This window comes from Thalassophryne amazonica, chromosome 10 (genome assembly GCF_902500255.1).
Source record: "Thalassophryne amazonica chromosome 10, fThaAma1.1, whole genome shotgun sequence".
NCBI lineage: Eukaryota > Metazoa > Chordata > Actinopteri > Batrachoidiformes > Batrachoididae > Thalassophryne > Thalassophryne amazonica.
This window is the reverse complement of record NC_047112.1, coordinates 1,191,859-1,480,216: the sequence shown is the minus strand read 5'-3', so window position 1 is coordinate 1,480,216 and position 288,358 is coordinate 1,191,859. Positions and strand designations below refer to the sequence as shown.

Sequence of the window (288,358 nt, the reverse complement as noted above, 5' to 3'; positions counted from 1 at the left end):
ACAAAATAAAACAAACAACCGTGACCGGAGCGACTGTAGCGCCACATCAACAAAATAAAACAAACAACCGTGACCAGAGCGACTGTAGCGCCACATCAACAAAATAAAACAAACAACCGTGACCAGAGCGACTGTAGCGCCACATCAACAAAATAAAACAATCAACTGTGACCAGAGCGACTGTAGCACCACATCAACAAAATAAAAAAAAACAATCAACCGTGACCAGAGCGACTGTAGCACCACATCAACAAAATAAAACAATCAACCATGACCAGAGCGACTGTAACGGCACATCAACAAAATAAAACAAACAACCGTGACCAGAGCAACTGTAGCACCACATCAACAAAATAAAACAAAACAATCAACTGTGAACAGAGCGACTGTAGCACCACATCAACAAAATAAAACAAAACAATCAACTGTGAACAGAGCGACTGTAACGGCACATCAACAAAATAAAACAAACAACCGTGACCAGAGCGACTGTAACGCCACATCAACAAAATAAAACAATCAACTGTGACGGCACATCAACAAAATAAAACAAACAACCGTGACCAGACCGACTGTAGCGCCACATCAACAAAATAAAACAAACAACCGTGACCAGAGCGACTGTAGCGCCACATCAACAAAATAAAACAAACAACCGTGACCAGAGCGACTGTAGCGCCACATCAACAAAATAAAAAAAAAAAAATCAACTGTGACCAGAGCGACTGTAGCACCACATCAACAAAATAAAACAATCAACCGTGACCAGAGCGACTGTAACGGCACATCAACAAAATAAAACAAAACAACTGTGAACAGAGCGACTGTAGCACCACATCAACAAAATAAAACAAAACAATCAACTGTGAACAGAGCGACTGTAGCACCACATCAACAAAATAAAACAAATCAACTGTGAACAGAGCTACTGTAGCACCACATCAACAAAACAAGGAAATAAACAGAGGGAATGCAGCGATGATGCAATTCAGTTGTTGAGATGGTGTCAATGTGGAGTGAAGCCTCCTATCAACAGACTGAACCACTGAGGTCCATAAACCCAATATTTAAAGATCTTAACATATTTAGTTATTTAGAGCTGTGCATTTCTTCAAAAACAAACTTACCATTTTCACTTTTAGTTTTGGGATGAGGTCCACTGAAAGCCAGGAACTTGCCCGGAACAATCCAGTTCAGGTCTCCATTTTCCACTCTCTGAAAATAATCCATACCAGTTTGATTTCCCAAACAAACAAATTCACATCTGTCAGTCAATTCTGCAGAGATAAAGTTACAGAAATATTCTGTCATTTCATGCATTAAAGGTCCAATTTAAATGTCAGTATCAGCTGACTTGTGTTGTCATTGTGGTTGTCTCTGGGTGGTGAGGCAGATGGTCTGTTGGTCGATTCCCAGATGGGGTGGTGCCTTGTGTAAACTACAACTCCATGTGTGTGTAAACACACACGCGCACACACACAGATATTCCATACATAGATAAAATCTTTCAAACTCAATTATATCCACCTGCACATTTCGTTATCTAACCACACACGAGTTCAGTCAGTCAGAATGTTGACTTCATTTACATATGAATGGGTTTTGATTTTTGTGTTTATTTCAGTCTTCACTCAGTGTTGGGTGAAACATGTTACTGTCACATGAACAGCAGCCTGAGAACTGGATTGGCTAACCGGCCACTTTGTTTACACTCACAATGATGCTCGCACACAGGAGAACTTTGGTGGTATACTGTGCTTCCAGAAAGTATTCACAGCACTTCACTTTTTCCATATTTTGTTATGTTACAGCCTTATTCCAGAATGGAGCAAATTCATTTTTCCTTCAAAATTCTGCTCACAACACCCCATAATGACTACATGAAAAAAGTTTTTTTTTTTTGTTTTTTTTTTGCAATTTCATGGACAAAAAAAAACAAAACACATGCCCATAAGTATTCAACTGGGCTCTGGCTGGGTCACTCAAGGACATTCACAGAGTTGTCCTGAAGACACTCCTTTGATATCTTGGCTGTGTGTTTAGGGTCACTGTCATGCTGAAAGATGAACCGTCGCCCCAGTCTGAGGTCCAGAGTGCTCTGGAACAGGTTTTCATCCAGGATGTCTCTGTACATTGCTGCATTCATCTTTCCCTCAATCCTGACTAGTCTCTCAGTTCCTGCTGCTGAAAAACATCCCCACAGCATGATGGTGCCACCACCATGCTTCACTGTAGGGATGGTGCCTGGTTTCCTCCAAAAATGACGCCAAAGAGTTCAATCTTTGTCTCATCAGATCAGAGAATTTTGTTTCTCCTGGTCTGAGAATCCTTCAGGTACCTTTTGTCAAACTCCAGGTGGGCTGCCATGTGTCTTTTACTAAGGAGTGGCTTCCGTCTGGCCACTCTACCATGCAGGCCTGATTGGTGGATTGCTGCAGAGATGGTTGTCCTTCTGGAAGGTTCTCCTCTTTCCACAGAGGAATGCTGGAGCTCTGATAGAGTGACCATCAGGTTCTTGGTCACCTCCCTGAATAATAAGGTCCTTCTCCCCTGATCTGCTCAGTTTAGACGGGTGGCCAGCTCCAGGAAGAGTCCTGGTGGATCTGAACTTCTAAACGGGTGTGCAGACATGTAAGCATGAACAAAGCTAAGTAGTGAAACTGTGTAAAACGCTCTGCTGAATTTAACAGTGGTTAAAAAGCAACCAACAAGCAAATAGGCACATCTCTTAAATGTTGTAAACGAGCAAACATGGAGAGAGTTAATTAGAAAGAGAGAAAGACACACAGACAGACAGAGACACAGAGACAGAAACAGAGAAAGAGAGAGAGAGAGAGAGAGAAAGAAAAGAAGAGAGTAAAGAAGTAAAGTAATGGATTACATTTCTTAAGGGTCGTGAGTAATGACCCCAAAACTGTCAGCGGGTTGTCGGCTGACACCAAGATGGCCGTCTCTTTAAACGGTATGGAAGACTCCGGTGAGCGAGTTTGGCTGTAATTAAGAGACAACGCCTCACTGTGGTTAAGAGCAGAAAAACACCTCAAATAAAATGAGGCTTCCTGAGTAAAAAGTTTCATCTCCACAAGTCCAGTTCCCAATTAGGAACCATCTCAAGAAGATTTATGGTACCAGCTGTAGAATCTACTTTACAAATCATCAAGTTTTTGACTAAACAGACTTTACATCACTGAAGTCCACGTACGGGACGGCCACTTTAAAGCAGATTTCTATCCACAGTATATGTAGAAAGTGACAACATCCAACCTGTGTGTCCGTGCTGCCGTCTTCACCTGCCGTCTGATCCAGATTGGTTGCTACACTAATGAAAGTTCAGGGTCTGAACACTGCAGCTCTAGAGCTCTGACACAGAGTCAAGGCGGGAGAGTGGATATGGATTTATACTATTCATATTTTTAAGTTTGCAGGTTGTAAATGACACAAAGCGTGTTGTCTGGCGAGGGTTAGCCAAACAAACCATAAAAAACAAAAGCAAAAACATGTGGACACACACACACACACAAAACAAAGCCCAAACTGAAGGTGAGCTGTAGAAGTCACGTCCAGAAACAGTGAGACAGACTGCAGTGTGGAATAAAAGGTTTCAACCAAGAGACTGAGCAGCAGCTGAAACGATGTCGTTTAAATATTTCTGTGTAGGCTCTCACCAGGTGGTTTCCATAGTAGAGAAGCTTGAATCTTCGACTGGACTGGGTTGCTTGACGTGAGGACGTTTCGCTTCAAATCGCAGAAGCGTCCTCAGCTAAAAGTCTTGCTTCTTGTCGTTTAAATACACAAACACTCAACACACGAGGAGGTGATGTTCTAGTGGTTAAGCGTTGGGCTTCAGACCAGGTAGTAGCTGGTAGTGAGACCTGTTCGCTTTCTTCATCTCCATGAAGAACTTGGGAAGCTACTAATCGCCAGAACTATGGGAGGAATGGAACCGGAGCAACTGGTTATTGGGGCAATGGGTCGTTTTTGCTTATATTACAACCCCTGGCAAAAATGATGGAATCACCGGCCTCGGAGGATGTTCATTCAGTTGTTTAATTTTGTAGAAAAAAAAGCAGATCACAGACATGACACAAAACTAAAGTCATTTCAAATGGCAACTTTCTGGCTTTAAGAAACACTATAAGAAATCAGGAAAAAAATTGTGGCAGTCAGTAACAGTTACTTTTTTAGACCAAGCAGAGGAAAAAAATATGGAATCACTCAATTCTGAGGAATAAATTATGGAATCATGAAAACAAAAGAACGCTCCAACACATCACTAGTATTTTGTTGCACCACCTCTGGCTTTTCTAACAGCTTGCAGTCTCTGAGGCATGGACTTAATGAGTGACAAACAGTACTCTTCATCAATCTGGCTCCAACTTTCTCTGATTGCTGTTGCCAGATCAGCTTTGCAGGTTGGAGCCTTGTCATGGACCATTTTCTTCAACTTCCACCAAAGATTTTCAATTGGATTAAGATCCGGACTATTGCAGGCCATGACATTGACCCTATGTGTCTTTTTGCAAGGAATGTTTTCACAGTTTTTGCTCTATGGCAAGATGCATTATCATCTTGAAAAATGATTTCATCATCCCCAAACATCCTTTCAATTGATGGGATAAGAAAAGTGTCCAAAATATCAACATAAACTTGTGCATTTATTGATGATGTAATGACAGCCATTTCCCAGTGCCTTTACCTGACATGCAGCCCCATATCATCAATGACTGTGGAAATGTACATGTTCTCTTCAGGCAGTCATCTTTATAAATCTCATTGGAACGGCACCAAACAAAAGTTCCAGCATCATCACCTTGCCCAATGCAGATTCGAGATTCATCACTGAATATGACTTTCATCCAGTCATCCACAGTCCACGATTGCTTTTCCTTAGCCCATTGTAACCTTGTGTTTTTCTGTTTAGGTGTTAATGATGGCTTTCGTTTAGCTTTTCTGTATGTAAATCCCATTTCCTTTAGGCGGTTTCTTACAGTTCGGTCACAGACGTGACTCCAGTTTCCTCCCATTCATTCCTCATTTGTTTTGTTGTGCATTTTCGATTTTTGAGACATATTGCTTTAAGTTTTCTGTCTTGACGCTTTGATGTCTTCCTTGGTCTACCAGTATGTTTGCCTTTAACAACCTTCCCATGTTGTTTGTATTTGGTCCAGAGTTTAGACACAGCTGACTGTGAACAACCAACATCTTTTGCAACACTGCATGATGATTTACCCTCTTTTAAAAGTTTGATAATCCTCTCCTTTGTTTCAATTGACATCTCTCGTGTTGGAGCCATGATTCATGTCAGTCCACTTGGTGCAACAGCTCTCCAAGGTGTGATCACTCCTTTTTAGATGCAGACTAATGAGTAGATCTGATTTGATGCAAGTGTTAGTTTTGGGGATGAAAATTTACAGGGTGATTCCATAATTTATTCCTCAGATTGAGTGAGTCCATATTTTTTTCCCTCTGTTTGGTCTAAAAAAGTAACCGTTACTGACTGCCACAATTTTTTTTCTTGATTTCTTATAGTGTTTCTTAAAGCCAGAAAGTTGTCATTTGAAATGACTTTAATTTTGTGTCATGTCTGTGATCTGCTTTTTTTCTACAAAATTAAATAACTGAATGAACATCCTCCGAGGCCGGTGATTCCATCATTTTTGCCAGGGGTTGTACACCCAAAACAAGTATTGATGAGATGATCCGGCCTCACCATAAAAATAATCAAGTTATTTAGCCACTACGTACAGCCATAGGTTGGCATTAGAAGCCCTAAACTCTTGACAGAACAGGGACAGAATGGCAGAACGTACCTGGCAGAACAGAGTTGACATAACAGAATGGCTTACAGATGGCAGCACCAGTGTACAACATGAACCTGACTTCCGACTTTGTATGATCACATTTTATTACATTATCCTGAGATTGGTTATTGATTAGCTTGTGAGGCAGGGGGCATAGTAAGGTGCTGTTCTGGCAATCATTCCATCAGTTGTACAACCCCAATTCCAGTGAAGTTGGGATGTTGTGTGAAATGTAAATAAAAACAGAATACAATGATTTGCAAATCCTCTTCAGCCTATATCCAATTGAATACACCACAAAGACAAGATATTTAATGTTCAAACTGATAAACTTTGTTTTTGTGCAAATATTTGCTCATTTTGAAATAGATGCCTGCAACATGTTCAAAAAAGTTGGGACGGGGCAACAAAAGACTGGGAAAGTTGATGAATGCTCAAAAAACACCTGTTTGGAACATTCCACAGGTGAACAGGTTAATTTGAAACAAGTGAGTGTCATGATTGGGTATAAAAGGAGCATCACCAAAAGGCTCAGTCGTTCACAAGCAAAGATGGGGTGAGGATCACCACTTTGTGAACAACTGCATGAAAAAATAGTCCAACAGTTTAAGAACAATGTTTCTCAACGTTCAATTGCAAGGAATTTAGGGATTCCATCATCTACAGTCCATAATATAATCAGAAGATTCAGACAATCTGGAGAACTTTCAACACGTAAGCAACATGGCCAAAAACCAACATTGAATGCCTGTGACCTTCGATCCCTCAGGCGGCACTACATTAAAAACCGACATCATTGTGTAAAGGATCTTACCGTGTGGGCTCAGGAACACTTCCGAAAACCATAGTCAGTTAACACAGTTCGCTACATCTACAAGCGCAAGTTAAAACTCTACCATGCAAAGTGAAAGCCAAACATCAACAACATTCAGAAACGCTGCTGCCTTCTCTGGGCCCGAGCTCATTTGAAATGGACAGACACAAAGTGGAAAAGTGTGCTGTGGTCTGATGAGTCCACATTTCAAATTGTTTTTGGAAATCATGGACATCGTGTCCTCTGGACAAAAGAGGAAAAAGACCATCCAGACTGCTACCAGCGCAAAGTTCAAAAGCCAGCATCTGTGATGGTATGGGGGTGTGTTAGTGCCCATGGCATGGACAACTTACACATCTGTGATGGCACCATCAATGCTGAAAGGTACATCCAGGTTTTGGAGCAACACATGCTGCCATCCAAGCAATGTCTTTTTCAGGGACGTCCCTGATTATTTCAGCAAGAAAATGCCAAGACACATTCTGCACGTGTTACAACAACGTGGCTTTGTAGTAAAAGAGTGCGGGTACTAGACTGGCCTGCCTGCAGTCCAGACCTGTCGCCCAGTGAAAATGTGTGGCGCATTATGAAGCGCAAAATATGACAACGGAGACCCCGGACTGTTGAACAACTAAAGTCATACATCAAGCAAGAATGGGAAAGAATTCTACCTACAAAGCTTCAACAATTAGTGTCCTCAGTTCCCAAACGCTTATTGAGTGTTGTTAGAAGGTAAGGTGATGTAACACAGTGGGAAACATACCACTGTCCCAGCTTTTTTGAAACATGTTGCAGCCATCCATTTCAAAATGAGCAAATATTTGCACAAAAACAATAAAGTTTATCAGTTTGAACATTAAATATCTTGTCTCTGTGGTGTATTCAATTGAATATAGGTTGAAGAGGATTTGAAAATCATTGTATTATGTTTTTATTTACATTTACACAACATCCCAACTTCATTACAACTGGGGTTGTATTATCATTCTGGTTCTACCAACTGTTCCGATTCTGCTGATTAATGCCCGCTAAAAACGTGCTAACAGATGGTCCGGTCGTTAGCTGGTAAACTTTCAATCTGTGTGTGTGTTTCCGATGCTGTTTAGACATTTATGGTGTATGTTTATGCCCGACATGGTTTTTCTAATTGTGTTTTTAGCTTCCTGGTTTGTAACAAATCTGATACGTGATCCAAACCAATTGTCATGGTAACGGTCTGATATGGGAATATATCAGACTGGAAATCAGCCAGAGTGTGCGTAGTGGTGTAGCCATATAATAAACTTGTCTCAGGCAGAGAAAAAGAAAACAGAATAAGTCAGCCAGAAAAATTACACTTAAGGTAAAATTCGTCAGCATTAAGCAACAAGAAAGCAGAAGAAATACTAAACTGATCGCCGGCCACTAGCCCTAAGCTTCACTGAAAGACCCAGACTTTAGATAAAGTTGAGGCCATGGCACGCTCTGTTTACTAATAAAATTTTATTGACGCAGGGAGATCATTCCACAGAACAGGGGCATGATAAGAGAAAGCTCTGTGACTTGCAGACTTCTTATTCACCTTAGGGACACAAAGTAGCCCTGCACCCTGAGAACACAAAACCCGGGCTGGTACATAAGGTTTAATTAGGTCAGCTAGGTAGGGAGGTGCCAGTCCGCAAATAATTTTATAGGCTACTAGCAGAACCTTAAAATCTGATCTCACTGGCACAGGAAGCCAGTGAAGAGACACCAAAATGGGTGTAATGTGGTCAAATGTTCTGCTTCGTGTCAAGAGTCTGGCAGCAGCATTTTGAACCAACTGGAGAGCCCTAATGCTGGACTGTGGTAAACCAGAAAATACAACACTGTAGTAGTCCAATCTAGAAGAGATAAACACATGGATCAGCGTCTCAGCATCAGCCATAGACAGGATGGGACGAATCTTCACTATATTTCACAGATGGAAGAAAGCAGTCCTCATAATATCTCTAATGTGGAGGTCAAAGGACAATGTAGGATCAAAAACTACTCCAAGGTTCCTCACTTTGTCAGTCTGATGTAAGACACATAAGCCTCAGCTAAGCGTTACCTAGTCAAATTGATGCCGATGTCTCATTGGACCAAGAACCATCATTTCAGTCTTATCAGAGTTTAAAAGTAGGAAGTTGCTAGACATCCAACTTCTCACTGATGCAAAGGCAATCTTCTAAGGATTTTATGTGGATGAGACAGAGGTGAGACGAAGTTACTGTCAAGTCATTCTCAAGTCATGAGTTATACTGATCGCCAATTGTGTGCAAGCTGACTTGAGACTTGACTTGGGACTTGCTGATTCATGACTTGAAAGTGACTTGGTCCCACCTCTGGGATGAGATTACCAGCAGTTATTGTGATGTACAGTGGGGAAAATAAGTATTTGATCCCCTGTCAGTTTTGCAGGTTTTCCCACCTGGAAAGAATGTAGAGGTCTGTAATTTTTATCGTAGGTTCACTTCAACTGTGAGAGATAATTTAAAATAATTAATTTACATTTTATTGCATGAAATAAGTATTTGATCCCCTAGAAAAACAGAGCTTAATAACTGGTACAGAAACATTTGTCTGCCATTACAGAGGTCAGATGTTTCCTGTAGTTCCTGACCAAGTTTGCACACACTGCAGCAGGGATTTTGGTCCACTCCTCCATACAGAGCTTCTCTAGATCTTTCAGGTTTGCAGTTTCAGCTCCCTCCAAAGATTTTCTATTGAGTTCAGGTCTGGAGACTGGCCAGGCCACTCCATGACCTTGAAATGCTTCTTATGGAGCCCCTCCTTAGTTGCCCTGGCTGTGTGTTTGGGGTCATTGTGATGTTGGAAGACCCAGCCATGACCCATCTTCAATGCTCTTACTGAGGGAAGGAGGTTGTTTGCCAAAATCTCGCAATACATGACCCCATCCATCCTCCCTTCAATACAGTGCAGTCGTCCTGTCCCCTTTGCAGAAAAGCAAATCAAATCAAATCAATTTTATTTATATAGCGCCAAATCACAACAAACAGTTGCCCCAAGGCGCTTTATATTGTAAGGCAAAAGCCATACAATAATTACAGAAAAACCCCAACGGTCAAAACTACCCCCTGTGAGCAAGCACTTGGCGACAGTGGGAAGGAAAAACTCCCTTTTAACAGGAAGAAACCTCCAGCAGAACCAGGCTCAGGGAGGGGCAGTCTTCTGCTGGGACTGGTTGGGGCTGAGGGGAGAGAACCAGGAAAAAGACATGCAGTGGAGGGGAGCAGAGATCAATCACTAATGATTAAATGCAGAGTGGTGCATACAGAGCAAAAAGAGAAAGAAACACTCAGTGCATCATGGGAACCCCCCAGCAGTCTAAGTCTATAGCAGCATAACTAAGGGATGGTTCAGGGTCACCTGATCCAGCCCTAACTATAAGCTTTAGCAAAAAGGAAAGTTTTAAGTCTAATCTTAAAAGTAGAGAGGGTGTCTGTCTCCTTAATCCGAATTGGGAGCTGGTTCAAAGAGCACCCCCAGAGTATGATGTTTCCACCCCCATGCTTCACGGTTGGGATGGTTTTCTTGGGGTTGTTCTCGTCCTCTAAACATGGTAAGTGGAGTTGATTCCAAAAAGTTTGATTTTGGTCTCATCTGACCACATGACCCTCTCCCATGTCTCCTCTGGATCATCCAGATGGTCACTGGTGAACTTCAAACGGGCCTGGACATGTGCTGGCTTGAGCAGGGGGACCTTGCTGCCCTGCAGGATTTTAAACCATGACAGCATCATGTGTTACTAATGTAATCTTTGTGACTGTGGTCCCAGCTCTCCTCAGGTCATTGACCAGGTCCTCCTGTGTAGTTCTGAGCTTTCTCAGAATCATCCTTACCCCACAAAGTGAGATCTTGCATGGAATCCCAGACCGAGGGAGATTGACAGTCATCTTGTGTTTCTTCCACTTTCTAATAAATAATCATAACAGTTGTTGTCTTCTACCAAGCTGCTTGCCTGTTGTCCTGTAGTCCATCCCAGCCTTGTGCAGGTCTACAGTTTTGTCCCTGGTGTCCCTAGACAGCTCTTTGGTCTTGGCTATGATGGACAGGTTGGACTGTGATTAATTGAGTGTGTGAACAGGTGTCTTTTATACAGGTAACAAGTTCAAACAGGTGCAATTAATACAGGTAAAGAGTGCAGAATAAGAGGACTTCTTAAAGAAAAATTAACAGGTCTGTGAGAGACAGAATTCTTGCTGGTTGGTAGGGGGTCAAATACTTATTTCATGCAATAAAATGCAAATTAATTATTTAAAAATCATACAATGTGATTTTCTGGATTTTTTTTTTAGATTCTGTCTCTCACAGTTGAAGTGTACCTACGATAAAAATTACAGACCTCTCCATTCTTTGTAGGTGGGAAAACCTGCAAAACTGACAGGGGATCAAATATGTATTTTCCCCACTGTACAACTGAGTATCATCAGCATAGAAGTGAAAGGTAATTCCAAAACGCCACTATATGTGCCCACGGGGTGCTATATAAAGGGAGAAAAGCTGGGGGCCTAGGACAGAGCCCTGTGGAACCCCAAATTTCATGTCACTAAGGTTAGAGGTAGTGTTATTGTACAAAACACAGTGAGAACGACTGGTCAAGTATGACGTCAGCCATGCAAGGGCACTCCCAGTAATCCCAAAATGATTTTCCAGCCTATCAAGTAGAATATGATGATCCACGGTATCAAACGCAGCACTGAGATCTAACAGCACCAGACCCATAGTGGTGTCCCAATCCATTACAAGCAGAAGATCATTCACCACTTTAGTGAGAGCCGTCTCTGTGGAATGATATTTTCTAAAAGCAGACTGCAGTGGCTCAAAGCGATTATCCTCAGTAAGATAGTCTACGAGCTGCCGTGACACCACTTTTTTCAGAATTTTAGAGCAAAATGAGAGATTTGATATCGGCCGATAGGTTTTCAATACACTAGGGTCAAGATTAGGTTTCTTAAGTAATGGTTTAATCACTGCAGATTTGAAACTAAATTAGGAACAGATCTAGATGTTAAAGAAAGATTAATAATTTCCAGCACAGTCGGCCCAAGAGTGGGCCACAGGTCCTTAAACAGTTTTGTTGGTATAGGATCAAATAAACAGGTTGTGCTTTTTGTTGATGTTACGAGTTTCATCAGCATGCCTAGTGAGATACTATCAAATTCTGTAAATCTAGGTAATACCTCAGTAGTGGCACCCACCTCAATAGCAGGGTGTAGTGGCTGGGTTAAGGCATTCTGGGATATGTTTAACCTAATGTCTTCTATTTTCTTCTCAAAGTAATACAGGAAATCTTGTGCTGTAAAAGGAGAGCGAACTACAGGTGGTTGTCCATGAGTAAGAGTTGCCACTGTGTCGAACAAGAACTTTGAGTTATGCTTGTTTTTGTTGATCAAATCAGAGTAATAGGTCCACTTTGTAGCCAGTAATACATGCTTATAGTCTAAGATAGCATCACGCCACGCAAGGTGGAATACTTCTAATTCTGAACTACGTCATTTCCGTTCTAGACCTCTGGCCTTATGCTTGAGGTCACGCAGATAATCATTGAACCAAGGTGACTGTGTTTGGGGTGTGTGGTTTTAATAAAGGTGGTGCAATCATGTCTAGTGTAGTTTTGAGCACTGAGTTTAAACTGTCCACAAGACATTCTAACTGACTGGGCATTTCCAATCGTGAAGCTAAGATATCAGGCAGTCTAGCTCAAGTTCAGTCATAGTTGAGGAGTTGATGTGTTGTTGTGATAAATAAGGTTGCTGTTCCACTAAACAAGGCAGCGAAACTGTAAACTTAATAAGTGAGTGATCAGAGACCACTGATGCAAGAGGCATGATGTCAATATTTGTGACAGCGATACCACATGCGAGAACCAATCCAGGGTATTTCCACTAATGTGAGTCAAACCCTGAATGCATTGCTGGAATTGTAATACATCCAGAATGTCCATAAATGATTTGCAGAGGGGATCAGAAGGCTTATTTATATGAATGTTGAAGTCAACAACAATCAGAATGTTATCTGCACTAGTCAACAAGATAGAGGTGAACGTACCAAATTCATCTAAGAATTCAGAGTATGGGCCAGGGGGCCTTTATACAGTGACAAAGTAATACGGTTGATTTTTGTTCTTGTAACCTTGACTGTATGTAGTATTGTGGGCAGAGTGGAGAATCAGATGCTCAAACAAATTATATTTATGACCCCCAACAGCTAGCAAATTAAAACCTAGATTTATAAATAAGAGCAACACCCCACTTTGCTTTGTATCACGAGGGACGTGACTAAATGTGTACGTCAGTGGGCAGGCCTCACTCAAGGGGAGGACAGCAGTAGGTTCAAGCCAGGTTTCACATAAACCAATCATATGTAAGTGGTGAGCCATAATTCAATTGTGAATCAACAGTGGTTTTGAGGACAGTGACCTTATGTTAATTAGACCCAGACTAAGGACCTCAGTGGAGTTGACAATTTGACTGTTGGGATACGGAGGTGGTTCAAGAGAAGTATATAAAAAATGCCTAACATTAGGTTTGGGTTTAAGAAATTCCACACTGCTTGTCATTAGCAGACACAAAATACTTGACATTGCAGGATCAATTTTAACATTGTCCGATGTAGTAATGGGTATTAAGTTTGCAAAGCATATCCCTCTATGCTTTCTATAGATATGTCTGAGGAAACAGGCCACAGTGTCAACTGGACAAATTTCCCCCCCGCCACATAAACTGCACTATCACCACAGTGGATTTTCTGCATCAATTTCCCCGCTAAGCTAATGGAGTCCACATAGGGGCTGAAACGATTAGTCGAGTAACTCAATAATTCAATTACAAAAAATGTTTGAGGCAAATTCTGTGCCTCAAAGCTTCGTTTAACATTGCTGTACATATGCCAGCCCTGTGGGTGGCGCTGTAATGTCCCCAGAAAAACAAACAGAAGAAGACTACAGCAAGCGCTAATCAAATTAGCACAAAAGCTACAGCTTTCCAACACGACAAACAGAGTGAAATAAAGCCTTTTAGGAAAAGGACGGTCCACGCTGATCATCTGAAATACCTTACTGTGCATTTAAAGCAAAGCAGTGTGTTTATTTTTTAAAAACAACACAGTTTCGTTCGCTGACCGCTCTACGCGCGGTGGCCAGCTGCTGCCTCTCTCTGCCCGTGTGAGCGGCTCAGCACTACCCTCACACAGCTCCGTCCCGGCCACAGACAGACAGTCTCTGGAAGAAGTCCACTCTTTCTTCTGTGTTTTGCTTAGACTCGCAATGAGTGTTTCGCTTTTTAATTTTCGCTTTTTGGGCAACAAACACAACGCTACACAAACACAGTAACTCAAATAAATAATAATAATAATAAAAAAACAGTGACTGCGAGGCTGCATGCGAGACCTCCAGCTGAAAATGAAATGCATTGGCTGAATCCCAGAGAGAGTGTTAAAAAGAAATTCATGCTGGTCACCCAGTCCACCACCTTAATGAATGAATAAATAAATAAATAATGGTTAAATTTACAAGGTGGGAAAACAAAAAGCCACAACCATCCCCATTTCAGCAAAATGTTAAGACTTTGGCCCGACTTTGGCTGAGCTCCTGACACCAGGAAAGATCCAAAACTTGATGTGAAAAATAACAAAGATGTGAAAAAATAATAATTACCGAGGAACACAGAAAGGGATACACTAAATCTGACAATCTCCATGATGACGCAGTGACACTGTGCCATTACTTAGGGAGAGCCCTGGACTGTTAATGTTTTAAAACGCAAAAGTACTTTTTATCCGATTACTCGATTAATCGCCAGAATAATCGATTACTAAGATAATCGATAGCCGCAGCTCTAGTCCACACCCACATTTGTCGTAAGCCTTGCAGGGTCTCCGTGAGCTGCTGTAAAGTCCTAATGTTACCCTCCCTGTAGAGCTTTATGTTTGCAGACAAGATGGAGGTGCCTTCCCCAGTACGATAAAGGCCGTCCAGCATCAGCAAGCCACGGCAGCCGCAAAAACGAAGGCCGCTTATCAATTAAACTAAAGCCTTGCCATCTACAAAACTGCAACAGCCACCTATTTAACAATGTCAGTCTGCTAAACGCCTCATCATTACCCCGGGAAGGGAGGGGACCAGAGACTATTATTAACTAATGAACTAATGTATCCAGTCCATAACTCAAAATGTCCCTCACACGTAACAAAAAGCAGTGGTTAATAGTTTTCAAATCTCATAAAATTTCACCCAATTTATTTTTACCCTTAAAGGAACCAAAAAAAAAAAAATGAAAAAACACCTTGAAAAAGTTGAAGCTTGTTTTTTGGGACCACCCTAATGCACATAAGTTTCACACCAGTACGCATTTAAACTGTCAACGAGGAGCAGAACTATCAGAACTGTAAGTAACCACAAGCTGTAAATAAGCTTTAGTGTCACTGTTGTGGAACAGTCATTGGGATTTCAAATGTTCATGTTCAGATCCGTTCAGATTTTACCTCATAGTGTTCATATTCATCCACGTCAAATGTCTCAAAGTCAAAGAATCCATGCTGCAGAGCCTGAAACAGAGTGTTAAGGAAAAGGTCACTGCTGCATTAAACATTAAATCTGGACTTTTCAAGGACAACATCAGAACCCCCCAGCGTTCAGATCGCTTGATGATCCCAACAACAGCGTGGTAAAGAGGTGTCATGTTATGCTCCTGGGCCTTCCTCCCAGATATCACACACTTCCTTCATACATGCCAGATGGAACCTATCCTGCGGGCTATGTTCTCGATGTGAAGTGCGCGCTGCATGCTTGGCACCACTCTCCATGGAAGACATTGGGGATTATTTTATTGCTTTTATGGGCAGGAGGGCTTTTGCTGCTTAGGTGCTGCCCTGACCTACCGGAAAATTGGCAAGACGGCTGCTACCATAACCACAACCCCACACTTGTCCGTCATGATTAATGAGGTGGGCAAGGCGGTACAATCTCAGATTGCGTTAACTCTTGAACTTAAACGCAAATTGGAAATCATCTCAGAGCAAATGTCTGCCTTGCAAAGGAACTGATGGTGGAGACCAGTGAATATTCACAATTGGATCTGGACAGTTGAAGAGAGGGCGTATTGGAACTCTGTGCTTCTCTGCTTAACCAAAACATGGCAGCCTTATCAGCTACCGAAGGTTAAAATGCCCCGTTTGTTTTCCTCCAGAAAGATTTCAATGGCCTTGGTGAAGCATCTGGCTCCTTTTCATTTGCCCTCCCCTACAGTCTGCGGTCGTCAAGGCCACTCCAGACTCTATGCAGACACGGACAGAGACTGATATGAACTCATCTGCACACATGACGCACGTACCCTCCCTACCCCCCACCCCTACCCCCTCCCTTGTGTTTCTGACCCCCCCACCCCAACCCCACCCCCACCCCACCCCCTGCTCTGTCACTTCCCCTCCGAGATCGACTGAGTGATGGAGATGCTGCTGCAGCCCCAACTCACTCATTGCCTCAATTCAGATGACGTACTATTCAAACATAAGCGTACATAAACAAATCAAATGTATATGTGCAGTTGTTTTAATTCTGATGTGTGCCATTATTACGTTCAACTACGAATAATTGTGGATTAATTGCTGTATTTTTGTTTGAGGTAATTGGGTGGTGAAGATGAATTGCCCTTTAGGGATCAATGAAGTTGTTTGAATCTTGAATCAGACCACAGCCTGAAGGACTCACAGGGCATGGTGGTCTAGGGTTTGAGGGGCTGGGCTTCCTTGCCCACAGTATTTCATTCCATAGTCAACACAAGGTCCAGGGTACAAAGCGTGCTTACTCACAAACCCTGTGTACGGCCATCTCCACGCTAATGTTCAGATTGCATCAAAAGTGAAATGATTGTGGAAATGTGTTGCGTCACGCACAAATCCTGGCTGGCGTACGCACGTTTCTACAGTTATTGTTCCTCTGCCGAAATGTAGAGATGATGCTGGGAACCATTAATAGTGTGAAAACATGAAGCCATCAGAGTGATGTGCACATCAGAGACGCACTGATGAACAATTAACACACCCACGTGTTTGTAGTTATTTGGATGGCGCCATACCATACGCACAGTGATGCGTAAAATGGCACCACTTGCAAATGGTGCAATCTGACGTGAATGTGTATTCAGGGAACACAAGGATTTACTTCCAAATGAAGATAATTGGCTCATAAACCAATTTTGATTACTAAGGCTGCTGTTACTGGAGCTGCGCAGAACTGTGGCCGACCCAGAGCGCAACACGGCGAGGGGCCAGGGGCTGTCTGTGCCCAGACAGAGGCATTCCAGTGTGAGCTGGCCGATCGGTCAGGAGTGTGCCAGTCAACTCTGAGCTGAGCCACCAGTCAGTGTGGAACACAATCATCCGAATGTCATCAGGTACATCGCATTCCAACATTAAAGTGCATTTCAGAGCCACAGCCAGTTTCCTGAATGTAATCGGAGCTACTGACTGCACACATTTTACTATAAAGGCACCGTCACATGATGCATTTGTTTTTGTTCATAGGAAACAATTTCATTCCATCAATGTTCAAATCGTGTGTAGTGCAAATGCACATCAGGATGCAGGATGCAAGGTGTGCAGTGTGTGTATGTGTGTGTGTGTGTGTGGGGGGGGGGAGATGTTAAATAATTGGTTAAATAATTGATCTGTGTAATTGTTCCTAACGAAAACCAGAGCGCAGACACATTTAGTCATGTGCACATTCAAATATGTTTTTTTTTTTTTAATTATTATTAAAATGTTTTCTTTTTCTTCATGGTGGAACGAGAGATGAGCTTAACGAGCCCCCGACTGTGTTCAGTATTTGTCAGTGAGAATGTGTGTCCATTGTTAATGTCACACACTGTCAGCCGCCGTGCACCTAATATAATCTTTACTTCAGTGTGTGTGTGCAGCTCAGTTCAGCATCTACACACACAAACGTATTTATTAATTTCTGTTTACATGAGAGAGAGCTGAACGGTGATCAAACCACAGCTTTCGTTGTTTCTGCACGTTGTCTCTGAAAGTTTTAATTTTTACACACAACAACACAGACGATGGTGGGCGTCAAACACAACACTCCACACTTATGGTGCTGTCAACGCGACACAACCAGATTATTTGAATACATTTGCAGATTCAGAAGGAGGTGTGGCCAGGGAGGAGTTTGGTGCATGTGCACGTGTGCTAAATTCCATGTTCACTGGGCTGTACAAACTGAACGTGCGTGGATTCATGTCTACGTACACTTTCATACATCTGAATATATTTGTGCTTACGCCTGACGCAGGGCTTTGAAGTCCGCCACGTCTTTGTACACAAGGCCTCTGGGGTGGAGGCTCTCAGAATCCAGCACGTGGATGATATTCCTCCTACTTTTCTGTCCCTGTAGAAATCTCTGTGGTTGGAAAAGGTGTTTTTCTTGGCATGTTTCAGTGTTTTTGTATGTCAACTGCTCAATTTATGGAAAAATGAAACGGCAGCAAATCAGTGCTGCAAACTGTCTATGTAACTTTTACTATAGTGATATATACAGAGTTGCAGCTCTGCCTCCACAATAACCCCGCCCTGCCTATCCTAAACAGTGTGAGATCTTACAGAATTGTCACTGAACTGATGACTGGTTGATCAGCTCACCTTTCCAATTCCCTGCAGACAGTCCAGCACGGTGAGGCTGTAGGTGCAACTCCCAAAAGAGGCGTCCCTGCAGAGACAGACAGAGCTGAAAACTCAATGATGAGTCACAGAAACATACAGACCTTCATGCATCTATAGACACACAAAAAAAATGTCCATTTAGTGTTTTAGCACATGAACCACATGTAGTTCTAATCCCACCATAAAGATTGTGGGATTCGAAAAACACAGATGGAAGACTGAGACAGAGTCAGAGAGGTGATCTGGAAATGGTCTGGACGTGAAGACAGAAGGGACACGGACTACACAGGGAGAAGGATGCTGAGGATGACGGTGGTAGTAGATTGTGATTTAATGCAGTATTAGCATCTGTGGCTATTTCAGGAAAAAAGCCTGTCAAGGCAAAGAAAAGATGAGAGCAAAGAATAAATTACGAGATTAAAAAATAAAAACGCTAAATAAGAAGCAGCAGCTTAATTGTCATTGTACAAGAAATACAACAAAATTCCATTTGGCAGCGTCTTTTTTGCAGCTACAATGTCACAGCATAGAGAAAATAATAATTTAATAAAGGTAGACATAAGTAATAAGTGTTCGAATTTGTATAATATAATATATATCTATAGATATATATTATATTTCTCATGATCCAGCCCTTTAGGGCCAGTTTGTTATAGTTCTGGACCCTTTTCTGTTTCCATGCATCCTGAGCCTTCCTGTGTTTACTCATGTCTCGTTATGGTCATGCTTCAATTATGATTGGTTTTTGTTTCATTTATTCTCTGTATCTTTTTCTTTTGCCACATACAGTAGTGTTCAGAATATAAGTAGTGCTATGTGACTAAAAAGATTAATCCAGGTTTTGAGTATACGAGGGCTGTCAATAAAGTAACGGTCCTTTTTATTTTTTTCAAAAACTATATGGATTTCATTCATATGTTTTTACGTCAGACATGCTTGAACCCTCGTGCGCATGCGTGAGTTTTTCCACGCCTGTCGGTGACGTCATTCGCCTGTGAGCACTCCTTGTGGGAGGAGTCGTCCAGCCCCTCGTCGGAATTCCTTTGTCTGAGAAGTTGCTGAGAGACTGGCGCTTTGTTTGATCAAAATTTTTTCTAAACCTGTGAGACACATCGAAGTGGACACTTTTCGAAAAATTAAGCTGGTTTTCAGTGAAAATTTTAACGGCTGATGAGAGATTTTGAGGTGATACTGTCGCTTTAAGGACTTTTCACGGTGCGAGACGTCGCGCAACGCTCTCAGGCGGCGTCATCAGCCTGTTCAAGCTGAAAACCTCCACATTTCAGGCTCTATTGATCCAGGACGTCGTGAGAGAACAGAGAAGTTTCAGAAGAAGTCGGTTTCAGCATTTTATCCGGATATTCCACTGTTAAAGGAGATTTTTTTAATGAAAGACGTGCGGACGGATCCGCGCGTCGGGACACAGCCGACGCGGTGCGGCGGCACAGGAAAAACACCTCCGTCTTGATAACCATTTGTAAAATCCGGGCGGCTTTTGATGGCTTTCAGTGGAGTGAGTATATGAGAAATTGCTTAACAGGCAGGACATGTTCCAACTTGTCCTTAAGGCTTTCAACAGAGGTGTTTTTCCTGTGGCGGAGCGTCCCTCTGCAAAAGGGAATATATATTAAAAAAATCTCCTTTAACAGTGGAATATCCGGATAAAATGCTGAAACCGACTTCTTCTGAAACTTCTCTGTTCTCTCACGACGTCCTGGATCAATAGAGCCTGAAATGTGGAGGTTTTCAGCTTGAACAGGCTGATGACGGCGCCTGAGAGCGCTGCGCGACGTCTCGCACCGTGAAAAGTCCTTAAAGCGACAGAATCACCTCAAAATCTCTCATCAGCCGTTAAAATTTTCACTGAAAACCAGCTTAATTTTTCTAACCGTGTCCACTTCGATGTGTCTCACAGGTTTAGAAAAAATTTTGATCAAACAACGCGCCAGTCTCTCAGCAACTTCTCAGACAAAGGAATTCCGACGAGGGGCTGGACAACTCCTCCCACAAGGAGTGCTCACAGGCGAATGACGTCACCGACAGGCGTGGAAAAACTCACGCATGCGCACGAGGGTTCAAGCATGTCTGACATAAAAACATATGAATGAAATCCATATAGTTTTTGAAAAAAATAAAAAGGACCGTTACTTTATTGACAGCCCACGTATTTCTTATTGTTACATGGGAAAAGGTACCAGTAGATTCAGTAGATTCTCACAAATCCAACAAGACCAAGCATTCATGATATGCACACTCTTAAGGCTATGAAACTGGGCTATTAGTAAAAAAAAAAAAGTAGAAAAGGGGGTGTTCACAATAATAGCAGCATCTGCTGTTGACGCTACAAACTCAAAACTATTATGTTCAAACTGCTTTTTTATCAATCCTGTGAATCACTAAACTAGTATTTAGTTGTATAACCACAGTTTTTCATGATTTCTTCACATCTGCGAGGCATTAATTTTGTTGGTTTGGAACCAAGATTTTGCTGGTTTATTAGTGTGCTTGGGGTCATTGTCTTGTTGAAACACCCATTTCAAGGGCATGTCCTCTTCAGCATAAGGCAACATGACCTCTTCAAGTATTCTGACATATCCAAACTGATCCATGATACCTGGTATGCGATATATAGGCCCAACACCATAGTAGGAGAAACATGCCCATATCATGATGCTTGCACCACCACGCATGACCATCACCATGGGGAGGTGATGGTCTAGTGGTTAAGGTGTTGGGCTTGAGACCAGAAGATCCTGGGTTCAAATCCCCACCTGACTGGAAAATCACTAAGGGCAAGGTCTTTAATCCCCTATTGCTCAAGGTGTGTAGTGAGCGCCCTTGATTGGCAGCACCTTGACATCGGGGGGCGTTGGTGAATGTGAAGGCATAATTGTAAACGCGCTTTGAGCATCTGATGCAGATGGCAAAAGCGCTATATAAATCGCAGTCCCTTTACCATGCTTCACTGTCTTCACTGGAACTGTGGGCTTGAATTCAGAGTTTGGGGGTCGTCTTTCACAAACTGTCTGCGGACCCTTGGACCCAAAAAAAGACAATTTTACTCTCATCAGTCCACAAATATTCCTCCATTTCTCTTTATAGGCCAGTTGATGTGTTCTTTGGCAAATTGTAACCTCTTCTGCACTCTTTTATTAACAGAGGGACTTTGTGGGGGATTCTTGTAATAAATTAGCTTCACACAGGCGTCTTCCAACTGTCAGATAGACAGATTACATAGATTAGATAGATAGATAAATACTTTATTGATCCCAAGGGAAATTGTGCATTGTCCGTGCTCCAAGGATAGATAGAATTAAAAGATACAATAAAATGGAAGGAACAAAGCCCACCACAAAAATAAATAAATAATAACTAAAAACTAGTCGCTAAAGCACATTCTCCCTCCTGCTCCTCCCAGCAGAGGCCTCGTTAAACAGCCTGATTGCACGCGGCACAAATGAGTTCCTCAGTCTCTCTGTAGAACATCTCAATGAGAGAAATCTCGAGCTTACTGAGCTTCTCTGGATGGAGAAGACAGAGTTCAGAGGGTGACTCTCATTAGACAGGATGGCATGGGTCTTTGTGAGTGTTCTCTGCTCCACCACTGTCTTCCACAGAGTCCAAGCCCAGACCCACTACAGAACTGGCCCTCTTAATGAGCCGGTTCAGTCGATGAATGTCCTTCTTAAAAGCACTGCCCCCCCCAACACACTGCAGCATAAAAAGAACACTGGACACAATAGCCACATAAAACAGGTGCACTAACTTAGGGCAGGACTCTGAACGAGGCCAGCCTTCTGAGGAAAATACATTCTGCTCTGGCCCTTCTTATAAACAGCATCCATGTTGGCTGCCCAGCTCAGCTTATTGTCCAGATGTAGTCCCAGGTACTTATACATGGAGACCACCTCCACCTCCACTCCACCGATGTTAATGGGCTGCAGAGATGGTGGCGCCCGGCAAAAGTCCAACACCATCTCCTTTGTTTTAGTGTTGTTCAGCTGGAGCTTATTCAGCCGGCACCACTGCACAAAGTCCTTCACCAGGCCTCTGTACTCCCTCTCGTCCCCCTCCCGAATACATGCCACAATTGCAGTGTCATCTGAGAACTTCTGCATGTGACATGTATTGGAGTTGTAACGAAAGTCCGTGGTGTAAAGGGTGAAGAGGAGAGGAGAGAGCACTGTGCCCTGAGGTGCTCCAGTACTGCAAGTCAGAGTTGAAGACCTGCAGTCCCCCACCTGGACAAACTGTGGCCTATAGGTAAGGTAGTCTGAGATCCAGCTCACTAAATGAGGGTCCACAGCCATGATGTTGAGTTTATCCTGGAGAAGGCTGGGGTAGATGGTATTAAAAGCACTGGAGAAGTAAAAAAATAGCATTCTCACAGTGCATCCCCCCCCATCCAGGTACTTAAGAGCACGGTGTAGGAGATAGAGGACCGCATCCTCAACACCCACCCTCTCCCGGTAGGCAAGAGGATTCCTCACTGCCTGCACCTGGGGCTGCATGAACTGCAGAACCAGTCACTCCAATGTTTTCATCACGTGTGATGTGAGAGCGACTGGCCTGTAGTCACTGAGCTCCCGAGGGCGACTGATCTTGGGAACTGGCACAATACAGGATGTTTTCCATAGTAAGGGAACCTTCTCCAGCCGCATACTCAGGTTGAAGACCCGTTGCAGCGGTTCTCCCAGCTCCACAGCACAGGCCTTCAAGAGCCTCGGACAAACCAAGTCAGGTCCCGCAGCCTTCCTAGGGTGGAGACGTCACAGTGCTGTAGTCACCTGGTTTGTGGTAATGGAGGGGTGAGTTGAGGTGGGGACTAGTGAGGGAAAGAGGCACATAGGGGAGAGGCAGGACAGGGGTGGTCTGGGGAGCTGACAGTAGACTGTGGGGGGTTGGTCGGGGGTGAGCTGAACCGATTAAAAAAGGTGTTCTGCTCCTCAGCTCTCTGGATGCCCATGCAACCAAGATTGCCCTTACTGCCACAGCCAGTGATGGTTTTCATTCCTCTCCAGACCTCCCACGTTTTTATTAGATAGCGTCCTCTCCAGCTTTTTACCGTACTCCTCTTTAGCCTGCTTTAAACAAAGTTTGAGCTTGTAGATAAACAGCCTATAATTTTTTGCACCTGCGTATAAGTTTTCCCCTCTCCAATCAACTTTTTAATCAAACTACGCTGTTCTTCTGAACAATGTCTTGAACGTCCCATTTTCCTCAGGCTTTCAAAGAGAAAAGCATGTTCAACAGGTGCTGGCTTCATCCTTAAATAGGGACACCTGATTCACACCTGTTTGTTCCACAAAACTGACGAACTCACTGACTGAATGCCACACTACTATTATTGTGAACACCCCCTTTTCTACTTTTTTTTACTAATAGCCCAATTTCATAGCCTTAAGAGTGTGCATATCATGAATGCTTGGTCTTGTTGGATTTGTGAGAATCTACTGAATCTACTGGTACCTTGTTTCCCATGTAACAATAAGAAATATACTCAAAACCTGGATTAATCTTTTTAGTCACATAGCACTACTATTATTCTGAACACTACTGTATTTAGTTTTGCTTTATCGTTTAGCTTTCACTCTTGACCCCTTAAGTTCCTTTAGTCTTAGTTTAGTTCTGTTTATCACACTTACTGTATTGGCTTTAGTCACAGGTTTTGTTATTTATCTATAACATTTTCTGTTTATCAATTGTTTTCTCTACTGTATTTTACTATTATATACTATTCTGTAGTCACCAGTTGTGGTTATTCTGTTTGATTTTGTTTTTTTTGTTACTTTTCATACTTTTGCCATTGTTCACTTCCGTTCTAGTTTTGTCCAGCCGGTTTGTGTTATTGATCTTTAGTTCATCACTTGCTTATTTTGCTCATCTCATTTGTGATTTCACTTATGCTATAATGTCGGGTTTTGTTTTCAGTTCTCATGTAGTCTTTTGTTTATACTTTATTATACTTTGGTCCACTTTTAGTTCTCATGTTCATGCTCTGTCCTGGTCCAGTTCATACTTGCGTTGGATTCTGTCTTCGGGTTTTGAATCACATGTTCTCACTCCCCATAACTGCACCTGCTGTTGTCTCTTTGTCTCTCACTTTGTTTCAGTCTGCTCTGTGTTTTCAGCCACTTCCGCTCTTGCACCTGCTCACGTGTCTTTCGTCACACATCGTAAAGTGTAAGCACGCAGTCTGGGCGGGGCCCCATGTGCACCAATCAGCAGCCTCATCAATAATTAGGAACTTAGTAGTTTGGTTACTGAGACCATCTGCTCTCATCAGCTGAACAATCACCAACATCTGAACCAGGATCAGCTGCCCCTCAGCACAGCGCCACAGCTGGGAGTACTGCAGTAATACACAGTAATACTGCAGTCCTGAGCAGACTGACCTGAAAGGCAGATAGGAGGCATTGGAACCAGAGATCAGCGCTCTGTAGGCTTCTTCTGGAGTTTTCTTCAGGTAGATCACCTGAGGGGGGAAACAAACCAGTTAGGCTAATTGCATGTATTAGAGACGAGTCACCCGGCGCTGATCAGCTTACTCTCGGTATCCACGGTGGTCAGCAGGCTACCAGGTCTGCTTCCGCTGGACACAATCAACTTTTCCTTCTGCTTCACTGGCACCATGAAATATTCAGCAGCCAACAGACTGAGTTCTGTGCGTATGCCCACGGGCCGGATCGCCAGTACCGGATCAGGTCTACGTGTTCCAGAGTCGGAGCCACGTCTGCACTCTGAACCAGGACTAAATGCCGCTTAACCAGACAACACAGACACCACGTGTCACCAACATTTTGAAGAGAGCATCACGCTCAGCGAAGACTGGAACCAAGAACCTGCAGATGGTGGGTTCTGTTCCACACATTCAGACTGACCTCAGGTCCACCATTTAAACTACACATGAGGATTATTAGAGCCAGTCAGGGAGGACGTCATGAGGTCAAAGGTCAGAGGTGTTTGGTGATGCTGATGTCTTTGAAAGAATTTTATTTATTCGGCACATAGATGAACAACAATAAAGACAAGAACAAAACACACAAAAAGAACAACGGTCCAGAGAACCCGTGTGGCCGAAAGGGTGAAGGCAGAAGCAAAGCTCTTTACAGGAGAGTGAAGGTCCAGGTCTTCAGGGTCCTGGTGCTTCCCGTCTTCCTGTCTGGTTGTCAGACTCGGACTCTAAGCAGTGACCTGAAGAGAGGACTGGATGTCTTTGGTCCCAGGTCTCTGTGGACAATCTTTGTTGGAATGACTTTGTGTCCAATGAACAGTTACTTCATGAGACTCAGATGAGGAGGATCAGTGATGCTGTGAGGGAACATCAGACACCACACTGAGTCCATGTGGGGAGCTTCTCTGAACGTGATCCAGGAAGATGGGACAGTTGTCTTCCTGGGAGGCTGTTAGCGGTGTAAGGGATGCAGCCTCACGTGCTCAGATGGGAGAGAGACAGAGCCATGTTACGTCTCAAATACATCATCAGTTTTATGCTAATAAACCAAATCATCCGATCTTTCACGTGTGAAAACAGACACACATCTGTCCGACATTCTGTCCACCTGACCTGAGGGTCATCTGGTCGACACAGACAGACACAATGTACCCAACAGGAGCGCTGCATGAAGCATTTACAGACTCACAGCGTAGCTGCCAATCAGCACAGCGGCATTTGACCTCTTCCTCTGGTCGAAGCTGGTGTAGTGAATGATCCTCTTCTGGGTCAAAGCGAAGGACTGCAGACAAAAACAAGAAGAAAACAAAAGTCACATGACTGTGTTACATGTCCTGAACACGTTTTGACATTAGCTCAGGTCAGCTCGGTCTGGGGGCAGGTGCTGTGGGCGTGTCCCTGATCTTCATCCATCCTGACCACAGAGATGTTCCTCAGTGTCAGTGACCCTCCTCAGGTGGGTTTCGGACACAGTCTCCATTACAGCCTGTCAAGAATACAGTCATTGATGTTTTGGCAAAAGAAGACGGTTTTGTGATGGTTGCAAAAGCCCTGTGGCACAACATGGTGGCAGGGGACGTATGTGGCACGAATTTATAAGACTGTGTTCCTCCTCTCAGAAACTCACATGACTGTGGCACACACGTCATGAAACAGTTTTTTCCTCACACATTACCGCAACTGTCACCAACACATGAACCTCTGTGGCTAAAAACAGTTGCTGCACTTTAGAGTCGCAGGAATCAGGGTCACCTTTTCTGCTCATGAAAGAACTGTCCAGTACGACTCACTTTCACCAACAGGACGAGCTGTCGTTAGCCTCAGACGCCGACAATATGTGCTAAAGTTAGCCTCGCATGCCTACAGGATGAGTTAACATTAGCCTCACATGCTAAGAGGATGAACTAACACCGAGACTGCATCTGCTGTAGACTATTTAGCAAGAGTTGATCACCAGTGTCCTCAGGTGAGGACTGGACGTCTTTGGTACCAGGTCTCTGTGAAGGATCTTTGGGTCCTGCTGGAGCAACTTTGTGTTCAATGAATGGTTACTTAGTGAGACCAAGATGAGAAGGATGACTGACACTGTGAGGGAACATCAGACACCACATTTAGTCCATGTGGGGAGTTTCTCTGGACATGATCCAGGACACAGGTGTCTCAGTTTTGAGGATCCCAGAGACTGGAGAAGGTTAAAGACACGCCCACGTTTCACCTGGGTGCAGCAGGTAAGATGGTTCTTTGGTGAGGTGTCCAGCAGTATGAATCCTTTCCATGAGGACTGGGTGTAAATTTTAAGCCCAAGTGTGGATTTGGATAACAGAACATGTCCTGACCAGGTCCAAAAAGCTAAAAACAAGATCTGAGGGTTTTGAGAGTGAACCAGTTTGACACATCATGTCCTTGTTTAAGTCAGATTTTTTTTATTCACAGCTGGAACACAACATCAGGTTGTAGGTTTGTGTTCCATGGTCATAAATCTGAACAGCTCCACTTGAATGGCAACATGCAACACGTGTGACGGCGTCCATTAACATTCCAGCCTGCAGACCAGCTCAGCAGGTTGGACCAGCAGGTCTCTCTGTCCTACACAGCCACTGAGTCAATCTCTAGTACACGTTAGCATTTTCTGGAATGCGGAGCTTCCCCCCCCCCCCCCCCCGCCCCCCAAACAAAACATTTCTGTCAAAGTCCAAAGCATAAAAACTTTATATAATCACTGACACTGAAAGGAGGTCATATGATCAAATGCACGTTTTTTCCTTCAGTTCTTCCTTGGATTACACCCAAACTGGTGGAGCACGGGCCACGGGGAACCTTCCTCAACTGAGGTGCAGATTCAGATAAACGAGGAAGTCTTGACATTAAAGATCACCACTGGACTTTGATGTTGACTGCTGTAATCCTGTAAATACATCAAAAGTCAACCTTCAGGATCACAAATTTAGGAATCAAATGTCATCAATAAGGTCAGGATCAGAGGCCCAGTGACGTGAGTGTCCCTTGGAGGGGGGGAAAAAAAAAACCCTGATTTTTGGCGTCACGGCGTCAGGGTTGCAGCACCCAGGATGGGGTCTGGGGGACGTCCCCCAGGAAACCTTTGAAATACTACATGCGATCAATAAACTAAATGAGAGCTCTTTGTCAGTCCCATTTTCTTGCTCATTTTAGTCATAAAAAGCAGATTTCCTCATATTGTCAAGATGACAGAACTGTAACACACAGAGTGGATTAGAACACGGTGTTACTAATATTTAATAAAAGCACAGATTCCCGTTGGACTCTTACTGTTCTCTCTCTACAGCTGACTTCAGAAAGTTGTGCTTTTAGCACAAATAATTTTAAATAAACTTTAATTCAAGTAAAAGCTGCACCTCCTCTTCGTTAAGTCACCAATATAACCTTTAGTTCTCAGAACACTGATTTGGGTTTAAATCAGATTCTTATTCACTTCTGTAAGTGTTTTTTCCATCCAGTGCCGACATCAGCGTTTCTGGGAAACTCACAACTTCAGTGTCGCACAAAACGACACGCAAATATTTTTTACATCAATGTCTGTCTTTTGGAGTGTGTTAAATATTGATCACATTTTAATTCACATGAATATTTCACATCCATGTAACAGAAGAAACCATAAAATGCAGATTTAGCAGGTTAACACGTTTCCATGGAGACAGTTTGAAGTCAATTCATCCCAAAGACAGAGTTTGATTTGTGTGAAGTAACTCGAATAACATCAACTGACAACGACTTCCTTCAAAAACACGACATAATAAGATCAAAGACTTACTGGGAGTGTTAACTTTTATGTCTAAATGATGCTATAAAAATGTTGGGTCGCTGTGTGGACAAGCGGCGGCTCGTTACATTTATCAGGACGTGAAAATCTGAGACATAATGTCCACTGTGATGTCTCAGAGACATTTCCAATCAATTTTACAGATACGAACATCATTAAATCAGACGTGTGCCAGGAAAACTAAATTAACAAAATGGTCGCAGTAGAAGTAAAAACACAGATTTCTAGGAATTCCTGCAAAACTCCCATCATTGGAGGTCAGTGAGCAGGATCAAAGGTCACCATTCAAAAATCAAAGGTCAGTGAGCAGATCAAAAGGTTAACATTTAGGATCAAAGGTGAGTGAGCATGATCAAAGGTCTGTGACCAGGATCAAAAGGTGAGCATTTAGGGTCAAAGTACAGTGATCAGGATCATAGGTCAGTGATCTGGGTCAAAGCAACCATTGGAGATTCCATGATTATCTATCTGTAGCTGTACGATGCTTCAAATACCAATAATCAGCATCTGATGGAAAAGCACTAGATGGGTTTTGGAGTGGGTACTATGGGGCCTGGGCAGAGGCATTCACTCAAATCAATGTCCTACTAGTGATAAAAAAAAGACCCTGGACTATATTCCAACACTACAGTGAGTATCTGCAGTGCTTCTTGACAGTTTATGTTGGTTTTGGTTGATTGGGGTGCTCTGTGGGACGTCCTCAATACTCACAGGATTCCCAGTGACACCTATCTTGTGTTTTTAGTCTGTCCTACTATGTGTGGACTACAGTCTCAGGCAAACCTTCGACCTGGGATTACAAAGTAGACAGAGTTGAATGAGTTGCTGGACATCATACCCAGTGTCCACAGAGGTACTCTGACTGCTACGCAGAGACGAGGCAGGGATGAGCAGAGTCTCAGACGTCTTCCCAATGAATTCTGGCATTCCTCAGGGGTGTAGTCTGGCTCCCAAGGGCTGGGTGTTGGATTGGGTCTTTGAGTCCAGCGGCTTCAGTCCCTGTGCTGGTAAGGAAGGCTTTACTGACCTTGGTTTGGTAGATGGTGTGACCTTGGTGGACTCGGTGGACACACTGACTGCAGCATTTCAAAAGATGAGAAATGAATCAGTGTCTGGGTTTGTGACTGTCAGCAGACATTCATCCCCACATGCAGAGCAGGGATGGAAGTCCAACACCATCACCTGTGGGTCCGGCCTGTGGTTCTCTTCACATGAAGATGATGTCTGGCAGTCTCTTTGATGTGTCTGTCTGTGGGTTACCCACAAGACGCTCAAGTGTACTGAGACTTCAGGGACCCTCTGCATGTGCTGCTGTCAGGAGTCTGCTACCATGACGACGTCAGCCAAATCGACACATGGAGATGCAGAGGGCGGTCGGAGGACCCGGTCCTTTAGACATGCAGTCATCACCTTAGGTCACTGGTTAGAGTCCAAGTTGCACAACCAGACAGTAAGCACCAGGACCCTAAAGACCTGGATGTTTGTTCTCCTTCAGTGAACGTCCAACATGTTCACCACACAGAGACACTTCTGACGGACAAGTCCAGGAAGTCAGTGAAAGCCCGGATCTTAGTCTGGATCCAGGACCATCACAAACCCAGACAGTGACTCCTCACTCAGCTTCTCCTCAATCAGGTTTTCTGATTCAACAAAGATCACAGCATCATCATCTGTGAGTTCAATGTCACCAAGCCTTTCCTCGCCAACAACAGCACCCAAGTCACTGATTTCCACAACCCAAACCACCGTCCAGTCCAACACCCAGTCAGGCAGCCAGGCTTCCGTCAGTCTGCCCCCCTGGGCAGCTGTGGCCTCACAAGTAGTTCACCACCACCACCACCACCACCACCACCACCACCGTGTGAATGTGCAAGTGAATGAATAATAATGTAACTTGTAAGCACACTGATAATAATGCGCTTTGTAAATCCAAGTCATTATTATTATTATCATCATTATTATTTATTTGACCAAAAACCAACACAGGCTACATAGAAGCACTGCTGCCAAACACTAACAACATCCACAAGGATATGAAACATTTTCCAATTAACTGAATACTGCTAAAATTCAGCACACTGAAAAAATCCATTTTAATCTGGAATAAATATTGCTACATTATGGAAAAAGAGGCATTAGGAGATCCAAGTTTTGATTTAAAATGTGTAAAATGGGAATGTTTTGTGAGTCCAATAAACTTCACACGGTCATGAGTTTCCTTCTCATGTTTTCATGTTTCTGGAAAACTTTAATAATAAGATAAAAATGACTGACTTTCTTTAAATGAACATGATGTTGAGTATTTAAACACTCTGGTTTTCTGTTTTTGTTTGACGTGCTGTTGCCTGGCAGCATTTTGTGAGGCCGGATGCTGCTGATGTCATCACAGCATTCTGGACGTTCCTGCTGGGGGCGTGTCAGCAGAAACTCACCTTGAGCTTCTTGTTGAGTTTGCAGCAGTATCGGTAGAGCATGGCCAAGTTCAGCGGCCCAAAATCTGCATAGAAACTGAAACAGGCACAGAACATCAGCGTCAACGATGACATAACAGCCGGCCGCGGCATCTCAAAAATGATCAAACATCAGGTTTGATAAACTGATGACATAATTTCTGAGCCCATTTTCTCTGTTTGTCTTTGTCTCATTGAGGACTGATCCGGGCCTCAGGCTCTGAGCCATCAACATGCTAAGCTAGGACTGCGCCTGCTGACAGCTAGCACAGCTACGAGTCAGATTAATTAACTACGTTTAAAAGTATCCAAGATGGTCGTCAGTGTCAGGTTTGACCTCGCCTAGACATACAAGAAATAACTCAGACAGAGAGTTGAGATGTCTTTAGTGAGCTTTGCAAAGGAGAGAAACAGCAGAGGCTGACAGCTTCGTGCAGTTTCTCTAACTGTGTCATCCTGGCGAGGCCCTTTTATTGTGTAAAGAAAACAAAAGATAAGAGTGGCTACAAGAGTCCATGGTTGCAACATGTGCTATTAGTCATGTGCAGGTACATTTGCAAAGGTACAGAGTGAGCGATTTTGTTGAAGCTTGCTAAAAAACTATAAACAGACTGCAGCTGTGAATATCTGACAGAAACAGTTTGCAGATTTTAAGATACAGAAAGAACAATTTAAAATGAGCAGACGTAATAGATGATAATAAATGATAAACATGTTTTTACAGTATAATTTATCTAACAGTCAGTACAGCGGATAAGTTATTACAACGAACTAACGTAACCACCGCTGGTGACCTGAGGGAAAGATGAATGCAGCGTGAGGTCAGCAGTGTGAACACACCTTTCGTAGACAAACTCGTCATCGGTGCAGAAGTAGTGAGTGTTTGCCGTACTTTTGGGTTTGCTGCGTAATGTGGCAAAGTACAGACGCTCTGCAAGAGAGACAGAGAATGTTAATCAAATTGTAACTAAAGATCAGTTTCACACTGCACTGAAGCTGAACTCAGACCAGGGCAGTTATGTATTGTGACCATCTGGTGGCGCTAATAATCAACTCCACCATGGATGCTCTCTTCAATTTCAGCTCGACTCAGGCTCTCACGGATTCAGAACTGTTTGAGGAGTGGGTCTGGCAAACTACTGGCTGAACCTCTAAAAATGATTTTTAAGGAGAAGCTGTTCCAGAGGAACCTCAGGGATCACCTGCCCTCAAATGATCATCTTCATTATAATTATTATAATAATTGATCAACGTATTGATTTATTCTGCCTAACAGAAACCTGGTTACAGCAGGATGAATATGTTAGTTTAAATGAGTCAACACCCCCGAGTCACACTAACTGTCAGAATGCTCGTAGCACGGGCCGTGGCAGAGGATTAGCAGCAATCTTCCATTCCAGCTTATTAATTAATCAAAAACCTAGACTGAGCTTTAATTCATTTGAAAGCTTGTCTCTTAGTCTTGTCCATCCAAATTGGAAGTCCCAAAAACCAGTTTTATTTGTTATTATCTATCATCCACCTGGTCGTTACTGTGAGTTTCTCTGTGAATTTTCAGACCTTTTGTCTGACTTAGTGCTTAGCTCAGATAAGATAATTATAGTGGGCGATTTTAATATCCACACAGATGCTGAGAATGACAGCCTCAACACTGCATTTAATCTATTATTAGACTCTATCGGCTTTGCTCAAAAAGTAAATGAGTCCACCCACCACTTTAATCATATCTTAGATCTTGTTCTGACTTATGGTATGGAAATAGAAGACTTAACAGTATTCCCTGAAAACTCCCTTCTGTCTGATCATTTTTTAATAACATTTACATTTACCCTGATGGACTACCCTGCAGTGGGGAATAAGTTTCATTACACTAGAAGTCTTTCAGAAAGCGCTGTAACTAGGTTTAAGGATATGATTCCTTCGTTATGTTCTCTAATGTCATATACCAACACAGAGCAGAGTAGCTACCTAAATTCTGTAAGGGAGTTAGAGTATCTCGTCAATAGTTTTACATCCTCTTTGAAGACAACTTTGGATGCTGTAGCTCCTCTGAAAAAGAGAGCTTTAAATCAGAAGTGTCTGACTCCGTGGTATAACTCACAAACTCGTAGCTTAAAGCAGATAACCCGTAAGTTGGAGAGGAAATGGCGTCTCACTAATTTAGAAGATCTTCACTTAGCCTGGAAAAAGAGTTTGTTGCTCTATAAAAAAAGCCCTCCGTAAAGCTAGGACATCTTTCTACTCATCACTAATTGAAGAAAATAAGAATAACCTCAGGTTTCTTTTCAGCACTGTAGCCAGGCTGACAAAGAGTCAGAGCTCTATTGAGCTGAGTATTCCATTAACTTTAACTAGTAATGACTTCATGACTTTCTTTGCTAACAAAATTTTGACTATTAGAGAAAAAATTACTCATAACCATCCCAAAGATGTATCGTTATCTTTGGCTGCTTTCAGTGATGCCGGTATTTGGTTAGACTCTTTCTCTCCGGTTGTTCTGTCTGAGTTATTTTCATTGGTTGCTTCGTCCAAACCATCGGCATGTTTATTGGACCCCATTCCTGCCAGGCTGCTCAAGGAAGTCCTACCATTATTTAATGCTTCAATCTTAATATGATCAATCTATCTTTGTTAGTTGGTTATGTACCACAGGCCTTTAAGGTGTCAGTAATTAAACCATTACTTAAAAAGCCATCACTTGACCCAGCTATCTTAGCTAATTATAGGCCAATTTCCAACCTTCCTTTTCTCTCAAAGATTCTTGAGAGGGTAGTTGTAAAACAGCTAACTGATCACCTGCAGAGGAATGGTCTATTTGAAGAGTTTCAGTCAGGTTTAGAATTCATCATAGTACAGAAACAGCATTAGTGAAGGTTACAAATGATCTTCTTATGGCTTCGGACAGTGGACTTATCTCTGTGCTTGTTCTGTTGGACCTCAGTGCTGCTTTTGATACTGTTGACCATAAAATTTTATTACAGAGATTAGAGCATGTCATAGGTATTAAAGGCACTGCGCTGCGGTGGTTTGAATCATATTTGTCTAATAGATTACAGTTTGTTCATGTAAATGGGGAATCTTCTTCACAGACTAAAGTTAATTATGGAGTTCCACAAGGTTCTGTGCTAGGACCAATTTTATTCACTTTATACATGCTTCCCTTAGGCAGTATTATTAGACGGTATTGCTTAAATTTTCATTGTTACGCAGATGATACCCAGCTTTATCTATCCATGAAGCCAGAGGATACACACCAATTAGCTAAACTGCAGGATTGTCTTACAGACATAAAGACATGGATGACCTCTAATTTCCTGCTTTTAAACTCAGATAAAACTGAAGTTATTGTACTTGGCCCCACAAATCTTAGAAGCATGGTGTCTAACCAGATCGTTACTCTGGATGGCATTTCCCTGATCTCTAGTAATACTGTGAGAAATCTTGGAGTCATTTTTGATCAGGATATGTCATTCAAAGCGCATATTAAACAAATATGTAGGACTGCCTTTTTGCATTTACGCAATATCTCTAAAATCAGAAAGGTCTTGTCTCAGAGTGATGCTGAAAAACTAATTCATGCATTTATTTCCTCTAGGCTGGACTATTGTAATTCATTATTATCAGGTTGTCCTAAAAGTTCCCTAAAAAAACCTTCAGTTGGTTCAGAATGCTGCAGCTAGAGTACTGACGGGGACTAGCAGGAGAGAGCATATCTCACCCGTGTTGGCCTCTCTTCATTGGCTTCCTGTTAATTCTAGAATAGAATTTAAAATTCTTCTTCTTACTTATAAGGTTTTGAATAATCAGGTCCCATCTTATCTTAGGGACCTCATGGTACCATATTACCCCATTAGAGCGCTTCGCTCTCAGACTGCGGGCTTACTTGTAGTTCCTAGGGTTTGTAAGAGTAGAATGGGAGGCAGAGCCTTCAGCTTTCTGGCTCCTCTCCTGTGGAACCAGCTCCCAATTCAGATCAGGGAGACAGATACCCTCTCTACTTTTAAGATTAGGCTTAAAACTTTCCTTTTCGCTAAGGCTTATAGTTAGGGCTGGATCGGGTGACCCTGGACCATCCCTTGGTTATGCTGCTTTAGACGTAGATTGTGGGGGGGTTCCCATGATGCACTGTTTCTTTCTCTTTTTGCTCTGTATGCATCACTCTGCATTTAATCATTAGTGATCGATCTCTGCCCCCCTTCACGGCATGTCTTTTTCCTGGTTTTTTCCCTCAGCCCCAACCAGTCTCAGCAGAAGACTGCCCCTCCCTGAGCCTGGTTCTGCTGGAGGTTTCTTCCTGTTAAAAGGGAGTTTTTCCTTCCCACTGTTGCCAAGTGCTTGCTCATAGGGGGTCGTTTTGACCGTTGGGGTTTTTCATAATTATTGTATGGCCTTGCCTTACAATATGGAGCGCCTTGGGGCAACTGTTTGTTGTGATTTGGCGCTATATAAGAAAAAAGTTGATTGATTGATTGATGAATTCTAAAACCTGACTGAAACTCTTCAAATAGACCATTCCTCTGCAGATGATCAGTTAGCTGTTTTACAACTACCCTTTCAAGAATTTCTGAGAGAAAAGGAAGGTTGGAGATTGGCCTATAATTAGCTAAGATAGCTGGGTCAAGTGATGGCTTTTTAAGTAATGGTTTAATTACTGCCACCTTAAAAGCCTGTGGTACATAGCCAACTAACAAAGATAGATTGATCATATTTAAGATTGAAGCATTAAATAATGGTAGGGCTTCCTTGAGCAGCCTGGTAGGAATGGGGTCTAATAAACATGTTGATGGTTTGGATGAAGTAACTAATGAAAATAACAGAAAAGACAGAACAATCGGAGAGAAAGAGTCTAACCAAATACCGGCATCACTGAAAGCAGCCAAAGATAACGATACGTCTTTGGGATGGTTATGAGTAATTTTTTCTCTAATAGTTAAAATTTTGTTAGCAAAGAAAGTCATGAAGTCATTACTAGTTAAAGTTAATGGAATACTCAGCTCAATAGAGCTCTGACTCTTTGTCAGCCTGGCTACAGTGCTGAAAAGAAACCTGGGGTTGTTCTTATTTTCTTCAATTAGTGATGAGTAGAAAGATGTCCTAGCTTTACGGAGGGCTTTTTTATAGAGCAACAGACTCTTTTTCCAGGCTAAGTGAAGATCTTCTAAATTAGTGAGACACCATTTCCTCTCCAACTTACGGGTTATCTGCTTTAAGCTACGAGTTTGTGAGTTATACCACGGAGTCAGACACTTCTGATTTAAAGCTCTCTTTTTCAGAGGAGCTACAGCATCCAAGTTGTCTTCAATGAGGATGTAAAACTATTGACGAGATACTCTATCTCCCTTACAGAGTTTAGGTAGCTACTCTGCACTGTGTTGGTATATGGCATTAGAGAACATAAAGAAGGAATCATATCCTTAAACCTAGTTACAGCGCTTTCTGAAAGACTTCTAGTGTAATGAAACTTATTCCCCACTGCTGGGTAGTCCATCAGAGTAAATGTAAATGTTATTAAGAAATGATCAGACAGAAGGGAGTTTTCAGGGAATACTGTTAAGTCTTCTATTTCCATACCATAAGTCAGAACAAGATCTAAGATATGATTAAAGTGGTGGGTGGACTCATTTACTTTTTGAGCAAAGCCAATAGAGTCTAATAATAGATTAAATGCAGTGTTGAGGCTGTCATTCTCAGCATCTGTGTGGATGTTAAAATCGCCCACTATAATTATCTTATCTGAGCTAAGCACTAAGTCAGACAAAAGGTCTGAAAATTCACAGAGAAACTCACAGTAACGACCAGGTGGACGATAGATAATAACAAATAAAACTGGTTTTTGGGACTTCCAATTTGGATGGACAAGACTAAGAGACAAGCTTTCAAATGAATTAAAGCTCTGTCTGGGTTTTGGATTAATTAATAAGCTGGAATGGAAGATTGCTGCTAATCCGCCCCGGCCCGTGCTACGAGCATTCTGACAGTTAGTGTGACTCGGGGGTGTTGACTCATTTAAACTAACATATTCATCCTGCTGTAACCAGGTTTCTGTTAGGCAGAATAAATCAATATGTTGATCAATTATTATATCATTTACCAACAGGGACTTAGAAGAGAGAGACCTAATGTTTAATAGACCACATTTAACTGTTTGTCTGTGGTGCAGTTGAAGGTGCTATATTATTTTTTCTTTTTGAATTTTTATGCTTAAATAGATTTTTGCTGGTTATTGGTAGTCTGGGAGCAGGCACCGTCTCTACAGGGATGGGGTAATGAGGGGATGGCAGGGGGAGAGAAGCTGCAGAGAGGTGTGTAAGACTACAACTCTGCTTCCTGGTCCCAACCCTGGATAGTCACGGTTTGGAGGATTTAAGAAAATTGGCCAGATTTCTAGAAATGAGAGCTGCTCCATCCAAAGTGGGATGGATGCCGTCTCTCCTAACAAGACCAGGTTTTCCCCAGAAGCTTTGCCAATTATCTATGAAGCCCACCTCATTTTTTGGACACCACTCAGACAGCCAGCAATTCAAGGAGAACATGCGGCTAAACATGTCACTCCCGGTCCGATTGGGGAGGGGCCCAGAGAAAACTACAGAGTCCGACATTGTTTTTGCAAAGTTACACACCGATTTAATGTTAATTTTAGTGACCTCCGATTGGCGTAACCGGGTGTCATTACTGCCGACGTGAATTACAATCTTACCAAATTTACGCTTAGCCTTAGCCAGCAGTTTCAAATTTCCTTCAATGTCGCCTGCTCTGGCCCCCGGAAGACAATTGACTATGGTTGCTGGTGTCGCTAACTTCACATTTCTCAAAACAGAGTCGCCAATAACCAGAGTTTGATCCTCGGCGGGTGTGTCGTCGAGTGGGGAAAAACGGTTAGAGATGTGAACGGGTTGGCGGTGTACACGGGGCTTCTGTTTAGGGCTACGCTTCCTCCTCACAGTCACCCAGTCGGCCTGCTTTCCCGGCTGCTCGGGATCTGCCAGGGGGTAACTAACGGCAGCTAAGCTACCTTGGTCCGCACCGACTACAGGGGCCTGGCTAGCTGTAGAATTTTCCACGGTGCGGAGCCGAGTCTCCAATTCGCCCAGCCTGGCCTCCAAAGCTACGAATAAGCTACACTTATTACAAGTACCATTACTGCTAAAGGAGGCCGAGGAATAACTAAACATTTCACACCCAGAGCAGAAAAGTGCGGGAGAGACAGGAGAAGCCGCCATGCTAAATCGGCTAAGAGCTAGTAGCTACGCTAAGCTAGCGGATTCCTAAAAACACGCAAAGTGAATAATGTGTAAATAATTTAGAGGTGATTCAGCAGAAGGAGTGCTTTAGTTAAGGCACGTAAAGATTACACTGGGAAACAAATCGTAATCTAGATAACTAGATTACTAGCCATCCGTTTAGAAATGAAATGGTCGTTTCTGCCGTGATCGCCATTGTGGGCCATCCTTAAAGCTGTAGTAACACTCCTTAATCTCTGTGAAGCCCAAAAAATTTTCACCAAAAGCCAAATGAATTTTCCGAATGGTTTCCAGCTGCCTGTCTCTAACAGTTTCTCATTCTGCCTGTCTCTAAAACTTCTGATGGAACAAAGCCCAAATCATTCCGCCATTTCCCTGACAATAAAAATCTGACGAGGGGGGTGGACCAGTACTCACTCAAAGCATGCCCACAGGCGAACGACGCAACCGACAGGCATGAAAAAACTCACGCATGTGCACGAAGGTTTAAGCTTGGCTGACGTAAAAACATATGAATCAAATCCATATATTTTTTTGCATAAAATAAAAAAGTCTGTTACTTTTCTAACAGACCTCATATGACGTTAACACTGACATGGCAGGGAGGGAGAATAGATTAAGACTGTTATTGTAGACTATTGCTTATGGAATGTTTGTTGCATCAATGCCAAACCAGTTCACAGTTATAGCCAGTGTGAGATATTGGAGGGTGAAGGGAGTTGAGAAGTGCAGTGTTCATTTCGGAGTCTGATGGCCTGGGGGTAGAGGCTGTTTGCCATCCTGCTGGTCCTGGCGGGAAGTGACCTGTACCTCTAGCCAGAGGGCAGCAGGTGGAACAGGTTGTGTGCTGGGTGAAAGCGGTCTCTGATATTATGAGTCCGGCAGAGGCAGTGGGAGATGTACACAGTGGAGATTGCTGGGAGGTCTGAGCCAATGATTTTTCCTGCTGTCTTCACCACCCTCTGGATCACCTGCTTCTCTGCCTAAAATCATTAATAAATAAAAACAATATCGGCCCTATGAATGATCCCTGAGGGACTCCATTGGTAACCTGCATCCAAGTGGACCTAACTCTGTTCATACAGACCCGCTGCCCTCTGTCACTTAGAAAATCTTCTATCCAACTGCTGACTACCCCCCCCCCCAATACCATACTTCCATAATTTATATATCAGTCTGGCACAGAATCAAATGCTTCGTCATACAGCTTTGTCCATTCTTCTAAAGTAACAAGCAAATTTGTGAGGCAAAATCTGCCCTTTTGAAAACCAGGTTGTTCATTTGAAAGTGCTTTTTCCAAGAGAAATCACAAGTTTGTCCCTAACCTTCGAGGTCTGTAATAATACTGCAGTACATTCTGACACACACACACACAGCTAGTTAATCCAGGGTTACTTGAGTGCCCTCCATTAGACCAAAACCCACAATTGTCATTTTTGAGTAGCTTCAAGATTGTTGTTTTTTCCATTGTTCATCTTTATGCTTATTCTTAGTGCATCTACTTTCTTTCAGTATAGCTCTGTCACTTTTGTTCCCTTGCTTATAATTTATTTATTGACTAATTTGTTTATGCCACACTACTTTTGGGTGGATAGGTGGGGTACCTTATTACTATAACTACACTTTGCTGTCATTATTATGCTTTGCTGGGGTGGGGGTTCTTTCTTTCCTTCTCTTTTTTTGTGGGGGAGAAAATTGTCTTTGCATAACTAAACTTTACCGTCTGTATTACTGCAGATATTTTTTCTTTTAAAAAAAAACCTTTGAAAGAAAGAAAATTCCAGCGAGCGGCACTGGCACGCCACAAGGACACGAGCAGTCCAAAGTTACAATGTTCATACTTCTGGGGGGAATATGATTTCAGATGGTATATTTCACCACACATATAAAATGTCATTCACAGACTTTAAAAACTGTTTTCTACATGCCATAAAATGTCTCACTGGAGGTCACACACAGTTTCGGGAAATGAAAACAATATTCCACATTCAACATAAAAAAAATGTGTAGGAGCTGGTTCAAGTCATTTCCTTCATATGGCTGTTAAAAAACGGCAAAATGGCATTTTACGTACACACACACACACACACACACACACACACACACACACACACACACACACACACACACACACACACACACACACACCACTCCTGATAGTGGAAACCTTAAATTTTGCACCTTTTCTATTCAGAACTAGAGCACATTAATTTAAGCCTTGATACGCCTTTCCACTGGGTATTTAATATATTTTAAAGTTACTTTTTAAAAACCCTTTCATATATTTTAACATTGATTTTTACCTTTAATAAGCTCGGCGGCTCCCACAAGCTCCGCCTCTTCCGCCACCCTGATCAGGGCAGACAGGACGGATGACGTCATTTGCAAACTTTTCCGAAGCTAACTCTGTTAGCCTTTAGCTGCTCGTTAGCGTCCAGGCGAACACAGTGTTTCAAAGTTAACAATACGTTAATTCATCCGTCTTCAGCGACATTTTTGCTCACAGCCGTCATCCTTAACGCCGCCTCAGCGTCTTATTTGTAACATTTTCCCCTCCATGTAAACTTACAGAGCTGCACACGAGCAGGTTTAAAGTTCAGCGGCTCGAGCGATCTGAGAAAAAAAAAAAAACAAAAAAAAAAAACAGAGACCGATCCCTCCATAGCAGTCCGACACGCCCCGCAGTAACCGCAACCAATCAGCAAACAGAACACACAGTGATGCTTTCAAAGCCGCTCTGAAATCTCATCTTCAGGTTCAGGCGCGTTTTTTGGAGAAGAAAGAGAGAAAAACAAAAAACCTCCTAAAAAAGAAAGAGAGAAAACAAAAAAAACTCCTAAAACTGTACTTAAGTACGGATTTTAGGGATTTACCCGATTTTAGCTACAGGTCAGTGTAACATTACAGTCAAAGAATTCTTGTCAAATGTCCATGATTGATTGATTGAGTCTATTCAGTAAAATAATGTACAACGTACATACGTATGTAATGGCACATTAAAATACAGGGATAACACAAGAAAGTGAAAAACACTTGTCATCCGGTAAATCTTCCATTTTAGAACATTTTGGATTTAGGCAGTTTGGTGCACCTGAGCCAATTCTTCATATAATGTGGCTCCAGTGTAAAACTTGTGACAAATCAACAGGCAGGTCCACCTCAGATCTGCCTGGTGATTTGTTGTTTGAGCAGGACCCAAAGATCCTCCGCAGAGACCAGGGACCAAAGACATCCAGTCCTCATCTCAGGTCACTGGTTAGAGTCCAAATCTGACAACCAAACAGTAAGACAGGAAGCACCAGGACCCTCAACACTTGGACCTTCATTCTCCTGCAATGACATCAGCATCATACACCTTTGACCTCTTGACCCCATAAGAGCTTCCCAGAGAAATGAACGTCCCTCCTGAGATCAGTGCACGTCTCAATGACTTCAGCACTTTCACCACACGCACTTCCAAGTTTGCCGACTGTCACGTCGGCTGCGCTCTGTGTTTGCACGCTGCCTCGCCTTCACACAGCTCTCTGGTCTTCTTGTCCTGTTTAACAAATGCAGTCTTCAGTGAAACCTGAGACTAAAGCCAAGAGTCCACACAGAGAGTCGTTTCATGCTTCATCACACACCTGGCTCACAGCACCTGTCACTTCCAATATTTTCGCTCTTCTCTGTATTTACATACAATCAAACAAAAGAAGATTTTCTAAATTACCATCTCAAATGTTCTCATCTTGAAGGCAAACACCTTGCGGCAGAAACTAATGAAACACTGTCACAGTCCTTTTGGATGGGACTCTGGTCCTCTGCATCTGATAGAACCACAACTACAAATTCATCAGGTGGTTCCTTTCAGTCCTCCTGTCGATTCTGGAGCATTTGAGTCTGCTGACAGACGTCCTGAACTCAACAATGAAGATGCACAGAGGTCTTACCTGCAATCAGTGAGATCCACACACAGTTTGCTGCAGGTTCTGATCGCGACCCAGGTCCCAGCCCCAGAGCAGCATTTTGAAGGACCCGGGGCTCATCCTGGTGCATCCTCCAGGCCCCTGTGTCTGACATCTTGCAGGGCAGCGAGCAGTGTGCCGGCAGACTCTGAGGCGAGCGGCGCTGCGGGGGGTCTCAGGTGACCCGGCTCAGGTTTCTTCTTCCACTGGGGACTCAGGTGTGAGTTTACAGCCGTCTCAGATTTCACACTTCCTGTTGTCCCTCGTGCAGACTGAACGCAGTCACCTGCTCAGGTGTGTTCACGTCAACACAACACCACGCTGATGTCATGGAAACAAGACTGAGAACACCACCTGGAGAAAGTCTCAGAGAGAGACGGACCTCTGACCTCAATACCAACGTCCAATCACAGGAGCTCACAGGTGACAGACGAGGATGACTGAGACCCAGAGGTCAGATCAGGTCAGACTCCTTTATCGGCTCATTTTTGTGTTGGTCTGTAAAAACAAAAGCCTGGAAAGTTAAAAACACTGAGTGCAACATTTGAAGCAAGAACTAAATGACAATAAAAGGTTATTGTTTAAAATCTCCGTGATGAGAATGTGCATCAGGGTTCTGGTTTGAGACCAAAGCGTTTCTCAGGCGCGTCTGTGATCATTTTTATGGTGTCTCCTCTCTCTTACCAAACCACAAGTCCAAGGACACGTTCCATGGTGCCATGGCAGACGCTTCACCTTCTTCAGCCAGCAGCGGTGCAGACGCATTCTTCCTGGAGGTCATGACATCAGTCACGCGAACCCTCCAGGAACAGACCTGAAGGTACCAAATCCAGGGGACTTGATCCTGTTCTGATGAAGAGTTCCAGAAAACACTGTGAAGCAATTTCTGATTGTGTCTGCAACGAGACTTTGCGTCAAATGACCAGTGACTGAGGGAGACGAGGATCAAAGACATCATCAGCGCTGACATCCTGGTTAGGATCCGGCACGCCAGTGACCCGTGGTGACCCGTGATGAACACAGGTTACAGGGCCTCTCACATTTCACAAAATTGACATTTACTTTCTACTGAAACCCAAACATTATAATGTCACTTCATTTTAGAAACATCTTATAGAACATATTCATCTTTGGGGGGGGGGGGGGTCCATCATGAATATTTATTTTCCTTTTAACGCCATCTGTAGGTGGGTGCACGTCTGCATGAGCTTTTGAAAAGACAGGAAGTTACCTTTAACTGCAGGTGACATGCTTGTAGTGGCTCCTGCTGCCTTGTGTTTGTGACTCCTCCCACTCACTCCCCTCAGGATGTGAACTCATGACCCCCATCATGGGAGGGGCTCTTTAACCAGAAGGCTAGAACCCGGGCTCTGTCTCTGACCTTGGGAACACAGTATTTTTTGTCTGTCGGGGGAGTGAGGCCAGATGACTGCCAGATGCACAGCGCCTCCTGCTGGCCTCCATCACACGTGTACACGCTGATGTCCGTCAGATGTCTGTAAATCATTTCAGAGGTGTCATCAGGTTACAAAAGGGGGGGAGAACAAGATGGCGGAGTGAGCAGTGGGGAAAATTGCAGGTCTGACAGAAAAGTTGATTGAAACGCCCAGAACACTAGATTCTGAAAAGACGGCTACTCCTGGTGAGACTTTAAGAGAAGTTGGAACATATAACCCATCAATTTTTGGTGAAACTTGAAAGTGAAACGTGAAAAAACTTAATACGGAAAAATGGCTAACTCAAAGCTAGCGGTTAGCATCCCCGACCACGATTACGACCTAGTGGCTCTGCAAGAAGCATGTGGAGAGGAGGGTTTAGAAGAGATGGAGTTAGCGGCAACAGAAGACAAGAATGCCCACACTCCATTACAAAGCCCCAATCCCAAGAAACAGAAAAAAAGAAGAGATGAAGAAAGTGAGATGGGCATCTTCAGCATCCTCGAGGCTATCAAAGATCTATCAAAATGGACGGATGACAGATGGGATATGCTCCAAAATAAGTTTGAGACTATTGAACTGCGCATACAAACCAATGAAAAAGCTACCAAAGAGAACAAAGAGGATGTGGAACAAATAAACGCACGGGTACAACTGCTGAGAAAAGAAAATAGAGATTTGAGGGTGAAGTGCCTGGAGAGCGCCCGGTACTGGAGGCGCTGGGATCTTAGACTTACGGGGCTGCCAGAGAAGGAAAACGAAAATACACGAGAAATCGTGATAGGCATCCTCACACGTGTGATTCCGTGTGTCCGTGGACAAACTACGGGAAACAGTAGATACCGTGCACCGATTGGGACGGAAGAATGATGCAGCCACAAACAAACCACCACGTGCGATCATCATCCAGTTCAGCACGAGGATGACGAGGGATGAGATCTAGAGAAGAACAAAGGAGGCTAGAGTACGCAAAGAAATGAACATCAGATTCAAGGAGGACTTTTCAAGAGAGGATCAAGAGGCGAGGGCAAAGCTGCGGCCAGCAGTGGAGGAGGCACGACACCGCGGAAAAAGAGCCTTCTTAAAGGACGGGTATGCTGTTATTGATGGGAAAAGAGTTGAGCCATGAAAACTGGTTAAATATGAGTTAGTTATTGTTTTTATCACTTTAATGGTACTCAGGGTTAGACAATACCAAGGTTACGTTCCATTTTCTAATAAAAAATGAAAACTAAAGGGTTGCTGTCTTTAAAAAAAAAAAAGTTCTAGGACAAAATGCTCATTCCTGCTTATCTTATTATCCTTTATTCCTTTAGTGCATTCAAGGTATATAAAAAGTTAAGCTTGTTATGTCTGTTCATTTGAGTTCATTAAATGTTCGAGGTATTAAAAATATTGTTAAACGCAAGGCCATATTTTTATTTTGTAAGGAGATTAAAGCCAATATTATATTGCTACAAGAAACGCATTCTAGCAAAGATGATGAAAAATTTTGGAAGCAACAGTGGGGAGACATTGTCTTATATGCACATGGTTCCTCTCACTCTGCAGGAGTGATGATTTTATTTTACAAGTTTACTGGGTCGATAATTAAGTACAAGAGAGATGAAGATGGACACTGGTTAATGGTGGTGCTTGAGGTATTTGACACAAGGTTTGTTTTAATTAATATCTACAGTTATAACAACAAGTCCACGAACAATAATATGATTTTGAAATTGACTGAATTACTGAATGTATGGAGAATTACTTATGGTACAGACAGTGTAATAACAGGGGGTGACTTTAACATAGCTCCTCCCTCCTGGCTTGATAGGAAACCTCCAAGGGGAGCACAACCAAACTATAGTGGCATTATATCTTCCTTTTGTTATTTAATTTGGTTGACTATTGGAGAATGTCAAACCCTGATACAGAACGTTATACGTGGATTAGCCCAGCTGACCCAAACGTATGCTCAAGACTTGATTATTGGCTTGTGTCTCAGACTCTCACTGATTACGTTACAAAATGTGATATCCAAATATCACTACTCACTGACCACCGTGCTATTAGGCTATCACTGAAAGCAATGCCCCGAAGTCAGATGGCTAATAATATTTGGAAATTCAATAATTCACCATTGCTGAATGAAATATTTTGCTGTCAGGTGAGAACTACTCTAATTGAAATATAGGCAAACTGGATATGTCAGAATTAAGCAAATGGGAATGGTTTAAATATCAGGTAAAACAGCTAGCTATTGAAACAGGAAAAAAATTGCAAAGGCAAGACAATTTAGGCAAAAAGATTTAGTTGCAAAAATAAATCTACTCTGTCAAAAAACCAAATTTAAATGAGGAAGACAAGGAGCATTTACATTCTTTTCAAAATCAAATGGATGAAATTTATCTAGAAAAGGCAAAGGGAGCTTTTGTAAGATCCAAAGCCAAATGGATTGAACAAGGGGAGAAAAATACAACATACTTCTACAGTCTTGAAAAAAGAAGGCAGTCAAGGAAAACAGTAACAAAATTAAGCAAAAATGGGGAAATCATTCAGGATCCAATTCAAATAAAAGAACAAATAAGGGAATTCTATGGTGAGCTCTACAAGGAAAAATTTCAAAAGGAGAAATGCGATGCCTTCATGAGCATGATAAGGAACAATATTACTAAAGTATCAGATGAAGACAAGCTATCTTTAGAAGAAGATCTAACAATAACAGAACTTGAAAGGGCTCTAAAACAAATGAAAACCGGGAATTCACCGGGGCATAGACGGGCTTACCATGGAGTTCTGTTCTTATTTTTGGCAGGATTTAAAAACTCTCCTTTGCAATGATTACAAACTTTTGGCCCTATTATATGCAAATAGAATCAACTGTTGTGTGTTGGGGGGTGTGGCTGGATGTTTTGGTGTTCTTTTCTTTTCTTTGCTCTTCAGGTGGCATGGAAACTGATTTGTCTGTGGAGAAGGTGCTGGCTGAAGAGTCCTTCACCCTCATCAACATCATGTGTAGCACCTGTGACTGGTGCTCACATGCAACCTTAAAGACTTTCAGCTGAAGCAGATAATTGGATGGCGTTCTGCATTTAAGTCATGTGTGATTCAAGCAGAACTGCCGGGAACTCGACCTTGTGATGTTCGTTTGTGAGACGCTGAGGACCGCGCCTGGGTTTGACACATCGAGCCTGTGAAGCAAGGAAGGGTGAGGACACATGCTGTCAGCACACATCAAAGGTGATTAAGTGTTTGACTAATTGTTGATAGTAACTTGGTGTTTTGTTACACAGTATACTTGAATTGTGATGAGAATTGTGCAGCTTGCTTCTCACTGCTGTGGCGTGCAGGATAAGTGATCCTCCACCTGTTGTGAGAAGCTGCTCATTTGCATAAAGATAAAAAGTACAGACCTGAATGTGTTGCTGATAGCGTGTGTCTTTTGAAAGATATTAGTTGTAACTGCTGACTTACCTCACCTCTTCTTTGCTTCACAGAGAGTCAGTTTGTCGTGTCCACCTGGGGGGTGTTTGTCTGGTGGTAGTGGGTCCAGGAACGCCGGGCTTCTATCCTTTTGGGCGCTTAAGAGCGTGCCAACAGTCACTCCACCAGAAGGACGTTGTTTCAGTTTTGTACACATTATTATGCACAGGTGAAAAATAAATTGTTTCTGTTGTTGGAACCGCTTTCTGGTTATTTTAGCGCTGGGTTCTGTCTGACGCAGGTTCGCTCCTCAATCCGCGTCGACACATAACATCAACAATATTATGCATAAACTGATAGATGAATTTCAGTCGGCCTTTATCAAAGGAAGGCACCTACATAACAATGTTCAACTAATATTGGACCTTTTAGATTACCACGCTGCTACAGACTCAGAAAATTTAATATTATTCATAGATTTTTTTTTTTTTTAAGGCATTTAACTCAGTCAGGCACAATTTTCTTATGGAATCCCTAAAAGTTTTTGGTTTTGAAGAAAGGTTTTGTAAAATAATTCATCTTTTTTATAAGAAAATATATAGCTATGTTAGGGTGGTTCAAAAAAATAAAAGTTGGAAATTCATTACTCTAACCCCTTCATTTTATGATGCTTTGGGAAAAAAGAAAGCCTGTCAAAATTTTTTGTCATACATTAATATTTAGAGGTAGCACATCATAGCTGAAGGCTGTAAATATATCAGTTATCGCTGCCCGAGTGACCATGCAATAGGTTATCCATTATCCAGTATCTAATCACATCACTTATAAAGAGGACAGATGTTAACCACCTGAGTGTAACTAAAGTATAATTTTATATTCAATTTAAAACTATAAATAGGTTTAAATATTCCTCACAAACAACATACTTTCTTCTTCTTCTTCGTCTTTCGGCTGTTCCCGTTAGGGGTCGCCACAGCAGATCAATCGTTTCCATCTCACCGTGTCCTCTGTATCTTCCTCTGTCTCACCAACCACCTGCATGTCCTCTCTCAGCACATCCATAAACCTCCTCTTTGGTCTCCCTCTTCTCCTCCTGCCTGGTGGCTCCATCCTCAGCATCCTTCTCCCTATATACCCTGGGTCCCTCCTCTGCACATGTCCAAACCATCTCAATCTCGCCTCCATGACTTTGTCTCCAAACCGTCCCACCTGAGCTGTCCCTCTGATATGTTCATTCCTAATCTTGTCCATTCTTGTCACTCCCAAAGAGAATCTCAACATCTTCAGCTCTGCCACCTCCAGCTCTGCCTCCTGTCTTTTTGTTAGTGCCACCGTCTCTAAGCCGTCCAACATAGCTGGTCTCACTACTGTCTTGTAATCTTTCTCCTTCACTCTTGCTGATATTCTTCGGTCACAAATCACTCCTGCCACCTTTCTCCACCCAATCCACCCTGCCTGCACTCTCTTCTTCACCTCTCTACCACACTCTCCATTACTTTGAACAGTTGACCCCAAATATTTAAACTCATCTACTTTCACCACTTCTACTCCTTGTAACTGCACTATTCCACTGGGCTCCCTCTCATTCACACACATGTACTCAGTCTTGCTTCTACTGACTTTCATTCCCCTTCTCTCCAAGCATATCTCCACTTCTCCAGACTAGACTCAACTAGCTCTCTACTCTCACTACAGATCACAATGTCATCTGCAAACATCATAGTCCATGGGGACTCCTGTCTGATCTCATCCGTTAACCTGTCCATCACCACTGCAAACAAGAAAGGACTCTGAGCTGATCCTTGGTGTAATCCCACCTCCGCCTTGAATGAGTCTGTCATTCCGACTGCGCATCTCACCGTTGTCACACTATTCTTGTACATGTCCTGCACTACCCTAACATACTTCTCTGCCACTCCAGACTTCCTCATACAATGCCACAACTCTTCTCTTGGCACCCTATCATAAGCTTTTTCTAAGTCCACAAACACACAATGTAACTCTTTCTGTCCTTCTCTGTACTTTTCCAACAGTATTCTCAGAGCAAACATTGCATCTGTAGTGCTCTTTCTCAGCATGAAACCATATTGCTGCTCACAGATCTTCACCTGTTTTCTAAGCCTAGCTTCTACTACTCTTTCCCATAACTTCATGCTGTGGCTGATCAGCTTTATGCCTCTGTAGTTACTGCAGCTCTGCACATCACCCTTGTTCTTGAAAATAGGAATCAGCACACTTAATCTGGTTAGAAACTCTACTGCCATCTCTCCTAGACATTTCCATGCCTCCATTGGAATGTCATCTGGACCAACTGCCTTTCCACTCTTCATCCTCTTCATAGCAGCCCTCACTTCTTCCTTACTAATCTCTTGTACTTCCTGATTTACTCTCACCACATCATCCAGCCTTTTCTCTCGCTCATTTTCTTTATTCATCAGCTCTTCAAAATATTCCCTCCACCTTCTCAGCACACACTCCTCACTTGTCAGCACATTACCATGTGCATCTTTTACCACCCTAACCTGCTGCACATCCTTTCCAGCTCTGTCCCTTTGTCTGGCCAATCGGTACAAGTCTTTTTCTCCTTCCTTACTATTCAACTTCTTGTACAGCTCGCAATATGCCTTTTCCTTTGCTTTTGCCACTTCTCTTCTCGCCCTACGCCGCATCTCCTTGTACTCCTGTCTACTTTCTTCATCTCTCTGACTATCCCAAAACTTTTTCGCCAACCTCTTCTCCTTATGCTTTCCTGGACCTCTTCATTCCACCACCAAGTCTCCTTGTCTTCCTTCCACTGTCCAGATGTCATACCCAGTACTGTCCTAGCTGTCTCCCTCACCACATCTGCAGTACTTTTCCAGTTGTCCAAAATTGCTTCCCCTCCAACTAGTGCTTCTCTCACCTGCTCGCTAAAATTTCACACAACAGTCTTCCTCCTTCAGCTTCCACCATCTGATCCTTTGTTGAGCTCTCACTCTCTTCTTCTTCTTTACCTCTAAAGTCATCCTACAAACAACCATCCTATGCTGTCTAGTGACACTCTCTCTGCTACCACCTTAGTCTGTGATTCTTTAGCTTGCATCTCCTATAAGAATGTAGTCCACCTGTGTGCACCTTCCTGCACTCTTATATGTTACCCTGTGCTCCTCCCTTTTCTTAAAGTAGGTATTCACCACAGCCATTTCCATCCTTTTTGCAAAATCAACTACCATCTGTCCTTCCCCATTCCTATCCTTGATACATATCTACCCATTACTTCCTCATCACCTCTGTTCCCTTCACCAACATGCCCATTGAAGTCTGCTCCTATCACCACTCTTTCATGCTTGGGCACACTCTCCACCACCTCATCTAACACACTCCAGAAATCTTCTTTTCTCCTTCATCTCACATCCTACCTGTGGGGCATATGCACTGATGATATTCATCATCACCCCTCAATTTCCAACTTCACACTCATACACCCTGTCAGACACTCGCTTAACCTCCAACACACTTTTAACATACTCTTCCTTTAAAATGACCCCAACACCATTTCTCTTCCTGTCCTCACCATGGTACAACAACTTGTACCCACCGCCGATGCTCCTGCTCTTACTTCCCTTCCACTTGGTCTCTTGCACCACACAATATGTCTACCTTTCTCCTCTCATCATATCAGCCAGCTCCTCTCCCTTACCAGTCATACTATCAACATTCAAAGTCCCCACTCTCATTTCCACCCTTCTAGTTTTCTTCTTCTCCCGCTGTTCATGGCAACGTTTTCCTCCTCTTCTTCGTCGTCGTCTTCGCCCAGCAGTAGCCCAATTTCCACCGGCACCCTGTTGGGCAATAGCACCGGTGGCGGACGTTGTTAACCCGGGCCGCGACCGATCCGGTATGGGAATTCAATTCTGATTCTGCATTGTTGGGTTGGCTTGTTTTACGCCAGATGCCCTTCCTGACGCAACCCTCCTCATTTATCCGGGCTTGGGACCGGCACTCAGAATGTACTGGCTGCACAAAATGTTATTTTAGGCTACAAACTGAAAATCTTGCTTCAATTCACAGCTTCTTTTCTTTCAGATCTTTGGTGATGGTGAATCTAACATGAGATAAATGTAAAAAGAGACACTTGCTGACTAAACATGCTTAACCATTAACTGGAAACGTCAGTAAAACACGTCAGCTACTAGAAGTAGAACATTTGTATACCTTATTGGTTCCACCGACTGTGACATAAAGGGAAACAAACTGCCCTCAAATGGGCAAATACTCAAGGTATTTATCTTCAGTCACACTGATTTGAAGAAAACTGTCCATGATGCTGCTGTGACCTCTATAGACATGGCAATTCCTTTCTGGGAGAGAGCTAGAATCCCACTGAGGGCAAAGCAGCATCTGATCACCAAGTTAGAAAAGTTGTTCGGAAAATGAAAAACATGGAAGAAGACCAAAAATCGCAATACAGACAAGTAGAAGAAAGATGAAACAGTGTTTTGTGAATGCCGTCACCATAATGAACTCAAAAAAGTGACCACTCCACAAATTAAACCTGAACTGCTTTACTTCTGTTTTATTTGATTTTATTAGATCTTACTGTACATTTTATTTATCTTACTAGGTCTTATTCTATTTCTTCTTTTACTTCCATGTATTTTATGTATCTTATTTTTGTTTTATTCGTGTGTTTGTATGAATGTTTTATGACTGGTTTTTTTTGTCTTTTTTGTGCTGGTGAGCCAAAGACAATTTTCTACATTGGTGGACAATAAAGAATTATTCTATTCTATTCTATTCTATTGGATGACTTGTTTGACATGGCACATCAGGATGTCCTAACAATGATAAAGATTGAAGACTACAAATACATTGTGAAAGCATTTCACTAGATAGTCTCAGTCCATTTACCATGTTTTAGGTGTTCAGTATAATCAAGTCATTATCATGGTAAAGGATATTCTCTTATGTTACACGCTGTATCAGTGGTTCTTGTGCTGATCATACATTTATTTTGAATATCAAGTACTGCAAGGCATAAAGAATATTATTGTTTTGAGCTAGATCAAAATATTTGTGGAAATATATAAAGCATAGACTTATTTAAATTTATCAATAATGAAACAGTATTTGATCAATTATATGAAAAATTACAATGTTTGATTGTTAACAAAATCTTCATGACCCAGTATGTAGGTATTGTAGGAGCATGATACATGTACGAGAAGAACTGCATCTCACAATTCATATTTTAGTGTTTACTATTTTTATGGGATATGAAAAGAATTGATTTTCCAATGTATTGCCATAATCTGTCCTGACATATCAATATTAAACTGACAGAAATAAATGTGGAAATATTTGTTTAATTTCCATACTATATATGACAAGTTATTGCAAGCAAATCTTTAAGGGCTGTGTGCGACCAGTAAATATTTATTAGATTTTTATGAAATTGTACATGATGTGTTTTATGTTAGGTACAACAACATGTAGAGGGTGAGACTTGAAGTTTTTTGAAAAAAAATTTTTTTGACCATTTTTATGGACCACCCTAAGCTATGCTGCATAAGATCCTGGCATCACCCAAGAATTGATGTATCTTGTGGTTATAAGACACGGTTGTCCAATTTCACCACAATTATTCATTCTATGCACACAACTAATGGCTGGTCTTATATTTGAGCGCCTTGGGGCAACTGTTTGTTGTGATTTGGCGCTATACAAGAAAAAGTTGATTGATTGATTGATTGATAGTGAATAACCAAGAGTTAGAGGGTATTAGAGTATTTGACAAAGAATTCAAAATAAGTCAATTTGCTGATGATATGGTTGTTTTTTTAAAGGACAAGTCATCTCTTAAAAAAAACCCTGAACGTTGTATCAAATTTCTCTCAGGCATCAGGCCTTTCTCTTAATCTCAAAAAAATGCGAACTACTGCCACTTTACAACTGCACTGACAGAGACTTAGAGTCTATTCCTGTGATGACTGAAATCAAATATCTGGGCATAAATGTTACTAGAGAGATAAAACAAGAGAATCGAGAAATATTAAGGAAAAAATTGAAGAAATCACTAAAAGCTTAAATCACTGGCTAACCAGGGATCTGACTATATTAGGCAGAAATGTATTATCAAAATCTGAAGGCATCTCAAAACTAGCGTATACAAGCTACTCATTATATATAACCCCACAAAACATTAAAAAAACAAACTCAATAATATATCAATTCATTTGGCATAATAAAACCCATTACATCAAAAAATCTCAATTAGTTAAGAATTACAGTAAAGGAGGTTTAAAAACAATAGGCTTTGAATCCATGATTGGGGTTTTCAGAGTGAACTGGATAAAAGCCTTTTAAACAAACCAGATTCTATATGGTTTCACAATCCTCAAAAAAGATCTTTGATCAAGTAGGAGGTCTGGAATTTCTTTAAAATGTGATTTTGAAATATCTAAGCTGCCTGTAAAGTTATCTGAATATCATAAACAAGTTCTGCACTTTTGGAAGATGGTATTTACACATAATTTCACGCCACATGGCTCCACCTTGTGGAACAATAGAGTAATTACGTCTAACAAGAAAAACATTATTCAGAAATGGTATGAAAAAAAAAATATTTGTCACAGATATTTTAGATATAGATGGTCACTTCTTAGTTTAATCAGAGTTTGAGTCAAAATTTAATATTAAAAAGTTCTAATAGGGAATTTAACAGAGTTTGTAAAGCTATTCCTATTGCTTTATTAAACATGATTCAAAATTATTTAAATTATCATAAAGAACAAACACTGTTACCAAAGATACAACTGAATAATATTTCCCTTAAAGATAAAGATATGAATAATAAAATGATTAATCAAATATTTGAATGTAAACTATTTCACGATTTGGATAGAAGTACAAGAATTTACAATAGAGAGAAAATTACAAACAACTATATGAACTTTTGAAATGGCCAATACCTCCTAAATTAAAGAAATGCTGTTGAAAATTTTGCATGGTTACTACCCAGTTACAAATGTATTGAAAAAAGGTTTGGGTTCGAGGTGGAGCCGTGTGGCTTTTGCTCTCAAGTGGAGGAAATAATTGAACATCTGTTTTTCTCCTGTTCTGAAACAAAATCCTTTGGGAATGACGTTAAAAGGTGGATGCAAATCGAATAGACAAAATACCGCAACTAAATTTGGAACAAATTCTTTATGGTATAGACAAAATGCCAAAAGAGATAACGAGACTCTGTAACATTGTTATAATTATGGGTAAATATCACATACATAAAAGTAAATGGCAATGTAGAAAACCATCCCTTCTGCTGTTTAAAACTGAAATACAGTCATATTTTGCTTCCTTGTCACTTTTAAAAGACTCAAGTAAAGACTCACAAATGCTTTGTGAAAATGTCTCCACATATTTGTTTTGAATGTTAATTATTACAAATATGCAATGAATGTAAATGGATTATGTGAAAAAAAAATGCCTTGTAAATACTGTCCTATGTATTTTTTTAACTTTTGTTTCTACCTTTTATTTGTATGTTACTGAACATTGTTGTGAAATGTTCAAATGCGCTTATCTCCCAACGAGTTTTGTACACTATATTGTTAAAAAAAAAATAAAAATCAGATTACAAAAAACGGTGTTTTTTGTTGTTGTTTGTTTGTTTTAGAAGTGTTTATTTATTGCTACTTTTACATGATGTCTGAGAAACATGTTCGCTTAAAACAGCAACGCTGGCAGTTTTGGAGCATTTATTAGTTATTTATTTCCCGCCATGTTGGATTAGCAAGAGCAGCCAGTGATGTCACTGTTGCCTCTCCTCCTCTGATTGGCTGTGTGATCTGTGACATCACTGTCGACTTTACACGTTGTTTAAGGTCGTCTGTGCTTTTGAAATTTTATCCTTTGGAGAAAATATTTATTAATTTTTTCAAGACAATGAGAATTTTGCTTGGGTTGGTGATGTCATATTATATGGTGAGGTCATATTATGAATCACTTATTTAATGGCTAATAAATAAAATTATAATGGTGCCAAAGAAAACTGTTTTTATGTCTTAAATCTTGAAAAGCTTGGCTGTATACTTTTAAGAGCCCAGGCGGTGTGAGGCAGAGGACACACCCACTATTTCCATGGTTACTTTGAGAAGTTGGGGACATGACAAATCAAAAAAAATCGGTCACGTGACTCATGGTGCCATCTTGGTTCCAAATACTGTTCGCTGTTAATCTGTCTGCATGTAAATCCACTATTTAAGTGACTTCATCATCAAAGCTTTGAGAGGTAAATTTATTGTTCAGTCCATGTCCAGTAAAACTCACCTAAACCGTCATCGTATAAACCAGATATTCACAGTCACCAGACAAAAAAGTCCAAAGTTTTTGTATTGTTTTCCATGTAACAAACACCATATATAATGGATTTTTCGCGCTCAGTGTATTTCCATTAAAACCCCGAGCGGTCTGGACATGCACAGTAACAGAGGTACAAATTAAAGTTCAGCTCGGACACTCTCTGAAAATTTGATAGCTTAACTATTTTTATATTTATTCTGATAGCACCTGGATGTGTTGCTGTATGTGGTTAAATGATTTTAAAAAATGTTGAAAACGTTAAAGGTTCATTCAGTAGTTCAGCGCAGTTGGAACCAAAATGGCTCCATGTTCTGATTTGATGCCACTCTCTCTACTCAAGGCACTCTAGTTGGCATGAACCAGGTGTCCACCTGAGTGGTTGTCATCCAGAACAGGCTGAAATGAAAAGTTGATCAAACCTATTGCTATAATGATCTATGTACAACAATAAGTGAGGTAATATGTTTTAATCTTAATTTACATTATGTTATAATACCGATAATAAATAAAGACAACGTTTACATAGAAAATAAATCAAGTGCCTCTTCTGACCTCCGACTTTTCACAGATGCATTTCGGGAAGAGTAGTACTTCAAGACACAGTTGAGCTCGCCGCCTCTACAGCGAAGGACTACACGTCCCAGAATGCCGTGCGCCTTTTCTTCCTTCCTGCAGTCTCAGTCCTGCCGTGAAAAAGAAGATGAGAAGCGGCGGCAGCCCGCCGATATCGAACCTGAACCGGGAGCGGAGGCCGAGCGCCGCGGCTCTTCCTCGGCCTTGAAGCGGTCACTAACCCCGCTGGAGCAGGAACGGACCAAACCGAACCGCCGTCACCTCCGGTACCAATGTCCGGCTAAGCGTCCGCAGAACCGAACTCTAAACCAGATCCGATCCACTCCGTGATCCGCTCCAGGTGAGAGGCCGGTCCCGGTCCCGGTCCCCAGGATCCGGCTCCAACGGGGTTTGGTTCAGCTGTGTCGATCTGGATTTGGATCCGGATCTGTTCCTTTGATCATGTACTTCTGGTTTAGTCTCCTGATCCAGATCTGTGTCTGCATGTGGATCACGGTGCTGATCTGGATTAAAGTCATGTTCTGGGTGGGTTTGAGGTCCACTGATGCATTGTGGGGTTTTTAATTAAAGTGGATGTAGTGGATCAGCGGTTAGCACTGCTGAGGGTTCCGGGTTCAGTTCCCGCCTGGTTTTTCCAGTGTGGAGTTCACCTGGGTTCTGTCCAGGTGTTCTGGCTCTGCACATTCCCACAGACACACGGGTTCCGTGTGGGTGTGTGTGTCCTGCTAGCCCCACCTCTCACCCCTATGACCTGGGATAGGCTCCGCCCACATGACTGGCGTGATGATTTAATGACATCATGTTTGTCATTAACATGGATCCAGATCAGGGTTAGTCCCAAATCCACAGAACATTCTGAGGTCAGGTTTGGGGTCTGAACCCCCCAGAAGCTACCACACTAAAGGTTTTTGGATCCATTTGAAAACCAACAAAGGAGATATGACATTCCTGCACACAGACCTGATGGTCACTCCAGGACCCGAGTCCAGACCCAAACCCTAAAATCGAGACCACAACTAAACTCACCATGCAAACAGAGCTTCTGACCTTTGACATCATGACTCCATAAGCTCTGTCCAGGCGTCTCTGAATCTCAGAGACCGAGCACCCGAGGACATGAATGTCTCTACAAGGTCAACGCATCTGATGGAGGAGTCCAGGACGTCACTGAGACACACTGATAATAAGAATCAATTATTATGATTAGGGCCGCACCTAACAATTGTTATTGATTGATTCATCCGTCAATTATTTCTTTGATTAATCTATTATTAATTCATGTAACCATAGATTTACCCAAACTGAAATTTCTAAACTTGTAATTTAGATTTAAATATTCAACCGTCTTCACTATGAAACAAAAATATGAAGGTTTGCTTGTACATTCTGTTGACTTTCTCCCTTTGTCCACTTGGGGTCACCACAGCTGATCCGACATGGAGCTGTGTGTTGATTTGGCACAAATTTGTACCCCATGCCTTTCATGACGCATCTCGTGCACGCGCACACGCACACACACACACACACACACACACACACACCAGGAGAGGGAGACAGAGTGCACTCTTCCAGTACCGGATGCCAGAGAGCAGTGATACTCCGGTGTTTAATCATTTAGTCCGAGAACTGTTTAGGTTCCGGTTTCACTAGTCGTTTTTATGTCATGGTCCATCTGTACCAAAAGGGTGTAAGCGTTCTGAAATAGACTCTTCTCACACTTTTAGGAAGAATTTCATCAAATGTTGCACTAGTCCTTGTTTTACGTTGGTCATACGCTTGTTAATATGTGGTTGGACTTGAGCCCATTTCAGCAGAGTTCCAGCCCTCAATGATCAAATCTCATCCTTCTGTTGAGTAACAGCGCATGCTACAGTTTGCACGTGTATTACAGACTTCCTGTCTGTTGTTTAACTTGCTTTTTTGGGGGGGGGGTGCGACATACATTCTAGAAAATACAGCAATTCAAAACTCGCAGATTGACGATGACCCAACTCATAACGGGTCATTAGCCTGTGATATTTTGATGTGAAAAAAGCAGAATGCTCTGCAACATTAGTTATCTGATGTTCCATAAAGGTTAAAGATTAAAAACAGCAGCAGTGAAGTACTGACAACCTGGGGACCAAATCAAGAGTCTCTGGTCAGGAATAATAGGACTGTGATCAACACAAACCAAGAGGTTTCCATCCTCCACTGGTCACATGATGAGGCTGAGGATGCTTGCCTCTACTGGTGTTTGGCTCTCACTGCGGTATTGGATCACTTCCTGTTCCGGAGCACAGCGGTGTTTTTCTGTATCTGTTAGCTGTTTAATCTGCGTAGTTAGATTGATCTAGTTAACTAGATAACGATTTGTTTCCCAGTGTAATCTTTACGTGCCTTAACTAAAGCACTCCCTCTGCTGAATCACCTCTAAATTATTTACACATTATTCACTTTGTGTGTTTTTAGGAATCCGCTAGCTTAGCGCAGCTACTAGCTCTTAGCCGGTTTAGCATGGCGGCTTCTCCTGTCTCTCCCGTACTTTTCTGCTCTGGGTGTGAAATGTTTAGTTATTCCTCGGCCTCCTTTAGCAGTAATGGTACTTGTAATAAGTGTAGCTTATTCATAGCTTTGGAGGCCAGGCTGTGCGAATTGGAGACTCGGCTCTGCACCGTGGAAAATTCTACAGCTAGCCAGGCCCCTGTAGTCGGTAGCTTAGCCGCCGTTAGTTTCCCTCTGACAGATCCCGAGCAGCCGGGAAAGCAGGCCGACTGGGTGACTGTGAGGAGGAAGCGTAGCCCTAAACAGAAGCCCCATGTACACCGCCAACCCGTTCACATTTCTAACCGTTTTTCCCCACTCTGCGACACACCCGCCGAGGATCAAACTCTGGTTATTGGCGACTCTGTTTTGAGAAATGTGAAGTTAGCGACACCCGCAACCATAGTCAATTGTCTTCCGGGGGCCAGAGCAGGCGACATTGAAGGAAATTTGAAACTGCTGGCTAAGGCTAAGCGTAAATTTGGTAAGATTGTAATTCACGTCGGCAGTAATGACACCCGGTTACGCCAATCGGAGGTCACTAAAATTAACATTGAATCGGTGTGTAACTTTGCAAAAACAATGTCGGACTCTGTAGTTTTCTCTGGGCCCCTCCCCAATTGGACCGGGAGTGACATGTTTAGCCGCATGTTCTCCTTGAATTGCTGGCTGTCTGAGTGGTGTCCAAAAAATGAAGTGGGCTTCATAGATAATTGGCAAAGCTTCTGGGGAAAACCTGGTCTTGTTAGGAGAGACGGCATCCATCCCACTTTGGATGGAGCAGCTCTCATTTCTAGAAATCTGGCCAATTTTCTTAAATCCTCCAAACCGTGACTATCCAGGGTTGGGACCAGGAAGCAGAGTTGTAGTCTTACACACCTCTCTGCAGCTTCTCTCCCCCTGCCATCCCCTCATTACCCCATCCCCGTAGAGACGGTGCCTGCTCCCAGACCACCAATAACCAGCAAAAATCTATTTAAGCATAAAAATTCAAAAAGAAAAAATAATATAGCACCTTCAACTGCACCACAGACTAAAACAGTTAAATGTGGTCTATTAAACATTAGGTCTCTCTCTTCTAAGTCCCTGTTAGTAAATGATATAATAATTGATCAACATATTGATTTATTCTGCCTTACAGAAACCTGGTTACAGCAGGATGAATATGTTAGTTTAAATGAGTCAACATCCCCGAGTCACACTAACTGTCAGAATGCTCGTAGCACGGGCCGAGGAGGAGGATTAGCAGCAATCTTCCATTCCAGCTTATTAATTAATCAAAAACCCAGACAGAGCTTTAATTCATTTGAAAGCTTGACTCTTAGTCTTGTCCATCCAAATTGGAAGTCCCAAAAACCAGTTTTATTTGTTGTTATCTATCGTCCTCCTGGTCGTTACTGTGAGTTTCTCTGTGAATTTTCAGACCTTTTGTCTGACTTAGTGCTTAGCTCAGATAAGATAATTATAGTGGGTGATTTTAACATCCACACAGATGCTGAGAATTACAGCCTCAACACTGCATTTAATCTATTATTAGACTCTATTGGCTTTGCTCAAAATGTAAATGAGTCCACCCACCACTTTAATCATATCTTAGATCTTGTTCTGACTTATGGTATGGAAATTGAAGACTTAACAGTATTCCCTGAAAACTCCCTTCTGTCTGATCATTTCTTAATAACATTTACATTTACTCTGATGGACTACCCAGCAGTGGGGAATAAGTTTCATTACACTAGAAGTCTTTCAGAAAGCGCTGTAACTAGGTTTAAGGATATGATTCCTTTATGTTCTCTAATGCCATATACCAACACAGTGCAGAGTAGCTACCTAAACTCTGTGAGATAGAGTATCTCGTCAATAGTTTTACATCCTCATTGAAGACAACTTTGGATGCTGTAGCTCCTCTGAAAAAGAGAGCTTTAAATCAGAAGTGCCTGACTCCGTGGTATAACTCACAAACTCGCAGCTTAAAGCAGATAACCCGTAAGTTGGAGAGGAAATGGCGTCTCACTAATTTAGAAGATCTTCACTTAGCCTGGAAAAAGAGTCTGTTGCTCTATAAAAAAAAAGCCCTCTGTAAAGCTAGGACATCTTACTACTCATCACTAATTGAAGAAAATAAGAACAACCCCAGGTTTCTTTTCAGCACTGTAGCCAGGCTGACAGAGTCAGAGCTCTATTGAGCCGAGTATTCCTTTAGCTTTAACTAGTAATGACTTCATGACTTTCTTTGCTAATAAAATTTTAACTATTAGAGAAAAAATTACTCATAACCATCCCAAAGACGTATCGTTATCTTTGTCTGCTTTCAGTGATGCCGGTATTTGGTTAGACTCTTTCTCTCAGATTGTTCTGTCTGAGTTATTTTCATTAGTTACTTCATCCAAACCATCAACATGTCTATTAGACCCCATTCCTACCAGGCTGCTCAAGGAAGCCCTACCATTATTTAATGCTTCAATCTTAAATATGATCAATCTATCTTTATTAGTTGGCTATGTACCACAGGCTTTTAAGGTGGCAGTAATTAAACCATTACTTAAAAAGCCATCACTTGACCCAGCTATCTTAGCTAATTATAGGCCAATCTCCAACCTTCCTTTTCTCTCAGAAATTCTTGAAAGGGTAGTTGTAAAACAGCTAACTGATCATCTGCAGAGGAATGGTCTATTTGAAGAGTTTCAGTCAGGTTTAGAATTCATCATAGTACAGAAACAGCATTAGTGAAGGTTACAAATGATCTTCTTATGGCCTCAGACAGTGGACTCATCTCTGTGCTTGTTCTGTTAGACCTCAGTGCTGCTTTTGATACTGTTGACCATAAAATTTTATTACAGAGATTAGAGCATGCCATAGGTATTAAAGGCACTGCGCTGCGGTGGTTTGAATCATATTTATCTAATAGATTACAATTTGTTCATGTAAATGGGGAATCTTCTTCACAGACTAAGGTTAATTATGGAGTTCCACAAGGTTCTGTGCTAGGACCAATTTTATTCACTTTATACATGCTTCCCTTAGGCAGTATTATTAGACGGCATTGCTTAAATTTTCATTGTTACACAGATGATACCCAGCTTTATCTATCCATGAAGCCAGAGGACACACACCAATTAGCTAAACTGTAGGATTGTCTTACAGACATAAAGACATGGATGACCTCTAATTCCTGCTTTTAAACTCAGATAAAACTGAAGTTATTGTACTTGGCCCCACAAATCTTAGAAGCATGGTGTCTAACCAGATCGTTACTCTGGATGGCATTACCCTGACCTCTAGTAATACTGTGAGAAATCTTGGAGTCATTTTTGATCAGGATATGTCATTCAAAGCGCATATTAAACAAATATGTAGGACTGCTTTTTTGCATTTACGCAATATCTCTAAAATTAGAAAGGTCTGGTCTCAGAGTGATGCTGAAAAACTAATTCATGCATTTATTTCCTCTAGGCTGGACTATTGTAATTCATTATTATCAGGTTGTCCTAAAAGTTCCCTAAAAAGCCTTCAGTTAATTCAAAATGCTGCAGCTAGAGTACTGACAGGGACTAGAAGGAGAGAGCATATCTCACCCATATTGCCTCTCTTCATTGGCTTCCTGTTAATTCTAGAATATAATTTAAAATTCTTCTTCTTACTATAAGGTTTGAATAATCAGGTCCCATCTTATCTTATGGACCTCATAGTACCATATCACCCCAATAGAGCGCTTCGCTCTCAGACTGCAGGCTTACTTGTAGTTCCTAGGGTTTGTAAGAGTAGAATGGGGAGGCAGAGCCTTCAGCTTTCAGGCTCCTCTCCTGTGGAACCAGCTCCCAATTCAGATCAGGGAGACAGACACCCTCTCTACTTTTAAGATTAGGCTTTAAAACTTTCCTTTTTGCTAAAGCTATAGTTAGGGCTGGATCAGGTGACCCTGAACCATCCCTTAGTTATGCTGCTATAGGACTTAGACTGCTGGGGGGTTCCATGATGCGCTGTTTCTTTCTCTTTTGCTCTGTATGCACCACTCTGCATTTAATCATTAGTGATCGATCTCTGCTCCCCTCCACAGCATGTCTTTTTCCTGGTTCTCTCCCTCAGCCCCAACCAGTCCTAGCAGAAGACTGCCCCTCCCTGAGCGTGGTTCTGCTGGAGGTTTCTTCCTGTTAAAAGGGAGTTTTTCCTTCCCACTGTCGCCAAGTGCTTGCTCACAGGGGGTCGTTTTGACCGTTGAGGTTTTTCTGTAATTATTGTATGGCTTTTGACTTACAATATAAAGCGCCTTGGGGCAACTGTTTGTTGTGATTTGGCGCTATATAAATAAAATTGATTTGATTTGATCCAAGTCCTCATTTCCCGGCAGTATCACAGGCCTGGCAGCCCACCAGGCCTGTGATACTGGCGGGCAAACAATAATTTATCCTCAATTTAAAGATAACAGTCCACACGAGTAGCAAGTACTGGCCCTAATCTGGTTCTGATCTGGTCCTGTTGTAGGGTTCCAGAAGAATGGAGCGCTCCGGCAGCATCCAGCTGGACATCCCAGACTTCAGTAACTCAGTTCTGTCACACCTGAACCAGCTGAGAGTTCAAGGCCGTCTGTGCGACATCGTGGTTAACGTGCAGGGGCAGAGCTTCCGGGCCCACAAGGTCGTACTCGCTGCTAGCTCTCCATACTTCCGAGACCACATGTCTCTGAGCCAAATGAGCACTGTGTCACTGACGGTGATTCGAAACCCGTCGGTGTTTGAGCAGCTGCTGTCCTTCTGCTACACGGGGCGGCTGTGCCTACAGCTCGCCGACATCATAAGCTACCTGACAGCTGCCAGCTTCTTGCAGATGCAGCATATCATTGACCGCTGCACCCAGATCCTGGAAGGGATCCACTTGAAGATCAGCTTGGCTGATCTGGATGAGGTGTCCAGGGATGAAGAGGCTGTCCGAGGGTCCAGGAGCGATGGCGGCAGGAACCTGGAGGCTGTGGTGCGAGGAGGTGGCCATCATGGCAGCATGCGGCTCATCGGCCCGCGGGGAGGGTCGGAGGTTTGTGAAGTGATCAGCCCTGTGGAGGAACCACTCAGCCCTCCACCCACCGTGGAGAACAGCGGGCTGGAGGGGCCAGGGACTGTTGTGGGCAGAGCGGGAAAAGAACCCATCCTTCGCATCAACAGGGCCGGCCAGTGGTACGTGGAGACTAGCAGTGAGCCGGACCACACTGGCAGCGCCGAGGAGGGAGGCAGCATGGATGGAATGAGGATCAAGACAGAGAGGATGGAGGAGTGGATTGGAAGTGGGGATCACCAGGAGGGCGGCGCAGTGGAGGAGGTGGGCACTGTGATGATTGACACATCAGGACGCAGCACACTGGTTCCAGGGCCGGCGGGAGCACTGGGTACGAGGAGCGTGCAGCCGTCCAGCAGCTTCAGTGAGTCAGACAGGTGAGTCACAGGAACAACAACGTTGCATCCCGACTGAACCGCAGTGGTCTGATACCGCTTTGTGATTCACAGGTTCAGTCCCACCGGCAGTGTGGTCGTTCTGACAGAACGTCAGAGGGCGAAAAGCGAGTCGCCGAGCAGGGCTGACGAACTCCGGCAGCCGAGCTCCCAGGTACCTCATCCGCCATCCAGACTAGATGCTGGTTTCTAGTCCAAAGTCATGTGAAGTCTCAGTGACAGGATGATCTCTGGATGATAGTTTGTAGTTCGAAGGTTCAGCTGTCTGAAAACCTTTGGTTAATAAATGTGAACTTGCTTGTTTGGTTCACCTGTTACATAGCAGTTAACTCTTATTCATGAGATGTTTCTCACCGGCAGGGGGAGGAGCATACTGCCTTTGATATGGGCGGCTACGAGGACTACCTGAGAGAGCAGGTTGGAGACCGCTGGTTCCGCTACAACCCGCGACTAACCTGCATCTACTGCTGCAAGTCCTTCAACCAGAAAGGCAGCCTGGACCGCCACATGCGCCTCCACATGGGCATCACGCCGTTCGTCTGCCGCATCTGTGGGAAGAAGTACACTCGCAAAGACCAGCTGGAATACCACATCCGCAAGCACACCGGCAACAAGCCCTTCCACTGTCACGTTTGTGGCAAAAGCTTCCCCTTCCAGGCCATCCTCAACCAGCACTTCCGTAAGAACCACCCAGGCTGCGCTCCACAGGAGGCTCACAGCGCCTCCCCAGAGACCACCACCGCCTCCGTGACGTCCAGGGGAGGGCCGAGTGATGAGGCCTCCCCCAGCCAAGAGGAGTCAGAGGGCGGCAGTGGCATCGGTGGAGGCCAGTTTGGTGAGGGTCCTCAGACCTCTGTGTCCACAACTGGACCGGACTAACCCGGCGGGGAGGGCATGGTTCTGATCCTGTTGCTCCTGGTGCCATCAGGTGATACTCAGCTCAGTACAGCAGGGAGGACACTCTACACCCAGGGGGTTTTGTTTTTGTTTTGCTTTAAACCGCATCTACCTTCACAAAGCTATATGAAGAAACGCCACACACTCCGACAACCTCACACCGCCACGCCGCGGTTACCATTACAGGTTCACACTGCAGTCTGCCAAACGCACCGTTAAACCCTTCGATTTGCCTTGAGACAATCTGAGACTCCCGCGTAACTAGAATCGGTTTGATGTTCGAGTTCAGCCGCAGTGTGACCAGAGTCTCCGCTTCGCCTCATGTCACCGAAATGTTTCTACCATTTCCCCTCGAAAAATCGCCATTCCCTTTGCTCCCTTAATCAGCTTTATTTTGAGTTTTTGCCAGTTTCTTCACCAAAATCTGTCAAACTAATCAAATTGTTTTGGCTGCTTGAGTCCTGTGGTGGATTTCTAGAGGTGGCGGTCCAAACACTTTTGGACTGAGTCTGGGACTCATTTAGAGTTTTTCAGCTCTGATCTAACCTTTGACCTCACAGAACACTCACTGTAACTTTAACCTCATGAGCAGAGGTCAACGTGGGGTCACAGTGGACAAACTGACCGCATCAGAACATAAACCTGCACAACATAAATTATTCATTTTGGGACCTTTTTCACATTGATCAGGTGACTCAGCTGTTGATTTAAAAAAAAAAAAAAAAAAAATCAGCTTCCTGTTTGACAGGAAGACATCGGTTCTCTGTGCCGATGGTTTTTAAATGTTCGCACCTTTGAAGGTTCTGCTGCTGGTCTGCCTGCCTCCAGCTCAAACCAGCAGCAGGAACACAGAACTGTCCTCAGGTGTCTGGTTGACGGGAGGCGGAGCCTCGTCAGCTGCCTCTTCATCCAGTTGGTTCAATTCAGTTTATTTATATCACAACAAATTAAACTTGTGCTCCAACTGACCCAGAGATACTTAAACTTCAGAACTGAGCCAGAAGATTGGATTTAGGCTCCTGTCCTCCCGTCTGGTCAACTCTGGATAACAACAGAAGGAATGAGGTCACAGATCCCAGCAACGGACACAAGGTTCCTCTGTCGGGTATCTGGGCTTGGACCCCCGGACAGGATACGGGCTGTTTACAGTCAGGGTACATTAGTGGATTTTAAAGATAATGTTTGGTTTAATGACGAGGTAGAAATGACCAACAAAGTGTACTTTGCTGTACATGGATAACTACTGCTGGTCAATCAACAGCAACGGTCATTTGTTTACCAGCAGAACTCAGATTTGTACCAAAATATCTGGGTCATTTCCATGATGTCTAATTTTGATGGGCTGCCAAAACTATTATTTAGTTAGTAGGTAACCACTAAATGGACTCATTTCCCCGTCAAAGTGTCAAAACTGCCAGGATCACTGCCCAGCGGGGAAACGACCTGAAAATAACACATCTGTCAAAACTGTCCTTTCCAGAAATGCTTGTAGTCCATCACTACGTGAGAATGCAGTAACAACAGCAGTTGTACACTCTGAGTACGTACTTACCATCAACTGTTCGTAGTAGATACTATGGGTAGTTTGCACTAATCTTCGACTGTATAATTTACACAGCAATTAAACTGGTCATCAAAAAAAAAAATATATATTCGTGCATGGACTTTGAGAAGTGATTTTGGGTCATTTTGGGCTGCTGAACCTGAATCTGAGCTCGATCATGTCACGTTTTATTGCAGTCTGCATGTTCTGGATTGATGGATGACACAAAAGTTGCTCATTCACTCACGAGTTTGACGCCACTAATCGCACAAAAGCAGAGTTTTAAAACCAAGTTCATGAAATGTGAACAAAGAGCCGTAATATCACTTATGGAGCTGAAGAGGTGAGAGAGACGGCAGCTTTTACTTCAATGATATGAGAAATATGTTTTCAGATCGCAAAACTGTGATGTGATTGGAAAAAAAATAAATTCAGATTCAGCCCCACGTGACCCAAAATCAGTTAAGAACTCCATGCAAGAAAAAGTATGATCTTAGTAAAAAAAAAAAAAAAAATCCTCCCCAGAAAGTACAGCAGGAGATGATGGTGATGGTCTAGTGGTTAAGCGTTGGGCTTGAGACCAGAGGATCCTTGGTTCAAATCCCATCCTGACCAGAAAATCACCAAGGGGCCTTGGGCAAGGTCCTTAATCCCTAGTTGCTCCCAGTGTGTAGTGAGCGCCTTGTATGGCAGCAGCCTGACATCAGGGGTGAATGTGAGGCATTATTGTAAAGTGGTTTCAGCGTCTGATGCAGATGGAAAAGCGCGATATAAATGCAGTCCATTTACAGCAGATCATATCTGTGAGTTCATATATGCAAACATCTGCCAGCTCTGAAACTTTGGGCGTTTAAGTTCCCAGTCGGTGATTCGATGTGGATGAATAACTTGAGCAAATGTACCACTTTGACTTTTTGGTGCCAGTGACTCATGAACCCTGACTGTCAAACAGCCCATAAGAAGCCTGACCATCCTGGAGAGACTCTGAATAGAGCCGCTGCTGAAGTGGTTTGGACACTTATTGAGGATGCTGCCTGGTGGTCTCTCTAAGGAGGTCTTCCAGAGTTACAGAGGACAGGGAAGTATAGGATGAGCTGCCACCTGGATAAGTGGCAGAAAATGAATGAATGCTTTCCGTCTCAACTGCAGACTCAAGTTTCTGGTTAACCTTTAAAATCTCTCCCAGCGTGTCAGAGATTAACGACAGGCCCGGTTCTCGGGTCTGAGCGCAGACCTCGGGTCACACTGTCGGACCTCATATGTAAATAGTTGAGCGCGTTTGTGAGTTTTGACTCAGCAGACGAGAAAACCGCCTCAGATAAGCTACACAGCCCAGTTACCTCTCATCACAACGCAATACCGCTGACACACAGCAGCGCCAGAGGGCGCTCTGACACACTCACAGAGCACCCCGCTACTCCTCAGCTATTTTCTTTTGTATTTGAGCACGTGTTTTTCTTTATTGGACAGTTTTTGCTCTGACAATTTGTGTAACTGAAGGACACTTAACTTCCTGTTGGAGGACAAGTTTGCATTCATGAAATACTGTCACCGCTAATGATGTTAATAATGCCTCAGCTCTGCTGCACGCAACCAGGCAAAACGTTGCCAGATTAGAGACTGAACGTGAATATGCTAACGTTAGCTTAGTGTCCTAGTTTCATTGTGCCGTTGCCAATGCTATCAAGCTAAAGTCAAAGCTTGCCGTCAACATGTTCGTGTTGACTTTAGCTTGATAGCTAATGCTAACACATTAGCACTACAGCTACGTTACATTTTGTACGTGCCGATGAATAATGTTTTTTAATGGCTGCAGTCATGCAGTAGACATGACGCATTATTAGCAACAGACATGCTACCGTGGCGATATGTGGAGCCACACCCTCTCTAGCCACATGGATGTAGTTGCCAGGCAACAGCTGGACAGCAACCACCACCTCCACAGAGGTCAGAGTTCATCTGCTGAGAGCAGGAAGCAGGTTGGATTTCCCGGCATCCAAAGGAGAGAAGGCGTGGCCACGCCAACCCTCCAAAAGGCCAAAACGGCTTCAGCCGTGAACATGAAACGGTTTTCTAGAACAGGTTTTTCTACAGAGCTGTGAATCTTTCTCAGTGAGAGTCAAAACATTTTTATGCAACTAAACAGGAAGAATCAGGTAAACACATGAAATGCATCCACACCTTCAAAATAAAAGACAGCTGGGCAGCACAAGAAAAAAACACTTTCAGATTCAAAGTCCAAACCAGTTCAAATGATGTTTAAAAAAATACACACACACACACACATATATATATATATATAGTAACATTTTTAAATATTTTTGGCACATTATTGTCAGATTTTATTCAACAGTACTGCTTGTTTTCCCTCCTAATATAAAAATTTTAACTTTTTATGTCAAAAATCGTTTATAATCAACATTCACACTGATGAAAAATGTGTCGACTCACTTTTTTTTGTAAAAACCAGTTCAGAAGCAGAAAACAGATTGATTAAAAAGCAGAACGTCAACTGGAAAATGTAACAATCTGGAAGTCAATCACTTTAATCAATTATCAAAGCTGATCAATGACTTAAGTTCCAGTGAATTGTGAGTGATCATTTAATTGGACTGAAACCATGGCAACAGAAAATACTTCTGGCGAACTGTCCACATTCAGCGTTTGTTTTTTTGGGGACGGGACTTAATAAATGATTGACATGTTGCCCAGCAACAACAAATACACGATCACAACATCCAGAAACTCGAACAAACTGAACTGACGATCAATCAATCAATCAATTTTTTTATATAGCGCCAAATCACAACAAACAGTTGCCCCAAGGCGCTTTATATTGTAAGGCAAGGCCATACAATAATTATGTAAAACCCCAACGGTCAAAACGACCCCCTGTGAGCAAGCACTTGGCTACAGTGGGAAGGAAAAACTCCCTTTTAACAGGAAGAAACCTCCAGCAGAACCAGGCTCAGGGAGGGGCAGTCTTCTGCTGGGACTGGTTGGGGCTGAGGGAGAGAACCAGGAAAAAGACATGCTGTGGAGGGGAGCAGAGATCGATCACTAATGATTAAATGCAGAGTGGTGCATACAGAGCAAAAGAGAAAGAAACAGTGCATCATGGGAACCCCCCAGCAGTCTACGTCTATAGCAGCATAACTAAGGGATGGTTCAGGGTCACCTGATCCAGCCCTAACTATAAGCTTTAGCAAAAAGGAAAGTTTTAAGCCTAATCTTAAAAGTAGAGAGGGTGTCTGTCTCCCTGATCTGAATTGGGAGCTGGTTCCACAGGAGAGGAGCCTGAAAGCTGAAGGCTCTGCCTCCCATTCTACTCTTACAAACCCTAGGAACTACAAGTAAGCCTGCAGTCTGAGAGCGAAGCGCTCTATTGGGGTGATATGGTACTACGAGGTCCCTAAGATAAGATGGGACCTGATTATTCAAAACCTTATAAGTAAGAAGAAGAATTTTAAATTCTATTCTAGAATTAACAGGAAGCCAATGAAGAGAGGCCAATATGGGTGAGATATGCTCTCTCCTTCTAGTCCCTGTCAGTACTCTAGCTGCAGCATTTTGAATTAACTGAAGGCTTTTTAGGGAACTTTTAGGACAACCTGATAATAATGAATTACAATAGTCCAGCCTAGAGGAAATAAATGCATGAATTAGTTTTTCAGCATCACTCTGAGACAAGACCTTTCTGATTTAGAGATATTGCGTAAATGCAAAAAAGCAGTCCTACATATTTGTTTAATATGCGCTTTGAATGACATATCCTGATCAAAAATGACTCCAAGATTTCTCACAGTATTACTAGAGGTCAGGGTAATGCCATCCAGAGTAAGGATCTGGTTAGACACCATGCTTCTAAGATTTGTGGGACCAAGTACAATAACTTCAGTTTTATCTGAGTTTAAAAGCAGGAAATTAGAGGTCATCCATGTCTTTATGTCTGTAAGACAATCCTGCAGTTTAGCTAATTGGTGTGTGTCCTCTGGCTTCATGGATAGATAAAGCTGGGTATCATCTGCGTAACAATGAAAATTTAAGCAATACCGTCTAATAATACTGCCTAAGGGATGCATGTATAAAGTGAATAAAATTGGTCCTAGCACAGAACCTTGTGGAACTCCATAATTAACTTTAGTCTGTGAAGAAGATTCCCCATTTACATGAACAAATTGTAATCTATTAGACAAATATGATTCAAACCACCGCAGCGCAGTGCCTTTAATACCTATGGCATGCTCTAATCTCTGTAATAAAATTTTATGGTCAACAGTATCAAAAGCAGCACTGAGGTCTAACAGAACAAGCACAGAGATGAGTCCACTGTCCGAGGCCATAAGAAGATCATTTGTAACCTTCACTAATGCTGTTTCTGTACTATGATGAATTCTAAAACCTGACTGAAACTCTTCAAATAGACCATTCCTCTGCAGATGATCAGTTAGCTGTTTTACAACTACCCTTTCAAGAATTTTTGAGAGAAAAGGAAGGTTGGAGATTGGCCTATAATTAGCTAAGATAGCTGGGTCAAGTGATGGCTTTTTAAGTAATGGTTTAATTACTGCCACCTTAAAAGCCTGTGGTACATAACCAACTAACAAAGATAGATTGATCATATTTAAGATCGAAGCATTAAATAATGGTAGGGCTTCCTTGAGCAGCCTGGTAGGAATTTAGTCTAATAAACATGTTGATGGTTTGGATGAAGTAACTAATGAAAATAACTCAGACAGAACAATCGGAGAGAAAGAGTCTAACCAAATACCGGCATCACTGAAAGCAGCCAAAGATAACGATACGTCTTTGGGATGGTTATGAGTAATTTTTTCTCTAATAGTTAAAATTTTGTTAGCAAAGAAAGTCATGAAGTCATTACTAGTTAAAGTTAATGGAATACTCAGCTCAATAGAGCTCTGACTCTTTGTCAGCCTGGCTACAGTGCTGAAAAGAAACCTGGGGTTGTTCTTATTTTCTTCAATTAGTGATGAGTAGAAAGATGTCCTAGCTTTACGGAGGGCTTTTTTATAGAGCAACACACTCTTTTTCCAGGCTAAGTGAAGATCTTCTAAATTAGTGAGACGCCATTTCCTCTCCAACTTACGGGTTATCTGCTTTAAGCTACGAGTTTGTGAGTTATACCACGGAGTCAGGCACTTCTGATTTAAAGCTCTCTTTTTTAGAGGAGCTACAGCATCCAAAGTTGTCTTCAATGAGGATGTAAAACTATTGACGAGATACTCTATCTCACTTACAGAGTTTAGGTAGCTACTCTGCACTGTGTTGGTATATGGCATTAGAGAACATAAAGAAGGAATCATATCCTTAAACCTAGTTACAGCGCTTTCTGAAAGACTTCTAGTGTAATGAAACTTATTTCCCACTGCTGGGTAGTCCATCAGAGTAAATGTAAATGTTATTAAGAAATGATCAGACAGAAGGGAGTTTTCAGGGAATACTGTTAAGTCTTCTATTTCCATACCATAAGTCAGAACAAGATCTAAGATATGATTAAAGTGGTGGGTGGACTCATTTACTTTTTGAGCAAAGCCAATAGAGTCTAATAATAGATTAAATGCAGTGTTGAGGCTGTCATTCTCAGCATCTGTGTGGATGTTAAAATCGCCCACTATAATTATCTTATCTGAGCTAAGCACTAAGTCAGACAAAAGGTCTGAAAATTCACAGAGAAACTCACAGTAACGACCAGGTGGACGATAGATAATAACAAATAAAACTGGTTTTTGGGACTTCCAATTTGGATGGACAAGACTAAGAGTCAAGCTTTCAAATGAATTAAAGCTCTGTCTGGGTTTTTGATTAATTAATAAGCTGGAATGGAAGATTGCTGCTAATCCTCCGCCCCGGTCCGTGCTACGAGCATTCTGACAGTTAGTGTGACTCGGGGGTGTTGACTCATTTAAACTAACATATTCATCCTGCTGTAACCAGGTTTCTGTTAGGCAGAATAAATCAATATGTTGATCAATTATTATATCATTTACCAACAGGGACTTAGAAGAGAGAGACCTAATGTTTAATAGACCACATTTAACTGTTTTAGTCTGTGGTGCAGTTGAAGGTGCTATATTATTTTTTCTTTTTGAATTTTTATGCTTAAATAGATTTTTGCTGGTTATTGGTGGTCTGGGAGCAGGCACCGTCTCTACGGGGATGGGGTAATGAGGGGATGGCAGGGGAGAGAAGCTGCAGAGAGGTGTATAAGACTACAACTCTGCTTCCTGGTCCCAACCCTGGATAGTCACGGTTTGGAGGATTTAAGAAAATTGGCCAGATTTCTAGAAATGAGAGCTGCTCCATCCAAAGTGGGATGGATGCCGTCTCTCCTAACAAGACCAGGTTTTCCCCAGAAGCTTTGCCAATTATCTATGAAGCCCACCTCATTTTTGGACACCACTCAGACAGCCAGCAATTCAAGGAGAACATGCGGCTAAACATGTCACTCCCGGTCTGATTGGGGAGGGGCCCAGAGAAAACTACAGAGTCCGACATTGTTTTTGCAAAGTTACACACCGATTTAATGTTAATTTTAGTGACCTCCGATTGGCGTAACCGGTGTCATTACTGCCGACGTGAATTACAATCTTACCAAATTTACGCTTAGCCTTAGCCAGCAGTTTCAAATTTCCTTCAATGTCGCCTGCTCTGGCCCCCGGAAGACAATTGACTATGGTTGCTGGTGTCGCTAACTTCACATTTCGCAAAACAGAGTCGCCAATAACCAGAGTTTGATCCTCGGCGGGTGTGTCGTTGAGTGGGGAAAAACGGTTAGAGATGTGAACGGGTTGGCGGTGTACACGGGGCTTCTGTTTAGGGCTACGCTTCCTCCTCACAGTCACCCAGTCAGCCTGCTTTCCCGGCTGCTCGGGATCTGCCAGGGGGTAACTAACGGCGGCTAAGCTACCTTGGTCCGCACCGACTACAGGGGCCTGGCTAGCTGTAGAATTTTCCACAGTGCGGAGCCGAGTCTCCAATTCGCCCAGCCTGGCCTCCAAAGCTACGAATAAGCTACACTTATTACAAGTACCGTTACTGCTAAAGGAGGCTGAGGAATAACTAAACATTTCACACCCAGAGCAGAAAAGTGCGGGAGAGACAGGAGAAGCCGCCATGCTAAATCGGCTAAGAGCTAGTAGCTACGCTAAGCTAGTGGATTCCTAAAAACACGCAAAGTGAATAATGTGTAAATAATTTAGAGGTGATTCAGCAGAAGGAGTGCTTTAGTTAAGGCACGTAAAGATTACACTGGGAAACAAATCGTAATCTAGATAACTAGATCAATCTAACTGCGCAGATTAAACAGCTAACAGATACAGAAAAACACCGCTGTGCTCCGGAACAGGAAGTGATACAATACCGCAGTGAGAGCCAACCACCAGTAGAGGCGGTCAATTAAGAAAACTCACTCAGCGTTTATGATGGAATATCTGTGGCAGGATGAAGGTCCAAGTCTTCAGGTCCTGGTGCTTCCTGAGACTTGGACTCTAACCAGCGTCCTAAGGTGAGGACTGGATGTCTTTGGTCCCAGGTCTCTGTGGAGAATCATTGGGTCCCGCTGGATCGACTTTGTTTCCAGTGAAGGGTTACTTAGTGAGACTCAGATGAGGAGGATCACTAACAGGGTGAGGATGACCGTTGTCGGGTTCTAACCCGGCACAGGCACCAGTCTGACACCTGTGTGATTGTTGCTGTCCACCTGATCCAGTCCTGATCGAGTCTTTGATTTGCAGGAGTCGACCCATAAAAACAGACCTTCTCTCTTAATCTACCAGTATCCAGGAGTGATGAAACCCCGGAACCAGAATCCAGCAGCTCCTAGTGCCAGACTTTTCGTAAAGTCAAGGAGGGTCCAGGAGTTTTGAACATGGTTACCAGATCCACGAAGACCGATGTAGTCCTCAGACCCTGTCTGCGGTCACAGCGAGCTGACCTGAGACCAGAGAAGTGGTCATCAGTCAGAGCGAAGCTGAGAGTAAAAAAAGTCTCACTAACAACCAGACAACCCGGCCAAGGTTCGAGTCAGCCTCATAGTACTCTCACTGACTGCAACAAACATCAGACGCCACCAGAAAGAACTGCCACACCCTTCGTATGCCAACCAATGGGGTGACCAGACCAAAAGTAGGCGTACCCAGCCCCAGAGGCTGCAGACCTCAGAGTATGTGGTCTTCTAAAGTCCCTGGACAGCCGTGGAAGACGTCATCCTTTGAAGAACTTACGATTTTCAAGGGTCCAGCCTCAGGCTTGGACCTGGGTTTTGCTGGTGCAGTAGATGATTTCAGGGGAGGTGATGGTCTAGTGGTTAAGGCTCGAGACCAGAAGATCCTCGGCTCAGATCCCAGCCTGACTGGTAAATCACTAAGGGCACTTGGGCAAGGTCCTTAATCATCTAGTTGCTCCCAGTGTGTAGTGAGCGTCTTGTATGGCAGCACCCTGACATCAGGGTGAATGTGAGGCATCATTGTAAATGATGCAGATGGAAAAGCGCGATATAAATGCAGTCCATTTATGATCCCTCAGCCACCAAACGCTGAGCCTTCAGTGTCCGTGTTCTCTTCTGCTGGCTGGAGGACCAGGTCTTGTCCCAGGTACGACTAAAAGTCAAAAGTAGGTTTTGGTCAGTTCAGTGTGTTTGGGTTTTAATCTGATCTTCAAACTGTGAAACATCATCATCCTCAGTTCTTCATCACACCCGTGAAACAGTCCAGACTTTCACAGGTGAAGCGGTCTAACGTGTCATCAGATATCGGTGCACTCCAGAACTCTTCTTAACGTGTTCTTAATGATTCTTTTATGTGAAGATCTTTTCTGTTGCATGTTGATTTTAACATTGGTGGATGACGACGGGGCGAGGCCAAAGGTCAACATTAACCTTTTGAAAAATGTGGGGGAAATAAAGTTTTGACATGACCACTAGATCACTCAAAGAAAATAAAGCACTTTAAGTGTCTGCGTCTTCACTCTATGATGTCACTCAAAGGGAACCGACCTAAGCACCGCCTCTGCATCTCACTGCTCCAATCAGCTGCAGCAAACATCAAAAAACACTCAAATTTCAGCAAGGTTCACTGTTTCCATGCCAACGCTCACATTAACACAAGCGTTTGCATGTCGTCATAAAGGGCTCATCACAGGAATTAACGACTCAAAGCAGTTTATTAGTAAAACATCACTGTTTGTGACACTTTATATCGCAGTAGTTCAGGTTTTATATATGAACCCGGATTACTGGACACTTTTATTTTAGCATAAATGATCAAGACATAGTGCAGACAAAAAAAAAACTAAAACCAGTGTAGCTTTATTTTTGGATTTTGTCCACTTAGTGGGAGGACCAGTTCATTTTAGTTTTGAATCAGGACACAAAGGACGGCAGCCGAGACGCAAAAAGGACGGAAGCCGAGACGCAAAGGTAAGTGTTTAGGATCCCATCATTCTGTGTTCTTAGGTTTCCTTTAGTCTATAGTGATCAGGATCTGGTGGACAAAGACACAATTTCACACAGGGATTATCTGTGACTATGGATTAAGGATTAGGATTTTGTCTGACTTTCTCTCGTTCCTTATTTCCTGTTTAAATAAAAGGGATGAAAAACAGCCATAAAAAAATTGAACCCAGCATTCTAATCTAGGATCAACAACCCAGGGTGGGTGGGACTTAAGATGAGGCGGGTCAGAGCGTTTAGATAGGATGGCCTCTTGTTTTTATTGGTTGCAGGGATTGACCACGCGGCCCATGAAGAGCAGTGTGTTGATGGTGGACTCTCTGACGAGGAGCAGGAACGGCCGGTCTGCCTTGAAAACCCGCTGCACAAAGCTGAAAGAGCGTCCTGTCACCATCACCACAGTTGTGGCGCCCGCCTCACTGCCCTCCTCATTCACCTGCAAACCAGGAAGAGTTTATGGTCTGAGTTCTGTCCAACAGTGCAAGTCTGGACCACAAATCCACATGTTCTCTAAGCAAAACAGTCTCAGTGTCAAGTGTTCTGTCCACCAGGGGGCACTGCTTCAACAGTGATTATTAAAACAAAAACAATACTGGGTAAATGGTAAATGGACTGCATTTATATAGCGCTTTTCCATCTGCATCAGATGCTCAAAGTGCTTTACAATTATGCCTCACATTCACCCCGATGTTAGGGTGCTGCCATACAAGGTGCTCACTACACACCGGGAGCAACAGGAGATTAAAGGCCTTGCCCAAGGGGCATTAGTGATTTTCCAGTCAGGTGGGGACTTGAACCCATGATCTTCTGGACTCAAGCCCAACACCTTAACCACTAGACCATCACCTCCCCTAGGCTTGACTTTCCTCCGGGAAAAAGACTAAACTGAGAGTAACAATGGAATTTATACCCCATCCAGGAGGATCCACATGTTCTGCTCAGCAGCTGATCACAACAAACATGAAAACATGGCTGCTGGTCGGTGACCTTTGACACTACTAACCCAAACACAAACTAGTCATGTGGAAGTCAGAGGTCAGACTCAGACTCACAGAGTCAACGAGTCCTCACTTAACCAATACAATAAAATCACTGAGCAACTGACCTCCAGGAAGGCTTTATGGAAGACCTCCGATATGTAGAGAGCGTCGCCACCGTCCTCCAGCATCCCTGAAAAACACAAGACCATGTGACATCACTGACCATGTCCGCGCCCACCAGAAACCACCCCTGACCCCCCGTCACTGCCGTGGCATCACCTACCTTGGGTGGCGAAATACACAATCACTCACTCGGGGGGTTAAGTAGTGTCCTTAGGACTGCACAGTTCACTCAGCAGGTTCCATTTTAGTAGAGGTGGGCGATACCAGGACTTTTGGTATTGATCCAATACCAAGTAAATACAGGCCCAGTATCGCTGATATCGATACCGATACTGATACGTTTCATATTTAAGCTTCATAGATCCAAAGGATCCAAAAGACCGAGGACAGAATTTCACCAAACATTGTACGTGACAACAAAATACTTTATTATCACAACATTTTTGTTTAAAAAAAAAAAATCACTCAACACAACTTAAAACAAAATCTCCCGAGGTAGAGGGCTGACAAACCACAATACAAGGGTGCGCTGCTCCGTGCTGTGTGACACAGCGCAGCGCTGCTCTTACAGAGAGTAGACTCTGATGAATCTGTGTGCACAGCAGGCAGTGCGTGTGAGACAGAAAAAAATCTTGAGTATCGATCTTTTTACACGAGGATCGTTCAATATCAATACCAGCATCGGTATCGATATTATTGATATTAGGATCGATCCGCCCACCTCTACATTTTAGTGTTGTTTTGATGTTGAGGAATAGCCAAAAATGAGATGGCGCCATGTCAGGAGAGCAGGGAGACGAACGGTTCATCCAAGAGAGGCTGAACAGAATGGACGAGTGTGTCGTCGTGACAGAGCTGCCGGTTCTTCACCACCCACACAGCCGGTTATTTGTGGCACACTGTTATGAAGGTGATGTATGATGTCCCGAGTCTTTATTAATATTTTGGCCGTGTGGTGCGTACTCACGATGCCCCCCCCCCCTCGCCTGTCTGTGAGCCCGCTGTTCAGCGGTCGTGTTTTCTTTGGCCTCAGTAATCTTGGACGTTTCCATTGCAATGACTGAGATTTGGTTTCTGGGTCATTCCCATAAACCCGCGTTTCATCACTAGTGATGACGGTGTTCAGGAAGTGGGCATCGCAGTCTCTGCATTCCAGCATGTCCTCTGAGACACAGTTCCTTCTGCTCCGTCTTCAGCAGCTTCGCTCCACATCAACAGAACGTTTGTCTTGTGGATGATCTTCAGTTGTATCGCTCTTTTATTTACGTTTTGTTCATGGTTTTGTTGCCAAAACCCTGCTGAATCTTGTGAATGGTTTCCTCTTTGGTACCAAGCTTTTGCCAAAATTTGGTGCAGTAGCTTTGCTTAAGTCGTCCCGTCGTGTTATAGCAGATGAAAATCCGGCTTCTGCTCGGGACACGTGTCCAGTTGCCTCGCGACTGACATGCTCTGCAGACAGAAAAAATTCACACGTGCAAGAAGGTTCCGGACACCTGTTAACCGCACAACTACTCACAGACTTCATAAGGTTGGATACCAGAGGTGACGGTCAAGTCATGAATCTGCAAGTCTCAAGTCAGCTTGCAAACAGTTGGTGGTCATTATGACTTGAGGGTGACTTGCTGGTGACTTCGTCCCACCTCTGTTGGATACTGTTTGGTGGCGCGGTGAATTAGTGGTCAGCACTGATGCCTCACAGCAAGAAGGTCGTGGGATCGATTCCCGTCCTTTCTGTGTGGAGTTTGCATGTTCTCCCCGTGTCCTCCAGTTTCCTCCCACAGTCAAAAACCTGTTTATTTAGGGTCTGCTCCTTTCTCTGCCCCTGAGCAAGGCAGTGTCTCTACATCTGGAGTTGGTCTCCGGGCACAGGACTGTGGCTGCACACTGCCCATAGTGGTTGCATTGTGTCTAACTTGAATCATATTTATGTAATAGATTACAGTTTGTTCTTGTAAATGGGGAATCTTCTTCACAGACTAAGGTTAATTATGGAGTTCCACAAGGTTCTGTGCTAGGACCAATTTTATTCACTTTATACATGTTTCTCTTAGGCAGTATTATTAGATGGCATTGCTTAATTTTCATTGTTACGCAGATGATACCCAGCTTTATCTATCCATGAAGCCAGAGGACACACACCAATTAGCTAAACTGCAGGATTGTCTTACAGACATAAAGACATGGATGACCTCTAATTTTGTGCTTTTAAACTCAGATAAAACTGAAGTTATTGTACTTGGCCCCACAAATCTTAGAAACATGGTATCTAACCAGATCCTTACTCTGGATGGCATTACCCTGACCTCTAGTAATACTGTGAGAAATCTTGGAGTCATTTTTGATCAGGATATGTCATTCAAAGCGCATATTAAACAAATATGTAGGACTGCTTTTTTGCATTTACGCAATATCTCTAAAATTAGAAAGGTCTTGTCTCAGAGTGATGCTGAAAAACTAATTCATGCATTTATTTCCTCTAGGCTGGACTATTGTAATTCATTATTATCAGGTTGTCCTAAAAGTTCCCTAAAAAGCCTTCAGTTGGTTCAGAATGCTGCAGCTAGAGTACTAACAGGGGGCTAGAAGGAGAGAGCATATCTCACCCATATTGGCCTCTCTTCATTGGCTTCCTGTTAATTCTAGAATAGAATTTAAAATTCTTCTTCTTACTTATAAGGTTTTGAATAATCAGGTCCCATCTTATCTTAGGGACCTCATAGTACCATATCACCCCAATAGAGCGCTTCGCTCTCAGACTGCAGGCTTACTTGTAGTTCCTAGGGTTTGTAAGAGTAGAATGGGAGGCAGAGCCTTCAGCTTTCAGGCTCCTCTCCTGTGGAACCAGCTCCCAATTCAGGGAGACAGACACCCTCTCTACTTTTAAGATTAGGCTTAAAACTTTCCTTTTTGCTAAAGTTTATAGTTAGGGCTGGATCAGGTGACCCTGAACCATCCCTTAGTTATGCTGCTATAGACGTAGACTGCTGGGGGGTTCCCATGATGCACTGTTTCTTTCTCTTTTTGCTCTGTATGCACCACTCTGCATTTAATCATTAGTGATCGATCTCTGCTCCCCTCCACAGCATGTCTTTTTCCTGGTTCTCTCCCTCAGCCCCAACCAGTCCCAGCAGAAGACTGCCCCTCCCTAAGCCTGGTTCTGCTGGAGGTTTCTTCCTGTTAAAAGGGAGTTTTTCCTTCCCACTGTAGCCAAGTGCTTGCTCACAGGGGGTCGTTTTGACCGTTGGGGTTTTTCTGTAATTATTGTATGGCCTTGCCTTACAATATAAAGCGCCTTGGGGCAACTGTTTGTTGTGATTTGGTGCTATATAAATAAAATTGATTTGATTTAACTGTAACTAGGATGGTTAAATGCAGAGGACACATTTTGTTGTACAACAAAAAATAAAGGCTATAATATTATTATTATTATTATTATTATATTAGTAGTCATTGTATAATTCGAACCCAGAGCAGCTCTGGATGGTTGGGGGGTGGCAACACACGGAAACCCGACTCTTTGCTCGCTGTTTTTGGTACTGGCCTCCGTGGTTCTGTGGACTGTCAGTTGCTGTTCTTCTGTCAGGACCGACAGGTTTAGTCCAACTCAAACTTACTTTTTCAAATAGGAGAAATCTGACCGTTAATCTGAGAGAGATAATGACAGGTAGCCCCGCCCCTCACCTGGCAGACTGGCCTTGTGTGAGTCAAACAGGTCAGTCAGTCCCATGGTCTGAAGCGTCTCCTTCAGACTGATGCTGTCCTCCATCTGAAACCGAGGCATGTAGACAGACACCGTCACTGTCGTCATCATGTCCAACCAGCCGGTCAGCTTCTCGAGGTCCAGACTGTCCTCCACCTGGAGGAGGACCACAGACAGACTGATGTCAGGAACTAACAACCTGGAGTCAAGCTTTGAAGACAATCACAGCAACAACACATTTTTATGCAGCTGTTTGATCTGATCTCCTGGATTACTGAGCCGCTGCAGGTCTGGACCAGGTGAGTCTGACCACTGACTGGCTGTGGAACACTTAATACTACAGAGCTGGATTTTATACATCCGGATGGACCTTAAAGGTCAACAGCACAGTGGAATAGTGGTTAGCACTGTTGTCTCACAACAAGAAGGTCATTGGTTTGATTCCCACCTGTGGCCTCCCCGTGTTGGTGAGGGCTTCCTCCCACATTTAAAGACATGCAGGTTATGGGAATTGGAAACTTTATAATTGTCCAGGTCTTCCATGTAAAAGAGGCCTCAATCTCAATGGGACTAACCTGGTCAAATAAAAAAAAAACAGCACTGAGACAACAGTCCCATGATGCTTTGTGTTTTTCCCTGATGATATCTCACAGCCCCTAAAGAACAGGTTTGTTGTTGACCACAAGTTTGCCGACCTTCTTATTTAGCTGAACAAGAATTCCAGATGCCTAAACTAACCTTCAGGAAGTGTCTGATCTTCACCTGGATGACTGAGAACCTACACAAAGCTTTGTCTGACCTTGACCTCACAGACAATGCCGTGAGCTTTGTGGAATCAGTGGATACTGATTGCAGCAGTTGAGAAGCTGAGTCTCTGGGTTTGTGACGGTCCTGGATCCAGACTTTCCAGGACTTCCTGGACTTGTCCATTAGATGTGTGTCTGTATGTGGTGGAGGTCTTGAAGTCATAGAGACGTTCACTGATCTCAGCAGGGATGTTCATGTCTCTACGTCCTCGGCCTTTGAGATCCAGAGACGCCTGGAAAGAGCTAATGGAGTCGTGGAGGTCAGAGGTGTTTGGTGATGCTAACTGCAGGAGAATGAAGGTCCAAGTCTTCAGGGTCCTGCTGCTTCCTGTCTTCCTGTCTGGTTGTCAGACTCGGACTCTAACCAGTGACCTGAGGTGAGGACTGGATGTCTTTGGTCCCAGGTCTCTGTGGAGGATCTTTGGGTTCTGTTGGAATGACTTTGTGCCCAATGAACGGTTACTTAGTGAGACTGAGATGAGGAGGATCAGTGACACTGTGAGGGAATATCAGAGACCACAATTAGTCCATGTGGAGAGTTTCTCTGGATGTGATCCAGGACACAGGTGTCTCAGTGATGAGGACCACAGAGACTAAAGGAGGACATGCCCACATTTCACTAGGTTACAGAAGGTAGATCATTACTTTGGAGAAGTGGGAATGGAGTAGTTGCCCACCTGGGTGGTTGCTATCCAGAATGAGAGTGGTCCCACAGTGTGGTGGATCTGACCTGACATGTAACATTCTTTTGGACTTGTTGACCTGTGTGAGTTGTTTGGGTGTGGCACTCACCTGTGTGAGCGTGGTGCTCGTGTCCGGCAGGATGAATACCATGGTGATGTCATCTCCTCTGTACGGCATCTCCAGAACCTGGACGTGGTCTTCAGGAAAGTGTCGGTATCGGAAGCTTGTCTCCTGGTACATCATGTAGACCGTGCAGGTCCGTTTCTCACTGACATGGAAGTTGGACTGAAACACGTTGTCCTTATCAAACATCTTCTTCCACTGACCCTGAAACACAAACAATGCACGTTTAGCACGCTACATGCTAACTAACCAAGCTAGGTGTTTTGTTTTTTTTTGTCAAGAGTCACTCCTGTTCAGAAAAAAATGCCTCCAGAAGAGGAATAATAAAATATAAGACAATGCTAAAATACCCTGAGCCGTAAGAGCATCATCTTCTTTATAATTTGCAGTTATTTAATTGGTATCACAGAACAAAATATTATATATAAATGTAAAATTATACATTTCTTGTTATTTACATTAATTATCAAGATCCTAATGTCTTACTTAAAATTTGTACATGTTCAATAAAGCCCCTCTATCAGTCAGTCATAAACAATGTTTACATTTATTCTGGGTTTTCATGTATCCCATAATCCCTTGTGTGCCAGAGAGTCGCTGCAGTCACACAACATAGAGAATCCACTTGATGATAATTGTAAATGAATATTATACTACAAAAATTTAATTTTTTATGCTTTTCGTCATGTTAATAAGAGACTGCTGCATGATACCCTGAAAACTTGCTAAAACAATTATAACAAATAATCCGTGTCTGTTACATTTAATCTGCGTGGAATTTAATAAAAGCAAACTGAATTTCAGACATCTTATATATATTAGTCTGGAACAAAGAGGACAAACAGTGTTGTAAAGAACAATAAGACGTTAAAGAGCAAACTTCACTTTCCCCCAGAACGACATGATCAGGAAGCGATTGTAGCTCACAGCAGCTCCAAAATAACAGAGAGACAGACTGTGATTCTCACGTTTACATAAAACAAACACAATAACAACATCTATAAACCCAGAGAATATATTCACCAGAGTTTTAGGCACAATATAAAATAGTTTTATGTTGCGATGTTAATGGTGCTGTTTGTGTGCAGCGGTTAAAGTGCAGCGTGATCAGAGCGTCTCAATGCAGTTCTCAATGTTACTGAGATCTCACAGCGCGGCGACCTCTCTGAGGTTTTGCGGGATTTGAAACCTGAAAAGCCTCAATGAGCTTTTAGTTAGCGGAAATTAGCATGCACGCTGATGTCTGTGAAATGTTTTGTAAATCACCTCAGAGCTGTTATTAGGTTCCAAAAACAGTGTTTTCAGTTTTAGAAGTGTTAATTTCTCGCTAGCTTTTACAGAATATTTGAGAAACATATATAAAGACATAAATGAAGCATTTTTAGAGACGTCACAGTGCTGCTCTACTCTGATTGGCTCTTACCTCCGCCACTCAAAAACGCAACCGATTGAAACAGAATGTGACTTTTTAACCTCTTAAAATACGTCCAGGTTAGCAGTCTTTGAACTTGTCCCTGTCAGTTTGAAGACTCTGGCAGTAGCAGCTCTTACGCCGAGCACAGACAGACAGATGGACAGGTGGACAAAGAGACAGGTGGACGGATGGACTGACAGACAGACGGATGGATGACAGACCAACGGACAGATGGACTGACAGACAGACTGACAGATGACAGACAGGTGGACAGAGAGACAGGTGGATGACCATCGGGTAAAAACCAGATACAAGATGTTTGTTCTCTTATCAGCTCTTTAATTGGGGATTTTTCTGCAATGTTTTATTTTTAGGGCCCGAGTAGGCAACGTCCTACAAGGACCCTATTGTAATTGCGCTGTTTATTATTATTATTATTATTACTTATTATTATTAGGGCCCGAGTAGGCAACGTCCTACGAGGACCCTATTGTAATTGCGCTGTTTATTATTATTATTATTATATTATTATCACTCTTGAAATCGAAATTTCGGCCTGTTCCCGTGCTCAAAAACTCACCAAACTTTCCGAATTCATCCGGCTGGATCAGAAATTCGATATTTTGGGGGCATCGCACATGGTTGCAGCGAATTCGCGAAATAGCGCCCCCTAGAAATTTTCAAAAACCCCTCCGCTTTGGGCTTTTTTTGTCGTAGCCTCACGAAATTCGGTACACATATTTACCATGCCAGGACGCACGAAAAAGTCTCTTACTGTCATGGTGAAATATCGACAGGAAGTCGGCCATTTTGATTTTAAGTTTCGATTTTGAGCAAATTTTCCACTACTTACATTTCAACAAACTCGTCATAGGGATTTCATCCGATCGACTTCAAATTTGGTCAAAATCATCACAACACAATGGTGATCAAAAGTTATCAAAAGATTCTAATTAAGTCAAAAGGCGTGGCTGCTAGGGGTCGTCAAACTTTGGAGAGCTTTTCGGAGCACGCCATTTCACTTCGAACCGCTGTCACGCCCACATACTTTATCGTAGATCCTTCAAACTTGCTGGACATGATGAGGGCTCCGCCCTGAATGTCTACATATCTTACATTCCCACCTGTGCCATAGCGCCCCCGGTGGTGGCGGGAAATGTCCTATTTTTACTTTAAGAGGTCCTGATGTCACATACTTAACCCAATCAACTTCATTCCACTTTTAAAACATGCAGAACAAATTGGTGAACATAGGCGATAAATGCTGTGAAGTTACAAGTAACGGCGTCCGTGTGGCGGCATACCAAATATTGACCATTCGCCATGAAATTACGTTTTTCCTTTTGAAGGCTTTAATTTTGTCACATCATCATGAAAATTGATACACAGGTCGAGCACGACAACCTCTTACAATTCATAGGGGCGTCGCCCATGGGCGGGGCAAAATGCCTCAATAGCGCCCCCTTGAAACTTTCAAAAACCCCTCCCCATAGGGGTTTTTTGGAGTACGGAGATGAAAATTGGTACATGTGTGACTTGCATAGATGTACAAAAAAGTCTCTTGCACCATGGGTCTACTCCAAACAGGAAGTCGGCCATTTTGAATTTTCTTCTCATTTTGGCGTGATTTCCACATGTTGTATTTGAACGAACTCCTCCTAGGGATTTTGTCCAATGCACTTCAAATTTCTTCCAGATGACCCAGAGATGATTCTGACCAAAAGTTATCAAAAGCTTTTCTTTATGTTGAAAGGGGTGGCCGCTATGGCGCCGCAATTTTGACCCTTCGCCATGGAACATTATACTTAAACAGGTACTGAAGTCACATAGTTAACCCCATGAACTTCCTTCCACTTCTAAAACATGCAGAACGAGTTGTTGAACCTTGGCGATGAACGCCGTGAACTTACGAGTAACGGCTTCTGTGTGGTGGCGTACCAAATATCGCCCCTTTGCCATGAAATTACGTTCTTCCTTTTGACGGCTTTAATTTTGTCATATCATCATGAAAATTGATACACAGGTCGAGCATGACAACCTCTTACAATTCATAGGGGCGTTGCCCATGGGCGGGGCAAAGTGCCTCAATAGCGCACCCTTGAAAATTTCAAAAACCCCTCCCCATAGGGGTTTTTTTTGGAGTAGGGAGATGAAAATTGGTACACATGTGTGACTTGCATAGACGTACAAAAAAGTCTCTTGCACCATGAGTCTACTCCAAACAGGAAGTCGGCCATTTTGAATTTAATTCTCATTTTGCAATGATTTCCACATGTTGTATTTGAACGAACTCCTCCTAGGGATTTTGTCCAATGCACTTCAAATTTCTTTGACAACATCCAAAGATGATACTGACCAAAAGTTATCGAAAGCTTTTCTCTACGTTGAAGGGTGTGGCCGCTATGGTGCCGCCATTTTGACCCTTTGCCATGGAACATCAAGTCATGATAACTCCTTCATGCTTTGCCTGATTGACTTGAAACTTCACATGTATGATGACGGTTGGCCCCTGAACACACCCAGCCCCTCTGTTTGTACACTGAGCGCCCCCTAGTGGATGAACAATCAACATGTCATAACTCCTTCATGCATTGTGTGATTTGTTTAAAATTTTAACTGTGTGACGAGTGGTTGCCTCTGCATGCACATGCTCACATGTGGTCACAAGGGCACCCACTGATCTGGGTAGGCGGTTGCGCGGAACTAGGGCCCGTATATGACTGCTTGCAGTCCTAGTTATTATTGGACTTTATTTTCTTTAGTGTTTTGATTTTGGGGAAAGTCCAACATAAACAGTTTTATTCATAGTTATGAATGCTTGATTTATTGGAACAGAACCTCACCAACTAGTAAAAAAACAAAACAAAACAAAAACACTCTGTGACCTCCAGTCTGGAACCGTGGCGGCGGCTCAGGATTCGTCTGAGGTGGTAAGTTAGTACAAACCAGTCTGGCAGCGGTTAACTATCCAGCTCTGACAGTCTCAGAAAGATCATTTTGGGGATGTGGAACATGTTTCTGAGTTTGTGTTGAGACCAAAGCGGCTAAACTTCAGACACACCTTGAAGTAGATGGTGTTGACCAGAACCAGGACTGTGTTGGGGTTGACCGCTCCCTCTGGCAGGGTGTCCTTGATCCGGTTCTCAGTCTTGTTGGAAATCCAGTTGTTGATGGTGAGTTGGGCCTGATCTGGCTTATCCTGTGGGGAAAAAACAAAATTATATATATATATATATATATATATACACACACAAATAAATAAAAGTGAGGAGTTATGTACGGCACCTTCAGCACACAGCCACCCCAGATCCAGGTCCACCACCCCCACAAAAGCACAAAAGTAACCAATGACCTGCTGCAACCAGGTGCTATGTGGGGCGTGTCCTTGGCCTTTTCCATATCTAGGGTCTGCAGCAGTGAGGGGCAATGTGCTGGATCATACCCTGACAAATGCACCACATGGTCATATAGGGTCACAACTGATGATGACCTCTCACAGTGTCAGTAGTCCACCCCATCCAAGCCCCCTCAGTAACCGTTTGTTTGACAGAGTCAGTCCAGCGGGACCCAGGATCCTCCAGAGCAGCGGGACCCAGGATCCTCCAGAGAGACCTGGTCCCAGAGACGTCCAGTCGTCTCCTGAGTTAGAGTCCATACAGGAGTCTTGGACCTTTGATCTCCTGAAAAGGTGTTATGCAGTGTTATTAATGCTTGGGAAGCAAAGTGGGGGGAGGAGCTACTGTGACCTACAGGTTTCACATCAGCTCAATTCAGTTTATTTATTCAACGCCAAACCAAAAGGAAGTTGTCCCAAAGTGCTTCATATGAGTTAGATCAAACCTCACCGACCTCCTGAGTAAGTACGTAGGAACGTAAGAACTCCCTCACAGTAAGAAACCTCAAGCAAACCAGAGTCAGTGTGCGTTCAATACACAGTCCACCCTAGAGTTGATGTCACAAAATCCCAAGGTCTTGATTCCTGTTGAAGGATCCCATTTGGGGAGTTTAATGTACGAGTATGTGCTGGACACAACATACTGATGTACCAACACAACGCTGAAGCATCTCAGCAAACAGGACGTTATTGCGTGCACCTCTGTCAGTGCAGCCAAGGACCAGCAGGGTTTGTGCGGCGCTGCACAGGTCGTCCCATCTATGGTCAAAGCAGAGCTCCAGTCTCATATTAAGGAGCACTCCAAATGTGTTTGTGGTTCGCCTACAGAGCCAACAGGATGGTAGAGGTTGCTGTCAACACGGCCTCCACTTCATCCTCCAGCATCTGGACTCCACAGGAACCTACGCCAGGATTCTGTTTGTGGACTTCAAGTCTGCTTTCAACACGATCATCCCGGCCCTGCTGCAGGACAAGCTCTCTCAGCTTGGTGTGCCCGACTCCACCTGCAGGTGTATCACTGACTTCCTGTCCAACAGGAGGCAGCACTTGAAGCTGGGGGGGGTGCATGTCTCCAACACACAGTCCATCAGTACTGGATCCTCCCAAGACTGCGTTCTTTCCACTCTACTCTTCTCCCTTTACACCAACAGCTGCACCTCCAGCCACCAGTCTGTGAAGCTCCTGAAGTTTGTGGAAGATACCTGGTGTCCTGGTGCAGACAGAACAATCTGGAGCTCAACGCCCTCAAGACAGTGGAGATGGTTGTTGACTTCAGAAAGAACCCAGTCCTGGCCAACCCCATCACCTGTGGGACTCCCCAGTCACCATTGTGGAGTCCTTCCATTACTTGGGGATCACCATCACCCAGGATCTCAAGTAGAAGCTGAAGATCAGCTCTCTCACCAAGAGAGCACAACAGAGGATGTACTTTCTGCAGCAGCAGAGGAAGTTCAACCTGCCAAAAACTGATGGTGAACTTCTACACTGCCACCACTGAGTCCACCATCTTCTCCTCCATCACCGTCTGGTAACCCTGCTGCCACTGCTAAGGACAGGAGCAGACTGCAGCATGTCATCCACACAGCAGAGAAGGTGATCGACTGCAGTCTGCCATCCCTACAGGACCTGTGCACATCCAGGGCCCCGAGGAGAGCAGGGAAGATAGAGGCCGATCTCTTTCACCCAGGACACAAACTTTCTGTCACCCTCCCCTCTGGCAGACAGCTGAGGTCCATCAGGACTAAAACATCAAGACACAAAAACACCTTCTTTCCATCCGCAGCTGGACTTATAAATACTGCCAGAGACCCCCATTTACCCTGCCCCCCCCCTCCTCACCAATCACCTGTTTTTACACTGTCCCACTCAACCACATTACATTTAGATTTATTTAACAGTGAATATAGTTTTTTCTATTTGACTCCTTTACTTCTGACAAAAGTATTTATTTCCTTTTCTTTTGTTGATGTTTATGCACCAATGACACCAGATCAAATTCCTTGTATGTGAGAACTTACATGGCAATAAATCCAGTTCTGATTCTGATGTTACTGTGTGTGTGTGCAAACAACATTATTTCCATGTTTGATTACACTGAAAATGACATTATTGGACAATAAAGACAGAAATTAATTTACTGAGGACAGAACAGGTTTTGTGCTCAGAGGAAAATGTGCACGTGAGCGTGCACCTCAACTGTATGGTGCCAAAGTTATTGAAGTATTTATGTCCAGCACATAAATTAATCAAACGGATTATATGTGTGTGTGTGTGTGCGTGTGTGTGTGCGTCCTTCTGTGCATGTAGGTGTGTGTGTGTGTGCGTGTGTGTGCGTCCTTCTGTGCATGTAGGTGTGTGTGTGTGTGTGTGTGTGTCCTTCTGTGCATGTAGGTGTGTGTGTGTGTCCTTGTGTGTGTCCTTCTGTGCATGTAGGTGTGTGTGTGTGTCCTTGTGTGTGTGTGTGTGTGTCCTTCTGTGCATGTAGGTGTGTGTGTGTGTGTGTGTGTGTGTGTGTGTGTCCTTCTGTGCATGTAGGTGTGTGTGTGTGTGTGTGTGTGTCCTTCTGTGCATGTAGGTGTGTGTGTGTGTGTGTGTGTGTCCTTCTGTGCATGTAGGTGTGTGTGTGTGTGTGTGTGTGTCCTTCTGTGCATGTAGGTGTGTGTGTGTGTGTGTGTGTGTGTCCTTCTGTGCATGTAGGTGTGTGTGTGTGTGTGTGTGTCCTTCTGTGCACGTAGGTGTGTGTGTGTGTGTGTCCTTCTGTGCATGTAGGTGTGTGTATGTGTGTGTGTCCTTCTGTGCACGTAGGTGTGTGTGTGTGTGTGTGTCCTTCTGTGCATGTAGGTGTGTGTGTGTGTGTGTGTCCTTCTGTGCATGTAGGTGTGTGTGTGTGTGTGTGTGTCCTTCTGTGCATGTAGGTGTGTGTGTGTGTGTGTCCTGTGCATGTAGGTGTGTGTGTGTGTGTGTCCTGTGCATGTAGGTGTGTGTGTGTGTGTGTGTGTGTCCTTCTGTGCATGTAGGTGTGTGTGTGTGTGTGTGTGTCCTTCTGTGCATGTAGGTGTGTGTGTGTGTGTCCTTCTGTGCATGTAGGTGTGTGTGTGTGTGTGTCCTGTGCATGTAGGTGTGTGTGTGTGTGTCCTTAGCACCCTGAAGGTGAGACCCAGGTTCACCTTGAAGTCGAGTGGCAGCAGTTTGGCTCCGTAGACCATCTGGCTGATGTTCTGGTACGTTTGGTTGAAGGTCAGCGACTTTTCTCCAAACAGCCGGTTGGCAGAGATCAATTCTGTGGTCTTGTCCTTCTTCCGGTACAGACGGCAGTTCAGCTTCGCGAAGAAAAAGTGGACCTGGTCCGATGTCTTCTCCTTGATGGTGTCAAACTGGAAGACCTGCAGCAGAACCAAAATCTCCAAGTTAAGTTCTGTTCAGTGTTCAAGTTGCTTCATTTCTCTTCAAAGAACAAAAAAACTTGAGCCTCAGTGCTACGCGAACGCTAGCTGTCGGCCTGATGGTCCGAGTCCCACAAACAAGCTGGTGCACCTAAAACTCGATGTGTGTAAAACCCAGTCTGGGTCTGGGCGCTGGACAGGAAGTAGTCACCATTGATGGAGCGCCGAGCTGCACATGTGTGTTTTCAAGGTACTCACGTGTTTCTAGTGTTTAATTAGGTTTTCTTTTAACCTGAGACTTTAAAACCTAAGTCTTGATGGTTCAAATCCCACCTCCTCTGGCTGCCTGACAAAGTGCTTTTAAGCAAAAGTATTTACACCCACAATCCATCACAGCACCAGGTCCCGACAGAACATGGACTTACTTTCATGATCTGCTCCAGGGTCTGGTTGCATGCCCCCAGTTTTGTCATGGCGAAGGCGGTGGAGATGCTGATGGGAGACATGAAGATGTTGGAGGTGTTGTCCTTGCTGACCGCCAACTGCCGGTACAGCAAGAGGGCGAAGCGCCCGTTGGCCCTGGACAGCTCCCACACACGTGGGTTGGTGGATTCGGGAATGGGTCCGAGATCTGGGGTGGGGCCCTCGGGCTCGGTGTCAGGACTGCGGTAGACGCATCGTGGCTCCAAGAAGAGGTCTTTGGGTTTGGCATTGCAGATGTTCTGCTGGGTGCTGATGGAGAGCAGCGACAGCAGCACCAGAGCCAACAACCAATCAGCAGGCTTCATCCTGGACAGGAAGCCAATCAGAGGAAGCCCTGAATGACCTGAGTTCTAGAAAGATGAACATTTGAGCGTTTGTCAGGACTCTCTGTGACATTTCACTAAAATCCACATCTGCACTTTGGTTTATTTTCTGTCATGGTTCCTGTGAAGTCCTGCTGAACGTCTTCCTGCTGCACTCATTGTCTTAAAAGAAAATGTCTTCATGTTTGATGGAGTGGTGTGATGTCACAAAGCAGCACACTTTGCTTTAATCATTTGCTCATGCTGGTTTTATCTTGCTGCTCTGATTATTATTCTACAGAACTGCACATTAATCTTTGCAGTGACGCTGTGAACATTTCAGACATCATCCTGCATTTATATTCTTTATATAATATATGTCTTTATATTATACAATTCCTTATGCGATTATAAAATACAATGCAACACTAAAATACCCTCGGCTGCAAGAGCATAAAAAAGGAAACAGAATGTGACCTTTTGACCTCTTAGAATAGGTCAAGGTTAGCCATCTTTGAACGTGTCCAAGGTCTGTGTCCCAAGAATGTTGTTCCCTGTCAAACTGAAGACTCTGGACTGGACTTAAGATGAGCACAGACAGACGGAGACGGACACAAAAGTCTTCACAATACCTGATGGCCAGATTTTGTCCTCCAGTACTAAATCCTCAAAATATCTTTTATTTCCATGAACACAAATGCATTGTAAACACTGCATCCATTTCAAAATGAGCAAATATTAGCACAAAAACAATAAAGTTTATCAGTTTGAACATTAAATATCTTGTCTTTGTGGTGTATTCAACTGAATATAGGTTGAAGAGGATTTGAAAATCATTGTATTCTGTTTTTGTTTACATTTTACACAACATCCCAACACAATGATAAAATAATAAAATACCCTCAGCTGTATGAGATCATCTCCTTTATAATTTGCAGTTGTTTAATTGGTATCCCAGTGTGTGTGTGTGTCAGTGTGTGTGTGTATATATATATATATATGTATATATATATATATATACACACACACACACACACACATACATACATACTTCATACTACATTTTCTGAAAAATGAACTGAAATGTTGCTGAAAATGTACTGATTCGATCGTATTTCGATCAGAAAGATTTGAACTCCTCATTTCAGAGTCAGAGCTGCGTCAGTCACAGTCAGTCAGAGCTGCAAAAAGTTTGTACCTGAGTTTTCAGAGGTGGTGTTTGTAGTTGCCATCTGCCACGCCGGTGTTTGCCAACCCGGACAGTGGGAATATCACCTCAACCGGCAACTTAGCCCCGCGACTGGACAGCAACAACGTCCGAGGCCCAACGTGGTGAATTCACTGAGGCCGCGCGCTGCGTCATTAAAGCCGCGCGTCACGAGTGCCGCTTCCCCGAGGCCTCGTGCAGCCACCGCGGATCCATCAGCGCGGAAACACCGAGGCCGCGCGGCACCAGCGCAGTGCAGATCCATCCCGGTGACAAACAACGCAGGCTGTTAACATCGGCGATCGACAAGCTGCTCATAAGCCGACCATGGGGCCTAAGAAGGTTCTGACAGCGGAGGAAGGTGACGATATTAAAAAATCTCTGGACTTTTTATCAGAGGAGATTTCTGTTGTGAAGCAGCAACAGAAATCAATCATGGATCTGGTGGAGGAGGTGAAGGCATTACGGCTCCAGAATGCCGAGAAAGACCGGCATCTGGTGCAGCTGGAAAATAGAGTGGCTGAATTGGAGCAGTACACCAGAATCAACGACGTCATCATCACAGGTCTTCACATCAAACCACGGTCCTACGCACGGGCGGTAACAGATGAGAGCGGAGGGGAGCCCAGTGAACAGGAGGTCAGCTCTGTGGAAAAACAGGTTGCTGATTTCCTCCTATCTAAAGGTATAGAAATGGATTTAAATAACATTGAAGCGTGCCACCCTCTGCCCCGGAGAAATGACGGTGATAAACGAACCGTCATCATGAGATTCATCAACAGAAAACACAAAACAGCACTGTTAAAACAAGGAAGAAAACTGAAAGGGACAAACGTATTCATCAATGAACATCTCACCAAACGGAATGCCGACATCGCCAGGAAAGCACGCTTCTTAAAGAAACAGGGAAAAATCCAGCACACATGGACTTCAAACTGTAAAATATTCATCAAACTGAACGGATCACCAGAACAAGCAAAAGTCATGGCAATAAGGAACATCGAGGAGCTGGACAAATATGAACAATAGTGTTTCTTAAAGCGAGGATCTGGACAAATATGACCAATAAGGTATGAGGACACAAACACATCACAACACCATGACACAGACCAGAGGAACCTATTCATCTACTACCTATTCATCTACATCTGGAGACAAGAAGGATATAACTCAAAGGATTGCTGATCATGGAAAAGTAGAACTGAGAACATTTAAATACACAGACCACAATGTACTGGACTTGGAGCACGATATAGACCCGGACAATAATTTCTTCTCAAATATCAATGACAGTTGTTGCTATTATACAGATGAACAGTTTAATCGGATCATTAAAACGGATAACAAATTATCAATAATCCATTTCAACAGCAGAAGTCTATATGCAAACTTTAACAACATTAAAGAATATTTAAGTCAGTTTAAAAAAATATTTAACATAATTGCTATATCAGAAACATGGATCAATGAAGATAAAGGAATGGATTTTGAACTGGATGGATATGAATTTAATTGTGTAAACAGAAAGAATAAGAGTGGAGGAGGAGTGGCTGTGTATGTGGATAAGAACATGGATTATAAAATAGTAGACAATATGACAACTGTGATTGATAACTTATTAGAATGTATAACTATTGAAATATGTGAAGAAAAAAGCAAAAATGTATTAGTCAGCTGTATATATAGAGCACCAGGATCTAGTATTGAAACATTCACTGACTGTATGGGAAAAATGTTCTCAAAAACTAATCAAAAAACTGTGTTCATTTGTGGTGACTTAAATATTGATCTGATCAATCCAAATAAGCATAAAATAACAGATGAATTTATCAGTATAATGTACAGTATGAGTTTATATCCAAAAATCACCAGGCCCAGCAGAATTACATCCCATAGTGCCACCTTAATTGATAATATATTCAGCAATGATATTGAGAATAACACTGTGAGTGGATTATTAATCAATGACATTAGTGATCATCTACCAGTTTTCATCGTTTATAATAGAAACCATCGGCGGAATCAGCCAGAGGAGAAAATAAAATACAGGCGAGTGCGGACAGAGGAAAACATGAACACACTAAAGAAGGATTTACAGGAGCAAAACTGGGAAAAGGTATACAGTGAAAGTGATGTTGATAGTGCATATGAAACTTTTTTACAAATATTTACATCATTATATGATAAAATTGTCCAATTAAACAAGACTACAGAAAACAAAAAATCCAAGCTCGACCATGGATGACGAAAGGGTTACGAAATGCATGTAATAAGAAAAATACACTGTATAGAGAATTCATAAAACTAAAGACTAAAGAGGCAGAAAATAGATATAAGAAATACAAAATAGATTAACTAATATTATACGGGTATGTAGGAAGGAATATTATAGTAACATATTATATAATAACAAAAACAATATTAAAGGAATATGGGATATATTAAATAGCATTATCAAAAATGGTAATAAAAAACAGAGTTACCCTCAGTATTTCATTGATAATAATGTCAAGAAGGAAAATAAGGATGAGGTAGTCAACGGTTTTAATAATTTTTTTGTAAATATTGGACCAAGCTTGGCAGAAAAAATTCCCGATTCCCAACCTGAGGATTGGGATAATAATCTCATAGAAAGAAATCCCTGTTCAATGTTCCTCACAGCAGTGGATGGAAATGAAATTATAGACATTGTGAATAATTGTAAATATAAAACATCTACCGATTTAAATGAAATTGATATGGTGGTGGTAAAACAGGTCATTGAATGGATTGTAGAACCATTAACATACATCTGTAACTTATCATTTCAAACCGGTAAATTTCCCAATCAAATGAAAATAGCTAAGGTTGTGCCGCTGTATAAGACTGGGGATAGACACCACTTCACAAATTATAGACCTGTTTCTTTGCTTCCACAATTTTCCAAATTATTAGAAAAGTTATTCAATAATAGATTAGACAAATTCATAAATAAACATAAATTACTTACTGATAGTCAATATGGATTCAGAGCACATAGTTCAACATCACTTGCATTAATAGAATCAGTTGAGGAGATTACAAACGCCATAGACCACAAATTACATTCAGTTGGAATATTTATAGACCTTAAAAAGGCTTTTGATACAATCAATCATGACATATTAATCAGTAAACTTGAACAGTATGGGATTAGGGGGTTGGTGTTGCACTGGGTGAGAAGCTACTTAAGTAACAGAAAACAGTTTGTGAAGTTGGGGGAATATACATCATCATGCTTGGACAATGCTTGTGGCGTCCCACAGGGGTCAGTATTGGGTCCAAAACTGTTTCTAATTTATATAAATGATATTGTCAATGTTTCCAAAATATTAAAATTAGTATTATTTGCAGATGACACAAGCATTTTTTGTTCAGGGGGGGATTTGCAGGAGTTACTGAGGAGGATCAGTATAGAAATGGGAAAATTGAAAATATGGTTTGACAGAAACAAATTATCATTAAACTTAAGTAAAACAAAATACATGTTATTTGGCTATTGTAATACAGACATACAGGTTCAGTTACAAGTCGAGGGGGTAGATATTGAAAGGGTACATGAAAATAAGTTTCTGGGGGTGATAATAGATGATAAGATAAACTGGAAGACTCATATAAAACATATACAAAGTAAACTGTCAAGAAGCATTTCAGTTCTAAACAAAGCGAAACATATTCTGGACCACAACTCACTCCGCATTCTTTACTGCTCACTGGTTTTACCATATTTACAGTACTGTGCAGAGGTATGGGGTAATACTTATAAAGGTACAACACAATCACTATCAGTAATGCAGAAAAGAGCTATAAGAATTATTCATAATACTGGCTATAGAGATCATACAAATCCACTATTTTTACAATCCAAATTCTTAAAATTCACAGACTTGGTTCATTTTCAAACAGTACAAATTGTGTATAAAGCAATAAACAATTTACTTCCAGCAAATATTAAAAATATGTTTTTTAACAGATCAGGGGATTACAGTCTGAGGGGAAATTTAATTTAAAGCATCAGTGGGCACGAACAACATTAAAAGGTTTCTGTATTTCTGTCTGTGGGGTGAGGATGTGGAACAGATTGGGAGTGGGGCTCAAGCAATGTCCAAGCATGAACCAGTTCAAACAGCGGTACAAAATATGTTTTTTTCTGGGTATAGGGAGGAGGAAGGGTAATGAGGGTTAGGGTGTTTTTGTTGTTTGCTTCGGCTTGTAAATATATAGTATTTTGTATGTAAGTAGGTATGTGTAGGTGTATATTTATGTTTGTGTATATATACGTGTATATATGTATATGTGTATATATGTGTATGTTGATGTGTATATGTATGTGTGTGTATATATATGTATATATATATATATTGATATCGGTTTAGGTGTGTAGGAATTTATGTGTATATGTGGCAAAGGGTATTACTGGTTGTGGGGAAGAAGGGGTAGGGATAAATAAGCTGATGCTTCACCCTACCCCTTTTCAGACATGTTGGGTACACAGTAGGAACTTTTTTGTTGTTGTCTTTACTGATCTATCTTGTAATTGTTGTTGTATCAAATGTTCGAAATAAACAGTTTTCATTCATTCATTCATTCATTCATTCATTCATACTTGTACACACACAGTTCCGATAATCCGATAACAGATAATTATCAAAGATAACGTTTTCATTATCCGATTATCTTTTAAGATAACTTTAAAGACCATCATTGGACTAATTATCTTCCGATGAATTTTTGTCCCGATAAACAAAATAAACAAAGCTGAACAGCGACAACCATTTTTAAAATTAGTTCAGCACCCACTTGACAAGCATTTTTAAAATTAGTTCAGCGCCCACTTGACAAGCATTTTAAAATTAGTTCAGCACCCACCTGTTAAAAGTTTTGTACCAGACACACAGTTAAAACCTTTGCAAACAGAAGAGAACTGCTTGTATAAAAAGCATCTCAATCCTCTGCAGACAAAGGAAAAACAGCCTCAAAAAGAAAAAACAAACAAACATTTCCTTTAATACCATACTGATATGCTGGCAATATGACCCAAGTCATCCAGAGGCATACATCTTTAACTTATGGTTCAAATTTTAACCAAACTAATTTTGGACAAGTTATTTAAAATTACTGTCATGTCTGAAGTTGTATAAAGTAAAAATATCAGATATATGTTTTAGTTTTAAAGTAATGTGTTAATTTTTAAGGTTTTGTGAGCACATGCTCTGCCCCACAGTGCATTATGGGTAGGATGATGTCATTTCAGTACGTCACGACAGGACAAATGCATTTCAGACACTCTGTTCAGGCTCCACGGACAACAGCATTAAACTCTGGTGCCTAAAACTCTCTTGTATATATTCTCTGCGTTTATAGACGTTGATTTGGGTTGGCTGTCACTGCGGTATTGTATCACTTCCTGTTCCGGAGCACAGCGGTGTTTTTCTGTATCTGTTAGCTGTTTAATCTGCGCAGTTAGATTGATCTAGTTATCTAGATTACGATTTGTTTCCCAGTGTAATCTTTACGTGCCTTAACTAAAGCACTCCTTCTGCTGAATCACCTCTAAATTATTTACACATTATTCACTTTGCGTGTTTTTAGGAATCCGCTAGCTTAGCGTAGCTACTAGCTCTTAGCCGATTTAGCATGGCGGCTTCTCCTGTCTCTCCTGCACTTTTCTGCTCTGGGTGTGAAATGTTTAGTTATTCCTCGGCCTCCTTTAGCAATAACGGTACTTGTAATAAGTGTAGCTTATTCGTAGCTTTGGAGGCCAGGCTGGGCGAATTGGAGACTCGGCTCCGCACCGTGGAAAATTCTACAGCTAGCCAGGCCCCTGTAGTCAGTGCGGACCAAGGTAGCTTAGCCGCCGTTAGTTTCCCTCTGGCAGATCCCGAGCAGCCGGGAAAGCAGGCCGACTGGGTGACTGTGAGGAGGAAGCGTAGTCCTAAACAGAAGCCCCGTGTACACCACCAACCCGTTCACATCTCTAACCGTTTTTCCCCACTCGACGACACACCTGCCGAGGATCAAACTCTGGTTATTGGCGACTCTGTTTTGAGAAATGTGAAGTTAGCGACACCAGCAACCATAGTCAGTTGTCTTCCGGGGGCCAGAGCAGGCGACATTGAAGGAAATTTGAAACTGCTGGCTAAGGCTAAGCGTAAATTTGGTAAGATTGTAATTCACGTCGGCAGTAATGACACCCGGTTACGCCAATCGGAGGTCACTAAAATTAACATTAAATCGGTGTGTAACTTTGCAAAAACAGTGTCGGACTCTGTAGTTTTCTCTGGGCCCCTCCCCAATCAGAACGGGAGTGACATGTTTAGCCGCATGTTCTCCTTGAATTGCTGGCTGTCTGAGTGGTGTCCAAAAAATGAGGTGGGCTTCATAGATAATTGGCAAAGCTTCTGGGGAAAACCTGGTCTTGTTAGGAGAGACGGCATCCATCCCACTTTGGATGGAGCAGCTCTCATTTCTAGAAATCTGGCCAATTTTCTTAAATCCTCCAAACAGTGACTATCCAGGGTTGGGACCAGGAAGCAGAGTTGTAGTCTTACACACCTCTCTGCAGCTTCTCTCCCCCTGCCATCCCCTCATTACCCCATCCCGTAGAGACGGTGCCTGCTCCCAGACCACCAATAACCAGCAAAAAATATATTTAAGCATAAAAATTCAAAAAGAAAAAATAATATAGCACCTTCAACTGCACCACAGACTAAAACAGTTAAATGTGGTCTATTAAACATTAGGTCTCTCTCTTCTAAGTCCCTGTTGGTAAATGATATAATAATTGATCAACATATTGATTTATTCTGCCTTACAGAAACCTGGTTACAGCAGGATGAATATGTTAGTTTAAATGAGTCAACACCCCCGAGTCACACTAACTGTCAGAATGCTCGTAGCACGGGCCGGGGCGGAGGATTAGCAGCAATCTTCCATTCCAGCTTATTAATTAATCAAAAACCCAGACAGAGCTTTAATTCATTTGAAAGCTTGACTCTTAGTCTTGTCCATCCAAATTGGAAGTCCCAAAAACCAGTTTTATTTGTTATTATCTATCGTCCACCTGGTCGTTACTGTGAGTTTCTCTGTGAATTTTCAGACCTTTTGTCTGACTTAGTGCTTAGCTCAGATAAGATAATTATAGTGGTCGATTTTAACATCCACACAGATGCTGAGAATGACAGCCTCAACACTGCATTTAATCTATTATTAGACTCTATTGGCTTTGCTCAAAAAGTAAATGAGTCCACCCACCACTTTAATCATATCTTAGATCTTGTTCTGACTTATGGTATGGAAATAGAAGACTTAACAGTATTCCCTGAAAACTCCCTTCTGTCTGATCATTTCTTAATAACATTTACATTTACTCTGATGGACTACCCAGCAGTGGGGAATAAGTTTCATTACACTAGAAGTCTTTCAGAAAGCGCTGTAACTAGGTTTAAGGATATGATTCCTTCGTTATGTTCTCTAATGCCATATACCAACACAGTGCAGAGTAGCTACCTAAACTCTGTAAGTGAGATAGAGTATCTCGTCAATAGTTTTACATCTTCATTGAAGACAACTTTGGATGCTGTAGCTCCTCTGAAAAAGAGAGCTTTAAATCAGAAGTGCCTGACTCCGTGGTATAACTCACAAACTCGTAGCTTAAAGCAGATAACCCGTAAGTTGGAGAGGAAATGGCGTCTCACTATTTAGAAGATTTTCACTTAGCCTGGAAAAAGAGTCTGTTGCTCTATAAAAAAAGCCCTCCGTAAAGCTAGGACATCTTTCTACTCATCACTAATTGAAGAAAATAAGAACAACCCCAGGTTTCTTTTCAGCACTGTAGCCAGGCTGACAAAGAGTCAGAGCTCTATTGAGCTCATTAGTTACTTCATCCAAACCATCAACATGTTTATTAGACCCCATTCCTACCAGGCTGCTCAAGGAAGCCCTACCATTATTTAATGCTTCGATCTTAAATATGATCAATCTATCTTTGTTAGTTGGCTATGTACCACAGGCTTTTAAGGTGGCAGTAATTAAACCATTACTTAAAAAGCCATCACTTGACCCAGCTATCTTAGCTAATTATAGGCCAATCTCCAACCTTCCTTTTCTCTCAAAAATTCTTGAAAGGGTAGTTGTAAAACAGCTAACTGATCATCTGCAGAGGAATGGTCTATTTGAAGAGTTTCAGTCAGGTTTTAGAATTCATCATAGTACAGAAACAGCATTAGTGAAGGTTACAAATGATCTTCTTATGGCCTCGGACAGTGGACTCATCTCTGTGCTTGTTCTGTTAGACCTCAGTGCTGCTTTTGATACTGTTGACCATAAAATTTTATTACAGAGATTAGAGTATGCCATAGGTATTAAAGGCACTGCGCTGTGGTGGTTTGAATCATATTTGTCTAATAGATTACAATTTGTTCATGTAAATGGGGAATCTTCTTCACAGACTAAAGTTAATTATGGAGTTCCACAAGGTTCTGTGCTAGGACCAATTTTATTCACTTTATACATGCTTCCCTTAGGCAGTATTATTAGACGGTATTGCTTAAATTTTCATTGTTACGCAGATGATACCCAGCTTTATCTATCCATGAAGCCAGAGGACACACACCAATTAGCTAAACTGCAGGATTGTCTTACAGACATAAAGACATGGATGACCTCTAATTTCCTGCTTTTAAACTCAGATAAAACTGAAGTTATTGTACTTGGCCCCACAAATCTTAGAAACATGGTGTCTAACCAGATCCTTACTCTGGATGGCATTACCCTGAGCTCTAGTAATACTGTGAGAAATCTTGGAGTCATTTTTGATCAGGATATGTCATTCAAATCGCATATTAAACAAATATGTAGGACTGCTTTTTTGCATTTACGCAATATCTCTAAAATCAGAAAGGTCTTGTCTCAGAGTGATGCTGAAAAACTAATTCATGCATTTATTTCCTCTAGGCTGGACTATTGTAATTCATTATTATCAGGTTGTCCTAAAGTTCCCTAAAAAGCCTTCAGTTAATTCAAAATGCTGCAGCTAGAGTACTGACGGGGACTAGAAGGAGAGAGCATATCTCACCCATATTGGCCTCTCTTCATTGGCTTCCTGTTAATTCTAGAATAGAATTTAAAATTCTTCTTCTTACTTATAAGGTTTTGAATAATCAGGTCCCATCTTATCTTAGGGACCTCGTAGTACCATATCACCCCAATAGAGCGCTTCGCTCTCAGACTGCAGGCTTACTTGTAGTTCCTAGGGTTTGTAAGAGTAGAATGGGAGGCAGAGCCTTCAGCTTTCAGGCTCCTCTCCTGTGGAACCAGCTCCCAATTCAGATCAGGGAGACAGACACCCTCTCTACTTTTAAGATTAGGCTTAAAACTTTCCTTTTTGCTAAAGCTTATAGTTAGGGCTGGATCAGGTGACCCTGAACCATCCTTAGTTATGCTGCTATAGACTTAGACTGCTGGGGGGTTCCCATGATGCACTGAGTGTTTCTTTCTCTTTTTGCTCTGTATGCACCACTCTGCATTTAATCATTAGTGATCGATCTCTGCTCTCTTCCACAGCATGTCTTTTTCCTGGTTCTCTCCCCTCAGCCCCAACCAGTCCCAGCAGAAGACTGCCCCTCCCTGAGCCTGGTTCTGCTGGAGGTTTCTTCCTGTTAAAAGGGAGTTTTTCCTTCCCACTGTAGCCAAGTGCTTGCTCACAGGGGGTCGTTTTGACCGTTGGGGTTTTTCTGTAATTATTGTATGGCCTTACCTTACAATATAAAGCGCCTTGGGGCAACTGTTTGTTGTGATTTGGCGCTATATAAATAAAACTGATTGATTGATTGATTGATTTTTTTAATTGCGTTTGTTAAATTCCACGCATTTTAAATGTGAGCAGACAGGGATTATCTAGAATTTGTTTTGAAAGCCTCTACTGCCATCTAGCATCTACTGGCCAGTAGTGTTCATGGCAGTGTCTGGGGACCAGTAGATGGCAGTGTTCTCTTTATTTTGACCCCGGTTATGTGAGATATAAGACTTGTTCTTCTCTCTGTGTTGGGTGGGCCGCCAGAAGAGGAGGTACTGCTGGCCCACCACCAGAGGGCGCCCTGCCTGAAGTGCGGGCTTCACGCACGAGAGGGCGCTGCTGCCACGGACATGGCCGGGGGTGACAGCTGTCACTCATTATCTCTTGACAGCTGTCACCCATCTACGCTTCATCATCTCTCTCCATAAAACCCGGATGTCATCTCCACCTCATTGCCGAGATATCGTCGACCTGTTAAGGTAACATTCTCAGCCTTAATCTGTGCCGTACTGACTTTGTTTAGTTAACTCGTTTTTGCAGCTGTTTTCCTGCGGAGTGTTTTATCTGGAGATTGGCGTGACCGGCGACAGCTTCGCTTTACACCCCCACCAGATAAGTGTTGAGACAGGAGCTGCACGAGTGTGTGTTAGAGGTGGAGGTGGACTCTCCACCATTGTTGTTACTGGGTGTGCACACACCCATATCTTACTGTCTCTGCTCCTTGCCAGCAGTACCAGATCCACCATTCGGAGACGGTGGCCACCTGGGGACTCGGGACTTGGCGGCTCCAGTATTCTCCAGGTTCGGTGGCGGAGGAAATCGTGTGGTTCCGGTTCTTCTCAGGACAGACGTCTTCTATCCTCGAGCCTGCCCACACGTCACCCTTGTGATTGACTGTTTGCAAAATGTGTCACTACACTTTCCCAACAGGATATCTCGGCCAACGTCATGGATCCCGAGGGGCGTCACCCATCTGTTGAACAGCCAATGGAAGAGCAGGGTGCATGGGCGTCTGCAGGAGGCGTGATTGGTGAGTTGCAGCAAATCCTCACCGCCTTTACTGCTCGGCTGGATCTGATGACCGAGCAAAACGTCATCCTTAATCGCAGGATGGAGGCTCTCACCGCACAGGTGGAAGCGCGCGCTCAGGGCGCTGCTGCGGCTCCTTCTCCTTGCCGACCAGGTGCAGATATAAACGTTCCACTGGCGTTCAACGAACACCCCCCCCACATCCCCTGGAAGCATACTTAAGTCCCCCAGAGCCGTACGGGGGTTGTGTGGAGACGTGCGCGGACTTCTTATGCAGTGTTCGCTCGTCTTTGCACAACGTCCCGTAATGTACGCGTCTGACGCCAGCAAGGTGGCTTATGTAATTAACTTGCTTCGTGGTGAAGCACGCGCTTGGGCTACAGCGCTTTGGGAGCAAAAGTCACGGCTCCTTACCGCTTATACCGGGTTTGTGAGGGAGTTCAGAACAGTGTTTGATCACCCCAACAGAGGAGAGACTGCTTCAACAGTGCTGCTGTCACTGAGACAGGGGCGCCGGAGCGCAGCCGAATATGCAGTCGACTTCCGCATCGCGGCTGCGAGGTCCGGCTAGAATAACGTTGCGCTCCGCGCCACCTTCATAAACGGACTGTTGTCGGTCCTGAAGGAGCACCTGGTAGCGAAGGAAGAACTGTGGGATTTAGATGGGCTTATCGATCTAGTTATACGGTTAGACAATCGGTTGGAGGAATGCCGTCGGGAGCGAGACGAAGGACATGGCCGGGCACGCGCCGTCCCTCTCCCTTCCGGGTCCGAAAGGGTTCCGCCCTCCCCCACGCTGACACAGCCACAGCTGCTCGTGGGGCAACAGCTCCCCCTGCTGACGTTGCTAGGGAAACGCAGAGGGCCCAAAATGAGAACAGATGACATTATAAGAAGGCTGGTCCACGGGGAGTGTTTTCTCTGCAGCTCAAAAGAGCACATACAGAAAAACTGCCCCAAATGGCCCAAAACGAAACACCCGCCCTTAGAGACTGGGCTAAGGGGGGTCATAACATTCACGTGGGAACACCACATATTGCCACACGACTCCCAGTTACAATCCTGAGCTGGGGATTTAACCCTTCAAGCCCCAGCACTGGTGGACACTGGGCAGAAGGGAATCTGCTGGACAGCAGCATGGGCAAGGGAGGTAGGGCTCCCTCTGGTGGCACTTCCTTCGCCATTGCAGGTGCAGGCACTAGATGGCACCTTCTCCCTTTAATCACGCACAAGACACAAACTGTAACTCTGGTGATGTCTGGAAATCATCGGGAGGAGAATCGAGTTTTTTGTGGACTCCTTCTACCTCCGCTGGATTTTGGGTTTCCCGTGGATGTTGAAACAGAATCCCGGATTGATTGGCCGTCTGGTGGTGGTGGGTCAGTGGAGCGAAACCTGCCATTGGATGTGTTTAGGTTCCTCGGGTTCTCCCGGTTCACAGGCTAAAGAGGAGGTCAAAGTCCCTCCCAATCTGACGGCGGTGCCGGTTGAATACCACGATTTGCTGACATCTTCAGCAAGGATCTGGCACTCACCTTCCCCCGCCCTGTCCATACGATTGTGCCATTGATTTGATCGGGCGCAGAGTTCCGTCCAGCAGGCTGTGCAATCTCTCCACGTCCTGAACGCCGAATCATGGATGAACCTACATCCGGGACTCATTAGCTGCCAGGCTGATCCGAAAATTCCCCCCTCCCCAATGGTGCAGGTTTCTTTTTTGTGGGCAAGAAAGATGGCGGACTCCGTCCATGCATTGATTTACAGGGGGCTGAATGAGATTACGGTTCGCAACCGATACCCGTTGCCGTTGTTGGATTCCGTGTTCACCCCCCTGCATGGAGCCAAAATATTTACAAAGTTGGATCTTAGGAATGCGTATCACCTGGTTCGGATCTGGAAGGGAGATGAGTGGAAGACGGCATTTAACACCCCCTTAGGTCACTTTGAGTACCTGGTCATGCCGTTCGGCCTCACCAACGCCCCCGCGACGTTCCAAGCTTTGGTTAACGACATCTTGCGGGACTTCCTGCACCGATTCGTCTTCGTATATCTGGACGATATACTCATCTTTTCTCCAGATCCTGAGACTCCTGTCCAGCATGTACGTCAGGTTCTGCAGCGGTTGTTGGAGAGCCGGTTGTTTGTGAAGGGCGAGAAGTGCGAGTTTCACCGCGCTTCTTTGTCCTTCCTGGGGTTTATCATCTCCTCTAACTCCGTCACCCCTGATCCGGCCAAGGTTGCGGCGGTGAGAGATTGGCCCCAACCAACAAGCCGTAGGAAGCTGCAACAGTTCCTCGGCTTCGCAAATTTCTATAGGAGGTTCATTAAGGGCTACAGTCAGGTAGTTGGCCCCCTGACAGCCCTGACCTCTCCAAAAGTCCCCTTCACCTGGTCGGATCGGTGGGAAGCCGCGTTCAAGGAGTTGAAACGACGGTTCTCTACTGCGCCAGTTTTGGTGCAGCCTGACCCTAGCCGCCAGTTTGTGGTTGAAGGGGACGCCTCTGACTCAGGGATAGGAGCCGTGCTATCCCAGAGCGGAGAGACCGATAAGGTTCTTCACCCGTGTGCCTACTTTTCCCGCAGGTTGACCCCGACTGAACGGAAGTATGATGTCGCAATTGAGAACTCCTTGCGGTGAAAGAGGCTCTTGAGGAGTGGAGACACCTGGTTGGAGGGAGCGTCTTGATGCCGTTCAAACGGTTTCACTGACCATCGGAAACGGATTATATCAGGACTGCCAAGCGGCTGAACCCCAGGCAAGCCCGCTGGTCACTGTTCTTCTGGGACGTTTAGAACTTCCGGATCACCTATCGCCCCGGGACCAAGAACCAGAGATTGGCTGCCTTGTCCCGGGTACACGAAGACGAAGTCCAAAACTGCGCTGTCGGATCCACCGGAAGCCCATCCTTCCGGAGTCCAATATCGTGGCCACCCTCACCTGGGATGTGGAGAAGACCGTCCGGGAGGCCCTGGCACGGAGCCCCGGACCGAAGGACAGACTATACGTCCCACCAGAGGCCAGGCTGCGGTCCTAGACTTCTGTCACGGTTTCCAAGCTCTCCTGTCATCCAGGGTTGCGAAGGACCGTGGCAGTTGTCCGGCAGCGCTTCTGGTGGGTCGTCTATGGAGCCGACGTCTGGGAGCACATCAGGGCCTGCACCACCTGCGCCAGGGGCAAGGCTGACCACAGGAGGGGTCCCAAGGACTGCTCCAACCGCTTCCTGTGCCTCATCGCCCCTGGTCCACATCGGCCTGGATTTTGTCACGGGCCTCCCACCGTCCAGGGCAACACCACCATCCTCACGATAGTGGCCGATTCTCCAAGGCGGCCCACGTCGTGGCCCTCCCGAAGCTCCCTAAGGCCCCAGGGAGACAGCGGACCTCCTGGTCCACCACGTCATCCGTCTGCAGGGATACCTACTGACGTTGTCTCGGATTGTGGTCCCCAGTTTTCCTCTCAAGTCTGGAGTAGTTTCTGCAGAGAACTGGGGGCCACCGTGAGCCTCTCGTCCGGGTACCACCCACAGATGAACGGACAGGCAGAACGGGCCAACCAGGAGTTGGAACAGACCCTCCGCTGTGTGACATCCGCGCACCCAACGGCCTGGAGTAACCACCTGGCCTGGATCGAGTATGCACATAACAGCCAGGTGTCTTCTGCCACCGGCCTCTCCCCGTTTGAGGTGTGTTTGGGGTACCAGCCCCCATTATTTCCCGTGGTGGAGGGAGAGGTCTGTGTGCCCTCGGTCCGGGCCCACCTTCGGAGGTGCCGTCGGGTGTGGCGCACCGCCCGTTCTGCCTTGTTGAAGGCCCGGACGAGGGCCAAGACCCATGCAGACCGCCGGCGGTCCCCGGCCCCTGCATACCAGCCCGGGCAGGAGGTGTGGTTGTCGACGAAGGACATCCTGCTTCAAGTGGAATCCCCGAAACTGATGGACAGGCTCATCGGACCATTCAGAATCCTCAAGGTCCTCAGCCCTGCCGCAGTGAAGCTCCAACTCCCTGCTTCACTGCGGCTCCACCCAGTTTTTCATGTGTCGAGGATCAAACCACACCACACCTCACCCCTCTGTGCTCCCGGTCCGGCGCCGCCTCTTGCCCAGATCATTGACGGGGAGCCGGCCTGGACAGTGCGCCGGCTCCTGGACGTCCGTCGAATGGGCCGGGGGTTCCAATATCTGGTGGACTGGGAGGGGTATGGACCCGAAGAACGCGCCTGGGTGAAGAGGAGCTTCATCCTGGATCCGGCCCTCCTGGCCGATTTCTACCGCCGACACCCGATAAACCTGGTCGGGCGCCTCCTGGCGCCCGTTGAGGGGGGGGTCCTGTTGGGTGGGCCGCCAGAAGAGGAGGTACTGCTGGCCCACCACCAGAGGGCGCTCTGCCTGAAGTGCGGGCTTCAGGCACGAGAGGGCGCTGCCGCCACAGACACGGCCGGGGGTGACAGCTGTCACTCATTATCTCTTGACAGCTCTCACCCATCTACACTTCATCATCTCTCTCCATAAAACCCGGACGTCATCTCCACCTCATTGTCGAGATATCGTCGACCTGTTAAGGTAACATTCTCAGCCTTAATCTGTGCCGTACTGACTTTGTTTAGTTAACTCGTTTTTGCAGCTGTTTTCCTGCGGAGTGTTTTATCTGGAGATTGGCGTGACCGGCGACAGCTTCGCTTTACACCCCCACCAGATAAGTGTTGAGACAGGAGCTGCACGAGTGTGTGTTAGAGGTGGACTCTCCACCATTGTTGTTACTGGGTGTGCACACACCCATATCTTATTGTCTCTGCTCCTTGCCAGCAGTACCAGATCTCCTTTAACAGTGGAATATCCGGATAAAATGCGGAAACCGACTTCTTCTGAAACTTCTCTGTTCTCTCACGACGTCCTGGATCAATAGAGCCTGAAATGTGGAGGTTTTCAGCTTGAAACAGGCTGATGACGGTGCCTCAGAGTGCTGCGAGACGTCTCGCTCCGTGGGAAGTCCTTAAAGCGACAGTATCACCTCAAAATCTCTCATCAGCTGTTAAAATTTTCACCGAAAACCAGCTTCATTTTTTCGAACCGTGTCCACTTCGATGTGTCTCACAGGTTTAGAAAAAATTTGATCAACCAAAGCGCCAGTCTCTCAGCAACTTCTCAGACAAAGGAATTCCGACGAGGGGCTGGACGACTCCTCCCACAAGGAGTGCTCACAGGCGAATGACGTCACCGACAGGCGTGGAAAAACTCACGCATGCGCACGAGGGTTCAAGCATGTCTGATGTAAAAACATATGAATGAAATCCATATAGTTTTTGAAAAAAATAAAAAGGACCTATACTTTATTGACAGACCTCGTACATACACACACACACACACACACACACACACACACACACACACACACAAAACCCCAATTCCAATGAAGTTGGGACATTGTGTAAAATGTAAATTACAACAGAATACAATGATTTTCAAATCCTCTTCAACCTATATTTAATTGAATACACCACAAAGACAAGATATTTAATGTTCAAACTGATAAACTTTGTTTTTGTGCAAATATTTGCTCATTTTGAAATGGATGCCTGCAACACGTTTCAAAAAAGTTGTGACGGGACAACAAAAGGAATGTGATGAATGCTCAAAGAACACCTGTTTGGAACATTCCACAGGTGAACAGGTTAATTGGAAACAGGTGAGTGTCATGATTGGGTATAAAAGGAGCATCCCAAAAGTCTTAGCCGTCACAAGCAAGATGGGGTGAGGATCGCCACTTTGTGAGCAACTGCATGAAAAAAAATAGTCCAACAGTTTAAGAACAATGTTTCTCAACGTTCAATTGCAAGGAATTTACGGATTCCATCATCTACAGTCCATAATATAAGTCAGAAAATTCAGGAGAATCTGGAGAACTTTCTACACGTAAGCAACAAGGCCGAAAACCAACACTGAATGTCTGTGACCTCCAATCATGACCTTTTTCTTCTCTCTTTTGTAAAACTCTTTTGACTTGATACGCATCTTAACTGTAGTTGGATTATTGGTGCAGGACAGCACTTCACATGGGATTTATTTATGGCAGAAGTGGATTATGCACTTGTGAGCCGATGGATGTAGCCAGCAGCCGGGTAAAAAGGATGTCACCCGATGTACCACTGCTCTGTGCTGTAGTACATGGGGTATCGGAGGTGAGCTGCATGTGTATTTATGTTGTCATGGGCTGGGGAAACATTTCCACATCATACCTGCTACAGACTTAGGAGGTGAACATGTAATAATATGTGCATTACAGACGTGACATCCTGTTCAGCTGCATTGCGGGGTGCCGCACCGAGTCTCTGAAGAGCGCACAGTGCCCCATACATGTTATTACATATCAACATTTCCTTCGCCCTCCCTGGCTGGGGTCCAGTGGAGGTGGACATATGTGGCACAACATGCTGGCAGGCTTTGCTGTGACCGATCGATCTCACAGCTCAGTCAACTGCGATCAGACCGTTTCAGATCCTGTCAGAATATGTAGACTGCATTCAGATGACGCAAAAACTGTATATAAACCGCCGTCAGATGTGCGTCGCATCTTGATCGCGCCAAAAGTGTTTTGAACATGTGCAACACACTCGGGACAGCTGAGCGAATGGGTCCAAATCTGTAGATCATCACTGACTGCCGTCCGTAGGTCTTCAGACCGCATATTTGCCGACTGAGGCCAAATTGCATCAGTCGGCGTATGCGTGAAGGGGTATAAGAATTCAAGGAATTCTAAGATTTCTCTTAGATTAATGTCACTGGGGGCACTTTTAGCCTTAGGGTGCTTCATGGATACGGGACTGGATGTTTCTATGACAACAACAAATAGCCAATGAGGACAAGCTCAATCAAAGGTACTGGCCTATAGACAGAACCAAGCGTTTGTCCAACCCGCCATCACAGAAAAGTATTTTGTCTCTACTAGGGGAGGTGATGGTCTAGTGGTTAAGGTATTGGGCTTGAGACCAGAAGATCCTTGGTTCAAATCCCCGCCTGACCAGAAAATCACTAAGGGCCCTTGGGCAAGGTCTTTAATCCCCTATTGCTCCCAGTGTGCAGCACCCTCACATCGGGGTGAATGTGAGGCATATTTGCAAAGCGCTTTGAGCATCTGATGCAGATGGAAAAGCGCTTTATAAATGCAGTCCATTTACTGTGACAGACTGAGTGACAAAACAGCAAAAATAAAACCTTGCGTCTCAGAAAACTTTTTAACTAAAGTGCTCTTGCAAAAAAAGAGAAAAGCAGCTCAGGAGACGACAGGTGCAGCATTTGTTTCTGGGGGCAGCTGCATTCGCTCCATTTGCATCTACAGCAACTGAACTAACAACAACAAAGACACTGATGCCCAGAAAACAAAAAAACAAACCAAAAAAACTTAACAAGCCCCATGAACTTCAACCTTTTTGTTTGTTTTTGTTTGTTAAAGATCAGAGTTAGTCGATATTAAAAAAAAAAAAACTGAAATACAGATAAAAGCATAAAGTCAAACCTTTGAGATATATTTCTTGACAAAACATAAATTATGAAAACACGGCACATGTAAAATGGGTCGAGGAGGATGTGGATCAGTCTGACTTTATTCTTCATTTTTATTATTTATTACTTTATTTTGTAAATATTTGACTTAATTCTCCAAACATTTTATCTGCAGACAAGAAATTTATTCTGAAAATATTCCTTTTCTTCCTCTTAGCTACACAATTCAAAATATGTTCTTTATTTCCACTGGATTATTGTGCCTAAAGGCTTAAATATTTGGTATAATGGAGCTTCTACGCTCCGTTTAGTTTCACTGTGACTTCAAATCAAAGTAATGTTCAAATTCTGGTTTGAATCTTTCACAAACACCTCAAAAGATCCTACAGACTAAACTCAGTCACTCAAACATTGTAAAAACTGTTAAATCATACATCTCTGACGATGAACGTCTCCGTGTTTAAGTGTTACTCACCTCAGCGATATGATTCTGTGCCTCTGCTGAGGTTTTACACGAGGTCAGCGTCCGGCAGAACAAAAGTCTCTCGACTTCGACCCTGAGGCATTGATTTGTGTTTCAGCTTCGTTCCTGGAACCATCAGCAGCTTCTGCAGCAGACATCTGATCAGCAAAACACGAACATCCACCGTACGGCACCGAAACCACAGTGCACCGTACGGCAAGGAAACCAGAGTCCACCGTATGGCAACAAAAACACAGTCCACCGTACGGCAACGTACGCCAACGAAACCACAGTGCAACGTACGGCAACGAAACCAGAGTCCACCGTACGGCAATGAAAACACAGTGCAACGTACGGCAACGAAACCAGAGTCCACCGTACAGCAACGATACCAGAGTGCAATGTACGGCAACGAAACCAGAGTGCAACGTACGGCAACGAAACCAGAGTCCACCGTACAGCAACGAAACCAGAGTCCACCGTACGGCAACGAAACCAGAGTGCAACGTACGGCAACGAAACCAGAGTGCAACGTACGGCAACGAAACCAGAGTCCACCGTACGGCAATGAAACCACAGTGCAACGTACGGCAACGAAACCAGAGTGCAACGTATGGCAACAAAACAAAAAAACTCCAACAACTCTGCCAACAAAAAACAGTTGAGTTTTCTCCTTTTTGGGGTGTGAGCAGTGAGCACGTTGCTTTCCTTCTCCCAAGATGGCGACAGGAGCTGCTCCTTAGGTACCATCTCACTGGGTTGGAGATGCAAATTAACGACCAAACACATGAATAAGTGAGAAATTCTCAGTTGGTTTGTCAAGAAATAATACGTTTTGAAGCAAAGTGCTCTAGATGGCTGTGCTGCTGCTGTTATAATGTGAAAAGAGGCTGTGGAAACACCCCAGACTGGAGGCACGAACAAAGTGAAGTATAAATAAGAAAATGAAATAAATATATACATAATAAATGGTTTGTGTGGTGGCAACGCACTTACCGATGGCGGACATGTCCAGCAGAGTGACCGCCCCCAGCTCCGTCTCCTCGGTAAATCCACTCTCCTCTGCTGTTGAAGCAGTAGAAACAGATGTTTGCCTCACGTTATGACCACCTTTTCACACAGGGGCTGGAAACAGCCAAGTCTCTGTCCGTGAAATGCGAGGATAAACAATAAACCAGTCGTTCTCAATAAGAACTACCTCTAACCTTAGTGACATGAAATTGGGGTTCCACAGGGTCCGTCTTAGGCCCCCTGCTTTTCTACCTTTATATAGCACCCCTTTGGACACATATTGTGGCATTTTGGGATTAGCTTTCACTGCTATGCTGATGATACTCAGTTATACATGCTGATAACTGCTGGTAATCTCATCCACATAAAATCCTTAGAAAATTGCCTTGCATCAGTGTGTACCAGGAGGAGTGTCCTCCTTCTCTCCCCTGATTCTCATTTGGTTCACCCATCCTCACTAGGGGCACACTTTAAAAAGAGGGTAGTGCCTTACTGGCTGTCTCCCTCCTGACTCTGTACCGCATTGAGCAGGCACCTTTAGCCGCTCCACTTCTGCCACCTGGTTGTTTGCTTCACTCTCTGTGCAGCACGCCATCATGCAGCGAGCTGTCAGCCTCCTTCCTTGGCGTCACCTGCTATGCGCCTCGCTTTCTGCAGTTCAGCAGACGGGAAACCTGTATTATTGTGCGTGGGGAAACCGTAATCTGCAGGTTGTTACGGCGGCATCATCAGCTGTGGCGCTCCTCCCTCCCTTCCTGTGACCAAACAGCTCTCTTACCGATTTCCTGGAGTGGAACAGCAGCTCTGTGATTGGCTGCAAAGAACCACTGCTGCTTGCCTTACTTCGCTTCAGCGTGTTCTTTGGTACTGCATCTGACCGTGCTAATGTTAGCATATCCTCCGGGACTAACTTAGACACCCTCAACATACCCAGGTCTTCTGGTGTAGTAGCCCTTGTGGGTGCTAGGTTTAGAGTTTTTTTATTTTTTTATTTTATCATTTCCTTTTTTTTAAACTTTTTTGTTTTTATTTGTTTGGCTTGTATGTTTTTTGCTCAGTTTGTTGTTAATTTTAAGTTTCTTTTTCATGAATGTCTTTCATTTGAGGGATTCCCCTGTTAATTGTTTTTTTTTTCAGTTGCTGGGCAACGGTGGTGTGTGTAGGGGCCCAGGGTGTCGATCCCCCCTCTTTTGGTTGTTCTATCATGTTAATCGTGCACGAGAGTGTGCCAGTAAGTCAGGAGACATTATAAGCGCTTGCCCTGAAGCTTTTATTCACATACAGTGAGGAAAATAATATTTGAACCACCCTGCAATTTTGCAAGTTCTCCCCCTTCAAAATCATGGAGGGTCTGAAATTTTCATCTTAGGTGCATGTCCACTGTGAGAGCATAATCTAAAAAAAAAAACAAACAAAAAAAAAATCCAGAAATCACAATGTATGATTTTTTTTTAAATATTTCTATGTTTACTCTGCAAATAAGTATTTGATCACCTACCAACCAACAAGAATTCTATCTCTCACAGACCTGTTAATTTTTCTTTAAGAAGCCCTCTTATTCTGCACTCTTTACCTGTATTAATTGCACCTGTTTGAACCTGTTACCTGTATAAAAGACACCTGTTCACACACTCAGTCAATCACACTCCAACCTGTCCACCATAGCCAAGACCAAAGAGCTGTCTAAGGCACCAGGGACAAAACTGTAGACCTGCACAAGGCTGGGATGGGACTACAGGACAACAGGCAAGCAGCTTGGTAGAAGACAACAACTGTTATGATTATTTATTAGAAAGTGGAAGAAACACAAGATGACTGTCAATCTCCCTCGGTCTGGGATTCCATGTAAGATCTCACTTAAGGAGGTAAGGTAAGGATGATTCTGAGAAAGCTCAGAACTACACAGGAGGACCTGGTCAGTGACCTGAAGAGAGCTGGGACCACAGTCACAAAGATTACATTAGTAACACATGATGCTGTCACGGTTTAAAATCCTGCAGGGAAGCAAGGTCCCCCTGCTCAAGCCAGCACATGTCCAGGCCCGTTTGAAGTTCACCAGTGACCATCTGGATGATCCAGAGGAGGCATGGGAGAAGGGTCATGTGGTCAGATGAGACCAGAATAGAGCTTTTTGGAAGCAACTCCACTTACCATGTTAGAGGATGAGAACAACCCAAGAAAACCATCCCAACTGTGAAGCATGGGGGTGGAAACATCATACTCTGGGGGTGCTCTTCTGCAAAGGGGACAGGACGACTGCACCGTATTGAAGGGAGGATGGATGGGGTCATGTATTGCAAGATTTTGGCAAACAAACCTCCTTCCCTCAGTAAGAGCATTGAGATTGGGTCATGGCTGGGTCTTCAGCATGACAATGACCCCAAACACACAGCCAGGGGCAACAAAGGAGGGGCTCCATAAGAAGCATTTCAGGTCCTGGAGTGGCCTTGGCCGGTCTCCAGACCTGAACTCAATAGAAAATCTTTGGATGGAGCTGAAACTCCAAAACTGAAAGATCTAGAGAAGATCTGTATGGAGGAGTGGACCAAAATCCTGCTGCAGTGGTGTGAAAACCTGGTGAAAAACTACAAGGAACGTTTGACCTCTGTAATTGCAAACAAAGGCTAATGTACCAAATATTAACATTGATTTTCACAGGTGTTCAAATATTTATTTGCAGCAGTAACATACAAATTATTAAAAAATTATACATTGTGATTTCCAGATTTTTTTTTAGATTATGTCTCTCACAACTCAGCCACATGGGGTGTGCAGCCAGTACATTCTGAGTGCCGGTCCCAAGCCCGGATAAATGAGGAGGGTTGCGTCAGGAAGAGCATCCGGCGTAAAACAAGCCAACCCAACTATGCAGACTCAGAATTGAATTTCCATACCGGATCGGTCGCGGCCCGGGTTAACAACGTCCGCCACCGGTGCTGTTGCCCAACAGGGTGCCGGTGGAAATTGGGCTACTGCTGGGCGAAGACGACGAAGAAGAGGAGGAGAACGTTGCCATGAACAGCGGGAGAAGAAGAAAACTAGAAGGGTGGAAATGAGAGTGGGGACTTTGAATGTTGGTAGTATGACTGGTAAAGGGAGAGAGCTGGCTGATATGATGGAGAGGAGAAAGGTAGACATATTGTGTGTGCAAGAGACCAAGTGGAAGGGAAGTAAGAGCAGGAGCATCAGCGGTGGGTACAAGTTGTTGTACCATGGTGAGGACAGGAAGAGAAATGGTGTTGGGGTCATTTTAAAGGAAGAGTATGTTAAAAGTGTGTTGGAGGTTAAGCGAGTGTCTGACAGGGTGATGAGTGTGAAGTTGGAAATTGAAGGGGTGATGATGAATATCATCAGTGCATATGCCCCACAGGTAGGTTGTGAGATGAAGGAGAAGAAATTTCTGGAGTGAGTTAGATGAGGTGGTGGAGAGTGTGCCCAAGCATGAAAGAGTGGTGATAGGAGCAGACTTCAATGGGCATGTTGGTGAAGGGAACAGAGGTGATGAGGAAATAATGGGTCGATATGGTATCAAGGATAGAAATGGGGAAGGACAGATGGTAGCTGATTTTGCAAAAAGGATGGAAATGGCTGTGGTGAATACCTACTTTAAGAAAAGGGAGGAGCACAGGGTGACATAAGAGTGGAGGAAGGTGCACACAGTGGACTACATTCTTATAGGAGATGCAAGCTAAAAGAAATCACAGACTGTAAGGTGGTAGCAGGAGAGAGTGTCACTAGACAGCATAGGATGGTTGTTTGTAGGATGACTTTAGAGGTAAAGAAGAAGAAGAGAGTGAGAGCTCAACAAAGGATCAGATGGTGGAAGCTGAAGGAGGAAGACTGTTGTGTGAAATTTAGCGAGCAGGTGAGAGAAGCACTAGTTGGAGGGGAAGCAATTTTGGACAACTGGAAAAGTACTGCAGATGTGGTGAGGGAGACAGCTAGGGCAGTACTGGGTATGACATCTGGACAGTGGAAGGAAGACAAGGAGACTTGGTGGTGGAATGAAGAGGTCCAGGAAAGCATAAGGAGAAAGAGGTTGGCGAAAAAGTTTTGGGATAGTCGGAGAGATGTAGAAAGTAGACAGGAGTACAAGGAGATGCGGCGTAAGGCGAGAAGAGAAGTGGCAAAAGCAAAGGAAAAGGCATATTGCAAGCTGTACAAGAAGTTGAATAGTAAGGAAGGAGAAAAGGACTTGTACTGATTGGCCAGACAAAGGGACAGAGCTGGAAAGGATGTGCAGCAGGTTAGGGTGGTAAAAGATGCACATGGTAATGTGCTGACAAGTGAGGAGTGTGTGCTGAGAAGGTGGAGGGAATATTTTGAAGAGTTGATGAATAAAGAAAATGAGCGAGAGAAAGGCTGGATGATGTGGTGAGAGTAAATCAGGAAGTAAAAGAGATTAGTAAGGAAGAAGTGAGGGCTGCTATGAAGAGGATGAAGAGTAAATCAGGAAGTAAAAGAGATTAGCAAGGAAGAAGTGAGGGCTGCTATGAAGAGGATGAAGAGTGGAAAGGCAGTTGGTCCAGATGACATTCCAATGGAGGCATGGAAATGTCTAGGAGAGATGGCAGTAGAGTTTCTAACCAGATTGTTTAATAAAATCTTGGAAAGTGAGAGGATGCCTGAGGAGTGGAGACGAAGTGTGCTGGTTCCTATTTTCAAGAACAAGGGTGATGTGCAGAGCTGCAGTAACTACAGAGGCATAAAGCTGATCAGCCACAGGATGAAGTTATGGGAAAGAGTAGTAGAAGCTAGGCTTAGAAAACAGGTGAAGATCTGTGAGCAGCAATATGGTTTCATGCCGAGAAAGAGCACTACAGATGCAATGTTTGCTCTGAGAATACTGTTGGAGAAGTACAGAGAAGGCCAGAAAGAGTTACATTGTGTGTTTGTGGATTTAGAGAAAGCTTATGATAGGGTGCCAAGAGAAGAGTTGTGGTATTGTATGAGGAAGTCTGGAGTGGCAGAGAAGTATGTTAGGGTAGTGCAGGACATGTACAAGAATAGTGTGACAGTGGTGAGATGCGCAGTCGGAATGACAGACTCATTCAAGGTGGAGGTGGGATTACACCAAGGATCAGCTCTGAGTCCTTTCTTGTTTGCAGTGGTGATGGACAGGTTGACAGATGAGATCAGACAGGAGTCCCCATGGACTATGATGTTTGCAGATGACATTGTGATCTGTAGTGAGAGTAGAGAGCAAGTTGAGTCTAGTCTGGAGAAGTGGAGATATGCTTTGGAGAGAAGGGGAATGAAAGTCAGTAGAAGCAAGACTGAGTACATGTGTGTGAATGAGAGGGAGCCCAATGGAATAGTGCAGTTACAAGGAGTAGAAGTGGTGAAAGTAGATGAGTTTAAATATTTGGGGTCAACTGTTCAAAGTAATGGAGAGTGTGGTAGAGAGGTGAAGAAGAGAGTGCAGGCAGGGTGGAGTGGGTGGAGAAAGGTGGCAGGAGGGATTTGTGACCGAAGAATATCAGCAAGAGTGAAGGGGAAAGTTTACAAAACAGTAGTGAGACCAGCTATGTTGGACGGCTTAGAGACGGTGGGACTAACAAAAAGACAGGAGGCAGAGCTGGAGGTGGCAGAGCTGAAGATGTTGAGATTCTCTTTGGGAGTGACAAGAATGGACAAGATTAGGAATGAACATATCAGAGGGACAGCTCAGGTGGGACAGTTTGGAGACAAAGTCAGAGAGGCGAGATTGAGATGGTTTGGACATGTGCAGAGGAGGGACCCAGGATATATAGGGAGAAGGATGCTGAGGATGGAGCCACCAGGCAGGAGGAGAAGAGGGAGGACAAAGAGGAGGTTCATGGATGTGCTGAGAGAGGACATGCAGGTGGTTGGAGAGACAGAGGAAGATACAGAGGACAGGGTGAGATGGAAACGATTGATCTGCTGTGGCGACCCCTAACGGGAACAGCCGAAAGACAAAGTCGTCTCTCACAGTGGACATGCACCTAAGATGAAAATTTCAGACCCCTCCATGATTTCTAAGTGGGAGAACTTGCAAAATTGCAGGATGTTACTTATACTGTTATACTGTTACTTAATACTTATTTTCCTCACTGTAGCTTGACACCGCTCATTCCTTCTTATGGGTCCGTCCTCTAAATGTGTCCCACCGGATCTCTACATACACACATTGGTTCCTATTTATGATATGCTCACAGTACATCTCCCCTTTTAGCTTAGAGTCCTTGTATGTTCTTTTTTGTCCACAGAGCCTTTCATGTCTTTACTTTTAACTGTCCTTTCTTCTGCAATGCACTGAACATTTAACAATTAACCTCAATAAGCTAAAACCAAAAGCTTTAAAGTGCTTTACAAAAAGATTTCACGACTATTTGTTTACATCTCTCCTTTTGTTTCTTTTTTTTTCAGTTCAACATTCTTTCTTTTAACATTATTTTTCTAACACTTTTTTTTGTAAACACCAACTGTAACAAGTATGACAATAAACTTCTTATGATGATCACAAATCCAGTCTCTGCGGGGCACAAACCACCCACCCTGACCTGGTGACTGTGGGGTGAGGGATCACCTGGATGTGCGACCTGGTCCTTCTGAGACATCCAGTTGGCATTTCCACATTGTAGGATCTTGGGGTGTTGGCTGGGCTGCCGATAATCCCAGAGTTTTTCCTGTTCTTCACCCAGACCTGTTGTCCTAGCTTGAGCTCTGGTTTAGTCTGGGTCCTGTGTCTCTTGTTAAACCAGAAAGCTTGTTTTTGTTTCATGTCCTGGTCTTTTCTCCAGAACAGATGGAGGTCTGGCCATCTTGGCTGAAGTTTCTTCTCACTGATGGGCAAAGGTGTCCCGATGTTACGACCCATCAGCAACTGCGCAGGTGACGAGCCATGTGCCAAGGGTGTGGCTCTGTATGCCATAAGAGCCTTATGTGGATCTTCCCCCTTCTTTAAGAGGGTTTTTACAGTCTGTATGGCCCTTTCTGCTTCCCCGTTACTTTGAGGATAGTGGGGACTTGTCGTGACGTGCTTGAAATCATAGTCCCTTGCAAAGGCAGCAAACTCAGTCGCTGAAAACTGGGGGCCATTATCTGTAACAAAGGGTTTCCAGGACCCCATGCCTTGCAAAAATGGCTTTCAACTTGTTGATAAGCAGGACCGCAGTAGTGGATGTGAGGTTGGCTACTTCACTGTAGCGGGAAAAGTAATCTATCATGACCAGATACATGGCACAATTCCACTAGAACAGATCTGCTGCCAGGCACTGCCATAGGAAGTTGTGTCGTCATAACAGGCTCTGGTGCACTGTGAACCTCCAGTGCACGCACATACACACACACACTGTACAGTTTTCAACTTTGAGTTTGATTTGTTTTGTCAGACCAGGCCACCATATGGACTGTTGCACTCTGGCAATATATTTTGACATGCCCTGGTGACCTTCGTGGACAATATTGATCATTTCCTACTGTCTGTTAACTGGAATAACAAGTCTTTCCCTTCGGCTGCTCCCTTGTTTGCACTCGGGGTCGCCACAGCAAATCCAAGGTGGATCTGCATGTTGATTTGGCACAGGTTTTACGCCGGATGCCCTTCCTGACGCAACTCCACATTACATGGAGAAATGTGGCACTTTTCATTAATAGTCCATCTACCAAGAGTAGATCTTGGTGGTACTGCAATACACTTGACGTTCAGGTGTCAGAGCCTTCCTGCTTATTGGCCATCCTTTTTGAACCAGTTCTTTTAGTTTTTTGCATGTACTGTCTGTTTCTTGTGCCTGTTTGATTTATGCAAGCCTGCTTTCTGATGCTGGCAACTGTTACAAAATCTGATTAACAGACACGCATACATCTACTTCCAACTGCTCTTCCTGCGTTGTGGGCGAAGCCTGTATCAGTGCTCTGGACAATGCATCCGCTGTGATCAAGTTCTTTCCTGGGACCTGTTCTATTTTAATATGTGAATCGAAGCAGTCGTAATCGAAACCTCAGAACATGAGGTGGCAGGTCATCCAGAACTCTGCTGCCTAGTAGAGAAATGAGAGGCTTATGATCGGTCTGAATCAAAAAGTCCATTCCTACCAGGTAAGACTGAAACCGTTCACATGCCCAGGTCAGCACGAGTGCCTCTTTTTCGATTTGGGCATATCTGCGCTCTGCGTTAGTCATGCTGCGTGAAATGAAAGCCACTGGATGCCATTCACCTGTGGGTTGCTTTTGGGACAGGACCCCACCTAAGCCGAAGGATGAAGCTTCGGCAGCAGCTTTTGTCTCTCCGTTTAGACAGTACTGGGCCAGGACTGCGGGTGAGCTTAGTTACTGTCATAACTCAAAGGCCCGCTGCTGTGCTGTTCCCTATTCCCAGGTGGTGTCTGCTTTGAGGAGCTCTCTCAGTGGCTGTGTGAGCTCAGCTATGCGTGGGGAAAACTTTCCAACATGCCCATGAATCTTTTCACATCTGCAGCATCTTTTGGTATAGGCATCGCCTTTATTGCTTTGATTTTGCCAGGGTCTGCTTCACTTCCCTGGACTGTGACAATGTGACCCAAAAATATTACTTTTTCCACCGCAAACTGGTATTTGTCATTGTTGAGAGTCAGCCCCTGGTGCAGGAGGCCTAATGCTGCAATAGCTGGGAATCCGAGCAGAGGGGTAGACAGTCTCTGCATGACATAAATTGGCTGTGTTGTCATTTTATCTTTGTATTTCATGACAGCGTTAAACTTACCTCTCACTTTTAGGGCTTCTCCACTGGGACCGCACAGGGGTTTCTCTGCTCTTGTGAGTGGACCATGCAGATCTTTGGAGTAGGTGACAGCAGGTATCACTGTTACGTCTGCCCCTGTATCCACTTTAAAAGTCACATCTTTACATTTATCTCAAGTGTCTTTTTCCAGTTGTTGGGCCGTTCTCCTGCCGACACTGCTCTTAAAAACAAAGTGTTGTCTTCGTCCTCCAGGACGGCTCCAACTCTGCCTGATCTGCACACAGCTGCGAAATGTCCCTTTTTTCTGCACTCGGCGTCTCGTTTTGGTTAGATCCCTTATGTTTTATTTTGAGTTCTTTATTTAATTCTGATAATCTTAACTGCCTTTGTTTCTTTTGGTATGTGCAAAAAGATATAATTTTCCCCCTGAGAACCACTTTTAGTGCATCCCATACTATTTCTGGGCCAACTTCTCCATTATTGTTTTCCTCCATATAGTGTTTGATTTCTTCTTTGATTTTTGTTTTAAATTGTTCACTACTAAGAATACTTGTATTTATCCTCCATAATAAGATTCCAGGGTTGTTATTTATTTTCAGTGACATGGAGAGGGGTGCATGGTCTGACAAGTCGATATTACCTATCTCACAGTCATGTATTCTATGGCGATCTTTTTTGAAAATAAAAAAGTAATCTATTCTGGACTAGACAGCATGTTAATGGGAGTAATGTGTGTAGTCTCGGGTTGTTGGGTAGAAGTCTCTCCAGAGATCGATTACTCCCAGCTCTGCCATGAGAATCTTGATCTTCTTGTGTATGGGGGTTTGGGTAGAGTCTTTGGAACCATCCAGTTTGGGATTGAGGTGTATATTCCACATATACGTATGCCCGTTGCCTCCATCATTAGGTCAAAGATTTTTCTATAGAAACTTTCTGCAGAAACATTAAGAAGGGTTATTTGAGCTCCTTCTATTTTGCCAGAGATTCATAAATATCTTCCCTCTTTGTCATTTACCTGTGAGATTTACCCTCTCTTACAACCTGCTCTATAGGATGAATAGTACACTTGAGAAAACCCCACTGTTTTCATCTTTTCATGTTCTACAGAATTGAGGTGCTTTTCCTGCAAAAACAATATGCGCATTCTCCTTTTTCATTTTACTCAATATCTTGCTTCTCTTAATTGGGTTCAGTACCCCATTTATATCGAATAAAACAATTTTAATATTTTGATTAGCCATAGTGTTCTATTTGTATTGCGTGTGGTTGGGTTTCCCCTACATCGTGAATAGATTCTGTAACCTCATACATCCCAGAATCTCTCGTGAACAACGAGAGATGAACATCAGTAGGAACAGTAACACAAAGCTTTCAATGTTGAGGCTCTTTCTGCATTAGCCTCTGAGAGGGTCGAGATGTTAGACCCCCCATAAAGGGATGTCCAGCTCTTCGTTAAGAGTAGGGCCCTTTGAGATGACTGCATAACTCCTACAGTCATGGCTTAAGCATTTCTGTGTCCCGACCATTTTACACAGTTTTAAGGTAAATAATGAAGGTTTTTAAATGAAATCAGAATGAACCATATGAGGCTTCAGGCATCCAGGCAATTAAAATCAGCCTAGTCTATAAGAGTCTTTAAGTCCAAAATCAAATTAGACCATCTGGTCCATAAATCTAATGAAATAAGATGTGAACTGCAGCAGACTTATCTGTATCTTTTACTTGATAAGATGTTTGATGTCCCTCACTCTGGAGAAGGATCACGTCTGAACTCCTGGAGTTTCTCTTTGTACTGCGTGTGAGGGGCTTTTTTCTTTTGCGGTGTGGTAGCAGTGGTATTCCTGGCTCCAACCTGACGGCGCACTGCCACTTGCCATGTAGATAAGAGTTGAGTCTCTTGTTGGTCCGTATTGGTTGGAGCTGGTATGATGGTCACCGGGAATCCACATGAAGCCATGTCCTCTGTCGCCTCTGCTGTGTTCTGATACAGGCGGGTGCCATCATTATAAAAAACTCTGAGTCATGCTGGGTAGGGGGTCTGGAATTTAATTTTCCTTTTGTTGAGTACTTTCTTTGCTTCTGCATATTCCAGATGTCTCTTGAGGACTGCAGATGGATAGTCATGGTCTATGTAGAAGCGGGTGTTGTTGTAGAAAACCTCTCTTTTTTGCCAGGCTCTCTGGATCACCTCTTCTTTCACCCTGTAACTCGCAAGCTTTACAATGATAGACCGGGGCTTTACCTGTGGGTCGGTGGGTTTAGGCACCGGAGCCCTGTGTGCTCGCTCAGTTTTGAGCTCTGTGTCTGGTGGAAATCCCAGTGACTCTTTCAATAGGTTTTCCAGGAAAGAGGGGATATTGTTCCCCTCTGCGCCTTCTGGTATGCCGTATATTCGAATGTTGTCTCTGTGAGCCCGTCCTTGTTGATCGATCAGTTTAGCCTCCATGTCAGCCTGGCGCTGTGAGAGCCGTTTTAGTAGCGTTGGCACTGCTTGTAATGCTGTTTCTGCTTCGTCAATTCGTGTCTCAGCTTCCACCAGCCTGTCGTTCGTCTTGTGTAGTTCTTGTTTAATCTCTGTGAGTTGGTGTTTATTATCTCACCTGAAGTCCCGCAGTTCATTCAATATGCCACGCAGGCTGGCGTCTTCGTCCTCATTCGTCCCGCTAGTTGGGGAGCTACTTCGGCTAGCATCGCTTTGTAGCATGCCTTCATCAGTATTTACTGTCGCGGCTACATTTTTACCACTTCTTGTGCTAACCCTGTTCATCATCACGTTTATAAAACACTTACTTTTGACTTATCTCAGGGGTTATCAGGGTTCATTTGTGAAACTGTCGGAGAGCACAGATCTCAAGCTGCCATCTTTCTTGCGACCCGGAAGCACCTCCTGAAGGCTTCTTTTACACTTGTGTACTTGTTAAGCTCATCAACCCTAGCGTGCTCAAAATGTCATCTGCCTTGTCTCACACTGTGTACATCAGAGAATTTACTTGATAACTCTCATCTTTGCTGTCGAGTCCTGCCGCCACACGAAACCTTTCAAAACGGCGGATCCAGTTGGGCCACGATGAGTAGTCACTGAAATCCAAGTTTTCACGTGGGTTGATCGAAAACAGGAAATCCCCTGAAATTTTCTGCTACGCTAATAGCTTATTAGCATGTGATGAGCTTCCCTCACATGTAGCACTAAAAATTGCTACTTCTCTCTAACGTGGTCTTCCAATCTTCGCTTGAGACAGTCTTCTTGGCTTCTGACACCATGTTCTATCATGTCTAACCATGCACGCGTGTGTCAGTAAGTCAGGAGACACTTATAAGCTCTTGCCCTGAAGCTTTATTCACATAGCTTGACACCGTTCATTCCTTCTTATGGGTCCGTCCTCTAAATGTGTCCCACCAGATCTCTACATACACACATTGGTTGCTATCTATGATATGCTCACAGTACATTGGTGTGTTGTGTTTCACCCCCGCAGGATTGGACCTTCACAGTGTGAGCGTGGATGCGTGTGTCACGTGTGACTGGGGTGCTTATATTTTGTTTTAGGGATCATCACTGCTGGTGTCTCCTCCTCCTTCTCACCGGTAAACCCTAGCTTCTGAATAATCCCTCATTTTTTGTGTTGATTATTTGTTAATCATTTTTAACCATAAAACAATGTTAATTTTTATATATTTACAAATAAAACCTTGAATTAGTGCAACTTGGAACCACGTCTCTGCCTGTCCTTTTTACCCTAGTTTGAGAATCTCTCCTTGGCTTCCTGTCAATCCTGTTCGTGACGCCAGATTGAGGCGACCCCTAAGGATGTCAAGGACAGATTCTCAATCTAGGGTAAACTATAGTGAAGATTCATTCCATCCTGTCTATGGCTGATGCTGAGACCCTGATCCATGCGTTTCTCTCTTCTAGATTGGACTACTGCAATGTTCTATTTTCTGGTTTACCGCAATCTAGCATTAGGGGTCTCCAATTGGCTCAAAATGCTGCAGCCAGACTTTTGACAGGAAGCAGAAAGTTTGACATTACACCCATTTTGGCGTCTCTTCACTGGCTTCCTGTCCCAGTGAGATCAGATTTTAAGGTTCTGCTACTAGTCTATAAAATTGTTCATGAACTGGCACCTCCCTACCTAGCTGACCTAATTAAACCTTACGTACCGGCCTGGGCTGTGTGTTCTCAGGGTGCAGGACTACTTTGTGTCCCTAAGGTGAATAAGAAGTCTGTGGGTCACAGAGCTTTCTCTTATCGTGCCCCTGTTCTGTGGAATGATCTCCCTGTGTCAATAAAAGTCAGATTCTGTGGAGATTTTCAACTCCAGACTTAAGACCCACTTATTTTTCCTTTCGTATGTCTAGCATACTGGCATATACTCTTTTAAATTCATGTTATTAGTAAATGGAGCGGCTCGCAACCTCAACTTTACCTAAATTCTGGGTCTTTTAGTGAAGCTTAGGGCTAGTGGACGTGATCACCTTAGTATTTGTTGTATTTCTAATGCTTGATTTTATTTTGTTTTTTTTTCCCCCTCTCTGTTTGAGGTGTGGCTCCATCCAGAGATGGGTGTGGTGTCTACTTCTGCAAGTCTCCTGTCCCGGACACCAGCATGGACTCCCAGAATTTCCTAATTTCCTATATATTCGTATTGTCAACTGTGTCGTTAGCATGGCCCAAGCAGAGGGTCACCCCTTTGAGTCTGGTAAGGTTAGATCCAGTGGTGGGCACAGTTCTGCTAATTCACGAACTAGCAAAGATAACTTTGTTGTTAGCAGATTAGCTTTTCAGCTAACTTCAAAAACCGTCAGCAGACCAGTTAGCTTCCACTAAATTTAGTTCCACTAATTTAGTCCACTAATGTTGTTTTTTTTGCATAGTTAGCAGGGTTGGGTAGGATTACTTTGAAATGTAATCCAAAAGTAATCAGATTACAAGTAATCCAAATGTATGTACATACATACATGTAATCCACATGTATTCTTTCAAAGTAATCCTACCCAACCTTGATAGTAACGGTGAAAAACATTTGTAAACCGTTAAATCATACACAATGGTTCCTCTCTGCTACGTATTTTGCAGCAGTCAGGCAGCAAAGAGGAGCTGAGCTCAACTGTACCCCAGCAGAAGGCGCCTGGCTGCCAGGCTGCTACAAAAAAGAAAAGAACAAAAGTAATTTACATTCACAGCAAACAGCGGTCCATACGTGAGGCAGAAGTCATGAAAAGGAAAGTAGGTTTGACTTATGGTTTTGATTTAGAAACCAAATTAATGTGGATAGTTTAACTACATTAATGTCAACTGTCAATTTTACAAAGTGAAAATATAACACATATCTTTTAATTTTAACATAAAGCACTAATTCTGAATGTTTGAACACTAACACACAGATGCCAAAAGGCCTCCACTCATCACTGATTGTTGATTTATTATATGTAAAAACCAACACACACATTACTGTAACATGTTTTTTTTTTTTACAAATAAATGTGTATTTGTAAAATATGTAATTTTTTTCATTTGTAAAAAAAAAGGCATTTGCAAAAACGAAAATTCTGTTTGTTGTGATTCAACAACCGTGTGATATAACTGGATGCCATTCACCCTGCCATCCAGTAGATGGGTCAAAATGCATAGAACACTGCCACCTGGGCAATGGGGTAAATGGTATAGCACTTTTCCATCTCCATCAGACGCGCAAAGCGCTTTACAATTATGCCTCACATTTACTCCGATGTCAGGGTGCTGCCATACAAGGAGGTCACTACACACCAGGAGCAACTAGGGGATTAAGGACCTTGCCCAAGGACCCTTAGTGATTTTCCGGTCAGGTTGGGATTTGAGCCGAGGATATTCTGGTCTCAAGCCCAACACTTTTAACCACTAGACCATCACCTCCTTTCTCAATGGCTTTGCGAGTGGTGATGTTCTCCCAAGAGTATAATTCCCGGTAGTAATCTGCCCACCTCTCCATCTGTTGGCTGCGGTCTGTAATGACTTGCCCAGAGGCAGACTTGAGGGTCCCTTGAAGTTTGGTCAACGCATGAAGCAGGAATTTCATGCAAAACGTGTGGAATCGTCCCTGCCTCTTATGCCTCGTACACCTGTTGCTACAACTATTTGCACACACCAGCAGCTGAAAGAGAGTGTGCGCTGTGCGAACCCATTGCACCCTCTCGCGGCAGGTGCCGGCCAAATTCCAGGTGACACGCACGAACACCTAACACTGCTCGCATGGCACTTAGAAATGTGTGGCCAGTCAACCTCGGCACGACAGCAGACTGTAGACAACCACTGCTGTACTCGCAGAGAAATTTGTCTATGTTCTCCACGAGTGCGACTTTGCAAACACACTGACATGTGGGTGTGTGCGATCCACTCACAGGAGACGTGGCTTCTGACAGAAGCAGCTGTGAGAATGTGTGGATCTGGACATTCCTGCTGGACAACACCTACTGTGTTTGGACAGACATGATCTAACAAATGTCCACTGTGAGGAGCATGTGTCTGATTGCTGTATACGAGGTCTGTCAATAAAGTATAGGTCCTTTTTATTTTTTTCAAAAACTATATGGATTTCATTCATATGTTTTTACGTCAGACATGCTTGAACCCTCGTGCGCATGCGTGAGTTTTTCCACGCCTGTCGGTGACGTCATTCGTCTGTGAGCACTCCTTGTGGGAGGAGTCGTACAGCCCCTCGTCGGAATTCCTTTGTCTGAGAAGTTGCTGAGAGACTGGCGCTTTGTTTGATCAAAATTTTTTCTAAACCTGTGAGACACATCGAAGTGGACATGGTTCGAAAAATTAAGCTGGTTTTCGGTAAAAATTTTAACAGCTGATGAGAGATTTTGAGGTGATACTGTCGCTTTAAGGACTTCCCACGGTGCGAGACGTCGTGCAGCGCTCTCAGGCGCCGTCGTCAGCCTGTTTCAAGCTGAAAACCTCCACATTTCAGGCTCTATTGATCCAGGACGTCGTGAGAGAACAGAGAAGTTTCAGAAGAAGTCGGTTTCAGCATTTTATCCGGATATTCCACTGTTAAAGGAGATTTTTTTAATGAGAGACGTGCGGGCGGATTGCAGCGTCGGCTCGCAGCCGCCGCGACGCTCTGCCACAGGAAAAACACCTCCGTTGGAAGCCTTAAGGACAAGTTGGAACATGTCCAGCTGTTAAACAATTTCTCATATACTCACTCCACTGAAAGCCATCAAAAGCCGCCTGGATTTTACAAATGGTTATCAACACGGAGGTGTTTTTCCTGTGCCGCCGCACTGCGTCGGCTGCGTCCCAACGCGCGGACCCGTCTTGATTTTGAATTCATCCACATAGAATAACTACATTGTCAACTCTGTCATTTGTACAAAGTGAAAATATAACACATATCTTTTAATTTTAAAATAATGCACTAATTCAAAACATGCCCAAAGTGATTATGGGTAAACTCAGCTGTTTCCCACTGCCATCCAGTAGATGGGTCAAAATGTACATAACACTGCCATCTCCTGGCAACCGGTTATATCACATTGTTGTCAAAACAGCTTAACATTTTTCGGTTTTGCAAATGCCTTTTTTTTAGAAATGAAAAAAATTACATATTTTACATAAAAGCACATTTATTTGTAAACACTAACACACCCCCGTTACATTAACTTGTCTTGGTTTTTACATAGAATGAATGAGCCAAACCAATCAGTGTAGGCAGAGGCTCAGTTTACCCATAATCCCTATGGGCACCTGTTCAAAAACTTAAGAATTAGTGAATTATTTTATTATTTTTCAAGACTTCTGCCTCACAGCTGGACCTCTGTATGCTGTAAATGGACTGCATTTATATAGCACTTTTCCATCTGCATCAGACACTCAAAGAGCTTTACAATAATGCCTCATATTCACCCCGATGTCAGGGTGCTGCCATACAAGGCGCTCACTACACACCGGGAGCAACTAGGGGATTAAAACCTTTGCCCAAGGGCCCTTAGTGATTTTCCAGTCAGGCGGGGATTTGAACTGAGGATCTTCTGGTCTCAAGGCCAACGCTTAACCACTAGACCATCACCTTTACCTTTTGTTTTAGTCTTAAATACTCAAAAACAAACAAACAAAATTACATATCGTGTCACCTACACGTTAAAGAAAACAAGAGTCAACATGTCCCCCCGGTCGACAGCAGCCTCAGACTGAGACCGGCGAGGGAAGCCACCAAGACACTTTTAAGGTCTGAAGGAGCGATGTGATGGAGAGAGGTGTGCTGCAGCAGTCACATGGTAGGGGGGGCAACACAAAGACCAGCAGACAGAAGCCAGACGGACTGTCCCACCTGGGGGCTTGGTCTAAAACCAGCCTGTTAGAGGGCGAGTGCTGATCAACATAACCTATTACATGCTTCAAGTTTCCTTCACTGTTCATCCTGTTGCACAGTAATTCCCAAAGTCTGCTGTCGGCCCCTTGTGGGCTGTGAAGGTACTGCCGGTGAGCCACAAGAAATCAATTAATGAAAAGAATGACTGGATTGCCATTGTTTAAATAAATTTTTAAAATACCTACATTTATTTTATCATAAAATGTCTGACCTTTTTTTAACTTGTATATGAAAATACTTCACCTTTGTCCAACGTTCGATTAAAGGTGATCCGTTTTCACATTCGGATTACAGAATAATCCTGAATGGGGCGGTAACACAGATCTGTGCCACTGAATTCACGTTCTGAATTTTATTTGGAGTCATAAATATGAAGAAAAAACAAACACAAAACATTTACAGAAAGAAAACAAAAAGTTTTTCAAATGTTTCACCACATTTGTTGAATTAAAAACAGTCCTGAGTTTAGTTTGACATCCGCTCTCAGAAGAGTTTGGGCAGCTGCCGGAGGCGACTCAGGTCCAGGATGTTCCCAACAGAACCCTCAGGCTGGCCGGTGCTAGTCCGGCCCAAAGCCTGCAGCCGGGGTGAACGGTTCTCCTTGTCCGGACCGCGCCGTTTGGCGTCACAAGCCAACAGCTGTGTCTTTGGCTTGAGGTCTCGGTTCAGCTGCCCCTGTGGGAGGAGCTTCCTGTTCAGAGCTTCAGCCGGCGCCTTCTGAGCGGTGACTTCCTGCTCGTCCTCGCTGCTATGCTCCTCGATCAGACCGTACCTCCTCATGTACCGCCGGCTGGCCAGAGACATGTTGCTGGGATACAGCACAGTGTCCACGGGGACGGTCACACTCGGTCTTGGGGCGCGGCCTCCCACTAACAGCTGGCAGAGCTGAGAGTCGCTCAGGTAGCGCAGGGCGATCGCGTTGGCCTCCAGGCTAAGATCCGCACTGCATTCTGGGACAGGAGTGCCATCTGCTGGCTCGGACACACTCAGTCTGGACAGGACGGCAGCCGGGTTGATACACATCAGAGTGCTGACCAGGAAACAGACAGCAGCACGTCAATGCCGGCAGTCTAACAAACGTCAAGCGCAACCCTGACAAATCAGTTCCAGTAAGTACCACCCCGGTGACCCCAAACCAAATCCCCCAAAACACAGACTTAAAATGTTCAATTAACAAAGTACATCAAACTCCTTCAATCAGCCTGCTTACTCATAATATCTATTAAACATGAGCCAGTAAATAAAATCTACTTTAGTAGAGTCACCATCTAGTGCACCCTGACATGGCGCCTAACGTTAGCACGAGCTGAGGGTGTCCACCGCGAGCAGCGGCATTTATAATGTGCTTCCTGCTGCTGGCAGCAGGAGCAAATCACTCGATGAGTCCTGCCCTCTTGCATAATGAGTTCCAGCCCCTCCCTTCAGGGTGGAGACTTGTTGTTCCAAAGTGTAGAACAAAGCGCGATCAGACGGCAGCCGTTACTGAATGCAACAAGCAGCCATATTCTTCAAGACTTTAATCTGCCCAGATTCTGCAACTTCCACATATTGGATCTTATCCAATTTGAGAATCTGAGGACTGGAAACTGCACTTGTCGCACATGCCGTGACGAGCGTTAGCACCTTCCTCTGTGTTTAATATATTACATGTGACTCTCTGCCAGACAACCAGACAAAACAACCTGATCCTTAACAATACAGACTTGTGGTGGCTGAGAACCTTAAAGCAACGAGCCACCGTGGATTTCATTGCTCACATGTCCAGGAAACATGTTAGCATTACACAACACAATAGCGCGAGCAGAGTTTTTCCTTTATGAACAGGATTTATAAAACACTTTTGCTCCAGAGTTCCTGAAATGAAACCCTAATTTTTTTTTATGCTGTAGCATGTGTGTGAAAATGGCCAAAACACAATCCTGATCCGTTGGCGTAATGACCCTCTGAAGTTCACTGGGGGCTCGTACGTCATGTGGCTGAATGAACGTTCGTTCATCAGAGGCGTCAGGAAGCATCAAAACATGACATCTAACGTTTAAAAAAAACATTAATTCTCTCTCACCATCTGTGCTGCCAAACTGACACGCCATCACATAAATAAAGCTAACTGTTAGCGTGGTCTCAGTGACACACTGCTCTCAGGAACACGACTTTGATAAAAACCTTTAATAAAGCTCATCTCAGAGCTGATTCTGGATGTTGGCAGAGGTTGAACTCGAATGAGTAGTTTGTTATTTGAGTATTTTATCACAGAATACTCCTATACCTGGCGCTCTCCATGACCCGGTGTCGGCTCCTGTCCGCGCCACACAGATGTTGGTCCACGTCGACGCCGAGCTGTCGAAGCTGTTGCAGTGTGGCGCTGATCACCGGGTCCCCTCTGGAACTCTGCTGCTTCCTCGTGGATGAGGACGATGAGAAGGCCGGGTCAGAACCGACGGAGACTCTCCTGCTTGTAGGCTCCTCCTCTTCCTGTTTGCTCTCTGATTCCTGCAGGCGGCTGGTCAGCTGACTCTGAGGACGTACAGACAAAATGAGACATCGGCCGTCTTGTTTCTTCACGGCTAACCTAACAGACGTCGGTGTGTGCGTTACCATCAGGTCACGGTAGAACCTCTGCTGGTCATCTGCAGGCCCGTACATGCTGGCACTCTCTCCCAGAACTGGACTCTGCAGACCGCTGACGCTGCACCCAAAATATCATCATCAAACCAACAGAACAGCAACCTGCAGGGTTTCTGAAAAACTCCAACGTGACAACTTTCCCCTCACAATTACAACAATTATATTCAAAACTCAATTCAAATTATTTACACAGCACCACATAACCACACAGGTCACCTCAAGGTCTAAGCCCCTCCCCGGCCTGCCAACCGGCTCTAAACCCCGCCCTGACCAACGATCCAACCCACAAGCAAAAACATTGGTGACCACAGTAAGAAAAAGTCCCTCACAGGAAGAAACCTGAAACAGACCAGTAGGGATGAACGAGTACACCGCCTAAATCATCTGTATCCGTTCAACCACCTAAATCATCTGTATCCGTATCTGTACTTATAGTGGGCGCAGCCTAAACCGAAGTGGGCGTGGTTTAACCTGAAATGGGTGGGGCTTAAATCAGTACATTATTTTAAGTCTGAAATTGATATGGATTGATCAGAAGTTGCTATATTTATTGTTTATTTGAAAACTATTTACACAACAGACTCAAAATTGAGATTCAAATCAATGTTTTTGATCACAACAGTAAGAGAACTATTTACAGAACAAGTTTTTTATGAACTCAGAACATGAACATTCTTAAGTGTATGAATGAATATTTACAGAACAGTCTCAGAATTGACATTCAATGTCGTAGGAAATTATGACCTACTAAGTCTGCATGAACAAGAATTGTCATACTCAACACAACTTTCTTTTTTAATTTTATGATCAAACTGACTTATTTCATTTAGTTATTTTTACTACCTAATATTCTTGGCATTTTTTTCCCACAAAGTTAAACAATATTGATTAAGGTGTGTGTGTCTGTGCGTGCATGTGTGTGACTGTGTGAGAGAGGTTGTTCGACTGACCCATTTATTTTTATGAACTGCAGTGAGAAAGTGTCAGATACTTCATGCAGCCATATTCAATAAAATATTAATATAGACTACTTTGTGTGTTCAGCTGTATGTCTGTAAGTGTTGTGTTTATTTTTAATGATCTGTGTGAACTTGGTGATTCATGCAAACATCCAGTGATGGCAAACAGGGAAATAGTACGTCAGCCTGGTTCACTGTATTCTTCTCAAAAGCACCGCGTTCAGTTTTCCAACTGATTTTTTATATCACCAACAAAACGAAGAGCAAACAAACAGTTAAAAAAATAAATAAATAACCAGACCGTAGTGGGGGGTAGTGACCGACGCGACAGGAGCTGTTTTCAGTTTTCTGTTTTCAGCTCTGTCTTGTCAAATGCTCCGCGTACGACACGAAACAAGTTCACCAATTAACTTTAAATATCAGCCAAAATGAAAAAGAGGCGAGCTGAAGAAAACAGAGTACTGACAGAGCAACGTGAGGCAGAATCCAGCCAAGCACAGAGAGAGCTCCTGTCTCTGTGTGTGTGAGAGAGACATGTCTGTGTAGGGAGGGGCGGGCGCTGTGTGTGACTGGCCAATCACAGAGCGTGAAGACAGTCAGTTAGCCAATTAGAATTTTCCTTCAGCATGAGCACAGATCTTGATGAGTTTTGTTCGGGTCATGCTCGTGCTCGTCAAAAATGCTTTATCTGTACCGGATACTCATCTGAAACGAGTATCCGGATCAGCCCTACAGAGCAGACTCAGTGAGGAGACCATCTGCTCTGTAAATCTACTGCTGACAAACCTGAGGACCAAATAAGGACACATTAGTGTTGCTAACATCAGCAAACTAACAAAATGGTTGATGGAAGGGTTTCCCTAAAAACCATCTTAGGTGTATTCTGAGTGACATCTTAAACATTAACAGAGAGATTTCACTGAGTAACATCACTTTGTGCAGATGGGACATCAGTCAAATCAGCTGCTAGAGTCAGTGGCTGCAAAGAAAACCTGCCCCTCTTGTCCCTTTCTGGATCACTTTGGACACCACTGATTTAGAGTCTGATTGGCTACGATCCACATAGCGATTTATTTATTTACTAAGAATAATGACGGTGGGCAGACAGCAGCATGTCAACGACCCTGAGCACAAAATGAAAGCCAATCAATCAGTCACTTACAGGTCTGCAACTGGAATTTGGACTTTCTGTCCAACAGACCTCAAACTGCACGCCTGGCCTACGAGAAATCCTCCACACAGACCCCAAGCACAGGCGCCCCCTCCAGGCTATGTGCAGAGTCCTGTTTCATACTCCTCATTCACCCACAAACGAGGACCAAACACAGTCACTGAATTAGCGGACGACATCGCAGCGGCAGGCTGGATGTCCAACAAGGACAAGACAAGATGCAGAGACAAGATCCAACATCTGGGGACCTGGTGCTCTGACAGTAACTCTGAGCCTCATCTTGAAAAGACCAAAGAACTGACAGCAGATTCCACATACATCTGACTTTTCCCATTTAGAGCCGCGAGATCTGCTAAAACGCTCCAACTGCTGATCCTTCTACACAACGCGGAGGAGGGAAGTTTGATCACCTGTTCAGAGGGGATCCCACCACGTGTAAAAACGCAGTCAACATTAGCCACTTGTCAGGAAGATGTTGGTGCTGAAGTTTGCAAATTAAAGGCGGGAAAAAAAAAAAGAGACACTCACGGGTTGATGACTAACATTAGCATGTTGTGTTGGCAATAAGCTACATAACATTACCACTCAGAGAGGAGTCAGGAGGCAGAGCCTTACCTGTGCTGCCCAGGTGGGGAGCACGCCACCCCCTGGACTGAGGCGACACTGTCAGCTCTGCTCACGGGTTTGGGGGAGACCGGTGGGTCACTATGAGAGGATGTTCTAGAAGAGGAGGCGCTGGGAAGGTTGGAAGAAGACAGGGGTCCTGGTGAAGGAGGAGGTGGGTCCTGTCCCTCCTGACACAGGACAGGATGGACATAATCCCCCCAAAACAGACTGGCACCTAAAAGCCATCATATGAATATTTATGACAGTATGTAACACATACTGGCCGGGTGTCCGAGACAGGAAACTAAAGCCGACTCACCCGTTCCTACAGCCACGCTGGCTGTGTTTCTGGGTGTCTGAGTCTCTGCGTGATGGCTGGAAACCTGAAGATTTCCTTGAACCTGCAGCAGCATTTGGACCTGAAACATTCAGGAAACACTGTCAACACGTTTTCAGGTATTTGGTCATCACCTGGTTCGATTCCACTGCCTGCACATGCTGACTGGAGAAAAAGCACCGTCCCACTCATTAGTGCAGACTCACCATCATCATTTTTCAGTATTGGCAAGATGGACAGTAATTTACTTACGTAAACGGCAAAACAGAGTTTTAGAATTTTTTTTTTTAGAGCGTTAAGCTGAAACAGGAAGCTTTGTGAGTTTAACTTTATCTCTCGATGTCCGTCTTTCTTCCTCATTAAAGATAAAACATCAGCTTTGATCTTGTTGCTGCAGCAGGCTGCATTTTTTTTTAAATTTAATTAAGTTCTTTCTTTTTTTTTTTTTTTAAACTTCTGAAAGCAGCAGAAGTCGTCGATGAACCAGAAGCCAAATGTGACCTGATCGGTACAACTGTCCAGGGTGGCGGCTCAGAGACGGACAACACGGCTCACAGAGTTCTCCAACCATACTGAAAAATTAACAGATGGAATCACTGGGATCAAGGTGAATGTTTGGTCTCTAACGTGAAAGGTTTTCTGGTGGAAGTTTCCCTGCACAGCCGTCAAATGGCCTGAAACTGTGCTTTCAAAGTTTAATTTGTACCTGAGCCTGTAGGAGGCGGAGCTGTTGGTCCTGCTGGAGGAGCAGCTGGTAGGCATCAGATGGTACGACGCCCAACGGTGCTGGAAGAGAGGACGCACGGCGCACACAGAGAGGAGCCGGAGAATCAGCCACCATGCCAGAGGGGACAGATGGGTGCGTCCACTGAAGGGGGGGGAGACCGGCTGTCCTGAAGACAGGGGGCGGAGTCGCTGCGCTGTTGGACAGGAACCGGACAACTAACAAGAGCAGAAGCAGAGTGGGGGTTGGAGGGAGGAGAAGGAGGATGAACGGGGGAGACGGCAGATGCAGGAGTGTGGTGATGGGAAGGAGGAGGTGGATTCTGGTGGCCACCAGAAGGAGCAGCAGGCTGAGGAGATGCTGGAGCATGAGAAGGAACGGGGTCACGGCTACAGGAAGGAGCACGGTGCTGAGAGGAGGCAGCATGTGGAGGATGAGGGTGCAGCGCTGGGGAACAGAGGATGGGGGTGAAGTCATATGAAGGAACGTGGCAGCAGGTACACGGCTGGTCCAGATTGGAGTTTGGGGTGCTGTGGAGGTGAGCTGATCTGGGAGCTGCAGATGTGGAGTTTTTTTGTCCGGGAGGAGGAGCAGAGTTGGTGTCAGCTGGAACTTCAGAGGTGGTTCCAGCAGGAAGCGGTGTGCGGGAAGGCACGCGTTCCTGGTCGGAAGGTGTAAAACTGGCATCAACCAACAGAGAAAGTTCAGGAACCGATGGCTGCACTCTCTTCACCTGAAACAGCAAACATTTACCGCTATTTTTACAAATCTATCAACCGGTGGTGGCAGCAGGGACGGCAACGCCACCCGATGTCACACAGTACGTCAAGTTTACAACAACAACTGACCTGCTGAACGAGGAAGTGAGGGCTCGGTGAAGGTCGGGGGGACAAATCTTCATCTTCGACCCCTGAATCGTGGTCGCTGATCGACAGATGGGCAGCTGGCGAAGGGGCACTGAGGACAAGTTCAGAGTCATACATCAGTCACACACATGTGCAGAGTACCTTTACAGACTGAACCAGGAACCATGTGCTGGTCCACAGATACCTGGCACAGCGCTACATGTTCCATAACATTGCTTTGTTTGCCACTCTATTAGTGGACAACATTGCAGCAGTAGGCTGGATGTCTTCAAGGATGAGACAACATGCAGAGACAAGATCCAACATCTGGGGACCTGGTGCTCTGACAACAACCCTGATCCTCATCATGAAAAGACCAAAGAACTGACAGCAGATTCCACATACGTCTGACTTTTCCCACTCAGAGCCGTTAGATCTGCTATAAACAAACAGTATTTTAATGGTTAACAACGTTGAAGGTTTCAGGTTCAGTTCCCACCGGTCATTTCTGTGTGAAGTTTACATGTTGTCCCTGTGTTCAAGTGGGTTCCCTCTGGGTGCTCCAAGCTCCTCCCACTTCCAAAGACATGCAGGTTAGATTAAGTGGAAACTAAACTGACACTGTGTTGGTCCTTTTCACAGCAGCAGGATTAAAAAGTCAAGTAATAAGAATAAAACACGATTTAGAATGTAAAGAACAGAATGTTCACTGCATGTAAAGTGCAGAGCGAAGGTGCAAAAGTCCAGCTCAGGCTTTCTGCACAGCTTTCACAAGAACAGTGTGCACAAGATTTCATGAGTTTGCATGGAACCAAAGGTTATAACTCCCTTTTTCAAACGGGGCACCAAATTCTACTCCCAAAGCCTCAAAAGTGACACCAAGCTATTTTCTCTGAGCCCACAGCAAGATCAAGATGTCAAACCCCAAATACTCTTGAATTAATTGACGACACCTAAAAGCATTATTTTGGGGAGTCTGGTGGTCTTTAATCAGTCATGAATCAGCCAGACACCTCCTCAGATGGCCCACAACAGCCAACAGATTGAAGCCTGAACAAACCCCACCTACAAATCAAAAAACTCTGGTTCAATTATAAAAATCCAAATAACTCTTTCCAAAAGCTAATTGGAACTGGTTAAATTTGACCCCAGAATGACCAAATTCACTTTTTCCACTCAGCACGTGTATCCATCCGGGTCAGCCCGAGCCGGCGCTGCTGCAAAGTCAGCTGTCTGGTTCTGTCAGTCGAGCAGAAGTGTCTTTTTTTAAAATCTACTGACCCTCATCACTACTATATCACATTATCAAATGTCAGAATAAATTCCCTGTAGAACATGAAATAATCCACTATCAAAGCTCCTGCAGGTATTTCCATATGATATAACCGTTATACACTAATCATTCACCGTGAGATGCCCTGTCCTATTTAACCCCTGACCCACTTAAATAAATGCTTAGACGTGTGTGGATGCCTGTGATTTATATGTTTAAACCACAGGTGTCGAATCTGCCCCCCCCAGCAGAATTTACGGCTGGAAGACAGAGACTGATTTATTGATATATTCCATATACTGACATTATAACCGTGTTATAAACCCTCAGACCAACGGATGGTGAAAATTCATTAGACTGTTTTCAAGTCTATCTGTCCGAGTCCTCAGGACTCTGAACCTGCCAGAGGGGAGTGTGTCCAAGGACATCGTCCAAGGTGTGCGTAGTCAGACCTGATCTTCTCGGTTCTGTTTCTCAGCGGGGCAGAGTGGATATGGTCCAGGAAGAGTCACTGATGATCTCTTGTGCAGTTTTGGTGACCCGCTGTAAATCTTTCCTCTCTGAGGTGCAGCTGGAGAACCACACTGTGCATTAATAGCTCGAGACACTTTCTATGGTGCACGTGAGAAGTTTCTGTGGGAGCCCAGATTTCCTGAGGGTCCGCAGCAAGAAGAGTCTCTGCTGGGCCTTCATCAGCAGCTCCTTGGTGTTCACTCCACATGTAAAGTGCTCTGAGATGTCAACACCAAATTACTTGGACCTACTGTAATTGTGCTGTTTATTATAATTATTATTCTTTACACTTTTCAAGCCCCAATTTCGGCCCTTTCCCATGTTCAAAAACTCACCAAACTTTGCAAAGTCGTTTGGCTGGATCCAAAATTTGATATTTTCCCTCCGCATGTTCGCAGCGAAATAGCGCCCCCTACAAATTAAAAAAAAAAAAAAAAAAAAACCCCTCCCCATTGGAGTTAGACATATTTACCATTGTGGGATACACAAAAAAATCTCTTAACGTCGTGGTGAAATGTCGACAGGAAGTCGGCCATTTTGATTTTGAGGTAATTTTTGCCATTTTTGGCCATTTCCACTACTTACATTTGAATGAACTCATCTTAGGGATTTCATCCAATCATCTTCAAATTTGGTCAACATCATCATGACCCCATGGTGAACAAAAGGTATCAAAAGAATTTCTGTAGGTCAAAAGGCGTGGCTGCTAAGGTTCGTCAAACTTTGGCGAGCTTTTCAGAGCACGCTGTTGAACGGCTGTCACACCCACATACTTCATCACAGATCCTTCAAACGTGCTGGACATGATGAGGGCTCCGCCCTGAACGTCTGCATATATTAATTTCACACCTAATGCATAGCGCCCCCCCGGTGGTAACAGGAAATGGCCTATTTATGCTCTAATAGGAACTGATGTCTCATACTTAACCCCATCAACTTCATTCCACTTCTAAAACATGCAGAACAAGTTGGTGAACGTAGGTGATGAATGGCGAAGTTACGAGTAACGGCGTCCGTGTGGCGGAGTGCCGAATATCACCCCTTCACCATGAAATTATGTTCTTCCTTTTGACGGCACTAATTTTGTCATATCATCATGAAAATTGATACACAGGTCGAGCACGACAACCTCTTACAATTCATAGGGGCGTCGCCCATGGGCGGGGCAAAATGCCTCAATAGCGCACCCTTGAAACTTTCAAAACCCCTCCCCATAGGGGTTTTTTTTGGAGTAGGGAGATGAAAATTGGTACACTGTGACTTGCATAGACGTACAAAAAAGTCTCTTGCACCATGGGTCTACTCCAAACAGGAAGTCGGCCATTTTGAATTTTCTTGTCATTTTGGCGTGATTGCCACATGTTGTATTTGAACGAACTCCTCCTAGGGATTTTGTCCAATGCACTTCAAATTTCTTCCAGATCACCCAGAGACGATACTGACCAAAAGTTATCGAAAGCTTTCCTTTATGTTGAAAGGTGTGGCCGCTATGGTGCCGCCATTTTGACCCTTCGCCATGGAACATGAAGTCATGATAACTCCATGCTTTGCCTGACTGACTTGAAACTTCACATGTGTGATGAGGTTCGGTCCCTGAACAGAAATCGCACTGGCCCAGGGAGGTGGTGGCGCAGATACAAGGGTCCATATATGACTGCTTGCAATCCTAGTTTGTCATTGTAACAGGTACAACAAAATGTAAAGTGCAGCCTTTCAGTGCAAATATAAAACACACACAGACTTGAAAGGTCTGTGGAAGAAAAGAAAAATAAACATAAAGTTTAACAGAATGAAAGAGGTGTGTCCAGAGTGTAAAAAAAAATAAATTATAAGTACATAGTAGCAAAAAAGAGATTACATATAAAAAAGACAGAAAAGTATGTACAAATTTGTGGCTATGTCAGTGGCAGTGGATAACAAATACTGCACTCATTTCAAAAGGACTATGATGGACTGGCGTCCCGTCCAGGGTCAACCAACCTCTTCCCCAATGACCACTGAGATAGGCTCCACCCCTCTGTGAACCTGAACAGGAATAAGTGGGTGTAGGAGAGGAATACTGTGATTGCAGTTCTTGAAAAGCTGAGTGAGGAACCAGAGTGTCTGGATTTGTGATGGTCCTGGATCCAGACTAAGATCCAGGCTATTAATATCTTCCTGGACTAGTCCATCAGACATGTGTCTGTATGTGGTGAAAGTCTTGAACTCATGCAGACATTCAATGATCTCAGCAGGGACATTCATGCCTCTACGTCCTCGGCCTTTGAGATCCAAAGACACCTGTGAAGATCTTAAGGAGTCATGAGGTCAAAGGACAGAGGTGGACAGAGGTGTTTGGTGATCCTGATATCTTTGCAGGAGACTGAAGGTCCAAGATTTTAGGGTCCAAGTTGTTGTCAGACTTGGACTCTGACCACTGTCTTAAGGAGAGGACTGGATGTCTTTGGTCCCAGGTCTCTGTGGAGGATCTTTGGGTCCTGCTGGAATGACTGTGTCCAATGAACGGTGACTTAGTGAGACTCAGATGAGGAGGATCACTGACATTGTGAGGGAACATCAGAGACCACATTAGTTCATGTGGGGAGTTTCTCTGGATGTGATCCAGGACACAGGTGTCTCAGTGTTCAGGATCCCAGCAGCTGGAAAAGGCCTATATAGACCTTTGGAATGTGATGTGTGTTTTTGTTGCAGAGACATGGAGATGTGTGCTGAGTCCAGTGCATCTGCTTGCTGAACACTTACGAAACAAAGATCTCAGACTCCTCTTATGTCCACAATGTGTGCTAAACTTCGGTGATACAACTTGCATTTTGAAGTCAACATAGCTCCATGAATCTGCAGGAGGTTTGACAGAACTGTTCCAGCATGTTGGATAAAACTTGCCCTCATACCTGCTGAAGGAGATCTGAGCCTCTCTGAAGATCTCCACCTGCCTGTGGCATCCGTCTGAAGCAAACTGAAACCTCAGTGTTTGGCCTTCTGCTGCTGAAACCTGCTAACAAAACACCTCACCCTCAGTCCACATCAGGGACAAACGAGAACTGAATCTTTGAGAAACATTAATAATATACGGAAGAATGTAAGGCATCACAAACAAAGTGATGAGTACATAGTGTCTTCAGATCATCCTAATTTAATTAGGTGCACCTGAAACAACGTGGTGGACTCTGTGGCCGTCAGCAGCTGGTAGTCTAGATGGGGCAGTCCTGGTCCCATGATGGGTCGACAGTGGTAGAACTGAGGTGCTCTGTGCGTGACACTGAATACGACAAGCAGGAAAGAGCTGCTGTCCAACAGAACTCTGAAACACATCAACAAGCTGCTTACGTGTTTGTAAATCATTCATCAGGAGCAGATAGAAAAAGCAATAAGACAAACGAGTTTCGAAGAAGACAAGAACAGTAACTTCTTGTGTTTCATGCATTAACCTTTTTCTGATGAACTGAGCATGATGTTAAAATGCACATGGGGGAGACGTGGTACAGCGTTTAGAGAGGAGACGGCATTTGGCTCACTCTGCTGCACTATTTAATTTTTTGTCTTACAAGCCTCGTACTGTCTGTCTGGAATCTCAATTTAATTTTTATTTTTCATATTTTCCGTTTTCTGATCATCTGCAAAATGTCCAAGTCTAAAAGTAAGTCCGAACAGTACAGAGAAACTTCACCCAGGGCTGGCATTGAGGCAATATGGCTAAGCCTGAAACTAATTTGTCGAGGGGTTTCGGGGCCGCCTAGGTCCCCAATGGGGTCCAGGGGCAAAGCCCCAGGCTGGGGGCTGCGATTTTAGGCCTTTTCAAACCTGTTTGGAAAGTTCTCAGGATCACCCAATGTTAAAGATTTTAAACAATCATTACCATCTTTGAGGTCAAGTGGTTTGTGTTTTACAAGGCAGTTTTCTAAAGCAAAATAAAATAACCAGAACAAAAATTGGGAATAACAGCTGCAGGTTTTGTCTACATAGTACCATCACTAACACTGTTGCTGCTGGGCTCATATTTTCGGGGCAATTATTTTCTAGTTTATTCAACAGACCAGTCCAAGCGAACATCAGTGTGGAAAGAAAAGCAAGTTTCAAATGTGAGAAAAATAATTATTATTTCAATAAATGAATGGTTATTAACTTACAACATGAGCTAAGCATTTTGTTTTCAGAATGCCAACATTTGTAAGCAATTTGAATTTTGAAATTTATAGAACACTCGTCGTGGATGCTGAATCCTTTTACTAAGACCTCTTCAAACTACATAGATAAAAAACATAAAATACTACTTACGGCAATCGGCTGCACTGGTCAAAATCATATCCACTAAATAATCTTTCTTCAATTTGATCACTTTGTCTAACAGGCGCCTGCAAAATGCTAAGAAAAGATTTTTGTTCTGATACAGATCGAGCCACATTAAAACATGTTCAATGATTGGTTATCACATCGAGCTCAACCAATGAAAACTCATGTTATTAAACAAAGAACAGGGTATATTTCACAGCTCTTATTAAACAAAGAACCGGTATATTTCCCGGCGCTAAACGTCATTCGCGGACCATCCCCTCAAACTCTGTCATAATTGTGTTATAAACCAGTCACCATTTGTTTAATTATACATCTGTGCAATTAATAAAATTATCTTCATGGATGATCTGTTCGTGCAAAAAAAAAAAAAAAAAAAAGAACACCGGCTGCTGCTGCACTTCCTCGCTTTCTCCCCCCCAACCTCTGTCATAATTGTGTTAAATAAAAGACAAAAGGAACATAAGTCCTGCTCACAGGCTGATTGCCAGAGACAGGACATGTCCACTTCAAGTATAAACTCCAGACAGACATCTCCACGTCACTAAATCAAATCAATTTTATTTATATAGCGCCAAATCACAACAAACAGTTGCCCCAAGGCGCTTTATATTGTAAGGCAAAAGCCATACAATAATTACGAAAAAAACCCCAACGGTCAAAACGACCCCCTGTGAGCAAGCACTTGGTGACAGTGGGAAGGAAAAACTCCCTTTTAACAGGAAGAAACCTCCAGCAGAACCAGGCTCAGGGAGGGGCAGTCTTCTGCTGGGACTGGTTGGGGCTGAGTGAGAGAACCAGGAAAAAGACATGCTGTGGAAGAGAGCAGAGATCAATCACTAATGATTAAATGCAGAGTGGTGCATACAGAGCAAAAAGAGAAAGAGACACTCAGTGCATCATGGGAACCCCCCAGCAGTCTAAGTCTATAGCAGCATAACTAAGGGATGGTTCAGGGTCACCTGATCCAGCCCTAACTATAAGCTTGAGCAAAAAGGAAAGTTTTAAGCCTAATCTTAAAAGCAGAGAGTGTGTCTATCTCCCTGATCCGAAATGGGAGCTGGTTCCACAGGAGAGGAGCCTGAAAGCTGAAGGCTCTGCCTCCCATTCTACTCTTACAAACCCTAGGAACTACAAGTAAGCCTGCAGTCTGAGAGTGAAGCACTCTATTGGGGTGATGATATGGTACTATGAGGTCCCTAAGATAAGATGGGACCTGATTATTCAAAACCTTATAAGTAAGAAGAGTAATTTTGAATTCTATTCTAGAATTAACAGGAAGCCAATGAAGAGAGGCCAATATGGGTGAAATATGCTCTCTCCTTCTAGTCCCCGTCAGTACTCTAGCTGCAGCATTTTGAATTACTGAAGGCTTTTCAGGGAACTTTTAGGACAACCTGATAATAATGAATTACAATAGTCCAGCCTAGAGGAAATAAATGCATGAATTAGTTTTTCAGCATCACTGAGACAAGACCTTTCTAATTTTAGAGATATTGCGCAAATGCAAAAAAGCAGTCCTACATATTTGTTTAATATGCGCATTGAATGACATATCCTGATCAAAAATGACTCCAAGATTTCTCACAGTATTACTAGAGGTCAGGGTAATGCCATCCAGAGTAAGGATCTGGTTAGACACCATGTTTCTAAGATTTGTGGGGCCAAGTACAATAACTTCAGTTTTATCTGAGTTTAAAAGCAGGAAATTAGAGGTCATCCATGTCTTTATGTCTGTAAGACAATCCTGCAGTTTAACTAATTGGTGGGTGTCCTCTGGCTTCATGGATAGATAAAGCTGGGTATCATCTGTGTAACAATGAAAATTTAAGCAATGCTTTCTAATAATACTGCCTAAGGGAAGCATGTATAAAGTGAATAAAATTGGTCCTAGCACAGAACCTTGTGGAACTCCATAATTAACCTTAGTCTGTGAAGAAGCCTCCCCATTTACATGAACAAATTGTAATCTACTAGATAAATATGATTCAAACCACCGCAGCGCAGTGCCTTTAATACCTACGGCATGCTCTAATCTCTGTAATAAAATTTTATGGTCAACAGTATCAAAAGCAGCACTGAGGTCTAACAGGACAGCACAGAGATGAGTCCACTGTCTGAGGCCATAAGAAGATCATTTGTAACCTTCACAAATGCTGTTTCTGTACTATGATGAATTCTAAAACCTGACAAATTCTTCAAATAGACCATTCCTCTGCAGATGATCAGTTAGCTGTTTTACAACTACCCTTTCAAGAATTTCTGAGAGAAAAGGAAGGTTGGAGATTGGCCTATAATTAGCTAAGATAGCTGGGTCAAGTGATGGCTTTTTAAGTAATGGTTTAATTACTGCCACCTTAAAAGTCTGTGGTACATAGCCAACTAATAAAGATAGATTGATCATATTTAAGATCGAAGCATTAATTAATGGTAGGGCTTCCTTGAGCAGCCTGGTAGGAATGGGGTCTAATAGACATGTTGATGGTTTGGAGGAAGTAACTAATAAAAAATAACTCAGACAGAACAATCGGAGAGAAAGAGTCTAACCAAATACCAGCATTACTGAAAGCAGCCAAAGATAACGATATGTCTTTGGGATGGTTATGAGTAATTTTTTCTCTAACAGTTAAAATTTTATTAGCAAAGAAAGTCATGAAGTCATTACTAGTTAAAGTTAAAGGAATACTCAGCTCAATAGAGCTCTGACTCTTTGTCAGCCTGGCTACAGTGCTGAAAAGAAACCTGGGGTTGTTCTTATTTTCTTCAATTATTGATGAGTAGTAAGATGTCCTAACTTTACGGAGGGCTTTTTTTATAGAGCAACAGACTCTTTTTCCAGGCTAAGTGAAGATCTTCTAAATTAGTGAGACGCCATTTCCTCTCCAACTTACGGGTTATCTGCTTTAAGCTGCGAGTTTGTGAGTTATACCACAGAGTCAGGCACTTCTGATTTAAGGCTCTCTTTTTCAGAGGAGCTACAGCATCCAAAGTTGTGCTCAATGAGGATGTAAAACTATTGACGAGATAATCTATCTCACTCACAGAGTTTAGGTAGCTACTCTGTACGGTGTTGGTATATGGCATTGGAGAACATAACAAAGAAGGAATCATATCCTTAAACCTAGTTACAGCGCTTTCCGAAAGACTTCTACTGTAATGAAACTTATTCCCCACTGCTGGGTAGTCCATTAAAGTAAATGTAAATGTTATTAAGAAATGATCAGACAGAAGGGGGTTTCAGGGAATACTGTTAAGTCTTCAATTTCCATACCATAAGTCAGAACAAGATCTAAAGTATGGTTAAAGTGGTGGGTGGATTCATTTACATTTTGAGGGAAGCCAATTGAGTCTAATAATAGATTAAACACTACATATCCACAACGCGTCCTTCCATAGGGATTACACAGCAACCTGTCACCTCCGCTGCATATATCCGGATCCAGAAGCCAGAAATCCAGCTCAGGCCGGAAAAATACCAGGCCTGTACCACTAGCTGCACCTGTAGCTATGGTGGAGATTAGCCTTCTGCTGGAAGACCACAGAGCTGCGCTGTCTGCAGACTTTAAGCCTTCTTTTCAAAGTCTGTTGTCCAATCTGCAGTGCGTGAACACTGTTTACGTATGAATTCTCTTGAATCCAGCTCAGGGCCGAGTACTCTGGACTCCAAAAAGACAATGAGAGGTTAAAACCCAAGATGGCAGACCTGGAGGGATGTAGCTAGGGATGGGCACTGATAAGATTTTATCAATATCAATGCCATTATTGACTCCGCTTATCGATCCGATTCCCTTATCAATACCTCCTGTGAATCTGTGTATTAAAAGTAGACATTACATGTTTTCTATGTCAACAACATTTTAATGAGTCTTACAGTAAATAAATATGAAATTGGTCACTGGATCCTTGATCTCTGGACATAAATAGAAATAAAAATCCGTAGCTTTTGTCAAAAGCATTTCCTTTCAGACATTAATGACATGAATTTAACCTCGTACCTCTGAGCTGAGCTCAGCCAGCTGCACGTCAAGATGTAATTCAGAAAACACAGAGGACTTCTCATCTTGGGAGGAAAAAAAATGTTTTGGTTTGTTGTAGTTTACTGTTTGTATTACAACGTTTGGAAAGACGTGTCATTTGATTTAAAACGGTGATTGGCTTTGATGCTATTAATTCCGACCAGACTATCTTTCTAACTTGACTCAGCAGAGAGAGGCTCAGCGTTTGGAACAGAGCACGACAGCAAGACACAATCCCAGTTAGTGACTTTAATCCACACAAAAGTGACTCACGATCGACATCTCTGAATGGCTTTGAGAGGGGTTAGGAAGCGGACTTACAGCTTCTGAAAAGCAGCGAAGCAGAGAACCAATGAAGCAGCAGATCGGAGCACTGCTTCATTGGTTCAACCTTCAAACACAGCTGGTAATCAACATAGAGAAATGATCATCCAATTTCTAGGTAAAATACCCTCAAAAACAACGGCGCTCTGAAGGACCGATAAGGGAATCTAAGTAAAAAGGCTACTGATGTCAGTGGATCGAATCATTTCTTAACAGTTCTCTGAAAGAAAAAAAAAAAAAAAAATCTAAATCCACAAACACAATGTAACTTCTTCTCACCTTGGGTATACTTCTCCATCAGTATTCTCAGAGCAAACATTGCATCTGTAGTGCTCTTTCTCGGCATGAAGCCATATTGCTGCTCACAAATCTTCACCTGTTTGCTAAGCCTAGCTTCTACTACTCTTTCACATAACTTCATGCTGTGTCTGATCAACTTTATGCCTCTGTAGTTATTGCAGCTCTGCACATCACCCTTGTTCTTAAAAATAGGAACCAGCACACTACAGATCCACTCCTCAGGCATTCTCTCACTTTGCAAGCTTTTATTAAACACGCTGGATAGAAACTCCACTGCCATCTGTCCAAGACATTTCCATGCCTCCATTGGAATGTCATCTGGACCAACTGCCTTTCCACACTTCATCCTTACTAATCTCTTAAACTTCCTGAATTACTCTCTCTACATCATCCAGCATTTTCTCTCTTATTTTCTTCATTCATCAGCTCCTCAAAATATTCCCTCCAACTTCTCAACACACTCTCCTCACTTGTCAGCACATTATCATCTGCTTCTTTTAACCACCCTAACCTGCTGCACATTCTTTCCAGCTCTGTCCCTTTGACTGGCCATCGGTACAAGTCCTTTTCCTCCTTTTCTTACTATTCACGTCTTGTACAGCTCATGATATGCCTTTTCCTTTGCTTTTGCCACTTCTCTTTTCGCCTTACGCCGCATCTCCTTGTACTCCTGTCTACTTTCTTCATGTCTCCCGACTATCCCAATTTTTTTTCGTCAACCTCTTTCTCCTTATGCTCTCCTGGACATCTTCATTCCACCACCAAGTCTCCTTGTCTCCCTTCTGCTGTCCAGATGTCATACCCAGTCCTTTCCTAGCTGTCTCCCTCACCATATCTGCAGTACCTTTCCAGTTGCTTCCCCTCCATCCAGTGCCTCTCTCACCTGCTCGCTAAATTTCACACAACAGTCTTCCTCCTTCAGCGTCCACCATCTGATCCTTTGTTGAGCTCTCACTCTCTTCTTCTTCACCTCTAAAGTCATCCTACAAATCACCATCCTATGCTGTCTAGCTACACTCTCTCCTGCCACCACCTTACAGTCTCTGATTTCTTTTAGCTTGCATCTCCTACACAGTATGTAGTCCACCTATGTGCACCTTCCTCCACTGTTATATGTCACCCTGTGCCCTTCCCTTTTCTTAAAGTAGGTATTCACCACAGCCATTTCCATCCTTTTTGCAAAATCAACTGCCATCTGTCCTTCCACATTCCTGTCCTTGACACCATATCTACCCATTACTTCCTCATCACCTCTGTTCCCTTCACCAACATGCCCACTGAGGTCCGCTCCTATGACCACATTTTCATGCTTGGGTTCACTCTCCACCACCTCATCTAACTCACTCCACAAATCTTTCTCCATCTCCCAAACTACCTGTGGGGCATATGCACTGATGATATTCATCACCCCCCCTTAAATTTCCAACTTCACACTCATCACCAGGGTTCTAGCTAGGATAAAATTTTAGCGTAATGGTAATGTCGAGGGAGCGAAGCGACCCGGGGGGGGGGGTGCAGAAGGGGGGAAGTGTTTGAAAATTCAAGTAAAAAATTGGCCATTCTAGGGGTACCCAAAGGGGAAAAGCCAGGTACGACAGCCCAAGTCCCTTCATCATATCCAGAAGGCTGGGGAAGTTTGTTGAGTGGGCAATCTCATTCTGGGTTAGCCAGTACATGGCCCTCAGTGAGGCAGTCAGAGTCTGTGGACATTTTTAAGTCAAGACTTAAAGCCTATTTTTATTCTCTTTCTTATGAGTAGTTTTTATTTTGTTATGTTTTATTCTTTTACTTCTGTTTTTAATTAGGTATTTGATTTTTTAATTTTTATTTATCTTAACTTTTTTATGTTGAACTGTTCTGTGTGAGGCACCTTGAGACGGCTTTTGTTGTAATTTGGCGCTTTATAAGCTGATTAAATTGAAATTGAACAATATTTTATTGAGTCTTAAAGTAAATAAATATGAAATTGGTTAATGGATCCTTAAACTCTGGACATAATAAACTCTACATGGTGGATCCTTGATCTCTGGACATAAACAGAAATAAAATCTGTTAGTTTTTATCAAAAGCATTTCCTTTCAGACATTATTATTGGCATGAATGTATTTCCATACCTATGAGCTGAGCTCTACAGCTGTACTGCAGGTCAGGTTTATAAAGAATGCAGGACGTCTCATTTTGGGAGGAAAAAACATTTTTGTCGATTGTAGTTTATTGTCTGTATTACAACGTTTGTAAGAGGTGTCATTTTATTTAAAGCGGCAATTCGTTTTGAAGTTATTAATTCCGACAGGACTCTGTCTCAGCAAAGAGCTGCGCAGCATCTGAAGCACGGAACGGAGGACGATCCTCGTTTGTTGACTGCAACAAGACAAGAGTCCCAGTTAATGACTTTAATCCACACAAAAGTGACTCGTGACATTTTAATGGCTTTCAGAGGGGTTAAGAAGCGGACTTACCGCTTCTGAAGAGCGGCTAATCAAAGAGCCATGAGCCATTGAATTGAAGCATTGCTTCAATTCACGCTTTAAACTGGAGATGCGCTGCAGCAACGGTTGATTACGAATAAGCGTAATGGTCCAAAATAAGCGAAACGGTCCAAAATTATAGCGTAACGGGCCGTACGCAAGTTTGGGCTAGCTAGAACCCTGCCACTCGCTTAACCTCCAACACACTCTTAGTTGGTCCAACGTGGTCCAACTAACCATTTAACATCTACTATGGCAGTACTCCAAAATTATGGCTCTTACAAAAAAGTGAATGATTGCCTAAAAATGTAGCTGCACAGCAATGCTGACAAACTGATCTTCCTTTCCATCTGACTCATTCTGGTTTTAAGTATTTGACAGTGACTGTAACTGGTTCACCTCAGGCTCTGCAGGCAGCACATTTTACTCTTTTATTATCAAATATAAGGTAATATTATCCTGTTGCATTTGCCTCTTTTAAAATATGGCATCAATTCTGACTTCACTTCAAATGTCTCAGCCTCTGCTCTTGACCCATTATGTAAGAATCACCTCTTTCCTCCCTCCTTCTTAGATGCTGCATTTCATATATGGGGTAAGAGGGGCATTAAATGTTTATGTGATGTTTTTAGGGATAATGCCTCTTAATTTTATAGATGTCTTCCTTATATGGCCTGCCCTCAACTGATTTATTTCATTTTTTTAAAATAGACATTGTGCATCTACTATTTTTCTGGAATTCTCCTCTCAGCCCCCAAACATCCTTGAGAGGACCTCTTTGAACTTATGTCCCATAACATGGCTCTTATATCATGGATATATAATCTTGTTCTTACAATGGACAATCACCCAGTCAATAAAACTATCTGTAGCCTAATTGGAAACAAGAGTTGGGTCTTGAGTTCAGGGAAGGTTTCTGGGATAAAGCAGTTAACAGATTTTATATGTCATCATCTTGTGCAAGACTTTCCCTAATTCAATTTAAAGTAGTACACAAGCTGCATTTATCAAAGTCCAAATTATCAACACTTTATCCCAGTGTTTTTGATCTGTGTGAAAGATTTAAGCAATTTAAGCCATATGTTTTTCTTTGCCCCAAACTTCAGCTATATTGGATTTCGTATTTTTGATGTTATGTCTCACATTCTTGGCATCAGGCTGGAGCCTTGTCCACTGATTGTTATTTTTGAGTTCCTGGAATCGCCAGTATCCCTCTCCAATATGCAGACGTATGTAACTGCATTTTACCTCATTGCTAGCACATCACAGAATATTATTATCCTGGAAAGTTCCACATCCCCCATATATTTCTTTATGGCTGAAAGATCTTGTTTTTCTTAAAAATTCAACGGGGGGGGGGGGGGGGGGGGGGGGGAATCAGGTTTAGTCTTAGAGGGAGGGCTGATTGGTTTCTAAATCTGTGGCAACCATTTATTTCTTATCTTGGATCCTTGAAAACTATTGGACCTGATTGAACTGCTTGTCATGGGTGTGTTTTCCTTTTTATTTATTTATTTTAATTATTATGTTGTAGGGCCCATGGTTTTGATTTTTTTTTTTTTAAAGAATGGGTTTACTAGTTTTGGAAAAGGAAATATAATATAAACTTTTTTTTTAATGCATCTGGGACTACTACAGAAGGTCCTTCAGCTTGTGGACAAGTTCTCCAGCAACCATAAACCTTACGGCGGAGCTCAACAATGAGGCAGCAGTCTTACTTTTACACTGTGTAGTAAGAACTCTGCTGCTTCTTTCTATCAGAGGACAGAACGCAATGAAGGTGATGGAGAAAGGTCTCTGAAGGGCCGTCATCAAAAAAGAAGCATGTTAGACACACATCCAGAGGGTGGTGACTTACATGGTGCGGAGGGGTTCTTACGTCCTTCATCTCATCAAAGATGAATATCTTCTACTGATGTCTGGAGCTGGAATGGCTCTGACATCTACAGTCACCAAAGTGAGCAGATCTCAGTGGCTGATGCACTTAAGTCTGGTCTGAGACCTTCAAACTTCCCATGTACCCAGTAACTGCCAGTGGGAACTCGCATGTGCATGTCTGCCTGGGTGGTTGTTTGAGGACCCAAGTAGGTTCCATGGTGTGGTGAAGCCAGTGGTGGGCACAGATAACCAAAAAATAACTTCGATAACAGATAATAAGTAGGGGTGGGCAAACATAAAAAAAAATCTTAATCGCATTAACTCAATGACTTTCTGTGATTAATCATGATTAATCGCATGGTATATGTGAAACCCAAAAATGAATTCAAAAGCCGCTTAAAAGCACAGTTTTATTTGAAAATGTAAATGAACATTGCATAAATTTGAAAATGTAAATTTCAACTGAAACACACTAATGAAATCAAATATAAAACCACTGGCAGGTCATTTGTTATCCTGTTTCATATCAAAATAACAATATTCATGTCCATGACTAAATATACTAAAACAAATACATCACAATTGTACACATACCACAATTTTATATGTGTACAATTGTGATGTATTTGTTTTAGTATATTTAGATTTTGTTGTGATTTGGCACTTTATAAGCCGATTAAATTGAATTGAAATTGAACATTTTATTGAGTCTTAAAGTAAATAAATATGAATTTGGTCACTGGATCCTTAAACTTTGTACATAATAAACTCTACATGGTGAATCCTTGATCTCTGGACATAAATAGGAATAAACAAAATCTGTAGTTTTTGTCAAAAGCATTTCCTTTCAGACATTATTGGCATGAATGTCTTTCCATATATTTGAGCTGAGTTTAGAGCTGCTGTGCTTCACTTCAGGATGGAATTTGAAAAGAAAACACAGCACGTTTCATTTTGGGAGGAAAAAAAAACAAAAACGTTTTAGTCGACTGTAGTTTCTTGTCTGTATTACATTTGGAAAGAGGTGTCATTTTATTCATTTTGAAGTTATTAATTCCGACCGGACTCTGTCTCAGCCGCGCAGCGTTTCGAGCTGTGTGAACGGAACGGAGGACGATTCTCGTTTCTTGACAGCAACAAGACAAGCGTCCCAGTTAGTGACTTTAATCCACACAAAAGTGACTGACGATATTTTAATGGCTTTGCGAGGGGTTAAGAAGCGGCTTCCCCTTTCTGAAGAGCAGTGAATCAAAGAACCAACGAGCTACTGGATCGAAGCATTGCTTCAATGATTCATGGTTTCAAAGTGGAGCTGCGCTGGAGCTGTACCTGATCGCCACGCGATGTTGCAGAGGCGTGTCAGCCAAGACAGTCCCATAACATCCAGAGACTTAACGTATTCAGGACGGATTTCATCCACCCCAGGAGCCTTGCCACCGAGGAGCTTTCTAACCACCTCGGTGACTTCGGCCCAGGTAATGGATGAGTCCGCCTCTGAGTCCCCAGTCTCTGCTTCCTCTTCGGAAGAAGTGACGATGGGAATGAGGAGATCCTCAAAGTATTCCTTTCACCTGCCCGACAACATCCCCAGTCAGGGTCAATAGCTCCCCACCCGCACCGTAAACAGTGCGGGTGGAGAGCTGCTTCCACCTCCTGAGGCGTCGGACAGTTTTCCAGAATCTCTTCGAGGCCGACCGATAGTCCTCCTCCATGGCCTCCCCGGAAATGTCCAAAAACAACAACAAAGTTCTCATTACAGGAAATTTCTCTGCTTCCCTGTAGATTTACTGTTGGTGAATTAATGCCTCAGGTGCAGTTATTTCCAGCTGAATGATTCTGTTCTTTTTCTCTCTGTCTGAGGCACCGACAACACCTTCGATGGATGCTGGCCCTGTACCCCCAAGCCCCAGACTGACCTCAGGACACCCTGACAGTTGCACCAATGTCTGTGTGCCTTTTATCTCACTAACGTACTCTGTGTTTCTTGTTGTTCTGTTTTTTCTGTTTCTTCTGCTTGTAAAAATTGGCAAACAAACAAAAAATAATCCAAAACCATAGGCCCTACAATATAATAATTAAAATAAATATATAAAAAGGAAAACACACCACACACCCTTGACAAGCAGTTCAATCAGGTGGACAGACAGACAGAGACAGGGATACAAACCCTAATGTTTGTTTGCTGGGGCGAAAAAAAAAAAAGAGCCTTCAAAGACCATCACTACATCTTCAGACATCTAGTAAATGGACAGAAATGTTTGATTTCAAAGTCATGTGACAATGTGGAGCAATGGTGGGAGAAGAAGAGTGGATGAAGAAGTGTTTGGCAGGACGGTGACAAGTCCACCTGGGGACGAGGAGACGTGGTGGTGAAGCACAGAGCAGCACAGGCTGGAGACAGAGTGGCTTTAAGTGATGATGATACGGATCAATGAACAAAATATAAACTTTGCATGACTGCAGATCCAAAAGAAATAAAATTTCCAAAGCTAATTTTCAAAAATTTAAATTTGACAATACAGACTGAAGAAGGAAATGGGAGCCAGAAAGTACTTGAAGGACAAGTCCCATTCATTTGAGTTTGAGGACTACAAACATAGACTGGTTTCAAAAGTCTGGTTTTATTTCCTGGTGCTGACAATTACATCTCTGATCTAGAAGGCACTGACCGCGCTTTAGACACTAAGGTTATGTGTCAGCAGTAGGAGCTTTACGTGTTTCACTGACTGCAGAAGAACATGGAAAGCAGCAGGTTTTCTTGGACTCATTTTCAGTTTTGGGGTGTTGAATAGACAAAAGCAGCTGAACAGTCTGTGGCTATGTTGATAAATGGTAAATGGACTGCATTTATATAGCGCTTTTCCATCTGCATCAGACGCTCAAAGCGCTTTACAATTATGCCTCACATTCACCCCGATGTCAGGGTGCTGCCATACAAGGCGCTCACTACACACCGGGAGCAATGGGGGATTAAAGGCCTTGCCCAAGGGCCCTTAGTGATTTTCCAGTCAGGCGGGGATTTGAACCCATGATCTTCTGGACTCAAGCCCAACACCTTAACCACTAGACCATCACCTCCCATGTTGATGCTCTGGATGCTTTCTGACTCACCTGTCCTGGAGAGCAGAGCTGAACAGGAACCTCAGGCAAAAGGCCCAAACCTGAGGGTTGCAGACGTGCGTGATCCCACTCAGCCAGCTGTCAAGACACACAAAAACCCAAAGCTCACTTGATCACACGTTCATTTCAGGCCAGTGTTCTTCTGAAAAAGGGCCTGACTGACGAGTAAGTCCCCTCAGCTTCTCCCTTTTCCACTCAGGGTTGCCACAGGTTTTACCCTGACATAACACCACGTTACATGGAGACTGAACTTGGAAACAATCGCACAAACCGTTTAGCCAACACCCCTGCTTGAAAACTGACCCGATTGATAAGAACCAAAAAAAAGTCTGCATCTGCTTTTATTCATTTTTTTCCCCCGTTTTTAATAGAACATTGTGTCTTGGGCGGGGCTGAGAGGTATGATGGTGTTTATGTCACCATATCACAACAGACTGGTTTTAGGAAGCAACATAGCATCACAACTGCTACCCTAGAAGTTTTAAATGATGTATTTGAAGCACTGGATTCAAAAAGGTTTTGTGTCACACCATTTCTTGATCTCTCGAAGGCATTTGACAACGTGGATCACAGTCTGTTGTAAAAAATTCTTTCCAAACAGAGTATCTACACTTACTGTGTCATACCGCCGTTAGTTCCCCCCTGGCAGATCCCGAGCAGCCGGGAAAGCAGGCTGACTGGGTGACTGTGAGGAGGAAGCGTAGCCCTAAACAGAAGCCCCGTGTACACCGCCAACCCGTTCACATTTCTAACCGTTTTTCCCCACTCGACGACACACCCGCCGAGGATCAAACTCTGGTTATTGGCGACTCTGTTTGAGAAATGTGAAGTTAGCGACACCAGCAACCATTGTCAATTGTCTTCCGGGGGCCAGAGCAGGCGACATTGAAGGAAATTTGAAACTGCTGGTTAAGGCTAAGCGTAAATTTGGTAAGATTGTAATTCACGTCGGCAGTAATGACACCCGGTTACGCCAATCGGAGGTCACTAAAATTAACATTAAATCGGTGTGTAACTTTGCAAAAACAATGTCGGACTCTGTAGTTTTCTATGGGCCCCTCCCCAATCAGACCGGGAGTGACATGTTTAGCCGCATGTTCTCCTTGAATTGCTGGCTGTCTGAGTGGTGTCCAAAAAATGAGGTGGGCTTCATAGATAATTGGCAAAGCTTCTGGGGAAAACCTGGTCTTGTTAGGAGAGACGGCATCCATCCCACTTTGGATGGAGCAGCTCTCATTTCTAGAAATCTGGCCAATTTTCTTAAATCCTCCAAACCGTGACTATCCAGGGTGGGACCAGGAAGCAGAGTTGTAGTCTTACACACCTCTCTGCAGCTTCTCTCCCCCTGCCATCCCCTCCTTACCCCATCCCCGTAGAGACGGTGCCTGCTCCCAGACTACCAATAACCAGCAAAAATCTATTTAAGCATAAAAATTCAAAAAGAAAAAAATAATATAGCACCTTCTACTGCACCACAGACTAAAACAGTTAAATGTGGTCTATTAAACATTAGGTCTCTCTCTTCTAAGTCCCTGTTGGTAAATGATATAATAATTGATCAACATATTGATTTATTCTGCCTAACAGAAACCTGGTTACAGCAGGATGAATATGTTAGTTTAAATGAGTCAACACCCCCGAGTCACACTAACTGTCAGAATGCTCGTAGCACGGGCCGGGCGGTGGATTAGCAGCAATCTTCCATTCCAGCTATTAATTAATCAAAACCCAGACAGAGCTTTAATTCATTTGAAAGCTTGTCTCTTAGTCTTGTCCATCCAAATTGGAAGTCCCAAAAACCAGTTTTATTTGTTATTATCTATCGTCCACCTGGTCGTTACTGTGAGTTTCTCTGTGAATTTTCAGACCTTTTGTCTGACTTAGTGCTTAGCTCAGATAAGATAATTATAGTGGGCGATTTTAACATCCACACAGATGCTGAGAATGACAGCCTCAACACTGCATTAATCTATTATTAGACTTATTGGCTTTGCTCAAAAAGTAAATGAGTCCACCCACCACTTTAATCATATCTTAGATCTTGTTCTGACTTATGGTATGGAAATAGAAGACTTAACAGTATTCCCTGAAAACTCCCTTCTGTCTGATCATTTTTTAATAACATTTACATTTACTTTGATGGACTACCCAGCAGTAGGGAATAAGTTTCATTACACTAGAAGTCTTTCAGAAAGCGCTGTAACTAGGTTTAAGGATATGATTCCTTCTTTATGTTCTCTAATGCCATATAACAACACAGTGCAGAGTAGCTACCTAAACTCTGTAAGGGAGATAGAGTATCTCGTCAATAGTTTTACATCCTCATTGAAGACAACTTTGGATGCTGTAGCTCCTCTGAAAAAGAGAGCTTTAAATCAGAAGTGTCTGACTCCATGGTATAACTCTCAAACTCGTAGCTTAAAGCAGATAACCCGTAAGTTGGAGAGGAAATGGCGTCTCACTAATTTAGAAGATCTTCACTTAGCCTGGAAAAAGAGTCTGTTGCTCTATAAAAAAGCCCTCCGTAAAGCTAGGACATCTTTCTACTCATCACTAATTGAAGAAAATAAGAACACCCCAGGTTTCTTTTCAGCACTGTAGCCAGGCTGACAAAGAGTCAGAGCTCTATTGAGCTGAGTATTCCATTATCTTTAACTAGTAATGAGTTCATGACTTTCTTTGCTAACAAAATTTTAACTATTAGAGAAAAAATTACTCATAACCATCCCAAAGACGTATCGTTATCTTTGGCTGCTTTCAGTGATGCCGGTATTTGGTTAGACTCTTTCTCTCCGATTGTTCTGTCTGAGTTATTTTCATTAGTTACTTCATCCAAACCATCAACATGTTTATTAGACCCCATTCCTACCAGGCTGCTCAAGGAAGCCCTACCATTATTTAATGCTTCGATCTTAAATATGATCAATCTATCTTTGTTAGTTGGCTATGTACCACAGGCTTTTAAGGTGGCAGTAATTAAACCATTACTTAAAAAGCCATCACTTGACCCAGCTATCTTAGCTAATTATAGGCCAATCTCCAACCTTCCTTTTCTCTCAAAAATTCTTGAAAGGGTAGTTGTAAAACAGCTAACTGATCATCTGCAGAGGAATGGTCTATTTGAAGAGTTTCAGTCAGGTTTTAGAATTCATCATAGTACAGAAACAGCATTAGTGAAGGTTACAAATGATCTTCTTATGGCCTCGGACAGTGGACTCATCTCTGTGCTTGTTCTGTTAGACCTCAGTGCTGCTTTTGATACTGTTGACCATAAAATTTTATTACAGAGATTAGAGCATGCCATAGGTATTAAAGGCACTGCGCTGCGGTGGTTTGAATCATATTTGTCTAATAGATTACAATTTGTTCATGTAAATGGGGAATCTTCTTCACAGACTAAGTTAATTATGGAGTTCCACAAGGTTCTGTGCTAGGACCAATTTTATTCACTTTATATATGCTTCCCTTAGGCAGTATTATTAGACGGTATTGCTTAAATTTTCATTGTTACGCAGATGATACCCAGCTTTATCTATCCATGAAGCCAGAGGACACACACCAATTAGCTAAACTGCAGGATTGTCTTACAGACATAAAGACATGGATGACCTCTAATTTCCTGCTTTTAAACTCAGATAAAACTGAAGTTATTGTTCTTGGCCCCACAAATCTTAGAAACATGGTGTCTAACCAGATCCTTACTCTGGATGGCATTACCCTGACCTCTAGTAATACTGTGAGAAATCTTGGAGTCATTTTTGATCAGGATATGTCATTCAAAGCGCATATTAAACAAATATGTAGGACTGCTTTTTTGCATTTACGCAATATCTCTAAAATCAGAAAGGTCTTGTCTCAGAGTGATGCTGAAAAACTAATTCATGCATTTATTTCCTCTAGGCTGGACTATTGTAATTCATTATTGTCAGGTTGTCCTAAAAGTTCCCTAAAAAGCCTTCAGTTGATTCAGAATGCTGCAGCTAGAGTGCTGACGGGGACTAGAAGGAGAGAGCATATCTCACCCATATTGGCCTCTCTTCATTGGCTTCCTGTTAATTCTAGAATAGAATTTAAAATTCTTCTTCTTACTTATAAGGTTTTGAATAATCAGGTCCCATCTTATCTTAGGGACCTCGTAGTACCATATCACCCCAATAGAGCGCTTCGCTCTCAGACTGCAGGCTTACTTGTAGTTCCTAGGGTTTGTAAGAGTAGAATGGGAGGCAGAGCCTTCAGCTTTCAGGCTCCTCTCCTGTGGAACCAGCTCCCAATTCAGATCAGGGAGACAGACACCCTCTCTACTTTTAAGATTAGGCTTAAAACTTTCCTTTTTGCTAAAGCTTATAGTTAGGGCTGGATCAGGTGACCCTGAACCATCCCTTAGTTATGCTGCTATAGACGTAGACTGCTGGGGGGTTCCCATGATGCACTGTTTCTTTCTCTTTTTGCTCTGTATGCACCACTCTGCATTTAATCATTAGTGATCGATCTCTGCTCCCCTCCACAGCATGTCTTTTTCCTGGTTCTCTCCCTCAGCCCCAACCAGTCCCAGCAGAAGACTGCCCCTCCCTGAGCCTGGTTCTGCTGGAGGTTTCTTCCTGTTAAAAGGGAGTTTTTCCTTCCCACTGTAGCCAAGTGCTTGCTCACAGGGGGTCGTTTTGACCGTTGGGGTTTTACATCATTATTGTATGGCCTTGCCTTACAATATAAAGCGCCTTGGGGCAACTGTTTGTTGTGATTTGGCGCTATATAAAAAAAAATTGATTGATTGATTGATTGATACTTTGCAGGTGATTTGGCTAGCAGGACTCAGTGCATTCAGATGGCTGATGTTAACTTCCTTGATGTAACAAAAAGTGTTCCTCAAGGCTCAGTCTTGGGACCCATCTTGTTCACACATTATACTACTGACTTGTGTGCAAACCTATCAGACACCTTCTACCATCTTTATGCCGATGACACCATAACCTATTGCTGCTCAAACTCAGTGACACAGGCATTTGAATTCTTGCAGTCCACTTTTGATGTGGTGTAGGACTGTCTGGAGAAATTCAAACTAGTCTTGAATACAGAAAAATCCAAAGTAATGTTTTTCTCATAATCACCCATTTCCTTCGAGAACATATCATCAATCAAAACTGCCCGGGGTAATGTTCTTGAGCTTGTCAGCACGTACAAATATTTGGATTAACTATTGACACAGAGGTCTCTTTGAAAGTTCATCTTAAACACCTGGGCCCGTATCCACAAAGCGGTCTAAGGCTAAAAATAACTCCTGGTGACATTATTCTAAGAGAAATCTTAGAATTCCTCGAATTCTTAAACATTTCTTATAATTTTCACTTGGTAAGATGAAAGTTGTCTGCAAAGCACCTTAGGTCTTAAGAGAGCTCCTAAGGTGCCAAACTGGTAAGAGGAGGGAGGAGGACTTTTAAGAAGCCTAAAAGTGTCTTAAACAGAGCAGACGGCAGAAAGGACAGAGAGGAAGCAGAGATATTCTCTGTATGACAGTGAGTCAGTAACACACTACCAGCTTCATCTGCATAATTATTTTATGTTAATTTACTGTCTTAATGTATCTATAAATTGTTTAGGTTTTTATCACATACACACTAGTAATATTATTTTTACTGTTATTATTATTTGTATTATTGATATTGTTATTTATTTTATTATTACTTCTATTCTGTCATTTCATTTTTGAATGGTTTTCACTTTCTTGTGTCATGCATGTATTTTTAAACGCATTTATAATTATATTATGTACTCACAATGAACGTACTAAAACTCACGCATGCTTTTAATATATAGATATTTGACATGTGAATGAGGTTCATTCAAATATAAACAAGCTGTGTAACATTTTATTTAATTTTGCTGCGTTTCTTCATCATAAAGTTATCCTCATGATTACACGTCTTAATGCAGTTCAGGTTATATGATCGGTTGAGTTCACTCTCCACTACAGTTCTGGTGCTCCTTCATAACTAGGAGGGTGCAGTGTGTGTTTTTTAATTTCTCCTCCCCTTTCCGTAATAGCCAATCACAGCTCTTAGAGGACTGTGTCATACCTAGCAACGGGGTCGACCCCGCCTCCTCACAAAGACAGGAGTTTCTGTCCACTCCTTGCTCAGACTTGCTCTCAGACACCTGCTGGCTCACTCTTAGGCTAAGAGTCCTTTCCAGGGCATTTTAGGCTCAGTTAGGAGCTCTTTGAGAGGACTTTGAGCTGCTTCACAGATACAGGCTCTGATCTCCAAACTAAGGGTGAAGCCCCGCTGTATCACTGTGCCCTGAGATTCATTACTGGTTGCAGCTGCCGCACCCATCACTGTGAGTTGGGTGTCAAAGCGGACGTGCCCTCTTTGTCTATAGATCTCAGTGTAGTGTGTAGATCTCAGGAGATCTACACACTGGATGATTCTGGTTTACAAAACTATTATTGGTCTGGTTCCGACCTATTTATCCAGTTTACTTCAAATCTGAAAGCCACTACGCTCTGTGCTTGAATGACATGCTTTCATCTACCTCGTGCCCACACTGAAGCAGGAAAGAATGCCTTTAGTCCTGGTGTGCCCAACCAGTTGATTGCGATCAACCAACTGAGTTCCAGTCAATAGCATGAAAAATCTGTCACTAGACTCTAAAGGATTTAGTGCTGCTATAAAAGACTGATCCAGCAGGTGGAAGCAATGCACCAACAAGGATGGCAGCTGCTGTTAAAGGTGAGAGAAGAAGAACAGCTCTTCTTCTATAAAAGGACTGCATTTATATAGCACTTTACATCTGCCATCAGAAGCTCAAAGCGCTTTACACATCAGTGCCTCACATTCACCCCAATGTCAGGCTGCTGCCATGCAAGGCGCTCCTCTTCTATTATAATTTTCATCCTGGATTAATTTTCATTTATTTGAATGGCAAATCCATCTGCCTTATCTGCAATGTAAATGGAGCTTTACTGAAAAAAAAGGGAATTTGGAGCAGCATTTCAGACGATTCACAAGAAATACGATGCTAACTTCCAATGCTAACCCGGCTAAATCCCCTCTGCTCACCTGAAAAGTCCCGGAATTGAAAAGTCGGCAAATAGCACAATGATTCATGGTCCATAAATATGAACAGTGATGAATATGGCAAACAAGATCACGGTGTTCTGTTCGGGCCAGGAGTCTGAGGACGCATTTATTCTGTTCGCAGCTGGAGGAGACACACATCTGCTGCACACAGACGTTCAGTGGCTCAGCAGAGGTAAAGTTCTGGAAGGTTCAAACCACGCTGAACATGCACATCTTTTGTAGACAGTAAGGCTTTAGCTTTATTGCATGGATTAAAGCAATACATTTTCATCTGACTGAAATTCTTTCCTGGCAAAAATCAATGCCAGCAATTCCCTAAAATGTGGCGTAGTGGGGGCACACACTATTTTTTCCTCAATAAATACAATAATTACATTATACAGTGTACAAATCTATTCTAAAGAGCCTCTAAGGAGACAAAGCATAAAAAGAATGCAAAACCTGAACATAAAAGGTACATAAAAGGGTGGTGGGAGGCGGGGTGTAATCTTGATTCTGGGGGTCTGGGGGTGCTCCCCCAGAACATTTTTAAAAGAGCAAGTCAAATTTTGTGTATTCTGGTGAATTTTAATGGGTATGAAGCCCTTTGAAATAAAGAAAACTCACTTCAAACTGTCAATTTAAAACACACTATTGATTATGGGGGGTCTGGTGGTGCTCCCCCAGAAAATTTTTTAAAAGAGCAAGTCAAATTTTGTATATACTGGTGAATTTTAATGGGTATGAAGCCCTCTGAAACAAAGAAAACTCACTTCAAACTGTCAAGTAAAAATTCTTTGTCTTCTGTAGTATTTTGATCGGATCTAATCCGGTAAATGCACCAAATGGGTGCTGTGTCGCTGACTGTACAGTCAATAAAATATAAAATTAGGGCCTAAAGCAACTGACAACACTGTTCTGTTGTGCACAAAGAAATGCTGCGTTCACACCGGGCGCGACGCGAGCGACAGGTTGCCATGTAATCCCTATGGAACAACACGTTTTGGCACCAAGTAATGCAACGCGACGCGGTGGACGCGAATGAAGCGATTCTGAGCGATTGGTGCGTTAGTGGCGCGATACTGCGTCGCATCACGTCACGTTGCCCTCCTCCCCAAGTTGAAAAATCTGAACTTTTTCATCTCGTTGCGCCGCAATGACCAATCAGGGACTGAATATGTAGTGACGTAGAGATGTCTGGAGTGTGACTGAAGATGTGAACATGTCCTGTATCTGGTAGCAGCCTGTGAGCAGGACTTACGTCTCTTTTGTCCTTTATTTCACAATTATGACAGTTTTTGGAGCGAGCAGCAGCCCCACATCAGGGGGAGCAGAGTTTCTTTCTCTTTTTATTTTACGTGCGCACGCGAGCGAATCGTCCATGGAGATTATTTTACTTATTAACTACACAGATGTATAATAAAACAAATGGCGACTGGTTTCTAAACACAATTATGACAGTTTTTTGGGGAAGAGCGAGCTGCAGCCCCGCAGCAGGCAGCAGAGTTTCTTTTTTTTTATATTGTTTACATGTGCATGCGTGAACGGGACAGGAGGTCCTCAAACTGGGTCCCGCAGAGGCGGAAGGACCGCTGAAAGCGGCCGTCATCTAGACGCAGCTCCTGCAGCAAATAATGAAACTCCCTGAATTGGGAACGTCTCATGACGTTTGTCAGCTTTCCACAACAACTCGCTCCGTGCGATCAAGATCCGTCATGTTAACTTGACTGACAACCGGAGCCGGCGAGCGGAATGGAAGCTCCTCCTATTTGATGACACACCAGGCGACAGAGGCGCGTCCGTCGCCACACGACCCCCGCAAATCTGTAGCATCTGATCGCGCCTGGTGTGAACGTGGCTTAACACTGTCACCCGTTTTGAAAACGCATGCGCACTGAGAAACTCAAAACTGACTTACTCACATTTAAACTGTAAAATGCTCTCACTCGTAAAACAAACTAGGGCTGCAACTAATGATTATTTTAGTAATCGATTAATCAGTTGATTATTTTTTTCAATTAATCTTTATTTTTTGCTTTTTACTTACATGTGAGTTTTGCCATTATTTCTTGAAGTGAGTTATTAAAAGGACTTTATCACACAACATCAACATTTGAGCTTGTAACAAAGTTATGTTATATTCTCATCAAAAACACAACATTTTTAGATACCTACATAAACCATCTCAACCATTGACAACATATTACAGCAAGAATCCACAAAAGTGTTTTAAAGGCCTGACTAAAGTGTATAATCTTTAATAAGATATTTTCATGAAAAAAGACACAAATGTGCAATTTACTGCATTTATTTTTTTTTCTTGTGTAAAAACACAGCTTAGATGAGGTGTGACCAAAACAAATTGTCATTAGACTTAAATAAAACAAGGATAAAGGGGAGGTGTAAGAGTCACTAGGTGTTCACAGTTAACAGTTATTCATTTATGTTCACTGTTAGCTGGTTTTATCTTTTGTGTTGTTTCTTTTTGTCTGTTTCTCTAAAATTGTATCTTAGCATTATTAGTTATTATTACTATTATTGTTGTTGCTGCTATTAGTATTATTAATATATAAATAAAAATAAATAAAATATTACAATTTGTAATACATTTGACTCTTTTACAGCTTAATGCTAACTTTAACATTGAAAACGCCATAGACATGCTAACGCATTAGCATCGGTCCTGTTTTTAAGTTATTAAATACATCAACTGTTTCAGAAGACCATAACAGGTAGGTAAATGTAACTATTACTCACAGACATATGCTCTTTAGGGTTTTAGCGAAGAAAAATTAAGATAAAAATAAAACAAAGAACTGAAGCAGCAGATCAAAGCATTGCATCATTGCTTCATTAGGTCAAAGCAAAGCCACGCCCTGCTCTACTTAGGGAAGGTCTGCCAATGTTCCCATGAAGAAAGTGAGGAGAAGGGCCGTGGATCATGGCAAGCAGTAAACAGAGCGGAGAGGAGTGAAAATTCACAGTCCCTTCCTCCGCGGTGCGGCGCCATCCACGCTGACATCGCTGCTGCTTTGATGAGCGCAGAATGTGATGTTGCTTTGACAATGCGAGGATCATATTTCGGCCCCAAAACACGCATGACACCACGTGCTCGCACGTATGTGTGGCTGAATTTTCCAAATGACAGAAAGCCGTCATGGTGACGGAGAACTTTAACCCATGCTTTATTGATAACTGGCCTTCATTCTGGGGCCGCCGTGGCTTGCTGATGCCGGACGGCGTCCACCTTACTGGGGAAGGAGCCACCATCTTGTCTGTGAACATAGATAGAGCTCTACAGGGAGCTTAGGAATGTACAGCAGGCCACGGAGCAGGTGGTTAGAGACCGTGCAAGGCTTATGACAAATGTGGGTGTGGAATCCGTTAGCTTAGCAGGGAAATTAGTGCAGAAAATCCACTATGGTGATAGTGCATTTATCTGCCAGGGAGGGAAATTCAACAGGTTGAGACTGTGGCCTGCTTCTGTAGACGTGTCCATAAAAATCATAGAGGGATATGCTTTGCAAACTTAATACCTATTACTACATTGGATGATGTTGAAATTGAGGATGGCCCAGTGGTTGTTCCAGCAATATCAAAGATTTCGTGTCTGCTACCTACAACTCGTGTGGAATGTCTTAAACCTAAACCTACTTCCAGGCATCTCATATATGCTACTCTGGAACCACCCCTAAATCCAAACAGTTCAACTGTCAAACCCACTGAGGTCCTTAGTCTGGGTCTCATTAACATAAGATCACTATCCTCAAAATCATTAATTGATTAATGTTCTAATTATTGATCATCATTTAGATATGATTGGGTTATGTGAAACCTGGCTTAAACCTATTGCTGTCCTAACCCTTAAATGAGGCCTGCCCACCAGCATATATATTTAGTCACGTCCCTCGTGATGTGAAGCAAGGCAGGGGTGTTGCTCTTATTTATAAATCTAGTTTTAGCTTATTAGCTGTTGGGGGTCACAAATATAAATCGATTGAGCATCTGATTCTCAGCTCTGCTCAGGATATTACGCATTGCAAAGGTCAGAAGAATAAAAATCAGCCATATTACTTTGTCAACATATATAGGCCTCCTGGCCCATATTCTGAATTCTTAGATGAATTTGGTGTGTTCATCTCTAACTTGTCAACGAGTGCAGATAACATTCTGATCATTGGTGACTTTAACATTCATATAAATAAGCCTCTTACATCAGTGGTCTCTGATCACTCACTTATTAATTTTACAGTTTCGCTGCCATGTTTAGTGGAACAACAACCTTATATCACTACGGCGATTCATCAACTCCTCAACTAAAACTGAACTCGAAGCTAGACTGCCTGATGTCTTAGCTTCACGTTTGGAAAATACCCAATCAGTAGATAGTCTTGTGGATAGTTTAAACTCAGTGCTCAAAACTACACTCGACATGATTGCGCCACCTGTCTTAAAACCTCGCTCCCCCAAAACAGTCACCTTGGTATGCCATAGGTATTAAAGGCACTGCGCTGCGGTGGTTTGAATAATATTTGTCTAATAGATTACAATTTGTTCATGTAAATGGGGAATCTTCTTCACAGACTAAAGTTAATTATGGAGTTCCACAAGGTTCTGTGCTAGGACCAATTTTATTCACTTTATACATGCTTCCCTTAGGTAGTATTATTAGACGGTATTGCTTAAATTTTCATTGTTACGCAGATGATACCCAGCTTTATCTATCCATGAAGCCAGAGGACACACACCAATTAGCTAAACTGCAGGATTGTCTTACAGACATAAAGACATGGATGACCTCTAATTTCCTGCTTTTAAACTCAGATAAAACTGAAGTTATTGTACTTGGCCCCACAAATCTTAGAAACATGGTGTCTAACCAGATCCTTACTCTGGATGGCATTACCCTGACCTCTAGTAATACTGTGAGAAATCTATCTTGGAGTCATTTTTGATCAGGAGACCGTATTTTCCGGACTATAAGTCGCACTTTTTTACATGTTTTGGCTGGGGGTGCGACCTATACTCCGGTGCGACTTATAAATGAAAAATATACCGGTAGGATCTCAATTAATTTACTGTAACAAAACAATTTTACGTGACAGAGTCGATCTATGTTTTAAAATGGCCACCAGAAAAGGAAATGCAATGCATCATGGACACTGTAGTATGGCGGCCGTCCTATAAGTCACGCTGGTCGCGATAACCAATCAGAGAACAGAACGTTGGACGCGTATTCCTCACCTCACCCACAGCGTGTGAAGCTGACGAATACGGTGCTTGCTGTTATTCCGGCATGGCGAACAAAACAGCTTCAACCCTTGGATATCAGTGTGAGCAGAGTGTTTAAGTTGACGCTGAGAGCTGCGTGGGAGCACCGGGTGAGCGACGGCGGAGGATTAGTGTGTGCACTTGGAAGGAGCTGGCGTCGAAGATTGTGAATAGCGTTTGAAGCAGACGAACATGGTGTTTATTCCGGGACGGCTAACAAAACAGCTTCAACCCTTGGATATCAGTGTGAGCAGAGTTGACGCTGAGAGCTGCATGGGAGCACTGAGCGACGGCGGAGGATTAGCGTCTGCACTTGGAAGGAGCTGGATCGACACCGCTGGGTGGTCATGAGCTGCGCAGGTAGGTGCTACATGGTTCGGCTCGCAATGTGGTCCGCAAAATACAAACATATCTGTAGGTAAAGTGCAGCTCACGAGAGGGCACTCAAGGCTTGTGTGACTGTTCCTGCGACTTCTGACTACCATAGAAAAATAAAAATTTCAACGTTACTGATAACTTAACAAGACAACGGAGAAGGCCCGAAAAAATGCCACCAAAAAGAAAATCATACTCTGCAGATTGTAAGTTACGACTGGTGAAATATGCATCTGAAAACGGTAGCCGTCACAATATTATCATCTGAACTTTTCATGTTAACATACCTGTATGTCCATGGGACTTATAGTCCAGTGCAACTTATTTATGGTTTATTTTTCTTTATAATGATAAAGTGGCTGGTGCGACTTATACTCCGGTGCGACTTATTTATGGTTTATTTTTCTTTATAATGGATAAAGTGGCTGGTGCGACTTATACTCCGGTGCGACTTATAGTCCGGAAAATACGGTATGTCATTCAAAGCGCATATTAAACAAATATGTAGGACTGCTTTTTTGCATTTATGCAATATCTCTAAAATCAGAAAGGTCTTGTCTCAGAGTGATGCTGAAAAACTAATTCAATCAATCAATCAATCAATCAATTTTTTTATATAGCGCCAAATCACAACAAACAGTTGCCCCAAGGTGCTTTATATTGTAAGGCAAGGCCATACAATAATTATGTAAAACCCCAACGGTCAAAACGACCCCCTGTGAGCAAGCACTTGGCTACAGTGGGAAGGAAAAACTCCCTTTTAACAGGAAGAAACCTCCAGCAGAACCAGGCTCAGGGAGGGGCAGTCATCTGCTGGGACTGGTTGGGGCTGAGGGAGAGAACCAGGAAAAAGACATGCTGTGGAGGGGAGCAGAGATCGATCACTAATGATTAAATGCAGATTGGTGCATACAGAGCAAAAAGAGAAAGAAACAATGCATCATGGGAACCCCCCAGCAGTCTACGTCTATAGCAGCATAACTAAGGGATGGTTCAGGGTCACCTGATCCAGCCCTAACTATAAGCTTTAGCAAAAAGGAAAGTTTTAAGCCTAATCTTAAAAGTAGAGAGGGTGTCTGTCTCCCTGATCCGAATTGGGAGCTGGTTCCACAGGAGAGGAGCCTGAAAGCTGAAGGCTCTGCCTCCCATTCTACTCTTACAAACCCTAGGAACTACAAGTAAGCCTGCAGTCTGAGAGCGAAGCACTCTATTGGGGTGATATGGTACTACGAGGTCCCTAAGATAAGATGGGACCTGATTATTCAAAACCTTATAAGTAAGAAGAAGAATTTTAAATTCTATTCTAGAATTAACAGGAAGCCAATGAAGAGAGGCCAATATGGGTGAGATATGCTCTCTCCTTCTAGTCCCCGTCAGTACTCTAGCTGCAGCATTTTGAATTAACTGAAGGCTTTTTGGGGAACTTTTAGGACAACCTGATAATAATGAATTACAATAGTCCAGCCTAGAGGAAATAAATGCATGAATTAGTTTTTCAGCATCACTCTGAGACAAGACCTTTCTGATTTTAGAGATATTGCGTAAATGCAAAAAAGCAGTCCTACATATTTGTTTAATATGCGCTTTGAATGACATATCCTGATCAAAAATGACTCCAAGATTTCTCACAGTATTACTAGAGCTCAGGGTAATGCCATCCAGAGTAAGGATCTGGTTAGACACCATGTTTCTAAGATTTGTGGGGCCAAGTACAATAACTTCAGTTTTATCTGAGTTTAAAAGCAGGAAATTAGAGGTCATCCATGTCTTTATGTCTGTAAGACAATCCTGCAGTTTAGCTAATTGGTGTGTGTCCTCTGGCTTCATGGATAGATAAAGCTGGGTATCATCTGCGTAACAATGAAAATTTAAGCAATACCATCTAATAATACTGCCTAAGGGAAGCATGTATAAAGTGAATAAAATTGGTCCTAGCACAGAACCTTGTGGAACTCCATAATTAACTTTAGTCTGTGAAGAAGATTCCCCATTTACATGAACAAATTGTAATCTATTAGACAAATATGATTCAAACCACCACAGCGCAGTGCCTTTAATACCTATGGCATGCTCTAATCTCTGTAATAAAATTTTATGGTCAACAGTATCAAAAGCAGCACTGAGGTCTAACAGAACAAGCACAGAGATGAGTCCACTGTCCGAGGCCATAAGAAGATCATTTGTAACCTTCACTAATGCTGTTTCTGTACTATGATGAATTCTAAAACCTGACTGAAACTCTTCAAATAGACCATTCCTCTGCAGATGATCAGTTAGCTGTTTTACAACTACCCTTTCAAGAATTTTTGAGATAAAAGGAAGGTTGGAGATTGGCCTATAATTAGCTAAGATAGCTGGGTCAAGTGATGGCTTTTTAAGTAATGGTTTAATTACTGCCACCTTAAAAGCCTGTGGTACATAGCCAACTAACAAAGATAGATTGATCATATTTAAGATCGAAGCATTAAATAATGGTAGGGCTTCCTTGAGCAGCCTGGTAGGAATGGGGTCTAATAAACATGTTGATGGTTTGGATGAAGTAACTAATGAAAATAACTCAGACAGAACAATCGGAGAGAAAGAGTCTAACCAAATACCGGCATCACTGAAAGCAGCCAAAGATAACGATACGTCTTTGGGATGGTTATGAGTAATTTTTTCTCTAATAGTTAAAATTTTGTTAGCAAAGAAAGTCATGAAGTCATTACTAGTTAAAGTTAATGGAATACTCAGCTCAATAGAGCTCTGACTCTTTGTCAGCCTGGCTACAGTGCTGAAAAGAAACCTGGGGTTGTTCTTATTTTCTTCAATTAGTGATGAGTAGAAAGATGTCCTAGCTTTACGGAGGGCTTTTTTATAGAGCAACAGACTCTTTTTCCAGGCTAAGTGAAGATCTTCTAAATTAGTGAGATGCCATTTCCTCTCCAACTTACGGGTTATCTGCTTTAAGCTACGAGTTTGTGAGTTATACCACGGAGTCAGGCACTTCTGATTTAAAGCTCTCTTTTTCAGAGGAGCTACAGCATCCAAAGTTGTCTTCAATGAGGATGTAAAACTATTGACAAGATACTCTATCTCCCTTACAGAGTTTAGGTAGCTACTCTGCACTGTGTTGGTATATGGCATTAGAGAACATAGAGAAGGAAACATATCCTTAAACCTAGTTACAGCGCTTTCTGAAAGACTTCTAGTGTAATGAAACTTATTCCCCACTGCTGGGTAGTCCATCAGAGTAAATGTAAATGTTATTAAGAAATGATCAGACAGAAGGGAGTTTTCAGGGAATACTGTTAAGTCTTCTATTTCCATACCATAAGTCAGAACAAGATCTAAGATATGATTCAAGTGGTGGGTGGACTCATTTACTTTTTGAGCAAAGCCAATAGAGTCTAATAATAGATTAAATGCAGTGTTGAGGCTGTCATTCTCAGCATCTGTGTGGATGTTAAAATCGCCCACTATAATTATCTTGATGTGTTCTTTGGCAAATTGTAACCTCTTCTGCACATGTCTTTTATTTAACAGAGGGACTTTGCGGGGGATTCTTGCAAATAAATTAGCTTCACACAGGCGTCTTCTAACTGTCACAGCACTTACAGGTAACTCCAGACTGTCTCTGATCATCCTGGAGCTGATCAATGGGTGAACCTTTGCCATTCTGGTTATTCTTCTATCCATTTTGATGGTTGTTTTCCGTTTTCTTCCACACGTCTCTGTTTTTTTGTCCATTTTAAAGCATTGGAGATCATTGTAGATGAACAGCCTATAATTTTTTTGCACCTGTGTATAAGTTTTCCCCTCTCCAATCAACTTTTTAATCAAACTACGCTGTTCTTCTGAACAATGTCTTGAACGTCCCATTTTCCTCAGGCTTTCAAAGAGAAAAGCATGTTCAACAGGTGCTGGCTTCATCCTTAAATAGGGGACACCTGATTCACACCTGTTTGTTCCACAAAACTGACAAACTCACTGACTGAATGCCACACTACTATTATTGTGAACACCCCCTTTTCTACTTTTTTTTTTTTACTAATAGCCCAATTTCATAGCCTTAAGAGTGTGCATATCATGAATGCTTGGTCTTGTTTCCTTCCCACTGTCGCCAAGTGCTTGCTCATAGGGGTTCGTTTTGACCATTGGGGTTTTTCTGTAATTATTGTATGGCTTTTGCCTTACAATATAAAGCACCTTGGGGCGACTGTTTGTTGTGATTTGGCGCTATATAAATAAAATTGATTTGATGGATTTGTGAGAATCTACTGGTACCTTGTTTCCCATGTAATAATAAGAAATATACTCAAAACCTGGATTAATCTTTTTAGTCACATAGCACTACTATTATTCTGAACACTACTGTATGAAGGGTCAAAGTGATCAAAATTAATTGAAATATTGAATGTGGTAAATATGAACGCAGTAAAACAGATTGTGGTGAAAATGAAAGCAGTAAAACAATTAATGTGGTTAAAAGTGAAAGCAGCAAATATTGAATGTGGTAAAAAAATCAAAAGGGTAAAACTGGACCTGATAAAAATGGGAAGTTGTGAAGTACTAAACATGAAAATGAGTGACGTAAAAAACAACATCTGATTAATATTGCCCCTTTGAAAATTAGAATCGTTAAATTTGGGTGTCATTAAAATCACATGATGGTAAATATTAATCTTATAAATATTATGTCTTAAAATATAACATTGGCTAATGTAATTCACTGCCTCAATTTTAGCACATCCACTTTACCCACTTCAGTTTTATCATTCACCGCGTCAACTGTGTAATTGTGCTCACTTCCAGTAGATCGGAATACGGCAGCAGCCACTGTGTGACAGCGGGAATTTGTAGTCCAGAGCCACTGCGCATGTCTGGGAGAAGCTTTTTTTCAGCTACTTTTCGGAGTGACGCCGACAGAGGGAGGACTGCCAACTTGGTGGGATATCGATCGAACCGTGACAGCGGGCCGACCCGCACACAGAAGCCGGCCTTCAGGCATCATTCCTGGACAGACCGAGGCAGGCAGCCAGGGGGTTGCAGCTCTCCACCAGCACTGTTTACGGTGCGGGTGGGGAGCTGTTGAACCTGACTGGGGATGTTGTCGGGCGGTGGAAGGAATACTTTGAGGATCTCCTCAATCCCATCGTCACGTCTTCCGAAGAGGAAGCAGAGACAGGGGACTCAGAGACGGACTCATCCATTACCCAGGCCGAAGTCACCGAGGTGGTTAGAACGCTCCTCAGTGGCAAGGCTCCTGGGGTGGATGAAATCCGTCCTGAGTACCTTAGGTCTCTGGATGCTGTGGGACTGTCTTGGCTGACACGCCTCTGCAACATCGCGTGGTGATCGGGGACAGTGCCTCTGGATTGGCAGACTGGGGTGGTGGTGCCTCTGTTTAAGAAGGGGGACCGCAGGGTGTGTTCCAACTATAGGGGGATCACACTCCTCAGCCTCCCCGGTAAGGTCTATTCCAGAGTACTGGAGAGGAAAATTTGACCGATGGTCGAACCTCAGATTCAGGAGGAGCAGTGTGGTTTTCGTCCTGGTCGCGGCACACTGGACCAGCTCTACACCCTCCATCGGGTGCTCGAGGGTTCATGGGAATTCGCCCAACCAGTCCACATGTGTTTTGTGGATCTGGAGAAGGCGTTCGACCGTGTCCCTCGGGGCACCCTGTGGGGAGTGCTCCGGGAGTACGGGGTCCGGGGTCCTTTGCTAAGGGCTATCCGGTCCCTGTACAACTGCAGCAGAAGCTTGGTTCGCATTGCCGGTAGTAAGTCAAACCTGTTTCCAGTGCACGTTGGCCTCCGCCAGGGCTGCCCTTTGTCACCTGTTCTGTTCATTATTTTTAATGGACAGAATTTCTAGGCACAGCCAGGGTGTAGAGGGGGTCTGGTTTGGGAACCACAGAATCTCGGCTCTGCTGTTTGCGGATGATGTGGTTCTGTTGGCTTCGTGAAATCAGGACCTTCAGCGTGCACTGGGGTGGTTTGCAGCCGAGTGTGAAGCGTCCGGGATGAAGATCAACACCTCTAAATCCGAGGCCATGGTTCTCGACCGGAAAAAGGTGCTTTGCCCTCTTCAGGTCGGTGAAGTGTCCTTGCCTCAAGTGGAGGAGTTTAAGTATCTCGGGGTCTTGTTCACGAGTGAGGGACGGATGGAGCATGAGATCGATAGATGGATCGGTGCAGCATCTGCAGTGATGCGGTCGCTGTATCGGACAGTCGTGGTGAAGAGAGAGCTGAGTAGGGGAGCAAAGCTCTCGATTTACCGATCGATCTACGTTTCGATCCTCACCTATGATCATGAGATTTGGCTCATGACCGAAAGAACGAGATCGCGAGTACAAGCGGCCGAGATGAGTTTCCTCCGCAGGGTGGCTGGGCGCTCCCTTAGAGATAGGGTGAGGAGCTCGGTCACTCGGGAGGAGCTCGGAGTCGAGCCGCTGCTCCTCCACGTCGAAAGGAGCCAGTTGAGGTGGCTCAGGCATCTTTTCGGATGCCCCCTGGAATGCCTCACTGGAGAGGTGTTCCGGGCACGTCCCATTGGGAGGAGGCCCCGGGGAAGACCCAGGACACGCTGGAGGGACTACGTCTCTCGGCTGGCTTGGGAATGCCTTGGGGTTCCCCCGCAGGAGCTGGGGGAGGTGTGTGTGGATTGGGAGGTCTGGGCGGCTTTGCTTGAGCTGCTGCCCCCACGACCCGACTCCGGATAAAGAGAAAGAAAATGGATGGATGGATTTTTATTTGTCCCAATCAGGAACATTTGCTGTGCAGACAACCAAACTTCCATTGATGAGCTGAACACCATGAAGTCCAGTTGAAAGAAAACATCTCTGCTCTTCAGCAACACCACCAGAGGTCAAAGCTGCAGAAGAGACCTTCATCTGGTCCTCAGAATCCAGCAGAATATCACCTGCTTCTAAATAAAAAGCTCTTTCAACAGCAACTATTTTATTATTTTTTAAAAGCTGTTTCATTTTATATTTTAACAATAAATGAACGGATCATTAAAAATGTCCACGAAATCAAAGTCCAAAGACATTTGCACAAGTAGAAGCTCTCCACTTATTGTGCTCAAATTCATATTTTAGAAATGACTCTGTCCTGATAACAACATTAAAGGCAATTACATATTTTGACAAAATTACAAGTTGAAATGACTATAAAAAAATTCATCATGAGGTTTATGTCACAGAAATCCTACTTTACAATCATACTGCAGTCATTGTTAAATAATTTCCTGTTGCATTTATAATAAACATTTGTATTTATTTACAGTGTCTGTTTTCTGGTTGAAATGAGATATAAATCTACCAGACTTAAAAACTGTACAAGTTTCCACGTTATTTTATTTGTCTAAAAATAAATGTCCGAGGTTCCTTATGTTAAACAGGAAATTATCTCATCTGAAATAACAGGTGGTTTTAATTTACCGATTAAAGGTTTCTAAAGAACCATTTATTGATTTATTTAGCTATTTTAATTACATTTAAGTGTTCTAAACTTTTTTTTAAACAGTAATCAGAAATTTTGAGGTAAACAACAACAAAAAACATTTCCAAGGATTTTTCTCTATAAATGAGCAGTCCTGTGACACGTTTCTGTTTTGTACAGATCAGTGGTTTCTGCCACTAGTCTTCCGTGTTTTGGCCCGACGTGTCGTTCTTATTGGACAGCGCCAAGCTACGTCACAGCTCAGAGCGTCGAAAGTTGGATTAGGTTGAACTTTGACCGCGTCAGGCTGCCGACATGCGGCAATGCGCGCTCCCGTCAGAACCGTCACTTTAACTCGGCTTTTGGCGTGACGCTTTTCACGCATCTAAAAAGCAACGCATCTCATTGAAAATAATGCTTTTTAGACCGATTCCTGACGCGTCCGACGCGTTGGCCCATGACACTAGCAGTGGCTCTGGACTACAAATGTCCACTGTCGCACAGTGGCTGCTGCCGTATTCCGATCTACCAGAAGTGAGCAAAGTTACACAGTTGACGCGGTGAATGATAAAACTGAAGTGGGTAAAGTGATGTGCTAAAATCGAGGCAGTGAATTAAATTAGCCAATGTTATATTTTAAGACATAATATTTATAAGATTAATAATTACCATAATGTGATTTTAATGACATCCAAATTTAACGATTCTAATTTTCAAAGGGGCAATATTAATCAGATGTTTTTTACGTCACTCATTTTCATGTTCAGTACTTCACACCTTCCATTTATATCAAGTCCAGTTTTACCCTTTTGATTTTTTACCACATTCAATATTTACTGCTTTCACTTTTAACCACATTAATTGTTTTACTGCTTTCATTTTCACCACATTCAAAGTTTAGTTTTACTGCTTTCATTTTTACCACAATCTATGTTTTACTGCGTTCATATTTACCACATTCAATATTTCAATTCATTTTGATCACTTTGACCCTTCATACCGATGGACACGGCACTTGTTATTTAAAACCAGCTGTCAAGAATTTGTTTGTGAACCTTAAACAGTTGTGACAGCTGTTTGAGGTTCGATCAGCAGATAAACTCTGCTGTCAAAGCAAGTTTTTTCCAGCGCCATCTTCTGGCTAAAGTCCTTCCTCAGTAGATGTGATCTTCAGACCGCCATTCATGCTTTCATCAGCTCCAGGCCTGATAAATGTGATGCACTTTATGCTGATGTTAACCAGTCTTCTCTTGCACACCTCCAAATTGTGCAAAACTCTACTTCTTAAAGTGGCTTTTAATACTTGGTGGTGCTGTCACATGTCTGTTTTTCTGAGCCTCTATAACTCTATTGTATGCTTGTTTTATTTATGTGAATTCTTGTTCTTTGATTTTACTGTAAACAGGGCTATGAAATGAAAATTGTGAAATCCGAGGAAAATTTGCAGGGGGTCTGGAGCTCCTGGAAGAAAAAGTCTCAAAATTAGTGCATATTTAATTTACCCTGTATTCAACCTTTCATTTGACCTGTCAATGATGATGTTGAAATAACAGAATATGACATGGAAGTATAACCTGGAATGATTTTCCTTTTAATTGTAAACCAAATTATGCATTAACTCAGAACAATTAAACATGAAATTCATGAAGACCGAAAGCATTTCAAAAACCACAGCTAAAACTTGGAGAATATTTTGAAAATCATGGTAAAATATCAATAACATACATTATCGTAAAAAGCCACATATTCTTGTGTAAATTCCTCTAAATCTACTCAAAGCCACAGTGTCTTTTTCCCATGAAAAAATTCCACATTAATAAAAACTCAATTACATTCTTGTGTAAATTCATTTAAATTAATTCAAAGCCAGTCTTTTTTCCCAATGAAAGAAAGTCTAGATTAATGAAAAAAGTCACATAATCTTGTCTAACATCCTGTTGAAACAGCAGAATGTTTATTTTCCAGAGAGAAAACTTCTTATCGTGTTTTCCTGAGGGCACACTTCACTTTTCCCGTTTCTTTTATCTTTCAGGTGTGTTGATGAAGCCAGCGACGATTCCACGGATTCTTGTCCTTATCAGACTTTTTCAAAGTCTTTCTCGCCATCTTCTCTCTGTCCGACATCGGTCTGTGACACAGACGTGCTGCACAAATCTTCTTTTAAAAGCTTTAGAGCTCTAAAGGTTTGCGATGTCCACATGCTATGTTTAGCTTAAGCATCGCAGCAGCAACCAATCAGTCCCGCTTTACGACAGCTGTCGCAACAGCCAGGCGTTTTTCTCTCCTTGAAACTCTGCGGATCCAAGGACACTGATTTGTATCTGTAACACACAGATCAGTGTCCGCGGACTTATAAAACTTGCACGATGTCCAAAAAAACCACTTTGCGATAGACATTTTAAAAACTCAGTGACGATCATGAATACAGAGTAAAACACTAACCCCCCCCATGATGAAATCCGTGGAATTTCATGGATCCGCTGAGTTTTCACAGCCCTGTGTAAAGCACCTTAGACACCATCTGGCTGATGTACAGGGTGACAGAAATAAATGTTGACTGACTGACAGCTCAGCCATATTTGCAGTAGTGTGGCTCTCCAGCAAAATAAATAAATAAATAAAAAGGTCAGACTCACGTCTGCAGCTTCTTTACATTCAGTGTGATGCACGTGCACACTGACTGTGCTGCATGAATGCAGTGTGTGTCAGAATAATTAAAACAGGAGGTTCTGACTTACACTCCGACCAGAGGCAAGCTGGAGGCTTTGGGGTCCGAGTCCAGGATCAGGAGGAGCTTCCTGGTCTGATTCATGGTCAGAAACCTGCAGACAAATGAAGCAGTAATTCGAGGGGTGTCCACACAGCTGACAGAACAGGATAAAAACAGTTTTCATTTTAGTCAAATTTATAAATATTTAAATATTTCTTGATGATTTAAGCTATTTAAAGGCAGCAGCTGTTCCCCCTTTTGGCAGAGTAATGGGCCAATTAGCACTGATGCCTCACAGCAAGAAGGTTGTGGGATCGCTTCCTGCCTGGGGCCTTTCTGTGTGGAGTGTGCTAACATGGGTTCCCTCCACATTTACCGGCTTCCCCCCACCTTCAAAGCCATGCAGGTTCGGAGAACTGGTGGCTCTAATCTGGCCATAGGTGTGTTTGTCTGTCTCTGTGTGACCCTGCCAAAGACTGGCCGCCTGTCCAGGGTGTGCTCCGCCTTCTACCCAGTGACTGCTTGGCACAGGCTCCACCCCCCATAACCCTTGACTGCAGTAAGCAGGTATAGAAATGAATGAATGATGCTGCTGTAGTTCAAGGTCCTGCTGTTACACAGTGGTAAACACACAACCATGGGGCTCCCTCATGGTCTCAGGCTAACAAACATTTCAAGGAGCCTCACCCTCTCTGGCATCTGGCGCTGTGCGGCAGCTGAGGTGGCATGAGGCTGGTGAGGCTCCGCACCAGCGCCGTGGGTATGACGGGGACGGCCTGAACAGGATGAGCCTCCACAACAACGTCCGGACAGACGGCAGACCAGCTGAGAGTGAACGCTGTGGCGTCCAGCTGCGGGGAGCAGATAACATGACCTTTGACCTTTAGGAGCTGAGACAGATCCAGCATCTGTCTGCTGCTCACATACAGTTGCAGCACCTGTAAAGAACGATGGAGATTTCTAACACGTACACACACACGACCAACATCTGCTGTGGACATTAATGAGACATCGTCACGGAAATTCAGAACCATATATCAGTACTGGCAATAGCAGTGTTTTATAAACCATATATTTAGTTCCTGTTGATACAGTTGTATGTAAAAGTTTGGGCACCCATGATAATTTACAAGATTTTCCTTTATAAATCATTGGTTGTCTGAATCAGAAATTTCAGTTAAATGTATCATTTGGCAAACAAACAGTGATATTTGAGAAGTGAAATGAAGTTTCTAGTATTTACAGAAAGTGTGCAATAATTATTTAAACAAAATTAGGCAGGTGCATAAATTTGGGCACCCTTGTCATTTTCAATTTTAATTTCAATTTATTTTCATTTATATTGTGCCAAATCACAACAGAGTTGCCTCAAGGCACTTCACACAAGTAAGGTCTAACCGTACAAACCCCCAGAGCAGCAGTGGTAAGAAAAAACTCCCTCTGAGGAAGAAACCTCAAGCAAACCAGACTCAAAGGGGTGACCCTCTGCTTGGGCCATTATACGGACATAAATTACAGAACAATTCACAAAAGCAGGAGAGGACAGGAGGGTCTCCAGCACAGATACCACACCCATCTCTGGATGGAGCCGCACCTCAAACAGAGAGAAAAAACAGAATCAGGCATCAGAAAGACAAGAAATACAGTATAATTTGTCAGCAATAAACAAGAAAAACAGAAGAAATACTAAGGTGATTGCCGGCCACTAGCCCTCTCACTGAGACAGGAAGCCAGTGAAGAGATGGCAAAATGGCTGTAATGTGGTCGAACTTAATTAGGTCAGCTAGGTAGGGAGGTGCCAGTCTGTGAACAATTTTACAGACTACTACTACTTTATTGATTTGAATACATTTAGCACCAATTATTGGAACACAAAATTGGTTTGGTAAGCTCATTGACCCTTGACATTCTTACACAGGTGAATCCAATCAAAAGAAAGGGTATTTAAGGTGGCCATTTGCAAATGTTTCCCCTCCTTGCATCTCTTCTAAAGAGTGGCAACATGGGAGCCTCTAAACAACTCTCAAATGACCTGAAAACAAAGACTGTTCAACATCATGGTTTAGGGGAAGGATACAAAAAGCTATCTCAGAGATTTCAGCTGTCAGTTTCCACTGTAAGAAACATAGTGAGGAAATGGAAGACCACAGGCACAGTACTAGTTAAGGCCCAAAGTGGCAGGCCAAGAAAAATCTCAGATAAGCTGAAGCGAAGGATGGTGAGAACAGTCATAGTCAACCCACAGACCTGCTCCAAAGACCTACAACATGATTTTGCTGCAGATAGTGTCTCTGTGCATCGTTCAACTATACAGCGCACTTTGTACAAAGAGATGCTGTATGATGCTGTAATGCAGAGGAAGCCTTTTCTGGGTACACGCCACAAACAGAGTCGCTTGAGGTATGCTAAAGCACATTTGGACAAGCCAGCTTCATTTTAGAATAAGGTGCTGTGGACTGATGAAACTAAAATTGAGTTATTTGGACATAACAAGGGGCAGAAAAAGAACACAGCATTCCAAGAAAAAACACTTGCTACCTACAATAAAATTTGAAGGTGGTTCCATCATGCTGTGTGGCCAGTGCAGGTCCTGGGAATCTTGTTAAAGTTGAGGGTCACATGGATTCCAGTCAATATCAGCAGATTCTTGAGAACAATGTTCATGAATCAGTGACAAAGTTGAAGTTGCGCCGGGGCTGTTCAACTTTCAACTTTAACTGTTTTGGCTCCTCCACACCTGCCCCCCTGCCTGCTTCTGGCTCTCCACGCGTCTCCAGCAGCCAGCCCTCCAGTCCCTCTGACCCCCCACCTTCTTCCCCTGGTCACCGCCACTGCACCCTGGACTCTGTCCCTCCTCCCCCCGGACTGTAATCAGCACCAGCCCACCTCAGCTCACCCCTCCCTCCCTCCTCACTGTGACTCCGACTGAGGTGAGATGTCAGCTCCTGCGGCTGAAGCAGAGAAAAGCAGCAGGACCTGATGAGATCTCCCCGAGGCTGCTGAGGACCTGTGCAGATGAGCTCTGTGAGGTCCTCAGCCACATCTTCAACAAGAGCCTCAGCCTGGGGGTGGTCCCCACCCTATGGAAGACCTCCTGTGTGGTCCCGGTTCCCAAAACATCGCACGCCAAGGAACCGGCCCACTACAGACCAGTTGCTCTGACCTCCCACCTCATGAAGACCATGGAGTGGCTCATCCTGTCTCACCTCTGCACCGTGGTGAGCGACATCCTGGACCCGCTGCAGTTTGCCTACAGGCCCAACATCGGGGTAGATGACGCTGTCACCTACCTGCTGCAGCGAGTGCTCACCCACCTGGAGACCGGCGGGAGCGCTGTGAGAGTCATGTCCTTTGACTTCTCCAGCGCTTTCAACACCATCAGACTGGCGCTGCTGCAGGGGAAGCTGGAGTACGCATGTGTGGATGGACATCTTGCCTCCTGGATCATCAACTACCTCACTGACCGCCCGCAGTACATGCGGCTGCCAGTCTGAGGTGGTGCAGCACCTGGGCCCCCCAGGGCACCGTCCTCTCGCCTTTCCTCTTCACCCTTTACACCTCGTACTTCACCTACAACACGGACAGCTGCCACCTCCAGAAGTTCTCTGATGACTCCACCATTGTGAGTCGTGTGTCTGAGGGGAACGAGCTGGAGTACCGGTCGGTCATCACAGACTTTGTGGACTGGTGTGAGCGCAACCACTTGTGTCTCAACACCAGTAAGATGAAGGAGACGGTGATCGACTTCAGGAGGAAACCACCACCTCACCCACCGATGAACATCCAGGGGGAGGGCATAGAGACTGTGGACAGTTTCAAATACCTGGGTGTTCACCTCAACAACAAACTGGACTGGACTCACAACACTGACACCCTGTACAAAAAAGGCCAGTCGCCTCCACCTCCTGAGGAGACTCAGATCCTTTGGAGTGAGTAGACCTCTGCTTAAGACCTTCTACGACTCTGTTGTAGCCTCTGCTCTCCTCAATGCTGTTGTCTGTTGGGCCCCAGGCAGCACAGAGCGGGAGAGAAAGACTGAACAAGCGGGTCAGGAAGTTCAGCTCTGTCCTGGGCTGTCCTCTGGCCTCTCTGGCGGCTGAGAGGAGGGTGTTAGCCAACTTCAAATCCATCATGAACAACTCCTCTCACCCGCTGCACCGGACTGTAGTGGAGCTGAGCAGCTCGTTCAGTGACAGACTGAGGCACCCTCAGTGCAAGAAGGAATGATACCGCAGGTCGTTCCTCCCTGCTGCTGTCAGACTGTACAATAACACTGTGAAATAACCACATGCAATAATATGTCCACAAATCATGTGCAATAACAATTTGCTATCTAGTTGCGGTCTTTTGACAGTGACACCAATTACGTCACAGGCATATCACAGGGTTTCTGGTTCCGGAGCACAGCGGTGTTCTGCTGTATCTGTTAGCTGTTTGAACTGAGCTGTTTGAGTTCTTTGAATTAACAGTCTTTTTCAAGACTTTTTTACTTTTTTTTTTTTACTTTTTCACCGTGCTCCAACGCCTAAAGAAGACCTCTAACGGTCGAAGCATCGCGACGGAGCTCTTTTATCAGCTAACCTTCATCAGCGTTGGCAAGCTAACTAGCTTGCTAACGCTTTCGTTTTTATTTTATTTTATTTTTAGCACTGTTGTCGTGCTGCTCCACAGCCTGCCTAGTGGATTTTTATTTTATTTTAGCACTGTTGTCGTGCGTTACCTGTGCTGCTCCACAGCCTGTCCAGTGGATTTTTATTTTATTTTAGCACTGTGTGTCGTGCGTTACTTGTGCTGCTCTACAGCCTGTTCAGTGGATTTTTAGTTTATTTTTACCACTGTTGTCGTGTGTTACCTGTGCTGCTCTACAGCCTGTTCAGTGGATTTTTATTTTATTTTTTACCACTGTTGTCGTGTGTTACCTGTGCTGCTCCACAGCCTGTTCAGTGGATTTTTATTTTATTTTTTACCACTGTTGTCGTGTGTTACCTGTGCTGCTCTACAGCCTGTCCAGTGGATTTTTATTTTATTTTTTACCACTGTTGTCGTGTGTTACCTGTGCTGCTCTACAGCCTGTCCAGTGGATTTTTATTTTATTTTTTACCACTGTTGTCGTGTGTTACCTGTGCTGCTCTACAGCCTGTTCAGTGGATTTTTATTTTATTTTTTACCACTGTTGTCGTGTGTTACCTGTGCTGCTCCACAGCCTGTTCAGTGGATTTTATTTTATTTTTTACCACTGTTGTCGTGTGTTACCTGTGCTGCTCCACAGCCTGTACAGTGGATTTTTATTTTATTTTTTACCACTGTTGTCGTGTGTTACCTGTGCTGCTCCGCAGCCTGTCCAGTGGATTTTTATTTTATTATTTTATTTTATTTATTATTTATTTTTTATTATTTATTTATTTATTTATTTTTTAGCACTGTTGTCGTGCGTTACCTGTGCTGCTCCACAGCCTGTCCAGTGGATTTTTATTTAGCGCTGTTGTCGTGCGTTACCTGTGCTGCTCCACAGCCTGTCTAGTGGATTTTTATTTTGTTTTAGCACTGTTGTCGTGCGTTGCCTGTGCTGCTCCACAGCCTGTCCAGTGGATTTTTATTTTTATTTTATTTTTTAGCACTGTTGTCGTGTGTTACCTGTGCTGCTCCACAGCCTGTCTAGTGGATTTTTATTTTGTTTTAGCACTGTTGTCGTGCGTTGCCTGTGCTGCTCCACAGCCTGTCCAGTGGATTTTTATTTTTATTTTATTTTTTAGCACTGTTGTCGTGTGTTACCTGTGCTGCTCCACAGCCTGTCTAGTGGATTTTTATTTTATTTTAGCACTGTTGTCGTGCGTTACCTGTGCTGCTCCACAGCCTGTCTAGTGGATTTTTATTTTGTTTTAGCACTGTTGTCGTGCGTTGCCTGTGCTGCTCCACAGCCTGTCCAGTGGATTTTGATTTTATTTTTTTTGGCACTGTTGTCGTGTGTTACCTGTGCTGCTCCACAGCCTGTCTAGTGGATTTTTATTTTATTTTTTACCACTGTTGTCGTGTGTTACCTGTGCTGCTCCGCAGCCTGTCCAGTGGATTTTTATTTTATTATTTTATTTTATTTATTTATTTATTTATTTTTTTTAGCACTGTTGTCGTGCGTTACCTGTGCTGCTCCACAGCCTGTCCAGTGGATTTTTATTTTATTTTGTACCACTGTTGTCGTGTGTTACCTGTGCTGCTCCACAGCCTGTCCAGTGGATTTTGATTTTGATTTTATTTTTTTGGGCGCTGTTGTCGTGCGTTACTACCTGTGCTGCTCCACAGCCTGTCTAGTGGATTTTTATTTTGTTTTAGCACTGTTGTCGTGCGTTGCCTGTGCTGCTCCACAGCCTGTCCAGTGGATTTTTATTTTGTTTTAGCACTGTTGTCGTGCGTTGCCTGTGCTGCTCCACAGCCTGTCCAGTGGATTTTTATTTTTATTTTATTTTTTAGCACTGTTGTTGTGCGTTACCTGTGCTGCTCCACAGCCTGTCTAGTGGATTTTTATTTTGTTTTAGCACTGTTGTCGTGCGTTACCTGTGCTGCTCCACAGCCTGTCTAGTGGATTTTTATTTTGTTTTAGCACTGTTGTTGTGCGTTACCTGTGCTGCTCCACAGCCTGTCTAGTGGATTTTTATTTTGTTTTAGCACTGTTGTCGTGCGTTACCTGTGCTGCTCCACAGCCTGTCTAGTGGATTTTTATTTTGTTTTAGCACTGTTGTTGTGCGTTACCTGTGCTGCTCCACAGCCTGTCTAGTGGATTTTTATTTTGTTTTAGCACTGTTGTCGTGCGTTACCTGTGCTGCTCCACAGCCTGTCTAGTGGATTTTTATTTTTATTTTTATTTTATTTTTTAGCACTGTTGTTGTGCGTTACCTGTGCTGCTCCACAGCCTGTCCAGTGGATTTTTATTTTTATTTTATTTTTTAGCACTGTTGTTGTGCGTTACCTGTGCTGCTCCACAGCCTGTCTAGTGGATTTTTATTTTATTTTAGCACTGTTGTCGTGCGTTACCTGTGCTGCTCCACAGCCTGTCTAGTTGATTTTTATTTTATTTTAGCACTGTTGTTGTGCGTTACCTGTGCTGCTCCACAGCCTGTCTAGTGGATTTTTATTTTATTTTAGCACTGTTGTCGTGCGTTACCTGTGCTGCTCCACAGCCTGTCTAGTGGATTTTTATTTTGTTTTAGCACTGTTGTCGTGCGTTGCCTGTGCTGCTCCACAGCCTGTCCAGTGGATTTTTATTTTATTTTTTAGCACTGTTGTTGTGCGTTACCTGTGCTGCTCCACAGCCTGTCTAGTGTCGGATTCCCTGTTTGGGAATCCGCTAGCTTAGCATAGCTACTAGCTCTTAGCCGTTTTAGCATGGCGGCTTCTCCTGTCTCTCCTGCACTTTTCTGCTCTGGGTGTGAAATGTTTAGTTATTCCTCGGCCTCTTTTAGCAGTAACGGTACTTGTAATAAGTGCAGCTTATTCGTAGCTTTGGAGGCCAGGCTGGGCGAATTGGAGGCTCGGCTCCGCACCGTGGAAAATTCTACAGCTAACCAGGCCCCTGTAGTCGGTGCGGACCAAGGTAGCTTAGCCGCCGTTAGTTCCCCCCTGGCAGACCCCGTGCAGTCGGGAAGGCAGGCTGACTGGGTGACTGTGAGGAGGAAGCGTAGCCCTAAACAGAAGCCCCGTGTACACCGTCAACCCGTTCACATCTCTAACCGTTTTTCCCCACTCGACGATACACTCGCCGAGGATCAAACTCTGGTTATTGGCGACTCTGTTTTGAGAAATGTGAAGTTAGCGACACCAGCAACCATTGTCAATTGTCTTCCGGGGGCCAGAGCAGGCGACATCGAAGGACATTTGAAATTGCTGGCTAAGGCTAAGCGTAAATTTGGTAAAATTGTAATTCACGTCGGCAGTAATGACACTCGGTTACGCCAATCGGAGGTCACTAAAATTAACATTGAATCGGTGTGTAACTTTGCAAAAACAATGTCGGACTCTGTTGTTTTCTCTGGGCCCCTCCCCAATCAGACCGGGAGTGACATGTTTAGCCGCATGTTCTCCTTGAATTGCTGGCTGTCTGAGTGGTGTCCAAAAAATGAGGTGGGCTTCATTGATAATTGGCAAAGCTTCTGGGGAAAACCTGGTCTTGTTAGGAGAGACGGCATCCATCCCACTTTAGAGGGAGCAGCTCTCATTTCTAGAAATCTGGCCAATTTTTTGGGATCCTCCAAACTGTGACTGTCTAGCGTTGGGACCAGGAGGCAGAGCTGTGGTCTTATACACCTCTCTGCAGCTTCTCTCCCCCTGCCATCCCCTCGTTGCCCCATCCCCATAGAGACGGTGCCTGCTCCCAGACCACCAATAACTAGCAAAAATCTATTTAAGCATAAAAATTCAAAAAGAAAAAATAATATAGCACCTTCAATTGCACCACAGACTAAAACAGTTAAATGTGGTCTATTAAACATTAGGTCTCTTTCTTCTAAGTCCCTGTTGGTAAATGATATAATAATTGATCAACGTATTGATTTATTCTGCCTAACAGAAACTTGGTTACAGCAGGATGAATATGTTAGTTTAAATGAGTCAACACCCCCGAGTCACACTAACTGTCAGAATGCTCGTAGCACGGGCCGGGGCGGAGGATTAGCAGCAATCTTCCATTCCAGCTTATTAATTAATCAAAAACCTAGACAGAGCTTTAATTCATTTGAAAGCTTGTATCTTAGTCTTGTCCATCCAAATTGGAAGTCCCAAAAACCAGTTTTATTTGTTATTATCTATCGTCCACCTGGTCGTTACTGTGAGTTTCTCTGTGAATTTTCAGACCTTTTGTCTGACTTAGTGCTTAGCTCAGATAAGATAATTATAGTGGGCGACTTTAACATCCACACAGATGCTGAGAATGACAGCCTCAACACTGCATTTAATCTATTATTAGACTCTATCGGCTTTGCTCAAAAAGTAAATGAGTCCACCCACCACTTTAATCATATTTTAGATCTTGTTCTGACTTATGGTATGGAAATAGAAGACTTAACAGTATTCCCTGAAAACTCCCTTTTGTCTGATCATTTTTTAATAACATTTACATTTACCCTGATGGACTACCCTGCAGTGGGGAATAAGTTTCATTACACTAGAAGTCTTTCAGAAAGCGCTGTAACTAGGTTTAAGGATATGATTCCTTCTTTATGTTCTCTAATGTCATATACCAACACAGAGCAGAGTAGCTACCTAAACTCTGTAAGGGAGTTAGAGTATCTTGTCAATAGTTTTACATCCTCATTGAAGACAACTTTGGATGCTGTAGCTCCTCTGAAAAAGAGAGCTTTAAATCAGAAGTGTCTGACTCCGTGGTATAACTCACAAACTCGTAGCTTAAAGCAGATAACCCGTAAGTTGGAGAGGAAATGGCGTCTCACTAATTTAGAAGATCTTCACTTAGCCTGGAAAAAGAGTTTGTTGCTCTATAAGAAAGCCCTTCGTGAAGCTAGGACATCTTTCTACTCATCACTAATTGAAGAAAATAAGAACAACCCCAGGTTTCTTTTCAGCACTGTAGCCAGGCTGACAAAGAGTCAGAGCTCTATTGAGCTGAGTATTCCATTAACTTTAACTAGTAATGACTTCATGACTTTCTTTGCTAACAAAATTTTGACTATTAGAGAAAAAATTACTCATAACCATCCCAAAGATGTATCGTTATCTTTGGCTGCTTTCAGTGATGCCGGTATTTGGTTAGACTCTTTCTCTCCGATTGTTCTGTCTGAGTTATTTTCATTAGTTACTTCATCCAAACCATCAACATGCTTATTAGACCCCATTCCTGCCAGGCTGCTCAAGGAAGTCCTACCATTATTTAATGCTTCAATCTTAAATATGATCAATCTATCTTTGTTAGTTGGTTATGTACCACAGGCCTTTAAGGTGGCAGTAATTAAACCATTACTTAAAAAGCCATCACTTGACCCAGCTATCTTAGCTAATTATAGGCCAATCTCCAACCTTCCTTTTCTCTCAAAGATTCTTGAGAGGGTAGTTGTAAAACAGCTAACTGATCACCTGCAGAGGAATGGTCTATTTGAAGAGTTTCAGTCAGGTTTTAGAATTCATCATAGTACAGAAACAGCATTAGTGAAGGTTACAAATGATCTTCTTATGGCTTCGGACAGTGGACTTATCTCTGTGCTTGTTCTGTTGGACCTCAGTGCTGCTTTTGATACTGTTGACCATAAAATTTTATTACAGAGATTAGAGCATGTCATAGGTATTAAAGGCATTGCGCTGCGGTGGTTTGAATCATATTTGTCTAATAGATTACAGTTTGTTCATGTAAATGGGGAATCTTCTTCACAGACTAAAGTTAATTATGGAGTTCCACAAGGTTCTGTGCTAGGACCAATTTTATTCACTTTATACATGCTTCCCTTGGGCAGTATTATTAGACGGTATTGCTTAAATTTTCATTGTTACGCAGATGATACCCAGCTTTATCTATCCATGAAGCCAGAGGATACGCACCAATTAGCTAAACTGCAGGATTGTCTTACAGACATAAAGACATGGATGACCTCTAATTTCCTGCTTTTAAACTCAGATAAAACTGAAGTTATTGTACTTGGCCCCACAAATCTTAGAAGCATGGTGTCTAACCAGATCGTTACTCTGGATGGCATTTCCCTGATCTCTGGTAATACTGTGAGAAATCTTGGAGTTATTTTTGATCAGGATATGTCATTCAAAGCGCATATTAAACAAATATGTAGGACTGCCTTTTTGCATTTACGCAATATCTCTAAAATCAGAAAGGTCTTGTCTCAGAGTGATGCTGAAAAACTAATTCATGCATTTGTTTCCTCTAGGCTGGACTATTGTAATTCATTATTATCAGGTTGTCCTAAAAGTTCCCTAAAAAGCCTTCAGTTGGTTCAGAATGCTGCAGCTAGAGTACTGACGGGGACTAGCAGGAGAGAGCATATCTCACCCGTGTTGGCCTCCCTTCATTGGCTTCCTGTTAATGCTAGAATAGAATTTAAAATTCTTCTTCTTACTTATAAGGTTTTGAATAATCAGGTCCCATCTTATCTTAGGGACCTCATAGTACCATATTACCCCATTAGAGCGCTTCGCTCTCAGACTGCGGGCTTACTTGTAGTTCCTAGGGTTTGTAAGAGTAGAATGGGAGGCAGAGCCTTCAGCTTTCAGGCTCCTCTCCTGTGGAACCAGCTCCCAATTCAGATCAGGGAGACAGATACCCTCTCTACTTTTAAGATTAGGCTTAAAACTTTCCTTTTCGCTAAGGCTTATAGTTAGGGCTGGATCGGGTGACCCTGGACCATCCCTTGGTTATGTTGCTTTAGACGTAGACTGTGTTTCATAATTATTGTATGGCCTTGCCTTGCAATGTGGAGCGCCTTGGGGCAACTGTTTGTTGTGATTTGGCGCTATACAAGAAAAAAGTTGATTGATTGAAAGTTGATTGATTGATTGTTTACAAATCCCACCACTGTCACCTTATGACATCTAAACTCCATTTCACATATTGTAAAGAAGATGCTCCTATGTCTTTTTCAATCCAATCATATATATATATATATATATATATATATATATATATATATATATATATATATATATATATATATATATATATATATATATATATATATTCTATTTCTACCTCATTTTCTTATTCTATTGTACTGTTACAAGTATTATTATTATTGCTTATCCTTGCATATGCTGTTTGATGAACATTTTCCTCTACTTGCACTCATCTTGTGTGTTTTTAAGAGCTGACGTAACATGTGAATTTCTCCACAGTGAGATCAATAAAGTCTTATCTTATCTTAGCTACTGCCGTCTAAACTTCCTCACGCAGTCATCATTGGACAGGCCGTCCCCTCTCTTCAAAACTGTCAAATCTGCCATCATCATTCAGATTTTTTCACCCAAAACTTCAGAAAGTCTGTGTCCAGAACCACAAAATGCAGATTTAGCAGGCCAGAGTTTGCAGAGACAATCTGAAGTAAATTCTTTCCAAATAGCTTTTGAAACTTAAAAACCGAAGACATACCAGAGTGTTAGCTTTTCTCTATAAATGATGATTAAAAAAAATAAAAATAAAGTTGGGTTGCCGTTCGGGTCCTTTTGCTCGAACTATTTTTTGATGAACTTTAAACCATCTCCTGCAGCAACATTTCATCAATCTGATTTGGAGCTTCAGTGCGGCGCACAGCTCACGGTAAAGTCAGTCTCTCATTCACTGCTTTGTGGACATGAAGTGGCACGTAACATTAATCCTTCAGTCTGTCTCATTATGATGTGAAAATATCCACTGTGGCATTTCATCAGTGACATTTCCAAATGATTTTACAAACACAAACTTCTTGAAGACAGCACACATTAAATCTGACTAGGAAATCAAAAATAACCCTTCTGCTTCATTCGAGTTATATCATTATTATTGGCAGCTTCCAAACCAACACGCCGCATAACCGCCACAAACTATTTGTGCGTGGAACTGAATGGATTCTGACATATACAGGTCAAAATAAATGAGTAAAAGCAGAACATTAATTCAAGACCATCAGTGTCTCTTCTGGACTCACAAAATGAAGAGGATAACCTGTGACCCGAAGCATCCTCAGGTTGTTACTGTCAATCATACCTTAAAGGAGTGGTGAAGCTCTGCTTCTGACTGGACCATAGTCACAAGGGGCGTGTCCATCTGCATGGAAAATGTAAATGGGACTACGATGTCTCCAGGTACCACAGTGGAGGGAAGCCTGCCAGAGGCTCCATCCTGATCCCGGCCTGGGTCAAATCGGTCCAGGGTCACAGTCACACCCTCCTCATCTGAAGAGTAGAAGAGCACAAGCAACAGACTCAAGGTGAGGCGCCATCACAGCTGACCACACACTTACAATGACATCACTGTTCTTGCTGTATTCATTATAGATCAAAATGTTACAAAAGGTTCCCAAACCACAGGACAAGATCACAGGTTAAAAAAAAGATCCAAACACTTTGTCATAGTACAACCCCAATTCCAATGAAGTTGGGACGTTGTGTAAAATGTAAATAAAAACAGAATACAATGATTTTCAAATCCTCTTCAACCTATATTCAATTGAATACACCACAAAGACAAGATATTGTATTGTATTTGTGTAAATATTTGCTAATTTTGAAATGGATGCCTGCAACACAAAAAAGCTGGGACAGTGGTATGTTTCCCACTGTGTTACATCACCTTTCCTTCTAACAACACTCAATAAGCGTTTGGGAACTGAGGACACTAATTGTTGAAGCTTTGTAGGTGGAATTCTTTCCCATTCTTGCTTGATGTACGACTTCAGTTGTTCAACAGTCCGGGGTTTCCGTTGTCGTATTTTGCGCTTCATAATGTGCCACACATTTTCAGTGGGCGACAAGTCTGGACTGCAGGCAGGTCAGTCTAGTACCCGCACTCTTTTACTACAAAGCCACGCTGTTGTAACACGTGCAGAATGTGGCTTGGCATTGTCTTGCTGAAATAAGCAGGGACGTCCCTGAAAAAGACGTTGCTTGGATGGCAGCATGTGTTGCTCCAAAACCTGGATGTACCTTTCAGCATTGATGGTGCCATCACAGATGTGTAAGTTGTCCATGCCATGGGCACTAACACACACCCCCATACCATCACAGATGCTGGCTTTTGAACTTTGCACTGGTAACAATCTGGATGGTCTTTTTCCTCTTTTGCCCATGATTTCCAAAAATATTTTGAAATGTGGACTCAGACCACAGCACACTTTTCCAATTTGTGTCTGTCCATTTCAAATGAGCTCGGGCCCAGAGAAGGCGGCGGCGTTTCTGGATGTTGTTGATGTCTGGCTTTCACTTTGCATGGTAGAGTTTTATCTTGCACTTGTAAATGTAGCGACGAACTGTGATAACTGACAATGGTTTTCTGAAGTGTTCCTGAGCCCACGCGGTAAGATCCTTTACACAATGTCAGTTTTTAATGCAGTGCCGCCTGAGGGATCGAAGGTCACGCGCATTCAATGTTGGTTTTCAGCCTTGCCTCTTACATTTAGAAAGTTCTCCAGATTCTCTGAATCTTCTGATTATATTATGGACTGTAGATGATGGAATCCCTAAATTCCTTGCAATTTAACATTGAGAAACATTGTTCTTCAACTGCTGGACTATTTTTTCATGCAGTTGTTCACTAAGTGGTGATCCTCACCCCATCTTTGCTTGTGAATGGCTGAGCCTTTTGGGGATGCTCCTTTTACACCCAATCATGACACTCACCTGTTTCCAAACAGGTGTTCTTGGAGCATTCATCAACTTTCCCAGTATTCTGTTGCCACTGTCCCAGCTTTTCTGAAATGTGTTGCAGGCATCCATTTCAAAATGAGCAAATATATGCACAAAAACAATAAAGTTTATCAGTTTGAACATTAAATATCTTGTCTTTGTGGTGTATTCAATTGAATAGTTGAATACACCACTATAGTTGAGTTGAATAGTTGAAGAGGATTTGCAAATCATTGAATTCTGTTTTTATTTGCATTTTACACAACATCCCAACTTCATTGGAATTGGGGTTGTACAACGAAAGGTCAGGTGCAGCCTTTCAGTGCAAATATAAATCTGAGTAAACCACACAGACTTTAAAAGTTTGGAGAAGAAAAGAAAAATAAACAAAAATTACCTGAATGAAAGAGGTATGTCCAGAAGGCAAATTAAAAAAGAAAAAAAAACCTGTACCGTCAAACAGAGTGTCCAGGGTGGGATGAGTCCTTCAGGATGGTGTTGGCTCTCCTCAGACAGTTAGAGCTGTGAAGGTCCCCCAGTGCGTGTAGAGGGCACCCAGGGGGGTGGGTTGGGGAACTGAAAATTTCTGGCAAGGGCCAAAGACCTGAAGCCCCTGGCAGGGGGTTTGGGGGTTCTCTCCCAGAAAATTTTGAAATCTCAGATGCATTTTCAGGTCTATTTACCCACCAAAAAATCTCCCAAAAAGTTTATTTTTTGTTGGGTCAGGTCAATTTTTCCACCCCAATCTTTTCACACAACTACCAGCTTTAAATCCAAAAAAACATACATTGTGGTTCAGAAAAAGAGACGGTAAAGGAAATGACAATTTAAAGAATTAAAAAATGATCATATTTAGTATCAATTCAAATGGAACAACCAAAGTACGTATTTATGGCACATTAATGTGTCAGCTTGTTCAACCGTTACCCACTTCTGAGTTTTCCTAGTTTTGGCAGAAGCTTTAGAGCTATTGATAGTCTCTCGTGAAATTCTTGGCCACCTTAAAATCCTTACAAATGTGTTTTTACTTCAACATTAATTTCTGATTACGGTACAATCTGAAGAGAGAGAGAGAAAAAAACAAACCTTTTCTTACATTAGAAAACTTGTAATTAAAACGGTTTTAATAAAAAAGATTCTTTAGAAATATTTGATGTTCGTCTGCAAATTAAAACCATAACTTATATGTTGTTGTTGAGATAATTTCTTGATTAACATTATAAGCAACTTTGGGCATTTAGACATAAAACCATGAAAAGTCATGGTTACATTTTTAAGTCTGGTAAATTCATTCATTTATTCAGCAAATGTTGAAATGTTCCTCATGTGGGACAAGAAATATATTTCTTAAAATACAAAGAAACATGAACAGCACTGTGTATCTGATTACTTGACAGTAAAAAAAAAAAAAAAAAAAAAATTAAAATGAAAAAAAAAATGTACTTAAAGTTGAGACTTTTCTTGTAGTTACAGCAGTAAAAAAAAAAAACAAAAAAAAAAACTGTGTAGCTTTATTTGATAAATTAGGTCGAACAATTTACGAATATAAAACTTTCACTCAGCTCCACAGTGACTGACTCAACATCCTGCAGCTAAAAGCTAACGTTAGCTAATAAACTTCAGCAGAGCACTAACATCACGTATTATTTTCAATTACTCACTCACCTCAGACAAATTTTTGTCCGCTGCTCAAACTCATCACTCTCGTGGTTAAGACTCACAGACTGAGTTAAAGCAAACAGCGTTAGCATTTTTAGCAGCTGGGAGCTTCACCCGTTAGCTCCACTTAATGCATGATGACTGGAAGAAATACACAGCTCATAACTTTTAATGTCAACAGCAATGCAAAGTTAGAAGAACCACCGCACAGTCCCCAAAAACATGACTTCAACTCCCAAACCCAAAACAAAAATAACCCTTCTTCTTCTGAGATTATTGGAGGCTTACAAACGAACACAGCGCATTTCCGCCACCAACTCTGACTCCGTGGTATAACTCACAAACTCGTAGCTTAAAGCAGATAACCCGTAAGTTGGAGAGGAAATGGCGTCTCACTAATTTAGAAGATCTTCACTTAGCCTGGAAAAAGAGTTTGTTGCTCTATAAGAAAGCCCTTCGTGAAGCTAGGACATCTTTCTACTCATCACTAATTGAAGAAAATAAGAACAACCCCAGGTTTCTTTTCAGCACTGTAGCCAGGCTGACAAAGAGTCAGAGCTCTATTGAGCTGAGTAGTCCATTAACTTTAACTAGTAATGACTTCATGACTTTCTTTGCTAACAAAATTTTGACTATTAGAGAAAAAATTACTCATAACCATCCCAAAGATGTATCGTTATCTTTGGCTGCTTTCAGTGATGCCGGTATTTGGTTAGACTCTTTCTCTCCGATTGTTCTGTCTGAGTTATTTTCATTAGTTACTTCATCCAAACCATCAACATGCTTATTAGACCCCATTCCTGCCAGGCTGCTCAAGGAAGTCCTACCATTATTTAATGCTTCAATCTTAAATATGATCAATCTATCTTTGTTAGTTGGTTATGTACCACAGGCCTTTAAGGTGGCAGTAATTAAACCATTACTTAAAAAGCCATCACTTGACCCAGCTATCTTAGCTAATTATAGGCCAATCTCCAACCTTCCTTTTCTCTCAAAGATTCTTGAGAGGGTAGTTGTAAAACAGCTAACTGATCACCTGCAGAGGAATGGTCTATTTGAAGAGTTTCAGTCAGGTTTTAGAATTCATCATAGTACAGAAACAGCATTAGTGAAGGTTACAAATGATCTTCTTATGGCTTCGGACAGTGGACTTATCTCTGTGCTTGTTCTGTTGGACCTCAGTGCTGCTTTTGATACTGTTGACCATAAAATTTTATTACAGAGATTAGAGCATGTCATAGGTATTAAAGGCATTGCGCTGCGGTGGTTTGAATCATATTTGTCTAATAGATTACAGTTTGTTCATGTAAATGGGGAATCTTCTTCACAGACTAAAGTTAATTATGGAGTTCCACAAGGTTCTGTGCTAGGACCAATTTTATTCACTTTATACATGCTTCCCTTGGGCAGTATTATTAGACGGTATTGCTTAAATTTTTATTGTTACGCAGATGATACCCAGCTTTATCTATCCATGAAGCCAGAGGATACGCACCAATTAGCTAAACTGCAGGATTGTCTTACAGACATAAAGACATGGATGACCTCTAATTTCCTGCTTTTAAACTCAGATAAAACTGAAGTTATTGTACTTGGCCCCACAAATCTTAGAAGCATGGTGTCTAACCAGATCGTTACTCTGGATGGCATTTCCCTGATCTCTAGTAATACTGTGAGAAATCTTGGAGTTATTTTTGATCAGGATATGTCATTCAAAGCGCATATTAAACAAATATGTAGGACTGCCTTTTTGCATTTACGCAATATCTCTAAAATCAGAAAGGTCTTGTCTCAGAGTGATGCTGAAAAACTAATTCATGCATTTGTTTCCTCTAGGCTGGACTATTGTAATTCATTATTATCAGGTTGTCCTAAAAGTTCCCTAAAAAGCCTTCAGTTGGTTCAGAATGCTGCAGCTAGAGTACTGACGGGGACTAGCAGGAGAGAGCATATCTCACCCGTGTTGGCCTCCCTTCATTGGCTTCCTGTTAATGCTAGAATAGAATTTAAAATTCTTCTTCTTACTTATAAGGTTTTGAATAATCAGGTCCCATCTTATCTTAGGGACCTCATAGTACCATATTACCCCATTAGAGCGCTTCGCTCTCAGACTGCGGGCTTACTTGTAGTTCCTAGGGTTTGTAAGAGTAGAATGGGAGGCAGAGCCTTCAGCTTTCAGGCTCCTCTCCTGTGGAACCAGCTCCCAATTCAGATCAGGGAGACAGATACCCTCTCTACTTTTAAGATTAGGCTTAAAACTTTCCTTTTCGCTAAGGCTTATAGTTAGGGCTGGATCGGGTGACCCTGGACCATCCCTTGGTTATGTTGCTTTAGACGTAGACTGTGTTTCATAATTATTGTATGGCCTTGCCTTGCAATGTGGAGCGCCTTGGGGCAACTGTTTGTTGTGATTTGGCGCTATACAAGAAAAAAGTTGATTGATTGATTGAACTCACTACGTGTTAGAACTGATCCAGATGGGACAGTGTAGTGACTCGTTTTCCTTTTTACTGCTTATCAGATGGCAGCTCCCCAGGTCCACCGTGTTTTGGGTTTTAAGAGCGCCAGAGCTCAAGTATCAAACAGCTCTCAGAGTTAGTGTGCAGACCCTGACAGGTCACATTTAATACAATAAGTGAAGCTCTCACAGATCACTCACTCACTCACTCACAGCCACACAGTTCACATTTGATCCAAGGAGGAGCATCAGGACATGGATCACGTCCAGTAATAAATAAGGAGTCATGTAACAGTGGCAGAACTCTGACCTTGGTCAACAGACAGTGAGCCCAGGAAGAAACAGTGCAGGCGGGGCTTGTTGCAGTTGCGGACATGGTGCTGGGCCAGACGCAGAGTTTTCTCCATCAGAACCAGCTGAGGTTTCCTGTGGGAACCAATACCATCAGGTCAAAGGTTACATGAGCTCCAGGAATTCACACTAAATTTAATTTCATTGATTTATAGCTTTTACTTATTGGTTTCTTCAGAAACCTCAACATTAGAAGCTTGGAAAGAGATTTAGTGGACAAAATTCCAAATGAGAACTGGAAAGAGCTGTGTTTGAATAGCCAAATACAAATGATAGAAATTTACATCTATTTCTATATCGGTTCAGTTTCAGAACAGAGACTTTTCACTAGATTTTTCATGCATATCCTGCAGATCTTCCTAAGAAAAGACTGCAACTTTACTCACTCCAAACTGTAGATGATGTAAATAACAGTAAAGTTGTTATGGCCTAATTCAAAAATAATGAAGCCAAAGTGTGACATAACCATCAAAATTTAAAAGTGGTCTTTTTTTTGTGAAATGTTATCATTTTAGGTATGGTTATATATCAGAGTTTCAATATTTCTATTGGTCTCGGTTCAGGCATTGCTAGAAATTATCAGTGCATATATACTATAATGTGCTAGAGCGTAATGATTGTGACAACAGTTGGAGGTATCTTCTTTAGTCTGGAGAAGCCTGAAACAAAGAAATTCTGTCCATTAGTTCCTGGTATTATTGAACAAGTAATATAATTATTCTACTGAAGCAGAGCAGGATATATAGCTAAGGTTTTGACACAAATAAATCAAGGACTCATTCTCAGCATTACGCTTGCGACAGTTTTACCTTGCTTTAGAAACATTATGTTTTTTCTAGGAAATGACATTTCTACCTTTACAAAAATGTATTACTGTGTTAGTATGAAGCACAAACAAACAAACTGACAAAATACAAGGTTATTTCTTTAACATTCAACTTTAAATGACCTTCTTCTTCTTTGTCTTTCGGTTGTTCCCGTTAGGGGGCGCCACAGCAGATCAATCGTTTCCATCTCACCCTGTCCTCTGTATCTTCCTCTGTCTCTCCAACCACCTGCATGTCCTCCTTCAACATATCCATAAACCTCCTCTTTGTCCTCCCTCTTCTCCTCCTGCCTGGTGGCTCCATCCTCAGCATCCTTCTCCCTATATACCCTGGGTCCCTCCTCTGCACGTCCAAACCATCTCAGTCTCACCTCTGACTTTGTCTCCAAACCGTCCCACCTGAGCTGTCCCTCTGAAATGTTCATTCCTAATCCTGTCCATCCTCTTCACTCCCAAAGAGAATCTCAACATCTTCAGCTCCGCCTCCTGTCTTTTTGTTAGTGCCACCGTCTCTAAGCCGTCCAACATAGCTGGTCTCACTACTGTCTTGTAAACTTTCTCCTTCTCTCTTGCTGATATTCTTCGGTCACAAATCACTCCTGCCACCTTTCTCCACCCACTCCACCCTGCCTGCACTCTCTTCTTCACCTCTCTACCACACTCTCCATTACTTTGAACAGTTGACCCCAAATATTTAAACTCATCTACATTCACCACTTCTACTCCTTGTAACTGCACTATTCCACTGGGCTCCCTCTCATTCACACACATGGACTCAGTCTTGCTTCTACTGACTTTCATTCCCCTTCTCTCCAAAGCATATCTCCACCTCTCCAGACTAGACTCAATTTGCTCTCTACTCTCACTACAGATCACAATGTCATATGCAAACATCATAGTCCATGGAGACTCCTGTCTGATCTCATCCATCAACCTGTACATCATCACTGTAAACAAGAAAGGACTCAGCTGATCCTTGGTGTAATACCACCTCCACCTTGAATGAGTGTCATTCCGACTGCACATCTCACCACTGTCACACTATTCTTGTACGTGTCCTGCACTACCCTAACATACTTCTCTGCCACTCCAGACTTCCTCATACAATACCACAGCTCTTCTCTTGGCACCCTATCATAAGCTTTTTCTAAGTCCACAAACACACAATGTAACTCTTTCTGGCCTTCTCTGTACTTCTCCAACAGTATTCTCAGAGCAAACATTGCATCTGTAGTGCTCTTTCTCAGCATGAAACCATATTGCTGCTCACAGATCTTCACCTGTTTGCTAAGCCTAGCTTCTACTACTCTTTCCCATAACTTCATGCTGTGGCTGATCAACTTTATGCCTCTGTAGTTACTGCAGCTCTGCACATTACCCTTGTTCTTGAAAATAGGAACGAGCACACTTAATCTGGTTAGAAACTCTACTGCCATCTCTCCGAGACATTTCCATGCCACTGGAATGTCATCTGGACCAACTGCCTTTCCACTCTTCATCCTCTTCATAGCAGCCCTCACTTCTTCCTTACTAATCTCTTGTACTTCCTGATTTACTCTCACCACATCATCCAGCCTTTTCTCTCGCTCATTTTCTTTATTCATCAACTCTTCAAAATATTCCCTTCACCTTTTCAGCACACACTCCTCACCTGTAAGCACATTACCATGTGCATCTTTTACCACCCTAACCTGCTGCACATCCTTTCCAGCTCTGTCCCATTGACTGGCCAATCGGTACAAGTCCTTTTCTCCTTCCTTACTATTCAACTTCTTGTACAGCTCACAATATGCCTTTTCCTTCACTTTTGCCACTTCTCTTTTCACCTTACACCACATCGCCTTGTACTCCTGTCTACTTTCTTCATCTCTACGACTATCCCAAAACTTTTTCGCCAACCTCTTTCTCCTTATGCTTTCCTGGACCTCTTCATTCCACCACCAAGTCTCCTTGTCTTCCTTCCACTGTCCAGATGTCATACCCAGTACTGTCCTAGCTGTCTCCCTCACCACATCTGCAGTACTTTTCCAGTTGTCCAAAATTGCTTCCCTCCAACCAGTGCTTCTCTCACCTGCTCGCTAAATTTCACACAACAGTCTTCCTCCTTCAGCTTCCACCATCTGATCCTTTGTTGAGATTTCACTCTCTTTTTTACCTCTAAAGTCATCCTACAAACCACCATCCTATGCTGTCTAGTGACACTCTCTCCTGCCACCACCTTACAGTCTGTGATTTCTTTTAGCTTGCATCTCCTATAAAGAATGTAGTCCACCTGTGTGCACCTTCCTCCACTCTTATATGTTACCCTGTGCTCCTCCCTTTTCTTAAATCAATCAATCAATCAATCAATTTTATTTAAAGTAGGTATTCACCACAGCCATTTCCATCCTTTTTGCAAAATCAACTACCATCTGTCCTTCCCCATTCCTATCCTTGATACCATATCTACCCATTACTTCCTCATCACCTCTGTTCCTTTCACCAACATGCCCACTGAAGTCTGCTCCTATCACCACTCTTTCATGCTTGGGCACACTCTCCACCACCTCATCTAACACACTCCAGAAATCTTCTTTCTCCTTCATCTCACAACCTACCTGTGGGGCATATGCACTGATGATATTCATCATCACCCCTTCAATTTCCAACTTCACACTCATCACCCTGTCAGACACTCGCTTAACCTCCAACACACTTTTAACATACTCTTCCTTTAAAATGACCCCAACACCATTTCTCTTCCTGTCCTCACCATGGTACAACAACTTGTACCCACCGCCGATGCTCCTGCTCTTACTTCCCTTCCACTTGGTCTCTTGCACACACAATATGTCTACCTTTCTCCTCTCCATCATATCAGCCAGCTCTCTCCCTTTACCAGTCATACTACCAGCATTCAAAGTCCCCACTCTCATTTCCACCCTTCTAGTTTTCTTCTTCTCCCGCTGTTTGTGGAAACGTTCTCCTCCTCTTCTTCGTCATCTTCGCCCAGCAGTAGCCCAATTTCCACCGCCACGTGGCGGACGTTGTTAACCCTGGCCGTGACTGATCCAGGTATGGAAATTCGATTCTTGGTCTGCATAGTTGGGTTGGCTTGTTTTACGCCGGATGCCCTTCCTGACGCAACCCTCATTTATCCGGGCTTGTGACCGGCACTCAGAATGTACTGGCTTTACACCCCATGTGGCTGAGTTTTCCAACTTTAAATGATAATGCTAAATATCAATGTCACACAAAACTGATGAAAAAAAGTGCTGTTTTTGAGGTAAATTTCGTGCATATCTCTGGAACCGTGTGGAATTTTTCCGTGAAATTTTCAGTACCTGTCAAAGAGACTATAGGCAACTCACAGATAAATCTGGATGGTGCTAAATAAAATAATGGCTTATTCATGACAAATACAATGCAAATCAGCAGTTAGGCTTCATTATTTTTGAACTAGGCCTTATTCTAAACCCTCTAAATTGACTAAATTGGTCAAACACGGTTAGATGTGCGATATATACTGCTTGTTTTCTTGACCTTGAATTCTATTTTGGCTTGTTAAAGATCTCTCGTCATTACTGGGACCTGGCATGTTACAGTGTGCAGGTGTTCATACCTATGGGAGCACAGCTGGAGGCGGAGCTTCTCCCCCATAAGTCTGCTGTCCCATAGAGATGATCTGGATTCAGGGAAACTCATCAGCGTAACAGAGTTCCCTGAAAATCTAAAACATAAGTCAGAGTAATGTTGGATTGAGACAACAGATGGATGATCCTCAGTTTGACTGTTCATCAGACCAGAAAAACCACTAAGGTTCCTTAATCCGTAAATGGTGAGCAACTGAGCACCTAGCATGGAAGCACCTTGGCATCGGTGTGGGAATGAGTTAATGTGAGGCATCATTGCAACGCACTTTGAATAAAAGCACAACATAAAAGCAGAGTCATTACTGTTGGTGAGGACGAGACTGTGACCTTGGTGGAATCAATGGATATCCAGATAGTATCCTGGATCCAGACAAAGATCTAGGTTTTCAGTGACTTCTTGGACTCATCCATCAAAAGTGTCTCTGTTTGTGGTGAAAGTGTTGAACCTGTAGAGACATGCACTAACCTCAGCAATGACATTCATGTCTTTGGTAGAGCCCTGCGTGGGACTATATTCTTCTTCCTGCTCCTGCTGAAATTATGACCATTCACGCCCACACCTGCAACGTGTCTGTTACAGTCCCACCCGCTCCCGCAATGGGTGTGTCCAGTACCGCAAACACCCGTGAAAAACTTAGCGCACAATAATAGCGATGCACTGATTTTTTTTTTTTTTTGTCTTCTCCCATCTTGCGGGAGAAAAGAGGTCATTTAGACTATTAAAGAAATTTATGGAATTGTTTGTTTTGTTGAATCCCTGGCCTGTATGTCTTTTGATGCACTGATCAGCAATAACTTTACTATTTGATTGTTTTCAGTATAAGTTAAAAATTTCATGTGACAGTTCAGTTACTTAATTTGCTGCGCTATGACACAGAGAGAGACAGATTCGCTGCACTCCACTGTCTCTGTTTGCTCCTGTAAGATGAAAGTAGAGTGTGGACATGCATACTTTACACTATTCTCCTTTGTTGACTGAGTCAAGATTTACATTGGGTCCCGCAGGACCCAATCCCAATGCAGCCCTCTAGTCTCTGGGTCCTTGGAATTTGAAATCCAGAGCCACCTGGGTAGATCGTATGGTGTCACAAGGTCAAAGGTCAGACGTCTTTGGTAATGCTGATATCTTTGCAGAAGGAAGATCCAAGTCTTGAGGGTCCTGATGCTCCCCGTCTTAAGCCCCAGTCACACTATGATTCATCAAGGAAGCATGATGCGCAATCCATCCAAACGATTCAATGAATCTGTGCGTCGCCAGGCTGGAAATATGGACTCAAAAGGTATTGCGAGGGAACGCAATAATCTGGGTCAAAAAAAATTAACCATGTCCCTAAGCGGGCTCCATAGACTTCAAATATGAGTAAATTAAGTATTTTTATAAAATGTTTTGGTGGTTACATGTTGAGTTTTGTAAAAGAGGAAGTGACCGTCCTGAAAGCGCTTCATGGATTCAGAGCGGAGGTGCCATCTAGTGTTCAAGAAATGAAACTTCAGCCGCTGACCATAAATTTATTCTTTCACCAAAACATCAAATCTAGGCTTGCATCTTAGATGTACCTTCCGGCAAATTGTACCAGTAGTTTTGAGATCTGCACAATAAGTGTTTTCAAAATTACATTATATGTTTTTATTTTTTGTTGTCATTTTTATTTATTTATTTTTGATCAATTTAGGGACCCATTCAGAAACACATTATAATTTTTACACTTAGGTTTATATCGTGATACATACCGTTACTGTGAAGGGATTAAATTTATACTGCGATATCAATTTTAGGTCTTACCATGCAGCCCTAACATCATTTATCCAGTAGCGCTCCAACTTCATGAGAGACTGACGCATTTGCTAACGGACAAGATATTTAACTATGCAACTAATCCTTTTCCTCTATCAATCAAAGTGTGACACAGCCTTTACTGTCTGCTTGTCAGATGTGGACTCTAACCAGTGTCCTAAGGTGGATGTCTTTGGTCCCAGGTCTCTGTGGAGAATCCTTGGGACCTTCTGGAATGACTGTGCCCAATGAACAGTTACTTAGTGAGACTCAGATGAAGAGGATGACTGACACTGTGAGGGAACATCAGTGACCACATTTAGTCCATGTGGTGAGTTTCTCTGGACATGATCCAGCACACAGGTGTTTCAGTGTTAAGGACCCCAGAGACTGGAGAAGGTCAAGGACATGCTCACCTGTTATCTGGCTAAAGACACGCCCACTTGTCACCTAGCTGCAGCAGATAGATTGTTACTTTCATGGCACATTCAATTTTGAATTTGTAAATGTTCAATAAATTATATATTCAGTTGAAGCGCATTTGTCTTAGTGTGCACACAGCTGCAGTAGCCAATTGAATAACCTTCATATGGCTGTGGACAGGCATTACACCGAGCGCCCTCTGGTGGCCAGTTTGGCCAGTGAAAATGTCGCCGAACTCAGTACAAATAAATGTAATTTGGTCACTTGTCAAAGGGGTCAGACTCGTCAATAACGTCACTTTAATGTACAATGGTTCATTTCAGGTCAGCTTGGTGTATAAATCTCATCGTTTCAGACAGCGAGAGCCATCAGCTGGCTGATAGAAACAAACTGTGAGGGCGGGTACATGTCACTCCCAGTGAACCGGCTCCTCCGAAGGTGAAAATTTGTACCGCTTTGTAAAAACACACTCAGGCCGTAAGCTATTCATTAAGTAACAAAAGACCCGGATGTAGTCAAGTTCCTGTATGTCCACCCCCGCCAATACCAAACTATCTGATTTCAATTCGCCCTATTGATGTATCCCATAATCCCTTGCACGCCAGTCGCTGCAGTCACACAACATAGAGAATCCACATGATGACAATTGTAAATGAATATTATACTACAAAAATGTAATTTTTAATGCTTTTCGTCATGTTAATAAGAGACTGCTGCATGATACCCTGAAAACTTGCTAAAACAATTATAACAAATAATCCGTGTCTGTTATGTTTAATCTGCGTGGAATTTAATAAAAGCAAACTGAATTTCAAACATATTATATATATATTAGTCTGGAACAAAGAGGACAAACAGTGTTGTAAAGAACAATAATCAAGACGTTAAAGAGCAAACTTCACTTTCCCCCAGAACGACATGATCAGGAAGCGATTGTAGCTCACAGCAGCTCCCACTGAAAATAACAGAGAGACAGACTGTGATTCTCACGTTTACATAAAACAAACACAATAACAACATCTATAAACCCAGAGAATATATTCACCAGAGTTTTAGGCACAATATAAAAATAGTTTTATGTTGCGATGTTAATGGTGTTGTCTCTGTGCAGCGGTTAAAGTGCAGCGTGATCAGAGCATCTCAATGCAGTTCTCAATGTTACTGAGATCTCGCGGCGACCTCTCTGAGGTTTTGCGGGATCTGAAACGTCAATAGGGTGAATAGACAAGCAATACAGCTTGAATGTGTTTTCACTGTGCAGCCAGTTGAAGAAGTATGAATTCTAGCCTTTGGATTCGCCACTTCGCTGGGAGTGACGTGTACCCCCCCCCAAGCTCCCAAATGGTACCTTGAACACGTACTGGGGAGGAGAGAGAGAGAGACATGAGGCGTGGGCCCTTCTGGAAATAAGATGCTGATAAAGATACTTTCGTTGGCTACCCAATGAACCTCTTCTTCTTCTGGTTTGTCTGTTGAAGTAACCTGTGATGGTCTGGCATCCCGTCCAGGATTAAAGACAGACACATAATTCAGACTACCAACACGTGTCATTTCATTCTTTTATTCTGTAAAATAGCATCAAACACTATTTAATTTCTGTTTAATTTTAAATAAGGGGAGGACCACATGAACCAGTGTGTGATGTCACGTGCTTTGTTTAACCAACAGTCCATGTCCAGTGTCGCAGCCTGATTGGACCCTCTGCCTTCACTGTGCGTCATGTCAGAGCGTTAGCAGTGATTAACAGATTATTGCCTTGTTTCTGCTTAAAACTGCCTCATTTTCTGCTTAAAGCCCCCGTCATACATAGCAAGAATGTGCAGGAATGAGCCTGACACGGCAAAAATGGCAATAATCCAGACACAGTCGGGAGAGAAAGAGGCGTATAGACTGTGGGCAGATCCCATCCAGACTACGTCGTGCACACCTGCAGGACTGCATCCAAAGAGTACTTAGACAACAGTTAGGGTCACATTTCACAAGGTGGTCCATTAAGTGTTACATGGGCCAAAACTACAAAAAAATTTAATATGTAGTTCACCTTAATAATACTGATTAAAAATGGTATGTTTCAAGCTAAAATCCATTTCATTAAGGCTAAAATAAAATGTAAATCAATGTAAATCTGAAATTTTAAAGCTGTTGTTTCTCACATTTGTATTTTTCTATAAAATATCTCCACATCTTAGAGAGTTTTATGCTATTTACTTCAAATTTACAGAATTAACTGATAACAAGTGGCTCTACACTTCGTGTGAAAATTATGTTCGTACTTGACAGCACAAAGATTTGCCATGCAGTTATTTTAGTACAACATTTTTGTGCATTACAGGAAGCCTGCCTACAAAAAAATCTGTGACTATATGTGTTTTAAATTAACTAAATTGTAACAAACAAACAAAAAAAACATTAAAAAACAAACAAACAAACGTTGAGCACTTTAAAACACAGACATTATGTCTTGGTGGTCAACATTGTTTAGAAAGCAGTTCTGTTTTTTTCATAATCAATCAATCAATCAATTTTTTTATATAGCGCCAAATCACAACAAACAGTTGCCCCAAGGCACTTTATATTGTAAGGCAAGGCCATACAATAATTATGTAAAACCCCAACGGTCAAAACGACCCCCTGTGAGCAAGCACTTGGCTACAGTGGGAAGGAAAAACTCCCTTTTAACAGGAAGAAACCTCCAGCAGAACCAGGCTCAGGGAGGGGCAGTCTTCTGTATGTCGGCATAATGACGTTTATGCCGACATACAGAACAGAGTCCACATGGACATAAGATTCTTTCCTGCTTAACCAATACAAAGATCCTGATTTAATTTCTTTATGATAATCAAAAAAGTTACCTCTAAACACAACTGAACCTTTGGGAAATAGTGTCACTGTGTCATCCACAACCTCATCTGGTCAGAGAATAGAACTTGCACATATGGCTTTGAACAAGAAATAGTCACAGATTGAGCTCTTTGTGAGCCAAACTGCTATTATACTGTCCTCTGTCCCTTTCAGTTAGATCTTTTTTCTTCTCCCCGTGTCTTCTGACTCTCTCAGTGCTTTTACTCTGACTTTCTGAGCTTGTGATTACTTTACGTTTGAAAGTTTTGGTTTCTGCTTTCTTCTCTCTTGCCTTGGCTCAACGTTCTTCCTTTTGCTTTTCAGAATCCACTTTGCTCTCTTCCCTCTATTTTTCAGCTTTCATTTGTCTCCACACCTCTATCCTAGACTCCTTTCTACTCATTTTCTATAGATACCATGAAAAAGAATCACAATAACTCAAAAAAATAAGCATTAGCATCAATATTTTACAAAACTACTTTTAGACCTGTCTTAAACTGCAGTGTTACAAAAGTTTAAAATTATTTAAGGACCTTAAACTAAATATGTATTTTACTTCAAGCATAACATATTATAACACCAAAACAAAGCTTATGTAATGAGCATTTGGCCACAACTTTGCATGAACTCTAATACGCTTTGTAAAGCATTAAAGTAGAAGCAGAATTAAAGTAAACTGAAACACTACTTAAACTTTGGTCAAAATGTACAGCGTTACACAGGTTTAAGATGAAATGAAGAGCCTGCTGCAGACAGATGCCTTTGCAGAATCCATTACTTGATACATCCATCAAAGCTAACTGTTATGAGCATTTATGCAGTAGAATAGAAAAAACAACACTGTAATTGTATTCTGAATAATAATGACATTTACAATTTAGTTTTCCAAATAACAAAAACAGGACAGCCGTACCTTGTGTGGTCTGTGGAAGCACAACATGGTCAACGTTCCAGATGTTGGTCTATAAATGAGTCTAAAAGCAACTCAAGACATGCATCTTTACATTTTAAGTCTATAGTGTGCAACTTGCCCTGCGACAGACTGGCGTCCTGTCCTGGGTGAACCCCGCCTCACGCTCTATGACTGCTGGGATAGGCTCAAGACCCCTGCGACCCTTAATTGGACTAAGCAGCTGAAGATGAGTGTGTGTGTAGTGTGCAACTTCATGAAGACTCTGAGATGTTTTTATCTGTATCAGTTTTTTTGTGCATCAGCATGTAACACAGGACACTCTAAAATAACATCAGCCAGAATGTTTGGAGCTAGTCTGTTCACAGAGGAATTCCCCCAGCCCAGTAACTGTGATAGCTTTCCACTGATGTACAGATTGTTGTTGTAGCACAAAGATGAAGCTAGGACTATCATTTTAAAGAAAGTAAACCAGGAATTTTAAAAAATGGATGACCTTGTGAAATGCGCCCTTAGATGACGCAGACTGTTGTCAGACAGCCATAAAAGGTGCTGCAGACTGCACGATGTCCAAACGTCTAGATGGCAAACACAGGACCGGAGTGGGAGTCAGTACTGTGCCCTTCCTTTGCAGAGGACATCTGAGTACAACCAATGTATGGACCGGACTCACACCATATGTGTCCAAGCCGGCATCGGTGCAGTCGCTCACTCACGCAATCACATCCGCGCTCATCTTCCCCTTCCCAGCGCTCACTGACCTCACGTGCGTGTGTAGAAGAGGTGCTGAAATGATCACTCAGCTGTGTGTGTTCATAACGGCTGAATGAGTGGCTAAACGTGCGGGCAGGGTGCACGTGCATGTCACTGTCAGCCACTGGACACCTTTGCTGACAGTTTTCTGGCAGTGGGCCAAGCTTTCCCACTTTTCATCAGACGCAGCCTTTCCAGTGAACTTTAATCTCTCTCTTCTTTTTTTTTGCTCACTTCAGCACAACGCACCTCTGTACACTGTGATGTTGGTTGGATTATCACATGGGATTTATTAATGTTGTGGTTGTTTGTAGCACACAGCAACCAGGTGAGAGGCTTTTCACCACAGGCTGTGGTTTCTGGCTCCTGTGTGCCCTGCGCTGTGAAACACTCCTGGTTCCGTGCTGGAGGTGAGATTCATATTTAATAATGTTGTCATGGGCTGGCGACACAGTTCCAAGTCATACCTCCTACAGAGTTTAGATGGTGATCAAGTAATAATATGTATATTACAGCAGTGAGATCCATTCAGCTCCGAGCCTTTGACATGTGCTATGATGCATTATTGCGCATGAGAGCACGGAGAGGCACACCTGCCCGCACAAAATTTATGTCGCCCATGGGAAGGACTGGAAATATATCTGTACTGTAAGGTCTATTATGGATGTAACAACCTGGTCACATCTGCAGCGGCGTGTGCTGTGTGACGCATTGACCAGCAGTGAAACACGTTGCTTTCGGTTTACTATTCATATTCACTGTACATGAAAAATGCGTTCCACATGCATGTTATTACATATCAACATTTCCTTTGCCCTCCCTGGTCGGGGTCCAATGGAGGTGGACATGCATGGCACAACATGCTGGTGTCACTGACCAAATGGTCCCCCATAAAAATCGGTCCGCCCTGCCTTCACTGCGCATGTGTCATTTCTGAGCGTCACCAGCAATTCACTGATTATCACCTCGTTTCTGCTTAAAACTGCACTCCAGTCATCATCTATCTCAGCAATAAATATCTGAAGCTTTTCTACAACAATCATTTCCACATAAATTCAGCATAGATAGAGATGAGATAGATGATGACTGGAGTGCAGTTTTAAGCAGAAAAAAATAAGGTAACTATCGATCACAAATGACGCATGCGCAATGAAGACAGGGGGAGGGATCAGTCTGCAACACCGGTTTTTAACCAATAGAATCTGGATTATTTCAAATGGATCCAGTTTAAAGATGCTCTTTAAGTCAGATTTAGAACAGTTAAAGTGGCATCAGAGCGGATCAAACAGTTCTGGTTTGTCCAATGATGAAAGGCTGGAGGTTGTGGTTCGGACCCACCTGGCGGTTCCAGTGTTCTGGTACGGTCCGGACGGCCTGTTCGGCGGGAAGCTCATCTCCTCCCGGAGCTAGCAGCTGTTAGCTCGCCTCTGGCATATCTAATGGAGCGTTTGTAGAAAGGAAAACCAAACCGACCGACAGCCGTTTACTCAGATAAACTCTGATACATAAAACGAACCCGAACCAGCGAACTTAAAACATAGCGCTGTTTACAGCCTACTACGGCGGGCAGCCGAAACAGCCAATAGAAGGCTCCGCCTGACCCCAGCGGAAATGACGTCAATGACATTTGAAGCCACACCACGTGACACTCAAAGTACGTTGTTTTTGTTTCCATTATTATTATCATCATTATTATTATTAGTAGCAGTAGTAGTGGTGGTGGTAGTATTATTATTATTAGTATTAGTATTATTTTGGGGGTTAGGTTTGTTTATTCGGCCAATAATGAAAACATGACCTTCTTTACGTTCAGTTCCAGTAAAATCTGTGTACATTATCTTTACACAATAATTTTGTTAAAATATACAAAAGCACATTTCAGAGTTCAACTCAAAAAGTCTGCACAAGAGCGATAAATAAATGGGAGAAAAAAAATATTTTCACTGAGAAACGGAACCCCATGTGATCTGTCTGGACCAATCACTGCTGAGCTTTCACATCCTAGCAGCTGCCGGTGTGTCGAGCGGAGGTGCGTCGTCGAGATGAGGTTCTTCGCGTAACTGCATATGTGTGCACTCAAAAAATTACTTGACGAAGTTCGCTTATTTTGATGGGCAAGTAAATGTATAAATTGTTCATTCGAACGTAGTAATGTGTAAAATCTACTCACTATAAAACGATAAGTATTTTTTAACCTGGAGTTAGCTTATTTCGACAGGCAAAATATACATATACATACATTTATGCTCCTAACGTAAAATACAGAAAATGTTTTACTTACTAGGCTATAAATACACTGAATACAATTAATAAAAAAAAAACTGACAGAAAAAACAAAATGCGCATGCGCAGTTGCACGTCGAGCGAGTTACATCATCTCCATGTGCAGTTGCTTTTTTTTTGTGGAGGTGTCAACACTTTCTGCGTTCAACAAAATAGTTCGTTTTCACTTCACACTTTCTTTACATTTGTAACTTTTTTTTTTTTTTAATTGAGAAGTTGTGCAACAGTGCATTTATTTTTTAAAGATTAACGATAAACACACAAAGTGAAAAGGTATGCCAGAGGTCAACAAATAAAAAGAAATAAATATAAAAAAGATAACCTGTCAGCACTTAAAATATTTTAGCGTATCAAGAGTCTTCACAGCTTTAGGGTTTGATGATGACTGAATTCAGACTTTGTAATGTTGTAATTCAAGCAAGTGCAGTTTGAACAGGGGCTTTTTTCCTGAAAATTTACATTTATGAATATGAAATTTAGCAAATATAATTAAGAAATTTATGAGATAAAATTATTTCTTTTTAGAGTTACATACATTATAGACACCAAAGAGCACATCAGAGTAAATTAGGCAAAAGCTACCAAGAATATTAGACTGTATAAAGTGAATGACATCTTTCCAAAATGCCACAGTTAGCAGGCATGTTCAGAAGAGATGGACAACAGTTTCACTGGCCTGAGAACAAAAAGAGCAGCTGCAGTCCATGTCCTTGTGAAGAGACTTTTTTGCAGGGTAGCATCTGTGGAGAAGTTTGAAGCAGCCATCTCGAACTTTGTAATAAGGTATTTATGAGATAAAGTCCATACAGTAGTCCAGTTAAGATCAGGCACAAACTGCTTCCAATAATGAATAACATAAGGAATAGTAGCAATGTTTTTCTGGAATAAAGATCTAATTTTTTTGTTTCTCATGGAAGGGCTGGAAGAAAAACATAATTTGCCCAGAGATGATTCAAAAATTGGCAAATCAGGGGTCCTCGCAGAAGATAGCACCCCAACCTTAAACAGCATCAACACACCTTGTGGGGGGGTTGCATCCATAACAACAACGTATTCCTTTGGGGTAACTGGAATCTTATAAGATGATAAAAATTCAGAGTAAGACATCAGAAGCCCCTGACTATTGAAAAGTTGCCAAAGAAAAATGATATTGTTATTGTACCAGTTAAGGAAAAATAGAGATTTGTTTTTATACAGTATATTGTTCCAAATTTGAAAAGTGTGGGAAGAGAATGAGTGTTTATACAACAGTGACCAGGCTAGAAGCATTTGTTGATGAAATTGGCCAATTTTATGGGTAATTTGTCAATTTTGTAGTGTGATTTTAAAAGAAATGGGAGACCACCTATTTTTGAGAAAATAAAATTTGGAATGAAATTCCACATGGAACTGGGATTTAAGAAGAACTTTTTGAGCCAATTAATTTTAAAAGTGTAGTTTAAGGAGGTGAAATCTAAAAAGTTTAAACCTCCAGAGTCTAATGAATTGATTAGCACACTGTCTTTTATAAAGTGGGTCTTGTTTTCCAAACAAATCTATACAGCAGTTTATCAATGATTTTACACTTTGAAGCACTGACGTTCAAAGAGAGAGCTGCATAGGTCAATCTAGAAATACCCTCTGCTTTAGATAACAGAATTCTACGTCCTAAAGATAAGTCTCTTTGAAGCCAATGATTCAGTTTATTTTTGGTTTTCTCAATGACAGGATCAAAGTTCAGACTGCATCTTTCTTCTATGTTTTTGGAGATAATAACTCCAAGGTAGGTTACTTGAGACTTGACAGGAATAGAATAAAAAGACGATTGACAGCAGCACTTAATAGGAAGGAGCTCACATTTATTTACATTAAGTTTAAGGCCTGAGGCTTCAGAGAAATTCTTTATGAGACCTATAGCGATAGGAATTTGGTGAGAGTCACGCAAGAACAGAGTGGTGTCATCAGCCACCTGACTAATAGTAACTTCTCTATCAGCGATTGAGATGCCGCGAATGTTACTGTCTGAGATGTAAGTTGCAAGAATTTGCACTGCAATCAAGAAAAGATACAGAGAAACTGGACACCACTGTTGTGAAAGTGTAGTGACACGTACCCACAACAGGGGGCGCAAATGAACGGTCAATAGATGAGCCAAAAATTAACAATTTAATGTTGTGAAGGAGCACAACGAACATACAGACAATCTCAGAATCTGATAACAGTCAATCCACAAAGGTGACGTGTGGGCAGGCTCGAGGATAGAAGACGTCTGTCCTGAGAAGAGCCGGAACCACACGATTTCCGCCGCCACCGAACCTGGTGAATACTGGAGCCGCCAAGTCCCGAATTCCCAGGTGATCACCGTCCTCGACTGTCGGATCTGGTACTGCTGGTGAGAACAAAGACAGTCAAGTGTGGGTGTGTGTACACCCAGTAACAATTATGGTGGGAATGCCACCTCCACCTCTCACTCAATATCTTGCTGAGTACTGCAGTGATTCCTCAGGGGAAAAGAGTGCAGTCCAGCACTCAATCAGCTCCCGCAGACAGAGGATAACAGGTACTCCTGCAAAGACTCACAATATACAGATTGATGTGTAAAACACAAACGGCTGAGTCTATTACCTCCAATGAAGTACGATATCTCGGCAACGAGGTGGAGATGACGTCTGGTCTTTATAGAGTGAGATGATGTTGAGTAGATGGGTGACAGCTGTCAAGAGATAATGAGTGACAGCTGTCACCCCGGCTGTGTCCGTGGCGGCAGCGCCCTCTCGTGCCTGAAGCCCGCACTTCAGGCAGGGCGCCCACTGGTGGTGGGCCAGCAGTACCTCCTCTTCTGGCGGCCCACACACAACAGGACCCCCCCCTCAACGGGCGCCTCCTGGCGCCCGACCAGGCTTGTTCGGGTGACGGTGGTAGAAGTCGGCCAGGAGGGCCGGATCCAGGATGAAGCTCCTCTTCACCCAGGAGCATTCTTCGGGTCCATACCCCTCCCAGTCAATCAATCAATCAATCAATCAACTTTTTTCTTGTATAGCGCCAAATCACAACAAACAGTTGCCCCAAGGCGCTCCACATTGCAAGGCAAGGCCATACAATAATTATGAAACACAGTCTACGTCTAAAGCAACATAACCAAGGGATGGTCCAGGGTCACCCGATCCAGCCCTAACTATAAGCCTTAGCGAAAAGGAAAGTTTTAAGCCTAATCTTAAAAGTAGAGAGGGTATCTGTCTCCCTGATCTGAATTGGGAGCTGGTTCCACAGGAGAGGAGCCTGAAAGCTGAAGGCTCTGCCTCCCATTCTACTCTTACAACCCTAGGAACTACAAGTAAGCCCGCAGTCTGAGAGCGAAGCGCTCTAATGGGGTAATATGGTACTACGAGGTCCCTAAGATAAGATGGGACCTGATTATTCAAAACCTTATAAGTAAGAAGAAGAATTTTAAATTCTATTCTAGCATTAACAGGAAGCCAATGAAGGGAGGCCAACACGGGTGAGATATGCTCTCTCCTGCTAGTCCCCGTCAGTACTCTAGCTGCAGCATTCTGAACCAACTGAAGGCTTTTTAGGGAACTTTAGGACAACCTGATATAATGAATTACAATAGTCCAGCCTAGAGGAAATAAATGCATGAATTATTTTTCAGCATCACTCTGAGACAAGACCTTTCTGATTTTAGAGATATTGCGTAAATGCAAAAAGGCAGTCCTACATATTTGTTTAATATGCGCTTTGAATGACATATCCTGATCAAAAATAACTCCAAGATTTCTCACAGTATTACTAGAGATCAGGGAAATGCCATCCAGAGTAACGATCTGGTTAGACACCATGCTTCTAAGATTTGTGGGGCCAAGTACAATAACTTCAGTTTTATCTGAGTTTAAAAGCAGGAAATTAGAGGTCATCCATGTCTTTATGTCTGTAAGACAATCCTGCAGTTTAGCTAATTGGTGCGTATCCTCTGGCTTCATGGATAGATAAAGCTGGGTATCATCTGCGTAACAATGAAAATTTAAGCAATACCGTCTAATAATACTGCCCAAGGGAAGCATGTATAAAGTGAATAAATTGGTCCTAGCACAGAACCTTGTGGAACTCCATAATTAACTTTAGTCTGTGAAGAAGATTCCCCATTTACATGAACAAACTGTAATCTATTAGACAAATATGATTCAAACCACCGCAGCGCAATGCCTTTAATACCTATGACATGCTCTAATCTCTGTAATAAAATTTTATGGTCAACAGTATCAAAAGCAGCACTGAGGTCCAACAGAACAAGCACAGAGATAAGTCCACTGTCCGAAGCCATAAGAAGATCATTTGTAACCTTCACTAATGCTGTTTCTGTACTATGATGAATTCTAAAACCTGACTGAAACTCTTCAAATAGACCATTCCTCTGCAGTGATCAGTTAGCTGTTTTACAACTACCCTCTCAAGAATCTTTGAGAGAAAAGGAAGGTTGGAGATTGGCCTATAATTAGCTAAGATAGCTGGGTCAAGTGATGGCTTTTTAAGTAATGGTTTAATTACTGCCACCTTAAAGGCCTGTGGTACATAACCAACTAACAAAGATAGATTGATCATATTTAAGATTGAAGCATTAAATAATGGTAGGACTTCCTTGAGCAGCCTGGCAGAATGGGGTCTAATAAGCATGTTGATGGTTTGGATGAAGTAACTAATGAAAATAACTCAGACAGAACAATCGGAGAGAAAGAGTCTAACCAAATACCGGCATCACTGAAAGCAGCCAAAGATACGATACATCTTTGGGATGGTTATGAGTAATTTTTCTCTAATAGTCAAAATTTGTTAGCAAAGAAGTCCACCAGACTTCTTTGCCGGGGTTCCAGTCCACCAAGTACTGGAACCCCCGCCCATCCGACGGACGTCCAGGAGCCGGCGCACCGTCCAAGCCGGCTCCCCGTCGATGATCCGAGCAGGAGGCGGCGCCGGTCCGGGAGCACAGAGGGTGAGGTGTGGTGAGGCTTGATTCGTGACACGTGAAAAACCGGATGGATCCGCAGTGAAGCCGGGAGTTGGAGCTTCACTGCGGCAGGACTGAGGACTTTGAGGATCTTGAACGGTCCGATATATCTGTCCTGAAGTTTCGGGGAGTCCACCTGGAGGGGGATGTCCTTTGTGGAAAGCCACACCTCCTGCCCGGGCTGGTAAGCAGGGGCCGGGGATCGCCGGCGGTCTGCATGGGTCTTCGCCCTCGTCCGGGCCTTCAACAAGGCAGAACGGGCGGAGCGCCACACCCGACGGCACTTCCGCAGGTGGGCCTGGACCGAGGGCACACCGACCTCTCCCTCCACCATGGGAAACAACGGGGGCTGATACCCCAAACACACCTCAAATGGGGAGAGGCCGGTGGCAGAGGACACCTGGCTGTCATGCGCATACTCGATCCAGGCCAGATGTTTACTCCAGGCCGTCGAGTGTGCGGACGTCACACAGCGTAGAGCTTGCTCCAATTCCTGATTGGCCCGTTCTGCCTGTCCATTGGTCTGCGGATGATACCCGGACGAGAGGCTCACAGTAGCCCCCAGTTCCTGGCAGAAGCTCCTCCAGACGTGTGAGGAGAACTGGGGACCACGATCTGAGACGATGTTGGTGGGTATCCCATGCAGACGGACGACGTGGTGGACCAGGAGGTCTGCTGTCTCCTGGGCTGTTGGGAGCTTCGGGAGGGCCACAAAGTGGGCCGCCTTGGAGAATCGGTCCACTATCGTGAAGATGGTGGTGTTGCCCTGGGACGGCGGGAGGCCCGTGACGAAATCCAGGCCGATGTGGGACCAGGGGCGATGAGGCACAGGTAACGGCTGGAGAAGTCCTTGGGACCTTTTATGGTCTGCCTTGCCCCTGGCACAGGTGGTGCAGGCCTGGATGTACTCCCGGACGTCGGCCTCCATAGACGCCCACCAGAAGCGCTGCCGGACAACTGCCACGGTCCTTCGCACCCCTGGATGACAGGAGAGCTTGGAACCATGACAGAAGTCCAAGACTGCAGCTCTGGCCTCTGGTGGGACGTACAACCGGTTCTTCGGACCTGTTCCTGGGTCCGGGCTCCGTGCCAGGGCCTCCCGGACGATCTTCTCCACGTCCCAGCTGAGGGTGGCCACGATAGTGGACTCAGGCAGGATGGGCTCCGGTGGATCCGACAGTGCAGTTTTGACCTCCTCTTCGTGTACCCGGGACAAGGCATCCGACCTCTGGTTCTTGGTCCCGGGGCGATAGGTGATCCGGAAGTCAAAACGCCCGAAGAACAGTGACCAGCGGGCTTGCCTGGGGTTCAGCCGCTTGGCGGTCCTGATATACTCCAGGTTCCGATGGTCAGTGAAAACCGTGAACGGCACAGACGCTCCCTCCAACAGGTGTCTCCACTCCTCAAGAGCCTCTTTCACCGCAAGGAGTTCTCGATTGCCGACGTCATAGTTCCGTTCAGCCGGGGTCAACCTGCGTGAAAAGTAGGCACACGGGTGAAGAACCTTATCGGTCTCTCCGCTCTGGGATAGCACGGCTCCTATCCCTGAGTCAGAGGCGTCCACTTCAACCACGAACTGGCGGCTAGGGTCGGGCTGCACCAAAACTGGCGCAGTAGAGAACCGTCGTTTCAACTCCTTGAACGCGGCTTCGCACCGATCCGACCAGGTGAAGGGGACTTTGGAGAGGTCAGGGCTGTCAGGGGGCTAACTACCTGACTGTAGCCCTTAATGAACCTCCTATAGAAATTTGCGAAGCCGAGGAACTGTTGCAGCTTCCTACGGCTTATTGGTTGGGGCCAATCTCTCACCGCCGCAACCTTGGCCGGATCAGGGGCGATGGAGTTAGAGGAGATGATAAACCCCAGGAAGGACAAAGACGTGCGGTGAAACTCGCACTTCTCGCCCTTCACAAACAGTCGGTTCTCTAACAACCGCTGCAGGACCTGACGTACATGCTGGACATGGGTCTCAGGATCCGGAGAAAAAGATGAGAATATCGTCCAGATATACGAAGACGAATCGGTGCAGGAAGTCCCGCAAGACGTCGTTAACCAAGGCTTGGAACGTCGCGGGGGCGTTGGTGAGGCCGAACGGCATGACCAGGTACTCAAAGTGACCTAACGGGGTGTTAAATGCCGTCTTCCATTCGTCTCCCTTCCAGATCCGAACCAGGCGATACGCATTTCTAAGATCCAGCTTAGTAAAGATTTTGGCTCCATGCAGGGGGGTGAACACGGAATCCAACAATGGCAACGGGTATCGGTTGCGAACCGTAATCTCATTCAGCCCCCTGTAATCAATGCATAGACGGAGTCCGCCATCTTTCTTGCCCACAAAAAAGAAACCTGCCCCCATCGGGGAGGTGGAGTTCCGGATCAGCCCGGCAGCTAATGATTCCCGGATGTAGGTCTCCATTGATTCGCGCTCAGGTCGTGAGAGGTTGTACAGCCTGCTGGACGGGAACTCAGCGCCTGGAACCAAATCAATGGCACAATCGTACGGACGGTGCGGGGGAAGGGTGAGTGCCAGATCCTTGCTGAAGACGTCAGCAAGATCGTGGTACTCAACCGGCACTGCCGTCAGATTGGGCGGGACTTTGACCTCCTCCTTAGCCTGTAAACCGGGAGGAACCGAGGATCCTAAACACACCCGATGGCAGGTTTCGCTCCACTGAACCACCACCCCAGACGGCCAATCAATCTGGGTATTGTGCTTCAACATCCAAGGGAAGCCCAAAATCACGCGGGAGGTAGAAGGAGTTACAAAAAACTCAATCTCCTCCCGATCGTTTCCAGACACCACCAGAGTTACTGGTTGTGTCTTGTGTGTGATTAAAGGGAGGAGGGTGCCATCTAGTGCCCGCACCTGCAATGGCGAAGGAAGCGCCACCAGAGGGAGCCCTACCTCCCTTGCCCATCTGCTGTCTAGCAAATTCCCTTCTGACCCTGTGTCCACCAGTGCTGGGGCTTGAAGGGTTAAATCCCCGCTCAGGATTGTAACTGGGAGTCGTGTGGCAATCTGTGTGTGTCCCACGTGAATGTTTTGACCCCCGCTTAGCCCAGTCTCTGAGGGCGGTTGTTGTTGTGGCCGTTTGGGGCAGTTTTTCTGTGTGTGCTCCTCAGAGCTGCAGAGAAAACACTCCCCGCGGACCAGCCTCCTCATTTTGGCCCTGTGCGTTTCCCTAACAACGCCAGCAGGGGGAGCTGTTGCCCCACAGAGCGCTGCGGTTGTGGAGCGTGGGGAGGGCGGCCCCTATTCGAACCCGGAAGGGAGAGGGGCGGCGCGTATCCGGCCACGTCCTTCACCTCGCTCCCGACGGCGTTCCTCCAACCGATTGTCTAACCGTATAACGAGATCGATAAGCCCATCTAAATCCCGCGGTTCCTCCTTAGCTACCAGATGCTCCTTCAGGACCAATGACAGTTCATTTATGAAGGCGGCGCGGAGCGCAACGTTATTCCAGCCGGACCTCGCAGCCGCGATGCGGAAGTCGACTGCATATTCGGCTGCGCACCGGCGCCCCTGTCGCATTAACAGCAGCATTGTTGAAGCGGTCTCTCCTCTGTTAGGGTGATCAAACACTGTTCTAAACTCCCTCACAAACCCAGTGTATGCTGATAACAACCGTGAGTTCTGTTCCCAGAGCGCCGTAGCCCAGGCGCGTGCCTTACCCTGAAGCAGAGCAATCACATAAGCTATTTTACTAGCATCTGACGCGTACATGACGGGACGTTGTGCGAAGACGAGTGAACACTGCATGAGAAAGTCCGCGCACGTCTCCACACAACCTCCGTACGGCTCAGGAGGGCTTATGTATGCTTCAGGGGATGGTGGGAGGGGTTGTTGAACCACCACTGGAACGTTCATATCCTGCACAGGGTCGGCAGGAGGAGGAGCTATAGCAGCGCCCTGAGCGCTCGCCGCCACCTGCGTGGAGAGAGCCTCCACCCTGCGGTTCAGGAGGATGTTTTGCTCTGTCATTTGATCCAACCGAGCCGTAAAGGCGGTGAGAATGTGCTGCAGCTCACCAATCACGCCTCCTGCAGACTCCTGCGCTCCCTGCTCTCCCATTGGTCGTTCAACAGCCGGGTGACGCCCCTCGGAGTCCATGACGCTGGCCGAGATATCCTGTTGTGAAAGTGTAGTGACAAGTCCCGAATTCCCAGGTGATCACCGTCCCCGACTGTTGGATCTGGTACTGCTGGTAAGAACAAAGACAGTCAAGTGTGGGTGTGTGTACACCCAGTAACAATTATGGTGGGAATGCCACCTCCACCTCTCACTCAATATCTTGCTGAGTACCGCAGTGACTCCTCAGGGGAAAAGAGTGCAGTCCAGCACTCAATCAGCTCCCGCAGACAGAGGATAACAGGTACTCCTGCAAAGACTCACAATATACAGATTGATGTGTAAAACACAAACTGCTGAGTCTATTACCTCCAATGAAGTACGATATCTCGGCAACGAGGTGGAGATGACGTCTGGTCTTTATGGAGTGAGATGATGTTGAGTAGATGGGTGACAGCTGTCAAGAGATAATGAGTGACAGCTGTCACCCCGGCTGTGTCCGTGGCGGCAGCGCCCTCTCGTGCCTGAAGCCCGCACTTCAGGCAGGGCGCCCACTGGTGGTGGGCCAGCAGTACCTCCTCTTCTGGCGGCCCACACACAACAACCACTGGCACACTCCCCTAGCCAGTTGGAATCTCGGAGTAGTCCCATATTTAAGTTTAAGACAACAGTTTACGTTAGCACAAAGTGTTTGAATTGATTTCACAAAGAAATGACCAAAACCAAATTTCTCCAAGGATTGGAAAATGAACCCGTTCCAAAGTGTCAAATGCCTTATAGAAATCCAAGAACATGATAAAGCTGTCTTCATTTATGAGGTCAGAATAGTCAAGCATGTCCAAAACAAGCCATATATTGTTCGTTATGTGTCTGTGAGTCATAAATCCCGACTGTGATTCATCAATAATTGTAGATAGTTTTTTTTAATTCTATTTGCCAAAATTATAGCTAAGATTTTGTCATCATTATTAAGTAAACAAATTGGTCACCAGTTCTCAATAAACAGATGATCCTTACTAGACGTTGGGATAAGGGTAATAATGCCTTGTGTAAGGGTAGTTAGCAATTTGCCTAGCGCAATGCTTTCGGAAAGAATTTTTAGAATAAAGTGGGAGAGTTCATTTTCAAATGTCTTATAAAATTCACTTGATAATCCGTCACTGCCAGGGGACTTATTATATTTTAACACCTTATAGCTTCTTGCACGTCCTTAAGGGATAAATATGAATCACAAAAATTCTTATCAGCTTCAGAGATAATTTTACAGTTGGTAATAGAATTCAAAAACTGACTACTTTTTTGATCAGAATAGCAAGATGAGTGGAGATTGTTGTAAAAATCTGAACAAAAAGAAGCTACAGATTGGAAATCAGTTACAATTTCATTGTTAATTTTGATTGAGTCTAAGGTACTGATAAGTTTTGATTTTTCTAAACCAAAAAAGTAAGAAGAGCATTGCTCACCCTCCTCTAACCATCTCGCTCGTGATCTGACAAAGGCACCATGAGCTTTCCTTTTATAAATGTCATCAAGTTTGTTTTGGCAATCCACAAGGTGGAGTATCTCATCCTCAGACATATTCTCAGTTGCACGAGGCACCTCATCTCGACTGGTGACATCTTCAAGTCCGGGGTAGAGCGATGTGCGCATGGGCACGCATGCGCAGTAGCGCGACGCACCTCATCTCAACAGGACACCTGTGTCACGGACTCAGTGTGCTGGTTCCTCCCCCTGACGTCACTGCGCGCCATGTCACGGAATTACTGAACTTGTACTTGTCGCAGGAATACCATTTGAAAACGAGGTTGCGGTTTGCTTCGAGAAGTGATAAAAGAAATAGGTTTTTAAAGAGGCTTTAAAAGTCTCTATGGACAGGGATGATCTATTATTAAAGGGGAGATTATTCCAGAGCCTGGGGGCAGCTGCTGCAAAGGCTCTGTCACCTCTCATCTTTAATCTGGTTTTAGGCACCTCCAGCAACAGTTGGTCAGACGAAAAGAAAAATAAGCTCTGAAAGATACACTTGGGCCATTGAGGGCTTTAAAAACAATTAAAAGAAGTTTAAAATCAACCCATTGGCTGCTCCAGCAATATCACAGATTTTGTGCCTGCTACCTACAACTCACGTGGAATGTCTCAAACCTAAACCTACTTCCAAGAATCTTAGATATGCTACTCTGGAACCACCCCTAAACCCAAAACAGTCCAACCGTCACCCCACTGAGGTCCTTAGTCTGGGTCTCTTAACATAACATCACTATCCTCAAAATCATTGTTGATTAAAGATCTAATTATTGATCATCACTTAGATATGATTGGGTTATGTGAAACCTGGCTTAAACCTACAGCTGTCCTCTCCTTAAATGAGACCTGCCCACGGGCGTACACATTTAGTCACTTCCCTCGCGGGGTGTTGCTGTTATTTATAAATCTAGGTTTAGCTTATTAGCTGTTGGGGGTCACAAATATGCAGTGAGGAAATAAGTATTGAACACCCTGCAATTTTGCAAGTTCTCCCACTTAGAAATCATGGAGGGGTCTGAAATTTTCAACTAGGTGCATGTCCACTGTGAGAGACATAATCTAAAAAAAAAAAAAAAAATCCAGAAAATCACAATGTATGATTTTTTAATCATTTATTTGTATGTTACTGCTGCAAATAAGTATTTGAACACCTGTGAAAATCAATGTTAATACGATCGTATTTGGTACAGTAGCCTTTGTTTGCAATTACAGAGGTCAGACATTTCCTGTAGTTTTTCACCAGGTTTTCACACACTGCAGCAGGGATTTTGGTCCACTCCTCCATACAGATCTTCTCCAAATCTTTCAGGTAGGAGTTTCAGCTCCCTCCAGAGATTTTCTATTGAGTTCAGGTCTGGAGACTGGCCAGGCCACTCCAGGACCTTGAAATGCTTCTTACGGAGCCCCTCCTTAGTTGCCCTGGCTGTGTGTTTGGGGTCATTGTCATGCTGAAGACCCAGCCACGACCCATCTTCAATGCTCTTATTGAGGGAAGGAGGTTGTTTGCCAAAATCTCACAATACATGACCCCATCCATCAGGGTCGGACTGGGAACAAATTTCGGCCCTGGCATTTTTCCTCTGGACCAGCCCACTATTGGCCTGACAAATCCACCGCCAAACATGCACACCCACCCGTCCATACCGAACCCCAAATGAACAAATACTATACACCTAAACACCATGAACACACACCTAAACACACACTTTCACTGTCATTTCTGTTGTGTGGGCTGCCAGAAGAGGAGGTACTGCTGGCCCACCACCAGAGGGCGCCCTGCCTGAAGTGCGGGCTTCAGGCACAAGAGGGCGCTGCTGCCACGGACACAGCCGGGGGTGACAGCTGTCACTCATTATCTCCTGACAGCTGTCACTCATTCATGCTTCATCATCTCACTCCATAAAACCCGGACGTCATCTCCACCTCATCACCGAGATATCGTCAAACCGTTCAGGTAGTATTCTCAGCCTTGAAAGGGAACTGTGTATCAGTCTTGCAGCCGCTTTCCTGTGGTGTTCTGTGTCTGTGTGACCGGCGTTCGGTGTGTCCAGCAACGGCTCCGCTGCACACCTCTACCAGATAATACCAGATCCGACCTTCGAAGACGGTGGCCACCTGGGGACTCGGGACTTGGCGGCTCCAGTATTCTCCGGGTTCGGTGGCGGAGGAAATCGTGTGGTTCCGGTTCATCTCAGGACAGACGTCTTCTATCCTCGAGCCTGCCCACACGTCACCCTTGTGATTGACTGTTTGTTAAATTTCACATTCCTCTGTGTTGTGCTCATTCACAACAGTAAAGTGTTCATATTTGACTCTTTCATTGTCCGTTCATTTGCACCCCCTGTTGTGGGTCCGTGTCACTACACTTTCACAACAATTTCACCTTGATCATAGTACAAAACGCGGACCCGGCGCCACGAGGGGGCGTCCTGATAACATTAAAGGCGATTACATATTTTGACGAAATTAGAAGTTTAAATGGCTATATATATATATATATATATATATATATATATATATATAAAAACATCATGAGGTTTATGTCACAGAAATCCTACTTTACAATCACACTTCAGTCATTGTTAAATTATTTCCTTTTGCATTTATAATAAACACTTAAATTTATTTAGTGTTTGTTTTTCTGGTTGAAATGAGATATAAATAATCTACCAGACTTCAAAAAATATACAAGTTTCCATGTTATTTTATTTGTCTAAAAATAAATGTCTGAGGTTCCTTATGTTAAACAAGAAATGATCTAATCTGAAATAACAGGTGGTTTTAATACAGATGAAAGGTTTCTAAAGAACCATTTATTGATTTATTTACCTATTTTAATTACAAGTGTTCTAAACTTTTTTAACAGTAATCAGAAATTTTGAGGTAACAACAACAAAAAAACATTTCCAATGATTTTTCTTCAGAAAACTGCTCTATAAATGAGCAGTCCTGTCACACGTTAATGTTTTGTACAAATCAGTGGTTTCTGCACCAATCGGATTGGTCCAATCCATTTTGTAGAGATCAGTGGTTTCTGCCACGAGTCTTCCGTGTTTTGGCCCGACGCGTCGTTCCTATTGGACAATGCGAAGGTACGTCACAGCTCAGAGTGTCGAAAGTTGGCGCACCTCATCTCGACAGAACACCGGCTCTGTGGTATGCAGGAGATCACTTGACCGAGGGTCTATACGTTCAAATAATAATTTAAAAAATACTGTCATCACTCTTCACTCTTAGTCTCTTACAACGGTGCAGCGTAAATACACGAGCTTTCCAGGAGCGCACGTCTCCTCCGGTGTGCACTATTTTTTTGGGGGGGGGGATAAACTTATCGCCCCCTTAATATTTTTTTTTTTTTTCTGGCACCGGGTCTGACAAAACGGAAGCAAATGCACACAAGCGGAAAAAAGTTTTTGTGTCTCCAAAGTGTGTGTGTGAGTGAGAGAGAGAGAGAGAGGGGGGTAATGTGTAACCACTGCTAGGATTCACACAGCAGCACATTAAGGAGCTGAAGTCCGTAGCCGTTGCATTTAAAGATTAACAAAAGTAAAGCACAGTTAAGATAAAAGAAATGACTCCAACCATGTATCAGTAGAAGAGCGGAGAGAAGTCCAGGCGCTGAGGACTCAATCCATTCACAGGGGCGGGAGCGGCCTCCTGCTCTTCCTACAATCTGATTGGCCACCCTTTATGCTTCTCCATTGTCATTGGCTGTTGGTCATGTCAATCATTGTGCTCGATGTAACTCTCCGTTGTGTGATCAAACGGAAACAAAACTGAAACCTAGAATAAGACTGCGCCGTGTATGAAACACTACAGAACTTTTATTTTGACACAAATTCAGGAAGTGGCTCTGCAGCTGCGCCGATTAAATGCTGTCGCATCACCGATCACGGACTTTCCTCGTGTTGACAGCAGCGAGCGGTTCGAGAACACTGTATATTTCCATAATCTCTATAAATATGGGACGGCCGGCCCACGCACGTCTAAACGTGCAGTGGCCCACCGGGCAAATGCCCAAAATCACAGATTATCAGTCTGAGCCTGCCATCCATCCTCCCTTCAATACGGTGCAGTCGTCCTGTCCCCTTTGCAGAAGAGCACCCCCAGAGTATGATGTTTCCTCCCCCATGCTTCACGGTTGGGATGGTTTTCTTGGGGTTGTTCTCATCCTCTAAACATGGTAAGTGGAGTTGATTCCAAAAAGCTCTATTCTGGTCTCATCTGACCACATGACCTTCTCCCATGCCTCCTCTGGATCATCCAGATGGTCACTGGTGAACTTCAAACGGGCCTGGACATGTGCTGGCTTGAGCAGGGGGACCTTGCTGCCCTGCAGGATTTTAAACCATGACAGCATCATGTGTTACTAATGTAATCTTTGTGACTGTGGTCCCAGCTCTCTTCAGGTCATTGACCAGGTCCTCCTGTGTAGTTCTGAGCTTTCTCAGAATCATCCTTACCCCACAAAGTCAGATCTTGCATGGAATCCCAGACCAAGGGAGATTGACAGTCATCTTGTGTTTCTTCCACTTTATAATAAATAATCATAACAGTTGTCTTCTACCAAGCTGCTTGCCTGTTGTCCTGTAGTCCATCCCAGCCTTGTGCATGTCTACAGTTTTGTCCCTGGTGTCCTTAGACAGCTCTTTGGTCTTGGCTATGGTGGACAGGTTGGAGTGTGATTGATTGAGTGTGTGAACAGGTGTCTTTTATACAGGTAACAAGTTCAAACAGGTGCAATTAATACAGGTAAAGAGTGCAGAATAAGAGGGCTTCTTAAAGAAAAATTTACAGGTCTGTGTGAGCCAGAATTCTTGCTGGTTGGTAGGGGTTCAAATACTGATTTGCAGCACTAACATACAAATAAATTATTTAAAAAATCATACATTGTTATTTCCGGATTTTTTTTTTTAGATTATGTCTCTCACAGTGGACATGCACCTAAGATGAAAATTTCAGACCCCTCCATGATTTCTAAGTGGGAGAACTTGCAAAATGGCAGGGTGTTCAAATACTTATTTTCCTCACTGTAACTCTTTGGAGCATCTGATTCCCCACTCTACCCACGATGCTATGCATTGCCAAGGTCAGAAGAATAAAAATCATACTCATACTCTGAATTCTTAGTTGGATTTGGTGCGTTCATCTCTAACTTGTCAACGAGTGCAGATAACATTCTGATCATTGGTGACTTTAACCTTCATATAAATAAGCCTTCTGATCCCCTCTGCAAATCATTTATGGAAATTGTGGATGCATTAGGATTTCAGCAATGTGTTCAGGACTCGACGCACATTAGTGGAAATGGATTTGGTTCTCACACGTGGTATTGCTGTCACGAATATTGACATCATGCCTCTTACATCAGTGGTTTCTGATCACTCACTAAGTTTACAGTTTCGCTGCCGTGTTTAGTGGAACAATAAACTTATTTATCACTACAGTGATGCATCAATCAATCAATCAATTTTTTTATATAGCGCCAAATCACAACAAACAGTTGCCCCAAGGCGCTTTATATTGTAAGGCAAGGCCATACAATAATTATGTAAAACCCCAACGGTCAAAATGACCCCCTGTGAGCAAGCACTTGGCTACAGTGGGAAGGAAAAACTCCCTTTTAACAGGAAGAAACCTCCAGCAGAACCAGGCTCAGGGAGGGGCAGTCTTCTGCTGGGACTGGTTGGGGCTGAGGGAGAGAATCAGGAAAAAGACATGCTGTGGAGGGGAGCAGAGATCGATCACTAATGATTAAATGCAGAGTGGTGCATACAGAACAAAAAGAGAAAGAAACAGTGCATCATGGGAACCCCCCAGCAGTCTACGTCTATAGCAGCATAACTAAGGGATGGTTCAGGGTCACCTGATCCAGCCCTAACTATAAGCTTTAGCAAAAAGGAAAGTTTTAAACCTAATCTTAAAAGTAGAGAGGGTGTCTGTCTCCCTGATCTGAATTGGGAGCTGGTTCCACAGGAGAGGAGCCTGAAAGCTGAAGGCTCTGCCTCCCATTCTACTCTTACAAACCCTAGGAACTACAAGTAAGCCTGCAGTCTGAGAGCGAAGCGCTCTATTGGGTGATATGGTACTACGAGGTCCCTAAGATAAGATGGGACCTGATTATTCAAAACCTTATACGTAAGAAGAAGAATTTTAAATTCTATTCTAGAATTAACAGGAAGCCAATGAAGAGAGGCCAATATGGGTGAGATATGCTCTCTCCTTCTAGTCCCCGTCAGTACTCTAGCTGCAGCATTTTGAATTAACTGAAGACTTTTTAGGGAACTTTTAGTGATCAAAAATGACTCCAAGATTTCTCACAGTATTACTAGAGGTCAGGGTAATGCCATCCAGAGTAAGGATCTGGTTAGACACCATGTTTCTAAGATTTGTGGGGCCAAGTACAATAACTTCAGTTTTATCTGAGTTTAAAAGCAGGAAATTAGAGGTCATCCATGTCTTTATGTCTGTAAGACAATCCTGCAGTTTAGCTAATTGGTGTGTGTCCTCTGGCTTCATGGATAGATAAAGCTGGGTATCATCTGCGTAACAATGAAAATTTAAGCAATACCGTCTAATAATACTACCTAAGGGAAGCATGTATAAAGTGAATAAAATTGGTCCTAGCACAGAACCTTGTGGAACTCCATAATTAACTTTAGTCTGTGAAGAAGATTCCCCATTTACATGAACAAATTGTAATCTATTAGACAAATATGATTCAAACCACCGCAGCGCAGTGCCTTTAATACCTATGGCGTGCTCTAATCTCTGTAATAAAATTTTATGGTCAACAGTATCAAAAGCAGCACTGAGGTCTAACAGAACAAGCACAGAGATGAGTCCACTGTCCGAGGCCATAAGATCATTTGTAACCTTCACTAATGCTGTTTCTGTACTATGATGAATTCTAAAACCTGACTGAAACTCTTCAAATAGACCATTCCTCTGCAGATGATCAGTTAGTTGTTTTACAACTACCCTTTCAAGAATTTTTGAGAGAAAAGGAAGGTTGGAGATTGGCCTATAATTAGCTAAGATAGCTGGGTCAAGTGATGGCTTTTTAAGTAATGGTTTAATTACTGCCACCTTAAAAGCCTGTGGTACATAGCCAACTAATAAAGATAGATTGATCATATTTAAGATCGAAGCATTAAATAATGGTAGGGCTTCCTTGAGCAGCCTGGTAGGAATGGGGTCTAATAAACATGTTGATGGTTTGGATGAAGTAACTAATGAAAATAACTCAGACAGAACAATCGGAGAGAAAGAGTCTAACCAAATACCGGCATCACTGAAAGCAGCCAAAGATAACGATACGTCTTTGGGATGGTTATGAGTAATTTTTTCTCTAATAGTTAAAATTTTGTTAGCAAAGAAAGTCATGAAGTCATTACTAGTTAAAGTTAATGGAATACTCAGCTCAATAGAGCTCTGACTCTTTGTCAGCCTGGCTACAGTGCTGAAAAGAAACCTGGGGTTGTTCTTATTTTCTTCAATTAGTGATGAGTAGAAAGATGTCCTAGCTTTACGGAGGGCTTTTTTATAGAGCAACAGACTCTTTTTCCAGGCTAAGTGAAGATCTTCTAAATTAGTGAGGCGCCATTTCCTCTCCAACTTACGGGTTATCTGCTTTAAGCTACGAGTTTGTGAGTTATACCACGGAGTCAGGCACTTCTGATTTAAAGCTCTCTTTTTCAGAGGAGCTACAGCATCCAAAGTTGTCTTCAATGAGGATGTAAAACTATTGACGAGATACTCTATCTCACTTACAGAGTTTAGGTAGCTACTCTGCACTGTGTTGGCATATGGCATTAGAGAACATAAAGAAGGAATCATATCCTTAGCTTCATGTTTGGAAAATGACCAGTCAGTAGACAGTCTTGTGGATAGTTTAAACTCAGCACTCAAAACTACACTCCACATGTTTGCGCCACCTTTATTAAAACCACACACCTCAAATCACAGTCACCTTGGTTCAGTGATTACTTGCGTGACCTCAAGCATAAGGCTGGAGGTCTAGAACGGCATAGTTCAAAATTATAAGTATTCCACCTTGAGTGGTGTGATGCTATCTTAGACTATAAGCATGCATTATTGGCTACAAAGCGGAAATATTACTCTGATTTTATCAACAAAAACAAGCATAACTCAAAGTATTTGTTCGATACGGTGGCAGCACTTATCCAAGGACAACCACCTGTAGTTCCCTCTCCTTTTATAGCACAAGATTTCCTGGATACTCCGGGAAGAAAATAGAAGACATTAGTTTAAACATATCCCAGTGTAAAGGAGGGTTTTTGTAAGAATATTGCAATTTTTGGAAAATGGATTTAAGACATGAAGTGGCCAATTTAACTGATTTTAACAGTAGGAGCTGGAGCGACCAAACAAGGCAAAAACACACATTTAATAATTTATTACAAAATTTAAAATACTAAAACAAGAATTAAAATACAAAGTCTCTAAAATAAAGTAATTATGCCAGTAGGCGAGGAACAAGCAATTCGGGTCCGACCAAGCGTCCGCCAGTCCGTGGGTGTCCTCGAGGTATTGGCTTGTTTAGGGAGTGTCCTCCTTCCATCCAGCGTGGCGCATCATAATCTTCCCTGAGGGACACAAAAGGCAAAGCCAGTGCGATGTTGCCAACACCAGACGCACTTCATTCACCAAAGGCTATCCGTTACATTATTTTGAGCACCGCCACAAACACTAACAGGCGAGGCAAGGTTCCTCCCCTGCCGCTGCAAGTAATTAACTTTGCGGCGCTCGTCTCCCCTCTCGTCACTCCTCTCCAACGTCTCTCTTCCCATACACCTGTCACACACACACACACACCAAGGCCAGCGAACGCACAGCAAACTGTCCCTCGAGCCAAAGACTCTAACTTTGCGAGCACCACTGCACAAACACATAAAGTGTACTCATGGGCACAGCAGGGTTCTTCCCTGCTGCTGCGTGTAATCCATGTTGTAGTGCTCCTCCGGAACAGTAATGCAGCTGGACCCAGTGGCGTCAATATCGGTGTGGCTCCTATTCTCCAGCCACTCTCCCCATAATCTGCTCTCCGCGCCTCACACCTCAGGATGCCGCCCCGCTGCCAAACTCCACCGTCTTTTTATTTGCCACTTTACACGCCATGCTCCAGGTGCACTAATTGCAGATGATGTCAAATTAAAATAAAAATCAGGTGCATTTGGGGTTGCCATGACAACCACTGGGGAGACAAACCTCCAAAATCCAACAAATAGAATAAACTCTCCCCAGGGCTGGATTACATCCCTCCACACTTTATCGTTGCCAGTCCCTGCAACGCACACAAGAAGCTAGTCTGGGTAACGGGCTGGTGGTTGGCCAAAGTTCACATGAGTGGAGTGGCGCGGCAAATCCTGGGGGGCTTCCAGCTGCTGCTCGGGTGCAGCTGGAAAAAAACTTCCCTGGGTCAGGTCTCACACCATGTCGATCCACCACATGTCCCAGAAAAGTTACCTCTCGCTGCAACAACTTGCACTTGTCCAGGCGCAATTTCAGGCCATGGCACCACAACCATTCAAACACCCGGTCAAGATGCTGGAGATGGGAAGAAAAATTAGCAGAATATATAATGATGTCATCCAAATACACCATTAATGATTCTGCTATCTGTCCATTTAAACACTGCTGCATTAGCCGTTGGAAGGTTGCAGGCGCATTGCAGAGTCCCAAAGGCATTCACTCAAACTCGTATAAGCCCAGCGGAGTAGTAAAAGCAGTCTTTTCTTGAGCTGCAGCTCTCTTTGCTGTTGTTCAGACAAATCAGAGTGATTCTCGACCATACCAACCGCTACAGGCAACTCTGGACTAACAACAGCAACTGCAGCATTCGCCAGCGAGACCTGGACAACACTACCCTCCACAAGTGACAGGGTTAGATCATTGGAGCCGTGCACATCAGAATCCTCAACACAATAAAGCTGACCTAATTGTGAAAATGGCCTATAGAAACACTATATGGATGTGGGTTACACACACGAATCGGTACTCTCCCTCTCCTCACTTCCACCAGGGCCCTTGCCACAAACACACAACCAACACTAGCACCCGGCATAGCCTCCACCAAGGCACAATAGTCTGACCCACCTGGTCCCATTTTGGTACGGCCCCACACTATCAACTCACTCTTTGGTGGGACAGAGATACTATGTTTAGAGGCTAACCTCACATACCCCACCAAGCCGTCCTCTGCCGAGAGGACCCCAACACAATGGCAGGCAGCAAATGCGTCCCTCCAGGCCTTCTGTTTTTTAAAGACCTGTGGGAAGGCAGACTCCCTAGAACATTTAAACAAAGTATCCCAACAGGCTCCAATGACATTCATTCCGACAATTAAGGGATTTAGACACTTCTCATCTTTAACAATTACCACTCCCCGACCTGGGATCTTAATACCCTCAACCTTTAGATCTAATATGGCATAACCAATATAGGGTATTTCTAAACCATTAACAGCACTTAATCGAAACCAAGTAGGGGCCTGACCAAGCTTAGTTTGCATAAAGTGTGTATTAAACAGGCTCTCTGCCATTAATGTAACTTGTGAACCAGTATCCAAAAGACCACTCTATTGAATTCCCTCAATGGTCAACTCTATGGTAGGACATTGGCCAAAAAGAGTGTCAGAGGCCCTAGTTGGTGGTTATGTGCCAACAAGCCCTGCGGCTCGGACCTCAGCGGCAAGGTCTGCTAGTTTAAAGCTGGCTCAGATGTAACTGCACAATACAGAGCAATGTGTCCTGCTTTCCTACAACGATAACAGATAGGCCTACCCTGTTCATCCCAATCATGGGAGCGCCTAAGTGGATATTGCCAGTTCCGCATTGAGCTGGAAAATCTAGGTTGAGGTGAAGCTGATTGCAATAATGGTTTAAGCTCCACCACAATATCCTGTGTCAACCCCTTAACCTGCTCTTTAACGTCCACCATGATCTCACACTTTAACTTTTCTTTCCAATCAGTCCTGATGGGGTCCAGAAAAGCCATGCAGTTTACTAATCAAGGAACAGGTTACCTCTGGTTGGACACACCCATATTCTAAATTAAGCTGAAGGGCCTCCTGGTGTAACTCATCAAAACCCAAATCGTGGTTCCGGCAAGTGTAGACCTTCAAGGCCCGGGCCAAAGGCCCTTCACAGAGTCCCAACAACAATTGGTCTCGCAAAACGATTTCAGAGGGGGCGCTGTCAGAGTCTAGATATTGCAACTTACTATATCAAATCAAATCAATTTTATTTATATAGCGCCAAATCACAACAAACAGTTGCCCCAAGGCGCTTTATATTGTAAGTCAAAAGCCATACAATAATTACAGAAAAACCCCAACGGTCAAAACGACCCCCTGTGAGCAAGCACTTGGCGACAGTGGGAAGGAAAAACTCAGTGATTTCACTTCTTCACTCCTCCTTTATTAAATAGTCTGGTTAAAAACTCTGTAATTTCTTCTAAACATTTCCATGTCATCTGGACAAACTGCCTTTCCACTCTCCATCCTCTTCATAGCTGTCCTCACTTCATCTTTACTAATCTGTTGTACTTCCTGATTTACTCTCTCTACATCAATCATTTTCTTCATTCATGAGTTCCTCAAAATATTCCCTCCGCCTGCTGCACATCCTTTCCACATTGGTCCCTCTCTTTCAATCAATTTCAATCAATTTTATTTATATAGCGCCAAATCACAACAAACAGTTGCCCCAAGGCGCTTTATATTGTAAGGCAAGGCCATACAATAATTACGTAAAAACCCCAACGGTCAAAACGACCCCCTGTGAGCAAGCACTTGGCGACAGTGGGAAGGAAAAACTCCATTTTAACAGGAAGAAACCTCCAGCAGAACCAGGCTCAGGGAGGGGCAGCTTCTGCTGGGACTGGTTGGGGCTGAGGGGAGAGAATCAGGAAAAAGACATGCTGTGGAAGAGAGCAGAGATCAATCACTAATGATTAAAAGCAGAGTGGCGCATACAGAGCAAAAAGAGAAAGAAACACTCAGTGCATCATGGGAACCCCCCAGCAGTCTAAGTCTATAGCAGCACTAAGGGATGGTTCAGGGTCACCTGATCCAGCCCTGATTGTAAGCTTTAGCAAAAAGGAAAGTTTTAAGCCTAATCTTAAAAGTAGAGAGGGTGTCTGTCTCCCTGATCCGAATTGGGAGCTGGTTCCACAGGAGAGGAGCCTGAAAGCTGAAGACTCTGCCTCCCATTCTACTCTTAAAAACCCTAGGAACTACAAGTAAGCCTGCAGTCTGAGAGCGAAGCGCTCTATTGGGGTGATATGGTACTATGAGGTCCCTAAGATAAGATGGGACCTGATTATTCAAAACATAAGTAAGAAGAATAATTTTAAATTCTATTCTGGAATTAACAGGGAGCCAATGAAGAGAGGCCAATATGGGTGAGATATGCTCTCTCCTTCTAGTCCCCGTCAGTACTCTAGCTACAACATTTTGAATTACTGTCTTGGCCAGGTCACTCTTGGAAAAGAGATGTCAATCTCAATGAGTTTTTTACCTGGGTAAATAAAGGAAATGAATGAATGAATGAACTGAAGGCTTTTCAGGGAACTTTTAGGACAACCTGATAAAAATGAATTACAATAGTCCAGCCTAGAGGAAATAAATGCATGAATTAGTTTTTCAGCATCACTCTGAGACAAGACCTTTCTAATTTTAGAGATATTGCACAAATGTAAAAAAGCAGTCCTACATATTTGATTAATATACGCATTGAAGGACATATCCTGATCAAAAATGACTCCAAGATTTCTCACAGTATTACTAGAGGTCAGGGTAATGCCATCCAGAGTAAGGATCTGGTTAGACACCATGTTTCTAAGATTTGTGGGGCCAAGTACAATAACTTCAGTTTTATCTGAATTTAAAAGCAGGAAATTAGAGGTCATCCATGTCTTTATGTCTGTAAGACAATCCTGCAGTTTAGCTAATTGGTGTGTGTCCTCTGGCTTCATGGATAGATAAAGCTGGGTATCATCTGCGTAACAATGAAAATTTAAGCAATGCCGTCTAATAATACTGCCTAAGGGAAGCATGTATAAAGTGAATCAATCAGTCAATCAAGTTTTTTATATAGCGCCAAATCACAACAAACAGTTGCCCCAAGGCGCTTTATATTGTAAGGCAAGGCCATACAATAATTATGTAAAACCCCAACGGTCAAAACGACCCCCTGTGAGCAAGCACTTGGCTACAGTGGGAAGGAAAAACTCCCTTTTAACAGGAAGAAACCTCCAGCAGAACCAGGCTCAGGGAGGGGCAGTCTTCTGCTGGGACTGGTTGGGGCTGAGGGAGAGAACCAGGAAAAAGACATGCTGTGGAGGGGAGCAGAGATCGATCACTAATGATTAAATGCAGAGTGGTGCATACAGAGCAAAAAGAGAAAGAAACAGTGCATTATGGGAACCCCCCAGCAGTCTACGTCTATAGCAGCATAACTAAGGGATGGTTCAGGGTCACCTGATCCAGCCCTAACTATAAGCTTTAGCAAAAAGGAAAGTTTTAAGCCTAATCTTAAAAGTAGAGAGGGTGTCTGTCTCCCTGATCTGAATTGGGAGCTGGTTCCACAGGAGAGGAGCCTGAAAGCTGAAGGCTCTGCCTCCCATTCTACTCTTACAAACCCTAGGAACTACAAGTAAGCCTGCAGTCTGAGAGCGAAGCGCTCTATTGGGGTGATATGGTACTACGAGGTCCCTAAGATAAGATGGGACCTGATTATTCAAAACCTTATAAGTAAGAAGAAGAATTTTAAATTCTATTCTAGAATTAACAGGAAGCCAGTGAAGAGAGGCCAATATGGGTGAGATATGCTCTCTCCTTCTAGTCCCCGTCAGTACTCTAGCTGCAGCATTATGAATTAACTGAAGGCTTTTTAGGGAACTTTTAGGACAACCTGATAATAATGAATTACAATAGTCCAGCCTAGAGGAAATAAATGCATGAATTAGTTTTTCAGCATCACTCTGAGACAAGACCTTTCTGATTTTAGAGATATTGCGTAAATGCAAAAAAGCAGTCCTACATATTTGTTTAATATGCGCTTTGAATGACATATCCTGATCAAAAATGACTCCAAGATTTCTCACAGTATTACTAGAGGTCAGGGTAATGCCATCCAGAGTAAGGATCTGGTTAGACACCATGTTTCTAAGATTTGTGGGGCCAAGTACAATAACTTCAGTTTTATCTGAGTTTAAAAGCAGGAAATTAGAGGTCATCCATGTCTTTATGTCTGTAAGACAATCCTGCAGTTTAGCTAATTGGTGTGTGTCCTCTGGCTTCATGGATAGATAAAGCTGGGTATCATCTGCGTAACAATGAAAATTTAAGCAATACCGTCTAATAATACTGCCTAAGGGAAGCATATATAAAGTGAATAAAATTGGTCCTAGCACAGAACCTTGTGGAACTCCATAATTAACTTTAGTCTGTGAAGAAGATTCCCCATTTACATGAACAAATTGTAATCTATTAGACAAATATGATTCAAACCACCGCAGCGCAGTGCCTTTAATACCTATGGCATGCTCTAATCTCTGTAATAAAATTTTATGGTCAACAGTATCAAAAGCAGCACTGAGGTCTAACAGAACAAGCACAGAGATGAGTCCACTGTCCGAGGCCATAAGAAGATCATTTGTAACCTTCACTAATGCTGTTTCTGTACTATGATGAATTCTAAAACCTGACTGAAACTCTTCAAATAGACCATTCCTCTGCAGATGATCAGTTAGCTGTTTTACAACTACCCTTTCAAGAATTTTTGAGAGAAAAGGAAGGTTGGAGATTGGCCTATAATTAGCTAAGATAGCTGGGTCAAGTGATGGCTTTTTAAGTAATGGTTTAATTACTGCCACCTTAAAGCCTGTGGTACATAGCCAACTAACAAAGATAGATTGATCATATTTAAGATCGAAGCATTAAATAATGGTAGGGCTTCCTTGAGCAGCCTGGTAGGAATGGGGTCTAATAAACATGTTGATGGTTTGGATGAAGTAACTAATGAAAATAACTCAGACAGAACAATCGGAGAGAAAGAGTCTAACCAAATACCGGCATCACTGAAAGCAGCCAAAGATAACGATACGTCTTTGGGATGGTTATGAGTAATTTTTTCTCTAATAGTTAAAATTTTGTTAGCAAAGAAAGTCATGAAGTCATTACTAGTTAAAGTTAATGGAATACTCAGCTCAATAGAGCTCTGACTCTTTGTCAGCCTGGCTACAGTGCTGAAAAGAAACCTGGGGTTGTTCTTATTTTCTTCAATTAGTGATGAGTAGAAAGATGTCCTAGCTTTACGGAGGGCTTTTTTATAGAGCAACAGACTCTTTTTCCAGGCTAAGTGAAGATCTTCTAAATTAGTGAGACGCCATTTCCTCTCCAACTTACGGGTTATCTGCTTTAAGCTACGAGTTTGTGAGTTATTGCTTCGATCTTAAATATGATCAATCTATCTTTGTTAGTTGGCTATGTACCACAGGCTTTTAACGTGGCAGTAATTAAACCATTACTTAAAAAGCCATCACTTGACCCAGCTATCTTAGCTAATTATAGGCCAATCTCCAACCTTCCTTTTCTCTCAAAAATTCTTGAAAGGGTAGTTGTAAAACAGCTAACTGATCATCTGCAGAGGAATGGTCTATTTGAAGAGTTTCAGTCAGGTTTTAGAATTCATAATAGTACAGAAACAGCATTAGTGAAGGTTACAAATGATCTTCTTATGGCCTCGGACAGTGGACTCATCTCTGTGCTTGTTCTGTTAGACCTCAGTGCTGCTTTTGATACTGTTGACCATAAAATTTTATTACAGAGATTAGAGCATGCCATAGGTATTAAAGGCACTGCGCTGCGGTGGTTTGAATCATATTTGTCTAATAGATTACAATTTGTTCATGTAAATGGGGAATCTTCTTCACAGACTAAAGTTAATTATGGAGTTCCACAAGGTTCTGTGCTAGGACCAATTTTATTCACTTTATACATGCTTCCCTTAGGCAGTATTATTAGACGGTATTGCTTAAATTTTCATTGTTACGCAGATGATACCCAGCTTTATCTATCCATTAAGCCAGAGGACACACACCAATTAGCTAAACTGCAGGATTGTCTTACAGACATAAAGACATGGATGACCTCTAATTTCCTGCTTTTAAACTCAGATAAAACTGAAGTTATTGTACTTGGCCCCACAAATCTTAGAAACATGGTGTCTAACCAGATCCTTACTCTGGATGGCATTACCCTGACCTCTAGTAATACTGAGAAATCTTGGAGTCATTTTTGATCAGGATATGTCATTCAAAGTGCATATTAAACAAATATGTAGGACTGCTTTTTTGCATTTACGCAATATCTCTAAAATCAGAAAGGTCTTGTCTCAGAGTGATGCTGAAAAACTAATTCATGCATTTATTTCCTCTAGGCTGGACTATTGTAATTCATTATTATCATGTTGTCCTAAAAGTTCCCTAAAAAGCCTTCAGTTAATTCAAAATGCTGCAGCTAGAGTACTGACGGGGACTAGAAGGAGAGAGCATATCTCACCCATATTGGCCTCTCTTCACTGGCTTCCTGTTAATTCTAGAATAGAATTTAAAATTCTTCTTCTTACTTATAAGGTTTTGAATAATCAGGTCCCATCTTATCTTAGGGACCTCGTAGTACCATATCACCCCAATAGAGCGCTTCGCTCTCAGACTGCAGGCTTACTTGTAGTTCCTAGGGTTTGTAAGAGTAGAATGGGAGGCAGAGCCTTCAGCTTTCAGGCTCCTCTCCTGTGGAACCAGCTCCCAATTCAGATCAGGGAGACAGACACCCTCTCTACTTTTAAGATTAGGCTTAAACTTTCCTTTTTGCTAAAGCTTATAGTTAGGGCTGGATCAGGTGACCCTGAACCATCCCTTAGTTATGCTGCTATAGACGTAGACTGCTGGGGGGTTCCCATGATGCACTGTTTCTTTCTCTTTTTGCTCTGTATGCACCACTCTGCATTTAATCATTAGTGATCGATCTCTGCTCCCCTCCACAGCATGTCTTTTTCCTGGTTCTCTCCCTCAGCCCCAACCAGTCCCAGCAGAAGACTGCCCCTCCCTGAGCCTGGTTCTGCTGGAGGTTTCTTCCTGTTAAAAGGGAGTTTTTCCTTCCCACTGTAGCTAAGTGCTTGCTCACAGGGGGTCGTTTTGACCGTTGGGGTTTTACATAATTATTGTATGGCCTTGCCTTACAATATAAAGCGCCTTGGGGCAACTGTTTGTTGTGATTTGGCGCTATATAAAAAAAATGTATTGATTGATTGATTATACCATGGAGTCAGACACTTCTGATTTAAAGCTCTCTTTTTCAGAGGAGCTACAGCATCCAAAGTTGTCTTCAATGAGGATGTAAAACTATTGACGAGATACTCTATCTCCCTTACAGAGTTTAGGTAGCTACTCTGCACTGTGTTGTTATATGGCATTAGAGAACATAAAGAAGGAATCATATCCTTAAACCTAGTTACAGCGCTTTCTGAAAGACTTCTAGTGTAATGAAACTTATTCCCCACTGCTGGGTAGTCCATCAGAGTAAATGTAAATGTTATTAAGAAATGATCAGACAGAAGGGAGTTTTCAGGGAATACTGTTAAGTCTTCTATTTCCATACCATAAGTCAGAACAAGATCTAAGATATGATTAAAGTGGTGGGTGGACTCATTTGCTTTTTGAGCGAAGCCAATAGAGTCTAATAATAGATTAAATGCAGTGTTGAGGCTGTCATTCTCAGCATCTGTGTGGATGTTAAAATCGCCCACTATAATTATCTTATCTGAGCTAAGCACTAAGTCAGACAAAAGGTCTGAAAATTCACAGAGAAACTCACAGTAACGACCAGGTGGACGATAGATAATAACAAATAAAACTGGTTTTTGGGACTTCCAATTTGGATGGACAAGACTAAGAGTCAAGCTTTCAAATGAATTAAAGCTCTGTCTGGGTTTTGGATTAATTAATAAGCTGGAATGGAAGATTGCTGCTAATCCTCCGCCCCGGCCCGTGCTACGAGCATTCTGACAGTTAGTGTGACTCGGGGGTGTTGACTCATTTAAACTAACATATTCATCCTGCTGTAACCAGGTTTCTGTTAGGCAGAATAAATCAATATGTTGATCAATTATTATATCATTTGCCAACAGGGACTTAGAAGAGAGAGACCTAATGTTTAATAGACCACATTTAACTGTTTTAGTCTGTGGTGCAGTTGAAGGTGCTATATTATTTTTTCTTTTTGAATTTTTATGCTTAAATAGATTTTTGCTGGTTATTGGTAGTCTGGGAGCAGGCACCGTCTCCACGGGGATGGGGCAACGAGGGGATGGCAGGGGGAGAGAAGCTGCAGAGAGGTGTGTAAGACTACAACTCTGCTTTCTGGTCCCAACCCTGGATAGTCACGGTTTGGAGGATTTAAGAAAATTGGCCAGATTTCTAGAAATGAGAGCTGCTCCATCCAAAGTGGGATGGATGCCGTCTCTCCTAACAAGACCAGGTTTCCCCGGAAGCTTTGCCAATTATCTATGAAGCCCACCTCATTTTTTGGACACCACTCAGACAGCCAGCAATTCAAGGAGAACATGCGGCTAAACATGTCACTCCCGGTCTGATTGGGGAGGGGCCCAGAGAAAACTACAGAGTCCGACATTGTTTTTGCAAAGTTACACACCGATTTAATGTTAATTTTAGTGACCTCCGATTGGCGTAACCGGGTGTCATTACTGCCGACGTGAATTACAATCTTACCAAATTTACGCTTAGCCTTAGCCAGCAGTTTCAAATTTCCTTCAATGTCGCCTGCTCTGGCCCCCGGAAGACAATTGACTATGGTTGCTGGTGTCGCTAACTTCACATTTCTCAAAACAGAGTCGCCAATAACCAGAGTTTGATCCTCGGCGGGTGTGTCGTCGAGTGGGGAAAAACGGTTAGAAATGTGAACGGGTTGGCGGTGTACACGGGGCTTCTGTTTAGGGCTACGCTTCCTCCTCACAGTCACCCAGTCAGCCTGCTTTCCTGGCTGCTCGGGATGTGCCAGGGGGTAACTAACGGCGGCTAAGCTACCTTGGTCCGCACCGACTACAGGGGCCTGGCTAGCTGTAGAATTTTCCACGGTGCGGAGCCGAGTCTCCAATTCGCCCAGCCTGGCCTCCAAAGCTACGAATAAGCTGCACTTATTACAAGTACCGTTACTGCTAAAGGAGGCCGAGGAATAACTAAACATTTCACACCCAGAGCAGAAAAGTGCGGGAGAGACAGGAGAAGCCGCCATGCTAAATCGGCTAAGAGCTAGTAGCTACGCTAAGCTAGCGGATTCCTAAAAACACGCAAAGTGAATAATGTGTAAATAATTTAGAGGTGATTCAGCAGAAGGAGTGCTTTAGTTAAGGCACGTAAAGATTATACTGGGAAACAAATCGTAATCTAGATAACTAGATCAATCTAACTGCGCAGATTAAACAGCTAACAGATACAGAAAAACACCGCTGTGCTCCGGAACAGGAAGTGATACAATACCGCAGTGAGAGCCAACCACCAGTAGAGGCAAGCAAGAGGATAAATTGGTCCTAGCACAGAACCTTGTGGAACTCCATAATTAACTTTAGTCTGTGAAGAAGATTCCCCATTTACATGAACAAATTGTAATCTATTAGACAAATATGATTCAAACCACCGCAGCGCAGTGCCTTTAATACCTATGGCATGCTCTAATCTCTGTAATAAAATTTTATGGTCAACAGTATCAAAAGCAGCACTGAGGTCTAACAGAACAAGCACAGAGATGAGTCCACTGTCCGAGGCCATAAGAAGATCATTTGTAACCTTCACTAATGCTGTTTCTGTACTATGATGAATTCTAAAACCTGACTGAAACTCTTCAAATAGACCATTCCTCTGCAGATGATCAGTTAGCTGTTTTACAACTACCCTTTCAAGAATTTTTGAGAGAAAAGGAAGGTTGGAGATTGGCCTATAATTAGCTAAGATAGCTGGGTCAAGTGATGGCTTTTTAAGTAATGGTGTTGTGTGGGCCGCTGAAGAGGAGGTACTGCTGGCCCACCACCAGAGGGTGCCCTGCCTGAAGTGCGGGCTTCAGGCACGAGAGGGCGCAGCCGCCTTGCAGGAGCAACCGGGAGTGACAGCTGTCACTCATTACCACCTCATCACCAGCTGTCACTCATCATCACCACCCCATCTACAATAAAAGCCAGGCAGCAACTCCACCTCCCTCCGGAGATATTGTTCTACCCGTCAGGTAAAACCCTCAGCCGTTTTTCTGTGCCGAAAGCAGGTGTTTTTTGTCTGAGTTTTTGCAGGAGTACCTGTTGCTTACTTTCAGCTGGGAGCTGGGTTTGTGGTTAGTAGAGGAGTGACGCTCTTCACCCGTCACTCCAAACCAGATAAGTAGCATTTTCAGGCTCTGCACGAACTGTGTTCCTGTGTTGGAGGTGGAGAATTTCCCACAAAAAGGAACTGAACTGTTTGCTGACTGTTTTGCTGGGTGCGCACTCACCCACCATAAACTGTTTCTGCTTCCTGCCAGCAGTACCAGGTCTGACAGCTGGAGATGGTGGCTACCTGGGGACTCAGGACTTGGCAGCTCCAGTGTGCTCCAGATCCGTCGGCAGTGGAAATCGTGTGGGACCCGGCTTTTCTCTGGACAGACGTCTTCTATCCTCGAGCCTGCCCACACGTCACCTTTGTATATTGACTGGATTCTAAATCTGTGATTGTCTGTATTCCGTTGTGCACATTCACAACAGTAAATTGTTATCTTTTGGCTCATCCATTGTCCGTTCATTTACGCCCCCTGTTGTGGGTCCATGTCACTACACTTTCCCAACAAATGGTTTAATTACTGCCACCTTAAAAGCCTGTGGTACATAGCCAACTAATAAAGACAGATTGATCATATTTAAGATCGAAGCATTAATTAATGGTAAGGCTTCCTTGAGCAGCCTGGTAGGAATGGGGTCTAATAGACATGTTGATGGTTTGGAGGAAGTGACTAATGAAAGTAACTCAGACAGAACAATCGGAGAGAAAGAGTCTAACCAAATACCAGCATTACTGAAAGCAGCCAAAGGTAACGATATGTCTTTGGGATGGTTAGGAGTAATTTTTTCTCTAATAGTTAAAATTTTATTAGCAAAGAAAGTCATGAAGTCATTACTCGTTAAAGGAATACTCAGCTCAATAGAGCTCTGACTCTTTGTCAGTCTGGCTACAGTGCTGAAAAGAAACCTGGGGTTCTTATTTTCTTCAATTAGTGATGAGTAGTAAGATGTCCTAGCTTTACGGAGGGCTTTTTTTATAGAGCAACAGACTCTTTTTCCAGGCTAAGTGAAGATCTTCTAAATTAGTGAGACGCCATTTCCTCTCCAACTTACGGGTTATCTGCTTTAAGCTGCGAGTTTGTGAGTTATACCACGGAGTCAGGCACTTCTGATTTAAGGCTCTCTTTTTCAGAGGAGCTACAGCATCCAAAGTTGTGCTCAATGAGAATGTAAAACTATTGATGAGATAATCTATCTCACTCACAGAGTTTAGGTAGCTACTCTGCACTGTGTTGGTAAACATATTCATCCTGCTGTAACCAGGTTTCTGTAAGGCAGAATAAATCAATATGTTGATCAATTATTATATCATTTACTAACAGGGACTTAGAAGAGAGAGATCTAATGTTTAATAGACCACATTTAACTGTTTTAGTCTGTGGTGCAGTTGAAGGTGCTATATTATTTTTTTCTTTTTGAATTTTTATGCTTAAATAGATTTTACTGGTAGTTGCTGGTTTGGGAGCAGGCACCGTCTCTACGGGGATGGGGTATTGGGGGGATGGCAGGGGGAGAGAAGCTGCAGAGAGGTGTGTAAGACTACAACTCTGCTTCCTGGTCCCAACCCTGGATAGTCATGGTTTGGAGGGTTTAATAAAATTGGCCAGATTTCTAGAGATGAGAGCTGCTCCATCCAAAGTGGGATGGATGCCGTCTCTCCTAACAAGACCACGTTTTCCCCAGAAGCTTTGCCAATTATCTATGAAGCCCACCTCATTTTTTGGACACCACTCAGACAGCCAGCAATTCAAGGAGAACATGCGGCTAAACATGTCACTCCCGGTCCGATTGGGGAGGGGCCCAGAGAAAACTACAAAGTCCGACATTGTTTTTGCAAAGTTACACACCGATTCAATATTAATTTTAGTGACCTCCGATTGGCGTAACCGGGTGTCATTACTGCCGACGTGAATTACAGTCTTACCAAATTTACGCTTAGCCTTAGCCAGCAGGTTCAAATTTCCTTCAGTGTCGCCTGCTCTGGCCCCCGGAAGACAATTGACTATGGTTGCTGGTTTCGCAAACTTCACATTTCTCAAAACAGAGTCGTCAATAACCAAAGTTTGTTCCTTGGTGGGTGTGTCGCAGAGTGGGGAAAAATGGTTGGAGATGTGAACAGGTTGGTGGTGTACAGGGGGCTTGTGTTTAGGGCTACGCTTCCTCCTCACAGTCACCCAGCTGGCCTGTTTCCCGGCTGCTCGGGATCTGCTGTTGGACAGCTATATAACTCATGCAACCTCAACATAAAAGATTGTATAGGCTCATCTGCTCTTTGTGTACAACTAAAAAACCTAGACCTCAAAATAGGAACAGGAACCTGTTCATCATACAACGAATCTAAATAAGCAAAACCTTTTGTAATTTTGTCTTTTTCATCTTCATCTAAAACTGCAATTTGACGTTTAGCCTCCCCAGTCAGCGCTCCCAAAACAATATTTATTTTCCTTGCCTCTTTTAAATCCTGAGACCCCAAAAGACATTTAATCTGTTCTTTCCAATCACAATATTTTAACTCATCACCTGGCCCTTTAAATTTAGGTAGCCAAGGTGCACCAGGATACACTGGCATCATCATATTTACTCTTGTTTGCAAACACCAGCTCTCAGAAAAATGGATCCTGTTTGTGATGGCAAAAATATGTAAAGGTTTTTTTTTTGTAAGAATATTGCAATTTTTGGAAAATGGATTTAATACATGAAGTGACCAATTTAACTGATTTTTAACAGTAGGAGCTGGAGCGACCAAACAAGGCAAAAACACACGTTTAATAATTTATTACAAAATTTAAAATACTAAAACAAGAATTAAAATACAAAGTCTCTAAAATAAAGTAATTATGCCAGTAGGCGGGGAACAAGCAATTCGGGTCCGACCAAGCGTCCGCCAGTCCGTGGGTGTCCTCGAGGTATCGGCTTGTTTAGGGAGTGTCCTCCTTCCATCCAGCGTGGCGCATCATAATCTTCCCTGAGGGACACAAAAGGCAAAGCCAGTGCAATGCTGCCAACACCAGACGCACCTCATTCACCAAAGGCTATCCGTTACATTATTCTGAGCACCGCCACAAACACTAACAGGCGAGGCAGGGTTCCTCCCCTGCCGCTGCGAGTAATTAACTTCGCAGCGCTCGTCTCCCCTCTCGTCACTCCTCTCCAACATCTCTCTTCCCTTACACCTGTCACACACGCACACACCAAGGCCAGTGAACACACAGGAAACTGTCCTTTGAGCCAAAGACTCTAACTTTGCGAGCACCACTGCACAAACACATAAAGTGTACTCACGGGCACAGCAGGGTTCTCCCCTGCCGCTGCATGTAATCCATGTTGTAGTGCTCCTCTGGAACAGTAATGCAGCTGGACCCAGTGGCATCAATATCGGTGTGGCTCCTATTCTCCAGCCACTCTCCCCGTAATCTGCTCTCCACGCCTCACACCTCAGGATGCCGCCCCGCTGCCAAACTCCACCGTCTTTTATTTGCCACTTTACACACCATGGTCCAGGTGCACTAATTGCAGATGATGTCAAATTAAAATAAAAATCAGGTGCGTTTGGGGTTGCCATGACAACCACTGGGGAGACAAAACTCCAAAATCCAACAAATAGAATAAACTCTCCCCAGGGCTGGATTACAGCAGTATGCCTTAATCCAGCCACTACACCCTGCTGTTGAGGTGGGCGCCATTACTGAGGTATTACCTAGATTTACAGAATTTGATAGTATCTCACTAGGCATGCTGACAAAACTCATAATGTCAACAAAAAGCACAACCTGTTTATTTGATCCTATACCAACAACACTGTTTAAGGACCTGTGTGTTGGGAAAGTGTAGTGACACGGACCCACAACAGGGGGCGTAAATGAACGGACAGTGAAAGAGTCGAATATGAACACTTTACTGTTGTGAATGAGCACAACCACAATACAGAGGAATACAGAATTTGAGCAAACAGTCAATCCACAAAGGTGACGTGTGGGCAGGCTCGAGGATAGAAGACGTCTGTCCTGAGAAGAACCGGAACCACACGATTTCCTCCGCCACCGAACCTGGAGAATACTGGAGCCGCCAAGTCCCGAGTCCCCAGGTGGCCACCATCTCCGAGTGTCGGATCTGGTACTGCTGGCGATGAGCAGAAACAATAAGATGTGGGTGTGTGTACACCCAGTAAGAACAATGGTGGAGATTCCACCTCAACCTCAAACACAGTAACACAGTAACGTGCAGCGCCTGAATGACTACTTATCGAGTTTCATGTGAGGAGTGAAGAGCGTCAACTCCTCCACAATCCGCAAACCCCAGCTCCAGCTGCGAGTAATCACCAGGTAAGTCTGCAAAAAGTCTCAAGAACAGATTACGTGCGTTCGGCACAATAACGGCTGAGAGTTTTACCTTAACAGGTCGATGATATCTCGGCAACGAGGTGGAGATGACGTCCGGGTTTTATGGAGTAGTATGATGAAGTGAAGATGGGTGACAGCTGTCATGAGATAATGAGTGACAGCTGTCACCCCCGGCTGTGTCCGTGGCGGCAGCGCCCTCTCGTGCCTGAAGCCCGCACTTCAGGCAGGGCGCCCTCTGGTGGTGGGCCAGCAGTACCTCCTCTTCTGGCAGCCCACACAACACTGTGGTCCACTCTTGGGCCGACTGTGCTGGAAATTATTAATCTTTCTTTAACTTCTGAATCTGTTCCTAAATGTTTCAAATCTGCAGTGATTAAACCATTACTTAAGAAACCTAATCTTGACCCCTGTTGTGTGGGCCGCTGAAGAGGAGGTACTGCTGGCCCACCACCAGAGGGCGCCCTGCCTGAAGTGCGGGCTTCAGGCACGAGAGGGCGCATCCGCCCCACGGGAGCAACTGGGAGTGACAGCTGTCACTCATCATCAACGCCAGCTGTCACTCATCAACCACCACCATAAAAGCCGGGCAGCATCTCAACCTCACTGCCGAGATATCGTCTACCAAACAGGTAAACTCTCAGTCGTTTTCTGGTGCCAAACGCACACAATTGTCTGGGTTCTTTGCAGGCGTACCTGAGTATTATCTGCAGCTGGAGGCTGGGGTTTGGGGATCGTGAGGGAGACGACGGACTTCGCTCCTCACACCAAACTAGGATAAGTCATCAGGCGCTGCACGTTGTTGTACTGTGTTTGAGGTGGAGGTGTTATTCCCACCTGAAGAACGTGTTTGCTGACTGTTTACTGGGTGTGTACACACACCCACTATTAACTGTTTCTGCTTCCTGCCAGCAGTACCAGGTCTGACAGCTGGAGACGGTGGCCACCTGGGGACTCACGACTTGGCGGTTCCGGTGTGCTTCAGACCCGTTGGCAGTGGAAATCTTGTGGGGCCCGGCTCTTCTCTGGACAGACGTCTTCTATCCTCGAGCCTGCCCACATGTCACCTTTGTATATTGATTGCATACAAATTCTGTGATTGTCTGTATTTCGTTGTGCACATTCACAACAGTAAAAAAAAAAAGTGGTGTCACGGCAGCTTGTGGACTATCTTACTGAGAATAATCTCTTTGAGCCACTGCAGTCTGCTTTTAGAAAATATCATTCCACAGAGACGGCTCTCACTAAAGTGGTGAATGATCTTCTGCTTACAATGGATTCGGACACCACTACGGTTCTGGTGCTGTTAGATCTCAGTGCTGCATTTGATACCGTGGATCATCATATTCTACATAATAGGCTGGAAAATCATTTTGGGATTACTGGGAGTGCCCTTGCATGGCTGACGTCATACTTGACCAGTCGTTCTCATTGTGTTTTGTACAGTAACACTACCTCTAACCTTAGTGACATGAAATTTGGGGTTCCACAGGAGTCCGTCTTAGGCCCGCTGTTATGTGTCGGACGCAGGACGGAGAACCGACCAGCGTTTGAAGGACCCAGTATAAAATAAGCAGAGCACGGTACAAAGGACAACTGAATTTAATAACATAACAGTGATGTGATAATTACAAACAAATGAGTGCGCGGTCTGGTGAGGTGGTAATACGGTGCGCTCCAGGCAGCACAAACAGTCCGGAGCCAGAAACAATTCGGACCCAAGGACCCCGCCGACACCCCCCAGGTGGCCGCACAAACCAAGTCTGTGAAAGAAGAAACCATCATGTGAGTACACACTACACACACAGAGAGACCACTCAAAGGTGTACATAAACAGCAAACACTTCCTGGCTTAATTACCAATCAGCTTCCCACCCTGCAGGCATGGAACACCCAGTTCACATTCTCACTGCAGTGGAAGCTGATTAAACGACTAACATAACAGCTCAATATAATAAGGTGTGAGGGACACCACATTTACTGACTGTACTCATGTTAGTCACAAAACCTAAAGTACCTCAGGAAGTGTGCTGACGAGCGTGAGACCTCACCCCCTCCTCTTTCACAGACCATGGCTTCCAAACCTGGTACGGTCTCTGCATCCAAGATGATGAGATGGCTCTCGAGACGACGATCTCACCCGTCTGGTCACAAGGTCGAGTCTCTGGCAAATACACACTGTGTACTCCAGACTTAAATGCAACCATGCTCCAATCCATGTAGATGCACCACAGCTGTGAGTCCTGATGAGCTGCACATAACAAGCTTCAGGTGATCAGATTCCATTAACTTTAACTAGTAATGACTTCATGACTTTCTTTGCTAACAAAATTTTGACTATTAGAGAAAAAATTACTCATAACCATCCCAAAGATGTATCGTTATCTTTGGCTGCTTTCAGTGATGCCGGTATTTGGTTAGACTCTTTCTCTCCGATTGTTCTGTCTGAGTTATTTTCATTAGTTACTTCATCCAAACCATCAACATGTTTATTAGACCCCATTCCTGCCAGGCTGCTCAAGGAAGTCCTACCATTATTTAATGCTTCAATCTTAAATATGATCAATCTATCTTTGTTAGTTGGTTATGTACCACAGGCCTTTAAGGTGGCAGTAATTAAACCATTACTTAAAAAGCCATCACTTGACCCAGCTATCTTAGCTAATTATAGGCCAATCTCCAACCTTCCTTTTCTCTCAAAGATTCTTGAGAGGGTAGTTGTAAAACAGCTAACTGATCACCTGCAGAGGAATGGTCTATTTGAAGAGTTTCAGTCAGGTTTTAGAATTCATCATAGTACAGAAACAGCATTAGTGAAGGTTACAAATGATCTTCTTATGGCTTCGGACAGTGGACTTATCTCTGTGCTTGTTCTGTTGGACCTCAGTGCTGCTTTTGATACTGTTTGACCATAAAATTTTATTACAGAGATTAGAGCATGTCATAGGTATTAAAGGCACTGCGCTGCGGTGGTTTGAATCATATTTGTCTAATAGATTACAGTTTGTTCATGTAAATGGGGAATCTTCTTCACAGACTAAAGTTAATTATGGAGTTCCACAAGGTTCTGTGCTAGGACCAATTTTATTCACTTTATACATGCTTCCCTTAGGCAGTATTATTAGACGGTATTGCTTAAATTTTCATTGTTACGCAGATGATACCCAGCTTTATCTATCCATGAAGCCAGAGGATACACACCAATTAGCTAAACTGCAGGATTGTCTTACAGACATAAAGACATGGATGACCTCTAATTTCCTGCTTTTAAACTCAGATAAAACTGAAGTTATTGTACTTGGCCCCACAAATCTTAGAAGCATGGTGTCTAACCAGATCGTTACTCTGGATGGCATTACCCTGACCTCTAGTAATACTGTGAGAAATCTTGGAGTCATTTTTGATCAGGATATGTCATTCAAAGCGCATATTAAACAAATATGTAGGACTGCCTTTTTGCATTTACGCAATATCTCTAAAATCAGAAAGGTCTTGTCTCAGAGTGATGCTGAAAAACTAATTCATGCATTTATTTCCTCTAGGCTGGACTATTGTAATTCATTATTATCAGGTTGTCCTAAAAGTTCCCTAAAAAGCCTTCAGAATGCTGGTTCAGAATGCTGCAGCTAGAGTACTGACGGGGACTAGTAGGAGAGAGCATATCTCACCCGTGTTGGCCTCTCTTCATTGGCTTCCTGTTAATTCTAGAATAGAATTTAAAATTCTTCTTCTTACTTATAAGGTTTTGAATAATCAGGTCCCATCTTATCTTAGGGACCTCGTAGTACCATATCACCCCAATAGAGCGCTTCGCTCTCAGACTGCAGGCTTACTTGTAGTTCCTAGGGTTTGTAAGAGTAGAATGGGAGGCAGAGCCTTCAGCTTTCAGGCTCCTCTCCTGTGGAACCAGCTCCCAATTCAGATCAGGGAGACAGATACCCTCTCTACTTTTAAGATTAGGCTTAAAACTTTCCTTTTCGCTAAGGCTTATAGTTAGGGCTGGATCGGGTGACCCTGGACCATCCCTTGGTTATGTTGCTTTAGACGTAGACTGTGGGGGGTTCCCATGATGCACTGTTTCTTTCTCTTTTTGCTCCGTATGCATCACTCTGCATTTAATCATTAGTGATCGATCTCTGCCCCCCTTCTCGGCATGTCTTTTTCCTGGTTCTTTCCCTCAGCCCCAACCAGTCTCAGCAGAAGACTGCCCCTCCCTGAGCCTGGTTCTGCTGGAGGTTTCTTCCTGTTAAAAGGGAGTTTTTCCTTCCCACTGTGGCCAAGTGCTTGCTCATAGGGGGTCGTTTTGACCGTTGGGGTTTTTCATAATTATTGTATGGCCTTGCCTTACAATATGAAGCGCCTTGGGGCAACTGTTTGTTGTGATTTGGCGCTATATAAGAAAAAAGTTGATTGATTGATTGATCAGGGTGAGGTCCTGATAGCTCAGCCACACAGCCACTCAGTCCTGAATGCAAGCCACCTGGAAGGAAAAACAAAAGACAGAACAAAAGACAGAAACAAAAGGCAGCCAGGCACCCCCAGCCATACAACACCCGCTGCTTTTCTTCTTTTATATAGCACCCCTTGGGCACATATTGCAGCATTTTGGGATTACCTTTCAGTGCTATGCTGATGATACTCATTTATACATGATAACTGCTGGTAATCTCAGCCACATAAAATCTTTAGAAGATTGCCTTGCATCAATGAGAGGCTGGATGTCGAGCAACTTCCTACTTTTAAGCTCTGATAAGACTGAAATGATGGTTCTTGGTCCAGTGAGACATCAGCATCAATTTGACCAGTTAACACTCAGCCTCGGCTCGTGTGTCATACATCACACTGACAAAGTGAGGAACCTTGGGGTAATTTTTGATCCTACGTTGTCCTTTGGTCTCCACATTAGAGATATTACAAGGACTGCTTTCTTCCACCTGCGAAATATAGCAAAGATTCGTCGCATCCTGTCTATGGCTGATGCTGAGACCCTGATTCATGCGTTTATCTCTTCTAGATTGGACTACTGCAATGCTCTATTTTCTGGTTTACTGCAGTCCAGCATGAGGGCTCTCCAATTGGTTCAAAATGCTGCAGCCAGACTTTTGACATGAAGCAGAAAGTTTGACCACATTACACCCATTTTGGCGTCTCTTTACTGGCTTCCTGTCCCAGTGAGATCAGATTTTAAGGTTCTGCTACTAGTGGTAGAGAAGCTTGAATCTTTGACTGGACTGGGTTGCTTGACGCGAGGACGTTTCGCTTCAAATCGCTGGAGCTTCCTCAGCTAAAATTCTTGCTCTGGTGGTCTGACTTCTGTCTTGACTCTTGTAGAGAAGAATATTCTTCTCTACTACTCTCCAGTAAAGTTCATTTCATTTTTTTCATTTATTAATTCATTTCGAGCAGTGTAACAAAATACATGAACCTAGTACATATTAAACAATCAGATACATTTCATTTTTGCTCGAAAAGGAGTGGGAAGAAGAAAACGTATTGAATCCCACCCCTATCTTACATTAATACTTAAACTACATTTGACTTCCAAATTCCATATCAGTTGAGAAAAACAAAACACACACACACACACACACACACACACACACACACACACACACACACACACACACACACACACACACACACACACACACACACACACACACACACACACACACACACACAAACCCAAAATAAATAACACACCAAAATAAGAAACAAGTCATTCACATCAAAAATATTGATAACTAAATGAAGAATAGATTAGTAAATACAATAAATGTTCATATAAGAAACAACAAGCTACATACCAACAATGGTAATACAATAGAAAGAACTCACATACCAACGATGGAAAGGAAACTTCAGGTATCAAATAATTTGGACTGGATAAAAAGATCATGGGTGTGTTCTTATGAATAATCCGCACGGCTCTTTTTTGCAATAAGAATAGCGGATTTGTTGAACATTTATAGTTATTGCCCCATATTTCGACAGTATGTGAAACAATATAAAATACGGAGTGCTATTTGGTCAAGGAACTGCTTAGCTTTGTTTATAATAGAGAGATTCTTAGATATTTTAGTTTTTATGTGCCTGATGTGGGCTTTCCATGATAATTTGCTGTCCATAATTACACCAAGAAATTTGTTTTCCGATACATTTTCAATTTGTACACCATCAATAATAATTTGAAATTCATTTCTATGTTTATAATTACCAAAAATCATAGCTTTTGTTTCACTTAGATTTAACAGTAATTTATTGGTATCCATCCATTTCTTTAATTTATTCATTTCCAAATTCACAGTTTCCAGAAGCTTGTTATAATCTAAACTACTATAGAAGATGTTTGTGTCATCAGCAAAGAGAATTAGCTTTAAGAATTTTGATGCATTGAATATATCATGGCAGCACAGTGGCTTAGTGGTTAGCACTGTTGCCTCACAGCGAGAAGGTTGTGGGTTCAATTCCCGTGGCCTTTCTGTGTGGAGTTTGCATTTTCTCCCCGTGTTTGCGTGGGTTTCCTCCAGGTGCTCCAGTTTCCTCCCACATCCAAAGACACGTGGGTTAGGTGGATTGGAATCTTTAAAATTGTCCGTAGGTGTGTGTGTGGGTGTGTCTGTGTTTGTTTGTCTATTTGTGGCCCTGCGACAGACTAGCGTCCTGTCCTGGGTGTACCCCGCCTCGCGCTCTATGACTGCTGGGATAGGCTCCAGCCCCCTGCGACCCTTACTTGGACTAAGCAGTAGAAGATGGATGGATGGATGGATGGATGAATATATCATTAATGTAAAGATTTAACAAAATTGGACCCAGCACTGACCCCTGGGGGACACCACAGGTAATATCAATCAATCAATCAAGTTTTATTTCTATAGCACTTTACAACAGTTTTCACTGAACCAAAGTGCTTTCCAATAGCACCAGCTAGACCTGCTACTGAAAAAGAACGGTCACCCCATTGTTTGGACCTGGACCTGGGAACCTCAAGAAAGTTTTGGTCAGCAGACCGAAGTGCTCTGACAGGGTTGTGTGTTTTTAACAGGTCACATAAATAAGAAGGTGCAATGCCATTTACAGCTTTAAAAACAAACATTAACAGTTTAAAATCAACTCTAAAATGGACTGGAAGCCAGTGCAGGGAGTAAAGTACAGGAGTGATGTGGCTGTGCTTCCTGGTATTGGTCAACAGGCGAGCAGCAGCATTCTGGACCAGTAGGAGTCGGTTTAGAGAGCCTTGAGTGATACCAACATAAAGTGCATTACAATAGTCAATCCGGGAGCTGATAAAAGCTTGCATAGCCTTTTCAAGGTCCTTTTGGCTTAGAAAGGGTTTGACTTTTGCCAAGAGTCTCAGCTGGAAAAAACTGGCTCTTACCACACTGTCAATTTGTTTTTCAAATTTTAAACAGTCGTCAAACCGCACACCAAGGTTCCTTACCACAGCCCTACGATAAGGAGCCAGGGATCCAAGATCTGGATCAGAGTTAGTTTTAGCTCCAAACAGAATACACTCTGTTTTGGCTTCATTAAGGTGCAGAAAATTCTGAGCCAGCCAGACCTTAATATCCTTAAAAAAGTTATGTATGGAGTCCAAAGCACTTGTATTATTAGGCACAACTGGCATATAAATCTGGAGGTCATCGGCATAAAAATGAAACTGAAGATTGTGTTTGGTGATGACTGAACTCAGTGGAAGCATGTACAAAGAGAACAAGAGCGGTCCGAGGATACTGCCCTGGGGCACACCAGTGGTCAGAGGAACTGTGGAGGAGGAGAAGTCATTAACCATCACCCTGAAAGGCCTGTTGGTCAAATAAGACTGAAACCACTCCAAGACAGTCCCCCGGAGGCCAACCTGCTGGGACAGACGTGTGAGGAGGATTGAGTGGTCCACAGTATCAAATGCAGCTGTTAGATCCAACATCACCAGCAGCACAGGTTTTTTAGAGTCCAACGATAAAAGAATGTAATTTTGTACTTTTAAAAGAGCTGATTCAGTGCTATGTCGAGATCTAAAACCAGACTGAAATTTATCTAAAACAGAGTTGTGTTCTAAAAACGATTGCAACTGATTAAAAACAACTTTTTCTAAAACCTTAGATAAAAACGATAAGTTTGATACTGGTCTAAAATTAGATAAAACTGAGGGATCTAGGTTGGGCTTTTTAAGAAGAGGCCTAACTACAGCATGTTTAAAATGGGCTGGAACTGTCCCAGAGCTGAGGCAGCTATTAATAAAAGAGAGCAAGCTCGGACCCACAGTGTTAAAAACCTCTTTAAAAACCTTTCCTGGAATAGTGTCCAATGAGCAGTAACTGGGTTTAATGCTCTGGACAACCTCAGTGAGGAATGTCAGAGTAACTGGCTCAAAACTATTAAAAACAGCAGATGGTTCAGGTGGCGTGTAAAGGCTATTAAAAACCGTGTTACCGTTTAAAATATTCTGTCTGACAGTGGCTACTTTCTCTATAAAAAACTTGAGAAATTTTTCACATGTAGCCTGCGAAATGTCAGACAATATGGTGGGAGGGTTTAAAACTGACTTGAGTGTGTCAAATAACACTCTCGGACAGTTAGAACTACTGGCTATAATACTTGACAGATATTGGGTTTTTGCCTCCTCCACAGCATTCTGATACTCTGTAAGGCTATCCCGTAGCATTTCCAAGAACACCTGAAGCCTGTCCTTTCTCCATCTCCGCTCAGCCTGTCTACAGTGACGGCGTAAGGCACAGGTGGTGTCATTGAGCCAGGGGTCTAGTTTGGGTTTGGTGGACCTGGATTTAAAAGGTGCCACAGTATCTAAAATATCAGAGCATGTGGTATTAAAATATGAGATGAACTCATACCAAGATGTTAAGCTGTGTAATCTCCCATTTTCACATACTGTACCCTTCCAGTCAGATAATTTCGTATCCAATTCCCCGCTACTCCTCTGATTCCATAATTTTCAAGTTTGCCAATCAAAATTGAGTGGCTAATCGTATCAAACGCTCTTTAAAAAATCAATAAAGATACCAACTGCATATTTATTATGGTCCAGAGCATTCGTTATTTCTTCTACAGCCTCCATTATTGCCATAGAAGTAGTTCTTTTGGACCTAAAACCATATTGACTTTCATTTATTATTTGATGTTTGTTAATGAAATTTTTAATCCGAAAAGTGAATAATTTTTCCAAAATTTTTGAAAACTGAGGGAGGAGGGAGATTGGACGATAATTGGTAAAAGTTTGTTTCCATTTTTAAATAATGGTATCACTTTTGCTATTTTCATTTTACTAGGAAAACAACCAGACTGGAAAGACAAGTTGCAAATATGGGCAAATGGAATTACAACATTGTCAACAATTCTCTTTACTAAAGACATGTCAATACCATCACAATCTGTGGAATATTTACTTTTACATTTGAGAATTACTTCTTTTACTTCCTGTTCATTGGTTGCAGAGAGAAACATTGAAAATGGATTCTTAATCATAGTGGCATTTGCTAAGGGCTGACTTTGGGAATGGTCTGGAATCCCAGCAGACAGCTCCGGACCAACATTCACAAAAAAATGGTTAAAATTGTTGACTATGTTTTCCATATCATGCTTATTTCCACTTACATTTTCAAAATAGTTGGGTTACTCAGTTTTTGTTGAGCCCTGTTTAATAAGACCGTTTAGTATCTCACATGTCTTCTTTATATTGCTTTTGTTATCATACAGCATTTGTTTAAAATATAACTGCTGAGCATTTCTAATTATATCAGTCAGTTTGTTTTTGTATGTCTTGTATCTGAGTTCAGCATCTTGAGTTTTAGATTTGATAAACAATTTGTACAGATTTTGCTTTTTTTTATACGCATTCAATATTCCTTTTGTAAGCCAGGGGCTATGAATTGATTTCTTCTTTATACAGTATTCTTTGACCGGACAGTGTTTGTTATACAAGGAGATAAAAGTCTTCAGAAAAATGTCATAAGTTTGATCTACATTTGTTTCAGAGATAACTGAACTCCAGTAAAGTTGTCCTCATTTTCGCCCGTTGAAGTTGCATTTTCGCCCGTTGTACTAGGGACGTCGGGAGCACTAGCAGCAACGCTAGAAGTAGTATTGGCCACAGCAAACAAATGATCTATTTTAAAACACCCGGAAGCCTCAGCTTGTAGAGCTTTCTGCTTTTTGTCCCGAATCTTCTCTGCTCCCCCATTCCTCTTTTTGCCACATGATTTATCTAGTGAAAATATATGCGCGACATGCATCCGTGTTCCCATGGACCTGCGCCACTCATCACATCAGCAGGGTTGCCAGATGTGACTGACTGATTTCCAGCCCCCCCAAAAAAAGCTCAAAAACCGCCTGGATGCACTAAATCTCGTCCCAATTTGAACAAAAGTCTATTGATCTCTATGGCCATAAATCTACAGAAAAACATTTTTTACTCGCAGACGGCCATCCTAAACAGCCCAATTGGGAAACTGCCCAATCTGGCAACACTGCACATCAGACGGAAAATGACAGCCTTTAGATGCATACCCCCATGCACCGCAACACATTTTTTGCAAAATCTTCGGACATAAATCCACCAAATACAACAGGAACATCGTAGTTTTGCTTAAACAAAGTAATATTTATTATAATTTAGTTTGTTGCAAGGATTTTACAGTTTAAAAAAAGAAAAAGAAAATTACACCATATTCCAACCGTCACAAAGATGTTTACTACAAGTAAAGGGTATATAAACTGCACGTACCTCCCTATCAATTAATAGTAAAAGTTAAACCTCAATAACGGTTTTTTGAGTCGTCACTACCTACTCGCAGTTACAAGGTAGAGAACGGGGCTGGCCCACGCACGTCTAAACGTGCAGCAGCCCACTGGGCAAATGCCCAAAATCACAGATTACCAGGCCGAGTGTGGCTCAAGCAGAAGGTCACCCCTTTGAGTCTTGTCTGCTTGAGGTTTCTTCCTCAGAGGAAGTTTTTCCTTACCACTGCTGCTCTGGGGGTTGCTAAGGTTCGATCTTACTTGTGTGAAGCACCTTGAGGCAACTCTGTTGTGATTTGGCGCTATATAAATTAAAATAAATTGAAATTGAAACCCGGTAACAGACCGGAAGCCAGTGAAGAGTAGCCAAGACCGGCGTAATGTGGTTGGACTTTCTTTTCTGAAAGAAGATGAGCAGCAGTGTTCTGAATAAACTGGAGGTGGTTTAGAGTGGTCTGATCCAAGCCAACGTACATACATAATCTAGTCTACTTGTGACGAAGGTGTGGATAACCTTCTCAGTGTCAATCCTAGAGAAATATGGCTTTGACTTGGCTAGGAGACAAAGTTGGAAGAAACTTGTTCTAACAATAGTACTGATCTGCTTATCAAATTTAAAATGGCTGTCAAAAATCACCCCAAGGTTCTTCATACAGGAGTGAATTTTGGAAGCCAGGAGACCGAGGACATCAGCAGAGCAGGCTGTGGAAGTGCTCTCCCCAAACAGGATAACCTCCGTCTTGGATTAAGATTTAATAGGCTAGCACTCATCCAAGATTGAACTTCACTCAAACAATCCAATAATGGCTGCATTGGGTCATTGCCTAATGACCTTAGTGGCAGGTAAATTTGGACATCATCAGCAAAGCAACGGAAAGATATTTGGTATTTTCGAAAGTAGAGAAGCTTGAATCTTCGACTGGACTGGGTTGCTTCACGAGAGGACGTTTCACTTCAAATCACAGAAGCTTCCTCAGCTAAAATTCTTGCTCTGGTAGTCTGACTTCTGTCTTGACCCTTGTAGAGAAGAACAAACAGAAGCCACAAAAGCTGGCGTTTTAAACCTAACCAGACCCCTCCTACTGAGAGGCAGACTGCTATTGGCTAGTGACTAAACAATTGCTTTAATTAGCACCTATTGTGCTCTAGTTAGCACCCTCCTAATGACAGGGTAGCTGTCCCTCCTAACGATGGGACTGATGCCTCTCCTGATGTGAATGACACTACCATGAGTCATTCACGTTACCATCTCATTACTCATTACTCAAACTCCTAATGATCTTGAGGAAGAAACCTCAAGCAGTCCAGACTCAGAGGGGTGACCTGCTGCTTAGGCAATTCTAACAGTTACAAGTATTTTTACAAAGTTTTACAAGAATTACTTAACCAGAAGAAACAGAAAAAAAAAAAAAAACAGAAGAGCAACAAAAAGAGTCAATAACTGAAACTAAAGAAATAATCCATCTTGGGTCTTTAATCCACATGTATCCATGTTCAGTACTGGTAGGTCTATAAGAGGTATGACTTCCAGTCATTGGTGCAACAGGCAGGGCATCCTGATGTCAGTCTGGCACTCTGGGGTGCAGGGCCAGCGGCCGTTAAAGTTTTTTTTTTGTTAATGCCCAACCCTTCTTTGGTTTGCAGCCCAGCCTTTTTCTAGCACTTCTCACAGTTCCTCCTCACATTCCAGTTCTTTCTAAAAACAGAACCAGCACTTCTTCCACTTCCATAGGCCTGTCGTGTTTCAGATGTCCCTAATCTCTCTTCCTGTCCCTCTGGACTTGTTCACACCTGAAGTGTCTTGGCTCCTAGTAAGGATGACCACCTGTTGTTAAAGAAAGTTGAAAGGTTCCAGCACACGCTGAGGTTCATAGGCCTGTCTCTACTTCTGCTCTGATTGCTTCATGACCTGGCCTGTGGTGTGGGTGTTGGATAATCTTATTTGACACAATAACAGAAACATTTCCTAAAATGTTCTGAATAACCTCTCAGTAAAATGAGGGTTGGAGGTCGACCTCGGCTTATAGAAGAGATTTTTAAATTTTGGCACCGATCTGGATCAAGGTACAAATTTTCCCGCTGATCTTTGCTCTTCACATAAGTCACCGAATCTTGTGCACGTTGGCTTTGTGCTTAGCACTGTTGTCTCACAGCTAGAAGGTCGTGGTTTTGTTTGCCACCTTGCCCTTTCTCTGTGGAGTTTGCATGTTCTCCCACAATCAAAAACATGCTTATTTAGGGTCTGCTTCTTTCTCTGCCCCTGAGCAAGGCAGCGTCTCCACATCTGGAGTTGGTCCCTGGGTGCTGCACGCTGCCTCTCGTGGTTGGACGATGTGGAACTGTAATTAGGATGGTTAAACGCAGAGGAGACTTTTCACTGCTTCACACCCGATGCACCCAGGATGGAGGTTGATGCTGATTCTGGTCCCACTTTATGGAACAATGTGCTGATACATGTCAGAGCGCCCTCTTCTGGTCAGTCCTTTTAAATTTTATTTTTCTGGTTAGTATTGTGTTTGTTAGAAAGTCAATGACTTTTAAAAGGTCATTATAAAAGTAACAGAATAACTAACTTAGTGAAGTCACTGACTATTACAGGTAACTGAGTAAATAACTAACTTGACAACCACAGTGACTGAGTAACCAAAGAGTAACTAGGTGGCTCTAACTGATTCATTTAAAGGACTCCTTTGACCTGACCTTTGATCCTGGTGGTTTTAAACTTGTAAATGGAATAAAAGATCATCACAGTCAAAGACCAAAGACACAATCGAGGTTACAGGCTCAAAGCAACATAAACAGATGACAATAAAATCCAAGTCTTGAACAGGATCAAAGGTCACCAATCAGGAGACACTGTCCAAGGTCAGGATCAAAGAATGTGACAGAAGACATCAAAAGCCCTCTGACCATGAAAGGAAGGCAATTAAAGGAAAATGCCATCACATGACTATTGAACCTGGCAGAGGTAAACTCGCTCCGAGTCCACCTCAAGTGTTTGGCGTTTGGAAAGTCATATAACCTCATGTGACTCCACCCACATGTTTTAAAGTTCGGAGAAACAGAGAAAGAAATATGATGCCACATGGTGCTACAGTTAGCATGTTAGCCAATATCAGAAGAGTTTGGAGTTGGATTCTGGTCCGTGTGATGGTCACATGACACAGCGGGAAGCTGCACTCATCTCCAGAGACGCCAGCCGATAAAGTTAACAATAGACGGTCGCTGTCTGTCGTAAACCTTTCAACATCTCAACCAAAGTAAAAGAAGTGAATGAAAACAGATGTGATTGAAGACGTGGCTGTCAGTCACTCATCAGATGACCAGACGTCTCCCTCCTTTATGATTTTAATACAAGTCCAACGATGCATCTCCAGAAAAATTACTTTCAAACAACTCAAACCCAACATACAAACATCTGAGATGGCTTGGGCACGAGTGCACAGCCTGCTGTCAGTCTAAAGTACTGCAGTCCTGATCATACAGGTTTAATTCACCATTACATTTTTCACCTTCCTGCAGGGGGCAGTAGTGAGTTTGGACAGGTGTTTGCAGTACCATCAGATGAAGCTCCACTCAGAAGAAGGAAAAACCTGCAGGTCCTTGACTGGCCACAAGCAGGTTCCCATAGGAGTCAATGTTAAAATGTCCAACTTTAGCAGAAAATAGCAGACATAAACATGTTTACAGACTGGAACAACAACAAAAAATAAATAAATAAAGGTCTTAGTCTCTATAGATAGTTTCCTCCATGACAACTGTACAGGGGGTGAATTTTTTTCTAGCTTCTTAGTTTAAGATGCTTTAAGCCATGAAGTTATGTAAATTTGGGGGCGTGGTTGCTTTGAGTGACAGCGGCTCAGCCAGTGTCTCCACCTCTCTTAGCATCTTTAGCTTGTTGTCCTCTTGATGTGTCTGCTAACTGTTGTGTTGTTGTTATGTCTGTATGTTGTATTTTATTACAAACACCTGGAATAATCTGTCTTGTGGACATAAACGTCCTAACGGATCATGTGAGACGTCTCTGCACTATTATTCACGCTGAATCAAACGCTCACGTTTTATTTAATGTTGTATGCTAACGTGTTAGCGCTTTTAGCAGCTGTCCGTAGCTTCATCCGTTAGCTCCACTTAATATACGATTACTGAGAAAATAAGCGGCTCATAACTTAAGGCAGCATAAGTCATAAGTCAGCTGTGGCTGTTCCGGATCTCTGCAGAAACCCTACAGGTGATGTCACGTGGACTTTGTCCAGGATACATACAGTCTGTGTTGGAGTCTCTGACCGTAGGTACACTCGCTAGCGCCTCCTACAGGACGGTGCTCTGTGGCAGCTCAACCTATTTTTGTGATGTCATCAGACTGTAGCTGTTTTTCTGCCATCTCCCTCAAAACAAACATTTTCCCAGAGTCTCCTCCTGCGACGTGTGTGTATGTGTGTGGGACTCTTTTATTGTGATGAGAGTACAGTCAGTAAAACCTTCAGTAACAGTAAACGCTTTGTCATCAAAAGCTGAAACCTTCAGATACTGTCGAGATCATTTTGTGTGAAATGGATCAACAGAACAGAACCAAATTCTGCTGAGTGGGTTCCTTCCTGGTTCTGGGTCCTTTCTGGAGCCAAAGTTGTTTGAGTACAAAAGAAGGTTCTTCCTCTGAAAACAACTTAAATAAACAGTAACCGCGTCCGCAGCAAATGTCTGGAACGTGCAAAACTCTCCACATCATCACAGCTGATGACGTCACAAACCATTAAAAAAACAAAACAAAACAGTACTTTGGCACATCTGAGGAAGAGTTTTAGTCCTTCATCCTCCAGCAAGCTGTAATCAATATCATCAATACCAGGCTGCTGATCAATATCTCACACTAATTTTGTGTATGTGTGTGTGTGGGGGGGGGGGGGGTGTCATCATCTGAAGAGTCATCTGCAGAGAACAAACACAAGAACAGATCAGTAACATCCATGACCACGCCCACTTCAAAGTCATGGCGAGCGTGTGGTGCTTCCTGACCTGCGCAGGCCGCGCGCCTCATACAGTGTGTCGTCCTCGTCGCTCTCCATCGCCTCCATCTCCACCGAGTCATCGTAGTCCGACAGCAGACCGTACTTCTTCTTGTGGGCCGGCTTCTTCACCCTGACAGCCACAAGCACAGCCACACCCACAAATACATCACAGCAGAAAACAGTCAACCACCCAATAGATTCCCAAAACCCAAGAGAATGTTTTCTGCATCATAACCTCATCAAAGGATTTACAAATTAAACATTTTATTCACAGCGTTTTATTTATCAAACCGATTTAGAAGTTAAATAGTCGACACGCAATATTTCATTTATCAAACACATTTACAAATGAAACATTTTATACGCAACGTTTCATTTATCAAACACATTTACAAATGAAACATTTTATACGCAACGTTTCATTTATCAAACACATTTACAAATGAAACATTTTATACGCAACAATTTATCAAACACATTTACAAATGAAACATTTTATACGCAACATTTCATTTATCAAACACATTTACAAATGAAACATTTTATACGCAACGTTTCATTTATCAAAGACACTTACAAATGAAACATTTTATTCACAGCATTTTATTTATCAAACCGATTTAGTAGTCAACGCGCAACGTTTCATTTATCAAACACATTTACAAATGAAACATTTTATACGCAACATTTCATTTATCAAACACATTTACAAATGAAACATTTTATACGCAACGTTTCATTTATCAAAGACATTTACAAATGAAACATTTTATTCACAGCATTTTATTTATCAAATCAATTTAGAAGTTAAATAGTCAACGCGCAACGTTTCATTTATCAAACACATTTACAAATGAAACATTTTATACGCAACGTTTCATTTATCAAACACATTTACAAATGAAACATTTTATATGCAACGTTTCATTTATCAAATGCATTTACAAATGAAACATTTTATACGCAACATTTCATTTATCAAACACATTTACAAATGAAACATTTTATATGCAACGTTTCATTTATCAAATGCATTTACAAATGAAACATTTTATATGCAACGTTTCATTTATCAAACGCAGTTACAAATTAAACATTTTATTCACAGCATTTTATTTATCAAACTGATTTAGAAGTTAAATAGTCAACGCGCAACGTTTCATTTATCAAACACATTTACAAATGAAACATTTTATATGCAACGTTTCATTTATCAAACACATTTCCAATTGAAACATTTTATATGCAACATTTCATTTTTTCCTGGTTCTCTCCCTCAGCCCCAACCAGTCCCAGCAGAAGACTGCCCCTCCCTGAGCCTGGTTCTGCTGGAGGTTTCTTCCTGTTAAAAGGGAGTTTTTCCTTCCCACTGTAGCCAAGTGCTTGCTCACAGGGGGTCGTCTTGACCGTTGGGGTTTTACATCATTATTGTATGGCCTTGCCTTACAATATAAAGCGCCTTGGGGCAACTGTTTGTTGTGATTTGGCGCTATATAAAAAAAATTGATTGATTGATTGATTTATCAAACCGATTTAGAAGTTAAATAGTCAACATGCAATATTTCATTTATCAAACACATTTACAACTGAAACATTTTATATGCAAGGTTTCATTTATCAAACACATTTCCAATTGAAACATTTTATATGCAACATTTCATTTATCAAACACATTTCCAAATGAAACATTTTATACCCAACATTTAATTTAATGAATGCATTTACTGTCAACTGCATTTATAAACAAAACATTTTATATGCAAGCATTTATGGAATGCATTTAGGAATTAAACATTTTATACACAGTTCCATTTATCAAACACATTTACAAATGAAACATTTTATATGCAACATTTCATTTATCAAACGCATCTAGTACAAATGAAATTTTATATGCAATGTTTCATTTATCAAACACATTTCCAAATGAAACATTTTATACGCGACGTTTCATTTATCAAACACATTTACAAATGAAACATTTTATACGCAACGTTTCATTTATCAAACACATTTACAAATGAAACATTTTATATGCAACTTTCATTTATCAAACGCATTTACAAATGAAACATTTTATACGCAACATTTCATTTATCAAACACATTTACAAATGAAACATTTCATACGCAACATTTCATTTATCAAACGCAGTTACAAATTAAACATTTTATAGGCAACATTTCATTTATCAAACACATTTACAAATGAAACATTTTATACGCAACGTTTCATTTATCAAACGCAGTTACAAATTAAACATTTTATTCACAGCATTTTATTTATCAAACTGATTTAGAAGTTAAATAGTCAACGCGCAACGTTTCATTTATCAAACACATTTCCAAATGAAACATTTTATACGCAACGTTTCATTTATCAAACACATTTCCAAATGAAACATTTTATATGCAACGTTTCATTTATCAAACACATTTCAATCAATCAATCAATCAATTTTTTTTTTATATAGCGCCAAATCACAACAAACAGTTGCCCCAAGGCGCTTTATATTGTAAGGCAAGGCCATACAATAATGATGTAAAACCCCAACGGTCAAAACGACCCCCTGTGAGCAAGCACTTGGCTACAGTGGGAAGGAAAAACTCCCTTTTAACAGGAAGAAACCTCCAGCAGAACCAGGCTCAGGGAGGGGCAGTCTTCTGCTGGGACTGGTTGGGGCTGAGGGAGAGAACCAGGAAAAAGACATGCTGTGGAGGGGAGCAGAGATCGATCACTAATGATTAAATGCAGAGTGGTGCATACAGAGCAAAAAGAGAAAGAAACAGTGCATCATGGGAACCCCCCAGCAGTCTACGTCTATAGCAGCATAACTAAGGGATGGTTCAGGGTCACCTGATCCAGCCCTAACTATAAGCTTTAGCAAAAAGGAAAGTTTTAAGCCTAATCTTAAAAGTAGAGAGGGTGTCTGTCTCCCTGATCTGAATTGGGAGCTGGTTCCACAGGAGAGGAGCCTGAAAGCTGAAGGCTCTGCCTCCCATTCTACTCTTACAAACCCTAGGAACTACAAGTAAGCCTGCAGTCTGAGAGCGAAGAGCTCTATTGGGGTGATATGGTACTACGAGGTCCCTAAGATAAGATGGGACCTGATTATTCAAAACCTTATAAGTAAGAAGAAGAATTTTAAATTCTATTCTAGAATTAACAGGAAGCCAATGAAGAGAGGCCAATATGGGTGAGATATGCTCTCTCCTTCTAGTCCCCGTCAGCACTCTAGCTGCAGCATTTTGAATTAACTGAAGGCTTTTTAGGGAACTTTTAGGACAACCTGATAATAATGAATTACAATAGTCCAGCCTAGAGGAAATAAATGCATGAATTAGTTTTTCAGCATCACTCTGAGACAAGACCTTTCTGATTTTAGAGATATTGCGTAAATGCAAAAAAGCAGTCCTACATATTTGTTTAATATGCGCTTTGAATGACATATCCTGATCAAAAATGACTCCAAGATTTCTCACAGTATTACTAGAGGTCAGGGTAATGCCATCCAGAGTAAGGATCTGGTTAGACACCATGTTTCTAAGATTTGTGGGGCCAAGAACAATAACTTCAGTTTTATCTGAGTTTAAAAGCAGGAAATTAGAGGTCATCCATGTCTTTATGTCTGTAAGACAATCCTGCAGTTTAGCTAATTGGTGTGTGTCCTCTGGCTTCATGGATAGATAAAGCTGGGTATCATCTGCGTAACAATGAAAATTTAAGCAATACCGTCTAATAATACTGCCTAAGGGAAGCATATATAAAGTGAATAAAATTGGTCCTAGCACAGAACCTTGTGGAACTCCATAATTAACTTTAGTCTGTGAAGAAGATTCCCCATTTACATGAACAAATTGTAATCTATTAGACAAATATGATTCAAATGAATTTCCAAATGAAACATTTATATGCAACGTTTCATTTATCACATTTACAAATGAAACATTTTATATGCAACGTTTCAGTCATCAAACGCATTTATAAATGAAACATTTTATATGCAACGTGTGACAGAGGAAGATACAGAGGACAGGGTGAGATGGAAACGATTGATCTGCTGTGGCGACCCCTAACGCCGTGATGAAGCGTCACAGAACATGTTCTGGCATGTCCAGGCACATCCACAATTTCTTGGATAATCACTCGACTGAAAAACCACCGACAGCTGTCTGAACGCCATCTCAAAGCCTTCCTGTGAGACCAAAACGGAGGTGGTTTTGTGTCGGTCCAGCAGCGAATCCATCATGACGCGCAAAGCGTCCGCTCGGCTTTCCATGACAAAATCTCTTGTTAAAATTGAAATCTGCAGGAAAATGGGTGATGTCCAGCTCTTGTGATAACCAGAGAAAGTGCACACGATGGTCACGGATCCACAGAGCGATCCGTTTAGAAATTAAATGGTCGTTCAGCCTGTCGATGGCAGCTGGAGCGCGGTGCGCCCCACAGCTGCTGAGGGCGTCCTTAAAGCGACAGTAACATCCCTTAATGTCTTTGAAGCCCATAAAATTTTCACCAAAAACCACCTGAATTTCTCAAATGGTGTCCAGGATAAGACTTCTAGATATACCTGAGCAGGATTACACTTCTAGATATACATGACCAGGTATAGACTTTTACATATAGCTGACCCACATTATACCTGACCAAGTATGAACTTCTAGATATACCTGACCAGGTATAGACGTCTAGATATACTTGAGCAGGATTAGAGTTCTACATATACCTGACCAGGATTACACTACTAGATATACCTGACCAAGTATGGACTTCTGGATATACTTGACCAGGTATAGACTTCTAGATATACTTGAGCAGGACTAGAGTTCTAGATATACCTGGCCAGCATTACACTTCTAGATATACCTGACCAATTATGGACTTCTAGATATAGCTGACCTGGATTAGATTTCTAGATATAGATAATCTGGATTAGATTTCTACATACACATGACCAGGATTACACTTCTAGGTATACCTGACCAAGTATGGACTTCTAGATATACCTGACCAAGATTTGACTTCTAAATATACTTGACCAGGCTTAGATTTCTACATATACCTGAGCAGGATTACACTTCTAGATATACCTGACCCACATTAGACTTCTAGATATGCCTGAGCAGGATCAGATTTCTAGATGCACATGACCTGGATTAGACTCCCAGATATACCTGACCAGGATTAGACTTCTACATATACCTGAGCAGGATTACACTTCTAGATATACCTGACCAGGTATAGACTTCTAGATATACCTGACCCACATTAGACTTCTACACATACCTGAGCAGGATTAGATTTCTAAATACACATGACCTGGATTCGACTTCTACATATACCTGACAAGGTATAGACTTCTAGATATCCTTGAGCAGGATTAGACTTCTAGATATACCTGGCCTGCATTAGACTTCCAGATATACCTGACCTGGATTAGACTTCTAGATATACCTGACCAGGATTAGACTTCTACATATACCTGAGCAGGACTACATTTGTAGATATACCTGACCAGGTATAGACATCTAGATATACCTGACCACGGATCGATTTCTAGAAATACCTGACCAGGGTTAGTCTTCTAGATATACCCGACCTGGATTAGACTTCTACATATACCTGACCTGAATGATTTCTAGATATACATAATCTGGATTAGATTTCTACATATACCTGACATGAATGATTTCTAGATATACATAATCTGGATTAGATTTCTACATATACCTGACCAGGATAACACTTCTAGATATAACTGACCAAGTATGGACTTCTGGATATACCTGACCAGGTATAGACTTCTACATATACCTGAGCAGGACTAGAGTTATAGATATACCTGGCCAGCATTACACTTCTAGATATACCTGACCAAGTACGGACTTCTAGATATAGCTGACCACATGTAGACTTCTAGATATACCTGACCTGGATTAGATTTCTACATACACCTGACCAGGATTAAACTTCTAGGTATACCTGACCAAGTATGGACTTCTAGATATACCTGACCAAGATTAGACTTCTAGATATACTTGACCAGGCTTAGATTTCTACATATACCTGAGCAGGATTACACTTCTAGATATACCTGACCCACATTAGACTTCTAGATATGCCTGAGCAGGATCAGATTTCTAGATGCACATGACCTGGATTAGACTCCTAGATATACCTGACCAGGATTAGACTTCTACATATACCTGAGCAGGATTACACTTCTAGATATACCTGACCAGGTATAGACTTCTAGATATACCTGACCCACATTAGACTTCTACATATACCTGAGCAGGATTAGATTTCTAGATACACACGACCTGGATTAGACTTCTACATATACCTGACAAGGTATAGACTTCTAGATATCCTTGAGCAGGATTAGACTTCTAGATATACCTGGCCTGCATTAGACTTCCAGATATACCTGACCTGGATTAGACTTCTAGATATACCTGACCAGGATTAGACTTCTAGATATACCTGAGCAGGACTACATTTGTAGATATACCTGACCAGGTATAGACTTCTAGATATACCTGTCCACGGATCGATTTCTAGAAATACCTGACCAGGGTTAGTCTTCTAGATATACCCGACCTGGATTAGACTTCTACATATACCTGACCTGAATGATTTCTAGATATACATAAGATGGATTAGATTTCTACATATACCTGAGCAGGACTAGAGTTCTAGATATACCTGGCCAGCATTACACTTCTAGATATACCTGACCAAGTATGGACTTCTAGATACAGCTGACCACATGTAGACTTCTAGATATACCTGACCTGGATTAGATTTCTACATACACCTGACCAGGATTAAACTTCTAGGTATACCTGACGAAGTATGGACTTCTAGATATACCTGACCAAGATTAGACTTCTAGATATACTTGACCAGGCTTAGATTTCTACATATACCTGAGCAGGATTACACTTCTAGATATACCTGACCCACATTAGACTTCTAGATATGCCTGAGCAGGATCAGATTTCTAGATGCACATGACCTGGATTAGACTCCTAGATATACCTGACCAGGATTAGACTTCTACATATACCTGAGCAGGATTACACTTCTAGATATACCTGACCAGGTATAGACTTCTAGATATACCTGACCCACATTAGACTTCTACATATACCTGAGCAGGATTACACTTCTAGATATACCTGACCAGGTATAGACTTCTAGATATACCTGACCCACATTAGACTTCTACATATATCTGAGCAGGATTAGATTTCTAGATACACATGACCTGGATTAGACTTCTACATATACCTGACAAGGTATAGACTTCTAGATATCCTTGAGCAGGATTAGACTTCTAGATATACCTGACCTGGATTAGACTTCTGGATATACCTGACCAGGATGAGACTTCTACATATACCTGAGCAGGGCTACATTTGTAGATATACCTGACCAGGTATAGACTTCTAGATATACTTGAGCAGGATTACAGTTCTAGATATAACTGGCCTGGATTATACTTCTTGATATACCTGACCACGGATCGATTTCTAGAAATACCTGACCAGGGTTAGTCTTCTAGATAAACCTGACCTGGATTAGACTTCTAGATATCCCCATCCAGGATGCGACTTTTACATATACCTGACCTGGATTAGATGATCTTTTGACCTATATTTTGACCATCTTCTAAATGATAGTAGGCCACAAATGGATGCAAGGTTGCCTGGCTGTTTTCCCAACGAAAACTTTGAATCTCATCCTGCACTACATAAGAAAAATTCTCAGTAAAATCTCCTTGCAAGCAGCTAAATGGCAAAAAGTAATCAGAAAACTAAACTGTAGTGTAAACATTGATTAGAATATGGGCTTGCTTAGAGCTGTTAAAATTGCAAGGAGATACCACAACTGAATGACATACATATGCATATCTGTATGCATATCTTCTGCACTCTGTATACACAGAATTTACCTGATATCTTGAGGTAGCCCTATATTCTATCCCAGTTTGCTAAAGCATGAAAAAGAAAACCCCTCCAATTTTTTTATATGTTGTAGTTGACATATAGGGCTACATTTTTCATACTGAGGCCGAAGTGGTCGGGCGTGTCCCTCAGTGTCAATTTCAGGGTCAAAATATAGGTCAAAAGGTCATCCAACTAAAAACTACACAAATGCACAAAACAATGCCAGGTTTAGATTCCTTAGGTTCTCCCTATTACAGAAATGTCTTGTTTTTTTAAATCGCACCAGTGGTTGCTGAGTTACAGTCAGTTAAACTCAGCCACATGGGGTGTGCAGCCAGTACATTCTGAGTGCCGGTCCCAAGCCCGGATAAATGAGGAGGGTTGCGTCAGGAAGGGCATCCGGCGTAAAACAAGCCAACCCAACTATGCAGACTCAGAATCGAATTCCCATACCGGATCAGTCGCGGCCCGGGTTAACAATGTCCGCCACCGGTGCTATTGCCCAACAGGGTGCCGGTGGAAATTGGGCTACTGCTGGGCGAAGACAATGAAGAAGAGGAGGAAAACGTTGCCACGAACAGCAGGAGAAGAAGAAAACTAGAAGGGTGGAAATGAGAGTGGGGACTTTGAATGTTGGTAGTATGACTGGTAAAGGGAGAGAGCTGGCTGATATGATGGACAGGAGAAAGGTAGACATATTGTGTGTGCAAGAGACCAAGTGGAAGGGAAGTAAGAGCAGGAGCATCGGCGGTGGGTACAAGTTGTTGTACCATGGTGAGGACAGGAAGAGAAATGGTGTTGGGGTCATTTTAAAGGAAGAGTATGTTAAAAGTGTGTTGGAGGTTAAGCGAGTGTCTGACAGGGTGATGAGTGTGAAGTTGGAAATTGAAGGGGTGATGATGAATATCATCAGTGCATATGCCCCACAGGTAGGTTGTGAGATGAAGGAGAAAGAAGATTTCTGGAGTGAGTTAGATGAGGTGGTGGAGAGTGAACCCAAGCATGAAAGAGTGGTGATAGGAGCAGACTTCAATGGGCATGTTGGTGAAGGGAACAGAGGTGAGGAGGAAGTAATGGGTAGATATGGTATCAAGGATAGGAATGGGGAAGGACAGATGGTAGTTGATTTTGCAAAAAGGATGGAAATGGCTGTGGTGAATACCTACTTTAAGAAAAGGGAGGAGCACAGGGTAACATATAAGAGTGGAGGAAGGTGCACACAGGTGGACTACATTCTTTATAGGAGATGCAAGCTAAAAGAAATCACAGACTGTAAGGTGGTAGCAGGAGAGAGTGTCACTAGACAGCATAGGATGGTTGTTTGTAGGATGACTTTAGAGGTAAAGAAGAAGAAGAGAGTGAGAGCTCAACAAAGGATCAGATGGTGGAAGCTGAAGGAGGAAGACTGTTGTGTGAAATTTAGCGAGCAGGTGAGAGAAGCACTAGTTGGAGGGGAAGCTATTTTGGACAACTGGAAAAGTACTGCAGATGTGGTGAGGGAGACAGCTAGGACAGTACTGGGTATGACATCTGGACAGTGGAAGGAAGACAAGGAGACTTGGTGGGGGAATGAAGAGGTCCAGGAAAGCATAAGGAGAAAGAGGTTGGCGAAAAAGTTTTGGGATAGTCGGAGAGATGAAGAAAGTACACAGGAGTACAAGGAGATGCGGCGTAAGGCAAGAAGAGAAGTGGCAAAAGCAAAGGAAAAGGCATATTGCGAGCTGTACATGAAGTTGAATAGTAAGGAAGGAGAAAAGGACTTGTACCGATTGGCCAGACAAAGGGACAGAGCTGGAAAGGATGTGCAGCAGGTTAGGGTGGTAAAAGATGCACATGGTAATGTGCTGACAAGTGAGGAGTGTGTGCTGAGAAGGTGGAGGGAATATTTTGAAGAGTTGATGAATAAAGAAAATGAGCGAGAGAAAAGGCTGGACGATGTGGTGAGAGTAAATCAGGAAGTAAAAGAGATTAGCAAGGAAGAAGTGAGGGCTGCTATGAAGAGGATGAAGAGTGGAAAGGCAGTTGGTCCAGATGACATTCCAATGGAGGCATGGAAATGTCTAGGAGAGATGGCAGTAGAGTTTCTAACCAGATTGTTTAATAAAATCTTGGAAAGTGAGAGGATGCCTGAGGAATGGAGACGAAGTGTGCTGGTTCCTATTTTCAAGAACAAGGGTGATGTGCAGAGCTGCAGTAACTACAGAGGCATAAAGCTGATCAGCCACAGCATGAAGTTATGGGAAAGAGTAGTAGAAGCTAGGCTTAGAAAACAGGTGAAGATCTGTGAGCAGCAATATGGTTTCATGCCGAGAATGAGCACTACAGATGCAATGTTTGCTCTGAGAATACTGTTGGAAAAGTACAGAGAAGGACAGAAAGAGTTACATTGTGTGTTTGTGGACTTAGAAAAAGCTTATGATAGGGTGCCAAGAGAAGAGTTGTGGCATTGTATGAGGAAGTCTGGAGTGGCAGAGAAGTATGTTAGGGTAGTGCAGGACATGTACAAGAATAGTGTGACAGCGGTGAGATGCGCAGTCGGAATGACGGACTCATTCAAGGTAGAGGTGGGATTACACCAAGGATCAGCTCTGAGTCCTTTCTTGTTTGCAGTGGTGATGGACAGGTTGACAGATGAGATCAGACAGGAGTCCCCATGGACTATGATGTTTGCAGATGACATTGTGATCTGTAGTGAGAGTAGAGAGCAAGTTGAGTCTAGTCTGGAGAAGTGGAGATATGCTTTGGAGAGAAGGGGAATGAAAGTCAGTAGAAGCAAGACTGAGTACATGTGTGTGAATGAGAGGGAGCCCAGTGGAATAGTGCAGTTACAAGGAGTAGAAGTGGTGAAAGTAGATGAGTTTAAATATTTGGGGTCAACTGTTCAAAGTAATGGAGAGTGTGGTAGAGAGGTGAAGAAGAGAGTGCAGGCAGGGTGGAGTGGGTGGAGAAAGGTGGCAGGAGTGATTTGTGACCGAAGAATATCAGCAAGAGTGAAGGGGAAAGTTTACAAAACAGTAGTGAGACCAGCTATGTTGTATGGTTTAGAGACAGTGGCACTAACAAAAAGACAGGAGGCAGAGCTGGAGGTGGCAGAGCTGAAGATGTTGAGATTCTCTTTGGGAGTGACAAGAATGGACAAGATTAGGAATGAACATATCAGAGGGACAGCTCAGGTGGGACAGTTTGGAGACAAAGTCAGAGAGGCGAGATTGAGATGGTTTGGACATGTGCAGAGGAGGGACCCAGGGTATACAGGGAGAAGGATGCTGAGGATGGAGCCACCAGGTAGGAGGAGAAGAGGGAGACCAAAGAGGAGGTTCATGGATGTGCTGAGAGAGGACATGCAGGTGGTTGGTGAGACAGAGGAAGATACAGAGGACACGGTGAGATGGAAACGATTGATCTGCTGTGGCGACCCCTAACGGGAACAACCGAAAGACAAAGAAGGTTGCTGAGTTACAGTAATTAGAAATTTGGCGGCCACACCCTTTTTCACGAAAAAGTCAAAAAATGAAATTGTGATATCTCAAACTACTGGTTCGATCAAGTTAAAATGTGAAATTCTGGCTTTTCTGCCTATGAGTTACCTATATACCAAATTTCATAAAAATTGGAGGGGGTGAGGTTTAAAATTGCCATTTTTTGGGGGTGATTTAAGATGGACTGACCCAGGTATAGACTTCTAAATATACCTGACCAAGATCAGATTTCTACATATACCTGACGAGGATTAGATTTCTAGATATACTTGAGCAGGATTAAACTTCTAGATATACCTGGCCTGGATTAGACTTCTAGATATACTTGACCAGGATTAATTGAATTGAATTTATTAGGCACATATATGGTTAACAAAAATACCTTGTACACAAACAAACAAAACTCATAGACAAAGTAGTTAAAAGAAAGAAAAGAAAAAAAGAAAACAATGTACATAGTGCCCAAAAGGTGTAGGCAGAAGCAACGCTTATCAACGCCTACACCGCTCTGTACATTCAAATTAAACCAGGCTATGTGCCTGATCCTGAACGATCATTTCCTAAAGAAAATCTGTCTTGAAGTCACATATTTCCCAAACAGCTCCTATTACGTGCTCGTTACCACCGTACATTTTCAGTAGTAAGGATTCAAGTGTAGCAGATTCTTCATACAACACACAAACTCAACCTGTTTCATCAGATACATATCCAGAGAACACCATTTCTTTATGTAAATATTTGAACTGTTTAATATTTGGACATCGTTTGAGTTCCTCAGGTAGATTATTCCATTTTTTGGGGCCACAAATGGAGACACAGAAGCATTTCCTGGTCGTCCGAGCACCCGCAATTTTAAAATGATACACAAACCCCTTAAATTATATATTCCTTCTCTTTGCATAAAACACACACACAAAAAAATCTTGAATTCTAAATGGCAATTGCTTATTTTTCACTTTGTACATCAACTGAACAGTCTTGGATGTTATCATATCATAGAGTTTTAATGTTCGTAATGGTCTTTTTGAAGGATGAATAATGGTTGCACTGTGGTTTTATAGTTATTCCCCCAGACTTCTGCACAATAAGTCAGGTAAGGTGCTATCAATGCGTAGTACAGAGTATGTAGTGATTTACCATCAAGAATGTGCTTAGCCTTATTTAAAACTGCAATACTTTTTGATACTTTCTTTTGAATATGCTGAATATGAGCTTTCCAGTTGATTCTTTCATCAATAATCACACCTAACAACTTGTTCTCTTTGACACATTCTGTTTACCCTTCTGTATTTAACTGTATTTGTGCTTCTTTTTTTATGATTTCAAAATAACATTATTTTAGTTTTAGACCAATTTAATGACAGTTTGTTAATATCAAACCAACTCTTCAACTTTATCTTTTCCAATTCTAAATCAGATAATAATTGTTGCAAATTATCTCCTGAACAAAACAGGTTTCTGTCATCTGCAAAGAGAACTGCTATGAACACATCCAAAAATGTACATAAATCGTTAATGTACAAAATAAATAACTTTGGTCCCAACACAGAACCCTGGGGAATCCCACAAATGATGTCCAGATATAAAGTACAGCAGTCCCCGAGTTTAACAAACTGCTTCTGGTTTTCTAAATAGCTTTTAATCAAATTCAGAGCTACTCCTGTGATCCCATACAGTTCCATCTTTTGAAATAATATGTTGTGATTGGGCGGCACAGTGGATTAGTGGTTAGCACTGTTGCCTCACAGCGAGAAGGTCGTGGGTTCAATTCCCATGGCCTTTCTGTGTGGAGTTTGCATGTTCTCCCTGTGTTTGCGTGGGTTTCCTCCGGGTGCTTCGGTTTCCTCCCACATCCAAAGACATGCGGGTTAGGTGGACTGGACTCTTTAAATTGTCCTTAGGTGTGCATGTGGGTGTGTCTGTGTTTGTTTGTGGCCCTGCAACAGACTGGCGTCCTGTCCTGGGTGTACCCCGCCTCACGCCCTATGACTGCTGGGATAGGCTCTAGCCCCCCGTGACCCTTAACTGGACTAAGCGGTAGAAGATGGATGGATGTTGTGATTGTGTCAAAAGCCTTTCTTGGGTCAATAAATAAATTACTATTACTCATAAATTATTACTATTTCCCTTTGGTCCACATGTTTATTGATCTCTTCAATTGCCAGTGCCAGTGCAGTGGACCTTTTTGCTCTAAAACCATACTGACAGTCATCAAGCAAGTTGTGTCAATCTATAAATTTATCCAACCTGCTGTTGTAAAGTTTTTCCAATATCTTTGAAAACTGTGACAATAAAGACACAGGCCTGTAATTAGTAAAAAGCTGTTTGTCACCAGATTTGAATAAAGGTATCACTTTTGCTACTTTCATACCATTTGGGACAATTCCAGTTTGAAATTATTATTAAATATTTTTAATTGTTGGGCGATTTCAGTAATTAATTGCTTTACTAAGGACATATGTACGTCATTATGATCAGATGACTTTTTGCTTTTACATGTACGAACTACTTTAATAATTTCCCTTTCATCAACCAGGCCAAGGAACTTTGTATGTGGATTTCTATCAATTAATTGGTGATTTTCCTCTTGGGCTGTGTGGAATGTCAGCTGCCAGATCTGGACCAACATTAGCAAAAAATTAATTGAAACTATGCACTACTGTTCATGTTATATTCATCTTTGTTATATAAGTAAAGTAATTTGGGTAGTTCTTTGATTTGGGTTTATTTGCTATAATACTATTCAGTATTTTCCATGTTTCCTTTATGTTGTTTTTATTATCAATTAGTATTTTCCAAAGTATGATTTTTTACAATTCTGCATAATAGTTGTTCATTTATTTTTATATTCCTTATATATAATCTCTGCTTCTCTTCATTTACTTTTAATGAACTCTGTGTATAGCATATTTTTCTTCTTACAAGCCTTTTGCAGCCCTTTTGTTATCCATGGGTTAGCTTTATATTTATTATTTGCACTGCACTGTATAACTGGACAATTTTTGTTGTATATATTGAGAAATATGTTTATGCTAAATTAGCACCATGCTCTGTGTAAATGGACTTCCAATCCTGCAGAAGCAAATATTTTTTTAAGGCAGTGATAGCTTCTTCAGATTGCAGGCATTTATGATATTGTATTTTCTCATTACATTTTCTTTTTAAATTTAGACCAGTTACTAGAAAAACTCATAAATGGTCACTAATATCAGTGATCAGTAAGCCACTTAATGTTTTAGTGTCGATATCATTAGTAAATATATTATCAATGAGAGTAGCTGAATGTGAAGTTATTCTTGAAGGCCTAGTAATTTGTGGATATAAAATTAAGCTGTACAATACATGTATTAATGAAATCCTCTGTCACTTTATGCTGATATGGATTGAAGAGATCAATATTTATATCTCCACAGACAAGTACACACTTATTACACATCTGCGAAAACTACTTCTCTAGCCAGTTTTGAAATTCTTCAATCTTAGAGCCCGGAGCTCTATATGTACACAGCTAATAATTATATTTTTACCTTTTTCCATACATATTTAAATTGTGATACATTCCAAAAGTTTTCCACAGCCATTGTCATTTGATCTTTAGTTTTGTATTTAAGCCTTTTGTCAACATACAAAGCCACTCCTCCTCCTCTATTTTGTCTGTTCAAATAATTGAATTCATACCCCTCCAATTCATAATTTGTATCATCAAGGTCTGCAAGCCAAGTTTCCGTTATGGCAATTATACTAAAAGGTTGACAAAACTGTTTTAAATAGTCTTTAATACTCCCAAAATCTTTGTACAGACTCCTACTATTAAAGTGGATTATTGATCATTTCCCATCACTTGCAATGCAGTTATTGTAGTGTTCCTCTGCATAATACTGACAGTTACTATTTATGAAAGAATAGAAATGATTGTCCGGATCTATCTCATATTCCAGATCTTGTATTTGATGCTCGGTGTACTGAAAAGGATGTAATTCCTGCACAGAAGTCAAATCAGCTGTCATCATAAAATAAAATGAAAAATTCACAAACCAAAAAAAACAAAAAAAAAAAAAACAGCCAACTTAGATCGAGCTACATGATGTAAACATTTGCATGCTATGGAAATCTTTACCCATACTTGATTATACTGAAATTCCTTTGACAACACAGACATAACCATTAATAAACAAATAAACAAATACCCATCACTTAAATCTTTCCAAGTCCGAAAGCTCCCTTACCATTATGATTTTAGCTTCTTCCAGAGATCCATTTAAATTAATCATCACTTTACAATTCCTCGTCCAAGTTGTTTGTTTGTTTGTTCTCTGTTATTTCCAGAGGATTCTTTCTTCTCTTGCTATATCAGCATGTTTTTTTTTGTTGTTTTTTTTACTTCTAGATATAGACTTCTAGATGTGCCTGACCAGGATTAGACTTCTAGACATACAGCGAGGAAAATAAGTATTTGAACACCCTGCAATTTTGCAAGTTCTCCCACTTAAAAATCATGGAGGGTCTGAAATTTTCATCTTAGGTGCATGTCCACTGTGAGAGACATAATCTAAAAACAAACAAACAAACAAAAAAAAAAATCCGGAAATCACAATGTATGATTTTTTTAAAAATATTTCTATGTTACTGCTGCAAATAAGTGAACACCTACCAACCAGCAAGAATTCTGTCTCTCACAGACCTGTTAATTTTTCTTTAAGAAGTCCTCTTATTCTGCACTCTTTACCTGTATTAATTGCACCTGTTTGAACTTGTTACTTGTATAAAAGACACCTGTTCACACAATCAATCACACTCCAACCTGTCCACCATAGCCAAGACCAAAGAGCTGTCTAAGGACACCAGGGACAAAACTGTAGACCTGCACAAGGCTGGGATGGACTACAGGACAACAGGCAAGCAGCTTGGTAGAAGACAACAACTGTTATGATTATTTATTACAAAGTGGAAGAAACACAAGATGACTGTCAATCTCCCTCAGTCTGGGATTCCATACAAGATCTCACTTTGTGGGGTAAGGATGATTCTGAGAAAGCTCAGAACTACACAGGAGGACCTGGTCAATGACCTGAAGAGAGCTGGAACCACAGTCACAAAGATTACATTAGTAAGACATGATGCTGTCATGGTTTAAAATCCTGCAGGTCAGCAAGGTCCCCCTGCTCAAGCCAGCACATGTCCAGGCACGTTTGAAGTTCACCAGTAACCATCTGGATGATCCAGAGGAGGCATGGGAGAAGGTCATGTGATCAGATGAGACCAGAATAGAGCTTTTTGGAATCAACTCCACTTACCATGTTTAGAGGATGAGAACAACCCCAAGAAAACCATCCCAACTGTGAAGCATGGGAGTGGAAACATCATACTCTGGGGGTGCTCTTCTGCAAAGGGGACAGGACGACTGCACCGTATTGAAGGGAGGATGGATGGGGTCATGTATTGTGAGATTTTGGCAAACAACCTTCTTCCCTCAGTAAGAGCATTGAAGATGGGTCATGGCTGGGTCTTCCAGCATGACAATGACCCCAAACACACAACCAGAGCCACTAAGGAGGGGCTCCATAAGAAGCATTTCAAGGTCCTGGAGTGGCCTGGCCAGTCTCCAGACCTGAACCCAATAGAAAATCTTTGGAGGGAGCTGAAACTCCAAACCTGAAAGATCTAGAGAAGATCTGTATGGAGGAGTGGACCAAAATCCCTGCTGCAGTGTGTGCAAACTTGGTGAACAACTACAGGAAAATGTTTGACCTCTGTAATGGCAGACAAATGTTTCTGTACCAGTTGTTAAGCTCTGTTTTTCTAGGGGGTCAAATATTTATTTTATGCAATAAAATGCAAAGGACGTATTTAGAAATCATACAATGTGATTTGCTGGATTTTTTTTAGATTCTGTCTCTCACAGTTGAAGTGGATCTATGATAAAAATTACAGACCTCTGCATTCTTTGTAGGTGGGAAAACCTGCAAAACTGCAAGGGGTCAAATACTTATTTTATGCAATAAATTGCAATTATTTAAAAATCATACAATGTGATTTTCTGGATTTTTTTTTTTTTTAGATTCTGTCTCTCACAGTTGAAGTGTATCTACGATAAAAATTACAGACCTCTCCATTCTTTGTAGGTGGGAAAACCTGCAAAACTGACAGTGGGTCAAATACTTATTTTCCCCACTGTACCTGGCCTGGATTACACTTCTAGATGTACCTGGCTTAGCTTTCTACATATACCTGACCAGGTACAGACTTCTAGATATATGTGACCAGGGTTACACTTCTCGATATACCTTAGCAGGATTAGACATCGAGATATACCTGACTGCCCGGGATTAGACTTCTAGATAAACCTAACCGGGATTAGACTTCGAGATATATCTGACTGCCCGGGATTAAACTTCTAGATAAACCTAACCGGGATTAGACTTCTAGATATACCTGATCCAGATTAGATTTCTAGACATAACTGACCAGGATTAGAATTCTACATATACCTGAGCAGAATTACACTTCTAGATATACCTGACCCGCATTAGATTTCTACATGTACTTGAGCAGGATTAGATTTCTAGATATACCTGAGCAGGATTACACTTCTACAACCCCAATTCCAATGAAGTTGGGACATTGTGTAAAATGTAAATAAAAACAGAACACAATGATTTTCAAATCCTCTTCAACCTATATTCAATTGAATACACCACAAAGACAAGATATTTAATGTTCAAACTGATAAACTTTATTGTTTTTGTGTAAATATTTGCTCATTTTGAAATGGATGCCTGCAACACGTTTCAAAAAAGATGGTACATTGGTATGTTTCCCACTGTGTTATATCACCTTTCCTTCTAACAACACTCAATAAGCGTTTGGGAACTGAGGACACTAATTGTTGAAGCTTTGTAGGTGGAATTCTTTCCCATTCTTGCTTGATGTATGACTTCAGTTGTTCAACAGTCCGGGGTCTCCGTTGTCGTATTTTGCGCTTCATAATGCGCCACACATTTTCAGTGGGCGACAGGTCTGGACTGCAGGCAGGCCAGTCTAGTACCCGCACTCTTTTACTACGAAGCCACGCTGTTCTAAAAAGTGCAGAATGTGGCTTGGCATTGTCTTGCTGAAATAAGCAGGGACGTCCCTGAAAAAGACGTTGCTTGGATGGCAGCATGTGTTCAATTTCAATTTATTTTCATTTATATAGCACCAAATCGCAACACAGTTGCTTCAAGGTGTTTCACACAAGTAAGGTCTAACCTTACCAACCCCCAGAGCAGCAGTGGTAAGAAAAAACTCCCTCTGAGGAAGAAACCTCAAGCACACCAGACTCAAAGGGGTGACCCTCTGCTTGGGCCATGATACAGACACAAATTACAGAATAATTCACAAAACAAATATACAGGAAATGCTGTTGGTGCACAGGACAGGAGGGTCACCAGCACAAATACAACTCCCATCTCTGGATGGAGCTGCACCTTAAACAGAGAGAAAAAACAGAATCAGGCATCAGAAAGACAAGAAATACTGTATAATTTGTCAGCATTAAACTACAAGAAAAACAGAAGAAATACTAAGGTGATCACCGACCACTAGCCCTAAACTTCACTAAAAGACCCAGAATTTAGATAAAGTTGAGGCCGCAGCTCGCTCTGTTTACTAATAAAATGAATTAAGAGTATAAAGTGTAAAACAAAAGTATGCCAGTATGCTGCCATACGAAAGGGAAGATAAATGTCTGGACTTGAAAGTCTCCACAGAATCTGACTGTTTTATTGACGCAGGGAGATCATTCCACAGAACAGGGGCACAATAAGAGAAAGCTCTGTGACCCACAGACTTCTTATTCACCCTGCATGCTGAGAAGCCCGGGCCGGTACGTAGGGTTTAATTAATTCAGCAAAGTAGACAGGTGCCCTAACCCTAACCCTATCCATGAACAATTTTATAGGTTAGTAGCAGAACCTTAAACTCTGATCTCACTGGGACAGGAAGCCAGTGAAGAGATGCCAAAATGGGTGTAATGTAGTCAAACTTTTTGCTTCATGTCAAAAGTTTGGCTGCAGCATTTTGAACCAATTGGAGAGCCCTTATGCTGGACTGCGGTAAACCAGAAAATAGAACATTGCAGTAATCCAATCTAGAAGAGACAAACGCATAAATTAGGGTCTCAGCATCAGCCATAGACAGGATGGGACGAATCTTTGCTATATTTCGCAGGTGGAAGAAAGCAGTCCTAGTAATATTTCTAATGTGGAGGCCAAAGGACAACGAAGGATCAAAAATTACCCCAAGGTTCCTCATTTTGTCAGTGTGACGTATGACACACGAGCCTAGGCTGAGCGTTAACTGGTCAAATTGATGCTGATGTCTCACTGGACCAAGAACCATCATTTCAGTCTAATCAGAGTTTAAAAGTAGAAATTGTCTAGACATCCAACTTCTCACTGATGTAAGGCAATCTTCTAAGGATTTTATAGGAGCAAGATTACCAGCAGATATCGGCATATATAACTGTATCATCAGCATAGCAGTGAAAGGTAATCCCATAACGCTGCAATCTGTGCCCAAGGGGTGCTATATAAAGGGAGAAAAGCAGGGGGCCTAAGACGGACCCCTGTGGAACCCCAAATTTCATGTCACTAAGGTTGCCTCTACTGGTGGCTTGCTTCTGGTGGTTGGCTCTCACTGCGGTATTGTATCACTTCCTGTTCCGGAGCACAGCTGTGTTTTGCTGTATCTGTTAGCTGTTTAATCTGCGCAGTTAGATTGATCTAGATAATGATTTGTTTCACAGTGTAATCTTCACGTGCCTTAACTAAAGCACTCCCTCTGCTGAATCACCTCTAAATTATTTACACATTATTCACTTTGTGTGTTTTTAGGAATCCGCTAGCTTAGCGCAGCTACTAGCTCTTAGCCGGTTTAGCATGGCGGCTTCTCCTGTCTCTCCCGCACTTTTCTGCTCTGGGTGTGAAATGTTTAGTTATTCCTCGGCCTCCTTTAGCAGTAATGGTACTTGTAATAAGTGTAGCTTATTCATAGCTTTGGAGGCCAGGCTGGGCGAATTGGAGACTCGGCTCTACACCGTGGAAAATTCTACAGCTAGCCAGGCCCCTGTAGTCGGTGCGGACCAAGGTAGCTTAGCCGCCGTTAGTTCCCTTCCAGCAGATCCCGAGCAGCCGGGAAAGCAGGCCGACTGGGTGACTGTGAGGAGGAAGCGTAGCCCTAAACAGAAGCCCCGTGTACACCGCCAACCCGTTCACATTTCTAACCATTTTTCCCCACTCGGCGACACACCCACCGAGGATCAAACTCTGGTTATTGGCGACTCTGTTTTGAGAAATGTGAAGTTAGCGACACCAGCAACCATAGTCAATTGTCTTCCGGGGGCCAGAGCAGGCGACATTGAAGGAAATTTGAAACTGCTGGCTAAGGCTAAGCATAAATTTGGTAAGATTGTAATTCACATTGGCAGTAATGACACCCGGTTACGCCAATCGGAGGTCACTAAAATTAACATTGAATCGGTGTGTAACTTTGCAAAAACAATGTCGGACTCTGTAGTTTTCTCTGGGCCCCTCCCCAATCGGACCGGGAGTGACATGTTTAACCGCATGTTCTCCTTGAATTGCTGGCTGTCTGAGTGGTGTCCAAAAAATGAGGTGGGCTTCATAGATAATTGGCAAAGCTTCTGGGGAAAACCTGGTCTTGTTAGGAGAGACGGCATCCATCCCACTTTGGAGGGAGCAGCTCTCATTTCTAGAAATCTGGCCAATTTTCTTAAACCCTCCAAACCGTGACTATCCAGGGTTGGGACCAGGAAGCAGAGTTGTAGTCTTACACACCTCTATGCAGCTTCTCTCCCCCTGCCATCCCCTCATTACCCCATCCCGTAGAGACAGTGCCTGCTCCCAGACTACCAATAACCAGCAAAAATCTATTTAAGCATAAAAATTCAAAAAGAAAAAATAATATAGCACCTTCAACTGCACCACAGACTAAAACAGTTAAATGTGGTCTATTAAACATTAGGTCTCTCTCTTCTAAGTCCCTGTTAGTAAATGATATAATAATTGATCAACATATTGATTTATTCTGCCTTACAGAAACCTGGTTACAGCAGGATGAATATGTTAGTTTAAATGAGTCAACACCCCCGAGTCACACTAACTGCCAGAACGCTCGTAGCACGGGCCGAGGGGGAGGATTAGCAGCAATCTTCCATTCCAGCTTATTAATTAATCAAAAATCCAGACAGAGCTTTAATTCATTTGAAAGCTTGACTCTTAGTCTTGTCCATCCAAATTGGAAGTCCCAAAAACCAGTTTTATTTGTTATTATCTATCGTCCACCTGGTCGTTACTGTGAGTTTCTCTGTGAATTTTCAGACCTTTTGTCTGACTTAGTGCTTAGCTCAGATAAGATAATTATAGTGGGCGATTTTAACATCCACACAGATGCTGAGAATGACAGCCTCAACACTGCATTTAATCTATTATTAGACTCTATTGGCTTTGCTCAAAAGTAAATGAGTCCACCCACCACTTTAATCATATCTTAGATCTTGTTCTGACTTATGGTATGGAAATAAAAGACTTAACAGTATTCCCTGAAAACTCCCTTCTGTCTGATCATTTCTTAATAACATTTACATTTACTCTGATGGACTACCCAGCAGTGGGGAATAAGTTTCATTACACTAGAAGTCTTTCAGAAAGCGCTGTAACTAGGTTTAAGGATATGATTCCTTCTTTATGTTCTCTAATGCCATATACCAACACAGTGCAGAGTAGCTACCTAAACTCTGTAAGTGAGCTAGAGTATCTCGTCAATAGTTTTACATCCTCATTGAAGACAACTTTGGATGCTGTAGCTCCTCTGAAAAAGAGAGCTTTAAATCAGAAGTGCCTGACTCTGTGGTATAACTCACAAACTCGCAGCTTAAAGCAGATAACCCGTAAGTTGGAGAGGAAATGGCGTCTCACTAATTTAGAAGATCTTCACTTAGCCTGGAAAAAGAGTCTGTTGCTCTATAAAAAAAAAGCCCTCCGTAAAGCTAGGACATCTTACTACTCATCACTAATTGAAGAAAATAACAACCCCAGGTTTCTTTTCAGCACTGTAGCCAGGCTGACAAAGAGTCAGAGCTCTATTGAGCCGAGTATTCCTTTAACTTTAACTAGTAAGGACTTCATGACTTTCTTTGGTAATAAAATTTTAACCATTAGAGAAAAAAATTACTCCTAACCATCCCAAAGACATATCGTTATCTTTGGCTGCTTTCAGTGATGCCGGTATTTGGTTAGACTCTTTCTCTCCGATTGTTCTGAGTTATTTTCATTAGTTACTTCCTCCAAACCATCAACATGTCTATTAGACCCCATTCCTACCAGGCTGCTCAAGGAAGCCCTACCATTAATTAATGCTTCGATCTTAAATATGATCAATCTATCTTTATTAGTTGGCTATGTACCACAGGCTTTTAAGGTGGCAGTAATTAAACCATTACTTAAAAAGCCATCACTTGACCCAGCTATCTTAGCTAATTATAGGCCAATCTCCAACCTTCCTTTTCTCCAACCTTCCTTGTATGGCCTTGCCTTACAATATAAGGCACCTTGGGGCAACTGTTTGTTTTGATTTGGCGCTATATAAATAAAATTGATTTGATTTGATAAGGTTAGAGGTAGTGTTACTTAGTGATGTCAGTGTGACACCAAAACTCCGATCCTTGCTTCAAACTCGAAGTTGCGATCTCTTTGAACCACTGTTTTAAAGCTTGCTTTGCGGCACAGCAAATGACGTAAGGGAGTACGTATGAAGCAGTGACTGATTCAGTCCCAAATGAATTGCTTCATATCGCTCACAGGAATTATACATCAGATGTCACAAATGAAGTTCAGAGATACATGACTGATCCTCCCTTGCAAAGATCGGAGGATCCTCTGGTGTACTGGAATGACAACAGAAATGTTTGCCCACATTTATTCTTGTTGGCCAAACAATATTTATGCATACCAGCCTCATCTGTTCCTTGTGAACGTGTTTTTTCAAAAGCTGGAGAAGTTGTCAGCAAAAAAAGAAATCGCCTGAGTCCAAAAACAGTGGAAAAACTGTTATTCCTCAATAAAAACCTCTGAATTCCCATCCCAAAATTTCATGAGTCTGTTACACAAGCACAACCCACTTTCCCTGCACATACTTTGTTTGCTGAAGCACACCTTCTCTCAATCCCAGATACTAGTCAACATATGTCTACTGAATCAGATATAACATATTTTGAGAGTGTTGTCTAGTATTTAACCACTAGATGTCACTGAAATGAAACTTTGAATGAATGAACCCATGTTCAATACAATTGGCAAAGTGGTTCAATACTGCTTTATTACTTCATTTGAACATCACTAGTGTTACTGTACAAAACACTGTGAGAACGACTGGTCAAGTATGACGTCAGCCATGCAAGGGCACTCCCAGTAATCCCAAAATGATTTTCCAGCCTATCAAGTAGAATATGATGATCCACGGTATCAAACGAAGCACTGAGATCTAACAGCAACAGAACCGTAGTGGTGTCCAAATCCACTGCAAGCAGAAGTTCATTCACCACTTTCCCAGTCTTCTGTTGCCACTGTCCCAACTTTTTTGAAATGTGTTGCAGGCATCCATTTCAAAATGATCAAATATTTTCACAAAAACAATAAGGTTTATCAGTTTGAACATTAAATATCTTGTCTTTGTGGTGTATTCAATTGAATAGAGGTTGAAGAGGATTTGGAAATCATTGTATTCTGTTTTATTTACATCTTACACAACGTCCCAGCTTCATTGGAATTGGGGTTGTAGATATACCTGACAAGGATTACACTTCTAGATATACCTGAGCAGGATGACACTTCTAGATATACTTGAGCAGGATTAAACTTCTAGACATACCTGACTGGGATTAGACACCTAGATATACCTGACAAGGTATGGCCTTCTAGATATACGTGACCAGGCTTAGATTTCTACATATACCTGAGCAGGATTAGACTTCTCGATATACATGACCTGGATTACACTCCTAGATATACCTGGCCCACATTAGACTTCTAAATATACCTGAGCAGGATTAGATTTCTAGATATACCTTACCAGGTGCAGATTTCTAGATATGCCTGACCAGGTGCAGATTTCTAGATATGCCTGACCAGGTGCAGATTTCTAGATATGCCTGACCAGGTGCAGACTTCTAGATATACCTGGCATGGTTTAGACTTCTAGGTATACCTGACCAGGATTAGACTTCTAGATATACTTGAGCAGGTGCAGACTTCAAGATATACCTGGGCAGGACTACACTTCTAGATATACCTGACGAGGATTCCACTTCTAGATATACCTGACCAGGCTTAGACTTCTAGGTATACCTGACCTGGATTAGACTTCTAGACCATGGGTTAAAGCAATAAATTTTCATCTGACTGAAATTTTTTCCTGGCAAAAATCAATGCCAGTAATTCCCTAAAATGTGGCGTAGTGGGGGCACACACTCTTTTTTCCTCAATAAATACAACAAAAACACATTATACAGTATATAAATCTATTCTAAATAGCCTCTAAGGAGACAAAGCATAAAAAGAATGCAAAACCTGAACATAAAGGTACATAAAAGGGTGGTGGGAGGTAGGGTGCAGTCTTGATTCTGGGGGTCAGAAGGATCTCCCCCAGAACATTTTTAAAAGAGCAAGTCAAATTTTGTATATTTTGGTGAGTTTTAATGAGTTATAAAGCCCTCTGAAACAAATAAAAGTCACTTCAAACTGTGAAGTAAAAACACATTATTGATTATGGGGGATCTGGTGGATCTCCCCCAGAATTTTTTTAAAAGAGCAAGTAGGGCTGAAATGATTAATCAAGTAATTTGAATAATCCGATTACAAAAAATGTTCAAGGCAAATTCTTTGACTCAAAGCTTTGCTTAAAGCTATAGTACATATGCCAGGCCTGTAGGTGGCACTGTAACGCTCCCACAAAAAAATGAGAAGACGACCGTAGAGCATGCGGGCTCGCCACAGGAAATCCAAGGTGGATCTGCATGCTGAATTGGCACAGGTTTTACGCCGGATGTCCTTCCTGACGCAACTCCACATTACATGGAGAAATGTGGCAGGGGTGGGATTTGAACCCGGAACCTTCTGCACTGAAACCAAGTGCCTGTGTTCCTGTGTTAGCACCAAGCACCGTGTTCTGTGTTAGTACGTGCCCGCGTACTAACTGAAAGATAACTGAAATTTTAAGAGTGGCCGTAATAAATATTTAAGAAACTTCAAGTTTATGAGCAACTTCACCTGTTTTTGTTCAAACACATTGTAAACATTGACACGATGGAGTTTGATGCTGAAGAGTTCAGAAAGATACGACTGGAATGTTTTGATGACTATTTACAGTTGGCGATGAAAGAGTTGAGTGTTAACTTGGTGTTACAGTCAGAACAAGAAGCTGCACTGAAAGAGATCAACCTGGGAAAAAGAGACACATTCTGTGTGTTGTTGCTCCAACGATAGCGGCACTCTGAGCTGGGTGGCTTTGATTAGCGCAGAATGGGATGTTGCTTTGACAGTGAGAGTATCATATTTCAGCCCCAAAACATGCATGACACCACGTGCGCGTGTATGTGTGGTTAAATTTTCCAAATGACGGAAATCCGCCGTGGTGACAGAGAACTTTAACGCATGTTCTAGATATATCTAACCAGGATTAGATTTCTAGATATACCTGACAAGGTGTAGACTTGTAGACATACCTGAGCGGGATTAGACTTCTATATATACACCTGAGCAAGATTAGACTTCTACATATACCTGGCCAGGTTTAGACTTCTATGTATAGTCCGGCGGCTAAGGGACAAATTTTAGGGGAATCATGCACTTTTATACAAAAGCGCCAAAACGTTATCAGAGGTACTTTATAGTGTCCTGAAGTATATAAGATCAGGAGACATTGAATCCATAAACGTCTACAGTCTAAAAACTTGGGTTTAAGAGAATAACCATGTTTAGCCTTCTACAGCATATAATTCATGACAAACTCTTATCCAAATGTCTTTTTAAGTTCATAATATAAACTTGAAGGTTATGAAAATGTATTAAGGCTAAGTAGGGATGCTTCGAATGTACTTCAGTGTGCTTACACTCTTAGAAAAAGCGTTAATCCAGGGAAAGTGACTAAATATTGTCTAACTCATTGTGAATATCAATATACCTATGCAATATAGCTGTTTGCGAGCATAGGGCAAAGGAAAGATGCTACTCATGCACTCTAACATATTTACACTCTAAAATAACAACAGTGTTTGAACGGAAAGAAATGCTTTTTTATTAATTACAAGAAATCAATTTTGTTTTTATGGCCATAACCATTATTATTATTGTTGTTGTTGTTATTATTATTTTATGTTATTGGTATTAAGACAATTATCACCATATTTTTTAACTGAAAACATTGTAAATACCTGGTTGCCAAACTTCCTAGATATGCACAAATGTTTCATGAATATTTTTAATGAACTACTCTCTACAGCTTTCATGCTAGGAAGATCACAGTGACCTCATTTTATGTCTCAGAGGTAGAGGCCTGTTAAAGATCCCTACAGGCCTGAAATGAGTCCTGTACCTCTTTCCATTTTGAAACATACCACCCTGCTAATGTATAAGGATGTATGACGACCTATGACGCCGCACGACGGATGATACATGATCACATAAGCTCAGTATAGCTTTGCACTAGTTGCAGTAGCCATTCTCTACAGCTTAACAATGTCCAATCTTGATCACTGGCCCCCTGCATAATAACCATATGATCGTACTGTCATATGAGTAGCAAAATATACACTGTATTATAACCATGCAAACACCCTTTTAAAAAAAAGCAGGATACAGGGCTAAAATCAAATGTCTCCCGCTTTGACATGACTTAATATAACCTAAAGAGTCCCTGGACAAAGTTTGGTGCTTTTGTAAAAAAGTGAACGATTCTATCCCTTAACTGCTGGACTAGTATACCTGACCAGGATTAGACTTCTACGT

General features: G+C 42.8%; 5 protein-coding genes and 2 long non-coding RNA genes across 10 annotated transcripts in view; 3 read left to right on the top strand and 4 right to left on the bottom strand.

Annotated features, from left to right (window-relative positions):
- cdc14ab (cell division cycle 14Ab) overlaps nt 1–42,282 on the bottom strand; it is a 59,831-nt gene extending 17,549 nt beyond the window's left edge. Inside the window, exons 1-8 of one of the 2 annotated variants that reach the window (XM_034179270.1) lie at nt 42,171–42,282; nt 31,841–31,931; nt 30,983–31,058; nt 25,941–26,033; nt 24,693–24,772; nt 18,277–18,343; nt 15,121–15,183; nt 1,128–1,215 (exon numbers count right to left, since the gene is read on the bottom strand). In XM_034179270.1, coding sequence (XP_034035161.1) covers nt 1,128–1,215; nt 15,121–15,183; nt 18,277–18,343; nt 24,693–24,772; nt 25,941–26,033; nt 30,983–31,058; nt 31,841–31,931; nt 42,171–42,276 — 664 coding nt within the window. In that variant the 5' untranslated portion in view covers nt 42,277–42,282. Of the gene's footprint in view, nt 1–1,127; nt 1,216–15,120; nt 15,184–18,276; nt 18,344–24,692; nt 24,773–25,940; nt 26,034–30,982; nt 31,059–31,840; nt 31,932–40,544; nt 40,861–42,170 lie in introns of those variants that run through there. The other variant, XM_034179271.1, reaches the window with a different exon arrangement.
- A 13,295-nt stretch (nt 42,283–55,577) lies between these two features.
- Nucleotides 55,578–65,503, top strand: zbtb37 (zinc finger and BTB domain containing 37). Of its 2 annotated transcripts, none has more exons than XM_034179273.1 (4): nt 55,578–55,714; nt 63,157–63,885; nt 63,958–64,057; nt 64,264–65,503. In XM_034179273.1, the coding sequence occupies exons 1-4, from the start codon at nt 55,665–55,667 to the stop codon at nt 64,780–64,782; spliced, it is 1,398 nt and encodes a 465-aa protein (XP_034035164.1). In that variant the 5' UTR covers nt 55,578–55,664; the 3' UTR covers nt 64,783–65,503. The 2 variants fall into 2 exon arrangements, with proteins under 2 accessions (XP_034035164.1, XP_034035163.1); XM_034179272.1 differs by lacking the exon at nt 55,578–55,714 and adding an exon at nt 56,147–56,279 and having other exon boundaries at nt 62,945–63,885.
- Nucleotides 65,504–75,790: 10,287 nt separating this feature from the next.
- serpinc1 (serpin peptidase inhibitor, clade C (antithrombin), member 1) lies at nt 75,791–111,240 on the bottom strand. Its single transcript, XM_034179269.1, has 8 exons — nt 111,226–111,240; nt 90,845–91,208; nt 90,204–90,419; nt 86,704–86,841; nt 82,214–82,432; nt 80,597–80,771; nt 76,918–76,982; nt 75,791–76,248 (listed from the first exon to the last, which is right to left on the bottom strand). The coding sequence occupies exons 2-8, from the start codon at nt 91,205–91,207 to the stop codon at nt 76,072–76,074; spliced, it is 1,353 nt and encodes a 450-aa protein (XP_034035160.1). The 5' UTR covers nt 91,208; nt 111,226–111,240; the 3' UTR covers nt 75,791–76,071.
- Nucleotides 111,241–129,713: 18,473 nt separating this feature from the next.
- stil (STIL centriolar assembly protein) lies at nt 129,714–209,046 on the bottom strand. The gene is given in 17 exon segments (XM_034179267.1): nt 129,714–130,294; nt 131,531–131,778; nt 131,860–131,950; nt 134,635–134,860; nt 134,945–135,044; nt 135,669–136,145; nt 136,147–136,419; nt 136,535–136,643; nt 141,209–141,312; nt 141,465–141,618; nt 154,705–154,791; nt 177,580–177,663; nt 178,239–178,489; nt 190,237–190,424; nt 196,301–196,416; nt 200,769–200,876; nt 208,839–209,046. Coding segments are annotated over 17 exon segments (3,219 nt in total). The 5' UTR covers nt 208,895–209,046; the 3' UTR covers nt 129,714–129,747.
- LOC117518206 lies at nt 201,207–204,883 on the top strand. The gene is made up of 3 exons (XR_004562922.1): nt 201,207–201,217; nt 201,732–201,735; nt 204,791–204,883. It is a non-coding gene; the product is annotated as an uncharacterized LOC117518206 (long non-coding RNA).
- A 34,352-nt stretch (nt 209,047–243,398) lies between the features above and the next one.
- Nucleotides 243,399–250,614, top strand: LOC117519564. Its single transcript, XR_004563347.1, has 3 exons — nt 243,399–243,408; nt 246,862–246,864; nt 250,547–250,614. It is a non-coding gene; the product is annotated as an uncharacterized LOC117519564 (long non-coding RNA).
- Nucleotides 250,615–260,513: 9,899 nt separating this feature from the next.
- fam174c (family with sequence similarity 174 member C) overlaps nt 260,514–288,358 on the bottom strand; it is a 31,227-nt gene continuing 3,382 nt past the window's right edge. For both annotated transcript variants that reach the window (XM_034179266.1, XM_034179265.1), the window contains 2 exons: nt 260,871–260,993; nt 260,514–260,783 (listed from right to left, as the gene is read on the bottom strand). In XM_034179266.1, coding sequence (XP_034035157.1) covers nt 260,780–260,783; nt 260,871–260,993 — 127 coding nt within the window. In that variant the 3' untranslated portion in view covers nt 260,514–260,779. The remainder of the gene's footprint in view (nt 260,784–260,870; nt 260,994–288,358) is intronic.

Excerpts from the sequence above, each read along its gene's own strand:
- zbtb37 (XM_034179272.1), top strand. The coding sequence starts at position 62,957 with ATGGAGCGCTCCGGCAGCATCCAGCTGGACATCCCAGACTTCAGTAAC. Across the intron at positions 63,886-63,957 it reads AGCTTCAGTGAGTCAGACAG|GTTCAGTCCCACCGGCAGTG; the intron begins GTGAGTCACAGG and ends TGTGATTCACAG. Across the intron at positions 64,058-64,263 it reads TCCGGCAGCCGAGCTCCCAG|GGGGAGGAGCATACTGCCTT; the intron begins GTACCTCATCCG and ends TCTCACCGGCAG.
- serpinc1 (XM_034179269.1), bottom strand. The coding sequence starts at position 91,207 with ATGAAGCCTGCTGATTGGTTGTTGGCTCTGGTGCTGCTGTCGCTGCTC. Across the intron at positions 90,420-90,844 it reads CCCTGGAGCAGATCATGAAA|GTCTTCCAGTTTGACACCAT; the intron begins GTAAGTCCATGT and ends GTTCTGCTGCAG. Across the intron at positions 76,249-76,917 it reads TCCATAAAGCCTTCCTGGAG|GTGAATGAGGAGGGCAGTGA; the intron begins GTCAGTTGCTCA and ends CCTGGTTTGCAG.